This window comes from Sus scrofa, chromosome 10 (assembly GCF_054392235.1).
Source record: "Sus scrofa isolate SSC_HxYL_T2T_F1_AM1 chromosome 10, Sscrofa_HxYL_maternal_Yorkshire_Landrace_v2.0, whole genome shotgun sequence".
NCBI lineage: Eukaryota > Metazoa > Chordata > Mammalia > Artiodactyla > Suidae > Sus > Sus scrofa.
In genome coordinates, this window is record NC_139392.1 from 50,847,832 (window position 1) to 51,122,969 (window position 275,138).

Here is a 275,138-nt window from a genome sequence, read left to right on the forward strand (position 1 = left end):
CAATTGATTTACAGTGCTGTGTCAATTCTACAGCATAGTGACCCAGTCATACATACGTATATATATTCTTTTTCACATACTATCCTCCATTGTGTTCTATCCCAAGAGATTGCATATAATTCCCAGTGCTGTAGAGCAGGAGGATTTTTTTAAATTTAAATTAATCTTTTTATGTAATGATTTTTATTTTTTACCCTTATAGCTGGTTTACATTGTTCTGTAAATTTTCTGCAGTACATCACAGTGACCCAGTTACACATACATGTATACATTCTTTTTCCTCACATTATCATGCTCCATCATAAGTGACTAGACAGAGTTCCCAGTGCTACACAGCAGAATCTCATTGCTAATCCCTTCCAAAGGCAATAGTCTGCATCTATTAACCCCAAGCTACCGATCTATCCCGCTCCCTCCCCCTCCCCCTTGGCAACCACGGGTCTATTCTCCATGTCCATAATTTTCTTTTCTGTGGAAAGGTTTATTTGTGCCATATATTAGATTCCAGATATAAGTGATATCATATGGTATTTGTCTTCAGTAGGAAGATTTTTTACCAAGTTTCTTGGGCCGATTTGTCCTCCTGTTAGCTCAGATCTAAGCCTGAATCATTATTGGTGTAGGTGGATGCCTTGGCTGGACCTTCAAAGCTCTTCTTTCATGAAAGAATTAAAAAAAAAATTATTTCCTCCAAAATTCTAACATGAAGTTAAAAGACATTTAAAAGAGAAAATTTCCTCCATGGCCTAAATATAAAACAGATGAGGAAGAAAATAAAATATATGGAGTTCCCGTCACGGATCAGTGGTTAACACACCTGACTAGTATCCATGAGGATGCGGGTTCCATCCCTGGCCTCGCTCAGTGGGTTAAGGATCCAGCATTGCTGTGGCTGTGGCATAGTCCAGCGGCTACAGCTCTGATTAGACCCGTAGCCTGGGAACCTCCATATGCTGTGGGTGTGGCCCTAAAAAGACAAAAGACAAAAAAAAAGGAAAAGAAAGAAAGAAAGTAAATATGTTTAGTTGACACTGTAATTTAGTTTCCTATATGAAACATTTATTCATTCAACAAATATGGATCAAGAATCTACTTCGCACAGGTGAGATTAAGAGAAATTACAATAAACCTAGCATGAATTAATAATCACAGATATTAACAACTTAATGCACTGTCATTCCCCAATTATCTTTCATTAAAACCAACTCTATTGAGGTAAAATTTATATCAAATAAATTCACCCATTTGAAATGTATGATTAAATTATCACAATATGGTTAAAGAACATTTTCATTACCCCTAAAAGATTCCTCATATTCATTCACACCCAATTATTATCATCTCTTTTGTCTTTTTAGGGCCACACCCACAGCATATGGAATTTCCCAGGCCAGAGGTCAAATCAGAGCTACGGCTGCCAACCTACGCCACAGCCACAGCAGCACCAGATCTGAGCCCCGTCTGTGACCTACACACAGCCCGTGGCATCGCTGGATCCTTAACCCACTGATTGAGGCCAGGGATCAAACCCGTGTCCTTACAGATACTAGTTGAGGCACAATAGGAACTCCCTCAATTACCTTTTAAATTTGATTGTTATAGGAAGATGCACATACACAAAATTATTTAGTATTTAATTTGTTTAGTGGAAGAAACTGTTTCTTTTCCCTCTGAAGATGTATCCTGGAGTTCCTGTCGTGGGGCAGCAGAAATGAATCCCACTAGGAACCATGAGGTTGCGGGTTCGATCCCTGGCCTCGCTCAGTGGGTTAAAGGATCTGGCGTTGCTGTGAGCTGTGGTGTAGGTTGCAGATGCAGCTCAGGATCTGGCTTTGCTGTGACTCTGGCAGAGGCTGGTGGCAACAGCTCCAATTAGACCCCTAGCCTGGGAACCTCCATACGCTGTGGGTGTGGCCCTAAAAAAGACAAAAAGACAAAAAAAAATTTTTTTAAATAATAATTAACATGCATCATTCTCATGACGTAACAGATTCAGAAGTATAGTTCAGTTTTTTAAAAAATTAAAGAATTAGTAAAAGAGGAAGAGGGGGAAATGGAGGAGAAAAAAACCTGTATTTAGATAATCTGAAAAAAAAAAGGCAAGTCCCCTGTTTGGGAGATTTATCCTCCTGAGATTCACACTGACACTCATAGGCCAGTGTATTCATCAAGCACACACATGAGGAACTGGAAGAACTGGAAGTAACTAGCCAGTTGCTTCCAGTGTGATCCAAGCAAGTCTCAGCAAAACAAATTCTCCAAACGTCCCAGACTATTAGCTCAAAGTCACTGGCCTCAGCCAAGATGGGTCAGGAGGGATTTTGCCTGAGACTGCTTTGGTGAAAATGAAAAACTGGCTGTGGTCTAAATTCTAAAGCATTTGTTTTCTTGACATCCCCCTCCTCCAACACACACACAGGTCACATCCCAACAATGGGACAGACATGTCCTTTCCCCAGCTTTCTGCACCTTTACATCTTCCTCCACAATCCGGGGCAGCACAAGGCTCAGCGAGCTGAGTGATTCAGCTGATCACATAAGGCTCAAGAGGAGGGGCAAGATAGGTAGGAGCAAAAAGCAAATCTTAATTTTGAATTCTCAGTTCTGCTCTTCAAATCATATCAGAGCATCTCACAGGGAAAGACATGAGACCCGGGAAGGTTCTGAGGTGATGACAATGTTCTTTATCTTGATGAGTTGGAGGCGATATAGGTACATGCATTTGTTAAAGTCAAAAATGTGTGCACTGAAGATGTGTATGGTTCATTATATTTAAACTTTATAGGAAAAGACAAATGTCGGAAACAGATAGTGAACTTTTGTTAATGATACTTATGCTAAATTGTTTAAGACAAAGTACTGATTCTGTAAAATAGTTTTTTCATTTTATGTGGTAAAATATACATTAATATATAAGCTACCATTTTAACCACATACATGCAATTCAGTGGCATTAGTGTCATGAATCATCACTATCCACTTCTTTTTTCTTTCTTTCTTTTTTTTTTTTTTTGGCTTTTATTTTAGGGCCGTACCCACAGCACATGGAGGTTCCCAGGCTAGGTGTTCAATAGGAGCGACAGCTGCCAGCCTACACCACAGCACAGCATTGCAGGATCTGAGCCACATCGGTGACCTACACCACAGCCCATGGCAACGCCAGATCCCTAACCCACTGAACGAGGCCGGGGATCAAACCCACAACCTCATGGTTCCTAGTCAGATTCGTTTCCACTGCACCACAATGGGAACTCCATCACTATCCACTTCTTCACCTTTTCCATCAACCCTAACAAAAGCTCTGTACTCACTAAACAATAACTCTCTATTCTCCCCTTCTCCTAGTCCCCAGTAATCTCTATTCTACCTTCTGTCTCTATGATTTCATTTATTCGAGGCACCTCTGTGAATGGAATCCTGCAATATTTGATCTGCATTGTTTCACTTAGCTCAAGCTTCACCCATGAATGCTTTCAAGTTTCATCCATGAATGATGAACTTTGTGTCAGTATTTTATTATTCTTTAAAGCTGAATACTCTTCTCTTGTATGCATATACCACATTTTGTTTATCCACTCATGTACTGATGGATGTTTGGGTTGTTTCCACCTGGGTCTACTATAAAGAATGCTGCTGTGAACATGTGTATACACATATCTGAGTGGGTTGCTCAAATATAGGATAATTTTTACTTAACTTTTTAAGGAACTGCTGACTGTTTTCCATAGCAGCTGTAATATTTTATATTCATACCAACAGCAGGACCTGGATGAAAGAAAGCTAAACCATGGTACCCAAATTCTGTTAGTTACTATCAATGTGCACTTGTTTTCCCAGGACAGATAACCAGTCTGTGGCTCTCACTGGATCTCCCTCAGTGGGTTTTTAACTGCCATTTAACCCAACACAGTTGAGCACTGACAGGAGGCTTCTGGAAACTTTCTTCTAATATACACATACACACAAACCTATCCCACCCCACTAAACCACCCAAACACTCGGAAATACAAATAAAAACAATGTTTGCTATGGAAATACAGCTCTGCAACAAATCCTCTGAGCCCCAAGTCACCACTAACCCCTCCTGTGAGGAAGTGATTGACAAAGCTACAGTGACAGAATTTTCAGGGAGGTTCTATTACACACAACTCTTGGCTGCAAGTGACAGAAGTCAATTTTAAATTAGCTTATGCAGGAAGAGAACTTCTTGACTGCAGACATGGCTGGATCTAGGGCTCAAAAAGTGTCCCCAGCACTTTGTTGCTCCCATTTCTAAGATCCACTGCCTGCATGTTAATCACCCCCCAAGTCAGGTTCTCCCATTTATCCTCTTTGGAGGCAAGTGTTTTTCCCGGTTGTGTCCAGAGCTGGTGTTGGTAAGCTCTGCCTGGGTTACATGGCTTCCTTAGGTTGTATGGGATGGTCCACCCCCCAAAATCACATGAGTTGTGATGATTCCATAGGAAAGCCACGATGTCTTCACCAGGTAGGCAAGAATGACATATGCCTGTGATAGAGAGTGTATACTCTGAATAAAAAAAATCTTTAACATAAATTTAAAAGATGTATTTAAAAGGGAAAATTTCCTCCATGGCCTAAATATAAAACAGATGAGGAAGAAAATAAAATATATGGAGTTCCCCTCATGGATCAGTGGTTAACACACCCGACTGGTATCCATGAGGATGCGGGTTCCATCCCTGGTCTCGCTCAGTGGGTTAAGGATCCAGCATTGCTGTGGCTGTGGTGTAGGCCGGCAGCTACAGCTCTTATTAGACCCGTAGCCTGGGAACCTCCATATGCTGTTGGTGCAGCCCTAAAAAGGACGAAAGACAAAAAAAGGAAAAATTTTGTTCATTACTCTTTATCACAAACCATTTGCTTTAACCAAAAGAATTGTCTTGTTTCCACAGTACTGCAGTTTAATTTACCCTTCTCCATCTTGCTCCTGCAAGTCCCCTTGTCTAGAGCTCTCACTGGTCTGGTTCACATATTTAAATCTCTCAATCCTTTAGGCTGGAGTCCTGACCGTACCATCTTCCTGAAACCTCCTGGATTGTGCTGATATCTGATCCTCCTTACCTTATCATCTCTGATTATTTCCAATCTTTTTTTTTTTTTTTGGAACCTGAATTTCATTCCTCTACAATTTATCTTTGAAAGTTTTGAGGTTAGGCTTGTCAGATATACTCTTTTTCCAGAGTCTCTGACCTCCAACGCTCAACTCAGCAAACCTGAGTTGATTACAGAGCGGCAGAAGAAAAATGGTGACAAGAGGGGAAGTGATTGACATTGATGAATTGCAGTACATGTAAGTTCCAGATTAAAGGGACAAATTGATTTTGTGTGCCTGGTGATTTCTAAAGAAGAAAGAAAAGAGAAGGGAAATGAAATGCATTGATGGACTATTTTCCAAGCTATTTTTTTCATATACTATTTTGCATAATTCTAGCAAATTTGCAGGTGAGATAACTAGGACTCAGAGAAATTAAGAAACATGACCAAGAAGTCAGAATTTAAACCTGGTCACACAGAGGCCAGTCATTTTGCACATATGCATTTCTCTAATTGGGAGGGGAAAAGAGCTTCATGGAAAATGTGTTTGACATGAATCCTGTAGTTTTATTTATTTTTTTCTTGTAGCATACCATCTGGCTTTGGTGTAAATGTAATGCTAGCTTTGTAAAATGAGTTTGGGAGTGTTTCCTTGTCTTCAAGTTTTGGAAGAGTTTGAAAAGAATTGGGATTAATTCTTTTTTAAATGTTTGGTAGAATTTACTAGTAAAGCCATCTGGTCCTGAGCTCTTTGTTGGGAATTTTTTGATTGCTGATTCAATCTCCTTACTCACTATTGGTCTGTTCAAATTTTGTTTCTTCATGTTCAGTCTTGGCAGGTGGTATATTTCTCATCCATTGCTTCTAGATTGTCTATTTTTTAAAATGTATAATTGTTCATAGTAGTTTCTTAATAACTCTTAATAATAATTTCTGTGATGTCTGTTATAATGCCTCTCTCTGGAAATTTTATTTATTTGAGCTCTCCTTTTTGTCTTGATAAGTCTAGCTACACTTTTGTCAGTTTTATTTATCATTTCAAAAAACAGCTTTTAAGGGCATTCCTATTGTAGCTCAGCAGAAATGAGCCCAATTACTACCTGTAAGAATGCAGGTTCAATCCTTGGCCCCGCTCAGTGGGTTAAGGATCCGGCATTGCCACAAGCTGTGGTGTAGGTCCCAGACTCCAGCTTGGATCTGGCATTGATGTGGCTGTGGTATAGGTTGGCAACTGTAGCTCCGATTTGACCCCTAGCCTGGGAACGTCCACATGATGCACCTGCAGCCCTAAAAACAAATAAATGAATAAAAATAAGAATAAAAAAATTTAGTTTTGTTAACCTCTTTTTTGATGATTTTCTATTCTCTGTTTACTTCTGCTCTGATATTTGTCATCTTCTGTTTTCTTATTTTGGTTCCTTGAGGTATAAAGTTAAGTTGCTTATATGAGAGCTTCTTTTTTCTTAATGTAGGAGTTTATAAACTCCCCTCTTAGAAATGCTTTTACTTCATCCCATCAGTTCATAGCTATATTGTGTTTTATTTTTGTTTCTCTCAAGATATTTTTGTTTCTCTTTTGACTTTATCTATGATCCATTAGTTGTTTAAGACTGTGTTGTTTAATTTCCATGTACATGAATTCTCCAGTTTCCTCTTGTTATTGATCTCTAATCCCACACCATTGGTCAGATAAAAACACTTGGTATGTTTTCAGTCTTTTAAAATTTGCTGAGGAGTTTTTGTCGTGGTGCAGCTGAAATGAATCCCACTGGGAACCGTGAGGTTGCAGTTTTGATCCCTGGCCTTGCTCAGTGGGTTAAGGATCTGGCATTGCCACAAGCTGTGGTGTAGGTTGCACAAGTGGCTCAAATCTGTCATTGCTGTGGCTGTGGTGTAGGTCAGCAGCTGTAGCTCCAATTAGACCCCTAACTTTGGAACCTCCACATGCCAGGAGGTGCAGCCCTAAAAAGCAAAGGAAAAAAAAAATGCCAAGACTAGTTTTGGGACCTAACAAGTGCTCTATTCTGGAGAATGTTCCATGTGAGCTTGAGGAGAAGGTGTATTCTCCCGCTGTTGGGTGAAATGTTCTTTATATATCTGTTAGGTATATGTACTCTAAAGTAGAGTTCAGATCCAATGTTTCCATAGTTATTTTCTGTGTGAATGGTCTATCCTTTGCTGAAAGTGGGGTATTGAAGTCCCCTATATATTTTATTTTTATCTACTATTCCCTTTGGATATGATAATATTTTCTTGATATATATAAGAGCTCTGATGTTGCATGCATATACTACATATTTACTATTTACTATGGTAATATATTCTTGATGAATTGAGTCTTTTATCATTATAAAATGATGTTCTTTGTCTCTCATTGCTTTTGGCTTAAAGCCTATTTTTGTTTAATATAAATTAGATACTTCTCTCTTTTAGTTTCCATTTGTATAGAAAATCTTTTGCTGTTGTGTGATCTTGAAGCTGAAGTGAGTCTCTTGTAGGAAGCATATAGTTGGGTTTTGTTTTATTTTTCCCATTCAGCCACTCTGTGCCTTTTGATTGGAGAATTTAATCTTTAAGTAAGGGCTTACTAGTGCCATCTTGTTTATTGTCTTCTGGCTGTTTTGTAGTTTCCTTTTCCCTTTCCCTATTGCTGTCTTTGGGATTTCATGATTTTTTTGTATCAGTACACTTTTATTCCCTTCTCTTTATCTTATGTATATATACTTAGGTTTTTGTTTTGTTATCTTGAGGCTTACTTGAAATATCTTATTACTTAACCATCTATTTTAAGAGAATAATAACTTAAATTTGATTTCATACAAAAACTCTACCCTTTACTCCTCCTCACACATTTAATTTTGTTGATGCCACAGTTTACTCATTTTATATACTATATTAATTAGCAAATTATTATAGCTATAGCTATTTTATTAAAAAAGTATTTTGGGAGTTCCCCTCGTGGCTCTGTGGTTAACAACTATAACTAGGAACCATGTTGTTGAGGGTTTGATCCCTGGCCTTGCTCAGTGGGTTGAGGATCTGGCGTTGCCATGAGCTGTGGTGTAGGTCACAGACACGGCTTGGATTTGGTGTTGCTGTGGCTCTGGTGTAGGCCAGCAGCTACAGCTCTGATTAGATCCCTATCCTGGGAACCTCCATATGCCATGGGTGCAGCCCTGGAAAAAGACAAAAAATAAAAATTAAAAAAAAGTATTTTGGTTCTTTAATGTTTATACTAGACTTATGTGATTAACATATATGATATTACAGTATTAGAATATTCTAAATTTGATTAGATAGAGAATATTCTAAGTCTGATTATATTTTCTTTATTTATTTATTTTTTTTCTTTTTAGGGCTGCACCTGCAGCTTATCAAGTTCCTGGGCCAGGGGTTAAATTGGAGATGCAGCTTTTGGCCACAACCACAGTCACAGCAACATGAGATCCAAGCCATGTCTGTGATCTGTGCTGCAGCTTGTGGCAATGCTGGATCCTTAACCCACTGAGAGAGGCCAGGCATTGAATTTGCATCCTCACAGACACTATGTCTCATTCTTAACCCACTGATCCACAACAGGAACTCCTTCATATGCTTTCATGTTACAAATTTGTACCCTTTATTTTCAGCTTGAAGATCTTCTTTTAGCATTTCTTGTAAGGCTGGTCTAGTGGTAATGAACTTCCTCAGCTTTTGTTTGTTTGGGAAATTCTTTATGTTCTCTTCACTTCTGAAGGAGAGCCTTTCTTTTTTTCTTTTTTGTCTTTTGTCCTTTTAGGGCCACACCCACAGCATATGGAGGTTTCCAGGCTAGGGGTCCAATGGGAGCTACAGCTACCGGCCAACACCACAGCCATGCCAGAGCCAAGCTGCATCTGCAACCTACACCAGAGCTCACAGCGACACCAGATCCTTAACCCACTGAGTGAGGCCAGGGATCAAATTTGCATCATCATGGATACCAATCAGATTTGTTTCCATTACGCCATGAGGGGAACTCCTGCAAGCTCTCTTAACAGCACGAGGTTCTCCTCTGTCTTGGCCAATTCACATGATACAGGGTGTCGTCAGGAACTCCCCGCCCCCTTTTATTTGTCTTGAAGGAGAGCTTTTCTAAGTAAAATATTCTCGGTTTGAAGCTTTTCTTTCAGCACTTTGTATTATCCTGCTCTCTCCTGGCTGAAATGGTTTCTCTTGAGAAATCCACTGAGTCTTATGGAGGTTCCCTTATAGGTGAGTAATTGTTTGTCTTGATGTTTTAAAAATTCTTTGTCTTTGATTTTGCGGAATTTTTATTATAATAACGCATCTTGGAAAAATCACTTGGAAGGAAATTTTCAGGTGACCTATTAGCTTCATAAATTTGGATGACCAAATCTCTCTCCAGATTTGAGAAGTTATAACTGTTATTGCTTAAATATGCTTTCTGGCCCTTTCTACCTCTCTTTCCCTTCTGCTACTTCAGTTAGGACTAGCTTGTTTCTTTTAATGGTGTCCCATAATTCACATAGGCTCTCCTCACTCTTTTTTATTATTTATTTTGTTATTTGTCTGGATAACTTCAAATGGCTGCCTTCTAGTTCACTAATTCTGTCTTCTACTTGATCAAGTGCCTTTCAAATTCTCTACTGAATTCTTCAGTTCAGTCATCATATTCTTCAACTCTAGGATTTTTGTTTGGTTTTATTTAATGATTTGTATTTCTTTGTGTGCCTCTTATTTTGTTCAGGCATTGTTACCTTAATTTCATTTTGTTATCTGTGTTTTCTTTACTTCATTGAATTTCTTTGAGAAGATTGTTCTGAATTCCTTGTCAGAAGATTCCTAAATCTCCATTTTGTTTTACAATCAGTCATTGGAGCTTTATTAGTTTCCTTTGGTGATGTTGTGAGGCTTTGATTTTTCGTGATCCCAGTGGTCTTTTGCTGGTATCATGCACCTGAGAGAGTAGGCATCTCTTCAAATCTTCCAATTTGACTTCCACAGGGAAAGCCTTCACCAATCAGACTATCTAGAGATTCTGGTGATTCTGGTGACTCATTTGTTCACATCTGCTGGAGTCCTCATACGGTGGCATCCTGGTGCTTGGGTCCATGGCATCTGGCTTTATGCCTGGGATCACTAGAGCAGGTTTGACACTTGAGTCTGTGACATGGATGTAGGGCCTGGTCTGTGTGGGTAGGCTTGGACCCTGAGCCTGCAGGGGCTAACCAGGTTCTGGGAATCACTGGAATGGACCTGAAATCTGGATTTGAGGAGTATGGTTTGATGCTGAGGTGGGCTAAAAGCCCAGGTCTGTAGGAGCCAACTGGTAGACTGGGGCTGGAGGTGCTGGCCTGGCACTAAGGTTAGCCTAAAGCCTGGGTCCATGGAAGTTTGTCTATAGCCTGAGGATATTCTCTGACTCTTTTAAGGAACTTTTGTGGGTTTTATTTTATTTATTTATTTATTTTTTAACAACTACATTTTTACTTTTTTATCCACTATTTTTATTACTCAAATGAATTTATCACTTCTGTAGTTGTATAATGATCATAACAATCCATTTACACAGGATTTCCATCCCACAACCCAAGCATATCCCCCCACCCCCCAAACTGTGTCCTCTGGAGATCACAAGTTTTTCAATGTCTATGAGTCAGCATCTGTTCTGCAAAGAAGTTCAGTCTGTCCTTTTTTCAGATTCCACATGTCAGTGAAAGCATTTGATGTTGGTGTCTCATTGTATGGCTGACTTCACTTAGCATGATAATTTCTAGGTCCATCCATGTTGCTAAAAATGCCGGTATTTCATTCCTTTTAATGGCTGAGTAATATTTCCTTGTGTATATGTACCACCTCTTCTTGATCCACTCCTCTGTCTATGGACATTTAGGTTGTTTCCATGTCTTGGCTATGTTAAATAGTGCTGCAATGAACATTGGAGTACATGTGTCTTTGTGAATCATGGTTTTCTCTGGTTAGATGCCCAGGAGTGGGATTGCTGGATCAAATGGTAGTTCTATGTTTAGTTTTCTGAGGAATCTCCATACTGTTTTCCACAGTAGTTGCACCAATTTACAATCCCACCAACATTGTCATAGGGTTCCTTTTCCTCAACCCCGTCTCCAGCACTTATTGTTTGTAGACTTTTGGATGATGGCCATTCTGGCTGGTGTGAGGTGGTACCTCAGAGTGGCTTTGATTTGCATTTCTCTAATGATGAGTGATGTTAAACATCTTTTCATGTGTTTTTTGGCTATCTGTATGTCTTCTTTGGAGAACTGTCTATTTAGATCTTCTGCCCGTTTTTTGATGGGGTGGTTTGTTTATTTGGTATGGAGCTTCAGAAGGTGTTTATAAATTTTGGAGATTAATGCCTTGTCAGTTGATTCATTTGCAAAGATTTTCTTCCATTCTGTGGGTTGTCTTTTTGTTTTGTTTAGGGTTTCCTTTGCTGTGCAGAAACTTTTTAAGTTTGGTTAGGTCCCATTTGATTATTTTTGTTTTTACTGTCATGACTCAAAGAGGTGGATCTGAGAAGATGTTGCTGTCGTTTATGTCAGAGAGGTTTTGGCCTATGTTTTCCTCTAAGGGTTTTATAGTGTCTGGTCTTATGTCTAGGTCTCTAATCCATTTTGAGTTTATTTTTGTGTATAGTGTTAGGGAGTGTTCTAATTTCATTCTTTTCCATGTGGCTGCCCAGTTTTCCCAGCACCACTTATTGAACAAGCTGTCCTTTCTCCATTGTATATTCTCGCCTCCTTTGTCATAGATTAGTTGGCTGTAGGTGCATGGGTTGAATTCTGGGCTTTCTGTCCTATTCCACTGATCTATATTTCTATCTTTGTGCAAGTACCATATATGGTTTTGATGATCGTTGCTTCGTAGTATAGTCTGAAGTCAGGGAGCCTGATTCCTCCAGCTCCATTTTTCTTTTTCAGGATGTCTGTGGCTATTCTGGGTCTTCTGTGCTTCCAAACAAATTTTAAAATATTTTGTTTGAACTCTGTGAAAAATGTCCTTGGTAATTTGATAGGGATTGCATTGAATCTGTAGGTTGCCTTAGGTAGTATAGTCATTTTGATAATATTAGCTCTTCCAATCCAGCAGCATGGTATATTTTTCCATCTATTTGTGACATCTTTGATTTCTTTCATCAGTGGCTTATAGTTTTCAGAGTACAGGGCTTTTGTCTCTTTAGGTATGTATGCCTGTAGGTATTTTATTCTTTTAGATGTGATGGTAAATGGGATTGCTTCCCTAATTTGTCTTTCTACTCTTTCACTGTTAGTGTATAGAAATGCTGTCGATTTCTGTGGATTAATTTTGTATCCTGAGACTTTGCCAAATTTGTGGATAAACTCTAATGGTTTTCTGGTAGAGTCTTTAGGACTCTCTAGGTATAGTATCATGTCATCTGCAAATACAGTGATAGTTTTACTTCTTCCTTTCCACTTTGGATTCCTTTTATCTCTTTTACTTCTCTGATTGCTGTAGCTAGGACTTCCAAAGCTATGTTGAATAGCAGTGGTGAGAGTGGACATCCTTGTCTTGTTCCTGATCTCAGCGGGAATTCTTTCAGCTTTACACCATTAAGAATGATGTTTGCTGTGGGTTTGTCATATGTGCCTTTATCATGTTGAGGTAGGTTCCTGCTATGCCCAGTTTCTGAAGGGTTTTTTTCAGAAATGGGTGTTGGATTTTGTCAAAGGCTTTTTCCACAACTATTGAGAGGATCGTTTGGTTTTTATTCTTCAGTTTGTTAATGTGGTGTATCACACTGATGGATTTGTGGATAATGAAGAACCCTTGCATCCCTGGGATAAATCCCACTTGATCATGATGTACAATCCTTTTATTGTGTTGTTGGATGTGGTTTGCTAGTATTTTGTTGAGGATTTTTGCATTAATGTTCATCAGCAAAAGTGGCTTGTAGTTTTCTTTTTGTAGTATCTCTGTCTGGTTTTGGTATGAGGGTGATGGTGGCCTCATAGAATGAGTTTGGGAGTATCCCTTCCTCTGCAACTTTTTGGAATAGTTTCAGAAGGATAGGTACAGCTTTTCTCTAAATGTTTGATGGAATTCGCCTGTAAAGCCATCTGGTCCTGGACTTTCGTTTGTTGGAAGTTTTTTAATCACAGTTTCAATTTCAGTTCTTGTGATGGGTCCATTCATCTTTTCTATTTCATCTTGGTTTAGTCTTGGAAGATTGTACTTTTCCAAGAATTTGTCCATTTCTTCTAGGTTTTCCATTTTATTGGCATATAGTCCTCTCTTATAATCCTTTGTATTTCTGTGATGTCCATTGTTACTTCTCCTTTTTCATTTCTAATTTTACTCATTTGAGTCCTCTCTCTTTTTTGCTTGATACATCTGGCTAAGGGTTTATCAACTTTGTTGATCTTTTCAAAGAGCCAGCTTTTCATTTCATTGATCTTTTCCATGGTTTTCTTTGTTTCTATTTCATTGATTTCTGCTCTGATCTTTATGATTTCTTTCCTTCTATTAATTTTAGGTCTTGTCTGTTCTTCTCTCTCGAGCTGCTTTAGATGTGAAGTCAGCTTGTTTGTTGGAACTTTTTCATGTTTCCTGAGGTGGGCTTGTATTGCTATAAACTTTCCTCTTAGAATGGCTTTTGCTGCATCCCATTGGTTTTGGAGTTGCATATCTTTGTTGTCATTTGCTACTAGGTATTTTTAAAATTCCTCTTTGATTTCTTCAGTGATCCAATGGTTGTTGAGTAGCATGTTGTTGAGTCTCCAAGTGTTTGTATTTTTTGCAGTTTTTTTTCTTGTTGTTGATTTCCAGTTGTATAGTGTTGTGATCAGAAAAGATGCTTGATATGATTTCAATTTTCTTAAAGTTACCAAGGTTCATTTGTAGCCCAGGATGTGACCTATGTTAGAGAATGTTCCATGTGCACTTGAGAAGAATGTGTATTCTGTTGCTTTTGGATGGAATGTCCTATAAATATCTATTAAGTCCATCTAGTTTAATGTTTCATTCAGGGCCTGTGTTTCCTTATTGATTTTCTGTCTGGATGATCTGTCCATTGCTGTAAGTGGGGTGATAAAGTTCCCCACTATGATTGTGTTATTGTCGATTTGTCCTTTTAAGGTTGTGAGCCATTGTCTTATATATTGTGGTGAACCTGTGTTGGGTGTGTAGATATTTAAAATTGTTATATCTTCTTCTTGGATTGATCCTTTGATCACTATGTAGTGACCTTCTTTGTCCCTTAAAATATTCTTCACTTTAAAGTGTATTTTGTCTGTTGTGAATATTGCTACTCCAGCTTTCTTTTGATCCCTGTTTACATGAAATATTTTCTTCCATCCTCTCACTTTCAATTTGTATGTGTCCCTAGAAGTGAAGTGGGTCTCTTGGAGACAGCATATATATGGATCTTGTTTTTGCATCCATTCAGCCAGTCTATGTGTTTTGGTTGGTGCATTTAGTCCATTAACGTTTAAGGTAATTATTGATATGTATGTCTTATTGCCATTTTATTAATTGCTTTGGATTTGTTTTTGTTGCTCTTTTTTCTTCCATTCTTTTCTTGTTCTCTCCTCTTCTGTTTTGATGACTATCTTTAGTGTTGTATTTGAGTTGAGTTTTTTCTTATTTGTTTGTGTATCAATTGTAGATTTTTGGTTTGCACTTATTCTGAAGTTTTGATATGAGACTATATGTATATGAGATTGTTTGAAATTGTTGTTCTCTTAATTGTAAGTTCATATCCAGTGTCCTGCATTTGTACCCACCTCTTCTCATGATTTCTTATTTTGGTGGTATAATTGCACATGTATGATTTCATATCTTTGCTGTACATATACCTTTACTGGTGAGCCTTGTCATTTGTGGTATTTTTGTTTCCTGTTGCTGTCTTTTCTTTTCTGCCTAGAGAAGTTCCTTTAGTATTTGTTGTAAGGCTGGTTTTGTGTTGCTGAATTCTCTCAGCTTTTGCTTATCTGTGAAGGTTTTGATTTCTCTTTCAAATATGAATGAGAGCCTTTATGGGTAGAGTCATCTTGGTTGGAGGTTTTTTTCCTTTCATCACGTTAAGTATATCATGCCACTCCCTTCTGGCCTGCAGAGTTTCTGCTGAAAAATCTGCCAATAAACTTATTGGGGTTCCCTTGTATGTTATTTGTGTCTTTTCCCTAGCTGCTTTCAAGATTTTCTGTCTTTAATTTTGGTCAGTTTGATTAATATGTGTCTCAGTATATTCCTCCTTGGGTTTATTTTATATGGTACTCGTTGTGCTTCCTGAATTTGAGTGAGTGGTTCCTCTTCCATATCAGGGAAGTTTTCAGCTATTATCTCTTGGAATATTTTTTCTGTCCCCTTCCCTCTCTCTTCTCCTTCTGGCACCCCTATAATATGGATGTTGGTGCATTTAATGTTGTACCAGAGTTCTCTGAGACTCTCTTCATTTCTTTTCAATCTTTTTTCTCTTTTCTGTTCCACATTCATAATTTCTTCTAATCTGTCCTCTACCTCACTTATTCATTCTTTTGCCTCCTGTATTCTGCTGTTAGCTGCGTCTAGTGAGTTTTTTTATTTCAATTATTGTATTTTGCATCTCTTCTTCTTTAAGTTTTATATCTTGTATCTCTTTGCTCAGTGTTTCCCGTAAGTTATCCATCTTTGCCTCCAGTTTATTTCCAACGTCTTGCATCATCTTCAGCATCAACAGTCTAAAATCTTTTTCCTAGAGGCTGAGAATCTCCTCATCACTTAGCTGATTTTTTGGGAGTTTTCCTTTCTCACTCATCTGAGGTATAGTTCTCTGTCTATTCAGTTTTATAGATTTTTGGTGTGGTGACCTTCTTACAGATAATAGAGTTGTAGTCTCTCTTACTTCTGGTGTCTGCCCCTCTTGTGGCTGAAATTGGTATGGGGGCTTGCTGTTGGCTTCCTGATAGGAGGGGCTGTTGCCTGCCCATTGGTAGGTGGAGCTGATTCTTATCTCTCTGGTGGGTGGGGCTTTGCCTCTGTATGGGATTAGAGGCAGCTGTGTGCCTGAGGGGTCTTTAGGCAGCCTGTTTACTGAGAGGTGGGGCTGTGATCCCACCTGTATTGCTGTTTGCCCTGGGCCTTCTCAGCACTGACTGAAGTGTGGGGCCAGATTTCCCCAAAATAGCCACGTCCAGAGAAAGGCACAGATGCTGAATATTCTTGAGAGCTCTGCTTCCAATGTCCTTCCCTCACAACAAGCCACATTCACCCCTGTTTTCCCAGGATGTCTTCCAAGAACTGCAGTCAGGTTTGACCCAAATTCCTATGGAGACTTTGCTTTGCGCTGTGGCCCAGTGCAAGTGAAAGTCTGTGTGTGCCTTTTAAGAATGGGGTCTCCATTTCCCCCAGTCCTGTGGAGCTCCTGCACACAAGCCCCACTGGCCTTCAATGCCAGATGCTCCAGGGGCTCTTTCTCCCAGTGCCAGATCCCCACACGTGGAAGTTTGATGTGGGGCTCAGAACTCTCTCTCCTGTAGGTGAGGCTCTGTGAACCAGTTATTTCCAGTGTGTGGGGCTTCCCACCCAGGAGGTATGGGGTTGTTTATATTGCATAATCAGCCCACCTACCTCTTGATGTGGCCTCTTTGTCTTCTGGAGTAGGATATCTTTTTAAGGTTTCCAGTCCATTTGGGTGAAGAGTGCTCAGTCTTTAGTTGTGAATTTTGTTGTTTTTAGGAGAGAAGTTGAGCTCCAGTCCTTCTATTCTGCCATCTTAATCCCATCAGGACATTTAAGCTTCAAAACAGAGAGAGTGAGGCCATTTTTCCTTTAATAGTTTTCTTTTTCCTTTTGGCCACTTCTGTGGCATGCAGAAGTTCCCAGACCAGGGATCTAACCCATGCCACAGCAGCAGCAATGCCAAAGACTTTAACCATTAAGCTATCAAGGAACACCAACAGAAGTATTTATTGAGCTGGCAAAAATTTTTATTTATTTATTTATTTATTTATTTATTTATTTATTTATGTAGTCTTTTGTCTTTTTAGGGCCATGCCTGAAGCATATGGAGGTTCCCAGGCAAGAGGTCAAATCAGAGCTACAGCTGCCAGCCTGTACCACAGCCACAGCAACTTGGGATCCAAGACATGTCTGTGACCTACACCACAGCTCATGGCAACACTGGATCCTTAACCCACTGAGCAAGGCCAGGGGTTGAACCTGCATCCTCATGGGTACTAGTCATGTTTGTTAACCGCTGAGCCATAATGGGAACTCTGAGCTGGAAAAAATTTTTAAAATCTGAGTGGAAAGATTTCCCATTAAGGTGTACTAGATTATTAACTTTATGCTGTATACATATAGTATTCTTGTGTACTATTACTAAGCAAAGATTTTGGTTGGGTCTTGCCCCACTATGTGTATTTTTCTCTTTAACTTCTTTTAAGTTGCCAGATAAATACATGGAGAGGACAAAAAATGTGTTCCACCTATAATTTGCCAGTTTAATTCACAGCATTTGTAATGATGGGGAATGCAAAGTGAGGGGACAATGAAATGTGACAATGAGAAACTCAAAAGCTGGTCAGGATAACATGTGCACTTTGAATAGTGAACCCATGCGATGGATGGTTAAAGACTGGGATCATCTATAAAAAGGGAGATCCTTTGTTGCTAGATTAGCTCATCTTCCTCATGACGTGTTTTCATAGTACCTGTACAATTGTCATCATCACAGATTGTTATTATTGTGATGAGTTGGTTATCATCCTCTCGTTTACCAGACTATAAACACTATGACAAGAAGGGCTGGGTCTCTCTTGCTCACCACTATGTTCCCTTCATCCAGCCCAGTGCCTGGCACAGAGAAATTGCTCATTACACTTGGAATAAAATGTAGGAGTGCCTGTCATGGCTCAGCGGTAATGAACCTAACTAGTGTCCATGAGGATGTTGGTTCAATCCCTGGCCCCACTCAGTGAGTTGGAGATCCTGCGTCACTGTGAGCTGCAATGTAGGTCACAGACATGGATCGGATCCCATGTTGCTGTCACTGTGGTGTAGGTTGGCAGCTGCAGCTCCAAGTTGACTCCTAGCTTGGGAACTTCCATATGCAGCCCTAAAAAAAAAAAAAATGTAGTACTTTTGCGGCTCTCTGTGACTTGCCTCTGCCTTATCCAACTCTTCAAAATCCTTGAAAAGGACTCCAGAGAAAGTGCTGATACCTGAATTGGGAAAGGGAGATGGGAAGCTTTCCTACATGGACAACAGCAAGTCCCAGCAAAGGCACAGACGTACTGATTGTTTTGCTGTACACTGATTGAGTATTTTCTTTGTGCCAGGTACTGGGGAGACAAGGGTAATGTAAAGAGAAGCCCTGCTACATGGTTCCTGTTCTCCTGAAACTTACAGTTTAGTGAGGGGGATAGATCTTAGTGAGATAGCTCCAAATGTGAGTATATAATTACAAACTGAGGTCAACTGATCAGCCCTGTAAAGGAATGGATGTCTATAAGAGCATCTACCAGCAGAGCCCAGCCTGGACCAGAAGCATCAAGGAAGGCTTCCCATGGGTAGTGTGACAATTTTGCTGAGAGTTAAAGGAAGCCAGAACAGGGCCTGTGCAAAGGCCTTGTACCTAAAGGAAGCAGGATTTCTTTAAGAACCTGCAGGAAGATGAGATATCTGGAACCCTGGAAGCAGAGGATCCTGGAGCTAGGTGAATTGCAGAAGCCAGCGAAAACCAAGTCAGGAAGTCCCTTTTTTGTTTTTATAAGTTTTATTGGAGTATAGTTAACTTACAAAGTTGGGTTAGGTTCAGGTGTACAGCAAAATAAATGTTATAAATAAATAAATATATGGAGTTCCCATCGTGACTCAGTGGTTAACGAATCTGGCTAGGAACCATGAGGTTGCGGGTTCAATCCCTGCCCTTGCTCAGTGGGTTAAGGATCCAGTGTTGCTGTGAGCTGTGGTGTACATTGCAGACATGGCTCAGATCATGCATTGCTGTGGCTGTGGTGTAGGCCAGCAGCTACATCTCCAATTTGAACTCTAGCCTGGGAACCTCCATATGCTATGGGTGTGGCCCTAAAAAGCAAAAAAAAAAAAAAAAAAAAAAAAAAAAAAAGATTTTGAAAACAAGTTTGTGGTTATCAAAAAGGAAGCATTGAAGATGGGGAGGGATAATTAAGGGGTTGAAATTAACATGTATTTATACTACTATATATAAAACAGAAAAGCCTTTAAGTACTAAGGGTTTTAGTCTTTAGTCTTTATTCTTTTTTGTTTTGTTTTGTTTTGCTTTTTGTTTTCTAGGTCCGCACCCGAGAAATATAGAAGTTTCCAGTCTAGGGGTCAGATTGGAGCTACAGCTGCTGGGGTATGCCACAGCCACATCAATGCAGGATCCGAGTTGCATCTGCAACCTACACCACAGCTCACAGCAACACTGGATCCCTGACCCACTGAGCAAGGCCAGGGATCAATCCAGCATCCTCATGGGTACTAGTCAGATTCATTTCCACTGTGCCACAATGGGAACTCCCCAGTATTTTTTCTTAAAGAATGAATGGTTTGTCACAAATCAGAAGATGGAATGATAAGAGTATCAGTTATCTGTTGCTGCATAATAAATTACCCCAAATCTTAATAGCTTAAACTGGCTCATACAACAATTTAATGGGTCTGTGGATCAGGAATTTGGGCATGGCTTAACTGGATGCTTTTCCTCTGGATCTTCCACAAGGCTACAATGCAAGTGTCAGGTTTAGCTGCAGAATCTCAGGGTTTGACCTATAGAAAATTCACATCCAAGTTTACTCATATGGCTTTTGTCTTGACAGGTTCTCATAGGCTCTTGGTTGGAGACATCTTTTTACTGCCATATGGGCTACTCACAACATGGTAGTTTGATCCCCCAAAAGCAGGGAAGAAAAGAGATTGATTAAGAACACACAAGAAGATGGGCTTCCCGTCGTGGCTCAGTGGTTAACAAATCCGACTAGGAACCATGAGGTTGCGGGTTCAATCCCTGGCCTTGCTCAGTGGGTTAAGGATCCAGCGTTGCCATGAGCTGTGGTGTAGGTTGCAGACGCGGCTCGTATCCCGAGTTGCTGTGGCTCTGGCATAGGCCAGTGGCTACAGCTCTGATTAGACCCCTAGCCTGGGAACCTCCATATGCTGCAGAAGCAGCCCAAGAAAATGGCAAAAAGACAAAAAAGACAAAAACAAAAGAACACACAAGAAGACACACAATCTTTTTCAAAGCTAATCTCAAACATGACACCTCATCACTTTTGTCAGGTTCTAGTCACAGGAGCAAGTCACTTGATACACCTATAGTCAAGAGGACAGAGTATGAGAGTCAAGAGGTGAGAATCACAGGAAGTCACTTTAGAGGTTTCTCACATATGTGGAAAATGGATTGGAGGAGTCAGAGTGTATGTAGAGGGGCGATTGCAGGAATCCAGGCAAGAGATGATAGCAGATTGAACCTCATAAAAAGGCAGTGGCAGTAGTCACATGAACATCAGGTGAAGATGTTAGAGAGTCACTAGTTTGTTTTATATTTTAGGTTCCATATAAGTGATATCATACAGCATTTATCTTCATTTTTCTTGTAAATTTTATTGGTGTATAGGTGACTTAGAATGTTGTGTTAGCTTCAGGTGTACAGCAAAGTAAATCAACCCTACATACCCACACATATCCATTCTTTTTCAGATTTTCTTTCCATATAGGCTATCACAGAGTATTGAATAGATTTTGCCATGCTCTGTAGTAAGTCTTTTTACCCATTGATTTTGTATATAGTAGTGTGTATATGCCAATCCAAACCTCCCAATTCATCCCTCCCACCAACATTTCCCTTTCTGTAACCATAAGTTTGATTTTGACATCTTTGAGTCTATTTCTGTTTTGTGAATAAGTTCTTTTGTATCATTTTTTATTAGATTGCAAATAGTAGCAATTTCATATGCTATTTGCCTTTCTCTGCCTCACTTAATTCACTTAGTAAAATAATTTCTAGGTCCATTCTTGTTGCTGCAAATGGCATTATTTCTTTTCTTTCTTTCTTTCTTTTTCTTTTTTTTTTTTTTTTTGGTCTTTTTGAGGGCAGCACCTGCAGCATATGGAGGTTCCCAGGCTAGGGGTCTAATTGGAGCTACAGCTGCCAACTTACACCACAGCTCACAGCAACACCAGATCCTTAACACACTGATCGAGGCCAGAGATCAAACCCATAACATCATGGTTCCTAGTCAGATTTGTTTTTGCTGTGCCATGACGGGAACTCCTATTTCATTATTTTTTATGGCTGAGTAATATTCCATTGCATGTATGTACTGCATCTTTATCTAATCCCCTGTTGATGGACATTCAGTTTGTTTTCACATTTTGGCTATTGTCAACAGTGCCACAATGAACACTGGAATGCATATATCCTTTTAAATTATGGTTTTATCTGTGTATATGCCCAGGAGTAGGATTGCTGTATCATATGATAGTTCTATATTTAGTTTTTAAAGAAACATTCACATTGTCCTCCACAGTGGTTGCACCAAGGTAACATTCCCACCAGCATTGTGGGAAGGTTCACTTTTCTTCACATGCTCTCCTGTATTTATAGTTTGTAGACTTTTTAATGATGGCTGTTTTGGCTGGTGTAAAGTGGCACCTCACTGTAGTTTTGATTTTCACTTCTCTGATAATTAACAATGTTGACCATCTTTTCATTTTTTTTTTTTTTCTATCTGTATGTCTTCTTTGGAGAAACATCTATTTAGATCTTCTGCCCATGTTTTGATTGAGTTTTTTAAAGTTATTGAGCCACATAAGTTTTTATATATTTTGTAGATTAATCCCCTGTCAGTCACTTCATTTGCAGAGAAAATTATAGGTCAATATCACTTATGAATATAGATGCAAGAATCCTCAACAAAAAATACTAGCAAACCAAATCCAACAATACAATGAAAGAATTATACACCTTGATCAAGTGGGATTTATCCCAGGGAGGCAAGGTGTCTTTTTTATCTGCAAATCAATCAATGTGATATGCCACATTAACAAATTGAAGAGAAAAAACCATACAATCTTGTCAATGGAGGCAGAAAAAGCTTTTGACAAAATTCCAGACCCATTTATGATTAAAACCCTCCAGAAAATGGGCATAGAGGGAACACACCTTGACGTATTATAGGCCATATATGTCAAGCCCAAAGCTAACATTATTCTCAATGGTGAAAGGCTGAAGGAATTCCCACTAAGATCAGGAACACTCTCACCACTTTTATTCAACATAATTTTGGAAGTTATAGTCATTGCAATCAGAGAAGAAAAGAAATAAAAGGAATCCAAATGAAAAGATAAGAAGTAAAACTGTTGCTGTCAGCAGATGACATGATATTATACATAGAAAATCCTAAAGATGCTACAGAAAACTACTACAGCTCATCAATGAATTTGGTAAAGTTGCAGAACGCAAAATCAATATACAGAAATCTCTTGCATTCCCATACACTAACAATGAAATAGCAGAATAGAAATCAGCATAATGTGGAAATCAATTCAAGAACTCCTCTCTTCATCTCAACTCAAGAAGTTTCAAAATTAATAAAAGCAATGTTGTAAATTTAGGAGTCATTGCCTTGCAAAATATTTTACGCTGTTTTCCAAGTTATTTACCGTGTTTCAAAGCAAAATCATTTAATATGAACTCCAGTCTCTATACCTAAATCTTTTATTTTATATTTTTTTATAATTTTTTTTATTTTCCCACTGTACAGCAAGGGGGTCAAGTTATCCTTACATGTATACATTACAATTACATTTTTTGCCCCACCCTTTCTTCTGTTGCAACATGAGTATCTAGACAAAGTTCTCAATGCTATTCAGCAGGATCTCCTTGTAAATCTATTCTAAGTTGTGTCTGATAAGCCCAAGCTCCCGATCCCTCCCACTCCCTCCCCCTCCCATCAGGCAGCCACAAGTCTCTTCTCCAAGTCCATGATTTTCTTTTCTGAGGAGATGTTCATTTGTGCTGGATATTAGATTCCAGTTATAAGTGATATCATGTGGTATTTGTCTTTGTCTTTCTGGCTCATTTCACTCAGGATGAGGTTCTCTAGTTCCATCCATGGTGCTGCAAATGGCATTATGTCATTCTTTTTTATGGCTGAGTAGTATTCCATTGTGTATATATACCACCTCTTCCGAATCCAATCCTCTGTCGATGGACATTTGGGTGGTTTCCATGTCCTGGCTATTGTGAAGAGTGCTGCAATGAACATGCGGGTGCATGTGTCTCTTTTAAGTAGAGTTTTGTCCGGATAGATGCCCAAGAGTGGGATTGTGGGGTCACATGGAAGTTCTATGTATAGGTTTCTAAGGTATCTCCAAACTGTTCTCCATAGTGGCTGTACCAGTTTCCATTCCCACCAGCAGTGCAGGAGGGTTCCCTTTTCTCCACAGCCCCTCCAGCACTTGTTATTTGTGGACTTATTAATGATGGCCATTCTGACTGGTGTGAGGTGGTATATATCTCATGGTAGTTTTGATTTGCATTTCTCTTATAATCAGCGATGTTGAGCATTTTTTCATGTGTTTGTTGGCCATCTGTATATCTTCTTTGGAGAAATGTCTATTCAGGTCTTTTGCCCATTTTTCCATTGATTGATTGGCTTTTTTGCTGTTGAATTGTATAAGTTGCTTGTATATCCTAGAGACTAAGCCCTTGTCCATTGCATGGTTTGAAACCATTTTCTCCCATTCTGTAAGTTGTCTTTTTGTTTTCTTTTGGGTTTCCTTTGCTGTGCAAAAGCTTTTCAGTTTGATGAGGTCCCATGGGTTTATTTTTGCTCTGATTTCTGTTGCATTGGGAGACTGACCTGAGAAAATATTCATGAGGTTGATGTCAGAGAGTGTTTGCCTATGTTCTCTTCTAGGAGTTTGATGGTGTCCTGTCGTATATTTAAGTCTTTCAGCCATTTGGAGTTTATTTTTGTGCATGGTGTGAGGGATTGGTCTAGTCTAATTGCTTTGCATGCAGCTGTCCAGGTTTCCCAGCAATGCTTGCTGAAAAGAACGTCTTTTCCCTATTTTATGTTCTTGCCTCCCTTGTCAAAGATTAATTGACCATAGGTGTCAGGGTTTATTTCCGGATTCTCTATTCTGTTCCATTGGTCTGTCTGTCTGTTTTGGTACCAGTACCACACTGTTTTGATGACTGTGGCTTTGTAGTATTTCTTGAAGTCTGGGAGAGTTATGCCTCCTGCTTGGTTTTTGTTTCTCAGGATTGCTTTGGCGATTCTGGGTCTTTTGTTGTTCCATATAAATATTACATTGTTCTAGTTCTGTGAAAAATGTCATGGGTAATTTGATAGGGATTGCATTGAATCTGTAGATTGCTTTGGGTAGTATGGCCATTTTTACAATATTGATTTTCCCAATCCAGGAACATGGAATATCTTTCCATTTCTTCACATCTTCACATCTCCTTTGATTAAAGTTTTATAGTTCTTGGCATATCGGTCCTTTACCTCTTTGGTCAGGTGTACTCCGAGGTATTTGATTTTGTGAGGTGCAATTTTAAAAGGTATGGTATTTTTGTATTCCTTTCCTAATATTTCATTGCTGGTATACAGAAATGCGACTGACTTATGAATGTTAATCTTATATCCTGCTACTTTGCTGAATTTATTAATCAGTTCAAGGAGTTTTGGGTTGAGTCCTTAGGGTTTTCTAGGTATAGTATCATGTCATCTGCATACAGTGACAGTTTGATCTCTTCTCTTCCTATATGGATGCCTTTTATTTCATTTGTCTGTCTAATTGCTGTGACTAGGACTTCCAAAACTATGTTGAAGAGCAGTGGTGAGAGTGGGCATCCCTGTCTTGTTCCAGATTGGAGTGAGAAGGCTTTCAGTTTTTCCCCATTGAGGATTATATTTGCTGTGGGTTTATCATAGATGGTTTTGATTATATTCAGGAATGTTCCCTCTATTCCCACTTTGGCGAGGGTCTTGATCATGAATGGATGTTGGACTTTGTCAAATGCTTTTTCTGCGTCTATTGAGATGATCATATGATTTTTGACTTTTCTTTTGTTAATGTGGTGTATGATGCTGATTGATTTGCATATGTTGAACCATCCTTGTGAACCTGGGATGAACCCAACCTGGTCATGATGTATAATTTTTTTGATATGTTGTTGGATTCGGTTGGCTAAGATTTTGTTGAGAATTTTTGCATCTATATTCATCAATGATATTGGCCGATAGTTTTCTTTTTTGGTGGTATCTCTGTCTGGTTTTGGAATAAGGGTGATGGTGGCCTCATAGAATGTCTTTAGGAGTCTTCCTTCTTCTTCAACCTTTTGAAAGAGTTTAAGGAGGATGGGCAGCAGATCCTCTTTATATGTTTGATAGAATTCACCTGTGAAGCCATCTGGTCCTGGACTTTTATTTGTAGGGAGTGATTTTATGACCTCTTCAATTTCATTTCTAGTGATCGGTCTGTTCAGTTGGTCTGTTTCTACTTCATTCAGTTTTGGCAGGCTGTAAGATTCTAGAAAATTGTCCATTTCTTCCTGATTGTCAAACTTGTTGCCATACAGTTGTTCATAGTATTCTCTTATGGTTTTTGGTATTTCTGCAGTATCTGCTGTGATTTTTCCTTTTTCATTTATAATTTTGGTTATTTGGGTTCTTTCTCTCCTCTTTTTAGTGAGTCTGGCCAGGGGTTTGTCAATTTTGTTCACCTTTTCAAAGAACCAGCTCTTGGTTTTATTAATTTTCTCTATTGTTTTTTGAGTCTTTATTTTATTGATTTCTTCTTTGATCTTTATAATTTCCTTCCTTCTGCTGACTTTAGGACTTTTTTGTTCTTCTTTTTCTAATTCTTTTAGGTGGAGGGTGAAGTTGTCAATTTGGGATCTTTCTTCTTTTTTGAGAAAGACATGCATTGCTATAAATTTCCCTCTGAGCACTGCTTTCGCAGCATCCCATAGATTTGGAGAGGTTGTGTCTTCATTATCATTTGTTTCAAGGTAGTTTTTAATTTCCTTCTTGATTTCCTCATTGACCCATTGGTTTTTTAGTAGCATGTTGTTTAGTCTCCATGGAGTAGGTTTTTTCTCTTTGCTTTTCCCATGGTTGGTTTCTAATTTCATGGCATTGTGGTCAGAGAAGATACTTGACATAATTTCTATGCTCCTAAATTTGTTGAGGTTAGCTTTGTGTCCCAATATGTGGTCGATTCTTGAGAATGTTCCATGAGCACTTGAGAAGAATGTGTATTCTGATTTTTTTGGATGTAGTGTCCTGAAGATATCAATGAAGTCTAACTTTTCTATTGTTTCCTTTAGGATCTCTGTTGCTTTATTGGTTTTCTGTCTAGAGGATCTGTCCATTGATGTGAGGGGGGTATTTAGGTCTCCTACTATGATTGTATTCTCATCAATATCTCCCTTTATGTCTGTTAATATTTGCTATATGTATCTGGGTGCTCCTGTATTTGTGGCATATATGTTGACGATAGTAACATCCTCTCCTTGGATGGATCCCTTAATCATTAAATAGTGTCCTTCTTTGTCTTTCTTTATGCCTTTTGTTTTGAAGTCTATTTTGTCTGATATGAGCATTGCGACTCCTGCTTTTCTGTCATGTCTATTGGCGTGAAATATTTTTCCCCACCCTTTCACTTTCAATCTATATGTATCTTTCGTCCTAAGGTGAGTTTCTTGTAGGCAGCATATTGAAGGTTTTTGCCTTTTTATCCACTCAGCCACTCTGTGTCTTTTGATTGGGGCATTCAGTCCACTGAAATTTAAAGTGATAATTGATAGATGATTATTTATTGCCATTTGAACCTCGTGTTCCAGTTGATTCTATGGTTCTCCATTCTTCCTTTTTTTTGAGTGTATTTTTTTTTCATTTTTTGCAAATACAATATTTGGTTTTGGCTTGTGGTTGCCCTGTTTTTTAAGTATGCTAACCCCTTCCCATAATTGTGTGTTTTAGCCTGGTGGTCCTGTAAGTTCAAACACTTCATTACTATATTAAAATTAAGAACAGAAACATACAAACAAACAAATAAAAAGGGTTATTTACCTCCTGACATCCCTTGCCCACATTTTATGGTTTTGATGACTCTTTTTTATTTTTTTCTTTTTAATTTTATTTTGTTTGAAGCATGTTCATGATTAAATCTGTATGCTGGCTTATTTGAGCGACTGCTCTCTGTAAATCTTTACTTTTTAAAGAATTGAATTTGTGGTTATTTTTCCAAAAGCACAGCAATCCCAAAATAAAAAAAAGTAACTAAAAATTTTTAAAAAGAGAAATTAAGAAAACAATCCCATTGACCAGTGTGTCAAAAGAATAAAATATCTAGGAAAAAAACCTACCTAAAAAGGCAAAAGATGTGTCCTCTGAAAAGTATAGAAAACATTGTTGAAAGAAATCAAAGGTAATACAAACATATGGAAAGAAATATCATGCTCCCAGATTGGATAAGTTAATACTATAAAATAAGTATACTAATAGACTACCCAAGGCAATCTACAGACTCAATGCAATCACTATCAAATTGTCAGTGGCGTTTTCACATAATGAGAACAAAAACATTAAATTTATATGGAAACACAACAGACCCAGAATAGCCAAAGTAATCCTGAGAAAGGAAAACAGAGCTGGAGGAATCAGGCTCTCTCCAACCTCAGGTTATACTACAAAGCTATGGTTATTAAAACAGTATAGTACTGGCAAAAAACAGAACTATAGATCAATAGAACAAGATAGAAAGTCCAGAGATAAACCAACACAACTATGGTCAACTAATCTGACAAAGGAGGCAAAAATATACAATGGAGAAAAGACAGTTCCTTCAATAAGTGGTGCTGTAAAAACCGGACAGCTACATGTAAAAGAATGAAATTAGAACACTCTCTAACATCATACTGGTCTTCTGTATATTATTGGGTTGAATTGTTTTTGGTTTTTTCTGATATTGAGTTTTATGAGCTATTCTTATAGTTTGGATACTAACCTCTTATTGACCATATAATTGGCAAAAATCTTTTCCCATTCAGAAGATTGTCTTTTCTTATTGCAGCACAAGACATGGCAACAACCTAAATGTCCATCTACGGATTAAGAAGATGTGACACATATACACAATGGAATATTACTCAGCCATAAAAAAGAACAGAATAATGCTATTTGCAGCAACACTGATGGAACTAGATACTCTCATACTAAGTGAAGTAAGTCAAAAAGAGAAAGGCAAATCCCATATGATATTACATATATCTGGAATCTAATATATGGCACAAATGAACCTATCTGCAGAAATAAAGTCATGGACATGGAAAACAGACTTGTGGTTGCCATGGGTGAGGAGGAGGGAGTGGGATGGCCTGGGGTGTTGGGGTTAGTAGATGCAAATTTTACATTTAGAGTGGAAAGCAATGAGATCCTGCTGTATAGAATAAGGAACTATAATCACTTGTGATGGAACATGATGAAGGATAATGTGAGAAAAATAATGTATATACATATGTATGACTGGGGCACTTTGCTGTACAGCAGAAATTGACAGAACATTGTATATAAACTATAATAAAAAATAAAAAAATCAAATAATCTCCCCCCACAAATATTGTCTTTTCATTTGGTTAATGGTTTCCTTTGCTGCTGTGCTCAGGCTCTTTAAATTAAAGAAAAAAATTTCAGTTATGCATGTGGCATGTGGAATGTCCAGGGCCAGGTATCAAACCCATGCCACAGCAGCGACAATGCAGGATCCTTAACCCCCTGGGCGACCAGGGAATTATTAAGCTTTTAAGTTTAATTAGGTCCCATTTGTTTATTTTTGCTTTTGCTTCCTTTGCCTTAGGATACAGACACAAACAAACAGACAAACCAAAAAACCCAACAAATTCCATAGTGCTGCAATTTACGTCAAAGAGTGTTCTGCTTATATTATCTTTTAGGACTTTTATGGTTTCTGGTCTTATAGTGTTAAAAAATATGATGTTATCATGAATATTTTCTCAGGTCAGTCTCCCAAAGCAATAGAAATTAGAGCAAAAATAAACCCATGGGACCTCATCAAACTGAAAAGCTTTTGCACAGCAAAGGAAACCAAAAAGAAAACAAAAAGACAACTTTCAGAATGGGAGAAAATAGTTTCAAATGATGCAACTGACAAGGGCTTAATCTCTAGAATATATAAACAACTTATACAACCCAACAGCAAAAAAGCCAATCAATCAATGGAAAAATGGGCAAAAGACCTGAATAGACATTTCTCCAAAGAAGATATACAGATGGCCAACAAACACATGAAAAAATGCTCAACATCACTGATTATAAGAGAAATGCAAATCAAAACTACCATGAGATATATACCACCTCACACCAGTCAGAATGGCCATCATTAATAAGTCCACAAATAACAAGTGCTGGAGGGGCTGTGGAGAAAAGGGAACCCTCCTGCACTGCTGGTGGGAATGGAAACTGGTACAGCCACTATGGAGAACAGTTTGGAGATACCTTAGAAACCTATACATAGAACTTCCATGTGACCCCACAATCCCACTCTTGGGCATCTATCCGGACAAAACTCTACTTAAAAGAGACACATGCACCCGCATGTTCATTGCAGCACTCTTCACAATAGCCAGGACATGGAAACCACCCAAATGTCCATCGACAGAGGATTGGATTCGGAAGAGGTGGTATATATACACAATGGAATACTACTCAGCCATAAAAAAGAATGACATAATGCCATTTGCAGCACCATGGATGGAACTAGAGAACCTCATCCTGAGTGAAATGAGCCAGAAAGACAAAGACAAATACCACATGATATCACTTATAACTGGAATCTAATATCCAGCACAAATGAACATCTCCTCAGAAAAGAAAATCATGGACTTGGAGAAGAGACTTGTGGCTGCCTGATGGGAGGGGGAGGGAGTGGGAGGGATCGGGAGCTTGGACTTATCAGACACAACCTAGAATAGATTTACAAGGAGATCCTGCTGAATAGCATTGAGAACTTTGTCTAGATACTCATGTTGCAACAGAAGAAAGGGTGGGGGAAAAAACTGTAATTGCAATGTATACATGTAAGGATAACCTGACCCCCTTGCTTTACAGTGGGAAAATAAAAAAAATATGATGTTATAACGTGTTCTAATTTAATTATTTTGCATATAGCTCTCTAGTTTTCCCAGCACCTCTTATCTTTTCCCTTGTGTATATTTTTGCTACCTTTGCTATAGACTAATTGACCAAATCATTGGATTTACTTCTGGGCTCTCTATTCTGTTCCATTAATCTATGTGTCCAATTTTGTGCTAGTACCATTGAGATGATGACATGGTTTTTATGCTTCAGTTTGGTAATGTGGTGTATCACACTGATTGATTTGTAGCTATTGAAACATACTTGCATCCCTGATTGTTCTGTATGATGCTTTTAATGTATTGTTAAATTTGGTTTCCTATATTTTTTGGAGGATTTTTGCATCTATGTTTATCAATGATATTGGCCTATAATTTTTTATGTGTGCTATCTTTGTCTGGTTTTTGTATCAGGATGACGCTGACCTCACAGAGTGAGTTCAGGAGTATTCTTTCCTCTGCAATTTTTTACAGTAGTTTGAGAAGGCTAGGTATAATGTCATCATGTGTTTGGTAAAATTCACCTGTGAAGCCATCTGTTTCTGGACTTTTGTTTGTTGGGAGTTTTTTGATTACTGATTCGATTTCATAACTGGTCATTCATCTGTTCATATTTTCTATTTCTTGCTGGTTCCGTCTTGGAATATTTTATATGTCTAGGAATTTGTTCCTTTTTTTCTAGGTCTTCCATTTTATTAGCTTATATTTGTGCATGGTAATCTCATGATCATTTTTATTTCTATCATGCCAGTTGTAACTTTTTCAATTTTTCATTTGGGTTTTCTCTCTTTTTTTTCCTTGATGAGTGTGGCTAAAGGTTTTGATTTTTGATTTGGGCCTTTTCTCTTCTTTTCCTTGATGAGTCTGGTTTATCAACTTCATTTATCCTTTCAAAGAACCAGCTCTTAGTTTCACTGATCTATTATATTGCTCTTTATAGTCTCTATTTTACTTATTTCTGCTCTGATGTTTGTTTATTTCCTTCTATTAACTTTGGATTTTATTTTTTTTCTTCTTCTTCTCATTCTTTTAGGTGTTAAGGTTAGGTTATTTTGGATTTTTCTTATTACCTGAAGCTTGTATTGCTATAAACTTCCCTCTAGAACTGCTTTTGAGATACTTCATCTCACATGTTTTGAATCATTGTGTCTTCATTTTCATTTGTTTCCAGGTATTATTTTTATTTCTTCTTGATTTATTCAGTTACCCATTGGTTGTTGGGCAACATATTGCATAGCCTCCATGTGTTTGGGATTTTTGCTTTTTTGTCCTTGTATTTGATTTCTAGTTTTATGTTAAAAATACAAACATGGTGTTATGGTTAGAAAAGATGATTAATATGATTTTAATCTTCCTAAATTTACTGAGATGTGTTATGTGGCTTGGCATGTCATCCATCCTGGAGAAAGTTCTACATACACTCGAAAACAGTATGTATTCTGTTTCTTTGGGATGGAATTTCTAAATATATCTATTAAGTCAGTGTTTCCCTTATTGCTTTTCTGTATGGATGGTCTCTCCATTAATGTAAATAGGGTGTTAAAGTCTCCCACTACTAATGATTTACTGTCAATTTTGCCCTTTATGTCTGTTAATATTTGCTTTATGTATTTAAGTGCTTCTATATTGGATGCATATATATTTACTGTTGTTGTATCTTCTTGGATTGACCCCTTGATCATTACACAATATCCTTCTCTGTCTCTTTTTAGAGCCTTAACATGTATTTTTCTAAGTATGGCTCCCCTGACTTTCTTTGAATTTCCATTTGGGGGATGGAAAGGGATTCCCATCCCTTCACTTTCAGTCTCTGTGTGTCTTTAGAGCTGAAATGAGTCTCTTATAGGCAACATATTTGTGAATCTTGTCATTTATCCATTCAACCACTCCACGTTTTTTGATTGGACAACTTATTCCATTTAAATTTAAAATAATTATAGATAGGTATAATTGTCATTTTGCTAGTTGTTTGGGGGTTGTTTTTGTTATTGTTTGTTTCCTTCTTCACTTTTTTTCCTCCCCTTGTTCTTTGATGACTATCTATAATGCTATATCTGGATTATTTTCATGTGTGTGTGTTTATGTATTTATTATATAATTTGATTTGTGGTTATTGTGAAATTTATAGCAATCTATATATATGCTTTTTTTTTTTTTTTTTTTTTTTGCCTGTTCTGGGGCCAGTTCCCATGGCACATGGAAGTTCTCAGGCTAGGGGTCCAATCAGAGCTGTAGCCACCAGCCTATGCCAGAGCCAGGGCAACACAGCATCTGAACTGCATCTGCAACCTACACCACAGCTCACGGCAATACTGGATCCTTAACCCACTGAGTGAGGCCAGGGATTGAACCCAAAACCTCATGGTTCCTGGTCGGATTTGTTAACTGCTGCACCACGACAGGAACTCCAATCTATATATTTGCTTGATTATTTTAATTTGCTGACTCTTACATTTAAATGCATTTTAACAACCCTGCATTTGTACACGTTTAGTATTCTGGACATTATATTTTACATCTTTTTGTTTTGTGTATCTCTTAACTAGTTATTGCAGATACCGATGATTTTACTACTTTTGTCTTTTAACCTTCCTACTAGTTTACACATGGATGATTTACTACATTTGCTGTATTTTTGCCTTTACCAATGTGCTCTTTCCTTTCATAATTGTCATGTTTCTAGTTGTAGTCTATTATTTTCCACTTAGAGAACTCCTTTTAACATTTTTTGTAAAACCCAAAAAATAAAAAGGGGTTCCCATCGTGGCTCAATGGTTAACAAACCCGACTAGTATCCATGAGGATGCAAGTTTGATTCCTGGCTCCACTCAGTGGGTTAAAGATCCAGCGTTGCTGTGAGTTGTGGTATAGGTCACAGATGCAGCTCAGATCCTGCATTTCTGTGGCTCTGGTGTAGGCTGGTGGCTACAGCTCTGATTCAGCCCCTAGCCTGGGAACCTCCATATGCTGTTGCAGCCCTAAAAAGACAAAAAGACAAAACAAAAACAAAAACAAAAACAAACAAAAAAACCCCACAAAACATTTTTTGTAAAGCTATTTTCATGGTGCTAATTTCATCTTTTAGCTTTTGCCAATCTGTAGAACTTTTGATCTCTCCATTAAATATGAATGAGAAGCTTGCTATGTAGAGTATTCTTGGATTTAGGTATTTTTTCCTAGCCTCCAGAATTTCTGTTGCAAAGTCAGTTGATGGCCTTATGGGAGTTCTTATTGCACTTCCCTTTCTGCTTCTAATATTCTCTCTTTATCTTTAATTTTTGCCATTTTAGTTACAATTTGTCTCATTGGGTTCCTCTTTGTGTTAATGCTATATGGCACTCTCTGTACTTCTTACACTTGGATCAGGAATTCCCAGATTAGTGAAATTTTCAAATATTATGTCTTCAAATATGTTCTCTGCCCCCCTTCTCTCTCCCTGGTCCTTCTGGAACCCCTGTAATGAGAATAATAATATACTTGATGCTTTCTCAGAGTCTCTTAAAACTGTTTCATTTCTTTTTATTCCTTTTTTCCCCATTTAACTTCAGTGATTTCCACTACCCTGTCTTCCAGTTCATTTATCTCTTCTTCTTCTGTTGATTCCCTTTAGTGTGTTTTTCATTTCAGTTAATGTAGCCTTCATCTCTGTTTGGTTCTTTATGTTTTCTCTTTATTAAAAACTTCACTCTGTTCTTCCAAACTTCTCCTGAGTCCTTCAAGTATCTTTATGATCATTATCTTGAACATTTTACTGAATAGATTGCCTATCTAATCCACTTAGTTCTTCTGGGGTTTTATCCCATTCCTTTATTTGGAACATTTTCCTGTTGTTTCTGTTTGCCAAATTTGCTATTTTCATTTCTCCTGTTTTGGTACATTGCTCATGCTTCCCCAGTGTTGGAGAAGTGTCTTTTCATAGGAGATGTCCTATGCATCCCAACAGTGTGCTCCCCTCTGGTCACCAGAGCTGTATGATATGGGATGCCCCCTATGTGGACTGTGTGGGTTCTTTTCTGGTGATGGGTTTACTACTGTTGTGGTCCAGTGGGTGTGGCTTGCCTCTGGTCCAGGGCTATGGGCCCTGTGTCTTCCCAGGTCTGGTGCTGGCTCATTCATGGGTTGAGCTGAATTCTGGAAGGGGTGATTGCAGAATTGGAAGTCTTGGATCTAGTGTTGGGGCCATTTCCTAACACAGTTGGCTGTCTGGAATTGGGTGTCCCTAAGCTGATGTTGGTCTCTTGGTGAAAGGAGCTGGATCCCACAATGGCTGAATGATAGGTCACCTCCTAGTAGGTGAAGCTGGGACCCAGGGGTCCCAGGACTAGTGCCAGCTCATTAGTGGACATAGCTGGGTTCCCCAATCCCTGGATCTAGTGTCCTGGGTGTCCTGAAGTTGGTATTGGTCCTCTGGTTGTTTGGGCTGAATCCTGGGGCAGATGGCTGAGGAGCCTAATGTGTCCTACAGCTGCCATTGGCTTGCTGGTAAGCAGGACTGTGGTCCAGGTGGTACTGCTCCTGATGCTAGCCTTTTGGTGCATGTTCTGGGTTCTGATATGGTTAGCTGCAGGGTTATGATGGTTATAGGACTGGTGTCCACCCATGATTGCTGGTATCATGACTCCTGGGGTCCCAAGGCTGGTGCCTTCACACTGGTGGGTGGGGCAAAGGCCCAGGTAGTCCTGGGGCTAGTGCTGTTGGGTCCAAGCTTCTCTGCCTGTAGAGCCCTTGGGGTTTAGTGTCAACACATTGGTGTGCAGGTATAATCCTTGGGCCTCTGGTGGACAGGATGGTTGTGGGTTTAGGGGGTTTTATGGCAGCTGACCTGCTTGTGAAAGGGCGGTGTCTGTCCATCTGGTTACTTGCTCTGAGGAGTCCTAGTCCTGGTGCTCACAACCTGGTGGGTGGGTCTGTTCCTGGAACTAATAAACCAGAAGGAGGATTCTAAAAATAGTTCCTGCCAGCACTAGTGTCCATGTGGTAGAACAAGCTCCCCCAAATGGCTGTCTTCAGTGTCCATGCCCTCAGAGTGAGCTCCACTCGCCTCCTGCCTCTCCTGGAGGCTCTCCAAGATCAGTGAGCTCTGACTCGGGATCCTTTTAAATTATTGCTTCTGCCCTGGGTCTTGGAGCATGTGAGATTTTGTGTATATCCTTTAAGAGTAGAGTCTCTATTTCCCATGGCCCTCCAGTTCTCCTGGAAAGAAAAATGTCTTTTAAAGCCAAATGTTTCATGGGCTTATCTTTCCTATGCAGGACTCCTGGGATGGGGAATCCAGTGTAGGCTTGGGACCTTTTGATCCTTGGGGAGAATCTCTGCAATTATGATTCAGCTCTCATTTATGGGTTGCTCACCTGGGGGGTAAGGATCTTGGCTACACTATGTCTCTGCCTCTCCTACAATAAGTGGTTACTTCTTTCTCTCTTTTCTGCTATTCTTCTGATTTGTATCATCAATAGTTTCTCTGTAAATAGTTGTAATTTTGGTGTATCTGTGGGAGGAGGTGAGTTCACAGTCTTCCTACTGCATCAGCTTGTCCACTCCCCTTTAACTACTCTATAAGTTAGTAATTAGTAACAAAACAACAAACTATAGGTTAGAAAAATAAATTTATGTCTTAACATATTTGTATTAGTCTTTATCAAAGTTCTGAATCGGTTAACTTGATAAAATGATCTCTGGTGCTTCCTTTTGTACTCAGGTGGGAGAGCCATAAAGATCACGTCAGGGAACTTGACAAACCTGTCTCAAGTAGGACTGCAGAGGAATGAACAACGAGCCCTTCCAACCTAAACAACTGAAACCTAACCTCCTTGGCATTAACTCTTTTTTTTTTTTTTTTTTTTTTTTTTTTTTGCCTTTTAGGGCTGCACTTGTGGCATATGGAAGTTCCTAGGTTATGGGTCAAATTAGAGAATTCTAATATGAGTAAGACAGCCTCAACTCTGAAAGTATTATAGCAAAGGACAAGAAAGGAGCATGAAAAAAACTAGAACTTGGAAAAATGCCACAAATTGTGAATAGATGAAATCAGGGTGAATAAGGTGAACTTCATTGGAAAATACTTGAAATAAAGCTTGGTAAGAGAGAGTCTAAAACTCATTTCTGGTGATATCTGGTAGACTGCCTTTAAAGGAGGGTGTAATTAGCTCGGGAAATCACCTGTCAGGCAAGGATGTTTACTTTACTTTTATCTGGTGACCCCCAGAAAAGGCCAAGTTCTCTCCACGGTCTATCTTCTGATCCTTCTCTGTGGGAAGTGATCTACTCCTAATTTCGCTGTAGGCAGGGGTGAAGTCTGAAACTTAGACCGGTAATCATCAAAGCCATGGCAGGGAGCTTCAAAATAAATGTCCAGAGGAATAGTAATTTAAAAAAAGATTTCATGGAGCCCTGAAAAAACCTTCTAAATCTTATTTACCAACTCTTTAAGTCACTGGCTTTCTTCCTTAAGATAACTTTAGAAAATTAAGAAGGGAAAAGCCAAACACAAATCCTGTTGTGGTTCTACTTTTGGAAAAACCAATCTTTGCTAAAAATTTTCCTGTTTCATTGGATGATCAAATCAATGATTTAATAATAACAGGAATAAAAGCAGAGCAATCAGCTCTACCTGAATGCTCAGAATCCAAGGAGTAATGGCATTTTGGCTTTGATGTCTTCTGTTCTTGTTTACATAGCAAATGAGACTAGTATTAAAAGCCTTTGGAAAGATGCCCTTTTATATTTGACACAGTTTAGCTAGTACAAATAGAAAACCTTGAGAAAAGTGAGAACTTCTTCCCTAAAGGCCATCATTTATTATGTAAAAACTGAGAGCCCCTTCATTGTCCCTGCTGGATCTGTACCTCATAGCTACCCTGGCACACACCCAGCCCAGCCAGCTGCCCTTTGATCAACCTTCAGATGGATCTACAGTTGCCCCACTTAGAAATGGGTTCACCAGGCCTCTCAGTGACCTAATGGCATTTTTCTCTGGTGCTTGTGAATGTCCTTTGGAAAACAAGCCTTTCACTCTAGATGAGGACCAGAGACATCCCTCACTTGCTCACACTTCCTGTTTACCTGGTATCAAAAACAGCCTTGCCAACCACCACCAACTGTAAAAATCAATCTGAAACCCAAAATGTGTCTATCCCTTGTATATGTTTTATGCTTTTCCATTTGAAAAGCAAATATGATCCCAACATCCACATGAGGAAGTATTGGTAAATTGAGACTTGTTTGCTGAAGTTTTATAGCCCAAGGCAGTAGCTTGCACATGACAGTGGGAAACAGATGTACTAACATAAATGAAATGATCTTGCTGAACGATTTTCATTATTATTATCTATCTTATGGTAGGTGATGTTTAGTCAACTTGCCAAATTATAGAATTATTCCCTGTGCCACTTTTATACCTGGTCATCTGGAGCAGAATTTTTATCATTTATTTATTTATTTATTTATTTATTTATTGTCTTTTTAGGGACACACCTGTGGCATACGGAGGTTCCCAGGCTAGGGGTCTAATTGGAGCTGTAGCTTCCAGCCTTCATCACAGCCACAACAATGCCAGATCTGAGCTGTGTCTGCAACATTTACCACAGCTCACTTCAATGTCAGATCCTTCACTCACTGAGCAAGGCCAGGGATTGAACCTTCATCCTCATGGATGCTAGTTGGGCTTGTTAACCACTGAGCCATGACAGGAACTCCACAAATAGACTTTTGAAGAGCAGTATATTTGGAAAATGAGAACTGCCTGGGCAATATTTTTTTTTCATGTGTTGACCTGGCATGGTTTTTCTATAAATTAGATAAGGGCCATTTGCAGCTAAAGGCAATACTTTGGCCAATGTTTAAAGTTATGAGCAAATAGGAAAGTCATGAATTGTGATTCTCTTTTTAGGTCTATTGCCAAAGCTAATCAAACTGGAAAGGAGCTTCCTTAATTTGATAAGAATTATTGATAAAACAACCTACAGTTAAATATGGTGAAATAATGAATATGTTCCCCTAAATTGAAATTAAGATAAGGATGTCCACTTCTATTCAATATTGTGCCAGAGGTCCCAGATAGGAGAGAAAAAAAAAATCAAGAAATGTAAAACAAAGTTGTAAGGATTAGAAGGAAGAACTAGAGATGTCTTTGTAGATGTCATATATGTAGAAAGTTCAAAATAATTTAGGTGATAAAACTCTCTAGGGAGCTGAAAATATGGTATATTATATAAAACAAAATATTACATATTTTAGAGGAGATAGTGGTTACACAGGAATATAGTCACGTAAAACTAGTCAGCTGTATGCTTGAGTTATGAATTTTACCTTGCATAATTACATCTCAAAGTATGCTATAAAAACATTTTAAAATAACTTGCATTTATCTGTAACTACAGATGGTTTTAAAACATGTCTACAAATTATTTGACATCCCTCCCTTCAAAATGTGGAGCTTAATTCCCTTCCCCTTGAATGCTGGCTAGACTTACTGACACACTTCTAATGAACGGAGTGATGTTATGTGACTACTGTGACTGGGTCATAAACAGGATGTTGCCTCCACCTCTCTCATGCTTGCTTTGTGGGAACCCAGCCAAGAAGCACATGTCGCTGGAACTTGGCTTCTGCTCACTGGTGCTGAAGAGAAATGTGGAGACAGAGTTTTGGGTGAAGGAGAAATAATAGCTTTATTGCTTTGCCAGGCAAAGAAGGATCACAGCAGGCTAATGCCTCAAAGACTGTGCCTCTCTTAGGAGAGATGGGGAGGTGGTTTTATAGTTTGAGGAGTGAAAAATAGGGCCACAGATAAGGATCAGTGTAGAGGCAAGCTTGCATTGTTTTCAAAGCTGGTGTTCAGTGGTCTGGTGGTCTTCTTTCTGGAATAAAGAATGCTTCATTAACATCTTCCATGTGTTGGGGACTTGAGTTCTGTAGACGAACTCAAAGGTGTTGTTACCCATATTCCTTGAGGAGAGACCAGGACCCTGCCCCCAAAGCTACACTATTGTTTCTTGACTGCTGCTCCCCCATGGTCTCTGCATCCCCTCGCTTCCCTGATTAGCAACTGTTTGAACCAGCTCTTTGGAAGGTCATGGAGGCTGAAGTGTATTCCCTAAAAAAATAAGAAATGGGGGATGCAGAAAGGCCTGTGTGCCCAGGAGCCCCCAGGGCCATGCTTGGTTTTGCACACATGACAGAGAACTGGGGCTTGGTACCAACCACCAGTACAAGTTCACCAGCCACATGAATTGGTTAGTATGCATATAGGTCCTCCAGCTCATTGAGCTCTTAGATCTTAACAGCCCTCACCTATATTTTGGCTGTGACTTGTGAGAGACACAGAGTCAGAATGAACCCACTTAAATTGTTACTAATCCTTGCCCCACTAAAACTCTAAGAGATAATTGATATTTATTGTTGTCTTCAGTTGGTAAATTTTGGAGTTTTATAGAGCAGTAGATCATGTCTGTCCTCAGGGTCACTGGCTATGTTTCAGTAGGATATTTTATGACTGTAAATGATTGAAATGTTTGAGTTTTTTTTATGTCTTGTATTCTAATCTCAAAAAAAACAGTTTTGAGTGCTTTGTATAAGGCACTATTTAAATTAAACATATGCAGGCCTGAAAACAAATAAAAAATCCAAGTAATACTATGTTATTAATTAACTAGAAAGTTCTCTCCTTGTACTTTTGGACCTCAGCTGAATACAGTCTTTGCATACTCAGAATAGAAGTTCTATAGCTATGGTAGGTGATATTGGAACAAACTACTAAGGAAGAATAAGAGAATCACAATAAAGTTATTCTCCAGGGAATTTTTTCATAGTAGCAAATGAAGGTACAAAGACTGTGGACCCCCCCTTGTCAAAGTGACAGGGTGAGAGAGAACAAGAAGGAAGTCACCCTTTTCTAGGAACAGGTCCTGGCTTCTACATGTTGGTCTCATTCTATTAATTTTGTTTTCCTAAACTGGATTTTGAATCCCTGTAAGTTATCTTCTTGCTTATGCCTTTTTTAATATTATATTTTTAATGAAGTATAGTTGATGTTGAATATTATATAAGATATAGGTATACAATATTGGATTCTTTTTTCTCATTTTTTACAGTTTTGTTGATTTAAAATGTTGTGATAATTTCTGCAGTACAACAAAGTGATTTGGTTATACATGTACACAATCCATTCCATTCCTGATTTTTTTTCCCATGTGGCCATCACAGAATGTTGTGTAGAGTACCCTTTGCTATATAGGAGGTTCCTGTTGGCCAGTCATTCCATATTCTACAAGGTGCACAGACAGTCCCAAACTCCAAGTCCATTCCCCCCTCAACCTTTCCACTTTGGCAATCGTAAGTTTGTTTTCAAAGCCTGTGAGTCTGTTTTGGTTCTGCAAATAAATTTGTTTGTATCCTCTTCTTTAGATTCCACCTATAAGTGATATCATATCTTTGTCTTTCACTGCCTGATTAACTTCACTTAGTGTGATAATCTCTACGTCCAACCATGTTGCAGCAAATGGCATTATTACATTTTTATGGCTGTGTAGTATTCCATTGTATATATGTACCACTTCTTTATCCATTTCTCTGTTGATGGACATTTAGGTTGCTTGCATGTCTTGGCTATTTCAATGAACTGGGGAGCATGTATCTTTTTGATCATACATAGACACCTACAGCAGTCCTTCTTTTTGTTTAATATTCAGTACTCTATGAGAAATTTAATTTCCAATGTCTTTGCAGCCCAAGAGTTTCTCTTTCAGATCAGTCCTTTCAGGATTAGCAGAAAGAAAGCTACAAATGCGCTTCCAAATTAGTTGTGCTTTTTTTTTTTTTTTCCAGGCTGATTTTCCTAGCATTTCCGTTCAATCCATGATTTGAATAGTAAGTTTGTTAAATGAACCCTTCAAAATACATGGTCATGAATAATTTTAAGAATAAAATGGTTTACCCACCTCTGGTAACCACAAATCTGATTTCATTTTCTAGAAGTTTGTTTGGCTGGGGTTTTTGTTTGTTTGGTGTTTAATTGACCTGCTATGCTATGGTAGTTCCTGGCACACACATTTTGGTTGTTGTTGTTGGAAATGTTATGGTATATAATCTCTCACATCCTATGAAAGTAAAGAACTATGATGTTTTGGTGAAAAAAAATAAAATGGTTTAAACTATAAATTTGGTAAGCACCTCATTACGGAAATGTAAGATTTTCCCCTAAAATAAAATCAATATTTCTCTATAACCAATAATGGTTTTCTTGGGGCATCAATTTTCTCTGAAAAAGTAATGGAAAATTAAAAATGGGAACAGATATCTGAATAACCAGAGCTCTCCTGTGCTTCTGGGTTGTGGTCCCTGACCCCAGGCACATTCTTGTTGCCTTTTACACACAGTGTATCCTTGGATGAAGCCCTTATATTAAACCACTTGGGGAAACAAATCTGACTAGTATACTTGAAGATGCAGGTCTGATCCCTGGCTTCACTCAGTGGGTTAAGGATCCAGCATTGCTATGAGCTGTGGTGTAGGCCAGTGGCTACAGCTCCAATTTGACCACTAGCCTGGGAACTTCCATATGCTGCAGATGCAGCCCTGAAAAAAGACCAAAAAAAAAAGGAGAGAGAAAACAAACATTGAGGAGAAAATGAGCAGGTACGGATGGTAAAATGCAGACATTATTGGAAACGATTCTTAAGCTGACAAAGTTAAGATTCAACAATAAAATCATTAATTTTAAGGAATACAAAAGCAGAAGGTTTTTATGCTAGGAAAGAGAATTTTATAAGTAATGATCAAATTGTAAGTCAATGCTAAATGATAATAACAACAATAGCAAAATGATGATGATCATGTTGATTTAAAAAATAAAAATGAGGGCATTCCCATTGTACTTCAATGCAAAGGAATCCAACTAGTATCCATGAGGATGTGGGTTCGACCCCTGGCCTTGCTCAGTGGGTTGGGGATCTGGCATTGCTCTGAGGTGTAGCTGTAGCTCTGATTCAATCCCTAGCCTGGAAACTTCCATATGCTGTGGGTGGGTCCTTAAAGAAAAAAGCCAAAAAAAAAAAAAAAAGGGCATAAAACTCCCCACTGTCTCTGAACAGTTTGTAGTCTTTTCAGAATTACATGGAAAATGAGACTCTAAGGTAAGAGATGAATGAAATCTTTTTTAAACAAAGGAGTTTGGGAAAACCTAGGATGGAGGTAGATTATAAAAATTGGGAGTGTGTGTGCTTGCAATGCTGTGTGAATAGAGCAGAGTTACCTATATTCTGCTCCAGTTGGATTTTTGATGGCTGACCTGAAAAGAAATGAGCTGTAGCCAAGAAGAGAAGAGGTGAGTGTCATAGGGATAGGGAGCTGAGGGAACATGCAGCAGAGGTGCTGAAAGGCAGATTTGTAGTTACAGAAAAAAAGGAAAACCTAATGGGGAGATGGGAAATGTCAGGCTGAGGGACATTTTTGGTTACTGGAAACTTTGGCTCAGTTAGGCCAAGTATGGATGTGGGTAGTGGTGGAAAGGGGACAGGTGTCAGAAGGTTTTGGTCCATGACCTCATGATAGGCACCTCTCTCCCTTTCATCACCTCCTAAGCCAAGAGCCCACAGGGTTATCTAAGCATGCTCTGATCCTGCAGTGGGAGTGTTATGCATTTTGTTCTCACTTTGATCCAAGAGATTAGTGTGTTCTTTACCACGTTCTCTATGAAGAGGGTGGGAACAGGAAGGATTTGGAGGAAACCCAGGGGACCCAGCCTACCAGAGTCTATGCTTGGAGGCAGAGGGCATCCTAGCTTTTCCCTAAGATTAAGTGAAACTTTGCAGAATGCCAGGACGGGAACCAGCTTCAAGACTGTGTCTTGCATGAGGACACACTCTAGAGTGGAACCAGAGCCTGGGGAGAGCTCATGGTCCCAGAGATTTTAGGGTGTTGTGCATTACCAAACAGTCTTGATCATCATGTGCTACCTCTAGACTTTTGATCAACCAGTGACTCAAAACATACTTATTGAATAACCACAAAGTATGCAGTCAGGTAGTAAGTGTTCAAGCACATTAAAGAGCCTTTTAATCACAGGCCACATTTCTTTTACTCTTCATGGCTTCACTCATGGTGCAAAGTGACCAGATCTTTATTTATACCATTTACAACCAGTGCTGTTGTAATAGAAGTCACCTCTAAAAATTCAGTGGTTAATGATATATTTAGCAAATTAGAGTGACAAAAGCAAAGGTTTAGGCATAAAAACCAGGTGCAAAATCTGGCCTGCCTCCTGGCTGAGGGATGCTGGTCCAGTTGCTTGACCTCTGAGTGTTTCCCCTCATCTGTAAAATTAAGATGCTGTTGTTCATATTGATGTTGATCCCTAAGAGCTCTTGGTGTTATGGATAACTCACAAAGTGCGAAGTGTCACCTGAATGTCATAGCTCTTCTTGCTGTAACTTAGGGTTGGCATCCTTGGCCTCATGAAATCTAAGAATATCCAGTCTGGTCCATAGCAGGGCTTTGTGGAGTCAGGTGTGACAAATTTTCCTCAAACTTGATGGATGCAGACATACTTCAGGTTTCAGGGAAGCCATCTCTAGACCCATGAGTGGTGGGGGCTTCTCTATAGAAGTGGTTGAGTAGCATCAGATTGGGTTTCTTGCAGGCTTAGGCACAATAAGCTCTACCTGACATTAGTGTTTGAAAATTACAAACTGATTCAGCAGTCTACGGTCTAGATTCAACAGTTTTGAAACCTTGATTAATAGAGTAAAAGGAAAACCCACTATTTAAAGACCATCAGGTGTTTTCCTCTTTTTCTCTAGAGATAACATCTGAATTAATAATTCTTCTATTTGAGAAAAGGGAAAAAACACCCTTCATGATTGATTTTAGTTTTCCAAAGGGAAAGTCAAGACCCTACTCCGGAATAGAGTTCAAGTTAATGCCGAACTACATTGTTTTCTATAATGTCAAAGATGGTCTTCACTGGAGGTAGAATCGCATGTCTTTGTTCATCCATTTAACTAGGATGCACTGAGCTCCTACTGTGTGCCTAATACTCCTCTTGACTTTGAGTGCTGCCTTCAAGGTGCTCACAGTCTAGTGAGAGAGAGCAGACACCAATGAAACAAGCATATAACTCATACTGTGTATTGTGCAACTAAGAGGATATGTGACTTTGATAGGCCTGGTGTCAGAAGGCTTCCCTGAGTAAATGACTTTTAAGCTGAGGTCCACAGGATGAGTCTGACTTTATAGCCCAAAGGGGAAAGGTGCTCACATCAGCAGCACATAGACTAAAAGTAGAACAATACGGAGAGGATTTGCATGGCCCCTGTGCAAGGAAGACATGCAAATTTGTGAAGTGTTCCATATTTTTGCACAGTAATGCAAAAGTGTTTAATGTTACTGAACTGTAGACTCAAAATCGTTGAAATGGTAAATTTTGTTATGTACACTTGAACACAATAAAAAAAGAGGTATGGCAACATGGATGCAACTAGAGATTATTATCATACTAAGTGATGTAAGTCAGAATGAGAAAGACAAATACCATATGATATCACTTATATGTGAAATCTAAAAGACGGCACAGATAATCTATCTACGGAAAAGAAACAGACTCACAGACATACAGAGCAGACTTGAGATAGCCAAGAGAGAGGGGGAAGGGAGTAGGATGGACTGGGAGCTTGAGGTTAATAAACGCCAAATATTTTATTTACAAAGGACAAACAACAAGGTCATACTATATAGAACAGGAAGCACTATCCAGTCTGATCTTCTGGGATAGACCATGATGGATAATAATATAAAAAAGGATGTATATATACATATAATGTTGTCATTTTGCTGTCCAGCAGAAATTGGCACAATGTTGTAAATCAACTATATTTCAATAGAAAAAAATTTTAACAGGGGGATATGGTGTTGGGACAGTCCCACTGCAAGTAGAGGGACTGGCAGTTACAAATGTCTGTGGGGGAGTTCCTGTCATGGGGCAGCAGAAACGAATCTGACCAGGAACCATGAGGTTGTGGGTTTGATCCCTGGCCTCGATCGTCAGGTCAAGGATCCAGCATTGCCGTGAGCTGTGGTGTAGGTTGCAGACTCGGCTCAGATCCCATGTTGCTGTGGCTGTTTTGTAGGCCGGCAGCTACAGCTCTGACTTGATCCCTTGCCTGGGAACCTCCATATGCCATGGGTGTGGGCCTCAAAAGACAAAAAAAAAAAAAAAAAAAAAAAAAAGGCTGTGTGAAGGGGGAGTGTGGGTGAAAGGAAAACCAGCAGGGCTGGTTTGTCAAGATTTAGGGGGTGTTGTGTGGTCCCAGGTGAGGCCAGAGTCAAAGACAGAGGTCAGACCACAGTGAACAGACAGAGATGTTGATCCCTGTCTTAGGATCAGTGGGAGATTATTGAAGGGCTTTCCTCAGTGACAGAACTTTGTTTTAAAAAATTACCATGGACTAGGATGGAGAGTGGGTAGAGGAGCAGTGGAGGTGGCTGACCAGTTGGGAAGGTATCAGATTTCTTCATGAGCAAGATGGGTGTTGCTTGGACAGAGATGGAAAGAAGTTGATACATTTGAGAAAAGTTGGAGGGCCAATGGCTGAACTTGTTGGATGGTTGTCCTGGGAGTGAGGGGAGAAACCAGTCAAGAAAGAGCTCTATTTCTGGATGGATGGTGGTGCCAGGGACTGGGACAGAAAGCGAAGAGAAGGAGTTTGGATCACGATGGTTGTTTTGGACAGGTTGAGTTTGCGAGCCTCGAGAAGCTCACAGCTGCCCATGTAGGGGATCCTATGTATGGGGCATTGGCACAGGGCTCACTAAGGCCCATGCTAGTTTGTGGCACAATTTCCGGTAATGCTACCTGGCTCACAGTGATTGTTCTCTGAGGCATGTTTATCATGGGACAAGTGAGGACTCAGGACCACTCCCAAGAAAGAAAACAAATGGATTGTCCAGGCTACCTCATGCAGCAGGCTGAACTGCTCCACTGGGCAGCTGAAAAAAACAATTGATTTATATTTCTTCTGCTGCTCTATGACAAAATCTTGACTAAACAATACTTGGTGTGGGTAGTAGATAAAATGGGATTGTGTGTGTACAGCTGGGATGTCAGCTATGTGTCCAACTCTTATCTTTTAGACCCAAAGGCCAGCAGTCCTCAGAGTGCTTCTGAAACATCAAACATAAAAGGCAGATACTGAGTGCTAATTCACTGAAGCCAAATATCATGTCCAGTCACAAGGGCTTGAGTCTTTGGAACAACTGTCTTTTCATTTAGTGATTTTGGACATTCAAAACATACACATTTGAGGTCTACCCAAGGCAGAGGTAGAACTGTATTTCTGAGCTTCTCTGTAATGTCTACCAGCTCTCTGGTCCCATCCAAAGTAATCTCATTTTTTATTCACACTGCACTGATGAAAGCTGCATAAAGGCATCAATGAACAATCAAATGTCAAGAAAACAACATTTTAAAGGGCTCAAGCTTTAGGACATACCATTGAGGCAACTAAGCATGGAATAAATTCCTAGAATTAGTCACACATGCCTCAATAAGTAAGCACTGGCTAGATTGAATGGCAACTTTTAATTGTGCTCATGCAAAAAAAATTATAATAATAAAAATGGAGTTCCCATTGTGGCACAGTGGAAATGAATCCAACTAGGAGCCATGAGGTTTTGGGTTCGATCCCGGGTCTCGCTCAGCGGGTCAAGGATCCGGCATTGCCATGAGCTGTGGTGTAGGTTGCAGACACAGCTCAGATCTGGCTGTGCTGTAGGCTGGTGGCTACAGCTCCGATTAAACCCCTAGCCTGGGAACCTCTATAAGCCACAGGTTCAGCCCTAAAAAGACAAAAAAAAATTTAAAAATAAATAAATTAATTAAAAAAAAATAATTGGGGAGTTCCCATAGTGGCAAAGCAGAAACGAATCCCACTAGGAACCATGATGTTGTGGGTTCGATCCCTGGCCTTGCTCAGTGGGTTAAGGATCCAGCATTGCCATAAGCTGTGATGTAGGTCGCAGAAATGGCTCAGATCTGGTGTTGCTGTGACTGTGGTGTAGCCTGGCGGCTACAGCTCTGATTAGACCCCTAGCCTTGGAACCTCCATGTGCCACTGGTACAGCCTTAAAAAGACCAAAAAAAAATTTGTGCTCATGGACTGAGTTCTTTCTGTGTATAAAGACGCACAGGCCAAACCCTAGGGTAAGTTCAGAAATTTACTGCTCTGGAAGAAGTTAGTCATAATCAATTTAAAAGCAGACACAAGCATAAGATAAATCCTCAGGTTTGATGGTAAATATATAATGAGGGAAACTTGTTATCTACAAAGATCAATCTAGATAATCTTGATGTGTCCTTAAGAAAATAAATATGATGTGAGTAATGCTACAAATGAAGAAATATTATTCGTCCATCTAAGGGAAACATTATATTATGAAAATAGAAATTAAAATTAAAAAAAGAGGAGTTCCCGTCATGGCCCATTGGTTAATGAACCAGACTAGTATCCATGAGGGCGTGGGTTCCATCCCTGGCCTCGCCCAGTGGGTTAATGATCCGGTGTTGCCATGAGCTGTGGTGTAGGTTGAAGATGCGGCTCAGATCTGGCATTGCTGTGGCTCTGCGGTAGGCCAGCGGCTACAGCTCTGATTGGACTCCTAGCCTGGGAACCTCCATATGCTGCAGGTGTGGCCCTAGAAAAGACAAAAAGACCAAATAGACAAACAAAAAAAGAAAATAGAAGGGTGATGGTACACCTGGAGCGAAAGGAAACGGGTCAAAAAATGAGACTGTATCGAGTTTTGCTGCTGTTCTGATCCTATCATCACCAAGGACCTTGCTTTTATTGGCCTTGAAGGTTGGCTTTCTGCAGGTGTACAAGTTGGTACAATGATTCTGCATCACCTAATCAAAATATTCCTATTTGTAAATTGCCAAATTGTTATTCAGATTTATATCATCTCTTTGATAAGTTTGCTTTGTGCTACTCTGTTCCATAACCTCCAAAGGGCTTTGATCCTCCTCAGGAGCTGACAGTCTGTGGGGTGGCAGAACATTTTAAATCTGCCAGTTAACAGCATTTCGGTTTAAATGAGACATTTAGAGTTTGAACCTTCAGTCTGTTTAAAGTACCATTCCCTATCAGGACTGGTTTAAATATTCTCTTATGCATAGCTGTTAAACAAAAGCTGTGCAATTAAACAAAAGCATGTTAAACAAAAGCATGTCTTCAAGATGTCACGAATCTGTTTTTCTTCTTCCATAGCATGGTGCTACAGAGTATGAAGCTTGTCGTGTATAATAAAATGTTTGCCAGACTTCCCATTGTGGCTCAGCAGGTTAAGAACCTGACTAGTATCCATGAGGATGTGTGTTCGATCCCTGGCCTCTCTCAGTGGGTTAAGGATCTGGCATTGCCATGAGCTGGGTATAGGGAGCAGACATGGCTCAGATCCCATGCTGCTGTGGCTGTGGTGTAGGCCTGCAGCTGCAGCTCTGATTCAAGACCACCTAACCTGGGAGCTTCCATATGCCATGGATGTGGACTTAAAAAGCAAAAAAAAAAAACAAAAACAAAAAAAAACCCAACAAACAAACAAACAAACAAAACCTAATAAACAAAAACCAAAAACCAAAAAACCCAACTATTTCCTTATTTCCTTTTCCTAGGTAATGGGAGTGTTTTGATTATTCATGATCCTTTGGGATGACACCAAAGTTTGTCCTAACAAGATGATTCAGAATGGAGGTTGGTCTCCAGAAAAACCAGCCATGTGTTTAGAGGGTTGAGGTTTTGAGCTAGCCTGACCTCAAGGAAGCGGGGAGGAGCTGGAGATTGGGTTCAGTCATGTGGCCAATGACTCCACCAATCATGGCTCTATAACGAAATCCCAGTAAAAACTCTAGACATGGCAGCTTGGTAAAGCTTCCTGGTTGGTGAATATATTAATTTGCTGGGAGGGTGATGCACCCTATTCCACAGTAAAGGGCATAGAAGCTTTGTGTTCAAAACTCTTCCAGATCTCACTCCACATATCTCTTCATTTGTCTGGTCCTGATTTGAATCCTTTGTAATAAAATTGTGTATATAAAGATAATGCTTTCCTAAGTTCTGTGAGTCATTCTAATGAATTATGGAACCTACGGGGAGTCAGATCTTATGTTTTATTATTTTTATTTTTATTTTTGCCTTTTTAGGGCCACACTCATGGCATATGGAAGTTCCCAGGCTAGGAGCTAAATTGGAGCTGTAGCTGCCGGCCTACACCACAGCCACAGCAATGCCAGATCCAAGCCAAGTCTGCGACCTACACCACAGCTCACAACAATGCCCTCTGAGCGAGGCCAGGGATTGAAGCTGTGTCCTCATGGATGCTAGTCAGATTCATTTCTGCTTGAGCCATGATGGGAGCTCCCAGATCTTGTTTTAAATTAACTTCTGGAAAGAAAGGGGGCTCATGTTAGTTGACCTGGAAACAGAGATGGATCACCAGAAGGCTCTCCCACTGATTGGGGCAGATATCCTGATGGCGCTTTAGGGCCTCTACCAGCCAGACCCTCTAAGAGACCAGGAAAGAAATGGATTCTGCAGGAAAAAAAAAAAAAAAAGTTAATTATTTGGTCTCAAAAAGCCTGCTTCTCCTCTCCCTCTATTTAAGCTAGAGAGAGAAGTGAAAATGAGTAAGTAGAGAGAGAAAAACAGTCAAGGAAGTAAGGGAAAGAATCAATGTTAAAAATGGAGTTGCTGTCATGACGCAGTGGGAAAGAATCTGACTAGATCCATGAAGACGCAGGTTCGATCCCTGGCCTCACTCAGTGGGTTAAGGATCTGGCATTGCTGTGAGCTCTGGTAGAGGTCACAGATGCAACTTGGATCTGGGGTTGCTGTGGCTGCGGTTTAGGCTGGCAGCAGTAGCTCTGATGCAACCCCTAGCCTGGGAAACTCCATGTGCTGCAGGTACAGCCCTAAAAAGAAGAAGAAGAAGAAGAAGAAGAAAAAAACTCACAAGATAATGAAAAATTAACTTTACAAAAAGCTGTTCCTTGGAGGAAGATAGATCCACTTCCAGGACTAGGCCTCCCTTTGCAGCTCACTCAAGGCCTCTGGGGAAAAGCTCTGTGAAGTATCATTTCTGATATGTTGAATTTTTTTTTTTTGTCTTTTTGCTATTTCTTGGGCCGCTCCTGCAGCATATGGAGGTTCCCAAGCTAGGGGTCGAATCGGAGCTGTAGCCGCCAGCCTACACCAGAGCCACAGCAACGAGGGATCTGAGCCGCGTCTGCAACCTACACCACAGCTCAGGGCAACGGCGGATCGTTAACCTACTGAGCAAGGGCAGGGACCGAACCTGCAACCTCATGGTTCCTAGTCGGATTCGTTAACTACTGTGCCACGATGGGAACTCCTGAACTTTTACCTTAACCATGGGTATGTGCTCCTATTTGAATTTTTTGGGGCATATGGAAGTTCCCAGGCTAGGGGTCAAATTGGGCTACAGCTGCCAGCCTACACCACAGCCGCAGCAACACCAGATCCCAGCCGCATCTGTGACCCACACCACAGCTCACAGCAATGCTGGATCCTTAACCCACTGAGCGAGGCCAGGGATCGAACCTGCAACCTCGTGGTTCCTAGTCAGATTTGTTTCCACTGCAGGACATCAGGAACTCCCCCTATTTGAATCTTTAATACAATTGACCTTGAACAGCATGGTGATCAGGCGCCTGACACCCTGCAGCTTAAAATCCCCATGTAACTTGACAGTTAACCCTCTGCATCTGTGGTTCTGCAAGTAGGAATTGAACCACCTGCAGATTGCGTAGTACTGTGGTATGAAGTTATTGAAAAAAATCTGGGTAGAAGTGGACCTGTACAGTTCAAACCTGTGTTATTCAAGAGTCAACTGTACACTGAAATAAATGTACAACTGCCAATACCTATTCAATGCTCTGGAGTGACCAGGACATTTCATAGACACCTATCAGATCACAGCAATGGGGGAACACCCAACTGGTCCTTACTATGGGGAAGGGGTCCCAAACCTCCATTGTTCCAACCCCACAAAGACAAGTTCTAACATATCTATACACCATCTGTCTTGTTATTTTTATTTTATATTATTTTATCTATTTTATTTTGCTTTTTAAGGCCCCACTTGTGACAAATGGATGTTCCAAGGCTAGGGGTTGAATTGGAGTTACAGGTGCCCATCACAGCCACAGCAACGTGGGATCCAAGCCACATCTGTGACCTACACCACAGCTCACAGCAATGCCAGATCCCTGACCCACTGCATGAGGCCAGGGATCAAACCGACATCCTCATGGGTACTAATTGGATTCGTTGCCGCTGCACCACAGTGGGAACTCCTGCTTTGTTATTTGCTTAATATATATATTTTAAAGATGCTCACTTTCTTTACTTAAGTAAATATGTTTTTGTAAAAATTGTATAAGTCTCAGTGGGTCTGACTGCCACAGAGAGAGAGGTACTGGTGGTGAGAAGAGACTGAAAATGCTCATTACCAGTTAAGATCAAGTAAAGGTGGCCTCTTCCCACCAGAGGCTTCTGAGGAGCTGCACCACCTCCTTGGGGATTGCACTGGGGTGACACTCTGGGCATCAAGCTGGTATCTGACGAGAAGAGAATGTTTTCCTCAAGAAGAACCATAACATATTTTGGTACCAGCCAAAAACAAACAGTGTTCGGGAGTTCCCATCGTGGCTCAGTGGAAACAAATCCAACTGGCAACCATGAGGTTTCGGGTTCGATCCCTGGCCTTGCTCAGTGGGTTAAGGATCTGGCATTGCCGGGAGCTGTGGTGTAGGTTATGTGTCTTGAATCTGGCATTGCTGTGGCCAGCAACTGTAGCTCTGATTTGACCCCTAGCCTGGGAACCTCTGTGTGCCGTGCTTCCACTGAGGCAAAAAAAAAAAAAGCTCTAAAAAAAAAAGCAAAAACCAACAATGTTTACAATATTGATCTCTTGACAAAAGTTCAGAGGCAGGGACTTATGGTTACAATCACCACTGGGGAACAGGTCCTGAAATGCAATGCAATTATAAATAGTTCACCCTCTGGTCCGCTTGCCTCATCCTCTCCCAGTCCCAAGAAAGCAGAATGTGTGGGCTCTAGAATGTTCCACATCTTCATTTACTCCAATTATCCCAATGTGCACCTTTCTTGCCCAAAACTTCATCTTGGAGTTCCCACCACGGTGCAGCGGAAACAAATCCGACTAGGAACCATGAGGTTGCAGGTTCGATCCCTGGCCTCGCTCAGTGGGTTAAGGATGCGGCATTGCCGTGCGCTGTGATATAGGTAGCAGGTGAGGCTCAGATCTAGTGTTGCTGTGGCTGTGGTGTAGGCCAGTGGCTATGGCTCTGATTAGACCCTTAGCCTGGGAACCTCCATATGCCTCAGGTGCAACCCTAGAAAAGATAAACAAACAAACGAAAAAACACTAAACTTCATCTTGAGTGTCCACACTTCTGAGACTATGACTTCCCAAGGCACAAAAAGAGAAAAGGAAAAAAAAAAAAAAGTGGAAGCACAGCCCTGAGCAAACTTCAGCTGAGACGAGCAGCCTTGGGAGGTACATCCCCTTCAGGCTCCAGCATAAGTACTGTGACCACAACTTACTCAATGAAGAAACTCATCGGCACTAAAGCCAGTGTGCAGGCCAGCAAGTCAAGGTGACCTTGGCTCCCAGCTGGCTCCTTTGATCTAATTATTGCAGTGAAACTCTTCCACTGTCACCTCCTCTCCATCAGCCTCCTTCCAGGTCAGCAGACAGTAGAGTATGGTCTGCTTGCTACCCTCTTGGACTTGGACTTGAGTAAAAGGGTCCCCAGATGAGGCAGTAAAAGAAAAAGTACCTTGTGGATTTTAATGCTCAAATGTTAATAGCTCACATTTATTGCAGACTTTGGGTGTTTCGAGCACGTTGCTAATGTAACCTTTGCAGAAAACCTATGAGGTAGGTAATTTAGAGATGATGGAACTGAGGTTTAGAGAGGTGCAGTGACTTGCCTAAGGTCTTCAGCTTGGAAGGTGTGGAGGAATCCTACCTCGTCCACAGCCCACCGGGCCCTGCCCCCCATGCTCTGAAGGCCCAAACCACATAAGGCCTTTGGGAAGCCTGATGCACACTGGTGTATTAATAAGTCTGAGTGGTTCAGCAGAAAACACTTAAAAATCAAGTTGATGCTATTTCTTCAGTTTAGAGTTTCTCATACTTAGTTTTCCATCCCCACGCCCCTCCAAATTGTGTTCTTATTCCCCAGAACATAGAAGGAATTGAGCCAGGCCTCTGTGGGCATCTTTGTGCAGGTGTGGGGAGCTTCTCTGCCCAAGGCAGCCACTGATGCTGACATGCGTCTTTGGCCAGGCTGTGGGATCAGTCACGGTGGCCAGAGAGCCGGGAAGGATCACTAGATGCCACCTAGCCAAGGCCCTGGGCCAGTGTCTGTGTCCTAGGGGACAGGCCCAGAGAAGGACTTCTTTTCTTTATTCAATATTTTATTATTCCTTACTTTTTTTTTTCCACTTTTTAAGGCCACACCCAATGGCATGTGGAGGTTCCCAGGCTAGGGGTCAAATTGGAGTTATAGCTGCAGGCCTACACCACAGCCACAGCAACTCCGGATCTGAGCAGAGTCTACATGACCTACACCACAGCTCATGGCAATGCCAGATCCTTAACCCACTGAGCAAGGCTGGGGATGGAACCCTCGTCCTCATGGACACTGGTTGGATTTGTTTCCACCGTGCCACAATGGGAACTTCTTACTCCTTACTTTTTTAAATTACAAGAGAGAAAAGGACAATTACAATGATTTAAGAAAAAAATAAAATAAAAAAGTGGGAGTTCCCATCATGGTGCAGCGGAAACGAATCTGACTAGGAGCCTTGCTCCTCGGGTCAAGGATCTGGTGTTGCTGTGAGCTGTGGTGTAGGCCAGCAGCTACAGCTCCAATTAGGCCCTAGCCTGGGCACTTCCAAAGAGACAAAAAGAAAAAAGAAAAAAAAAAAAAAAAAGGAGATCAACACATCAAAGGATATAAGTGTCAAGTTGGCTCTAGATTTACCTGAATCCAGGAATGAAAATTGTGTCCCCCCCACCCCACCTCCCCATCTCTCTGCTTTGTCTTCTTATACTTTGGCTTCATTCATGGATAAGACCCACCCAGTGGTGACTGACAGCAGCTCTAGGTTCTATTAGCTTTACTGCTGGTGGCCTCCTTAGTACCAGCCAGGCCCATTTCGATCTTGGGCCATCCCTGAGCCAACTTTTAGCACTTCTTTGACCAGCCAGGCTTGTATCACAGGCCTAGGGATGGCTTTACCTCTCTTTACCACATAGAAGGTGAGTTGGAGGTGGGCATCTCCCCCATTCCCCACCCCATTACAGTCTGTTACAAGGGAAAGGGGGAATCAATACTGTTAGACAAAACTAGCAGCATCAGTATGGGGGCATCCAGGTTGACCCAGGAGTTGTCTGCTGCATGGCTCACTCTTTGACAGAGCAGTTCCACCTCTTACAGTGTATCTTAAGCAGATGATTGGATGGATATGTAAAAAAAAAAAATTAAAAAAAATACTGTTCTTGGGAGTTCCCGATGTGGCTCAGCGGTAAAAAACCATGAGGATACAGGTTTGATCCCTGGCCTCGATCGGTGAGTTAAGGATCCAACATTGCCGTGAGCTGTGGTGTAGTTCGCAGATGTGGCTTGGATCCCTCGTTGCTGTGGTTGTGGTGTAGGTCAGCCACTGCAGCTCCCATTCAACCCCTAGTCTGAGAACTTCCATATGCCATGGGTATGGCCCTAAAAAGACAAAAATATGTTCTTTTTAGTGAAAAACGAGAAAGTCTGTCAAAAGGGACCTATCTAAATTAATTATTCACATCCAAATAATAGCCAAGAAAAGGCTGGTCTACAAAAGGTATTTTAATCAATTTTAAGATGTCCAGAACATATTGTTCAATGGAAAAACAAGTTATAAAAATCATTTGTGGAGTGGATAAGCAATGAGATCCTGCTGTATAGCACAAGGAACTATATCTAGTCACTTGTGATGGAACATGATGGACAACAATGTGAGAAAAAGAAGGTGTATATATAAATATGAGTGTGTGTGTGTATGTGTGTGTGTGTGTGTGTGACTGGGTTACTTTGCTGTTCAGCAGAAATTGATAGAATATTGTAAATCAACTATATTATAAAATATGAAACTTTATTATAAAAAGAAAAAGAATCAACTACAAATCATTTGTGGAAAGGTCATACTTTGGAAAAATTATTTATCTTTTTGAAAGGTAACATACATAAATAGATGCTTGAAATTTTAAAAGATATTAACAGTATTTATTGCTGATTGCTGGACTTGGGATAATTTTTATAAGTTTTTGACTTTCCTGAAATTTTATACAATCATGTCTCTTTTTGATTATCAGAAGTTATTCATTACAAGTGCAATTATTTGTTCTCTTCAAAGAAAACTATTATTTTCTAAGCTCATTAATTTAAGATTCTGGGCATGAAGGAATTCTCTTTCCCCCTTTGGCATCTATATATTCTCAAGGAGCACCTTGGCAAGCAGAGGCTGAGGGGGTTGCCTGAGGCTCCTTGTCCCTAATGTCCCCTCTCCTGTTCTGTCCTGGTCCTCTGGGGAAGCGTGGCTTTATGCCTTAACAGCATGTCAGCACAGCGTCTGCGCCCATGGTGTCTGGGGGGGGAGGGGCCCCAGTGCTGCAAATAATCCCTTGATTTACCCAGAGGTCTTTGGGTGCTGCCCATCTCATCTGAGTGTCTAGGACAGTAAATCTTTTCTAACCAGTGTCCCCCATCCTTATCTACCAAGTCTTGGCAGCAAAGCCTGCTAGAGCCATGGTGTCTCCTGCCTGAGCATATGTGCTTCCACTTGTCTGCCCCGAAAATAGCCTGAGGACTTGCGCACCAGTCTAAACATTGAGAGCTGCTCCCAATTTTACCATTTAATTGCTTTGTGAAGACAGTACTTTCTGCTTTCTTTTCTTCTGTCGCCCATACTAAATCATTTACCCAAAAGACAAAAGGACTTATTATGAATCATCAACAAAGCAGTGCTTTAAAGGCAGTAAGGCCTTTTTGAGTGGCTGTACTCACCTCTAATTGGGTACAATTCAAGATTTTGCCATTTTTCGTGTTATGTTTCATACAGGGTTGTTGAGGGAGATGTGCTAATTAATTCTGAAATAAAAAGCTGTACATTTAGGAGTTCCTGTCGTGGCGCAGTGGTTAACGAATCCGACTAGGAACCATGAGGTTGTGGTTTCGATCCCTGGCCTTGCTCAGTGGGTTAAGGATCGCGCGTTGCCGTGAGCTCTGGCGTAGGTTGCAGACGCGGCTCGGATCCCGCGTTGCTGTGGCTCTGGTGTAGGCCGGTGGCTACAGCTCCGATTCAACCCCTAGCCTGGGAACCTCCATATGCCGCGGTAGCGGCCCAAGAAATAGCAACAACAACAACAAAAAGACAAAAGACAAAAAAAAAAAAGCTGTACATTCAAAGGGGTTTGTTTTGAGTCACAGCACCAGGCAAATTAGGCATGTTTTGGTTGCTGTCTCATCACTTTAGACCACATTCTTATTCGTACTTTCACTCACCTTGAATGGAGGAGAGATCACATTAGGAGTATATTTTCCAAATCAAGCTGTTTGGATAAACATAGTTTTGACAAAGGCAAGCCCTAGCATCAGCAGAGTGCATTCTCTACACTGCTGCCCGGGTTGTTTCACTCTGTCACTAAGACACGTTCTTAGCAAGTTACTGCCCTGCTTAAAAACCTTTGATGAGTCTCCATTGCCTTTGGAGATTCATCAACTCCTTAGCCAGCATTTCAAGGCCTCCCCATTTAGCCTCTACCCATCTCTCCAGCTAAAAACTCTGATGATTCCTCAGGGATGCTGTTACCCAGCCTTCAAGGCCTGATCTCACCCTCTCTGTGAGACCTCCATGCCTCTTCCAGGCTAAAATCCGCCCCCCCCCAATTTCCATCTCATATGCCCTTTTTATGGCCTTACCATACTGACTCAGTTTCACTCATTTTTATCAAAGTTTAATTGGCAAATTGTATATATTTAAAGTACACAACGTGATGTTTTGATATACATATACTTTGTGAAATGATTACACAGTCAAGCTAACATTCCCATCATCTCATGTAATTACCTTTTTTTTTTTTTTTGGAAGTTGTATGTGTGCTTTAAGTCTACTTTCTTGGCAAACTTCAAGTTTCAAATATAGTATTGTTGGAGTTCCCACTGTGGCTCAGCAGATTAAGAACTTGACTAGTATCCATGAGGATGCAAATTCTTTTATTTTTTTTTTCTTATATGGGCCGCATCCAGGGCATATGGAAGTTCCCAGGCTAGGGGTCAAATCAGGGCTACAGCTGCCAGCCTATGCCACAGCCACAGCAATGTAGGATCCAAGCCAAATTTGTGACCTACACTGTGGTGCTCATGGCAACCCTGGATCCTTAACCCACTGAGTGAGGCCAGGGATCCAAGCCAGGTTTGTTAACTGCTGAGCCGTGAAAGGAACTCTGAGGATGGGAATTCCATCCCTGGCCTCACTCAGTAGGTTAAGGATCTGGCATTGCTGCAAGCTGCAGTGTAGGTCTCTGATGCAGCTTGGATCCCACATTGCTGTGGCTGTGGCATAGGCTTCAGAGCAGCTCTGATTTGACTCCTAGTTTGGGAGCTTCCATATGCCTCAGGAATGGCCCTGAAAAAAGAAAAAAAAAAAGTATTATTAACTAAAGCAATTGCCAGTGGGAAATGGGAAGATGGTACAAAATTTCAGTTGTACAGTAGGACTACGTTTTGGGGATCTAGTAGACACCCTGGTGACTGATTCAATCTTTCTCCACTCAACCCTGTGCCCTCTGGACAAACCATTCCCAAGTCTGGCTAAGCATCAGAATCTCCTGGGGAGCTTGATAAAAATACAAAAATCCCTGAGCCTCAAACCAGATCAACAGAATTAGAATCTCTGGGAGTGAAGTTCAGAGATCCATAAATTTTAAAAAGTCTTCTAGGGAGATCCCTGATAGCTCAGCTGATTGAGGATCTGGTGTCATCACTGCTGTGGAGAGGGTTTTATCCCTGGTCCTGGAACTTTTGCATGCCAGAGGCACAGCTAAAAAAAGAAAAAAAAGGAAAAGAAAAAAATAAAAAAAAAATAAATAAGATAAAATGAGGGAGTTCCCATCGTGGCTGGTTATGAACCTGACTGGTATCCATGAGGATGCAAATTCAATCCCTGGCCTTGCTCAGTGGGTTAAGGATCCAGCATTGCCGTGAGCTGTGGTGTCGGTGGAAGATACAGCTTAGATCCGGCATTGCTTCGGCTGTGGTGTAGGCTGGCAGCTACAGTTTTGATTCAACCCCTAGCCTGGGAACTCCCATATGCCACAGGCACAGCCCCAAAATAAAATAAAATAAAATAAAAAGTTTTCTAGGTGATTCTGACCAGCAAGCAGGATTGGTAACCATTGCCCCAGGAGAAGCTGTGCATTTTCCATGGACCCAGCCCAATGAGAACAAGGAATGGAACGAATCAGAAGAGTTGAAGCACATAGAAAACCTTCTTTAGAAGTTTTTACATATATGCATTTAATCTCAGCCACCTTGAGAAACAGATTATAGCAAGCCCAGTCCTATTACTATGATTGAGAAAATGACTGCTAAAGGGGTTAGGCCCTTGCCCAAGGTCCCCACTGGTAACAAAACCAGCTCTGGTGTCTTTTTAGGCTCATATTTTTTTTACTTAACTCACATCAATTAAATATTTGCAGAAATAAATTAATATCTATATTTTTAGAATCTCTGTGCCTTGTTCCCCCACATTCAATTAATCTGCAAGACTTATCAACTCTCTTTGCTCATCTCCTTTCTCTGCCATGTAGACATTGGAAACAGCCTTCTAATTCCTCTACCATCTCCTGCCATTTCGCCTCTAATCTGTTTTTCCCAACTGTAGCTAAGTAAACATTTAAACTTGCAAATCTATACCAAAGCCACTGCTTGTGATAACTATCACCACATATTATAAGCACTTCATTTTTACATAGATAAATAGGCCTGTTTTTACCGTTGTAGCTTTGAGGTTTTCAGACTTGATAACGGGTATTTATTTATTTTTATTTTGTCTTTTTAGGGCTGCACCCTTGGCCTATGGAGGTTCCCAGCCTAGGGGTCGAATTGGAGCTGTAGCTGCCAGCCTGCACCACGGCCACAGCAATGCTGGTTCCTTAACCCACACAGTGAGGCCAAAAATCAAACCCACATCCTCCTGGATGTTTGTCAGATTCATTTCCACTGAGCCACGACAGGAACACCCAAAATCGGTATTTAAGTGAGCCTTCCCTACCCTTTAGATTTGTAATACAAATGCAATCTAGGGGTTAAGTTTTACAATGAATAAAGAGTTTGTACATAGTGACATATGAGGGCAAACCTCAGAAAAATAGGCAATAGGTCTGAGTAAGCAGATGAGAAAATTAAACTGATTAACAAATGGAAAGAAACCCCCAAATCACTAATGGTCAAAGAGGCAAAGTGAAGTCAATCAGCACCCCTAATCTGAATTAGAAAAAATTAAAAGCATGGGAGTGCCCGTCGTGGGGCAGCAGAAAGGAATCCGACTAGGAGCAAGAGGTTGTGGGTTCGATCCCTGGCCTTGCTCAGTGGGTTAGCAATCCGGCATTGCTGTGAGCTGTGGTGTAGGTCACAGACATGGCTCAGATCTGGTGTTTCTGTGACTGTGGAGGAGGCTGGCAGGCAGCTGTAGCTCTGATTAGATTCCTAGCCTGGGATTATCCATATGCCAAGGGAGTGGCCCTAAAAAAAAAAAAGAGAGAGAGAGAGAGGAGTTCCCGTCCTGACGCAGTGGTTAACGAATCCGACTGGGAACCATGAGGTTTCGGGTTGGGTCCCTGCCCTTGCTCAGTGGGTTAAGGATCGCGCGTTGCCATGAGCTGTGGTGTAGGTTACAGATGTGGCTCGGATCCCGCGTTGCTGTGGCTCTGGCGTAGGCCGGTGGCTACAGCTCCGATTGGACCCCTAGCCTGGGAACCTCCATATGCTGCGGGAGCGGCCCAAGAAATAGCTAAAAGACAAAAAGAAAGACAAAAGAAAACGTTAAAACCAGCCAAAACACATATATTACTCTTGTAAATTACTGGTTCACATGGGAGTTTTGCCAGCCTTTTGGGAAGTGTTCTAGTAGCATTTTTAAAGTAGGAATTGCAGTAGACTAGCAGCTGTAGCTCTGATCTGATCCCTTGACTGGGAACCTCCATATGCTGTGAGTGCAGCCCTAAAAAGCAAAACAAACAAATAAACAAACAAACAAAAATCCTAGATTTGATTTTGGAGTTCTCATAGTGGCTCAGTGGAAATGAATCAGACTAGCATTCACCAGGACACAGGTTCGATCCCTGGTTTCATTCAGTGAGTTAAAGATCCAGTGCTGCTGTGAGCTGTGGTGCAGTTTGCAGACACAGCTCTAATCTGGCATTGCTGTGGCTGTGGTGTAAGCCAGCAGCTATAGCTCCAATTTGACCCCTAACCTGGGAACCTCCATATGCCACAGGTACAGCCCTAAAAAGACAATAAAAAAAAGAATAGGAATTGCAATACTGTTTGTTCTAATTTCCCATTTCCTCGGAAACAATTTAATTTCTAGATCAAAAACCTGGAAATCACATCTTTAAAAACAATTGTTGACTTTCTTTTGGAATATCCACATCATGGTTTAATATGATCCCATTAAAAATATGTGTTGGAGCCAAACTGAGCTTGAAGCATTTGTATCAGGAACAGTTGAGTGAGGAAAGCAGAGTGCCAAAAAAAAAAAAAAAAAAAGGATATGATCAGTCTGTGTAAGTGTGGTGTGTGTGTGTGTGTGTGTGTGTGTGTGTGTGTGTGTGTCTGCACATGACTATGTGAACACAGAGAAAACTACAGGACTCACACTAGGTTGGGGGTACAACTGTTGTTGATGGTTGAGAGTGCAGAAAAGAGGCAGGGAGTAAGCCAAGACAGCCAAGACAGCCAAGACAGGGATAAAAAGTTAATAAAAAACTTAAATAATCTGTATCAGCATGTATGATATTGAAACTGACAGCTCTTATGGCTTAAACCGAGTCAGAACCCAGTTAGGGTCTTGAACCCATGGTCTTTCACTCACAAGGTATCTGGACTTACTGAGGTTCAGGTTCTTTGTGCCTCAGTGCAGAAAGAACTCAGGGGGAGACAAAGTGATAGGCAAGGAATAGATTTATTAAGATAGGAGATGCAAGCTGGCAGGCACGGAAGCTCTGCCACGAGGATGTGGTGGGCTACAGTTTTTATCATCCAAGGAGAGAGGGGGTTGGAAAAAACCACCTCTTCCTTTCTGGGAGTACTAGCTCCTCCTTGTATCAGGTAAGATGTATATTCAAATCCTCAGAAGTGGGGTCCTCAAACTCTTGCCCTTGGTCTGAATATGAATGCAGGCCTTATCCCATCCCCCACCCAAGGACCTGAGGCAATTCTCAAGGCTCCACTAATGAAGCAAGCCTGCCTTGTGCTGATGGTTTTCTTGAGCAATTTATTAACTTACAGTGATCTCCCACTGTCCCCTAAATTTCCCTCTTTAAATATGGTCCTTTATCGGGACTTCTACAACTACCTGTGACTATTCCATCCCTATCAATGGTGCTTATTCCATTTAGCAGAAGGGTTGTCCTTGAATTCCTGTCCTTGGTCTGAACCCAAATGCAGCCTTCACCCCAAGCCCCACTCAATGACCCAAGGCATATCTTATGCCTCCATTAGTCAAGCAAGCTAGCTTCATTCTGATGGCTTTGTTGAGCAATTACCAATTTACAGTCATCCCTCAAAATTCCCTAGGTTTCCCTATCTGTGGTCCCTTATGGGGACTTCCACAGCTACTTGATGTAGAAGTCTTATTCCATCCCTACTGTTATGATCATATTTATGCACATATAAAATTATATGCACATAAGTATGTATATGCAAAATTTTACAGAATTAAACATGCAAATCTAATCAGTTCATTTCTCTACCTAACATCTGTCAGTGGTGAAACCAAGCAGGGCCCTGTGGGCTGCTGGGGACACCAGGCTTTCTGTGTCCCCCATTTCTTGTTTTAGGGAATATACTTCAGCCTTCTTGACCTTCCCTGAGTTCCAATGGGCAGGTTCAAACAGTTGCTAATCAGAGAAGGGAGGGGATGCAGAGACCCTTGGGGAGGAGCAGTCAAGAAACAAGATAAACAATAGTGTAGCTTTGGGGGCAGGGTCCTGATCCCTCCTCAAGGAATATAGATAACAATGTCTTTGAGCTCCTCTACAGAACTCAAGTCCCCAACACATGCAAGATGTTAGTGAAGCATTCTTTATTCCGGAGAGAGGACCACCAGACCACTGAACACCAGCTTTGAAAACAATGCAAGCTTGCCTCTACCCTGATCCGTATCTGTAGCCCTATCTTTATTTATTTATTTACTTATTTATTTTGTCTCTTTAGGGCTCCATGAGCAGCATATGGAGGTTCCCAGGCTAGGGCTCTAATTGGAGCTGTTGCTGCCAGCCTATGCCACAGCCACAGCAACGTGGGATCTGAGCCATGTCTGCGACCTATAACACAGCTCACAGCAATGCCGGATCCTTAACCCACTGAGCAAGGCCAGGCATCGAACCCAGAACCTCATGGTTCCTAGTTGGATGCGTTTCTGCTGCGCACAACGGGAACCCCTGTGGCCCCATTTTTCACTTCCCAAACTATAAGACCACCTTCCAATCTCTCCTAAGGGAGGCACAGTCTTTAAGGCATTAATCTGCTGTTAACCCTCCTTTGCCTGGCCAAGCAATAAAGCTGTTTTTTTCTCCTTCACCCAAAACTCTGTCTCTATGTTTCTATTTGGCACTGGTGAGCAGAGGCTGAGTCCTGGCAACAGTGGCTTCCTGAACCTCTGTGGATCAATGAAGAATCTTTAGCCTGGGCTCCAGAGACCCCCTGTTGCCTCTCCAACCTCCTATAAAACCGACTCTCTCTTCACTTTGTGTCAGAGACACGTTTCCCAGTTGTTCACTTCCCCCAACACCCAGCTCCCTCTACCTTGAAGCCTCTCTGCTCCTCTTCCGTTCTTCACACATGCTGTTCATTTTTTCCTGCATGACTTACTCATTTTTATAGGTCTCAGCTGAAACATCAGTTTCTCAGGGGGCTTTCCCTGCCCCTGAGACATGTCTAGGTATCCTGATATTTATTCCCATGCTTCCCTGTCTTTACAAACACTCTATTTCATTATTAATCTTTTTCCAAACGTTGTGCTGATTTTCCCAGCTATAATTTACTGCTGATTTGTTGTTTTTGAACTAGGTGAGAGCCTATAGCAAAGATCTGAACTGGATCTTCTAACCCTCTTGCCACCTTGTGACCCCCTCAGTCACAAGGATCCCTTTTCAGCTTTCCAGGGGTAGTGGTTTATGCCACTGCAGAGCATCTGTGAGTGCTGTGATGCCCTCCCCAGTATTGCCTGTGTCATTCTCTGGGCTCCTTGGCTGCCTAGGTCTTCCTGCTCTGCTCCTGTCTCCAGTGAGGGATACCTGGGCAGAGGGGCAGAGGAGCAGAGAAGCCCTAGTTCCTATGACTGATAGAATCCCTCCTCCTCTGTGACCATGATCATGCTCTGAGCCTGAGAGCAGATTACAGTGAAAGGGACTTATTTATTTATTTATTTATTTATTTGCTTTTTAAGGCCACACTCATGGCATATGCAAGTTCCCAGGTCAGGGGTTGAATCGGAGCTACAGCTGCTGGTCTATGTCATAGCCACAGCAACACCAGATCCTTAAATCACTGAGCAGGGCCAGGGATCAAACCCACGTCCTCATGGATACTAGTCAGGTTCTTAACCCACTGAACCACCATAGGAACTCCTGAAAGAGACTTCAAATTCCAGAATATGTCTCAGGGCAGCTGACACTTGGTCTAAGCATCAGAGAATTAACCAAGGCAGGTGTGAGGGAGTTAATGCAGGACACATAGAGCAGTGAGGACACGACAAACCAAGTTTATTAAGCATCATCTTACTTTCACTGCATGCTTCTGCTTGTTTATGAAAAATAAACCCAATTTATAGGAACAGAAAATAATTTAGTTCGGTTCATTTTCAAACCATGTTGTTAAGAAACTATTCTTTTCATAACAACAGCAGTAGTATTTCTACATTCACCAAATCGGGGTGGGGGGGAAGATTGTATGACTCTGTTTTTCCAGAAGACATAGGGAAGCCAGTTTCTCCACAAGGTCATTGCCCCTGGCAAGCTTGGATTAAACATTCAGATTTCAAAATGAGAAGAAAATGTGGAAATCAATTCTATTACATAGATCTTTGAACACTGGGAAGTGCTAATTCCAAGAGATTTTTATATTAGATAACCTGAGCTTCCTATTTCATTGGCGGTCATCCTATTCTCTGTGGCAGAGAGGATTGAGTTGGATAAGGACTCCCATTAGCACTGGGGGAGGTTTCACATGTAAATCCCCTCACAAATGGGAGAGCAAATAGAGAGTGTCCTGCTTAGTAAGTCAACATAACTTGGGTGCTAGTTTTTTCTCCTAAAAAAGTGCCCTCAGTGGCTTGTTATCTTTGAAGTAGAGGAGGCAGGTAATTTTCAGCCTACAGTGTTGGTCTGCTTTTCCTTCCCATCAGGATTGTCCAACATCCTCAGCCTTTTCTCCAGTCTCTGCTTCCACTCTTCTCGGAGCCTGAGGAGGGGAAACAATATAAAGCGTTAGTGCATTTGTTTCCTACCTCTGCTGGCCCAGTGAAGGTTTTTTTTTTCCTTCTGAAGACTATTTTTTTTTTTGTCTTTTTGCCTTTTCTAGGGCCACTTCCATGGCATATGGAGGTTCCCAGGCTAGGGGTCTAATCAGAGCTGTAGCCAACGGCCTACACCAGAGCCACAGCAAAGCGGGATGGGAGCTGTGCCTGCCACCTACACCACAGCGCATGGTGATGCCGGATCCTTAACCCACTGAGCAAGGCCAGGGATCGAACCCGCAACCTCATAGTTCCTAGTCAGATTCGTTAACAGCTGCGCCATGATGGGAACTCTTGAGGACTATTTTTAAGAGAAATACATGGATTTTACATATTAATGAAGAAAAAGTCAATAGAAAAAATAGCAGTCTACAAACATGTACTTTTCTCCAAAGTTTATTCCTTCCTAAGTTTATATGTGGAGTCAATGTAATACCAATCAAAATTCCAGCACAACTTTTTCCAAAGATATCGACAAGCTGATTCTAAATTTTATATAGAAAGACAAAAGAAATAGATTAGCCAAAACAATTTTAAAGTAGAAGAGAGTTGGATGACTCACACTACATGATTTTAAGACTTAATTATCAAGATAGTAATGGAAGAGAATAAAGAGTCTAGAAACATATCTGAGTCTGTTTCCATTTTGTAGGTAGGTTCATTTGTGCCATGTTTTAGATTTCACATATAAGCAATATCATATAGTATTTCTCTTTCTGACTTAAATTCACTTAGTTTGAGAATCTCTCGTTGCATCCATGCTGCTGCAAAGACAGAGAGAACAGACATGTCGTTGCCAAGGGGGAGAGGGAGGGAGTGGGATGGACTGGGAATTTGGGGTTAGTAGATGCAAACTATTATATTTAGAATGGATAAGCAATGAGGTCCTATGGAACAGCACAGGGAACTATATCCACTATCCTGGGAGAGACCATGATGGAAGATAATTTGAGAAAAAGAATGTGTGACCCAGTTATATATATATATATATATATAGTTGTTTTGGCTAATCTATTTCTTTTGTCTTTCTATATATATATGACTGGGTCACAATGCTGCACAGCAGAAATAGGCATTAACACTGTAAATCAACTATACTTTAATAAAAAAAAGAGTCTAGGAATAAGTATATACAAATATAGCCAAATGATTTTTTTTTTTTTTTTTTTTTTTTTTTTTTTTTTTGCTTTGTAGGGCTGCACCTGTGGCGTATGGAGGTCCCCAGGCTAGGGGTCAAATCATAGCTACAGCTGCCACACCATGCCACAGCTGCAGCAACACAGGATCCGAGCCATGTCTGCGACCTATACCACGGCTCACGGCAACGCCAGATCCTTTACCCAGTGAGTGAGGCTGAACCCTCAACCTCATGATTCCTAGTCAGATTCACTTCCACTGTGCCATGATGGGAACTCCTAGCCAATTGATTTTTGACAAGAGGCAAAGACAACTCAATGGAGGAAGTTTTTTTTTTTTTTGTAGTAAACTGCTTTGGAATATTATATATCCATATTTTAAAAATGGAGTTTGAGCCATGCTCCACATCTTTTACAAAATTAACTAAAAATAGACCATAGACTAAATGTAAAATGTAAGACCAAGACTTCAAGAAAAAAGCCACGAAATAATGTCTTCATGATTTAGCAATAAGGAAAAAATTCTTATATACAATACAAAAAGCATAATTCATGAAAGAAGAAAAATATGGAACTTTATCAAAAGTAAAACATTTGTTCTGTGAAAGACACTGTAAAAAGAATAAAAGACAAGCCACAAATAGGGAGAAAATACTTGCAAATTACGTATCTGATAAGGTACATGTTTCCAGGATACAAAAATTTTCAAATTCAATGGTGTGAAAATGAACAATATAATGGGCAAAATATCTGAACAGACATTTTACTTAAGAAGTTACATGAGTGGCAAATAAACACATGAAGACACTCACCATAATTAAGAAATTTCCAATTAAAACCACTTGAGTAGTTCTTGTCGTGGCTCAACAGAAACGAATCTGACTGGGAACCGTGAGGTCTCGGGTTTGATCTCTGGCCTCAATCAGTGGGTTAAGGATCCAGTGTTGCCATGAGTGTGGTGTAGGTCACAAATGTGGCTCTGATCTGGCATTGCTGTGGCTCTGGCGTAGACCCCTAGTCTGGGAATCTCCATATGCTTCAGGTGCGGCCCTCAAAAGACAAAAAGACAAAAAATAAAACCAAAAACCCCCCAAACCACTTGAGGTACCACTCACAGAATCACTAAAACAAAGAGACAAAAGCAAAACCGTCTCCCTGCATATCCCCCACCTCCCCATGGCCAAAACTAAAAATCCAACCCCCACCTGCCAAACCAAAAAATTTTCACAACAAATCCCAAACCAAGTGTTGGCCAGGATGCTAGGTAATTGGCACTATCTCACATTGCTGTTAAAATGAAAAATGATGCTGTCAGTTGGGAAAACAGTTTAGCAGTTTCTGATAGAGTAGCTGCTGTGTACCCCTTAGTGGGCAGCTCCCTCACACATAGCTCTGTCGACTAAAAAAAATACACAGCCTCAAAGGTGAAGGTTAAGTTTTATTTGGAGCAAAATTAGGACTTAAGCCCAGGAGACAGCATCTCAGGTAGCCCTGAGAAACTGCTCCAAGGTGATGAGGGAGGAGCGAGGATATATAGGAGTTTTTGCAACAAAGGATGGGGAGCAGGAAAAAGAGGTGTGAGCTCCTGGGAAATCATTCCTTTGATACGCACCTCTGCTATCAGGGGCAGTATCCCGAGTTTTCACAGCTTGCAGGACTCACTGGCTCTCACTCTTGGAGGTGAATGCATTCACAGGTGACTGTGGCATTCTTTTATTGTTAACTACAGGGCAGGCTGAAATACCATCCCAGGAGGAAAAGCGGGGGGGGGGGGGGGGGGTAATCAGGATATGATAAAAGTGAGAGGGAGGTGCTTGCAGCACACACATTTTACAAGTTTGTTGCTGATCTCCTGAAGGTCACTACCAGTCACAAGGAGTGGACATCACCATGAAGGATTTTAGTGTTTTTCTAGATATGAGGAGACGCAAGAATTGGGCACATAAAATCTTCTAAAAACGCCTGACTATCGGAAGGCATGTTCTTCCAGTTTTCTCACTCTGGGTCTCCACTCTGAGGCCCACTCAGAGGATGCTGCGGGTTTGTAGCTGCAGTGGCTCATGTTTTACTCCATGTGGAGGCTGATGGCCAGTGCCAAACTTCAGTTCACAGATCCATGCACACTTTGTTTAATAAGTAATGGGAGTGCCCATCGTGGCTCAGTGAAATGAACCTGACTAGGAACCACGAGGTTGTGGTTTGATCCCTGGCCTCAATCAGCGGGTTAAGGATCCCGTGTTGCTGTGACTGTGGTGTAGGCTGGCAGCAACAGCTCTGATTAGACCCCTAGCCTGGGAACCTCCATATGCCACAGGTGTGGCCCTAAAGACAAAAAAGACCAAAAAAAAAAGCGATGATCTATTGAGCATATATGACCTTCCATTGAGATCCATCTAGTGGTAATTTTAATAATTACATTCCTTCATTATGATTATTAAGTAATCATCTTGTCATTTTATATGTAATCAACCCCAGCAACCTGGGGAATATCCAAGCTCACAAGCTTCCCTTGTTTATCTCTTAAAGGCTCTGTAACCAAACCTGCCTCCACATGACTTTTATCTTCTGGGATCTTTTAAAGCGCACTAATAAGGGTTGCTGTCTGTGTGTTTCATTGAAGTTTATCAGTGTTAATATAATGTGGATTTATCATTAATTAAAGGGGTAATAACTTTTCCTTGGTGTTGAAACTAAGCAGGGTCCTGTGGGCTCCTGGGCACACAAGGCTTTCTTTCTGTGGCCCCCATTTCTTGCTTTTAGGGAATAAACTTCAGCCTCCATGACCTTCCTGAGTTCCAAAGGGTAGGTTCAAACAGTTGCTAATCAGAGAAAGGAGGGGATGCAGAGACCCCCAGGGAAGAGGAGTCAAGAAACAATAGTGCAGGCTTGGGGCAGTGTCCTGGTTCCTCCTCTAGGAATACAGAATACACTATCTTTGAAGACAGACCTAAAGTCCCCAACAAGTGGAAGATGTTAATGAAGCATTCTTCATTCTGGAAAGTAGACCATCAGACCACTGAACACCAGCTTTGAAAACAATGCAAGCTTGCCTCTACCCTCATCCTTATCTGTGACCTATTTTTCACGTGCCAAACTATAAAACCACCCCCTAGTCTCTCCTTAGAGGGGCGCAATCTTTGAGACATTAGCCTGCTGTGACCCTCCTTTGCCTGGCAAAGCCATAAAGCTATTTTTTCTCCTTCACATTTCTATTTGGCACCAGTGAGCAGAGGCTGAGTTCCAGCAACAAGTGAGCATGAAAATGTGTTGCCCAGAGATCCTGCTGTCCAGCTACCTGTTTTTGTAAACAGTTTTATCAGAATACAACCCTGCCCATTTGTTGACCTATTGTCTGTGACTGCTTTCACACAATGGCAAAACTGAGTAGTGGCAATGCACGGGATTCACAAATAGTTACTACTTTTTTGTTTGTTTTTGCTTTTGTCTTTTCTAGGGCTGCACCCGTGGCATATGGAGGTTCCCAGGCTAGGGGTCAAATCGCAGCTATAGCCGCTGGCCTATACCACAGCCACAGCAATGCCAGATCCAAGGCTTGTCTGCGACCTACACCACAGCTCAAGGCAATGCCAGATCCTTAACCCACTGAGCGAGGCCAGGGATTGAACCCTCATGGTTCCTAGTCCGATTCGTTTTTGCTGCACCATGACGGGAACTCTGAGAAAATTTTAATAATGCAGATTAAGCTTAGAAGTGTGCCCTGTCTTCTGAAACTATTATATTGAGAATCACACACACACACACACACACACAGAAAAAGAAAGGAATTCTCTACCAGCTCTAGAAAACTATCATTCTTAACGATTTGACTTTGCTGAATTAGATAGTATTTAAGTAGTTATTCATTGTCTGATTTTGTCAAATCATGGCTGAATTTGTCAAATCATGGCTGAATTGTGACCATAAGTTGGCTACAGAGAAAAAAAGTTGGCAAAAACCAGTAGAAGGATGAAATTTTTAATAAAGAGCATTGTATGTTTCCTTATTTGGGAAGTGTGTTACACATCTTTATGCCAGTAAGATTTATAATAAACTTAGGTATGCATATATGTGTATATATTTTTTCCACAGAGAGCCTATTGTTAATAATGGTTACTAGCATATCGTAACGAGCTTCTCATTTTTCTCTCACAGGTGCTTCCCTCTGTGTCAAACTTGTCTGCTTTGATCTGCTTCTTGGAGGAGCCAAATTAACACATTTTGAATGATGAATTTATTCTAGGAAGAGAGTTGAGGAATTTGGAGTTTATGACAGACACAGTGATTCACTTTTTATAGTAGCTATTTCACTATTTATTGCTAGATGGTGAAGGATTCAAGGTTCTATCTACCCAAGTTTCAACTAAATCTTGTTTTATAAGTATTTAGACTGTTTCCTGACCTGAAATGGGTGTGGTCAATATCTTTCACCATTACGTTGTTTCCCTTTATCTTTGTGTTCTCAGTAAGCTGGTGAATATGCATATATATGGACATTTTATTTTGTAGTAAGCAAGACCAACACGAGAAAGATGGTTCTTAAAAATTGGACAGGGAGTTTCTATTATGGCTCAGTGGAAAGAAATCTGATTAGTATCTTTGAGGATGCAGGTTCAATCCATGGCCCCACTCAGTGTGTTAAGGATTTGGTGTTGCTATGAGCTGTGGTGTAAGCCTGCAGCTGCAGCTCTGATTAGACCCCTAGCCTGGGAACTTCCATATGCTGCATGTGTGGCCCTAAAAAGGAAGAAAAAAAAAACTGGTAGAAGAGCAATAAAACTGGCATTGGGAGTTCCTGTTGTGGCTTAGTGGTTAACGACCCCAACTAGCATCCATGAGGACATGGGTTCTATCCCTCGCCTTGCTCAGTGGGTTAAGGATCTGGTGTTGCTGTGAGCTGTGGTGTAGGTCACAGACTTGGCACAGATCTTGAGTTGCTGTGGCTGTGGCATAGGCTGGTGGCTACAGCTCCTACTCAACCCCTAGCCTGTCTTCTTATGCTTCCAGGGTGGCCCTAAAAAAAAAAAGGCAAACCCCCCCCCTGGCATTGAAGCTTGAAGAGAACATTTTTTCCTCCCACAAAGCCTGGAAATATTGACCTCACTTTTCAAATAATTTGTTGATCTAGATTCACTTGATTTGTGGAGGACTTGTAATTAATATCTAGGAACACAGATTCTGCTTGAAAAGTATGAGATTTGACTAAAAAGTGGCATTTTTTTTTAAAGCACCATAAACCAGAATCACAATGTCCTTACTGGGAACCAGGGAAGATCTACTGGGCACATAGTTGGTTTTTTCTATCATGTGCTTGACAGACACTAAATATCTGTATCAGCTTGGGTCCTCCAAGAAGCAGATTTGGAGGAATCACCCATGAAAAATAAAGTGACAGAGGTGAGGAGGGAACAGAAGTAGTTAGGGATAGCCTTCAGACTAGCATGCTGGTCTAATCCTTGTGAAAGGGGAGAGAGAAGGAAGGAATGATTGGGCAGGAAAAACTCCAAACTACAGCACAGTTCAAAGAAAGCCTGGGTTGGGCTAATGAGGTGCCTGATAAAAGTTGCCCACCAGAGGAGCCCTGTCGGGCAAGAATTTCCCAGGACTAGTGAGCCCCTGCCATACTCAGCATTGACTAGAAGAAGCTGGGGGTAAATGTGGCCTCATGGCAAATCCAGAAAGGCAGCAGGTAGAGCTCTTGGTCAACTCTACTCTCAATAGCAAGTTATCTTGAAGGCACTCTGAGTCTACCTCAGTATGTAAAGAAGAGGAGTAAGGAGTTCCCATTGTGGTTCAGTGGTTACGAATCAATTAGCATCCATGAGGATGCAGGTTTGATCCCTGACCTCAGTCAGAGGGTTAAGGATCTGGCATTGCCTTGAGCTGTAGTATAGGTCACAGATGCAGCTAGGTTCCCACATTGCTGTGGCTGTGGCTGTGGCCAGCAGCTGTAGCTCTGATTAGACCCCTAGACTCTGGGAACTTCCATATACCATGTGCATGACCCTAAAAAACAAAAAACAAAGAGTGGTAAAATAAGAATCCTTGTCATCAAGGCATGAATATTTTAATGAGTCCTGGATCTCCCACTTCGGATTTCAGCGCTATAATAATAACCTTTGCTTTTTTCTTTTTTTTTTTTTTGCCTTTTAGGGCTTCACCCATGGCACATGCAAGTTCCCAGGCTAGGGGTCTAATCTGAACTACAACTGCTGGCCTACACCACAGCCACAGCAACTTGGGATCAGAGCTCTGTCTGCGACCTACACCACAGCTCGTCAAAACCTAGGTCCTTAACGCACTAAGTGGGGCTAGGGATCAAACCTTCATCCTCACTGACAGTAGTCATATTGTTTCTGCTGTGCCACAACGGAAACTCCATAACCTCTGCACTTTGAATATGAAAAGTCAGATGATGCTTTTGCTGACCCTAATCCTGTGTAGTAATGAACATGACGTTACAGTTGGTTGTCATTGGTGGGGAGACGTGGGCCTGATCCTAGTTCCCTTTGACCTGCAGATCACTAGCTGGTCTGGTCACAGGCCAGCTTCCGGTCACTGATCTGAACAACTCAGTTCACAAGCCACACACCTCACCCAATAAGTCTGAATGGAAAAAAACAAAAACAAAAAACAAACCTAAAACTTTTCACACTGGATATTTTTGGTAGACTCAATTATTTTTTTTCTGTCTTTTTAGGGTTGTACCTGTAGCATAAGGCAGCTCCCAGGCTAGGGGTCAAATCAGAGTTGCAGCTGCTGGCCTATACCATAGTCACAGCAATGTCATATCTGAGCTGCCTCTGCGACCTACACCGAAGCTCATGGCAATGCTGGATGGATCTTTAACCCACTGAGTGAGGCCAGGGACTGAACCTGCATCCTCATGGATACTAGTCAGGTTCATTAGAGCTGAGCCACAATGGAAACTCCTACATTTTTTTTTTTTGTAGGCTCAATCTTATAAAAAGTTTGAAATGATGATTTCATCTGTTTAGGAGATTATGAGTTGGATTTGTTTTTTGTCTTTGTCTTTTTAGGGCCTCACCTGTGGCATATGGAGGTTCCCAGGCTAGGGGTCTAATCAGAGCTACAGATTATGGCCTATGCCAGAGCCACAGCAATGCCAGATCCAAGCCGCATCTGTGACCTACACCATAGCTCATGGCAATGCTGGATCCTTGACCCACTGAGTGAGGCCAGGGATCGAACCTGCAACCTTATGGTTCCTAATTGGATTCATTTCCTCTGTGCCATTTTGGGAACTCCATGAGTTGGATATTTTGTTACCACTGCTGAAAGCATCCTGATAGACATAATTGATAAGCAGGAATCAAAGCAGAGGAAGGTAAATGATCTTGGGGTGAAGCCTAATAAACCCCTCTCCCCACTCAAGTCCACCAAAGTTAATGCATACTTGACACTGTGAGCTGTGCTAAGTTCTGAAGCAGTATGTTGAAGATATATTTCTTGCATTAAAACTTTTTTTTTCATATAAGCATTGTACAGCCTGGTTATCTAGATTTAGGTGTTCATATAATTTATCATCTAAATTGAGATACTTTTGAAAATAAAAGGGAGCACAATCCATAATGATAACAAAATGATATATATTTACCTAGACTGTCCCAACAAACTAAGAGCTTTGCTCATTGTATCTATAGTACACTTGATTTCTCTCAAATTGGCTCAATCAGTTATTTGCAAAGAGTTTTCAACTTTTCCAGAGGAACATGCCTGCTGTGCTGTTTTTGCTATAGTGAGAGTTACTAAAATGTTTCCAGTTCTGAGGCCACCCACTTTGACTTGTGATCTTGCCTCCAGGGCCTCTTCTACACACATTAAATCCATTAAATAAATGGATTCTCCACAGCTCGGGCTACACTCCTCAGTCAGTGAAACAGCAGGCATGTGCTGATGAGCATGTCCATAGTAAAACACCTGTTTCCACTCCATCCAGCTTTGGCATAAGCCCATACTGCTTAGCCTTGCTGAGGAACATAAGATATTATTGGCTCTGTTCTACTATTGGCAAATGCGTTGGTGAAAATTTTTGAAGTTTTGGTCTTCTCTTATTCATTTAGAACATGTTTTGCTTGTCAAGTGGGTGGAATTTGCCTTTTATCAATGGAAGGTAAACTAAAAAAGGGTGTCAGGAAGTTCCCCTCATGGCGCAGCAGAAACGAATCTGACTAGGAACCATGAGGTTGCAGGTTCGATCCCTGGCCTCGCTCAGTGGGTTAAGGATCCAGCGTGGCCAGGGGCTGTGGTGTAGGTCGCAGATGTGTCTTGGATCTGGCATTGCTGTGGCTGTGGTATAGGCCGGTGGCTGTAGCTCTGATTAGACCCCTAGCCTGGGAACCTCCATATGCCACAGGTGCGGACCTAAAAAGACAAAACACACACACACACACACACACACACACACACACACACAAAAAGGGGTGTCAGGGTTATATGTGTATTTCATGGGATGCATTTATATATGTGCAGTTTAGAAAGCCATCGCCCAGAAAACTGAAATAGGAACCCAAGCATTTGTGCCATTCATTGGTCTACAAGTGTATGCTGGAAGATAATTATTCTAGTTAGACAGCATTTCAAACTCTATGCTTAGAAAAGCAGTATTTGGAGTTCCCGTCATGGTGCAGCAGAAATGCATCTGACTAGGAACCATGAGGTTGCAGGTTTGATCCCTGGCCTCGCTCAGTGGGTTAATGATCTGGTGTTGCTGTGAAGCTGTGGTGTAGGTCACAGACCTGGCTTGGATCTGGCATTGTTGTGTCTGTGGTGTAGGCCAGCAGCAACAGCTCTGATTTGACCCCTAGCCTGGGAACCTCCATATGCCACGGGTGCAGCCCTAAAAAGGACAAAAGACCAAAAAAAAAGAGAGAGAGAGAGAGCAGTATTTAAGGAAATATTCTGACATTCTGGTTTGGGTTTGAAAACATTCATATCTTTTTTGGGCAACTTGGTTCTTGTGGGTGTGTTTTTGTTTTGCCTTGTTTAGTAAGAGTAATTAAAAACCACTATTTTGTTACTCATTGTTTACCAAATTAGGAAGGCTTTTTGAGTTTTATATTCCTAGTTGATAAGAGCAACAGCTCTGGTAAGTGAGGCTTGAGAACAGAGGAGACCCTGGGAAGTTGCCTTTACTCCCCTGCTGATCTTCCTCTTCTCTGAGCAATGCAATGGTTCTATTCAGGTCTTTAAACATCATTTGGGGGAGATGAAGATGAGCACATTTTGAAGATTCTCTTGGCTTTGGAAGGAAGAGAAAAATTCCTCCAAACTCTGAAGGGAGTCTTTTCAGAGGCACATGAGAGCCTGGAGAATTATTGCATTTGTTCTATGGGCCAATTGCAATTGGTTGCTTTTCTTTTTTTTTTTTTTTTTTGTCTTTTTGCTATTTCTTGGGCCGCTCCCACGGCATATGGAGGTTCCCAGGCTAGGGGTCCAATCGGAACTGTAGCCACCGGCCTACGCCAGAGCCACAGCAACGTGGGATCCGAGCCGCGTCTGCAACCTACACCACAGCTCACAGCAACGCCGGATCGTTAACCCACTGAGCAAGGGTAGGGACTGAACCCGCAACCTCATGGTTCCTAGTTGGATTCATTAACCACTGCGCCACGACGGGAACTCCTGGTTGCTTTTCTTTTACTAACTTCATATATATATATATTTGTCTTTTCTAGGGCCACTTCCATGGCATATGGAGGTTCCCAGACTAGGGGTCTAATCAGAGATATAGCCGCTGGCCTACATCAGAGCCACAGCAATTCTGGATCTGAGTAGCATCGGCGACTTACATCACAGCTCATGGAAATGCTGGATCCTTAACCCATTGAGTGAGGCCAGGGAGAGAACCTGCAACCTCATGGTTCCTAGTCAGAGTTGTTAACTGCTGAGCCACGATAGGAACTCCTAAGTATTTATTTATTTTTTATTTTTGTTTTTTGTCTTTTTAGGGCCGCATGCTCGGCATATGGAGGTTGCCAGGCTAGGGGTCTAATTGGAGCTGTTGCTGCTGGCCTATGCTAGAGCCACAGCAACCCCTGATCTGAGCTGCATCTGTGACCTACACCACAGCTCATGGCAATGCTGGATCCTTAACCCACTGAGAGAGGCAAGGGATCCAAACCACAACCTCATAGTTCCTAGTCAGATTCATTTCCACTGCACCAAGATGGGAACTCCTCTTTTCCTAATTATAAAATGGCACAGTATCATTGCAGAAACTGGAAAAAATAGGAGAGCACATACATACAAAGTTTGCCATTTCACTAGTCAAAAATAATCCTCTTACTATCTTAGCATATTTTCTTCTAATATTTTCCTTGTACTTATAGATAAAGTGTAGATATGTATTTTTTAAAAAATCACATCATATTTGCAAATTTTGCTCTTAATCTTACACCCCAGGGCTTCTGGAAAGGAAGACCCAATACAGGGGTCATGCAGGGATCTGGCTCCCAGTAGGCTTGTAGGCCAAGGACTGGGGAAGGAAGATGATAGGGACCACACTACTTACTCTTCTCGCTCCCCTGGCCTCTCCAGCACTGGGTGTTCTAACATGTGACCCTTCTGGCATCTAGAAAAATCTGGTTTTGCTTGCTGGACAACCAAGAATGTAACTGGAGGAGTTCCTCTTGTGGCTCAGTGGTTAACGAATCCGACTAGGAACCATGAGGTTGCGGGTTCAATCCATGCCCTTGCTCAGTGGGTTAAGGATCTGGCATTGCCGTGAGCTGTGGTGTAGGTTGCAGACACGGCTTGGATCCCGAGTTGCTGTGGCTGTGGTGTAGGCCGGTGGCTACAGCTCTGATTAGACCCCTAGCCTGGGAACCTCCATATGCTTCGGGAGTGGCCCTAGAAATGGCAAAAAGACAAAAAAAAAAAAAAAAAAAAAAAAAAAAAGAATGTAACTGGAATGATGGCAGAGCTCTTCTTTGGGTATACCAAGAGCCTATTTTCCCTTAGGGGCTGAGGAAAGATTTTTAGAAGTTAATTTCAATTCAACACATGCGAATTACAAGTTTTTAGCTCAGCACACTCAGTAACATGGAGGCACATGCCTTTGCTGTCCAGTAGAACATACAGATGTCACTCCTCTTGTGAGTGGGTGTCTTAGCAAACAGACAGCCTGGCTGGGCTGTTCCCATTGTAGGGACAGAGAATCCAGACAGTCCCTGAAAAGTTGAGCTGGTCCATCTGCTCCAAGGCAACTACAAGTGTAAGGACAGGTGCTGGCCCTTTTAGTCAGAGTGATGTGACACACGTCTTCTCACATAAGTAAATGTTCCCTTCTTGGCAGACTCCTTTGGCCAGAACAAGTTCAACTGCCAATGAGAAGAACCCACATTATCCTTCCCCCGAGGATCTTAATATGCATCATCTCAGATGTGGAGTATTTTACACTTATAAGTATCTGTTGACTTAACCCTGAAATTTGGTATAACCTCATGTGCTGGGGATTGTAGCAGAGGCAGGGTAAGAAAGAGATTTTTTTCAGATCACTAAGACATAAATAACAAAAACTTATTTTTGTTTATACACTAAAAACCTCATTCAGATCCATAAATCATTGATTCTCAATCAGGGGCAAATTTGCCATCCATGTTTGGAAATATCAGGAGATGTTTTTGGTTGTCACAGTGGGGGAGTCCTACCAGCATCCCAACATTTTAAGGGAAGTGCTACTAAAATATCTTACAAAGCATAAGACAACCACCCCACTAACAAAGATTTGTAAAGTCATAAATATCAATAGTGCTGAGGTTGATAAACCCTGGTATACTATGGTAGATGGTGGCAAAAATAAATGAGTAGATGAATTATGTCTTTAGTTTTCTATATTTTATGATATACTGACACCTTAAAAAGCTTTCTTGGAGTTCTCACTGTGCTGAAGTGGGTTAAGAATCCAAACGCAGTGGCTTGGCTCAGGTAGCTGCAGAGATGAGGATTTGATCCCCGGCCCAGCACAGTTGGCAAAAAGATCTGGCATTGCTGAAGCTGTGGTATAGGTTGCAGCTCTGGCTTGGATTCAATACTGGCCCAGGAATTTCCATATGCCATGGGTGCAGCCATGAAAAAATAAAATAAAATAAAAATAAATAAGCTTTCTGGCCACAGAAAGACTGCCCTTCCCTTTCTTCTGTGTGTTAACCAATCCTAAGTCTGTGGCCCCAACCACCTCCTTATCTAACTCTTAGACATAAAGTCATATTTCCCCTGTCCTATATCATTCCAGGGCCAGGCCACGTACCAGATCATCCTTAAATCCTCAAACTATTGGGAATTATTCAAGCTAGCCAACCTTAAGCTGTTTACTCTGCCCTGCCTTGACTTTTCCTCAGAAATCCCAATAAAGGCTCTGGCATAGCCGTTTCCTTTGTTTCTGTCTACTGCCATCTGTCAAAAACCTGGTGCTTCCCCTGTGGCCCTGCATGGCATGCAGGGATGCGCTTTCTGAAGGTTGTGAGTATAATAAATGTCTTCCTTCTAAGCCTCATTCTCCTTTTGTCTTGTGGCTACACTGATTTGACCATACCATCTCCAAAATTTGTATTCTTAGGACAGTGGGTAATGAAAATAAGTTAGTTTCCCCCATCTCTACATCTGGTATATTTCTGGGGAAATCTACCTCTAAAAAGAGCAGAGAAACAATCCACATACTTTCCCAGGGCACTCCTTCCCTGTCAATCTTCTTCCAGTTCCCGGTAACAAGTCTGTTTTCTAATTTCTTTCTCCCAGAAGCTTTTGAGCTCATGGCAAGTTTCACAGCAGAAGACTTCTCGACGGATATATTGATTGTTCATCCTCTAAAAATAAAAGAAAAATCAAATTCCAAGTACTTCAAACAAAGCCACTCTAATTTTGAAGTTATGAAAGAGGAGTTTGAATCCATACACTGCCAATTACACTTTTTGTGCCTGTAGACAATTTACACAGTCACTATGATTTTGTTTCTCAGTTGAAAATGGGGATAATAAAGGTTAATGCCAGAAAATATCGTGAAAATTTTTGAAATGAACAAAATACAAAAGATATCTAATAATGCTTCCAGTTTATCTGATTCTACAAGTGCCTGCCTTTTTCATTGTCTTCGAGCTATTTTTTTCAACTCTGTTAAGTTATAGAAAAAATATAGCAATATGAATTATTTTTGAACAGAGACTCAAATATATTTTGTTCAGTGGAATGCAATTGATATCCCTGTGAATATCAACCAATTTTCACCTTCTTAAAAATTCATTTCAGAATTTTTTTGATGACCACCCCCACAGCATATGAAATTTCCAGGGCCAGAGATTAAATCTGAGCTGCAGCTGCAACTTACACTGGATCCTTAAGCCCACCGCGCCAGGCAGGAAATCCTCATTTCAGTATTCTTGACTATGTGTTTTTCTGAATTCTCCTTGAATCAGTTGTAATATCTTACTAGTTTTTTCATTAAATATAATAAGTTAACTATTTGACACAAATTTATTTTATATCAGTATGAGAGTCATAATTTTAACTTAAAAATTATCAAAAAAAAAAAAACCCTTTAACAGGAGTCCCCATTGTGGCTCAGTGGTTAACGAACTTGATCAGTAACCATGAGGTTGTGGGTTTGATCCCTGGCCTCACTCAGTGGGTTAAGGATCCAGTGTTGCCATGAGCTCTGATGTAGGTCTCAGCTGTGGCTTGGATCCTGTGTTGTTGTGGCTGTGGTGTAGGCCGGCAGCTATAGCTCCAATTAGACCCCTAGTCTGGGAACCTCCATGTGCCATGGGTACAACCCTAAAAAGACAAAAAAACAAAACAAAACAAAAAATCCTTTAACAGTTACATCACAGCTCTTTCTCTGTGTGTGTGTGTGTGTTTGCGTGTAGAACAAGGTGGTATATTTATTTATTTATTTATTTTTTGGGTCTTTTTACCATTTCTTGGGCTGCTCCCGTGGCATATGGAGGTTCCCAGGCTAGGGATCTAATCAGAGCTGTAGCCGCCTGTCTACACCAGAGCCAGAGCAATGCGGGATCTGAGTCGAGTCTGCAACCTACAACCACAGCTCACAGCAATGCGGGATCTTTAACCCACTGACCAAGGCCAGGGATTGAACCCTCAACCTCATGGTTCCTTGTCGGATTCATTAACCACTGTGCCACAATGGGAACTCCAAGGTGATGTATTTAAAGCTCTAAATACAAACTTGGCATGGCAAACAACAGGCTCCCAATAAATGTTATGCTCTTTCCAGCCTTCCTCAAAAATTAACAACATCTATCATTTATTGAGCATATAATATGTAATTGGCATTTCTTACACACTGTCCAATTTGATCCTCACTACAATTCTGTATGATGGGTGATTCTGAATTCATTGTTCAGATGAGGAAATTAAGAGACAGAATTTGCTTATAGCCTCATAGCTGAACATGAAAGAGCAGGAATTTGGATGTAGGCCTGTCCATCCTCAAAGTGGATGCCCTCTACTCTACCAGTCCTCATCACTGTATCTGCAATTGGCCATATCCAGAGCAAGATTGTGTGGCATGTGTGTATATGTCCCATGAAAATACACATGTTTAATACTAAAAAGCATTTACTTTTTACCTAAGCACTGCCCATTTTCCAGAACTTAATAGATGCAAAGGACTGCAAAACAGAGCCTTCTCTGCCTACAGTTGACCACCTGCTCAGGCAAGAGCTTTGGCTCTGGCTGGAGAGTGGAAAGGACCTGGATCTTGCCTCCCTTGCTACAGAGTCCCAGTGATCCCATGCAAGTGGGATTGCCCAGAGCAGCCCAGGGGAGTAGGGGTGAGAGAAGCTCAGAAAAGCTTTCAGGGAATAAATAACACATCTGTGATTTTATATTTGTAATACAGAAGAGTAATTGTATATTATAGAACTATATAGAACATATAATTTATAATATAGAATTGTTTATAATCCAGAATAGTATAGAATATTTTATTTATATTATTATTATATTATAATAGACTCTGATTCTTGTACTAAAGAAGTGGCAAGAAATTCCCACTTGGAGGGATGTATAAATGTCCCTAAGTAGGAAGAACCTTAGTTTTCTTTTTATTATTATTATCATTAATGTATAGTTGATTTACAATGTTCAATCAAGTTCTATTGTACAGCAATATGATCCAATCACACACATTTCCATGTGCTATACAGTAGGGTCCCATTACACATCCATTCCAAATATAACAGTTTGCATCCAAAAAAACCCTCAAAATTGGAGTTCCCATCATGGCTCAGTGGTTAACGAATCTGACTAGGAACCATGAGGTTGTGGGTTCTACCCTGGCCTTGCTCAGTGGGTTAAGACCTGGCATTGCTGTAAGCTGTGGTGTAGGTCGCAGATGCAGCTTTGATGCCCATTGCTGTGGCTGTGGCATGGGCCAGTGGCTACAGCTCCAATTAGACCCCTTGCCTGGGAACATCCATATGCTGCAGGTGTGGCCCTAAAAAAGACAAAAAAAAAAAAACCAAAACCCCAAAACCTCAAAATGCCCATCCATCCCACTCCCTCCCCTTTCCCCAGTGGGAACCCCAAGTCTGCTCTCCTTGGCCATGATCTGTTTCTGGTTTTGTTTTTGTTTTTTGGATAGGATCATCAGCTCCATATTTTAGATTCCACAAATAAGTGACATCATATGGTATTTGTCTTTTTCTTTCTGGCTTACTTTACTTAGTATGAGAGCCTCTAATTACATCCCTGTTGCTGGAAATGACATTAGTTTGTCTTTTTTATGGCTGAGTAACATTTCATTGTATATATGTACCACATCTTCTTAATCCATTCATCTGTTGATGGATATTTAGGTTGTTTCCATGTGCTGGCTATTTTGAATAGTGCTGCTATGAACATAGGGGTGCACGCATCTTTTTCAATGAAAATTTTGTCTGGATATATGCCCAGCAGTGGAATTGCTGGATCATATGGTAGTTCTATATTTGGTTTCCTGAGATACCTCCATCTGTTTTCCATAGTGGTTGTACCAATTTACACTCCCACCAACAGTGAAGGAGGGTACCTTTTCCTCCATATTTTTCTCCAGAATTTGTTATTTCTTGACTTGTTAATGATGGCCATTCTGAGTGGTGTGAGGTGACACCTCATTGTAGTTTTGACTTGCATTTCTCTAATAATTAGTGATACTGAGCATTTTTTCTTATGCTTGTTGGCCATCCATATGTCTTTGGAAAAATGTCTATTTAGATCTTCTGCTTATTTTTTACTTGGGTTGTTTGTCCTTTTGTTTTTGAGTTGCATGAGTTGTTTGTACATTTTGGAGATTAAGCCCTTTGCTGTTGGATTGTTGGCAGAGTTTTTTCTCCCATTTTTTTTTGTTGTATTTTTGTTTTTTTAATGGTTTCCTTTGCTGTGTAAAAGCTTTTGAGTTTGATTAGGTCTCAATGGTTTGTGTCTTTATCATAATTATTCTAGGAGGTGGATCAAATAAGAAGTTGCTGTGATTTATGTCAAAGAGCATTCTGCCTATGTTTTCATCTAGGAGTTTTATAGTATCTGGCCTTATATTTAATCCATTTTGAGTTTATTTTTGTAATGGTGTTAGTGTTCTACTTTCATTCTTTTAAATGTAGCTTTCCAGTTTTCCCAGCACATTTTATTGGGGAGATTATCTTTCCTCCATTGTATGTTCTGTCCTCCTTTGTCATAGATTAATTGACCATAGGTACCTAGGTTTATTTCTGGGCTTTCCATCCAGTTCCATTGGTCTCTATATTTCTGTTTTTGTGCCAGTACCATATTGTTTTGATGACTGTAGCTTTGTAGCATTGTCTGAAGTCAGGAAGCTTGATTCCTCCATTTTGCTTTTCTTTTTCAATATTGCTTTGGCTGTTCACTCTTGTGTTTCCATACAAATTTTGAAGTATTCTGTTCTAGTTCTGTGAATAATCTCTTTGGTAATTTGATAGGGATTCCACTGAATCTGTAGATTGCCTTGGGTAGTATAATCATTTTGACAATATTGATTCTTTCAATCCAAAGCATATTATAGCTTTCCACCTGTTTGTGTCATCTTTGATTTCTTTCATCAACATTTTATAGTTTTCAGAGAATAGGTCTTTTGTCTCTTTAGGTAAGTTTCTTCCTAGGTATTCTTTTTGATGAAATTATAAATGGGATGGTTTCTCTGATTTCTCTTTCTGTTCTTTCATTATTAGTATATAGAAATGCAATTGATTTCTGTGTATTAAATATGTAGCCTGCAACTTTGCCAAATTCATTGATGAGTTCTAATAGTTTTCTGGTGCTGTCTTTTTTTTTTTTTGATAGGCAAGAAATAGATTTATTGAGATAGGATGCTTGTGAGAGATGCAAGTGGGCAGGCATGGAAGCTCTGCCTCTGGTGTTATCTTTAGGGGTTTCTAGGTATAGCATCCTGTCGTCTGCAAATAGTGATAGTTTTACTTTTTCTTTTCCAATTTGGATTCTTTTTATTTCTTTTTCTTCTCTGATTACCACGGCTAGGACTTCCAAAACTACGTTGAATAACGGTGGTGAAAGTGGACATCCTTGTCTTGTTTCTGATTAGCAGATTTGAGTATTCTGTAAAGATTTTTTTTTCCCTAGGAACTCATTCTTTTATTTTATTATTTTTTTCCCACTCCTTCTCTTTTTCCTCCTAGACCAATATTCTAGTTATCTGATAATTTCTGTAGCCATAACTGACTTGGGCAAAACTGTGCCAGGATAATGTCAAGGGCACTGTGCCCTGGAGTTTCTCCAGGCTCTCTCTGATCCCCACCTACATTCTGAAGAATGGAGCAGAGTCCATCCTGCAGCCTAATGGGAGCACATGCTTTATCTTCTGAGGGCATACATCCCATTTATTTTCCATCCTTGGATAATGGATTCAGTACACAGATTGCTAATAAATTCCTACTCACTTGATATTGAAAGAGTTGTCAATAAAAGCATAGATCAGTTTTTTAAAGAATATATCAGATTCAAAATTTTCATTCATAAAACTAGAGTATGGGATGAGTGCAATTAGGTTTCCTGTGGATTTAATTCAAGTTGCAGGAGGAGTTCCCATCATGGCTCAGCAGAAATGAATCTATTATCCATGAGGAAACAGGTTCAGTCCTTGGCCTCACTCAGTGGATTAAGGATCTGGCATTGCCTTGAGCTGTGGTGTAAGTCACAGATGTGGCTCAGATCCCATGTTGCTATGGATGTGGTGTAGCCCAGTGGCTACAGCTCTGATTTGACCCCTAGCCTGAGAACTTCCATCTGTGGCTCTAAAAAGACACACTCACACATGAATTCAAGTTGTGGAAAACTGAGGCCTCTCAGTTTCCTGATGTGACCTCCACCTGTGTAAATGCTAGAAAAGAAAATAGCACTAGCTTTGAATGGGGAGGAAGATGTTAATGCAGATTTGCAATTTAGGTGGACAAAAGGTAATGCAAGACTGATTTTCACATTCTTTTAATGGAAAATGTTCTTAAAAATTCAGGAGTTCCCATCGTGGCTCAATGGTTAACCAATCCGACTAGGAACCATGAGGTTGTGGGTTTGATCCCTGGCCTAGCCCAGTGGGTTAAGGATCCGGCATTGCCATGAGCTGTATTGTAGGTTGCAGAATCAGCTTGGATCTGGCGTTGCTGTGGCTCTGGTGTAGGCCGGCGGCTACAGCTCCAATTAGACCCTTAGCCTGAGAATCTCCATATGCCGTGGGTGCAGCCATAGAAAAGACAAAAAGACAAAAAAATAAAATAAAAAAAAAATTCAAAGCTCATATTAGGTATCCAGTATTCAGAGAAAGTATAGTTTGGTCAAATAGGAACTCACTAAATTTTTTTCTTGAAATTTAGAATTAATACTTTATTCTAAAAAGATTTTCATTAAAAAAAAAAAGAGGCCTATTCAGGAATGCAGACTGCTCACATCATCCCATCATTTCACCTTCATTTTATTTGGAAAAAAAATGTGGTTTAGATATGAAAGGAGGATTTATTCTAAGACGGCATAGTTGTGTAATTGTGAATTAGGTTAAGAGAAACAGCTGAAAGCAGAGTGGTGTCTACACACCCAAGGAATGAATTAAATCAGAGTAAGTCCAAAGGAAATCAGGCAGAAGGCTTTGAAGAATCTGAAGCATGGTGGCTCTGTTTCCTGTTCTCTTTGAGTAAGGAAGCATTTTGGGGGCTTCAGGAGGGCTTCAGGAGAGGTTGAACTTGGATGCTCTCAGGGGCAAGCAAAGTGCTGTTCACTCATGAAGGAGTGAAGCTACTGGACCTGAGCAACAGGAAGCAGGGGGCAGGGAGCAATGAGCACACATTTTGCTTCAAGACATTACATTGAAGGACAGGAACACTGTGATTACCAAAAAAAAAAAAAAAAAAAAAAAAAAAGAGGGTTTTTGGTTATATGCAGTCCAATGGCTCCCTAGTTCCTCTTAAGTGGTGCTTTCTCTATCTACAGCTTTAGCCTGTGTCTTTCTTCCTTAGTGTAGGATTTAAGGCTTCTTCAAGGAGATAAAACTCAAAAAGCCTCCAGCTGAGATAAGAATTACCAGGCCCTTAGCATCCCTCCTGTCTCAGTGTAATGGGTACAGTGATCCAAAGGATCTCCCTACCCCAGCAACTTAGCCTACTCCTTCCTGCCCCCGATAGGAAAGGTATGTGGCCCATGCCTTACCCAACCCCTATAGGGGTAATATACACCCCCAACCAACCAGCAAGTGTATCCAAAGACCCCATCCTTCCCCAACCAATCAGCAGGTCAATAGGTGCATGGTGAGACCTCTCCTCTCTCTCCTTTGTCTCCAGGCTATAAAACAGACATGACCATGCATCTCCCTGATTATCAAGAAGTCAGCCCACTGTGTTAACAGTGTCTCTTGCCTCAATAAACTTGTCTTTTCTATACCTTGCTTTGAATCCAGAAAATTCTTTTTCCATCCACATGCAGACACCATTACACATAGCTTTTCTCAAAAAACCTCCTCCCCAGGCTTTCCCTGCAGGGCATCCTGAACTATTTCACTTTCTCCCTGCCTCCCTCTTCCTACCAGTCTCCTTGAGCAGCCACTTTCCTGCCTCCAAACCTGAGGGTGAAAATACCATCTTCACTGGCCAGACTGGCTCTTGCTCTCATCCTAGCAGCAACTGGGATTGAAACTTTACACCAAGCCTCACCTCATCCACCAGAGGACTGCAGACACAACCGCCTGCCAAATACTACTTTGGTTCCCGCCTCACTCATCAGGCCTATAAGCTCTGCTCTGACATCCACGATGGCCAGGGCGCTAAGAGGGAGGACAGAGGACAGTTGTCACTATTGTGACTTTGGGCAATAAGCTTTTGAGTGCTCTGAGCCCCAGTTTGCTTATCCATGAAGTGGAGCTTAAATGTGGCAAGAGAGAGGAAATCACCTAGTACTGCCAATGTATTGGCATTACTCAGTGTATGTGATTATAAGATCTGACCATGAGGGTTACAAATATAGCATCCTAGATGATGTAAAGGTGAAACATCACCAAGAGCTTTTGTTAAAGTGTTCTCTGTACACTTTTTCCCCAAATTTTCATCACTAACACAATACATGCTTGCCCTCAGGGAGCTCAGAGTCTTATCCCTGATAAGAGGTCAACAATGTTAACTGAATTTGAACCATCTCCTAAAGAAGCTCTCATTGTCTTTATACACAGTATTAAATGCTGTATATTCAGAACATATTATGGTTTATTTGTCTGTGTTGCTGAGCTGTCAGAAATAGAATACCTTAGATTTTATCAGTTGGACTCTGTACAGAGAACACTTTAGCAAAAGGTCTTGGTGATGTTTCACTCTTATATCACTTAAGATGTTACATTTGGGGATCCTTGTGGTCAGGTACTTTTTTTTTTTTTTTTTTTTTTAGAGCTGCACCTGTGGCATATGGAGGTTCCCAGGCTAGGGGTTGAATCAGAGATGTAGCCATTAGCCTACATCATAACCACAGCAAAGCCAGATTCAAGCCATGTCTGTGACCTACACCACAGCTCATGGCAATGCCAGATCCTTAACCCACTGAACAAGGCCAGGGATCAAACCTGTGTCCTCATGGTTACTAGTCAGATTCATTTCTGCTGAGTCATGATGGGAACTCCCTTGTGGTCAGATCTTATAATCACATACATTGAATGATGCCCAATTTGTTTAAAAAATGATTGTTTTACCAAAGGTGACAGTTGACACTCTGCTAAAGATTCGACTCAATCTCATGTTATTTCATAATCTAATTGCTTGTTTTCCTGGAAACTTCTGGAAAACTTGAATTTCAGCATTTAGGATCATGACCACTTATAAGAACTTCTCTAAGAGGAAATGCATTTTGATTTAGATGAGCTATGCTACTCCACCTCCTTTTTCACTTGTTTTATGTCTGTAGCCTCATATACTGTGCTCACTGTGAGCAGTGTGTTGGTAGCTGGTATTGTCCCCTTTGTAGCTTCAAGAAACAGAATTGACAGTCATTTTAACAAACATCAAGATGAATCAAAGAACAGAAAATAAAAGTTGTCATTTTCCTTAGGGGTACTGACATAAAACCTAAGCACTGGCAGTTACTTTTGCTGCATCTTCACATGGTCCAGGCAGAGAAACTCATTAACTATGTATGTGATGCTGGATAAGGATGAAAAGGCATTACTTTCCTAATTGTTCTCTGAGTGGGGTCAGGAAGAAGGGAAAGCCACTGTGATTTCCTGTGGGATGAATCAGTGATGCTTTTATAGTCATAGGAATAAGAATTGCTAAGGAATGTCCAGATACATAAACCCATCAGGTACCTGAAACCTCCTTAGTCATTCTTAAAGGTCTTTGAGATTAAGATCCTATTTTTCACTGAGGACATTTTCAAACTCAGGTGTCTCCATTATGTTCTTGTGAAATTGATTTTTTTTAAGAAATCCAAGTTTAGGTCTTTATACTCCATGCTTCTAAATTTCAATTTGCTATTTTTATCCCATGGTATATGCAGATTAGAAGGGAATAGACTTCTCAGATAAATCTACGCATTTTCTTTTTCTTTCTTTCTTTTTTTTTTTGGTGTCTTTTTGGCATTTCTTGGGCCGCTCTCACAGCACATGGAGGTTCCCAGGCTAGGGGTCGAATCGGAGCTGTAGCCGCTGGCCCACGCCAGAGCCACAGCAAAGTGGGATCCGAGCCGAGTCTGCAAACTGCACCACAGCTCACGGCAATGTGGGATACTTAACCCACTGAACAAAGGCAGGGATCGAACCTCCGACCTCATGGTTCCTAGTTGGATTCATTAACCACTGTGCCACGACGGGAACTCCAGCATTTTCTTTCAATGTCTTTTTGGTTCTCTGTAATCCTGAGATTCCTTTTTTTTTTTTTTTTTTTTTGGCCATACCCATAGCACACAGAAGTTTCTGGGCCAGGGATCCACCCCAAGACATGGCAGCAACCTGAGAAGCTGCAGTGACAATGCTGGATCCTCAACCTGCTGACACAAGAAAACTCCAGTCACAAGAGTCTTTAAGAATATAGGCTAATTTCTTTTTGTTCACTCTTAGATAGGTGTGTTTTCTTCCACCCTCAATGGGTCAAAATTCAGGAACAACAGTTTTATTTATTTATTTATTTGGGGGTGAAGGAGAAAAAGATAGATTTATTGCTTGTCCAGGCAAAGGAGGCCACAGCAGGTTAATGCCTTAAAGACTGTGCCCTCCTCAGGAGAAATTGGGAGGTGGTTTTATAATTTTGGAGTGAAACGTAGGGCCATTAATAAGGATCAGCATAGATAAAAGCTTGCATTATTTTTCAAAGCTGCTGTTAAGTGGTCCCAGCATTGGTTCTGATGATCCTTCTTTTGAAATGAAGAATACTTCATCAACTGCTTCCTTCTGTTGAGGGTTTCAGTTCTGTGGAAGGGCTTAAATATATTGTTATATATATTCCTTGAGGAGGAATCAAGACCCTGCCCCAAGGCTGCACTATTTATTGTCTCTTGACTGTTCCTTCCTGGTCTCTGCATCCCCTCCCTTCCCTGATCAGTAACTGTTTGAACCTGCTTTTTGGATCTCAGAGAAAGTCATGGAGGCTGAAACCCATTCCCCTAAAACAAGAAATGGGGGTCACAGAAAACTTGTGTGCCCAGGAGCCCCACAGGGTCCTGCTTGGTTTCATATCCACCCCCCCCCACATTGGTACTTCTCAATCTTGAGGAGAACAGATGTTAGACAAGAGAATGTTCATTTTGGATAGAGAGGTTAATCATAAACTCAGCAGAGGTACTCAGTTTTAGGGGAACTTGGTTTTAAACCTGAAACCAAGCAGGGCCCTGCAGGCTCCTGGGCACACAAGCCTTTCTGCATCCCCCATTTCTTGTTTTAGAGAATACACTTCAGCCTCCATGACCTTCCCTGGGTTCCAAAGGGCAGGTTCAAACAGTTGCTCATCAGGGAAGGGAGGGGATACAGAGACCCCAGGGAGGAGCAGTCAAGAAACAATAGTGCAGCCTTGGGGGCAGGGTCCTGGTCCCTCCTCAAAGAATATCTTTGAAGCTCTTCTGCAGAACTAAACCCCCCAACACATGGAAGATGTTAATGAAGCATTCCTTATTCTGGGAAGAAGACCACCAGACCACTGAACACCAGCTTTGAAAACAATGCAAGCTTGCCTCTATCCTGATCCTTATCTGTGGCCCTGTTTTTCACTCCTCAAACTATAAAACCACCTCCCCATCTCTCCTTAGGGTGGCACAGTCTTTGAGGCATTAGCCTGCTGTGACCCTCCTTTGCCTGGCAAAGCAATAAAGCTATTATTTCTCCTTCACCCAAAACTCTTGTTTCCACATTTCTATTTGGCACCAGTGAGCAGAGGTTGAATTACGGCAACAAATCCCCATTTCTGTTTTATCTTTCTCCAAGTCTTTCAGGGAATGGGGTGATGTCTGCTCTGGCTACTTCCTGCTGAGATGGGGCACAGTCCTGCCTCAATTTGGGGAATACAGGAACAGCAAATTTAAGTAACTATCATGGCCATAACTTCACACAAATAATTTTCCCATAATTAACACTTAGGAATCTCTTGTAATTCCCAACCTTTAAAAACATGTACTGGAGTTCCCACTGTGGTGCAACAGGATGTATGGGATTTCTGTAGTGCCAGAACACAGGTTTGATCATCGGCCTAGAACAGTGGGTTAAATGATCTGGTGTTGCCACAACTGCAGCAAAAGTTGCAACTGAACCTTAGATCTGATTCCTGGCCTGGGAGATCCATATGCTATGGGGTGGCAAAAAAAAAAAAAAAAAAAAAAAAGATCGAGAGAGAGTGAGCCAGAGTGAGTGAGAGAGAAATATATATCATGTTTACTACATTTATTTTTTTGTTTGCCCAATGTTGAAAAAAATATGGATACAGAGAGATAATTCTCCTCTTTAAGATAAATAATAGGGTAAAGTGCATTGGTATTGGCAACTGGTGTTAAACTCTGAGATGACAAAAAGGAGTAGAAATGAAGTTCAAGTATGAAGTGAGCTCTTGTCCCCACTAAGGGGCCAGAGAAAACCTGCTGCCATGCCTTCACCTACTAGCTGATGGGCTGCTAGTCTGTGATCTCTGGATTATTTTTATGCTCTCTATTGAGTATTTACGGAATACTTTCATTCTCCAAAATGCTTTGTATCTTGAATTCATTTCTCACAACACTATTCTTATGTACATTAGACAGAGGAGGTGCAAAGAGAAAAGCCATGGCCCCAGATCACCTCATCTATGGTGATGCAGCTGGAATTCAAACTCTACCCAGCTCCAAAGCCTGTGCTCATCCCTCTCACACTACCTGGTCAGCCCATCAAACAGATGGAAGCTCATGGGAAATACAAGAAACATATGCCCTGGTTCAATCGGTTCTGAGTGATATGCAAACCATCAAGTCTTTATCAAGGCAGAACTGGATTAATTTTGTCCAAGGTTATTTTATGCTTATTCCATGAAGACAAACTTCCCTTCTTCTCAAATATCTCTGTGAGAGGTACCCACTCTTATCAGTTTTCTGTGCACCAAGATAGGAACTAAAACACACAACCACACAAACTAAAGGCACTCTCCCCCACCCCACGTAATTGTTGATCCCATAATCTGGAAATTCTGCCATTACAAGTGTCAGGGGACACAGCTATCACTTATTCTCCTCTAAGGTGGCCCTTCTCACTCATAGTGAAAATGATGTTCCAGCAGCAGATGCTAAGATGACTACAACTAACCTTGGCTCAGAAATATTTTGATGGGTTTCTCCTCCCATCCCAGACAGAGAGTAATGTAAGTTTTCTTCCCTTCGCCTCCTTTGCAGATGAAGTTGGAGCATTATGTGAAAGCACTTGTCCTCAGTTTAGCACTTTGTTGGAAAACATTTTCTCTTTAACATTTCCTCCAAAATTCAGACAGGCAATTTGAATTTAATTATTGAGCTCCTCTCCCTAATTTTCCCTCCAATTAATGTCCTTCAAAGCCACTTCAGCTTTTTCCCCACTGCATGGTATGTGTCTTAATAAATCTCTTGGTAAAAGTCTTAATAAAAGGCGCAGGTGAAAGAAAAGACTGCTTGGGGCAGTATAGGTCAATTTTGAAATAGCTGACATTTTTAAGTAAAACAAGACTAATAAGGAGTTCCTGCCATGGCACAGTGGAAACAATCTGACTAGGAACCATGAGGTTGTGGGTTTGATCCCTGGCCTCACTCAGGGGGTTAAGGATCTGGCATTGCCATAAGCTGTGGTGTAGATCACAGATGTGGCTCAGATCTGGCATTGCTGTGGCTGTGGTGAAGGCTGGCGGCTACAGTTCTGATTAGACCCCTAGTCTGGAAACTTCCATATGTCACAGGTGCAGCCCTGAAAAAGGACAAAACGACAAAAAAAAAAAAAAAAAAAAAGAAGACTAATAAGGAAAAAATTTTTATATTGAATGTGTCCATTATAACTCAGCCCTGCTCTTTCCTCTGGGGTTTATCTGAATTAATTGGAACAACACCAAGGTGTGAAGGAAAGACACCAACAGTTATTGGCAAGTAACTAGCAATTAAGTAAAGAAGTGGCCTTGAGTCTGAGGCAGGTGGTAGATGGGCCCCTGAGTGAGAACAGGTGGGACCTAGGCTGAGTAAAACAGGCCTAGCTTCTCTCTGACACCTCAAAGGAGAAAGTTAATTGCAAGATCTGAGCTCTGCTGGAGTAGAAAGATTAGATGACCCCTTCAATCACTCCTGGGGTCAAGGAGAGCTCCCCAATTACACATGCACTATAAGATTCCTAGGGGTTAAAGTGGGAGGGGGCACCAGGCCATAACAAGTCCTAATACCATCCTGTCACCCTTTACTACGGAATCTATTTTTGCCCAAAGATGTATACACATATCAGGGAGGGTCCTGTGTCCAGTCAGATGTGAGAAATGAAACAAGATAATTGGACAAAGGTAAACAAAGTCCCAGAAGAACTGTGGTATAGAAGTGATTTAAATCACCTCTCCGGTGCACTCCTCACTCAGGGGGACACCTGTACCCACACTCATCTTTGCTTCTGACTTAAATAAATAAACTACTATTCTGTGTGCTCTCCCACATGTCATACTGTGACTCTGACAGGTATAAACTTTATACCTGTTTTCACAGTCTTTGCCTCCTTGAAAGAGTCTTTCTTTCAACAGGGGGCAAAAATCAGGGCATTTCTGCAGTTAGCCCCAGTTTAATCTAGTGGCTAGTAGTTAGGGTTCTTGGTTTTCAACCAGGCTGCCCAGGTTCAATTCCTGAGCAGAAAATTAAGATCTTGCTCCAAGCTATCACTCACTGTCATTTCTCCAAGATCAAGTCCCTGTGACCTTGGGAAATGTATAACCAACATTTTTAAAGCTTATGTTTCACACACACACACACACACACACACACAAAAGATGGTCTGAGAACTAAATGAGATTAGTATCCAAAACACATAACATAATATCTGGTCCATGGGAAAACACTCATTATTCTCATCTATATTAAAATTAGTGACCTGCATCAAGTACAGTACCAATGTTACCTCATTTAATTCTCAGAACACTGTGGTAGGTTTTTATTATTTCCATATTTGTGGATGAGAAAGTGAGTTTGAGAGGTTAAGTGACTTACAACCAGTCCCAGAGTTAACAAGGGAGAAAGCCAGGAATTTGGCCCAGGCCTGTAGATGTCATGGTCTCTGGGCTGTTCACTCACTGGGTGTCAGTATCACCCAGAAGTAACAGCAAGAAAGAATCATGCTTTGCATTTGCTAATGAGATCTTGAAAATTATCCATTTCAGCATATCAATAGCTCTGGGAACTAGGTGTTAATATTTTACATTGCCATACAGAAAGCCAGGCTTAGAAGTTTTAAATTTCAGGTTAAATCACAGAAGGAGTAAATGCAGGTGCTGAACTCTGAACTTAGGCTGTTTCCAAAGGTCCTCACATCACCTCCCTCAGTTTGAACCACTTTCCCCACTAAAGGGGAATGTTCCCCTGTCCTAGAAAAAATAAAGACCCATTACTATCTGTAATCAGAGAATATAATTATTCTCTGCAAGGTCATTGGTTGAACTCCTCCAGGTCCAACTGATGCATTATCCTAATAAGGGCCCTCCCAGAACAAAGGGAAGGCAACGTGCACAACCAGCATCTGTGTACGCATTCAAAACTTTGTGGCAATATGACATAATCAGTATCCATGTGAAACTTTGCAGCATAGACCATCCAACCAGAATTTACAGAATGTATGTTATCTCATAAGGGGGACAAAGGGACCAAAGTGTAAAAGAAAAATAACAGAGGGTATATAAGACAGTGCCCTGCTGTGTTCAGGCTCAGCCTTTGGGTATGAATCCACTGAGCCAGTGCTGGCATGAATAAATGATGCTTCCTGGCAAAAAGCCTCAGTGTCCCATTCTTTGTATGAGAATCCTGCAACACTAAGAGGCCCTGTGCCTCTGTAGGGTTGAACTGGGAGCCTTGGCAACTAGATTAGAAATAATCTTGTAACATTTCAAGGGTCTTGCAAGATGGTGGGAGAGTAAGAGGACGTGCTCACCCTCTCCCACAAACACATAAAAAAAAAAAAAAAAAAACACATCTACATGTAAAATGATTCACACAGAATATCAACTGAATGCTGGCAGAAGAACTTAAACTTCCAAAAAGGGCAAGAAACTCTTGACAGAACTGCATAGGACAAAAGAAAAAAGAGAGAGAGAGAAAGAAAAGGAATCAGGATGGGTCTAACTGTCCCGTGAGGGATTGTGACAGAAAGGGAACCTACACCCTGGGAAGCCACCTAACCAACGGAAAGATCAGCTGAGTTGGATAGAACTCCAAGAAGCTGAAAAAAGCACAGCAGCAGCTCTGAGATCCAAAGAGCAGAGTGAGAGACTCACAGACCATCTGAACCACTGCCACAGACACCACAGACTGAGACACTTAGGCTCCAGAGGTCAGTCCCGGGGAGTGGGCTGGGGTTGGTCGTGTGGAGACAACCTAAGAGACTAGGGAGCAGTGTGCTGCTGGCAGGGGGAGTGGTATTCTAAGGGATGGGGAGTGGAAAGCCAAGGCAGAGGGAACCTGGGAGAAGGTCCAGACCTGCAGGAGAGGCAAGGCGCCACTGTTGGGAAGGGGAGAGGAGGAGGGGCAGGCCACCATAGAAAACTCCTTGGGCCCCAGTATGCACGCTTGCCCACCAGATCGCAGAGAGCTGAGCACTCCTTCCTGGCACCTGCACCCCGCCTGCATGGATCTGGCCCTGCTGACACCCTTGTGTGCTCCTGGCACCCATGCCCAGCCTGCACAGATCCAGTCCCACCTTCACAGAGCCAGCCCTGCCCATACCCTGGACTGTACAAAATTACAGTTTGACTTCCCCAAATTCACAGAAAAAGAAAAACACAAGCACAATGAAGAAGCTCAGAAACCATTCCCAGTTAAAGCAACAGGAGAATTGACCTAAAGCAATCAACAATGAAACAAACCTCTGCAGTCTGACAGACTTTGAGTTCAAAAGGGAAATAGTGAAAATACTGAAGGAATTAAGAGAGGATATGAACAGTAATGCAGATTCCCTCAGAAAAGAGCTAGAAAATATAAGGAGAAGCCAAGATAAACTAGAAAATTCATTTGCAGTGATACAAACTAAGCTAAAGGCAATAAAGACTAGAATGAACAATGCTGAGGAAGGAATGAGTGATACAGAAGACGGAATAATGGAAATCACCCAAACAGGACAGCAGAGAGAAAACCAAATGAAAAAACATGAAAGCAATATAAGAGACCTATGGGATAATATAAAGCGGGCTGATCTATGCATAATAAGAATTCCAGAAGGAGAAGAAAAAGGAAAGGGGATTGAAAATATATTTGATGAAATTATGGCTGAAAACTTTCCAAATCTAAAGGATACTGATATCAAGATACAGGAAGCACAGAGGGCCCCAAATAAGTGGAACCCAAACAGGCACACACCAAGACATATTATAATAAAAATGGTAAAAGTTAAAGATAAAGAGAGGATTCTAAAGGAAGCAAGAGAAAGATAAAGTGTTAATTATAAAGGAACCCCCATAAGGCTATCAGCTGATTTCTCTACAGAAACACTACAGGCCAGGAGGGAGTGGAAAGATATATTTAAAGTGCTGAAAAGAAAAAATCTGCAGCCTAGAATACTCCATCCAGCAAGAATATCATTTAAATAGAAGGGGAAATAAAGAATTCCTCCAACAAACAAAAGCTAAAAGAGTACAGCAATACAAAACCCATTCTAAAAGAAATACTTAAAGGGCTTCTCTAAATTAAAAAAAAAAAAAAAAGAGGAAGAACTAGGATGGTGGAAACCACAATTGGAAAACAATCACTTAAATAAGCCAGCATACAGATCCAAACATGAAGATATTAATTAAAAAAAAAAAGACATAAAAATCATACAATGTGGGAAGGGAAGTAAGAAAAATAGGTTCTTTTTCTTTATCTTAATGATGTGTTTGAACCTATATGACTATCAGGCTAAAGTAAGCAGATATAAGAAAATGTTAACATACTTAAAAAAAGGGCAACCACAAATCAAAGCCAAACATTACATTCACAAAAACTGAAAAGGAAAATACTCAAGTATAAAATAAATGGAAACCATCCAACCAAGAAAATGAAGAAAAAAGAAACATAGAGTCAACTGGAAAACAAGGTTTAAAATGGCAATAAATACATATCTATCAATAATCACCTTAAATGTCAATGGAATGAATATTCCAATCAAAAGACACAGAGTGGTTGATTGGATAAAAAAGCAAAAACCTTCAATCTGCTGCCTATAAGATATTCACCTTAGGGCAAAAGATACACATAGATTGAAAGTGAGGGGATGCGAAAAGATATTTCATGCCAACGGACAAGAAAGGAAAGCAGGAGTAGCAATACTCATGTCAGACAAAATAGACTTTAAAATGAAGGCCATAGAGAAAGACAAAGAAGGACACTATTTAATGGTTAAAGGATCCACTCAAGAAGAGGATATTACAATCATCAATATATATGCCCCTAATATAGGAGCACCCAGATATCTACAGGAAATATTAACAGACATGAAGGGAGAAATTGATGGGAATACAATCATAGTAGGAGATTTTAACACCCCACTCACATCAATGGACAGATCCTATAGACAGAAAATCAATAAAGCAACAGAGATCCTAAAGAAAACAATAGAAAAGTTAGACTTAATTGACATTTTCAGGACATTGAATCCAAAAAGATCAGAATATACATTCTTCTCAAGTGCACATGGAACATTCTCAAGAATTGATCACATATTAGGGCACAAAGCTAACCTCAACCAATTTAAGAGTATAGAAATTATTTCAAGTATCTTCTCTGACCACAATGGCATGAAACTAGAAATCAACCACAGGGAAAGAAATGAGGACAAAACGTATTACATGGAGACTAAACAACATGTTACTAAAAAACCAATGGGTCAATAAGGAAATCAAGAAGGAAAAAAAATACTTCAAGACAAATGATAATGAAGACACAACCACTCAAAATCTATGGGATGCCACAAAAGCAGTACTCAGGGGGAAGTTCACAGCAATACAGGCCTTCCTCAAAAAAGAAGAAAAATCTCAAAGTGACAACTTAACCCACTACCTAAATGAATTAGAGAAAGAAGAAGAACAACAACAACAAAAAAAGCTAAAGTCAGCTGAAGGAAGGAAATTATAAAGATCAAAGAGGAAATCAATAAAATAAAGATTCAAAAAACAATAGACAAAATCAATCAAATCGAGAGATGGTTCTTTGAAAAGGTAAACGAAATTGACAAACCTCTGGCTAGACTCACCAAGAAGATGAGAGAAAAAAACCCAAATAAACAAAATAAGAAATTAAAAAGGAGAAATCACAACAGATACTGTTGAAATACAAAAAACCATGCAAGGATACTATGAACAATTATATGCCAACAAATTTGACAATCTGGAAGAAATGGACAACTTTCTAGAGTCTTAGAACCTGCCAAAACTGAATCAAGAAGAAACAGACCAATTGAACAGACCAATCACTAGAAATGAAATTGAATATGTCATAAAAACACTCCCTACAAATAAATATGCAGGACTAGATGGCTTCACAGGTGAATTCTACCAAACATATAGAGGAACTTGTACCCATCCTCCTTAAACTTTTCCAAAAGGTTGAAGAAGGAACACTCCCAAAGACGTTCTATGATGCCACCATCACCTTAATTCCAAAATTAGACAAAGATACCACCAAAAAAGAAAACTATTGACCAATATCTTTGATGAATATAGACGCAAAAATTCTCAACAAAATTTTAGCCAGTCAAATCCAACAACACATTGGAAAGATTGTACACCACAACCAGGTAGGATTCATCCCAGGTACACAAGGATGGTTCAACATAAGCAAATCAATCAATGTCATGCACCACATTAACAAAAGAAAAGTCAAAAATCACATGATCATCTCAATAGATGCAGAAAAAACATTTGACAAAGTCTAACATCCATTCATGATCAAAGCTCTCGCCAAAGTGGGTATAGAGGGAACATTCCTGAACATAATCAAAGCCATTTATGACAAACCCACAGGAAATATAATACTCAATGGAGAAAAGCTGAAAGCCTTCCCCCTAAAATCTGGAACAAGACAGGGATGCCCACTCTCACCATTGTTATTCAACATAGTATTAGAAGTCCTAGCCACAGCAATCAGACAAACAAAAGAAATAAAAGGCATCCAAATAGGAAGAGAAGTGGTAAAAAGTCACTGTATGCAGATGACATGATACTATATATAGAAAATCCTAAGGACTCAACCCAAAAACTACTTGAACTGATCAAGAAATTCAACAAGTAGCAGGATATAAGATTAACATTCAGAAATCAGTTGCATTTCTGTATACTAGCAATGAAACATTAGAAAAGGAATATAATAACACAATACATTTCAAAATTGCACCCCCAAAAATCAAATACCTGGGGACACACCTGACCAAAGAGGTAAAGGATTTATATGCTGAGAACTATAAAACATTAATCAAGGAAATTAAAGAAGATGTAAAGAAATTCCAATTGGAAAAATCATATTGTAAAAATGGCCACATTACCCAAAGCAATCTACAGATTCAATGCAATCCCTATCCAATTACCCATGACATTTTTCACAGAACTAGAACAAACAATCCAAAAACTTATATGGAATCACAAGAAACCAGAATTGTCAAAGCAATTCTGAGGAACAAAAACCAAGCATGAGGCATCTCTCTCCCAGACTTCAGGCAATATTACAAAGCCACAGTCATCAAGACAGTGTGGTACTGGTACCAAAATAGACATACAGACCAATGGAAGAGAACAGAGAACGCAAAAATAAACCCAGCCACCTATGGTCAATTTATCTTTGACAAAGGAGGCAAGAACATAAAATGAGAAAAAAAGGCAGCCTTTTTTTTTGGTCTTTTTGCTATTTCTTGGGCCATTCCTGCAGCATATGGAGGTTCTAAGGCTAGGGGTCGAATTGGAGCTGTAGCTGCTGGCCTACACCAGAGCCACAGCAACTCGGGACCTGAGCCGCGTCTGCAACCTACACCACAGCTCACGGCAACGCCAGATTGTTAACCCACTGAGCAAGGGCAGGGAGCGAACCCGCAACCTCATGGTTCCCAGTCGGATTCGTTAACCACTGCGCCATGATGGAAACTCCAAAAAAGGCAGTCTTTTTAGCAAGTATTGCTGGGAAACCTGGACAGCTGCATGCAAATCAATGAAACTATAACATACCCTCACACCATGCATGAAAACAAACTCAAAATGGCTTAAAGACTTAAATATAAGACAAGACACCATCAAACTCCTGGAAGAGAGCATAGGCAAAACATTCTCTGACATCAACCTCATGAATATTTTCTCAGGTCAGAGTCTCCCGAAGCAACAGAAATAAAAGCAAAAATAAACCATAAATCAAACTGACAACCTTTTGCACAGCAAAGGAAACCAAAAAGCAAACAAAAAGACAACTTACAGAATGGGAAAAAATAGTTTCAAATGATGCAACTGACAAGGGCTTAATCTTTAGAATATATAAGCAACTTATACAACTCAACGGCAAAAAAGCCAACAACCCAATTGAACAATGGGAAAAATACCTGAATAGACATTTTTCCAAGGAAGATGTACAGATGGCCAACAAGCACATGAAAAAAAATGCTCAACATCACTGATTATTAGAGAAATACAAATCAAAACTACCGTGAGATACCACTCACACCAGTCAGAAGGGCCATCATTAATAAGTCCACAAATAGCAAGTGCTGGAGGACGCATGGAGAAAAGGGAACCCTTCTGCACCGTTGGTGGGAATGTAAGCTGGTACAACCACCATGGAGAACAGTATGGAGGTACCTTAGAAAACTATACATAGAACTACCTATGACCCAACAACCCCACTCTTGGGCATACATCCAGACAAAATTTCCCTTAAAAGAGACACGTGCACCCACATGTTCACTGCAGCACTATTCACAACAGCCAAGACATGGAAACAACACAAATGTCCATCGACAGATGATTGGATTAGGAAGAAGTGTTATATTATATATACACAATGGAATACTACTCAGCCATAAAAAGAACAAAATAATGCCATCTGCAGCAACATGGTTGGAACAGAGACTCTCATACTGAGTGAAGTAAGTCAGAAAGAGAAAGACAAATACCACATGATATCACTTATATCTGGAATCTAATATAAGGTACAAATGAATCTTTCCACAGAAAAGAAAGTCATGGACTTGGAGAATAGACTTGTGGTTGCCAAGGGGAAGGGGGAGGGAGTGGGGTAGATTGGGAGCTTGGGTTAATGGATGCAAACTATTGCCTTTGGAATGGGTTAGCAATGAGATCCTGCTGTGTAGCACTGGGAACTATGTCTAGTCACTTGTGATGGAGTATGACAATGTGAGAAAATAGAATGTGTACATGTATGTGTAACTGGGTCACCATGCTGTACCATAGAAAAGAAATTGTATTGGGGAAATAATTAAAAAAATAAAATTTAATTAAGAAGAATTATTCTTGTAACATTTCAATTGATTATTTTCCAAATAAAAAGTTAAAGAAATAAAAATTACTTTCCTCTTCTTTCAAGAAAAAATGTGCTATTTACCTTGCTTCTCTTACATTTACCATGCCTTCCCCCCAAATTTCTTATGCAGACCACTGACTTCAGGTAAAGAAACCCTGGGCACACATTCCCTTTTGAAATTCTTTGTAATGAGCATTTCATAATGCCAAAAAGTATGAAAGGGCTTAAAAAAGGTGAGTGGTATTGATAAAAGTTGGAGTGCCAACTTGAATGTGCTCCCAATAAGCTAGAACTGGGAACAATTTGAGCAACAAAATAAATAACATGATATTAGTCACAACCCAAAGAATGAATCCAATACAAATTATTAAAATAAATAAATGGGGGAGAACAAGCAATTATTTCTTTCAGAATAATTCCAATGAATACATGTGGAAGGAATGAAAGGAATAGAAAAGTCACCATGAGAACACCACAGTGGTTCCTGCAGGTAGGATTCTTTGAGGAATGATCAAATTAGTAGATGAAATTTTTAAGGAGAAACAGGGTGTTTGCATAGCTTCAAACAGCCTCTCCAAAATTTATTATTTTGGCTATTTTAACATATGACCACAAATTCTTGATCACCACCCCCTCCTCCCACCAGAGATAGTGCCAAATATGAAACCATATACAAGCCCCTAAATCCTTGTGTTTAATTTAATTAATTAATTAATTTATTTATTTATTTATTTATTTGCTTTTTAGGGCCTCACTTGTGGCCTGTGGAGGTTCCCAGGCTAGGGGTCCAATTGGAGCTACAACTGCTGGCCTACATCACAGCCACAGCGACTCAGGATCTGAGCCACGTCTGTCACCTACACCACAGCTCATGGCAATGCTGGATCCTTAACCCACCGAACAAGGCCAGGGATCAAACCTGTGTCCTCATGGATGCCAGTCAGATTTGTTTCCACTGAGCCACAGTGAGAACTCTAAAGCCTTGTGTTTTAAAGAGCAATGCTTTTTATTTGGCCTCCCAGGCCTCCCCTCAGTCTCAAAAGGCTGACTCAAGTGTTAATAATTAGGAAACATAGGTTACAGATAAAAACTAGTTAAAATGGTCTCCATAGTAAACCAGCTATAATGGAAAAAAATAAAAATCATTATATAAAAAAACATTTTAAAAAAATGAAAAAATTAAAACAGTCTCCATGATGTTATGCCATGCCTTGGCCCGTGAATGTATCCTTACCAGTTTGTACAAATGATTTCTTCCTTGCTTGATTGCTTTCTTTTCCTAATGGTTACATTCTAGTTAGAGTTATATTGGACCTAGTATTTTCTTTTGTAATTGAAACACTCCCTATCATCCCTTTCCTGTAAACAACCTTCTTTCTAAAGAAAAGTTCAAGAAATGATAACCTCAAAGACAATCGGAAACAATCACCTGAGCAACTGAGAACAGACTTGATGACTGTGAAATGATCTATGGAGGGAAAATAATACAGACACCTTCATCAAGAACCCTGTCTTCCAAGCTAAACCTATGAAACCCCTTGTTATCTCCTCTCAGAGGAGGACACAGTTTTGAGGGATTAGACTGCTGTGGCCTCCTTTGCCTGGCAAAGCAATAAAACTGTTCCTTCTGCTTTGCCCAAAACTCTGTCTACAAAACACCTGATCACAACTCATTAAAAGTGTCAAGGTCACAAAAGACAAGGAAAGACTGAAAACCTGTCACAGGTTGGAGGAGATTAAATATCTATGCATTTCGCATAATACAATGTAGTATTTTACTCTGGATCCTGAAAAAGGACATTAATTGAAAAACTGGAGGACTCAGAATAAAATCTGCAGTTAAATTAACTGTACCAATTTGTGTGTGTGTGTGTGTGTGTGTGCACGTGCGTGCGCTCTTCAGGGCTGAATATGCAGCATATGGATGTTTCCAGGCTAGGGGTCGAATCAGAGCTATAGCTGCTGGGCTACACCACAGCCATAGCAACTCAGGATATGAGCCACATCTGTGACCTACACCATATCTCACAGCAATGCTAGATTCCTGACCCACTGAACAAGGACTGGAATCTTACCTGAATCCTCATGGATACTAGTCAGATTCATTTCCGCTGAGCCACAATGGGAACTCTATACTGTACCAATTTTTAATTTCATAGTTTTGATAAATATACTGGTTATGTAAGATATTAATATATTTTTATTTTAATTTATTTACTTTTTTGTCTTTTTTTTGGGGGGGGGGCTGCACCTGTGACATATGGAGGTTCCCAGGCAACGGGCTGAATAGGAGCTGCAGCTGCTGCCCTACACTACAGCCACAGCAATGCCAGATCTGAGCTGTGTATGTGACCCATACCACAGCTCATGGCAACACCAGATCCTTAATCCACTGAGCGAGGCTGGGGATCAAACCTGTGTCCTCATGGGTGCTAGTCAGATATGTTTCCACTGAGTCACAATGGGAACTCCAAGGTATTAATATTAAAGAAAACTGAGGTGACAGATTTGCAACTCCATCTAAATCTAAAATGATGTCAAAATAAAAAAAATAAAAGCAGCAGTTCCCGTTGTGGCACAGTGGAAATGAATCTGACCAGGAACCATGAAGTTGCGGGTTCGACCCCTGGCCTTGCTCAGTGGGTTAAGGATCTGGCATTGCTGTGAGCTGTGGTGTAGGTCACAGACACGGCTCAGATCCTGTGTTGCTGTGACTGCAGTGTAGGCTGGCAGCTGTAGCTTCAATTCGATCCCTAGCCTGAGAACCTCCATATGCCTCTAGTGTGGCCCTAAAAGGAAAAAAAAATTAAAAGGCTTTATATCAATATATGCATCTTCCTGACACCATTATGAATTATGCATCATTCTCACAGATGGAAATTTTCAATACCCTAAGAATTAACCCTTCCAGGAGCACAGCCCTATTTAAGTCATAGAAAGAGCCCTCTTCCTTTAGGAGTTAGTAGACCTCTACTTTCCATATGGGGAAGGTGCTTGAATGAAGTCTGTTTTCTCATCTGTAAAATGGAACAGTAAAACACTACAAAGCAAGAGAAAACTGTTTAGCCTCCTCCATTCCCCTCGTCACTGCCAACCTTTGTAGGTTATATTGACAACATCTCAGCTGTTCCATTTGATGTCTAGTCACCTAATTTGGGTTGGAAGGGAATTGGGAAGTATTAGAGTCTCTCCTGCCAATCACAGAGAAGCCTGGGTCTGCCTTTGCCCAATCCCACTAAAGCTGAGGCATAACATTGTCCCATTAACTAGACTAAACTACTGTTGGCCAAGGACCTTGCTTAATATGGCATACTTCACCCAATGCATCTTAAACTTTCTTGTCCAATGGACAAAATGCCTATGATTCTCTCATGCTGGCATCACTTGTCTGCTGAGTCAAAATTCTCCAAAAAAATTTTGAGCTAAAAATGATAACTTCTCTAGCAACTTTTATATTCTACTACCATTAAAAATCTTGAAAGGTTTAAGGTGGCTAAAACATAAAAATTGGCTAAAATATTATCGTTCCCCACTTGATCCCAGCCTAATTGCTATTTGACTGCCACTAATCAATGCTACTTTTTTTCTGAACAGAAAATGAACTGTGTATCTTTAGAAAAGAATGGGCTCTAAAGGAGTCTGATTTCCCCAAACAGTTGTATTTCCAGAAACATTTTTTTCTTTTAGAAAATGAATACTTGGAACAAAGGCACTTTAATCATCTCTACTGCTCTGCTGAGTAAGAATAAAATCATGGGGTTGTTATCCCACATTTCTGCCTCACAGAGTGCAGTTTCTAAATAAGCTGGATCATTGTAATCAATGAATCATGATTCTTTAGAAAATCAAGAGGTACGAGAGAGGCAGCTATGTCTAAATGCACAAATTCAGGAAGACTAGAGAGGGAGGAGGAAATAATGAGCATGCGGGACAAGGAGAGCAAACATAGTTGGCACTGGTAGTGGTATTGAAAGAGAAAAGACACTCAAGACCAAAATACAGACTTGGAGCAGGATTCACTTTCTTTTTCCTTTTCTAATTTTTTTTTATTTCCCCGATACATTACTTTTTTTCCTATTGTACAGCATGGTGACCCAGTTACACATACATGTATACATTCTCACTTCCTTTTTCTTGATGAGTATTATAAGACAGTTTTGTTTTTGTTTTTGTGTTTTGCTTTTTAGAGCTGCACCTGCAGCTTATGGAGGTTCCCAGGCTAGGGACTGAATCAGAGCTACACCTGCTAGTCTGTGCCACAGCCACAGCAACACAGGATCTGAACCATGTCTGCAACCTACATCACAGCTCACAGTAATGCCAGATCCTTAACCCACTGAGCAAGGCCAGGGATCGAACCTCCATCCTCATACATCCTATTAGGGTTTGTTAACTGCTGAGCCAGGAAGGGAACTCCTATAGGACAGTTAAAATTTGTTTCTTCTTGTTGTGATGGTCCATATATTTGGAGATACATATGAAAATTATTGCATGCCATAATTTATTCAATCTTTCTTCTCAGAAAATACTACAAATGATTTGGTCAACAAGTTTTGAAGTTTTACACTGTTAGCAAAATCTTTCCTTTAAGAGTGCATTTTTTTTTTTTTTTTTTTTTTTTTTTTTTTTTTTTGTCTTTTGTTGCTGCTATTTCTTGGGCCGCTCCCACAGCATATGGAGGTTCCCAGGCTAGGGGTCGAATCAGAGCTATAGCCACCGGCCTACGCCAGAGCCACAGCAACATGGGATCCGAGCCGCGTCTGCAACCTACACCACAGCTCACGGCAACGCCGGATCATTAACCCGCTGAGCAAGGGCAGGGACCGAACCCGCAACCTCTTGGTTCCTAGTCGGATTCGTTAACCACTGCGCCACGACGGGAACTCCCAAGACTGCATTTTAAAACATGTAAATATATGGAGTTCCCGTCATGGCTCAGTGGTTAGCGAATCTGATTAGGAACCATGAAGTTGCGGGTTGGATCCCTGGCCTTGCTCAGTGGGTTAAGGATCCTGTGTTGCCGTGAGCTGTGGTGTAGGTTGCAGATGGGCCTTGGATCCCACGTTGCTGTGGCTCTGGCGTAGGCCGGTGGCTACGGCTCCGATTCGATCCATAGCCTGGGAACCTCCATATGCTAGGGGAGCGGTCCAAGAAATAGCAGAAAGACAAAAAAAAAAAAAAAAAAAAAAGAATAAAAAAATAAAACATGTAAATATAGTGCATGTATACAGCAAAACATTTCAAAAAGTACTGAAAGTGGCGGTCCCATTGTGGTGCAGCAGAGACAAATGTGACTGGTATCCATGAAGATGCAGGTTTGATCCCTGGCCTCACATTGGAATCACATTGGGATTCCAATGTTGCTGTGAGCTAAGATGTAGATTGCAGACATGGCTTGGATCCTGCATTGCTGTGGCTGTGAGATAGGCTGGCAGCTTGCAGCTCTGATTTGACCCCTAGCCTGGGAACTTCCATATGTCATGGGTGGTGTGGCCCTAAAAAAAAGCAAAAAAAAAAAAAAAAAAAAAAAAGTACCGAAGGATATAAAACTAAAAGTCTTCTTTTTTTCTTGCTCTTGCCTGATACTCTTCTCAAAGACACCCACTGTTAATAATGTCTTATTTATATTTCCATTTTAATGAAACCACATATGAGAATTTTTTTTTGCAAGCAGAACCATAGTATATACACTGCTCTGCATTATTTTTTCACTTCAGAAAATATTTCCTTGTCAGACTGTATTTTTTTTATGGTTGCCATTTTTAGTGGATATGCCTAATTTATGTAAGCATTCTTGTGTTGATGGACATTAAATTTATTTGGATCTATTGCAAAAAATTAGTGTGAATCATATATTTTGTTCACAAGCATATCTGGAGCAGAAACTCCTAGAATTATAATTGCAGGTCAATTACAAGCTATGTATTCTTAAATATTGACTGTATAATTCCATATGGCCCTCTGCTGTTATGGGAGTGTCGGAACATTTATAGACTTAGAAAATCCTCTTCTGTAGAGGTGCTTTTAGTCTCCACTAGGGCAGAAAATACCAAACTATTGATGTGTTCAGCACTTAGTGAAAAGACAAAAGCACAGCTTCTGGTTCTGTACTCAGGAGATCATACCTGAATGTGCCATCTCAAGACAGACACTGGAAAGTAGTTGACACTCAAAAATTATTTGTTGAATTAATGAATAAATTGTGACAGTGCTGATATAGAGTCCTATGTGTTCAATAGTATTAAACATTAAAAAAACTCATTGCTTAAACAAATAAAAAACAAATTTTAACAAAATTTATTTGCATTTTTGTGCTAATAAGGAAGATACATAGTTTGAGATAAGTAAAAAGAAATGTTCAAGTTTCTCACAGTAGATATTCTAAATGGCCAATTATTAATTTCTATTTCCTCTATTTTCTTTGGATGATATTTGGCCTATTGTGATTTCAACCATATTATTATTAATGTATTTATTTCTTAGGTACATGTTTAAATGCTTTTTATTTTATGACTTTCTTTCACTTTGTTTACAAACTTTCTTTTTAGATTTTGGCAAAGATACTTCAGTATCCTCATCTGTGAAATGAAGTGTTCGGTTTAGAGGTTCATCAGGGTTCTTTCTGGTTCTAAGAGTTGGGGAAATCCATTAGTATCAGGTTCAAGGGAATAATCTGCACCTTTGGCATTATAGGGGTTTTGTATTTCAGTGCATATCTTCCAAATGAGGATGTCTGGTTGCCTTGGACATAACTAAAGGGCAAATATAAATAATTAGACTTTAGCAGAAGGGGTCTGTTCTTCAATCAGTTCTATTTCTCTGCATCCTCACAGCAAAGATTTTTTTTTTTTTGCTCAAGTTTATATCTATTCAAATAATTAGTTTTATTTGCAGCAAAAATTGCCAATCTGGAAAAGATATTACTCCTTCGGGAATTCATAAATTTCGTTTACTAATTAACTTACTCTGAAAGCATACTAGAATGCCCTTTAAATAAATATCAAGTTAATCAAATAACATTTATATAAACCTTGATTTTGTGTAAGGCTCAATCACTTATGTCATTTAATGAGGGGCTAGATAATGATTAGGTGTATAAACCAAAACAAAAGATAATTCTACAATTTACTTTCCCAAGTCCTATGTTATTTAGTCAAGTAAAAACCCCAAATTATAGATTAATTCTCAAGACCTTCAGCTTTCTAAGATGCCGCCTTGATTCTGGCACCCATAATAAATGTTTCCTTGGCACTAAGTTGTCCATTAATCAATATGAGGTATGTTCTGTATTTTATTTAATCTCAAGAGAGACTTTCTCAGTGAGATCAAAAACTGATTTATGTTTTTTCATACTAACTTGAAATGCATGCATAACCAACATGCAGAAATCAGAGATGGAAAAACTCTATTGGTCTAACCCTGTTCCCAGACTAGTGCAAAGTGGGGTGTTCAAAGGGAGGGAAAAATGAGTCCAAATGGCCACCAAAGACATATGTATAAGAAATGAGTGTCAACTCCCAGCACCAGGTATAAGCTGATCCCGCACCTGACAACACCAAGATGAATACACTGTACCTTAAAGATGAATTTCCAGGTGAGGTGGTATCCTGCTGAGGTGCAAAGGAAGACAAGTCTCAGTCCCACTCCTGGATCCTCAGTTCTGATTTGTGAAGGCCAACAGGTGCTGCCCTGAAATTCATTATCACAGCCTTTTATATATGGAGTGAAGGAGTTACAGAAATCCCTCAACCTTTCAAGGTCATTTAAACCAAATTAGTAGCAGAATTAGACCATATCTTTCCAGGGACATTGTAGATTTCCCTTGTGGTGAGAGATGACTCTAAGCAAATTCCATCTATTGCTACCCCACCCACCCCAGGGGAGGAGAGCTTCTGTTTTGGCAGATCTCATGGGTGCCATGACTTGGCCTGAACCAAAAGAGATGACTTAGAACCTGTACTGGATTATCCATGTCCCCTGTTCCTCTGAGACTTGTGAAAAGCCATCCTCTGCCCCTCAATGTGCAAAAGGGACTGGAATGGTGGAACGAGTCACTATTGGGTGTAACATTACAGGAAGACTTAAAGAGGCATCTTGTTCTTTGGGGCCATTAATCCTTGAATAGAATCTGGTGATGACATATCACGGTCTGCTTAGTTCTCTACCAGCTGAAGCAGGAATTGACCCCTGGTGAGTGTTTTCCAATAAAATGCATCCAAGTGAGATGACTTCTCATTTTAGAGTGGCTCTTATCCCATTTTAGAGGAGCACATTTTGTCCTTAGGAAAAACACTTAGAGAATACTCACTCATCTGATAACAAAAATAGCTCTGGTTTTCAACAAATCTTTCTGCTATGCTACTAACTGCATACTCATTACTTGGTTCAGTGAATTATAAATATACAACTTACATTACATGTGACGACCTTGTCTAATATTGATGTTCAAATTTTATCTGGTTGAAGTGGTAATATTTAATATTGAATCTATGAATGTACTTCAATGAGTCCACTTACTTTAAACTGGCTGAACAAAATTTTACAGAGGAAAGTGGTTTTCATAAGGAAAGAGAGGAGTTAATTCTGAAACCACTTGTAGAGTACCACCTATACAAAAGCAACAATTTAAAGAAAGAAAATCTCAATGAAAAATGTATCCAAGGAGGACATTGAAACCACAGATGTCTATCATTTATACTTCAGAAAATGCAGTGAAACTAAATACTAGCAGGTGACAGATTATTAAATGACAATTTCTGTCTTTAACTCCTGATGAAATAAAATTCATATTTTATGGGAAGAGGAGAAGAATTTAAATATAAAATTTTTCTTTGATCATTTGGGTCTCTTTCCTCCCCTTTAGTGTATGTTGTGTGTCTGCATTAACCAGACCTCCTTAGGAGAAGACATGGCTTCTTAATCTCATCCAGGGTCACAGCTCATAGGTAATAGAAGGAGACTGGGGTTCCGGTCATGGCTCAGTGGTTAACAAATCTGACTAGGAACCATGAGGTTGCAGGTTCTATCCCTGGCCTTGCTTAGTGGGTTAAGGATCTGGTGTTGCTGTGAGCTGTGGTGTGGGTCACAGATGCAGCTGAGATTCTGCACTGCTGTGGCTGTGGTGTAGGCCGGCAGCTATAGCTCCAATTGGACTCCTAGCCTGGGAGTCCAATTGGAGCAGGCCTAGATAAGGCAAAAAGTCAAAAAAAAAAAAAAAAAAAAAAAAGAAGGAGATAACCTTCCTTCTTCATCTTGTAAGGGGCCGTGGCACCCATTGATAGGGATAGAGTAGGATAATTACCAAGTAGTTGTAGGAGTCCCAATAAGGGACCGCAGATAGAAAGGGACATCTGGGGAAATTTGGGAGATCACAAATAAGTTAATAATTGCTCAAGAGGGCCATCAGAAGGAACAAAGCAGACTTGCTTGACTAGTGGAGGCATGAGATATGCCTCAGGTCACTGGGTGGGGGATGGGGTGAGGGCTGCATTCAAGTTCATACCAAGGACAGGAGTTTAAGGACCACCATTCTACTGATATGAATAAGCACCATGACAGTCCTAGTTTGACCTTATAGGGTCAAATACTCTCTTACTGGATACCAAGGAAGAGCTACTACTCTACTTGAAGAAAGAAGAAGAGGCAGTCCTTTCCCACCCCCACTCCCCTTGGATTATAAAAATGTAGCCCACCTAATCCTTGGGGCAGAGCATCCTTGTCTGCCTGCTTGCATCTCTTACAAGTGTCGTATCTAAATAAATCTATTTCTTGCTTGCCACTTTGTCTCTCACTGAATTCCTTCTATTCTGAGACAGAAAGAAGCTGAACCTCAGTAAGTCCAGACTCTGGGTGAGTGATTTTCATTTAAAATCCATGGGTTCAAACCCCACTCTGGGTTTAGGCTGGGTTTGAGTCCTGGCATATGGGTTCAAGTCCCAATCTGGGTTCTGGCTAGGTTCAAACCATAAGTGCTATCAGTTTCACCATGACCCTCTATATTTGTTTTGTATGCGTAGATATGGATTGTGTAAACCATCAATAATATATAATTTAATATACAGTCCTCTGTCTCAAAAATTTACATAACTGTGCTTTGAATTCTAACTGGCAGAACAGTTCTTGGAACTTTCTGAGAGGCTGTTTTCTGGTTATAATCATCAGTATGGCTCAAATAAAATTTTCCATTTCTTACATCAACTGATTATTTTTTTTTCAAATATGTATGGTGTAGCCAACAGGAAATCAGAGATAACCCACTGGGAGTTTATCCTGAACTGGTTCTTGGTATGAAGCATAGGCCCATTGAGCCCCACTGGTTCCTTAGAAGTTCTGGTGAGTTCCCCTGACATCCAGATCTCATTGTGAAACCAAGCAGGGCCCTGTGCACTCCTGGGCACACAAGGCTTTCTTTCTGTGGCCCCCATTTCTTGCTTTTAGGGAATAAACTTCAGCCTCCATGACCTTCCCTGAGTTCCAAAGGGCAGGCTCAAACAGTTGCTCATCAGGGAAGGGAGTGGATTCAGAGACCCCAGGGAGGAGCAGTCAAGAAACAATAGTGCAGCCTTGGGGCAGGGTCCTGGTTCCTCCTCAAAGTATATTGATAACAATATTTTTGGGTTCTTCTACAGAACTAAACCCCTCAATGAATGGAATACAGTAATGAAGCATTCTTTATTCTGGAAAGAAGACCACCAGACCACTGAACACCAGCTTTGAAAACAACGCAAGCTTGCCTCTACCCTGATCCTTATCCGTGGCCCTATTTTTCACTCCCCAGACTGTAAAACCACTTCCCAAACTCTCCTAAGTGGGGAACAGTCTTTGAGGCATAGGCCTGCTGTGACCCTCCTTTGCCTGGCAAAGCAATAAAGCTATTATTTCTCCTTCACCCAAAACTCTGTCTCCATGTTTCTTTTTGGTACCAGCGAGCAGAGGAAGAGTTCTGGCTATAATTGTGTGAATGATGATCCTTAAAATTTTATTCAAACTATTCTTACTTAAAACTTGGAGTCTTTTTTTTTTTTTTTTTTTTTTTTTTGTCTATTTAGGACAATCTCCTCAGCATATGGAGATTCCCAGGCTAGGGATCGAGTCAGAGCTGTAGCTGCCAGACTACGCACAGACACAGTAATGCAGGATCTGAGCCTGCAACCTACACCACAGCACATGGCAATGCTGGATCCTTAACCCACTGAGCAAGGCCAGAGATTGAATTCTCATCCTCATGGATACTAGTCAGGTTTGTTAACCACGGAGCCATGATGGGAACTTCCCCATCTTAAAAAATATATATATATATATATTTCTATTTTTTCAATTATACTTGGTTTACAGTGTTCTGTCAATTTTCTAAAACTTGTCTTAAGGGGCACTGGTACACTACCTAGGCAGAATCCAATGAGGATCTGGGCAGGAGGCCTAAGAAAACATAGGTGGCTGGGTTTTGTTAAGTTTGGATTAAATTGAAAAAACAAACAAACAAAAAAAAACAAATTGACATGTGGTCTTGAGAGAATTAACACATATCTTTTCTAACAAAGTAAGACTTGGTTGCTCCAATTTGTTCCTGCTTTGTCTGAGACACCTTCCTCTACCCCCCTCTTTCCCTCTTCTCCCAGTAACAATTTGTTTCAAATTAGCCAACTGAGAAGAATGTGTGCCCCAACCCAACCAATGGGAAGGGAAGAGATACACTGCCTGTGTTAGAGATAAATAGGAGAGGGGGGGGGTCTTCCTTCTTCATGCACTTTTTGAGCACTCATGCCCTTCTGCAGAAATAAAGAGCCTTGTCAAGATCTCCCTGTGTTCGTGTGTCTCACTTTCCAACACTGACGATCCCAGCCAAGGTCACCTTTCCCCAACACTCTGAACCGAGAAAAATTTTGCTGGTGAATTAGAATTAATTCAAATGCCTGAATTATTCAGCTCTGAAGAATAAGGGAGACCCACTACAACTAGCAAGTAAATACTGCATGACCAGAGGCCGATAATCTAGTACTCCAAGCACCCATGGTAACTGTAAACTGTTGAAAGGAGAAACTAAGGGAAAAAAAAAAGAGTTGAACTGTTTCAAGGGTAACGCTTTGGTTAGCTAAACTCAGAAGCAAGGACACATTTGATCCACCATACTGTCCTCAGAAACTTGTTCAGATTATTTCATATCTGAATTAGACTACCAGATTAATAATGGAAAGCCTAAAGGCAAAAGAGCGCCCATGCAGGCAACCACCTATGGGTTTATGTATGCTCGCAAGTACTTAAACGGGAATTAAAGGAAACCCCACCCTGAACTGGCCAAGATTGGGTTCTTGTTTGGGGCACTCCCAAACTGATTTTTTTTTATGGACTGTTTTCAAGCCAATGGTCTTCTGGGTCTCTAGCAGTAGGGTCTGCCAGAAACAACAGTGGTAAAAATTTTTCTCTTTCTAAATTAATTAGCAGGGAAAAATATGTTTAGGGCTACCTCCTTGGATCCTTTGAATTGGAAAAACTTCTAAATTGTTAAAATTGAGAGAGCTCTCATCTTAAACTATTGTACCGATTTTTGTTGGTATGCAGAAGCCCCCAAATGTTTTAAAACTCCAAAATAACCTCATTAAAAGATTTATTGCAGAAGGCTAATTAAAGATTAATGATAAAAATGTACCTATAACTTTAACTATTGCTCCCCTCTAAACCTTATTTAAATAGTCATTCTAAAATAATCTTTTGTCTGAATTGCCTTCCCCATCTGAAAACACTAGTACTTGTTACAATGGGACCATCTGAAGTTACAGGCTAGCCTCTTCAGATCAAATGTGAACCAAGGGCCATAGTTAAAAGTGAGGCAGTTATAGGGATGGAGTAGGATAATTACACAGGTAGTTATAGGAATCCCAATAAGTCCCATAGATAGAGAGGGAAACCTAGGAAATTTGAGAGCTTTTTGGAAAGCATCAAATGACTATGTGAAAGTGACCATCTCTTTAAAATATAAATTTCAGGAAGGTAAAACAGAGCAATAGGTAATTTGGAGCCTGACTTAGGTACAAATAGAGATCTTAAATGTCTTCTCCATAAATATTAGTAAAAAGGATTTAGTGATCTGGGCAGGTGATCTGGATTTGTCCCATCTACCAGAAACCCAATTTGAATCCAACCCTTTTTGTTATTGATGGGTTTTATATTATTGTACCTCATTCATGGCTGAAATTTGGGGATGGAAATGATAGGGTGTCTCAAGTCAGCAACTGCAGGACCTGGAGGCCACGTTCCAGAGGAACCACTACCCAGACATGAGTATGTGCATGCAGGAGGAGATTGCTGTGTGGACCAACCTCACCGAGCCACACGTGCAGGTCTGGTTCAAGAACTGGTGAGCCAAGTGGCACAAGTGCGAGGGTAACCAGCTGCTGGACCTGTGCAAGGACGTCTACGTGCCCCGGTTCAGCGGCCTCTGAGGATGTGTATGCCGCTGGCTACTCCTACAACAACTGGACCACCAAGAGTCTGGCGCCAGCACCACTCTCCATCAAGAGCTCCACATTCTTCAACTCCATGAGCCCGCTGTCGTCACAGTCCATGTTCTCCGCCCCCAGCTCCATCTCCTCCATGACCATGCCCTCGAGCATGGGCCCCGGTGCCATGCCCAGCATGCCCAACTCGGGCCTCAATATCAACAACCTCTCCGGTCCTCACTTAACACCACCATGTCACCGGGCGCCTGCCCTTATGGCACACCCGCCTTGCTGTACAGCGTCTACCCCGGACACATGCAACTCAAGCCTAGACAGCCTACAGCTCAAGTCCAAGCAGCACTCCTCGTGAGGCTACAGGCAGCCTGCAGGGACCGGCCTCAGGCCTCAAAGCATGCCACTACAACAGCTGACCTCCCAGGAGGGCCAAGAGGACCAGTGGTGGGCCCGGCACCCCTGGGGCGGGCGCTGAGGACCTGGCGCCTCCACGGCCCCTTGCTCCCCACCTCCCCACCTCTGGATTGGTTTTGTGTTTGCTTTCCTGGACCCCACTCAGCCCTCCAAAACAAGATAAAACGAAGCAAAAAGACATCAGAGAAAAGTGCTGGAGAAAAACAAAAACGGATGAGCTGCAAGTTTCCTCGGGATGGTGCCGGTGGTTCGTGTTCGCTCCCTCCCAGCAGGACGGGCTGCTCCGCGGAGGGGATGCGGCGCGGGAGGAGCGGGCCGGGACCGGTAGCTCGGAGGGAGCGCTCCCATAACCCGCGTTCCCGCCGAGCTGGACCCGGACTGAGCGGCCTCGCCTGAGAACTGGAGCGCCACGGAGCCGGGGCAAGCCTGGCCCCTGGCAGGGTGCGAACCTAAAGGCCCCCTCTGAGCTGGGCGCGGCCGAGCATACCTTAGCTCCATTCAGATGCAGGTTGGACCTGGCGTTGGGCCGGGGATCAAGGTACCCATCCCAGGGTCCGGGACACGCAGTAGACCAGCACTAACGGCCCCGCGCGTCTGGCCTATTTTAGGGCCACAGAGCTGCAGCTGGAGGTGTGGACAAGGATGGAGGGTGGGAAAGATTCGTCTCTGAGCCTCCAGCCCCCGAGCTTTGCCGCCGGCTCAGGTCCTCCACTTGGCTTCCTGGCTAGGAGGTGGCCTCCTGTCCCAGACCCTTCCTCACCGGCCGCTGTGCGAAAGTCCAGCCTGGAGAGCTTGGGGGCGCTGCCAGGGCCCCACGCCCGCCTACACTGCATACCCGCTCTCAGACATACAGCCTCTCTGTGTATGTCGCACTGACTGTATAGAATCATAAATCTATAATTTATATCGACTAGTTCATGTACACCTATTAAAACCATAATACGAGCATGCTTAAAAAAAAAGAGAAATTAGAGGGTGTCTGTATCTGTTTGTGTTTGTATACCTCTGTGTTGTAGATGTTTGTTATTCCCAAAGTTAATTTGTAAAAGCTTTATTTATTGAATTGGATTATAGGAAATTAAGCATTTATATTAATACTCAGAAATATAAAAGAAACTGGCTGGAATGAATTTTGGGGTCACATAATCTGGCAAATATGCAGTGTTGAATTAATATCAGGTATTAAAGATGTTATCTCTTTGGTTTAGTTATTATAGGCATGTTTTTAGAGTTATCAACATTAAATATAATACTTTTATAGTACCTAGGTTTATTAGAAAGCAAATAAGATCTTGTTATTTGTTACAAGTTTGTTAGCAAGAAAAATAACTTGGTATGATGAAACTTTTAAGCAAATAAAGTAGAGGTAAATGAATTAAAAGCTTTTAGGTTAAACTCTATAATTATATTTTGGAAATAGTCTTTCCAGATGTTGGTAACTTGAGTTTTGCTAAATTATGTTAAATGATGAAAAACCATTAAAAATCCAAGTCATTTCCAAATAAGATACTGGAATATTAATTACTGAACATAGACTTTCCTTTTACAGAGTAGCTAAAAATATTTAGGATTATTAATATGTATGCTTGGCACCCATTAAGATATTTTTCATTTTTTAAAAAAAGCACATTTTCTAGAAACTATAAATAGTATTTATAAGTTTGCTAATCTATGGAATGCTAATATAAAAGATAGGTCATAATTTCTTACACCTTAGTTTTTGATAGAGACTCGGTTTTGAGGCCTCCTCCTGAATGAACTGCAATTCTTTTTTCTTATTCTAAAACCAACATCACCAGGCCAAGAAGAGAAAAAAAAAAAATGACAGCTAAGTAGACAGCTAACTCAAGATACTGGACCAGGACTGTATACGAATCACTTTGACAACTCACGCTTTTGCTCATGAGTCAAATTGTATTTCTTCCTTGGTCTCAATCATTTGAAAAAGTTTCTAAAAATCAGTCCAGTTGTTAGGTTTGTGGCCAACTACCTATGTCCAGCACTCTTAGGATCCCTTGGTGAATTTCTCTTTTCTAAAGGTCTAGATGACCATCAGAATGGGTGAGGAAAGGTAGGTACACCAAGTAACCTAGATTGGCTAGTTCGAATAATTTGGTGTGATTTAGGCTATAAGGATGATCCCTAGTTGTCTAATATCCTTCCTTGGGGTGATTTAGGAAAGAGGGAATATTGGCTTTGCGTCTATTTTTTAAAGGAGACAGTTGGGAATGTTGTCTATGGATTTGCTAGTTTTTATATCAAAGGTACACTTGAAGGGTATTGTTTTCTATGTCTAGGAATTAGTTAGCCCCTTGTGGGGTATCTCTCCAGATCAAGGCCTTAAATGCCATAGAATCAAAAAAGAGAGAGAGAGAAATTATATAGCCAATACAGGAGTTCATATGGTGGCACAGCAGAAACAGTTCCGAGTAGGAACCATGAGGTTGCAGGTTCGATCCCTGGCCTCGCTCAGTGGGTTAAGGATCCAGCATTGCCATGAGTTGTGGTGTAGGTCACAGATGTGGCTCAGATCCTGCATTGCTGTGGCTGTGGCACGGGCCAGCGGCTACAGCTTTGATTACACCCCTAGCCTAGGAATTTCCATATGCCACAAGTGTGGCCTTAAGAAAGCGAAAAAAGAAAAAGGAAAATAAATTATAGCCAATACAGCAGAAATAACAGCTAGTGGATCCTCCTGAATAACATTTCTGTATTCTCTGTTGCCTGCATTGTCATGCCAGCTGTGCCCAAGTGATCAGATGTCTATCCTGCATGCCTATTTTGGCTGTGGCCTTGGCATTGTTGGTGACTGAACTCTCAGAGAACCCTGGCACTGGAGATTCTAGATAAATTGTTACTGGGCAGAGTGGCTCTGGGACCCTCCTGTTTTCTCATGAGAACATCACCCTTTTATTTCCAGTTCTTCCAGCCTTCTCTTGATAGCTGTATATTCCCAGGCTCAGAACCCTTGAGCTAACTTCCTATTCTTAGCCATTGAACTCTACTGAAGATGTCATCAGGAGGCAGCTGGGGGCAGAGGAGTCTAGCAACTCTAGTTAAGCCGCTGCCTCTGTGCTTGTGATCTAAGGGAACTTTCATATGTGTTCATGTGAAAAGACAAGATTCATCTCTTTCCTCAAATCCTCAAATGTTCTAAAATTTACTGAGAACAATACTGATAATATTAACACCTAGCATTTATTGAATATTTAATGTATTCCAAGTGTTATCTTAAATGCTAAGTATTAACTCTTTTAACCTTCACACAACCTTCTGAGGAAGAGAGACACTAGACAACTTGCTTGTGATCACACAAATCACCAGGGCTCAGCAGCTCTGGCTTTCAGGTCAAATCTGGCTGACTGATTGCCTCTTTCAAATCTTATTTATGTATCCATTTATCTATTTATTTATTTTGTTGTAAATATAACTAACATGAAACTCATTATTTTATTAATTTAATTTAAAAAATTTTTGTGGCATTCCCATCGTGGCTCAGTGGTTAACAAATCTGACTAGGAACCATGAGGTCACAGGTTTGATCCCTGGCCTTGCTCCATGGGTTCAGGATCCGGCATTGCCGTGAACTGTGGTGTAGGTCGCAGACGCAGCTCAGATCTGGTGTTGCTGTGGCTGTGGTGTAGGCCAGTGACTACAGCTCTGATTAGACCCCTAGCATGGGAACCTCCATATGCTGCGGGTGTGGCCCTAGAAAAGACAAAAAGACGAAATAAATAAATAAAAAATGAAAAACTTTTGCAACATTTTAACATTTGAGATATATTTGATTTATAATAGTATATGAGTTTCAGGTGTACAACATAGTGATTCAATTACTTTTATAGATTATATTCCATTTAAAGTTATAAAATACTAGCTATATTCCCTGTGCTATACAATATATACTTATAGCTTATTTATTTTATATGTTGCAGTTTGTACCTTTTGATACTCTACCCCATCTAGCTCCTCCTCTCTTCCCTCTCCCCAGTGGTAACCATTAGGATGTTCTTTATAACTGTGAATATGTTTCTGTTTTGTTATATTCATGACTGTTTTATATTCATGACTGTTATATTCATGACTGTTATATTCATGACTGTTTTTTCAACTCCATGTATCAATGATATACAGCGTTTGTCTTTCTCTGCATAACTTATTTCACCAGGCATAGTATGTTCCAAGTCCACCAGTATTTTTGCAAACGTCATTCTTTTTTGTGGATGACTAGTATTCTCTTGTATATACATATCATATCTTTATCCATTCATCTGTTGGACATTTAGGTTGCTTCCATATCTTGGCTATAGTACATAATGTTCCTATGAACATTGGGGTGCATTTATCCTTCCTAATATGTGTTTTCATTTTCTTTGGATATATACCCAGCAATGAAGTTGCTGGATTATAAATTATCTCCTTTTTTAATTTTTTTGAGGAATCTTCATACTGCTTTCCATAGTGGCTTTACAAATTTACACTCCTACCAACAGTGTACAAAATGTTCCTTTTTCATTTTCACCAACATTTTTTTATTTGTGGTCTTTTTGGAGATAGCCATTTTGACAGATGTGAAGCGGTATCTTATATTGTGTTTTAGATTTGCATTTCTTTGGTAATTAGTGAATTGAGCTTCACTAGTCACAATTAGTAAGAAATTAATCACAAATTTTTAAAGAATTTGGACTTTTTCCTAATGAGCTGGCTAAAAGCTTATTCATTTTTTTTAAAGAAAATAGTTTTTTTTTTTCCATTTTGGGGGGGTCTGTATTTCATTAATTTCCTCTTTATTATTATTTGTTTCTTTCTTATCTGACTTTGGGCTTGTTTGAGTTTTTTTTGTTTTTTTTTTTCTAATTCCTTTATATGGTAGGTATGATTCAGATTTTTCTTGTTTCTTGGGTTAGGCCTGTATTGCTATAAACTTCCCTCTTAGAACTGCTTTTGCTGTGTCCCAAAGATTTTGGAATGTTGTGTTTTAATTTTTACTTTTCCTGAGGTATTTTCAGACCCCTCTCTGTGATTTTTTCATTGGCACATTGGTTTTTTTAGCAGCATGTTGTTTACTTCTCATGTGTTTTGCCCATTTTTCTTCCTGTGATTGACCTCTATTTTCATGTTATTGGGGTCAGAAAAAAAAAACTTGATATAGTATCTATCCTCTTAAATTTGTTGAAATTTGTTTTGTGTCTTAGGATGTGATCCATCCTGGAGAATGGTCTGTGTGCACTTGAAAAGAATGTGCTTTCTTGTTTTTAGGGAATATCCTGTAGATATTTGTTAAGATCAACTGGTCTAAGGCATCATTTAAGACAAGTGTTTCCTTATTGGTTTTGTCTTGATAAATGAACACATTGATGTTAAGTGGAATGTTGAAATCCTCTGCTATTATTGTATTGTCAGATTTTCCCTTTCTGTCTGTTAATATTTGCTTTGAATATTTAGGTGCTCCTATATTAGGTGCATATATGTTAACGAATGTTATATATTCCCCTCTTGTATTAATGCTGTCATTATTAAATAATGCCCATTCTTTGTCTTTTGTTATGGAGTTGATTTAAAAGTCTAATTTGTCTGAAATGAGTTTTGTTACTCAGCTTTATTTTCATTTCCATTTGCATGAAGTATTTTTTTCATATCCTTTCAGTCTGTCTTTTGCTCTGAAGTGAGTCTCTTGAAAGCAGCATATAGATGGGTCACATTTTTATTCAACCATCCACCCTATGTCTTTTTATTGGAGCATTTAGTCCGTTAACATTTAAAGTAATTATTGATAGGTGTGTACTTACTGCCATTTTATTACTTGTTACCTGGTTGTTTTTGTAGTTCTTCTCTATTCTTTTCTCATACTTTTAATTTCTTTGTTCTGACAATTTCCTTTAGTGGTATATTTGTGTTCCTTCCTCTCTTGTGGTTGCTATGGTATTCATATATGTTGACCCATGACTGTATCTGTTTATTTGATACAGGTGGTCCTTTAAATCCAAGCACATTCTAAAAGATCAACATTTTTCACTCTTCCCCCATACTTTGTGTTTTTTGATGTCATATTTGACAACTTCATGTTCATCATGAAGTTATTTTAATTATTATTGATTTTACAATTTTTTTGACTTTTAATATTTGTAGCATCTTATTTAACTGGCTGATCCTTCAGCCTTTACTATATACTTGGCTACTAGTGGATCTTTTTCCTTCCTTATAGATAGTTGCTTCTTGTTGTACACTTTTATTTTTCATGAAGAGAATTTAGCATTTCCTTAAATGTTGGCTTAGTATTGATGAACTGGATTAGTTTTTGCTTGTCTGAGACATTTTTTTTATCTCTCTTTTTACTCTAAGTATCATCTTGCTGTATAGGGTACCTTACATTGCAGGTTTTTCCCTTTCAGCTCTTTGAACATATCATGCCACTCCTGACCTGCCAAATTTCTGTAGAAAAATCAGCTGACATCCTTATGGGGGTTCCCTTGTATGGGGTTGTTTTCTTATTGCTTTTACAATTCTCTCTTTATCTTTACTTGTGCCATTTTATTTTTTTATTATTTTTTTTGTCTTTTTTTGGGTCTTTTTCTAGGGCTGCACTGGCAGCATATGGAGGTTCCCAGACTAGGGGTCTAATCAGAGCTGTAGTTGCTGCTGGCCTAATTAATTAAATAGATATTTAATGAAATATATTTAATTAATTGATTTTCAGGGGTTTACCCTTGCTCTTTTCATTGAAAGACATTCCTCTGCCTTATCAATTTCCTTAATTTTCTCTGTCTCTATGAAAGTAGGTGCAATTTACCTATTGTGAGCTTGAAGTGGTGTTCTTTTGTGGGAGTGTCCCTATACAATCTGTATGTGCCTAGTTTTTTTTTTTTTTTGTCTTTTTAGGGTCACACCTGCAGCATATGGAGGTTCCAAGGCTAGGAGTCTAGTCAGAGCTGTAGCCACTGGCCTATGCCATAGCCACAGCAATGCTAGATCTGAGCCATGTCTGTGACCTACACCATGGCTCAGGGCAATGCTGATCCTTAACCCACTAAGCAAGGCCAGGGATTGAACCCACAACCTCATGGTTCCTAGTTGGATTTGTTAACCACTGAGCCATGACAGGAACTCCTATGCCTAGTAGTTTTGGTGGGATAGATGGATTTGTCTGTCTTGCACTTAATTCATGTCTTTCCCTAGTGAATGTAGCCAGCCATCAACTTGATAGGTAGTGTAGCTAAAAATGTAGGATCTAGGTCCAGAGCCCAAATGTGAGCCAGGGTGTTCCCTCTGCTTGGTGGCTGTCACAACCTTTTATGGGGTAGAGTTTGGGTCCTAATGTCAAGTTCAAGCTGGCTCCCTTCTAAGTGTATTCTCTCTTCCCACCTAACACTGGTACTCTCACTCCAGAGATGTGCAGTGTTGGAGCAGGAGGGGCTGGTTCAGGTGCTTGGCATGGGTCAAGGCTCTGGCTATGGTGGTCCAGCTGCACTCAGACACCAATATTATTTCTGATGTGGTACCTGTGTAAGCACTAATAATGGCTGCCCCTGCCCTACTCAGATGGTGCTGCAGTTCTGAGCCACATGTTTCCCTGACAGCTGAGCTCTCTCTTCAGCTGAGGTAGCCCTTCCCCTGGAGTGGTGATAAATTGTGAAGCAAGGGGGACAGAGTGGTTGCTGGTTCAGGTGCATGTGTGCTGGAGTGGTCATGGACAACTGGACAGTGACTGGTACAGTTTCAATCCACATTTTTTGCCTTGTTTCAGGGGTAAGCAAGCATGCGTGCATTCCTCACAACTGAGTCCAAACTTCCCACAGTCCTTCTGTTAATCCAACCAGCTCTCCAACCAGGCAGACTTATCTTCCCGGTGTTTGATCCCCTGGATCACCCAATATGTAGCTCAAACCACTCACTCCCCAGGAAGGATCTCTGCCTGTGTAATCTCTCTTCGCTTCCTCCTCTCAGGGGCACAAGTCTCACCCTTATCACTTCCCTTCTATTCTTATCCAATTCCAAGTGGATTTTTTTTTTTAATGCATTGATGGTACAGCAGTCTTTCTGATAGTTTCCAATTAGTTTTTAGTGAGAATTGTCCCATATGTAGATATATTTTGATGTGTTCATGATGGGAGGTTAAGTTCTATGTCCTCCTACTTTATCATCTTTATCTACCTTTTCTTCATTTTATTTTCTTTCTATCCCTCAGAATAAATAATTCCAATTGTCCTATCTTCAAGTTGGCCAATTCTTTAAACTTCTGCCTGCTGAAATCTGCTAGGCTTTTAAAAAAGATATTTATCTTGATTTTTTTTGTCAGTTCAGTTACTGTACTTTTCAGAATTTCGTTCTTTTAAAAAACAATTTCTATCTTTTTTGTTGATATTCTCATTTATATTGTTTTCTTGATTTCCTTTTAGTTCTTTTTTCTTGTTGTCCTTTAGTCTTTTAAATATATGTAAAACAATGGTTTTAAAATAGTTGCCTTGGAGTTCCCATTCACGGCACAGTGGAAACAAATCCAACTAGGAACCATGAGGTTGTGGGTTTGATCCCTGGCCTCACTCAGTGGGTTAAAGATCTGGCATTGCCATGAGCTGTGGTTGCAGATGTGACTTGGATCCTGCATTGCTGGGGCTGTGGTGTAGGCTGGCAGTTGTAGCTCTGATTTGACACCTAGATTGGGAACCTCCATATGCCACAGGTGTGGTGCTAAAAAAAGCAATAAATAAATAAACTAGAATATCTGACTTGTAAATCTGATGTTTGGGCTTCGTCAAAGTTGGTTACTGTCAATTATTCACTTCCTCCTAAGAGCCATGTTTTTCTGTTAATTTGCATGCTTCCGATTCTTTTGCTTAAAATTGGGCATTTGACTATTATAACGTCATAGCTAAGGAAATCAGATTCACCCCATTCCCCAAAGTTTGCTTTTTTTTTTATTGTTGAAGGCTGTATTTGTCTGTTTTGAGAATTTTCAAAACTATTTTTTCAAAAGACATTACCTTTGTTTATTACTGAATTCTCTCTTCCTTTAGCTTGTGTTCAGGTAATATTGGAACAGATTTATTTGAATACCAAGGGCCTTCCTAATATTTACAGGTTGGCTCTGCTGAGCACTCCTTCATCACTTATCTAGCCTAGCTCTGAACCTAAAAATCAGCCCAAGGTGAAAGCTTAAATCCTTCTTGGGTCTTTTCTGAGTACGTATCTTGCCTGAGCTTGTGCATACTTTCTAAATTCTCCAGGACACACCACAAATTTTGAATGTCCTAATTTCCCAAATAGTCCCACCCTAGTTTCTCCTCCACTCCTTACATGGTATTTCGTATGTCTTCACCTTGAATCTCTTGCCATAGGCATCTTTGGGTCTGTTTGTAGTCATTGTGTAGCTTTTATAAGTAGTGCCCATCATTTTTGTACTTGAGTCATCAGTTAACCAAGACAGAGATAAACATCTTGCATCAGCAATTGGGTATCCCCTAGATAGGTCAGAATAGATACACACAATAATTTGCAAGTAAAATCTGCTTCCTTCAGTTCACAGGGAAGAATTGGGAACCATTTAGAGACAGGGACTGACACTACGCTGGAAAGCTATTGTCATGAGGGTGTGTACAAATGCCATATAATTTTCCTTCTATTTTGAAGATGATTTTGCTTGTTGGGCCTTTTGTTTTTTGCTGTAAAATCTTACCGTTTTCCAGAATTCTCACAAAGTTGTTTCAGTTTCTGATTTTAAAAAGAAGTTTCTGTGAAAAAAAATGAAAGCTTAGAGCTTTTGAGTCTGCCATTTTTCTGCCATTCTCTTTGATAATGAAGTTTTGAACAGAACTTATATTACAGGAGGGATCAGGGCAAGAATGTAGGGAAACAATGTGGAATCTGAATCTTACTAAAATGTGGTTCGATACTTTTTTTTTTTTAGGTATTGGGGAAAATGGAGAATAAAATGGACATGTTGAGTTCTTTGTTTAAAAGACTGAAATAGAAACTGTTTGCTTTCACCTTTGAAATCGTAATTTTCTCTCAGCCATCTCACAAGTGTTTTTGAGTCATTACACTACTGAAGCCAATCAAATGTCCTTCTCTGAGAAAAGAAATTGATAAGACCCTCATCATCCTTACAGAAGCTGCTGACAGCCCTCATCAGTCTTGTTGGTATTCATCTTACAGTAATCAAAATTAAATACCTTGCTGCTGGCACAGCAAAAAAATTAAATAAGTTGACCTGACAGAGATAGGCTAGTTACATATATGCTATAAATGGTAGGTAGATATAAACAATCTAGATTTTGGAAGAATAAAGACTAATTTAAATAAAGATGAGGTGGGAAAACACAGGTTTATTTTTATTTTATATTTTTTGCTTTTTTTTTTTTTAGGGCCACACCCATGGCATATGGAGGTTCCCAGGCTAGGGTTCCAATCAGAGCTGTAACTGCCTGCCTATGCCACAGCCACAGCAATACCAGATCCAAGCTGTGTCTTGGACATACACCACAGCTCATGGCGTGGCCAGATCCTTAACCCACTGAGCAAGGCCAGGGATCGAATCTGTAACCTCATGGTTTCTAGTTGGATTCATTTCCACTGCACCACAATGGGAACTTCAAGTTGTACTCTCTTTTTAGTAAACAGGAGCCTTACTGATGGGGTAGTAAGTTGTAAGAGGGAAGGGAAGTGGTCTCTAGGCTTTTGCTTAAGTTTTTTAGTGATCCTGTGACCCTGGGCAGTGGACCTTCACAAGTTGATCTTAGCTTTTTCCACCTTTAGGTGGGACAGGTAGACTAGAGGGCCTGGAGTTGGGCATTTTCCTTCTTCCAGGTGGAAGACTCAATGAAGGTGGAGTTGGCTATTTTCTGTCCCCTGTTCAATTAGTCCCCATTGGTTATGGTTTGGCAAAATATTTTCTCTGGATGGAAGAACTTATTGAGAACAGAATGCTGTATGTGCTTTTCAGAATGGCTCCTTTCCCTCTCTTTCTGGAAGCATGAGGGGAATTTTCTCAGATATTCACTCTGAGAGCCTGGTAGGACTCCCAGAGATAAAAAAGTTTTGGGGTCTCCCTTGAGACTGATCTGCCCTGCTGTTTTTAACTCTCAAACTTGTCCACAGTGAGCCTCCAGCAAATTTGACAATTACATTTTAATTTTTTATACCCTGATACTGGTGTCCACAGAGGTTTCTGTTTCCTGGGCATCTATGGTTAGTTGTGTTTCTCTATTCTCCTCTCTATATCTCAATTTTGGGAGCAATGCTTTGTCTTGTGATGGATTTAAGAAGAGAAGTTTTTTTAAGTTTGTTCAGCTCTTTTTTTTTTTTTTGGTTTGAGTATGGGAATCACAGTTTCCAAATTTTGTGCTGAAATGTCATTGATTGATTTTGGTATGCTAAGTCAACCTTGCATTTTTGGGCTAAATTCTTCCCATGATATATGTTGATGGATTGTTTGCTAATACCTTGTTGAGGATTTTATCTGTAGGTTCATGAAGGATATTCCTTTCTTGTGATTTTTTTGTCTGACTTTTATATCTAGATGATATTGATCTCATTGAGTGAATTGGTAGATTTGCTCTTCCTCTATATTCTGAAAGAGTTTATGAAGAATGGGTGTTATTTGTTCTTTAAATATTTGATAGGATTCAATAAGAAAGTCATCTGGACCTGAGCTTTTCATTATGAGAAAATTTTAAATTACTAATAAAATTTATTTACCTGTCATGGGATTACTCAGATTTTTAATATTTTCTTGTGTCATTTCTGATATTTTGGGTCTTTCTCAGAATTTGTCCACTTGATATAAGATATCTAATATATTGGCCTAAGGTTACTCATAGTATTCTTTTTAATACTTTTAATTTATGTATTGTTGGTAGTGGTGTTACCTCTTTTATATCTGATGCTAATAGGTTTTATCTTTTCTCTTTCTTTTCATAGTCAGTTTAGCTAAAGATTTGGCAATTTATTAATTTATTTATTTACTTTTGTCTTTTTGCCATTTCTTGGGCCATTCCTGCGTTATATGGAGGTTCCCAGGCTAGGGGTTTAATCGGAGCCGTAGCTGCCAGCCTATGCCAGAGCCACAGCAACACGGGATCCGAGTGGCATCTATGACCTAAACCACAGCTCACGGCAATGCCAGATCGTTAACCCACTGAGCAAGGGCAGGGATCAAACCCGCAACCTCATGGTTTGTAGTCAGATTCATTAACCACTGCACCACGACGGGAACTCCAGATTTAGCCATTTAATTTATCTCTTCAAACAGCCACCTTTTGGATTGATTGACTTTTGCACTGTTTCTCTGTTTTCTCATTTACTTATTTTCACTCTAATCTTCATTATTTCCTTATTTCTGCTGGCATTTGCTTTGTTTTTCTCTTCTAGGTTTGTGGGGGTATTGTTTGTTTGTTTTTTAGGGCTACATCTGCAGCATTTAGAAGTTTGCAGGCTAGAGGCCCAATAGGAGCTGCAGCTGCCAGCCTAAACCACATACACAGCAAAACCAGGTCTGAGCCACATCTGCTACATACATCACAGCTCATGGCAACACTGGACTCTTAACCCACTGAGTGAGGCCAGGGATCAAACCTGCATCCTCATGCTACTAGTCAGATTCACAACCCACTGAGCCACAACTGGAAATCCTCTCTTCTAGCTTTTTTTAAAACACAAATTTAAGTTATTCACTTGAAACTTTTCTTCCTTTTAAACATGAGCTTTAAAGATATAAATGTCTCTTCAAGCACTATTTTAGTACATCTTGTCAATTTTAATGCATTGTGACTTTATAATCTTTCATTTCAAAATATAGTCTAATATCCCTTGTGATTTGTTTTTGATGTGTAGTTTTAAAGTATGGATTTTAATATTTAAATATTTGGGTATGTATATGTTTGTGTTTATTTCTAGTTTAATGATTTTGTGGTCAGATGTCATACTAATATGATTTAAACTTTTTAAATTATTTAAGATTTAGTTTATGCACTAGAACTGTTATGTTTAGCATTGGCCTAGCTGTGCTTTTAGTGATGTGTACTCTGAATGAGAAGAGTTCTATACATGCTATTTTAAGACAGGATTGTTAATAGTGTTACTAAAACTTAAATGATTTCTAACATTTTGTCTAGTTGTTCTATTAATTACTATGATTTCGGCTGCTCCCTCCCCAATGCCTAACTCCCCAACCCAACCCCTACTCCACCAGCCCTGCTGAGTGGGGGGAGACTGAGAAAACACTGTACCTAGGGCCACAGAGGTTGGCATGGGGCCTCTGGCCCAGCCCCAGATGCAAACCATCCCCACCTCTCTGTTCTCAACCCCTTGCCTTGTTTGTGGGGGAAGGACATTGGAAAAAAAGCTCTCGGGAATATTCATAAATGGGCCTTTCTCTAGAGGTGGCCATTTTGGGAAAATCTGGCCCCATTCTTCAGTCAGTGCTGAGAAGCCCCAGGGCAAACAACAATCCAGGTGGGATCACAGCCCCACCCCTCAGTAAACAGGCTATGTAAAGACCCCCAGGCACACAGCCACCCCTAATACCATCCAGAGACAAAGCCCCACCCATGAGAGGGATAAGAATCAGCTCCACCTACCAGTGGGCAGGCATCAGCCCCTCCCATCAGGAAGCCAACAGCAAGCCTCCATACCAACTTCAGCCACAAGAGGGGCAGACACCAGAAGTAAGAGAGGCTACAACTCTAATCTGTAAAAAGGTCACCACACCAAAAATCTATAAAACTGAAAAGACAGAGAACTATACCTCAGATGAGTGAGAAAGAAAAACTCCCAGAAAATCAGCTAAGTGATGAGGAGATTCTCAGCCTCCAGGAAAAAGACTTTAGACTGTTGATGATGAAGATGATGCATGACGCTGGAAATAAACTAGAGGCAAAGATGGATAACTTACAGGAAACACTCACCAAAGAGATACAAGATATAAAACTTAAACAAGGATATGCAAAATACAGTAACTAAAATAAAAAATTCATTAGAAGCAGCTAACAGCAGAATACCGGAGGCAGAAGAATGAATAAGCGAGGTGGAGGACAGATTAGTAGAAATTACAGATGCAGAACAGAAAAGAGAAAAGAGATTGAAAACAAATGAAGAGAGTCTCAGAGAACTCTGGGACAATGTTAAATGCACCAATATCCACATTATAGGGGTGTCAGAGAGAGAAGGGGACAGAAAAAAAATTCCAAGAGATAATAGCCAAAAACTTCCCTGACATGGAAGAGGAACCACTCACTCAAATTCAGGAAGCACAATGAGTACCATATAAAATAAACCCAAGGAGGACTATGCCAAGACACATATTAATCAGGCTGACCAAAATTAAAGTCAAAAAAAAATCTTGAAAGCAGCTAGGGAAAAGACACAAATAACATACAAGGGAACCCTGATAAGGTTATCAGCAGATTTTTCCGCAGAAACTCTGCAGGCCACAAGGGAGTGGCATGATATACTCAACGAAAAACCTCCAACCAAGATTACTCCACCCAGCAAGGCTCTCATTCAGATTTGAAGGAGAAATCAAAACCTTCACAGATAAGCAAAAGCTAAGAGAATTCAGCACCACTAAACCAGCTTTACAACAAATACTAAAGGAACTTCTCTAGGCAGAAAAGAAAAGACAGCAACAGGAAACAAAAATACCGCAAATGACAAGGCTCACCAGTAAAGGTATATATACAGTAAAGATAAGAAATATACTGTATATATACAGTAAAGATAAGAAATCATCCATGCACAATTATGCCGCCAAAATCAGAAATCCTGAGAAGAGGTGGGTACAAATTCAGGACACTGGAGATGAACTTGCAATTAAGAGAATAACAACTTCAAACAATCTCAGATATATATAGACTCATATAAAACTTCAGAATAAATGCAAACCAAAAATCTACAATTGATACACAAACAAATAAGAAAAATCAACTCAAATATGAAACTAAAGATAGTCATCAAACCAGAAGAGGAGAGAGCAAGAGAAGGAGGGAAGAAAAAAGAGCAACAAACACAAATCCAAAGCAATTAATAAAATGGCAATAAGAACATACATATCAATAATTACCTTAAATGTAAACAGACTAAATGCCCCAACCAAAAGACATAGACTGGCTGAATGGATACAAAAACAAGGTCCATATATATGCTGTCTCCAAGAGATCCACTTCACTTCTAGGGACCCATACAAATTGAAAGTGAGAGGATGGAAGAAAATATTTCATGCAAACAGGGATCAAAAGAAAGCTGGAGTAGCAATATTCATAACAGACAAAATACACTTTAAAGTGAAGAATATTTTAAGGGACAAAGAAGGTCACTACATAGTGATCAAAGGATCAATCCAAGAAGAAGATACAACAATTTTAAATATCTATGCACCCAACATAAGTTCACCACAATATATAAGGCAACGGCTCACAACCTTAAAAGGACAAATCGACAATAACACAATCATAGTGGGGAACTTTATCACCCCACTTACAGCAATGGACAGATCATCCAGACAGAAAATCAATAAGGAAACACAGGCTCTGAATGAAACATTAGACCAGATGGACTTAATAGATATTTATAGGACATTCCATCCAAAAGCAACAGAATACACATTCTTCTCAAGCGCACATGGAACGTTCGCTAAGATTGATTACATCCTGGGCTACAAACCCAACCTCAGTAACTTCATGAAAATTGAAATCATATCAAGCATCTTTTCTGACCACAATGCTATATGACTGGAAATCAACAACAAGAAGAAAAAACCTGCAAAAAACACAAATACGTGGAGACTCAACAACATGCTACTCAACAACCAATGGGTCACTGAAGAAATCAAAGAGGAAATTAGAAAATACCTAGAAGCAAATGACAACATAGATATAACAATCCAGAATCTATGGGATGCATCAAAAGCTGTTCTGAGAGGAAAGTTTATAGCAATACAAGCCCACCTCAGGAAACAAGAAAAAGCTCAAGTAAACAAGCTAACTTTACATCTGAAGATGCTCCAGAGAGAAGAAGAGACAAGACCTAAAGGTAGTAGAAGGAAAGAAATCATAAAGATCAGAGCAGAAATCAATGAAATAGAAACAAAGAAAACCATGAAAAGATCAATGAAATGAAAAGCTGGTTCTTTGAAAAGATCACCAAAATTGATAAACCCCTAGCCAGACTTATCAAGCAAAAAAGAGAGAGGACTCAAATCAATAAAATTAGAAATGAAAAAGGAGAAGTAACAACGGACATCACAGAAATACAAAGGATCATAAGAGACTACTATATGCAACTATATGCCAGGAAAATGGAAAACCTAGAAGAAATGGACAAATTCTTGGAAAAGTACAATCTTCCAAGACTAAACCAAGATGAAATAGAAAAGATGAATGGCCCCATCATAAGAACTGAAATTGAAACTGTGATTAAAAAACTTCCAACAAACAAAAGTTCAGGACCAGATGGCTTCATAGGTGAATTCTATCAAACATTTAGAGAAGAGCTGTACCTATCCTTCTGAAACTATTTCAAAAAGTTGCAGAGGAAGGGATACTCCCAAACTCATTCTATGAGGCCACCATCACCTTCATACCCAAACCAGACAGAGATACCACAAAAAAAAAGAAAACTACAGGCCAATTTCACTGATGAACATTGATGCAAAATCCTCAACAAAATACTAGCAAACCACGTCCAACAATACATTAAAAGGATTGTACATCATGATCAAGTGGGATTTACCCCAGGGATGCAAGGGTTCTTCAATATCCACAAATCAATCAGTGTGATACACCATATTAACAAACTGAAGAATAAAAACCATATGATCCTCTCAACAGACGTGGGAAAAGCCTTTGACAAAATCCAACACCCAATTCTGAGAAAAACCCTTCAGAAAGTGGGCATAACGGGAACCTACCTCAAAATAATACAGGCCATATATGACAAACCCACAGCAAACATTATTCTCAATGGTGAAAAGCTGAAAGAATTCCTGCTGAGATCAGGAACAAGACAAGGATGTCCACTCTCACCACTGCTATTCAACATAGCTTTGGAAGTCCTAGCTACAGCAATCAGAGAAGGAAAAGAGATAAAAGGAATCCAAATTGGAAAGGAAGAAATAAAACTATCCCTATTTGCAGATGACATGATACTATACCTAGAGAGTCCTAAAGACTCTACCAGAAAACTGTTAGAACTCATCCATGAATTTGGCAAAGTCACAGGATACAAAATTAATCCACAGAAATTTATGGCATTTCTATACACTAACAATGAAAGAGCAGAAAGGCAAATTAGGGAAACAATCCCATTTACCATTGCATCCAAAAGAATAAAATACCTAGGAGTAAACCTACCTAAAGAGACAAAAGACCTGTACTCTGAAAACTATAAGACACTGATGAAGGACATCAAAGATGACACAAATAGATGGAAAGACATACCATGTTCTTGGATTGGAAGAGTTAATATTATCAAAATGACTATACTACCTAAGGCAACCTACAGATTCAATGCAATCCCTATCAAATTACCAAGGACATTTTTCACAGAGTTCAAACAAAATATTTTAAAGTTTGTTTGGAAGCACAAAAGACCCAGAATAGCCAAAGACATCCTGAAAAAGAAAAATGGAGCTGGAGGAATCCGGCTCCCAGACCTCAGACTATACTACAAAGCAACAATCATTAAAACCATATATGGTACTGGAACAAAGACAGAAATATAGATCAGTGGAACAGGATAGAAAGCCAAGAACTCAACCCACACACCTTCAGCCAACTAATCTATGACAAAGGAGGCAAGAATATACAATGGAGAACAGACACCTGTTCAATGAATGGTGCTGGGAAAACTAGACAGCCACATGGAAAAGAATGAAATTAGAACACTCCCTAACACCACACACAAAAATAAACTCAAAATGGATTAGAGACCTAGATATAAGACCAGACACTACAAAACTCTTAGAGGAAAACATAGGCCAAACCCTCTCTGACATAAACGACAGCAACATCTTCTCAGATCCACCTCTGAGTAATGACAGTAAAAACAAAAATAATCAAATGGGACCTAATCAAACTTCAACGTTTCTGCACAGCAAAGAAAACCCTAAACAAAACGAAAAGACAACCCACAGAATGGGAGAAAATCTTTGCAAGTGAATCAACTGACAAGGCATTAATCTCCAAAATTTATAAACACCTTCTGCAGCTCCATACCAAAAAAACCAAACCACCCCATCAAAAAATGGGCAGAAGTTCTAAACAGACAATTCTCCAAAGAAGACATACAGATGGCCAAAAAACACATGAAAAGATGTTCAACATCACTCATTATTAGAGCAATGCAAATCAAAACAACTGTGAGGTACCATCTTACACCAGCCAGAATGGCCATCATCAAAAAGTCTACAGACAATAAGTGCTGGAGAGGGTGTGGAGAAAAAGGAACACTAGTACACTGTTGGTGGGATTGTAAATTGGCGCAACCACTGTGGAAAGCAGTATGGAGATTCCTCAGAAAACTAAACATAGAACTACCATTTGATCCAGCAATCCCACTCCTGGGCATCTATCCAGAGAAAACCATGATTCGCAAAGACACATGTACTCTGATGTTCACTGCAGCACTATTTGCAACAGCCAAGACATGGAAACAACCTAAATGTCCATCAACGGAGGAGTGGATAAAGAAGACATGATACATATACACAAGGGAATATTACTCACCCATTAAAAGGAATGAAATACTGGCATTTTAGCAACATGGATGGACCTAGAAATTATCATGCTAAGTGAAGTCAGTCATACAATGAAACACCAACCTCAAATGCTTTCACTGACTATGGAATCTGAAAAAAGGAAACAATGAACTTCTTTGCAGAACAGATACTGACTCACAGACTTTGAAAAACTTATGGTTTCCAAAGGAGACACTTCGGGGCGTGGGGGGATGCACTGAGGTTGTGGGATGGAAATCCTATAAAATTGGATTGTGATGATCATTGTACAACTATAAATGTAATAAATTCACTGAGTAATAAAAATTAAAAAACATTTAAACTATATATATCTCTATCATCTATCTATCCATCTATCTATATATCATCTATTTATCTATAAAACATGTAAAGAAAACAATTAAAGGAGAAAACATCTAAATGGCCAAGCAACATAATAGGATGCTGAAATTCAGGTGTGAACAACAACAGCAAAAAAGAATGGAAGTAACAGCCTCCTTACTACAGAATTAAAAAGTCACTCAGTTAAGTGCTATAGATGCCACATCACCTTCTGGAGTTTATCAGATTAACCAGCACTGCTTAGAGAACATCTCAATTGAACCTATCATGAGATTTAGAAATATCTGCCAAAAATATCCCCCCCAAATTTAGAAATATCTGCCAAAAATAATTTAAAAAATATCCCCAAATTGTTACACTTGAAATTAGTTTCTAAGTATACCTGATGTTAGAGAAGGTAAGTTTACTCCAGATCTTTAAATATGAAAGTATTCAAAAAGAGTATTACATCATAGAGTTGATCTCCACATATCTTGGCCATCACAAACTAACTTGGCTGATCATGAGAGTCAGATGGAGGAACATTTAGAAAACTAAATTCTCACACCACCAATTAACTCCTGCAAAATGAAAAGCCTAGTTCAGAATCTTATGTATAAATACAGTTCCTGGGTTACCTACACAAGGAGACAGTTATCCAAGCCATATTCTGGGTGGTGATGGCTTCTCCCTTGTCCTTCATGCACGGATGTCATCTCAAAGTCACAAAAGGGCCAGATACATGCGCCCTCATTGGACCATGAACTGTTTCCATACTCGCAGAAAATTTTATTTATGTCATTCTTTCAGAAAAATATGACTTTTCAATTTTTTGAGAATTTTCCAGTTGAGTATGGATGTCCTTTTATCTGAAGAAATTTGAATCTTGATTGTGAACAGAGATTAAGAATACTCATGGCAGGCAGAATTTCTCCTATGAACAAACAAATGTTTAATCAACATTTTGATTGAAGGGAAAGTTGTAAATTTTGGATGAATTGTTTAGATTAAAAAAATGCTATTTGAGTTTTACCAATCAAATTGAAATAGTGAAACAGTCTTTGCCACGTTTTGATTCTCAACTAGTTATAATATCTGGTTTTCATTCCATATTGTTGAACTTTGGGTTTCTTGGAGGATGAAGAATAATTTGGTATACATACTCTATTGTTTTGATTAAATCATTTTAATTTGTGAAAAAGCCAGTCAAGTCATTACTGGTACAGGCAAATACTCTCTGAGGTAAGGGCAAAGGTCTGGAAACACTTTATCTACGTTTAACTGCAGCACATATTATTGAGTCATTCATTTGGGGCATCTACAAGGGTGATCATTATCTAATTAAATTCTTAGGGACCTTAGTCATAATTTTGAAGGTAGACTCTTTATCTCCAGATAATCACCTTATATAATAGGACTTACAAAAAATTATAAAAGAATAAATAGAGGTCAGATCACCAAAAGGGAAAAAGCCCAGCCTGGGTAGAAATGAAATATGTACAAATTTTCTTATTTAAATCATTATCCCCAAAATAGGCAAAACTGTTTAAAAATTGTCTTTGCAGATGACATCTGACCTCATTTCCAGAAGATTATGAATGCAAACTTCAGAACAAATCATTTAAAACTTGTTTCTAATGCAGATAAAGTCTGTCACAAAATTTGCCCCAGATTTTCAAGCGACATGTTGATAAAATTTGTGTTCATGTAAGAGTGGAGATAGAGAAACATTTGTGGAACTAATTGTATTTATCTCAATGTGCTTCTTATGAAGGATTCACCAAAAAAACCTATATATATATATATATATATATATATACACACACACACACACACACACACACACACACATATATGCCACAAAATGTTGCAATACATTTCAAAGGACTTAAATCATACAGACTATCTATCTATAGAGATAGATGTATAGATATGTAATAAAGAAAATGTAATTCAACTAGAAATTGCTAACAAAAATATAATATTTTCCAAATATATGCAAATTAAGCAACACAAGTCTAATTTAACCATGAACATTTTGAAAAATAAAATTTCAAGAGAAATATAATGGTATACATATATACAAGATATATTAAAGATATTGATGAATTATATGTATAAACTACATACAATTTGTGCTACATATTATGTATGTAATATTAACTAGGTGCAGCTAAAGGAGTGGCTAGAGAGACATTTACAGCTTTAAAATCAAGTATTAGAAAACAAGAAATATTACAAGAAATGACCTAAGCTTCTATGTCAAAAAGCTAGAAAAGGAAAATAAAATAAGTACAGAAAACATTATAGCATAGAAATAGGATATAGGAGAAATAAATCATTGAAATAAATATTGATTGAGGAGTTCCTGTGGTGCCTCAGCAGCAATGAACCCAACTAGTATCCATGAGGACATGGGTTCAATCCCTGGCCTCACTCAGTGGGTTAAGGATTCAGCATTGCTGTGGGCTGTAGTGTAGGTCACAGACGTGGCTCAGATCTGGCATTGCTATAGCTATGGCAACTACAACTTCGATTTGTCCCCTAGGCCAGGAACTTCCATATGCCACAGGCATGGCCTTAAAAAGACTCTCTCTCTATATATATATATATAAAACATATGAAGATATATGTAAAACATATGAATATGTTTATATCCCTATATAAACACACACACGCACACACATATATATAATATGTTTATATCTATAAAACATATGAATCCAGGAATTGGTTCAATGAAAGTTTGATAAAATTGATAAGCTTCTAGCAAAGTGGATTTAGAAGAATACAGAAAAAATAAATTATCAATCAAGAATCAAGAAAATGTCATCACTGCAGATCATACAGAACTTAAAAAGATACTAAAGCATATGATAAATGAATTTATGATAAAATACTTCTCAACTAAGTAAACTGTCACTGCTTTGAAACACACAACCTTCTAAATAAACACACTAATAAAATGATGTAAAGCTAAAATAATCTACTACCCAATACAATCAATTATTTGGAGTCCTTCCTTTCCCTAAACAGAATTCTATCCCCATAGAGCTTTACTAATGAATTCTATACAAAAATTAAACAAGAAATAGTACCAATCCTACCTAAATAATTTTAGAAATGGGAGGAAATTATTATATACCCCAACTCATCTTATGCACCCAGCATAACCTTTATACTAGAATGAAACAAGGGATCAAAACAAAAATAATCAAATTGATATCCCACATCAATATAAACACAAAATTCTAAACACAATACTTATGAGTTTTTTGGATGTTTTATTTTGGGATTTTTTTTTTTCTTGTAATGGTTTATGAGGCAGGTCTGGAGCAGTGCTTGGTCAGGGGCTAATTATGTACCACTACTGATGCAAAATCTTTCTAATATTCAGCCCATTGCAATGGTCCTGTGAACCACACATTTTTCTAGCTGGTGAGAATAGGCACCATTCCTGGTCCAATGTGAGCATCAGGGACCCTTCTCTCTAATCCAACTCAGTAAAACTTTCATCAGCCTCTAGCAGTTTCCTCAAATCCATGAATTGATGGGGATCCTCTCCAGATCTCCAACATCCCCTCCCTCAATCTCTCTTAATCTCTCTTTCAACCCTCCAAGTATAGCCTATGTAATATTCTATCATCAGAATTCTATCTGCCTTGGTTCATTGGTTTCCTCAGACACTCAACACCATCTCAACTCAGAAAGTCTACCAGGATCTTCTGAGGTATCTCTCACTGTATCAAAACTTAGAAACATTTTAAAGGTAATAAAGTGGAAAAATCCTAGAGCCCTACCTGTTTGTTTCCCATTGCTCAATGTTCACTGGAAATTGCTTCTGGCATCCAGTGTTTTGAAAATAATGATGTCATATTATTTGTTTCCTTGGTTTTATAAAAACCTATACATGAATATTTATAGCAGTTTTATTCACAATCTCAAATAGCTAGAAACTATCTCTTAATAGAGAAAAGTATAAACAGTGATACAGGGGATACAGTTTAGACTACTACTCAACAATGAAATTAACTACTGGTAAATATAATAATATGTATAAACTTCAAATGCAGGATACTAGGAACAACAAGCCAGATTTAAAAGACAAAATACTGGGCATGACCTTACATACAGAAAATGCAAAAAAAAAAAAAAAAAAAAGAAAGAAAAAGAAAAAAGAAAAAGGAAAAAAGAAAAAAAACCTTACCAAAAATTGTTAGAACTAATAACCAAATTCAACAAAGCTACAAGATACAAAAATCAACAAAAAATAATTTCATTTATATACTTCTATATGAATCATTTGAAAAGCAATTTCATTTTAATTTTGTAAATAGTCCCATTTACAATGGAAGCAAAAAAAATAAAATGATTAGGTATTCACATGAGTTGAGGGATATATAAGTTAATTTGACTGTGGTAATCATTTCACAGTATATATGTGTGTATATATATATGTATATATATGTATATATGTGTGTATATATGAGTGTATATATATATGTATATATATGTATATATATGTATATATATGTATATATATGTGTATATATATGTGTGTATATATATGTGTGTATATATATATGTGTGTATATATATATGTGTATATATATGTATATATATATATGTGTGTGTATATATATATATATATGTAAAGTCATGACATCATACACCTTAAATACATACAATTATTTTAATGGCCACAACCATGGCATACGGAGATTCCCTAGGCAGGTATTGAATCCAAGCCCTAGCTGAGAACTATGCCACAGCTATGGCAAGGACAGTTTCTTTAACCCACTGTGCCAGGCCTGGAATGGAACCTGTGCCTCTACAGCAACCCAAGTCACTGCAGTTGATTTGTAACCAATCACAAAACAGAAGGAACTCCAAATATATGCAGTTTTAATTTCTCAATTATACTTCAATAAAGCTGGAAGACAAAAAGACAAAACTGTTAGAATGGAAATGAGTCACTGTTTTCCAAGACAAGTGTTTTCCAAGGTACAGGCAGGAGGTGACACAAAGAGGCATGGGGAGATACTTGCGGTGATAAAATATTTTGCATATTGATTAATATGGTGAGTACACTACTATATGTATTTGTCAATACTTGCAGAACTTTCACTAAAAATGATGAATGGTATACTGTGATGATTGTGACTTAATACACATGTTACACAGCCACTGACACGGGCCCCAAGTTAATGATGGTCCCTAGTGTTGGTATAAATGCAAAAGCTCTGCAGTGTCCTGTGGGCAGGAACAGAACACGACTGTGATACACACCCTTCCAAGGGGTGCTGGACACCTGGGGAGGTGGGCCAAGGGACAGTGGGACAAGGCCAGGCCTCCTGGGGGAGATCAGTTTGGTCACAGGACCCTCCCCCGAAGGCAAGAGCTTTCGGGTAAAGGGCTCAGGGCTGATGCCGACCAATGAGATGGGCCCTCATGGATGGAATGGCAGTGACATCATAGTTCCGATGCTGCCTGGCACCCACTCTGCTTCGTGTCCGAAGGCAGTTGGGAGCTCTTGTGGTCTCTGACCTGCTCTGGAGCTTGCTTGTCTGTCCTGTTCTGACCCACCATCCCCCTCATCCACCTTGTCACTGTTTCTAGAGGAGAGGCGCACCTCCAACAGCGAGAGCTCAGAAAGGTGAGCAAGAGAGGCACCCTCATCCCTAATGGGCACCTTGGGCACAGAGGCCACTTGGCAGGTGACCCCCTTCCCCATGAGCTGTGGCTGAGCTGACACCAACACTGGAGCACAGAAGGTGAGCCAGGGGGATGCAGCCCCTCAGGGAGCCAAGGGGTGCCAGCTGCAGCCACAGTGCCCAGGCTCATGAAGGTGGCCAAGGTCTGAGCTAAGATTTCTGGAGTGGGGGAGTTCCCGTCGTGGCGCAGTGGTTAACGAATCCGACTAGGAACCATGAGGTTGCGGGTTCGGTCCCTGCCCTTGCTCAGTGGGTTAACGATCCGGCGTTGCCGTGAGCTGTGGTGTAGGTTGCAGACGCGGCTCGGATCCTGCGTTGCTGTGCCTCTGGCGTAGGCCGGTGGCTACAGCTCCGATTCGACCCCTAGCCTGGGAACCTCCATATGCCGCGGGAGCGGCCCAAGAAATAGCAACAACAACCACAAAAAAAAAAGACAAAAGATTTCTGGAGTGGGGAAGGGGGGTAGGTGAAAGGAAAATGAGGATGAAGAGAAATGGAAGTGGGGGGATGGGGGCAGGAGGAGGTGATGCAGGGGAGAAGGAGGAAAGATGAACAGTGAAGGAACAGGGCAAGAAGGATGAGCAGGAGGAGGACCAGCACAGAAAGGGGGAGCAGGAGGACAGGAGGCCAAGACCAACCCAAGCCAGTTCCTTGAGAGTCATGTTGGGGTCCCTGTAGATATTTTACTTGAGTGATCCCTTGGTTTGATGCTCAGATGTGGGGAACCTCAAGGTACTGATTGAGGCCTGAGGGGAAAATCACTGGCCTGATTCAAGACTAACCACAAGAGCTTACTCTTCATATCAGTATCCTCCTGACACTGCTAACAAGCAGTGGGAGAGGAGGAGTGAAGGAAGATTAGAGTTCAGGGACAGCTGGTTGTGAGAGTCCAGGTGCCCAGGTCCATCCCATCCCAGTCACCCTTGCCTGCATGGAGAGATGACCCTCCCCCTAAGGAAAGTCAAATTTCAGGCCAACGGTTCAGGGCTGCTCCTGGCCAATGGGTGGGCTCCACTGTGGGTGGAATGGCAGTGACCCCAGAGCTCTGTCTGTTGCCTGGCACCCACTCTGCTTCCTGTGCCCAGGCAGTTGGAGACCCTTGTGGTTGCTGACCTGCTCTGACGCTCGCTCGCCTGCCCGCCCTGCTCTGACCCACCTGATTCCCACACCTTCCTGTTTGACTTGTTATCATTTTGAGAGGAGAGGCCCATATCCAACCGCAAGAGTCAGAAAGGTGAGCATAAGCTGCACCCTTGACCCTACCAACACTTCAAGGAAGGAGAGGCGACTGGTTGGTGTGTGGACCACGCAGGTCTGGGCCTGAGGTGACAGGGACCTCCAGCACCAAGCCCCTGAGCATGTAGCCCACTCAGGGCTCTGTGGGGTGTGGGCTGCTGCCAGAGATGCCTGAGTCCCTGTGAAGAGCCTGAGGTGAGAGCTCAGAACCCAGGCCCAGTAAAGGAAGAGAGGGAGAAGGAAGGAGGAGAGATGATGCAGGAAGAGGAAGAGGAGGATGTGGAGGAAGAGAGGTCTAGCCAAGGAGAGATGAAAGTAGGAGGAAGGGTGGATACAGGAGGTGAATTAGGAGGAGTTAAAAAGACAGGAGTGAGAGCAGGAAGAGTAAGGATGAAGGAATTAGAGCAGGTAGATGGAGAGGAGTAGATGAAGGAGGGGGAGAACTAAGCAGGAGAAGATGGGTGGATGGAAGTGATGGATAGAAGAGGAAGAAGGAGAGGTGGAGGAGGGGGAAGAGGAGAAATAGGGGACCCAGGCCAGCCCAGAGCAGGTGGTACTGCAATCCAGATGGGGTTGCTTCAGTGGTGTAGTGAGCCCCAGGTTTGATGCTTGGACCCTGGGTACCTTAGGGAGCTGTGTGAGGCCTGGGTGGAAAGTCTCTGGCCTGATTTAAGTCCATTGGCAAGGGATTAGTGTCCACATCACTACTGTCCTGGAACCCCTAATAGGGAGGGGGAGAGGAGGAGTGAAGAAAGGTCATGGTCGGGGACCAAGTGTTTCTGAGGGGCCCTGTGCCTGGGTTCATTGCCTGCCACTACAGCTGGCCCAGTCACCTTCCACTGCCAGCTGACTGTCCTGTCCCTGGAGGAGATGACCTCCTTGGTTGTGGATTCAGTGCTAACACTGACCTCTGACCTTGGTCCTATTTTGGGTGGATTGGCAGCAACCTCCAAGTTCAACCCTCTGCATAGCACCCTCTCTGCTTTGTGTCCCCAGGCAGTTGGAGGCCCTTGTGGTCTCTGACCTGCTCTGACACTCGCCTGCCCTCCCTGTTCTGACCCACCGACCTGAACTTGGGTCCATTTATACAGCAGAGACCAGCTCTAACAGCAAGAGGCCAGAAAGGTAAGAAAAACCTGCACTGCATACTGACTCTTGGGGACAGGGGCAAGCGGGTCGGTGACTCAGTCCTCCCTGGTCTCGGCCAAGATGATGCCAAACCCAGCCCTGACCATGAGCCAGCTGCGTGCAGTCCCTTGTGTCTCCAAGGGGTGAAGGCTGCTGCCCACAGTGCCTGATTCCATGTGAGGGGCCCAAGGTCAGAGTTCAGAAAACTGACTTCAGGTGGGGGGCACGGTGGGAAGAAGATTAGACAGAGAGGTTTCAGGAGGAGACGAAGTGGAGGAAAGAGGGAGGGGAAAGGCAGGAAAGAACAAAGGAGCAGGAGGAAAAGTGTAGCAGGAGGAGGACAAAGGAGCAGGAGAAGATGGATAGATGGAGGCGGAGCAGGGGGTCCAGGCCAGCCCAGAGCCAGCTCTATGGGTTCCAGGAAGGGTCCCTGCAAAAGCCATGCCTGAATGAGCCCCTGGTTTGATGGTTGGACCTCAGGAACCTCAGGGAGCTGGGTGAGGATGAGGTGGGAAATCATTGGCCTGATGCCAGTCCAACTGCAAGGGCTTAGTGTCCACATCCATATCCACTTGGCACTTCTGACAAGCAGCGGGAGAGGAGGAGTTAAAGAAGGTCAGGGTTGGAGGACCAGCTGGTCATGAGAGTCCAGGTGCCTATGACCAGTTCAGCCAGGCTCCACCTGCTCCTGGTCCCACTCCCCTGTGTGGAGAGAGGATCTCATACCAAAGGAAAGTCATTTTATAGGTCAAGAGTTCAATGCTGCTCCTGGCCAAGGGGATGGCCCATTTCCACTGTGGGTGGAAAGGCAGGGATCCCAGAGTTCTGCACCCTGCCTTATACCCACTCTGCTTCATGTCACCAGGCTACTGGAGTCCCTCAGAGTTGCTGATCTGTTCTGACACTCACTCGCCTGCCCACCCTGCTCTGACCCACCTGATCCTCACACCCGCCTGGTTACCTTTTCACCATTTTGAGAGGAGAGGCCCAAGCCCAACAGTGAGAGTCAGAAAGGTGAGCTTGAACTTCTCCCTCACCCACTACCAACACCTCAAGGACAGAGGCCACTGGTGGGTGCCTGCACCACTCAGGTCTGGGGCTGAGGTGACAAGGACTGCCGGCACCAACCACTGAGCATGCAGCACCCCTCAGGGCCAGAATGCCCAAGTCCCTTTGAGGAGCCTGAGGTGACAGCTCAGACTCCTGGCCCAGAAGGGAAGAGGGGGAGGAGGAAGGAGGGGAGAGAATCCAGGTGCTGGAGGAGGAAGAGGGGAAGGATGGGGAGGAAGGAAGGTCTAGCTGGACCAGAATTGGATGGAGAAAGGAGGAAGGACGAGGTGATTGAAGAGGAGTATAAAATACAGGAGGGTGAGGTAGTAAAAGACAGATGGTTGGGGGGAGGGGAATAGCAGGAGGAAGGAAGCGGAGGAGAGGTGGGGAGATGGAGGTGGATGGAAGAGAATGCAGGTGAGATGGAGAGGGGAGTGAAAGAGAAGCAGGGTGTCCAGACCAGCCCAGGGTCTGCTGTATTGAGTTCCAAATGGTGTTTCTTAAAAGTTGTACCTGAGGGAGCACCTTCTTTGATGCTGTGACCCAGGGAACCTCAGGCAGCTGGGTGAGGCCTGGGTGGGAAATCTCTGTCCTGATTCAAATCCAAAGGCAAAAACTGAGGGTCCACATCACTATCCTCCCAGAAACCTCTAAGATGGAGGAGTGAAGGAAGGTCAGGGATAGGAGACCAAGTGTTCCTGAGGGTTGATATGCCCAAGTCCATTGCCTGCCAGGCTACAGCTGCCCCAGTCACCTTCTCCTGAGAGCCTTGCCCCTGGAGAGGAGGACTTCCCTGGTTATGCGCTCAATGTTGACCCTGATCTCTGCCATCAACTCTATGTGGGGGGAATGACAGTAAACTCACAATTCTGCCTGCTGTCTGACAGCCACTCTGCTTTGTGTCCCCAGGCAGTTGGAGGCCCTCGTGGTCACTGACCTGCTCTGACGCCTGCTCATCTGTCTGCCCAACCTTTTTTGACCCACTTGATTCCCCCACCTGACTGGTTATCTTGTTACCATTTTGTGAGGAGAGGCCCATATCCAACTGTGAGAGTGAGAAAGGTGAGCAGGAGCTGCACCCTCATCCCATACCAACCCCTCAAGTACAGAGGTCACTGGTGGGTACCCAGACCACTCAGGGCTGGGGGGGGGAGGTGACAATGACCTCCAGTACCAACCACTGAGCATGCAGCCCCCTCAGGGATCCCTGCAGTGCAGGCTGCTACCAGAGGTGCCTGAGTCCCTGTCAGGAGCCTGAGGTCAGAGCAAAAGACACCTGGCCCAGAAAAGCAAGGTTCAGAGTAGGAGGGAGGGAAGCAGATGCAGGAGAGGAGAAGGATGGGAGGAAGGAAGGTCCAGCTACACCAGAGTTGGATGTAGGTGAGGAGGTGGTGCGTGAGGACAAGAAATGAAGACAGGAGTGAGAGAAAGAAGAAAAAAGATGGATGAAGTGTTAGGCAATTGATGGAGGAGGAGGAGTTAGAGGAAGGGGAGGACTGAGCAGGAGGAGATGGATGGTGCAAGAAGTGGATGGAAGAGGATGAAGCAGAGATGGAAGAGGATGTGGAGGAGAAGCAGGGGGTCCAGGCCAGCCCTGAGAGTTGATCTTGGGTTCCAAGTTGAGTTGCTAGAGATTATACTTGATTTACACCCTAATTTAATGCTACAAACTCGCTAACCACAGGGAGCTGGGGGAGGCCTGGGTGGGAAATTGCTGGTCTAATTCTAGTCCAATGGCAATGACTTAGGGTTCACCATGGAACCCCTAGGATGGAGGGGAGAGGAGGAGTGAAGGAAGAGCAGGGTTAGGGACCGGGTGTTCCTGAGTTTTCATGTGCCCGAGTCTATCACCTGTCAGGCTACATCTGTCTGTGGTCATCCTCCCCTGCTGGGTTACAGCCCTGTCCCTGAAAAGGATGACCTCCTTCATTTTGGGCTCAGTACTGACCCTTACTTCTGACCTTAGCCCAATATTGTGTGGAATTAGAATGAACTTGCAGCTGCCTGGAACCCACTCTGCATCATGTCCCCAGGCAGGTGGAGGTTCTTGCGGTCACTGACCTGCTCTGAAGCTTGCTCATCTTCTGGCCCTGATCGAACCCACCTGATCTCCACACCCACCTGCTTACCTTCTTACCATCTTGAGAGGAGAGGCCCACATCCAACAGGGAGTGTCAGAAAGGTGGGCTTGAGCTGCACCCTCACCCTCTACCAATATCTCAAGGGAAGAGGACTGTGGTGGGTGCCTGGAGCACATGGGTCTGAGGTCAAGGTGACAAGGACCTCTAGCACCAATCCCTGAGCATGAAGCCCCTTCTGGGTTCCATGAACTATGGGCTGCTGCCAGAGGTGCCCGACGACCTGGAGGAGCCCAAGGTTAGAGGTCAGACTCTTGTCCAGAAAAGGAAGAGAGGGAGAAGGATGGACATGTGAGGCTGAAGGAGGTGCAGGAGGGGAGAGGATGCAGGAGGAGGAGGAGGATGGGAAGAAAGGAAGGAAGGTCTAGCAAGAAGAAAGATGGATTCAGGAGAAAAGGTGGATGCAGCAGGATGGAGGGAGGAGGTGAATGAGGATAAGAAATAGGGACAAGAGTGAGAAGAGGAGAAAACATGAACGGAGGTGAGGAGGAGGATGCAAGGAAGATGGATCAGGAAGAGCATGAAGAGCAGGAGGATGAAGAGGAATAGATAGAGGAGGGGGAGGAAAGGACTGAGCAGGAGGAGATGGATGGATGGAAGAGGTTGAAGGACAGATGGAAGAGGGGGGAGGGGAAGAAAGGGGTCCAGGCCATCCCAGAGTAGGTAGTATGGCGAGCTGTGTGGGGTCTCTTAAAGGGTGTACCTGAGTGAGCTCCTGGTTTGATGCTTGGACCTGGTGAAATCCGGCAGTGTGGTGAGGCCTGGGTGGCACATTGCTGGCCTGAGTCAAGTCAAACTTCAAGGGCTTAGAGTCCACTTGAGTACTTTCTTGGAAACCCTAAGTGGGAGGGGAGAGGAGGAATGAATGAAGGTCAGAGTTGGGGTCCAAATGTTAGTGAAGACCTATTTGCCCAGGTCCCTCACCTGCCAGGTGACACCTGCTCCTGTCAACTTCTCCTGCCATGTTACAGCCCTGTCCCTGGAGAGGATAACCTCCTTGGTTATGTGCTTAATACTGACCCGGACATCTGACCTTTGTCCTAGATGGATGAATGGAGCGGGGAGCAGGGGGTCCATGCCAGCCCAGAACCAGCTCTATTGGGATCTGGATGGGGTCCCTGCAATGCTTGTACCCTACTGAGACCCTGGGTTGATGCTAAGTCCCAGGGACCTCAGGAAGCTGGGTGAGGACAAGGTGGTATGAAATAGCTGGCCTGATTCAAGTCCAATGGCAAGGGCTTAGGGTCCACTTCAGAATTCTCCTGGCACTGCAATCAGGCAGGGGAGTGGAGTGCAAGAAGGGTTGGTGGACCAGCTGGTTGCAAGTTTCCAGCACAGCCAGTCTCCATCTCCCCCTGCTGATGCTCCCCTGTGTGGACAGAGGACCCTCCCAGAAAAGAAAGTCACTTTTCAGGTCAAGGAGTCAGTGATGCTCCTGGCCAGTGGGATGGGCACCATATTGGTTGGAATGGCAGAGACCCCAGAGTTGTATCTGCTGCTCTGAACCCATTCTGCTTCGTGTCCCCAGGCAGTTGGAGGCCCTCGTGGTCACTGACCTGCTCTGACGCTCACTCACCTGCCTGCCCTGCTCTGACCCACCTGATCCCCACACCCGCCTGGTTACCTCGTTACCATCTTGAGAGGAGAGGCCCACATCTAACAGCGAGAGTCAGAAAGGTGAGCAAGAGCTGTACCCTCAGCCCCTACTGACACTTCAAGTAAAGAAGCCCATGGTGGGTGCCTGGACCACTCTGGTCTGAGGTTGAGGTGACAAGGACATCCAGCACCAATCACCATGTGTGTAGCCCACTTAGGTCTCTGTGAAATGTGGGCTGCTGACAGAGGTGCCTCAGTCCCTGTCAGGAGCCTGAGGTCAGAGCTCAGAATCCTGGACCAGAAGTGGAAGAGGGGGAATAGGAGGGAGGGGAGAGGTTGTAGGAGGAGGAGGGGAGAGGATGCAGGCACAGGAGGAGAAGGAGGATGGGGAGGAAGGAAGGTCAAGTCAGAGGAGAGATGGATGTAGGAGAAAAGGTGGATGCAGGAGGATGGAGAAAGCAGGTGAGTGATGAGGAGCATTAAAGACAGGACTGTGAGGAAGAAAATAAAATTTTGATGCATGGGGAGGGGGATGATGGAGGAAATGTAGATGGAGGAGGGAGAGTGGGAGGACCATGCACGAGGAGATGGAGGAGTGGGAGGTGGATGGAAGAGAATGAAGGTGAGATGGAGAAGGGGCTGAAGTACACTTTCAGGTCCAGGCCAGCCAACAGCCTCATCTACTGGGATCCACGTGGTGTCACTTAAAAGTGTACCCATGTGAGCCACTGGTTTGATGCTCAGACCCAGAGAAATCTGGGAGCTGCTTTTACCTGGGTGGTCCATCGCTGGCCTGAGTCATGTCAAAGCCAGGAGCTTAGAGTCCACATCATTATCTTCCCTGAATTCCTAAGAGGGATGGAGAGAGAAAGAGTGAGGAAGGTGAGGGTTGGGGGACCAAGCCTTCCTGAGTTTCCATGTGCCTGGGTCCATCACCTGACAGGTTAGAGCTTCCCCTGTCATCTTCCCCTGCCATCTTGTCCTGCTGGGTTACAGCCCTGCCCCTGGAGATGATGAGTCTTTAGTTATGGGCTCAGCATGAACTGTGACCTCTGCCCTCAGCCCTGTTGTTGTTGGAATAACAGTGACCAACAGTTCTGTCTTCTGCCTGGCACTCACTTTTATCTTGTCCCCAGGCAGTTGGAGGCCCTGTGGTCTCTGACCTGCTCTGACGCTCGTCCATTTCTCCACCTCTCCCACCCCGTCCCTGGGTGCATTTCCACCAAAGAGGCACAGAACCAGCAGCGAGAGGACACACAGGTAAGTGTGACTTGCTCCCTCACCACATACTGACACTAGGGGACAGGGGCCTCTGGTGGGAGCCTGGACCACTCTGGTCTGTAGCCAATGTGACAAGGATCTACAGCACCAACCACTGAGGATGCAGCCCGCTCAGGGATCTGTGGTGTGTGGGATGCTTTCAGAGGTACCTGAATACCTGTGAGGAACCTGAGGTCTGAGCTCAGACCCCTGGCCCAGAAAAGGAAGGTGGGGAGGAGTAGTGAGGAGAGAGGATGCAGGAGGAGGAGGAAGAGGTGGACTTACAAAGAAGCTGGATCAGGTGGAGAGATGGATGTAGGAGGTAGAAGGATGAATAGCTGGTGGAGGAGCCATGGATGGGGAGGAGGAACGTGGAGGACTGTTGCGGAGGTGGATGAAGGAGACACGGGCCCTGGGGAATGGGCAGAATGTAGCATTGAGACCACTGTGGATGAGTGTGGATGTTGGAGGAATGTGGAAAAGTGGTGGTGGGAGGCGGACATTAGGGAGACAGAAGAGGAAGAGGTCGAGAGGCAGGAATGGAAGGACGAGGAGCAACATGGGGCAATTGCAGAGGAGGAGGTCTGAGTTCAGGCAACTCTCCAGGTCCCAATGGTCCCTCCAAGCCTCTTCTTTGGCCTGGATCCTGGAGGTTTCCCATCCAACCCACTGAGATCAGGGACACCAGCTGGGTGAGCATGTGTGGCCTGTGGGCTGGGGACATAAGAGCCTCACCCAGTTCAGCATCCTGTCCCCCATTGTGTCATCTGAACCACAGACTCCAGCTGTGTTCCTCATTGGCTGGACCCTCTTTGCGTTGTCCCAGAACAGATGTGTCCCACAATGTGAACAGGGAAAATGAGGCCCTTCCCCCTGTGACTTGTTCAGAACTGTGAACCTAGGGATGATCTCATAGCACAGAGGCTGCCTATGGTCAAATATATTATCCTTTTACCAATTCCACCCCCCCCCCAATGGGCTGGTGCTCTTCCCTGATTCACCAGGAAGAATCAGCTGAGAGTTAAGAGGAATGGAGCAGGAGTTTCTGTCATGGCTCACAGGTTAAGGAATCCAACTAGAAACCATGAGGTTGAGGGTTTGATCTCTGACCTTGCTCAGTGGGTTAAGGATCCAGCATTGCAGGGAGCTGTGTTGTAGGTCACAGACTTGTCTCAGATCTGGCATTGCTGTGGCTGTGGCATTGGCCGTAGCTACAGCTCCAATTGGACCCCTGGCCTGGGAACCTCCGTATGCCACAGGTGTGGCCCCAAAGACAAAATGACAAAAAAAAAAAAAAAAAAAAGGAATGGAACCGATGGGAGCCTCTTGTCCTAGAGATCTCTGGTGCCCACATCCCACCCTGCCTCCCTAGTGGACACATCCAGAGTGGGCACATGGTCAGGGAAGAGCTTAGTGGGCTAGAGCAAAGGACTCTCCTTGGATGGGAGAATACTGGGCCTTATATTCACCTGTGCACCTTCCACTTCCAACTTCAGTGCCTCCTGGGGCCCAGAAGGCAGGGAATCTGGCTCAGAGCTTTTTTCTTAAAATTTACACATCAAATGTAGGTGCTAAATCATACCACTCAGTGGCATTTAGTGTATTAGCAGAGCCATGCCACCATCACCACTATTTCCACCTTCCTCTACCTCATGAAAAAAATCTATCAGTTCATACCCCCACTGGACCCTGCCCCCAGCACTGGGGGCCACTGACCTCTTTCTGTCGGGGCTTGGCTCTGCTGGACACAGCACCTCCATGGAACTTCACAGCATGTGGTCTCCATGTCTGCTTTCTTTCCTGAGCATCATATCCATCCATGTTGCAGCACGTGGCAGTGTTTCCCTCTTTTTCTGGTTGAATGATGTACCACCACATCCTGGTCCTCCAGCCACCTGTCCAGGGCTACTTAGATGGGGCCCTCTTTTTGCTCTTGGGAGTAGCTCTGCTATGAATGTGCATGTACATCTATCTGTGTCCCTGTCTTCCTCTCTCTTGGGTGTATACCTGGGAAAGGACCTGTTGTATCATGTGGCAACTCTTCATTTAACTTTTGGAGAAAAGCCTGGTTTTCCAAAGAAATTGCCCCATTTTACAATCCTGCCAGCCAAACAGGAAGGTGCCAGCTTTTCCACATCCTCATTTGATCAGTAACAGCCACTCCAGTGGGTGAAAAGTTTGGTCCTCTGCTGGCTTTGATTTGCATCCCCCTGATGCTAATGTTGAGATTGGTCTCCTGTGCCCTTTGGCCTTGATTTTGCAGGAAAGTCTATTCAGGCCCTCTGCCCAATGTCTACTTGGGCCATTTCTATAGTGGAATAAGGAGTTTGGCCATATTCTGTATACTGGGCTCTTATCTGTCAGGTCAGTCTCACATTTTTATTCATTGTGTGGGTTGTCATTTTCTTGACAGTGTCACTTGTCACTTGAGGCACAGCTGTTTTAAATTTAATCAAGTCCACTTTATCAATGTTTATCTTTTGTTCCCTGGGCTTTTGATGCCTAAGCAAAATATGAGTCCTATGAGCCTGTGAGGCCCTCCACAGCTGGCAGCTTCTCTTCCCTCAGCTCCCCTGGCCCAGGGAGCTCACACCCCGGTGCTGCAGGACAGCTGCTGGCCTTGGCCTCCTGGCCGCCTTCTTTTTCCTCCTTATCTCATTGTGACAGGATCTCCAGGCTGCTGGCAAGGGTCTGTAAGTGGAAGTGTTAGGATGTTTGGGATGTCACCCACCCAGGCAGCATGGTTTTCTCCTGTCTGATCAGATAGAAGGGGAGCTGCCAACAGGGGGCCCACTTCAACCTGTTGGTTCTCTGAAGCTCTTTCATGCACTGGAATATTTGGATTTTTTCTTTCAGCATCAGACATGGTAAAGCTGGAGACCCTGCTGGCCCTGGAACGAGCAGATATCATTGCCAGCTATGAACAGGTGAGGCACCAGAGGGAGCTTAGCCATTAGGAGCAGCTGCAGCCCTGGAAGGGGTCAGAGCCAAGGGCAGGCAGGGAGGCCTGGTGGGGACAAGACCCAAGTAGAACAAGTGAGGCCCAAAGGTCATTGTCATCAGCAGGAGCAGGTACATCCCCCAATGGGAATCAAAATATTCCAGGTGTGGACCACTCCCTGAGGGGGAAGGTGAGGCCCAAGGTGGGGAATCACAGCCCAAGGGGGCAAGTGTGTCCCTGGGGGATCAGAGCAAAGGCTGACCATGTGAAGCTCAGAGGCAGCAGGAGCAGGTGTGTCCCATGCAGGATCAGAGAAGGTAGGAGAAGATGAGGTGCAGGTGGCTCTCCTTGGGGCAGGTTCTCATGCTGGGCCACCATCAGAGGTTCCTGGGCTCCTGAGGACACTCTGCTTGTAACCCCTCACCTTGGTGCCCCATCTGGGTTTCAGGGGCGCCGGTCAGGGACTCCAGCGGACCCATGGGATGATGCTGACCTGTTGCTCTACAAGGCCACAGACAGGCTAGGCTTTTTGCCGTGAGTCATCTTGATACCCCCTCCCCCCTCCCCAGGGAGGGTTACCATTTGCAGAAACACCTCTGGAGGCAGAACCCTTCTGTCTAGCTCAGGGCCTCAAATCCTGGTGGCCACTGGGGACCAGGGTCCACACTAGGCTTGGGGTGAGAGAGCTTAAAGAATATACAGGAAAAACTGGAGGCTGAGCCATCCTGGGCCTTAGCCCTGTGGCCTCTACACCCACACTGGGGAGAGCCCAGGGCAGCCATCCAGCAGGGTCAGGGTCAGGGCTCAGCCTGATCTGCAGTGGCTCTACAGAGCCTGGCCACAGGGGGAGGGGCACCTGGCCCACAGGTCTCCAAGGGCAGTGGGCCCAGCCAGGGGGCCATGTGGGGACACTGTGAAGGGCAGTGAGATGTTGCTTCAGATATTGGACAGATGGTTAGGAGATGGTAATGTAGGACCTAAAAGCTCACAGGAAGGTGACAGAGGCAGGGGGAGTTTGACTCCTTGTGTGGTGCCAGGAGGAGATTCAGGGTAGGATGGCTGGCCTGGCCATGATGGGGGAGGGGAGACTGGGATGAAGTTTCTGGGTCTGCTCTGGGAGGGGCCACACACCTGTCAGGTCAGGAGTGGGGGTGCACAGTGCAGAGGGGGTGGCCAGCCTCAGTGGAAGTAGGGGCACTGCCTGGGGTGCTGCAGTCTGCTCCAGAGCTGGCACCCACCTTGGGTCCTCCTCCGTCAGGGTATCCCTGGTTAAGATGGGGGGTGGCAGGGGCTGGGGGCCTCCAGACACCTGGTCCTCACAGCTCTACTTCTCTTGCCTTGTAGTCAGGAGCAGCCTAGCCTCAGCACCCAGGGCCTCAGCATCCACAGCCTCAGCACCCACGAGTCAAGGGTGAGAGCCAGTCCATGCTATGCTGGTGGGAGGTGGGAGGTGGCCACGCAGTGGCTGTGGTTCCTTGCTGCCTGACCCCAGAGTTGTTGGGGGTCCTTGGGCTGTGAGGGGTCTGTGCCTTCATGCCTCCTCTAAGATCAGAGCCCTGAGTCAGGGCTACTTTAGGGAAGCAGGAAGCTTGGCTAACACCACCATGTCCCCTTTTCCAGCAAAGAGCCAAGGACATCAGGCGAGCCCCTAAGTGGGTGAAGATGCTGAGGAACTGGGGCAAATACGGGGACAGTCAAAAGGTAGAAACCTGAGCATTCTGACCCTGAAGGAGGCTGGTCTGGGTCTCCTGGGGCTTTCCTGGCCACCCTAGCCCAGGACCCCACAGAGTGGACCAGCCATGCCCACACCACAGCCTATCCTTAGCTGGGGGAGACTGGGCCAGGCCCGGGCAGAGCCAGCCTCTCCTGAGCAACTTCTGCATGAGTCTTGCTTCATGTCACTGGGTGTCACTTGCACCAGTCTTAGGGCCCCTTCTTACCTGCAGATGCGCCGGCGGGTCTACAAGGGGATCCCCCCACAGGTGAGAGGACAGGCATGGTCTCTGCTGTTGGACCTGGAGAAGGTGAAGGCAGAGAACCAAGGGAAATACCAGGTATGGCCCCTCCACCTGTGCCTCAGGGACCCTCGCCTGTCCCCAGATTTCCTGGCACCTCCCAGGCTTATAGGCCCAGGGCCCACCTGCCAGGAAAGCCATGCCAACCATGCAGACACTGAGTCCAGGGTTGCACAGGTGCCACCTAGCATCACACTAAGGCCTCCCATACCCCTGAGGGGGACAGAGTCACAGGGCAAGGGACAGAAGCCAAGAGGAAAGAGCAAGGTGACCCCACAGAAACCATGGATAGAGACCACCCGGCCAGATGAACACAGCCCTGACTGACCTGGGTCAAGAAACAGGTCTCAATCCATTAACCAAGAGAGGTCCCTACCCATGGCCAGTTCCTGCCACTCAGCCCCCATCTGCACCGTGGGCACCCTAAGTCCCACAGCCCAGGGTGGGTGCTCTATGCACCCGGCTGAGCGGCATCATCAGGAGAAGTGCAAGGGAGCGGGTGTGATAGTGGCCACAGGTGTCCAAGTTGCTCAATGATGGGTGATCTGAGAGGCCCCCGAGCATGGTGAACACCCACTGACACTGTGGGAAAAGAGCCAGCATCACACTTAGTCCTCAGGCTCTCAAAAGGCCCTGAAAACAAGGCATGGGCTCCCCTTCTGGCCCTCTGCCTCACCCAGCCTGTCTGTGGTGGGACTCAGAGGGGTCAAGGGACAGAGGCCCAGTTGCCCTCTCAGCATCCCACTACCCTGGGACACACACACCTGGGAGCAGCCTCCCAGGGGACAAGCCCATCACCAGGGCAGAGGCACTGTCATCCTGGACTGCCTTGTGTGGGGTGGGGGAGGAGGGGATCTGGTGGCCTGGCCAGTGTGTCACCATTGGGTGGGGGTCTGGGACTGGAGAAGCCACAGGCTGATTATCCACAGGGCTTCTGGGCACAGGCTGTGACCTGGGCACCCTTGTGATCCTGCCTGGCTTCCGAAACAAGCAAAAGAAAGGTTTCTCTAGAAACACTCATGTTGAGCTGGCAGTGCCTGCTCTGCTGGTTAGGGTTCCAGGCCTCTGACTTTGCCACCCCCCCACCCCCGGCTCTACCCACAGAGAATGAAAGAGCAGGCCAGGCTCTACTCTCTGGACATCAAATTTATCGACATGGATGTGAGCTACACCTTCCAAAACAATATTATGTTCAGGGAGCGTTACGGCATCAAGTGAGGATGTTGGGCCACTGGTCCTGGGGCAGGAGAGCAGGGGAGCAGGGGTGTGGTGGCCCGGGGATCCTGGGGGAGAGGAGGCATGATGGCGAGGGCTGGACCTGAGGTGGTGAGAGTGGGGCCCGTGCAGAGCACCTGCAGGAGTGGGAGCACACAGGGCTGGGGTGGCCCTGAGGGAGGATGGCTGTGCCCTCAGAAGTCAACAGGCCCCTGCAGGGATGGGAGGGGCACTGGGCAGCAGAGAGCAGGCTGGACCAGGACACAGAAGAATGGAGTGAGAGTCAGATGAGTCAAAATGACACCTCATTTTGATGTTTGTCTACTTTTTTAAACAATTCATATCATTTATAAAAGAAAAGTGGGATGGAACCCACAATTTTATCACTCTGTCCTACATTAGCAATCCTTGCTCCATCCAGTGTCCCACACGCACCACACACTTGACCAGTGGAAGGTGTTTATAGTGAGCCTCATTGTCCCCTTTCCAGGCAGCAAGCCCTCTTCAACGTGCTTGCAGCTTACTCTGTCTACAACACGGTGAGTACCCGCCCCTGGTCAGCCATCCCACAGTGGCCCTGCTTCTTTAGTGGCCTATTGACACCAGTCAGGATGTCAGCTCCCATGGCCACAGAGATGATGCAGGGGGACCTCTGCTCTGAAACTGACATGGATGGCTGGGGTGCAGACCCCAGTTTTAAGGACAGAAATGGCACATGATTCCTGGGCTGCATCAGCCCACGAGCTGATAGCAAGTTCACATGGCCCTAAAAAGCATTGCTGTGGTCACAACGCTTAAGTTTGAATCTTGAAATGCCATTTTATGAATCAGAATCCTAGCAAGGATGAGAGGTCTCAGCAAACCAACTCCTGTGTGGCCCATGGGAGGCAGCTCCCGGCCCCATCTGCTCTTTCTGAAACAATCCCTCAAAGAACACAACCTGAGAGGACCCCATGGGCTGCCCACAATAGGGCCTGGGCCACCCACACACCACCGCCACACAAAAGCCAGGCCCACACAGGCCACAGTCAGCAACCCTCCACCTCCCCTCATAGCAGGACATCCAGACCTTGCTGGTTCCCAGCACCCAGCATGCCTCATCTGGGAAAGGGGGTCTGGGATGGTGCCCAGGCATGAGTGGGAGACCGTCCAGAAGCTGAGGTGAAAGTGCCAGGGAGGGGATGGTGGAGGCCTCTGAAGTGGTCCCAGCAGCCATGTCTGACTCTTGCAGGAGGTGGGCTACTGCCATGGCATGAACCAGATTGTCGCCATCCTGCTCATGTTTCTTAATGAGGAGGATGCTTTCTGGGCACTGGCCCAACTGATGGAAAACAAAAGACATGCCATGCATGGTAGGTGACTGCCACAGAGCACTGGATGTTACTCAGAGTCAGGAGTCTCCCTGCAGAGTTCTCCCAGTTGTGGGGCTGCCAGGGACTGACCTGGTCCATCTCCCCATCAGCAAAGGTCACCAGCTCCCCCCTAGCAGTCTGCGTCCTGTAACCACAGCCCTCAGCGCTGGCCTCATCCAGACCACTCCATCCCTGCTGGTCCCTCTGCCTCTCTTCTGCTGCTACCAGGCCACCTCCAACCCCACCCCAAGCCCCTGATCAGAGGAGGCCCAGGTGGCAGCATCTCCCTGCTGTGCCCCCCACCTGACTCCCAGGCCCAGGAAATGTTCATGCACACCCCACCCCCATCCCTTGGGCCACTCCCAGCCACTCAGTACTGGGACCCTTGTCCCCTGCTGTAGCCACAGTTGAGAGAGCCTGTGCCAGAGACAGATGCCTGCCTGATGCTCAGCACTGGGCACCTGCCAAGCTGGGCCTCAGTGAGCAGGTTCTCAACCCTGGGCCACCCCAAGCCTCAAAAGCAACCAGTCCTATCTGGGAAGAGCCATCCAGCCAGGCTGGAGTGGGCCCTGCACACCGGGGACACTGTGCAGGGAGGAGGCCCTGGGTTCCAAGGGCACATAAGCCCCTGCCAGGTACACCTTTGACTTTTTTGGGGTGATTCTTGCGGATTCTCAGGCTTCTTCACTCCGGGGTTCCCGAAACTGCAGAGACTGCAGGCCCATCATGATAAGATTCTGGAAAGGACGCTCCCCAAGCTGAAGCAGCACCTGGTGAGTAGAAGCAGCCCTCACATGGCCTAGCCTGCCTGCACTTTCATGTTCTTGGCCTTGGTGAGGCCAGGCCTGAGCTGGGGTCCACTGGCCAGGGGGGTGGCTGCATGGGGCCTCTGGGGGGGAGGTTTGAGGCCAAGCAGGCCAGCCCCGATCACTTGTGCCTCTGTCAGGACAAGGAATACATGTCCACAGCAATTTATACTACGCCATGGTTTCAGCGCTGCTTTATTGACCATGTAAGTGTGCCCAGGGAGACCAGTTCCCTGAGGGGCATCCCAGGGGAAGCCCAGAACCCTGGGGAGGGGGGAACTGGGGTCCTTGGGCAAACCGTCTTTCCCTGGGCTCCTGGAGGGAAGGCTGGGTCAGCCCAGGAGGAGGGCAAGCCCGTGCCCACCCTGCAGTCAGCCCCAGGCTTCTTGGAGGTTCTCCTGTGGAGCCTGGGGCAGTCTTTTATCTCTAGGTCAGCAGATGTGCAGGCCAGGCCCTTAGGACCCCAGGTGGCCTGGTGGGGACCTCTTCAGTCCACTCAGCTAAGAGCTGTAGGGCCTGTTTGGAGGCAGCCTGTGGGACCACAGGACGCAGAGGCAGTGGGGGGCTCCTACCCTGTTCTAGGACACTCCCTCAACACACACCTTGTGCCCTGCTCAATCTGCCCCTCCTGGGCCTGCTGTCCCCACAGACACCATTCTCACTCACACTGAGACTACTGGACGCATACATCCTGGAGGGTGAGCGAATGCTCACAGCCATGGCCTATACAATCGTCAAGATTCACCAAAGTGAGTAAGCCTGAGCCTGGGATGCTCAGGCCACAGAGGTGGGCCAGCTGACACACAGGCTGGGTAGAGGCCCTGGGAGAGGTGCAAGAATGGGGCCAGCTGCTGGATGTGACACTGCCTTGGTTCTCCTGGGGCCAGCAGAGCGTGTCTGCTGCCCCCAGGGAAAGGCCCCAGGGTGGGGGCTGAACCTTCCCAGTGGGGCCCCTGTTGGCCTGATGGCATGCTTATCCTCAGAACGCCTCCTGAAGCTGCCCCTGGAGGGATTGCATGAGTTTTTCCAGTACTCGATCTCCAAGCCATGGACCCTGGATGATGACACAGTGATCAAAAGGTTACAAGCCACAATGACTGAGCTGCAAAAGAAGAAATATGGCCTACTCCCTCCAGGTGGGCTCAGCAGGGGTCCCCTCCTGATACCCCTTCCAGGGCAGTGACCCATGGATCATCCAGGGCCTTCCTGCTCCCCCCGTCCACCTGCTCATCTGCTCTGAGGCTCAGCCTGCATGGGTTGGGCCCCAGGGCAGCCTCCACAGATACTGACCATAACCTTCCCAGGCACAAAGGATGTTCTCAGGGTGGGGCCAGGGTGGCCATTTGGGCCACCAGCAGCCCCACCCTGCACAGATCACAGAGCCTGGGGGAGACACTGACCTGGTGTGCTCACTTCCAGCAGAACCTGAGGAGTTCCCCACGAGGCCCCTGGGTCTGGAGCGACCATCCCTGGAACCCAGGCCTTGCCCTATCACTACAAGCATCAAGGAACTCCCTGGAGAGGACGGGCCAGCTCTCCATGGCCCACCTGCCCAGCAGCAGCAGCAAAGACCCTCACCCAGCCAGGCCTGCTTACAGGCTGAAGAGCACCATCAAGAGGGGGCCGTGGCATCAGGATGCCCCCTGAGGGCCCAAGAGTCTCTGAGTCTGTCCCGCCTATTCCCATCCCTCTGCATACCTCAGGACCGAATGTGGCCCTGGAGATGGACCTCCCTTCCCAACATCCCCAAGAACTATGAGTGTCCAGTGAAGTGGCAGGTTGACATCGGGTTTGAGCCCGAGTGTTGGGACCTTTGCCCCTCAGCACGGGCCAAGGTCGCCCTCAGGGCAACACTGCAGGCCTAGCCCTGCAGCCCCACCAAGGCCCCAGACACAAGTCCTTCCTGGGCCCATTGAACATGCAGCCACAGGGCCCAGGACAACCCTCCTGACCCATGACAAGTGCAGCCAATGCCCTTCCTGGGGCAGTGACCACCATGGCCAAAACAGGATATGCTATTTCAACTTCATTAAGATTTGTAATGCTACTCCATCATTTTGCAAATGACCCTTTGACATTATCCATGACACAACAGGCATTTGTGATGAAGTTAAATTTTCCTCAAAAATCCAGTGATTTCTAAGATTTGTCTTTCAAATGAGATGCATCTTGCCACTTGCAGCACTAAGACATTGAATCCCAAATCCCGGTGTTCACCACAGGGTGGCAGAATTCATCTTCTGCCTCAGTCATCCAGCTGCAAGTATTCATAGAGCAGACACTTTGAAAAACATGTAAGCTTTTGTATTAAGGAGCTCCAATGGCAAAGCGTGAATAATTTCCCACTATAAATCTCCTAGAGCTCCTTTCATTTCTTTCTTGTTACTATGAGGCAAGAATGGTAGTGGTGAATTTGGTAGGGTTTATAACATGTCTCTAATGATCTTGGACCATGGTATTCCCAGAAACTTGCCTGACTGCTCTAAGCCCTTTTGTTTGGCTAAACTGAACAGTTCTACTTGGCTAATTCTATTTCCCATAGCTTGCATAGTCTCTCAAGCTTCTCCCTTTGAGACAGAAACTATTATGAAGTTGTCAATATAATAAAATAACTTACTTTAGGTATGGTCATATATACATTTCTAGTCTAAAAACATGGCAGTACATTAAATCTATATCTTTGGGGGAAAATGGTACAACTATACTGTATTCCTTTCCATACAAAATGAACTATGCCTGATAGTTCTTTGTTTCTAAAAGTTCACCTAAAAGCATAAATGTATGCAAATTGCATTTAACTTTTAAAAGAGTAATGAGTCATTCCAGAAGACAACACAAATTATAATGTTACAATTAAAATCATATAGTGGCTCAGAAATAGATATAGAATGCAAAGGCTTAACAAGATGTAAATTAGCCCAATTTCACATATATATTATATAAGGCTATTTCAATACAAAATATGGAATCTCTACTGTTGAACAATAGGATTGGAAGAACCAAAGACACAGGTTTGATACCTGGCATGGCACAGTAGATTAAAAGTATTGTTGCAGCTGTGGAGTAGGTTACAACTACATCTCAGATATAATCCCAGGCCTGGACACTCCATATGCCACAAAAAAAATATGTTTCAATTAGGATAATTTTAGTTGTAAATGAAAAAAAATCAAATGAAATTGTTTTTAAATGTAAGGATATTTGTTGGTTGGCTTACCTAACTGCAAACTCCAAAATCCTGGAAAGCCTCAGAATGAGTTGACAAAAATGATCAATTATACTATAATAAAATCCTTTACTTTCTTCTTCTTGTCCCATTTGTCAGTGTTGAATTTAGCTTAAATCTTACACCCTGAGCACTAGAAGGAGTGCGATCTGTAGTAATTCAGAGAAGAGGCTCTTCGTACGACACTAGCAGAGCTAACTGCCCTGAATATTAGGTGGAAAAGGAGATGCTCTAACACAGTGGTGTCAGGAAGAGTATTTTTGAAGAAGTGACTAGACCTCCAGCTAAAGTATGGTGGAGATCAGTTGAGCTGTGGGTGAAAAGTGAAGCCAGAATAGAATTGACAGTGAAGGAAGAAGATGAGAAGTAGAAGGTGCTGCTCTAAGATCAACTGCAGTTCATTCCCCTAATGATCTCTGATAAGTTACCCTCAGAAACAGGACTCTAGGGGTGCCATGCTCACAGTGCATAAAGGAAATGGATTCAAGGGGCATAAGAGGTGGACTATGGTGACTATGGTAATGTATTATGAATCTCCCCTTTAGAAAAGAATCATTTATTGCTCTTATTTCTGGGAAAGCTGTGAGCAGACCACCTCTTAAAGATTTGCATATGGAAATCTTTAAGGTGGAAGTTCCTGAGCCAGCAATCAAACCCACACCATATCTGTGATCTGAGCCGCAGCAGTGAAAACACAGGATCCTTCGCCCAATTTTCCACAAGAGTACTCCCAGGTTGAGGAGTTTTAGTGACCTAAGATGCCACAAATTTCCGGTTGTTTTCTCTAGAGAATTGTGCCCTATGAGGGAGTTAGTGATAGAATTTACTGATGGAATTTTGGACACTCAGCAGTGACAGAGCCAGACAACAGTTGGTAACAGGTAGATCCTGCTGCTCATTGAGTCTATACAGAGCATTTTCTCTGACATAGTGCACAGTGACCATAAAAGTGGATGAAAAAAAATGACCGATATCACATTCTGATCCAAAGCAGCTCTCCTTTCTACAACTTTTGCAAGAATTGATTTTTTTAAGAGGCAAGCAGCTGAATATTATTCCATACCAATGATCTGTGCCACATGACCCAGCAATACAACTGATTGCATATACAAAGTATCTATTTCTCTATTTTTTTCCACTGTCCATCCAGTTCAATTAGTTTATCTAATAATAGAGTGTCTAAATTACTGCAGTATTTCAGACACCATTGCCTTATAAAAGAAATCACCCCCAAACTTAGTGGTTTAAAACATCAACATTTATTACTATTTCAGATGGTTCCAGTGGGTTTGGAATTTGATCAGTTCATTTGGGTACTTCAGGCTCAGCATGTCTGATGAGGCTGAAGTTAGAAATTTGTTAAGGTCTGAGTTCTCATCATGGAACAGTGGAAATGAGTCCAATTCATAAGGATGTGGGTTAGATCCCTGGCCTTGCTCAGGTGTTTCTGTAAGCTGTGGTGTAGGTCTCAGATGTGGCTCAAATCCCAAGTTGCTGTGGCTGTAGCATGGATCATCAGCTGCAGCTCCAATTGACCCCTAGTGTGGGAACTTCCGTAGGCTGCAGGTGTGGCCCAAATAAATAAATAAATAAATTGGGTGAGGCTGAAGTAATCTAAAAAATTATTTATTCATACACCAGATGTATAGGCTGGAAAGCTTTGAATAGTGGAGACTGAAAAAGCTGTTGCTTCTTAATATAAGGGTGGGGGCACTAATAGAATAGAGCTACCATTTCCATGTTTGCTTAGAGGAAAGGCCATGTGAGGGCAAAGTGAGAAGGCAGCCATCTACAAGCAGGGAAGACAGGACCCACTAGAGGCCAACCCTGTTATCGCCACCTTGATCTTGGAGGTCCAGCCTCCAGAAATGTGAGAAAATAAATGTCTGTTGCTTAAGTTTCCCAGTCAGTAGTATTTTGTTGTGGAAACCCTAGTTAATAATCTGACAATGATGATGACAATGATGATGGTGATGATGAAATGTAATCTGAGTTGGTGACAACAGAAGGATGAATGACTCACCAGATGTGATTCAGAACAATCATGGCTCTTCATCCAGTCATCAAAGGTGGATCATTTCCATATCCATAGATTTTGAAATAAATAACAGATATTTTTGAATAAGAAATCTGGAATATCATCCAAAATAAGTGATGTAGTATTTCAACCTACCCTTCCTCTGAGAAATCTCAGAGCATTTACCAAAGGAACTGTGCTCTGTGCAAATGCAAATACTCAAATCATTCAGGAGATTCCATGAAGTATGTTCTAAGTTAACACTCACTCATAGGTGGCAGAATCCTCACTGGTTGTTGACCTGAAACAAAAAGAATGCTGGATATATTTTTTTTTTTTTTTGCACAAAGATGCGTGTATTTGGCATCAGCAAGAATTTCAATTTGAGGCCTGAAACCATGACCAACTATATGCAATCTCCATCAAGGCAAGAAAAGGAGAATGGTTTACAAAGGATAAAAGAGAGTTTGGAGAGTTAAGTAAATAAATAAAAGAGCCCATGGCTCTTCACTGGCTGAACAACTTGCAAGGAAAGAAGTGTTTCTTATTCCTACTGGGCTCTGGTATGTTACAGGGCATAAAAGTTCTTCCTTCTGGTCTCCCAATTCCACTTAACTGAGTTTATGTTAATTAATTTTTTAATAAAGGGAGAGAACATTGATACAGCACTCTCATAGTGGACCAGTTCTTCACATCTAGTAGACTATGTGTTTTCTTCAGAGGGCATCAATTTCCATCTTGGGTCCCAGATGCTTGAGTAAATTTATTGTTGTAAAGGACTGAGTAGAAACATTTGGAACAAACCTCCTTTTCCAAAATAGGAAAAAGCAGCACCATATACTTGTGCTACCAAAGAGTAAGTCCTGTCATATCCCCGCACAATTTACTCTTATGATTTAGGAATAAAATGGAGAGACAGGCTAAATCCATGTGGAAACTGGAAGCTTAAAATCCTGTATCATTCATCTTTTCTTTGTGTGATTTTTCTTTATATGAGAAAAAGCTGGAACACAGAGTCAAAGGATGTGTTTGATTACCACCTTTTAACATCTTTTCCCTATGGGGCAGGTCTCACTTGGAAAATGAGACTCACAAAAGTAATTCTATAGATGAATTGGGTGAAGAAAACAATGGCTTTTGCTGGAATTACTCTGTAACAAGTGAGTACACCAGCAATTCCAGGTAGGGGAAAATAAAAGAGGTTGGGATTTAGGAAATAGTTAACTTTATTCTGTCAGCATCAGAATGTGCAGTTATGGAAATGTTCCTTTCCTTTCCTGTGTCTCAGTTTCTTTTGACGCAAAATAAAGGGAATGAAATCCTCTCATAACCCACTCAATTCCCAATGCCAAAAATTTTATTGCTATTTGTAGATCATATACTGAGCTCCATGTAGGTGAATTCTCAGAAAGTTCATTTATAATATGTTATAAAATAAAGGATTGATATCCTTCTTGTGGTGAATTGTGGCCAGCACTTTGCAGAGATTTCTGATTTTGAAGAACTTTTAAATTAGGAGGCTAAGAGCTTGGAACTGAAACAGCCTTTACTTCCACAACTTACTGGTTACAGCATCCTGGACAAGTGAAATAAATTATTCTAAGCCTCAGCTTTCATCTCTATGTATTGGAAATAATGTATTCATGTCATAAAATTATGTTGAGATGAAATTTGAAAAGGATTGCAAATAATAAGAGATCAGTGCATGATATTTCTTTGTACTAGCAAATTTAGGGCAGATTAGAAATGGACAGGGTGAGTAATAAGTAATTAACTGAACTAACAAAGTAAAGAAAATAACCATCTTATTCCAAATTCTCCTGAGAGAAGGGATAGGGAATTCTCAGAAGGAAAAGTTCACATCTTTCAAATTTCCAAGTGTTTGTGTTTGTGTGGTTTTTTTTTTTTTTTTTTTTTTTTAGGGCTGCACTAGTGGCATATGGAAATTCCCAGGCTTAGGTTCCAATTGGAGATATAGATGCCAGCCTACACCACAACCACAGCAACACAGGATCCAAGCTTCATCTGGGACCTACACCACAGCTCATGGGAACACCATATCCTTGACCCACTGATCAAGGCCAGGGATTGAAACTGCATCTTCATGTTACTAGTCAGATTCCTTTCTGCTCTGTCACAATGGGAACTCCCCCAAGTGTTGGAAGATAGGGGAGAGAGAGATCTCGGTAATCCAGGAGGCCCATCCAGAAAAATGTAGCCTCAGTTAAAGGCACTCACAGACAAACCACAACAGAGAACCAGGACAATAAACACCATGGCGATCCTTTTTCTTTCCTCCTCACCTTCCCTCTGATATTCAGCTAGTATATTTTGCCAGAAAGTAAGAGACCTTGTTGAAGAAGATCAACAAAGACAGCTGCTCAGTGTCTTGTGCAAAAAGTGAGAGATCTCAGTGGGTGAGAGGAGTATGTCTAATTAACATTCCAATGATGTATTCAATTTTCTGAAGTAAGAGAGTAAATGTACTTTTTGAAGATAGCAAGAAAAACAGAAAATGCAGGGGAAATGAGAGTCTTCCAATTGATTTGTTCGCTAAATTTCATTGAACACTCACATGCATCAGACACTGAAACAAATGCTGGCTATAAAGTAGTGAAGAAGATACAGACCTATGTCTCTTAGATGTATTAAAGTGGGTTTTAGATGGAGGAGGGGGGTGAATGCTTCTGTGTATCAACAGTGCGCTGAAGCAGAGCCAAAAGTTGTATGATTTTTTTTTAAATATTTGTGGAAGAGTTTTCAATATTTCTTATTGTCTAAGTAGCACCCAGGTTTATTACATGATGAGTTCCCATGCCTGGTTTCCCTCCCCAAAGGCACCAGAAGGTGCTGAAGAAGGATTTGAGCATTTCTTGTAAGTTGCAAAATCAGACAGCTTCAAAATTCACTCTTTTTATGAAATAGAAAAAAAAGGTTGCCTACTTCTTCTCTTCTTGTACACAGTGGATGAAAATAGCTTCTATGATTAACATGCTTTAGATTTAACCATAAAACTTAAATATGTACTACACATCACCTTGCTTTTGAAAACACTGTCTTTACAGGTTAATTCCCCACTTCTGAAGTCATCATAGGCATTGAAATGAAAGAAGACAGGATGAATGTGACTGAATTCATTCTAATAGGACTCAGGGCTCTCAGTTGCAGAAAACTCTAATTAGTTATATTGTCACTGTTATGGGCAACCTGCTTACTGGGGTTACTGTCATCGGCACCCAGACTTTGGACTTTGTGGTGTATTTCCTCTTGGCCTTTTGTCTGTGATAGATGCCTGTGATTCCTCTTCCATGATCCAAAAGAAGCTAGTTGATTGGTTCTATTATTCAAAAGCTGTCTCCTTCAGTGAAACTTTTCTTTTTACCTAGCTGTATACTATGCCTGAGTATAAAATCACTTTGTTCTCAGAAAGCTTTATCACCTACTAGTTCTAGGATAATGTGGAATATGATATAGAAAGAATATACTTGCCAGCATGCTATTGGCACATAACTGATATACTTATCCAAATGTTATGAGAATTCTTATTTTGTAGGAACAAGTTCTCAGGGATTATAAAAATTAATTATAGGCATTCCCATGATGACTCAGTAGTAATGAACCCAACTAGTATCCTGGCCCAGAATTTAGTGACCTGGCTTCTTTTTTCCCTTTGGCAAATTTGCATTCCCTGTCTTATATTCCTTTGTTATAAATTATGAATGTAATTACCCATTTTTCTCTTCTATTTGGATATTGTATGATTAAAATTAAATGACTGAAATTAATGCATTTTATAATCTCTAAGCATAATTGAAGAATAGAACTATTTTCATCATTATCATGTTAAGAACACAATTGGCACAATGAAGAACTACTTTAGACAAGTACTATAGAGGGGCAGAGCAAGATGGTGGAGGAGTGAAAGGTGCACTCACCCTCTCCCACAAACACATCAAAAAAAAAAAAAAAACCAAAAACCGCACATCTATATGTAAACTGCTTGCACGGACTTCAGCTGAATGCTGGCAGAAGAGCTTAAACCTCCAAAAAGAGCAAGAAACTCTTGACATAACTGGGAGAAGAAAAGAAAAAAAAAGAAAGAAGGAATCAGGATGGCATTAGCATTCCAGAGAGGCAGCCTTGAAGGAGAAAAGGAAACCACACCCTGGGAAGCTACCTCACTGATGGAAAGATCGGCCAAGCCAGAGGGACCTCAAAGTCACCAAGAAAAGTTCAGCAGCAGGACTGAGAATAGCAACACAGAGCAAAAGCCACACAGATCATCTGAACCACCAGCCCAGACACTACAGTCTGATATGCTCATGGTGGGGGCTGGATGTTAAGCCTTAGACTCCAGAGGTCAGTCCCCAGGAGAGGACTGGGGTTGGTGGTGTGGGGACAGCCTGAGGGGCTAAGGAGCAGTGCACCAAGGGCAGGAGAGCAGTTCACCACAGGCTTGGGAGTGGGAAGCCACAGTAGAGGGAACTGGGGAGAAGGTCAGGACATGTAGGAGAGGCAAGGCACCATTGTTGGGGAGGCAGAGAGGAAGAGGACCAGACCCCCATAGGAAATTCCTTGAGCCAGAGCCTGTGTGTGTGCCTGTGGGCTCACAGAGGGTGGGGCAGTTCTGGCACAGGCTACAGGGGTCGAGGAGCTGCTTGCTAGTCTGCAGCAGACCAGACAGCTCTGGCTCAAGCCACCCATGGCACAAAGCCACTTGCTACTTGTGGCACACCAGATGGCTCTGGTGTAGGAAGCCTGCATGTTGGGGCCACTTGCTAGTCTGTGGCCTACTGGGCACCTCTGGCACAGGCAGCCTTCAGCGTGAAGCCCTTCACTAGTCTTCAGGAGACCAGACAGCTCTGGCTCAGACTGTGCATGGCAAGAAGCCTCTTGCTCCTATATGAGGGATTGGGCATTTGTTCAAGCTACTGGTGGCCAGGCACCTCTAGTGTGGGCTAAGGGCATCAGGGGGCAAAGTGTGACACAGTGCCCACCAAGCACCCTACACTGTTCCTCTCACACCCCTGGGAATACATCTGCCCTGCAGCTGCCACTGTCAATCACTCTGAGTGGAACCCAGACACTTGGTCACTGTCCCTTCCCTAGACCATACAACTAGGAGCAGTGGGTGCAGCACCTCCTGTGTGGTCTAAGTGGAACAGGGGGCTCCTTGCATGGCCTGCAGGAGGTGGGGGCAAACCACCACAGTTATCCCTGACTCTAGAGGTGGGTGTGGCCCACTGCCATTGAGGATACCTGAATAAAAATCACTTGCAGCCCCAACCACCTCAGAGGGCACCACAGAGAAGGACATTACGATGGAACACCACTTGTTATTGCTCTCGCTCCCCTGGAAGCAAACCCGCCTTGGTGCTGCCACTGCCAAAAGCTCTTGGCAGTGCCCAGATGCTTGATCACTCTACCTTCCCAGCAATATGCAACTAATAGCAGATTGTGCAGCACCTCCTGTGGGGGCTAAACAGGATGAGGTGCTCCTTGCATGGTCTACAGGAGGTAGGGGCAAACCACCACAGTTATCTCTGGCTCCAGAGGTGGGAGTGGCCTGGCACCACTAGGGGTCTGAGAACAGGCACCACTTGCAGCCCCAATCACATCAAAGGCACCCAGAGGAGGGCACTGTGACCAAACACCATCTGTTGGTGCTCTCATACCCCTGGGAACACACTGGCCCTGCTGCTGCCACTGTTGAATGCTCCAAGAAGTACCCATATGCCTGATCTCTGTCACTTCCCAGGATCCTGCAACTAGGAACCAGTCTGTGCAGCACCTCCTATGTGGGCTGAGTTGGGTTGCTTCTTGCATGGTCTACAGGTGGTGGGGGCAAACCACCACAGTTATCACTGATTCTAGAGATCGTCATGGCCCACTCCAACTAGGAGTCCCTGAATAAGCACCACCTGTGGTTCCAATCACCTCAGAGGAGGGCACTGCAATTCAACACTAGCTGTTGTGGCTCTCACTCCCCTGGGAACTCATGCACCTGCTGCTGCTACTGCCAAATGCTCTGGTCACCTTGTAGATCAGCCTAGAGCTCATTATCACTTCCCAGGGCCCTGCAACTAGGAGTAGCCAGTGCCACCTTCCTGCAGGTCCTTGCTGCTGATGAGAGACCAGCAACCAGGCACAGACTACTGGCCCTACCCATTGCCTCCTTCTCCCTGAAAACACACTGAGCATCCTGGGGAGAGCAGCCTGCTCACACTGAAGAGAGAGACAGCAAATAATCAAACTCCTACACCAAAAATAAATAGTAACCCCCCCAAATACAAAGGGGTGCACTTGCAGAAAAGTAGCCTTATGAGACTACAGTTTGGCATCCCCAAACTCACAGAAAAAGAAAAACACAAGGAAGATGAAGAAGCTCAGTAACCACTGCCCTTAGAGAGGAACTAAAAAATATAAGGATCCAAGAATAGCTAGAAAATTCATTTGCAGAGAGGGAAACTGAGCTAAAGGCAATAAAAAGAAGACTGAATAATGCAGAGGAATGAATTGGCAACTTGGAAGATAGAATAATGGAAACCACCCAATCAGGACAGCACACAGAAAACCAAATGATTAAATATGAGAGCCATATAAGAGATCTGTCAGATAATATAAAGCAGGACAATCTATGTATAATAGGAATTCCAGAAGGAGAAGAAAAAGAAAAGGGGATTGAAAATATATTTGAAGAAATTATGTCTGAAAACTTTCCAAATCTAAAGGAAAATGATATCAAGATACAGCAAGCACAGAGGGCCCCAAACAAGTTGAACCCAAACAGGCCCACACCAAGACATACTATAATAAAAATGTCAACAGTTAAAGAGAGGATTCTAAAGGCAGCAAGAGAAAAGCAAAGCATTAATTATAAGGGAACCCCCATAAGGCTATCAGCTGATTTCTCTAGAGAATCACTACAACCCAGAAGGGAATGGCAAGATATATTTAAAGTGCTGAAAGGGAAAAATTTGCAACCTAGAACACTCTACCCAACAAGAATATCATTTAAAATAGAAGGGGAAATAAAGAATTTCTCCAACAAACAAAAGCTAAAAGAGTACAGCAATACTAAACCTTTCTAAAAGAAATTCTGATAGGGCTTCTCTAAATAAAAACAAAAAAAGTAAGAAATAGAATGGAGGAAACCACAAGTGGAATGCAATCACTTAAATAAGCCAGGATACAGATCTAAATATGAAGATGGTCAATAAATAGGTAAATAAATAAAAAAGACATGAAAATTTTACAATGGGGGAGGGAAAATAAGAAAATAAAATTCTTTTTTATTTTTATTAAAAAAATTTTTTTTTGTCTTTTTGCCTTTTCTAGGGCCACTCCCATGTCATATGGAGGTTCCCAGGCTAGGGGTCTAATCGGAGCTGTACCCACCAGCCTACACCAGAGCCACAGCAATGCCAGATGCAAGCCATGTCTGCAGCCTACACCACAGCCAGATCCTTAACCCACTGAGTGAGTCCAGGGATCAAACCTGCAACCTCATTGTTCCTATTTGGATTCATTTCCACTGAGACATTATGGGAACTCCTCTTTTTTTTTTTTAATTAAAAAAATTATGTGTTTGAGACCATATAGCTATCAGGCAAAAGCAAACATATACAGGAAGGGGTAAACATACCTAAGAAACAGGGCAACCACAAATCAAAACTGAACATCATATTCAAAAAAACTGAAAAGAGAAGTACTCAATCATAAAATAAATGGAAACCATCCAACCAAAAAAAGAAAGGAAGGAAAGAGAAACACAGAGTCAACTGGAAAACATGGTCTAAAATGGCAATAAATACATATCTATCAATAATCACCTTAAATGTCAATGGATTGAATACTCCAATCAAAAGAAACAGAGTGGCAAATTGGATAAAAAAGCAAAAACCTTCAATCTGCTGCCTTCAAGAGACTCATCTTAGGGCAAAGGACACATATAGATTGAAAGTGAGTGGATGGGAAAAGATAGTTCATGCCAATGGACATGACAGGAAAGCAAGAATTATAATACTCATATCAGACAAAATGGACTTTAAAATGAAGGTCATAAAGAAAGACAAAGAAGGACACTCTTTAATGGTCAAGGGATCCATTCAAGAAGAGGATATTACAATCATCAATAGATATGCCCCTTATGTAGAAGCACCCAGATACCTACAACAAATACTAACAGACATAAAATGAGAAATAGATGAGAATACAATCATAGTAGGAGACTTCAACACCCCACTCACATCAATGGAGAGATCTTCTGGACAGAAAATCTTAATAAGGCAACAGAGATCCTAAATAATGCAATAGAAAAGTTAGACCTAATCAAAATTTTCAGGACACTACATCCAAAAAAATCAGAATATACATTCTTTTCAAGTGCACAGGGAACATTCTCGAGGATAGATCACATACTGGGGCACAAAGCTAACCTCAACAAATTTAAGTGTATAGAAATTATTTCAAGTATCTTCTATGACCACAATGGCATGAAACTAGAAAGCAACCACAGGAAAAGAAATGGAAAAAAAAAAACAAACACAGGTCATGGAGACTAAAAAACATGCTACTAAAAAAAAAATGGGTCAATGAGGAAGTCAAGAAGGAAATTAAAAAATACTTCAAGACAAATGATAATGATGATGCAACCATTCAAAATCTGTTGGGTGCCACAAAAGCAGTGCTTAGAGGGAAATTCATAGCGATACAGGCCTTCCTCAGAAAAGAAGATCTCAAATTGACAGCTTAACCCATGTCTATGTCTAATCACTTCTGATGAATCTATACATGTATGTGCAATCAGGTCAACACACTGTACAGTAGAAAATTGACAGAACACCATAAACCAGCTATAAATAAATATATACAAACATATTAAAAAATAGAGAAGTACTATAAACTTTACCTGATGTGAAGTGCCAATATTTCAATAGGGTTTATAATTATCACTTAATTTATATTTGAAAACAATATTTAAAATATTTGATGCATGCATGTTTGACCAAATAAAAATTAATTATTATAATAACATTTAAAAATCAGGGCATTTCCCTCCTAAATGTTTAATTTCGACAACACTAGATATTCAGACTCCATAATAAGCTCATGTGTATCAAAAACCTAAATTCATAAGTGGTTAACTGGTTTTTTTTCCTTGTCATATTGTTTTTGTATTTATGAAAACTCAAGGAGACATTCAAAATTACATTTGAATGTTATAAAAGTTCTCATGTACTGTTCATTTCTCTTATATGGAATGATTGTGTTGTTGGCAAGGTCTGCTAATGCTGACAAAATACCCCTGAGGTCCAATTAGCCTCAGTTAAGAAACTATAGCATTTTCCCTGCAAGCAGGGTATGTGGTAGAAAATTTTTTTGTCTTTTGTCTTTTTAGGGCTGCATCCACAGCATATGGAGGTTCCTACGCCAGGGGTCTAATCTGGGCAGTTGCTGCCAGCCTACACCAGAGCCACAGCAACGCCAGATTCGAGCCACCTCTGCAACCTACACCACAGCTCATGGCAATGCTGGATCCTTAACTTTTGTGTGTGTGTGTGGTAGCACTTTTAAGACTTATCCAGTGATACCACTTATAAATCAACAAAGAAACATGGAAGCTGAGTTGTAGTTGGAATTTGTAATCTTACAACCTCTTTCTTGGGGAACTAGCAGCTGCCTGGGGTCCTGGCCAAGGAGTTATGTCAGACAAGTTTGTAGGTGAGATTTTTTTTCCAGAACTTGTATAATTATAGACTCTCATCTTTAAATAAATCTTACACATCAGGAAATCACCCTTCATCCTCACCCATCTCACAGTTAAATCCCTTCTTCAGTACACAAAGTATCACAAGCTATAGACGCACGTACCATACTATCAACTTAGAGGCAAAAATAATTTTGGGATATTTTTCCTTATTGACATAAATTTAAAATAGACTATAATAAAATTATGTATAATTAAATTAGTCAGAATAATGCTATAAAATTTGCATCCAAAATTTTCCTCATTTAAGAATACTACATAAGAATGTTCTTACATTGCACAATTTTTAAAACATCTGTTAAAAACTGTACATTAATCAAAGAGAAACACTGTTTTAATTATCCATTTCTCTATTCTTGAAGAGTCAATGTTTCTAAATTTTCACCAGCTCTTAATGATTGTGTTGACATATATGTGAGTAGTAATTTTTCTCTTTTAATAATTATTTCTTTAGGGTTTATTCCTAGATGTTATATTATAGATACAAAGAAAAACAAAAAGGTAACTTATATTTCTTAGTGGTTACTTCTAAAACACTTTTCTTAATTATGTCTAACACTTACTTAAAGTTAAGTGGTAGTAAAATTACTTACTTTATGTACACAATACTCTTTTCTCATCTGTTAGGCAAGCCCACCTCAGAATAAGGGAATGCAACAGAGCCACAGCACTTCATTCCCATACATGTAGAATTTTCATTTTGGATAATTAAAAAACAAAGCTCTTGGCCATCATGGCACAGCAGAAATGAATCCAAATAGGAACCATGTGGTTGCAGGTTTGATCCCTGGCCTCGCTCAGTGGGTTAGGGATCTGGTGTTGCTGTGAGCTGTGGTGTAGGTCACAGGAATGGCTTGGATCTGGTGTTGCTATGGCTCTGGCATAGGCCAGAAGCAACAGCTCTGAGTAGACCCCTATCCTGGGAACCTCCATTTGCTGCAGGTGGGGCCCTAAAAAGACAAAGAAAAAAAATTAAAATAAAAAATAATAATAAATAAAAAATAAAGCTCTTTACTCATATATCTTTGATGGTAAATACATATTTTTGTAGAATGCATTTTATTTTATTTATGTCTCCTTTTCTCCTTTTTAGAAAATTAACATCCACAAATTTCTCATTCTATTAATAATACATTAGCCTGTAAGCAGAAATGATGGAGGATGGATGTTATGGGAAGATGAGAGAAGAAGGCATGAGATGCATGTAGCAGAACTATAAAAGAGTCGGACTATCATTCATATGGGTGGATGTCTTGCTGATGTTTAGTAATGAAATTTCAGACATTCAGGGCATTTAATAGGCAGACTCTTCAGGACTTTGTATGAACATACACATAGTAAGCTTCCAATAATTATTTGTAGAATGAGTGAATTTTAATAGATATTTAGAGTAGGTAATACATTTTATACATGTTTGTGTTAGTCTGTGTATATATGTATAGTAACTTATCTCTCTATCTTACATAGAAGACTAAATCTATCCTCCAAATTAATTTATATTTCTAAAACTTTGAAAATAGGAGTTCCCATTGTGGTGCAGCATAAATGAATCCAAGTAGGAACCATGAGGTTGCAGGTTCAATCCCTGGCCTTCCTCAGTTGGTTGCCATCAGCTCTGGTGTAGGTCGCAGATGTGGCTTGGATCTGGCATGGCTGTGGCATGGGGCAGCAGCTGTAGCTCTGATTAGACCCCTAGCCTTGGAACCTCCACATGCCATGGGTACAGTGCTAAAAAGCAAAAAATAAATACATACATACATACATATATACATACATAAGTAAACTCTGAAAATGAAGATTTATTTTGCTTGATCTTTCAGTAGTGAACGCCTATGTAAGAAGTTCTTTCTTTTTTCTTTTCTTTAATTTGTATGGCTGTGCCCGCAGCATGTGCAAGTTCCTAGGCCAGGGACTGAATCTGAGAAACAGCTATGATGCACACCACAACTGCAACAAAGTTTGATTTTTAACTCACTTCCCTAAGCCAGGGATGAACCCACACCTCCAGAGCAATCTTAGCTGCTGCAGTAAGATCTTAACCTAGTTTGACACAGCTGGAACTACAAAAAGAGTTTTTTAAAAGTTTATTTATTTATTTTTTTAACAAGTCCACAGGAGTTCCTGCTGTGGCACAGTGGAAAGCATCCAACTAGTACCCATGAGGATGCATATTTGATCCCTGACCTCTCTCAGTGGGTAGGGGATCTAGCATGGCCATGAGCTGTAGTGTGGGTCACAGATGAGGCTCTGGTCCTGCATTGCTGTGGCTGTAGCATAGGCCAGCAGCTACAGCTCCAATTTGACCCCTACCCTGGGAACTTCCATGTGCCACAGGTCCGGCCCTAAAAAGCAACAACAACAACAAAACAAACAAAAAAGCAATCTACAGAATCTATATATTTACTGACTAGGACTATTTTGAATTGTATGTGGAACATAGTTTTGAAGAATAAAAATATCAATTAACAAAACACTAATTATCTAGAGTAAATGAGCAAGTACTTAGGTTTTCCATGTGGCAATTAAATATTTTCATAAAGAATGTCAGAAAGTATTAAAGGGTGGAGAGTTTCCTCTCAGTGTTCATTTATGCTTCTCATAATGTGGAGAGAAATGATAAACAGAACAGAAGAACTAGGGCATTTGAATTTCCCCCCAGGTTTATGGTCTGGAGAAGCAGTCTTATTCTTACCCATGGAGAATGGCAGTCCACTAAGCTTTTACTCATCACCTAATTAGGTTCAGACACTGCAGACATCATGCAGGCACTAGAGTAAGTGAGGAAAGATATCTGAATAGTTTTGTGTTCTGGTGGGTACCATGGAGCGTGTGTCGCCAATGACTTATATAGATTTCTGGAAACTCTCTGCTTGTAATAGGTAGAAATAATAATTTCTTTCCACATTTAGAGTTGAGAGCTCAAAGGTCAATTCTCATGGAAGAGAGAATAATTCTTAAGTCTGTGGGGCAACTCCTCAGTTTATAAAATATATTTGAGGATTACAATGTGTAAGCCCACAGACACAGGGGAGGTTCAGAAACACGGGACACTGAGATGGCTTGGCAAAGTCACTTGGACTTAGAAGAAGGAGGATAAACCTCATCTCCTGTAGTTAGCACAGTGTTTTCTCATTAAATCACACATAAAATAATTCCCCATAGAAATTTCTCTGGTGACAGGTACTAGGTACTCAAGCAAATCACATTGTGGCTTGGCTTTCACATGGATTGCTCTCATCGGACACCTCAGATGCAGACAGACATGCCCTCTCACAACCTCATCAATAGGAATGCCCAGGGCACAAGGGTCTGTGCCCCCTATGCCTGACTGGGTACCTAACAGCTGTAAAAACACTGACACCAGCCCTCCCCAACCATAAAGAAAAGCAATTATGAAAAATGCTCTGATTCTTAAATCCTATCAGTTGCCATGAAAGTTAATTTCTGAAAAAGTTACACAGCAGAGATGGCATCTGCAAACAAAGCACAAACACTTTTCAAAGACATAGCAGCACTGCTAAGAACCAGAGTGACACTATTTAGTCACATTCCCATGTCCCTTCTGTGAGACCCACCAGTCACCCAGGCAGACAAACAAGAAGTGAAATCCACTTTTGACAATAACTTCTAATTCTTATCAAATTAAAACTCTATTCAACTGCAGAGCCATCAACAAGAGCTGGGTCACGGTAGAAGCATTCAGAAACTTTGAGATCTCTCTGGCTCTGAGGCCGAAATCAATTCTCTGCAGGGGGATTCTTCTTGCCCAAGGATGCCAAAGGCTCTACTCTCTTGCTGAGCCTCCACCTTGGGTGGGTGAGCTCCTCCTTGCTGGGTAAGATGATCCAGCTATTCCAAGCAATGAGCTTAGTTCAGCAGGCATCCTGGATCCCACTGCTGGGAAAGCTGACCCCAAGTGCCTGAATCTGAGTCTGTTCCTCTCCAATGGCAAAGGCTGAATTCTCGAGGAAGACTGAGAACACCTCTCAGGACATGGGGTGGGATTGGGGGCTGTCCGTGCGCTTCAGTGACTGCCAGCCACACCCCCACCCACCCTTGACTGAGTGAGAAGACCATCTGGAAACTCCAACACTGCAAACAAGCTCCGTATGTGTGACCAAGTGGGACAGTGAGTAGCTCACCAATTCATGCTCAGGGAATCACTGCCGACCTCTGGTTCCAATGACATGGACACCCAAAGTCAAGGTCCCTTACATATCAGCATCCAAAGAGGGCCGGAGGCTCCCCCCATCCCCCACCATGGCAACAGAAAGAATCCTGCCAGCAGGTGAGTCCTGAGAAGAGCACAGTCTGGGAATCACCTCCCAGGGGATCTGTGTGGCATTTGTGGATAAGCCAGAAACCAGTATTCAATGTCACATAGTGGACAGGGCTGTGGATGCTGAGTCTCTGTGGTGTATATGCCAGCCATGCACAAAGAAATATCCTGCTCCAAAAAATGCCAAGAGGCCCCTACTGAGAAACTTCTAGAAGGAGCAGAAGCTTGGAGGTCAGAAAGGCTTGGGTTTATAACCCAAATGCATGACTCCAGCCTTGTTATCCTGGGCAAACGTCCCAACCCAGCAGTCCTGTTAATGTGACAGAAACTATGGCAACTACGTAACTTGTAGAGACATTTTATAAATAAGGTAGAACATAGATAATAATACGGTTATGGATTGAACTGGGTTCCTCCAGAAGAAAAGAATTCTTGCCCCTTAAGGAGCTCTGATCTTAGTGGACTGGGATGGTCACTTAAGGATCAGGAATTGCTATGAGCTGTGCTGTAAGTTGCAGATGTGGCTTGGATCCCTTGTTGCTATGGCTGTGGCCTAGGCCTGCCACTGTAACTCCCTTTCAACCCCTAACCTGGGAACTTCCATATGTCAATAAATAAATAAATAAATAAATAAATAAATAAATAAAAAGAATTAAGGAACCCCTCTTGACATCTCAAATCCCTGTACCCTAGCCCACCTTGAGACTTGCAGACTGCTTGACCTCCTCCATCTCTCACAGGTCCAACTCCCTCTCACCTTGCCCATCACAAGAGTCTGGTCTAGGACTGCCTGCACCACCTCCTGCCATCCTGCCCACTTCCACAAAGTCACCAACAAAGGTCTGACAACTCAATCTTTCAACTCCACAGGTAAATACACTGACAACTAAGGTCCAGGTCCTTTGTTCTGTATTCCCAGTAGATGCATTTCTCCCCATTTGAGTAGTGGGTGCCAGTAACTGTCAACACCAGTCACATGGGTCCTCTTTGATGCAGACAAGAACTGGTGGGGCAGGTACTACTGTGCCATCTTGTAGACTCCAATGGAAGGAAAGGCATAGCAAGACCAAATTGCTTCCAAGGGCACACAGCTGTTGGCCACTGAGGACAGGAATCAAACCCACACTGGCTGACTTCAGAGATGATGAAGTTACATGGCAACCCTACAGCAGCCTCTCACTTACCAGGTTGTATTAAACAGACATTAGGCTTGATATAGTATAGTGGACTCACAGTGGCCACAAACTCTGCAAAGTCACTCCATCAAGACATGGAGCCTTATTTCCATCTACTTGAATCTTGGCTGGGTGAGCAGCTAGTTTTGTCCAATAGGATGTGGCAGAAATGAAGCCAGGCAACTTCTGAGGCTGAGCCTTTGGAGAGCTGTGGTTCCCATCCCCCTCTCAGAACAGCCCACTTCTTGGAAGCCAGGTCCCACATAAGGGGTCTTTCACTCCAGGCCCTAGAGGGCCATGCACAGAATCAGCAGGGACAGCCAGGACTTCTAGAGGGGGCTGAATACCACCAGTTCAGCCCACAGAGTCCCAAGACAATAAAACTTTTTTTTTTTTTACTTTTTTTCCTCCTTAAAAGGTACTTTATTTATTTATATTTATTGAACTATAGTTGATTTACAATGTTTTGTTAGTTTCTGGTGTATGGCAGCTATTCTTTTTCAGATTTTTTCCCATTATAGGTTATCAAAAGACAATGAATATAGTTCCCTGTGCTATACAGTAGGACCTTGTTTATCTATTTTAAACATGGTAATTTGCATCTGCTAATCCCAAACTCTTTAAGTTATGCCCTCCTTCCCCTTTGGTAACTATAAGTTTGTTTCTTATGTGTGCGAGTCTGTTCTTTTCTGTAAATAAGTTCATCTCTATCATTCTTTTCTACATTCCACATATAAGTGGTATCATACTTGTCTTTTTCTGTCTAACTTCACTTAGTATGTCGCTTCAAATAAAACAGTTATTGTTTTAAGTCCCTAAATTTTAGGGTTGTTTTTCTCAAGCAGGGGTTGATGACAGGAGAGCATCACAGCTCTGCTTCTCAGCTAGACTGAGGTTTGCTCCAAGGATGGGGGTGGGGTGGGGTGGGTCTGCCCCTGCTAATTGATGGGCAGCCCTGGCCACTGAGCACAGTCTTCAACTACTTTGCCCTGGGAGAACAAACAAGAATTTGATGGATGTCCCACCACCTCTGAAGCTGCAACAGGACCAATGATACACAGGTGGGGAGTTCCTCAAAGTGTCTTCAGAACAGGAGGAGAGCACCCCCACCACCACCTGTGCTTGGACCCTTCACCCCTCCCCTACCCTGAATCAGCAAAATGACCCAGAAAAGCACCCCCAGCTCTCCACTCCCCAGAACACATGATTCCACCTCAGGCTAAGGGTTTCCAACCATGACCCATGAGGGTCCTTCCAAAAACAGATTCTTTCCCTCTGGGGAGGGGGAAGTCTGTACAAGGGACAGGAAAACAGTTCATGATCAGAGGTGACATAGGAGGAAGCACAGGGATGTGAATCATTGGAAGATGGAAATAACTTCAGCCAGGTGAATCGCCTTGACAACCAGGTAGAGCAGCAGAGACAATGTGTGAAAGTCAAATGGACTGGGTGTGGGCATGGGACACACAATGCTGGTGCCCAGTGTCCTGTCTGATCCTATATCCTTGAGCAGTGCCCACTCTCACTGGCTGACCACCTGTGTGCTCTGACAGTGGGCTCACTAACGTGAACAGGACAGTGTCCAGATGGTGCTCAGGTCTACTCTGACCTTTTCTCCAGTGGGAGGGGGTCACTGCCTCAGTCCATCAGGTGATAAGAGTTAAGGCAGGTGCTGCCAACCCTGGAGTTCTTGGAGCACAGCTTCCACCTGGATGAAGCTTCCACCTGAGCATGACAGCCCATGCCAGAACCCAGTGACTCAGAGGGAAGAGGATAACAGAGTCCTCCCAGCCCCTAGACCAGATGCTTTGGTTGGGCCTGAAGCCATCAACCATACAGCTTTCCCAACATCCCTATTCCAGGTCTCTGTTTCCAAGCCTCCTCTTGGACTTGCTTTACTCAGGTGAGAACACACATCTTAGAGTTTGGAAACTGAGACCTCTTTTAGTAAAGGAAGAAATTTTAGAGAAAAAGGAAAAGTGGGATGATGAATGAGGAGATAAATCAACAAGCAAAAAGCCTGCAGGAAAAGCAATGATCTGGAAGATGAGGGCTCAGGTACAACCCACACAGCAGAACCAGCATTTGCACAGCACTGCTGAGAATCTATACACAACTTAATTGTATGCAAACAATTTGCACTTTGAGACACTCTGTTAAGTTTTATTATTCATTTCTCACATTTCATTATGTCTTTGTTAACGTCCCACTTTTATCTTTCATATTTTATCTTTTGTGGCAAAATTCCTTACAGCCAATTGGTTATGCAGAGAAAGTACAGCAAAGATGCTTACAGGGAACATATCTGGAACCACCAGTGTGAGCTCTCACCCAGACTGCTGGCTGGCCAGTCCGCCTGAATGGAACAGGACACTGCTCTGACCTCCCAAGTTGTCCCTGGACCTCCAACCTTCATGACAGTACCATAAATGAAAAGAATCTCGAGGCTTGGGTTAATGGAATAGCTCACACCAGCCTCAATTGGAAAGTCTTGCCTTGATCAGGAAAATTATTCAATCCATTTTTATACTTTCTGCTTTCAGTCCTTACTAGAATGTTTACTTAACCAATGCAAATTGCAAGAAAATCTATACTTAAGAAAATTGGAAAGAGAATTGCAAGGAAATCTTAAACTTAAGACTTTTTCTTTCCTAGGGTTTTGTTATCCAGCCATTAGGAGGTATCAGCTCATAAAGGTAACAGGAAAAAGCAAGCCCCAGAGAACACAATCAAGCCTGTTTAAGTAAGTGCTGTGCAGGGCATCCAGGAAATGGCTTCTCTAAAGTACTACAGCTTCACTGGGAAACAGTCTTTGTCAAAGGTTAGCATCTAGTGCAAACAAAACATAGCCACTTATTCTTCCTTAATATCTTAAAAAATCTGGAGAACTGAACCTGGCTATCTGCTAGGAACTAGGACAAGAAAAAGGGACTAAAGAAATCCTTCTAAAAGTCACCTTGTCAGGTGTACAGAGGGACTGATGTCCTCTGGGTGATGCCAAGAGGTAACCCTGGAGCCAAGGCTGTGCCTAAGCCAGGTGCCTCCATCATGTTTACTCAAGCCTCAAAAGCTGCTGGCATCGGAAATGATGGTGACCATCACAGGAGCCAGCTAGGAGGGCTTCCCATCCACAGACTCTGGGCCACCACATCCACAGCCTTGCAATAATTTCAAGTCAAAGGGAACTTTAATATTTTACCATAAGGAGATACCCACTTCATGGTTTGCCTACTGTCTGAAGGGCTAGTCCATATCCCAAAGCAGGAGCTAGAGTGAGACTCTTCCTGATGCCAGGCAGAGGAAGCGCCAGAACCACCACCACAGCAGGGGAGAACTGAGCCTTGGTAATACCTGCCACTTCTCCAGGGTAAAAGGGCACTGCCTGGCTGCCAGGACCAGAGTCCCTATCCAGCTGGCCATCAGCATGCCCCTGCCTCCTGCCTGCCTGTGGTGAACTCTCTGCCTGGAGGTCTCTGTCCCTTTTGGGTCCTTGGTGCCTATATTAGTTAGTTTGGGCTGCTGGAACAAAGTGCCACAGGTGGGGTGACAACAGACCTTTACTGTTTCTCAGCTTGGGGCTGCAACTCCATGGTCAAAGTGTGGGGAGGGTGGTTTCTGTGGGTGATCTGCCTGCCAGGGAAGGACCCACTCAGGCGCCTCCCATGGCTGGTGGATGGCCAACTTCATGTTCACATGGCCTTCGCCCCCTGTGCAAATTCCCCTTCTGAGAAGAACACAGGTCACTTTGGATCAGGGCCCACCCTAATGACCTTGTTTTACCTTAATTTACCTCTTTAAAGGCCTTCCTTCCAAATACAGCCACAGTCTTTGTGTCTGTATGTGTTTTCCCATTTTTTTCACATTTTGATGTTAAAGTACTTGAGGTTCTCTTCCTTAAAACTTTATTGGACTATAGTTTCAGGTGTACAGTGAAGTGAATCAGTTATACAGATACATATACCCATTCTGCTTTCCCGTACAGGTTATTACAGCCTACTGAGTAGATTTCCATGTGCTATACAGTAGGTTCTTGTGAATCATCTAACCTATGCAGTAGTGTATATATGTTAGTCCCATCCTCCCAATCCCCTCTCTCTCCTCCACAGATTCCCCTATGGTAACCAGAAGATTGGTTTTGAAATCCAAATACAATCACATTCTGAGGTACTGATGGTTAGGATACTAGCACTTGAATTTGGGGGGACATGGCTCAGCCCACAACATCACTGCTAAGAGCATCATCATTTTATTACAGGGAAATCACAGCACAAAGAGAAGCCCAAAGTCTTAAAAAAGCAAAGGGATCTGCACCAACTCCAGGGTGGGGGAACCAGAAGTGTGGTGTCCAGAGAACTGAAGGGAAAAGCTTTCTTCAGGTGGCCATCAAGGTTGCAGGTCTGTGTGCAGGTGGCTGGGCCTCAGATGTAACTAAGAGGAAGGCAGGCAGGCACCTGTTGGAGTCAGGGCCCAGTGCTGGGGTCAGTACTGAGACCTGACTCAGCCCCTGGCGGGAGTGCAGGAAAGGGGCAGCCAAGTCTGCTGCTGCCCCCACCTCTACCTTCAACTATCCCACGAGTCACCTTAGCCCACATCATCTCTAACCCCAACATTACTCCCTCATTGGCCTCTGAATCTCTTCCTTTTTTAAACTCAAATTTTATTTCAAAAGAATAACCAGAATCAAGCCAGTAAACATGACTTAATTGCTGAATCCAAAGGGTGGACCTGGAGGGGCGGGAGGCAGATTTCAAGGTGAGGACCAGTGAGAGAGATACAGGACTCCTGGGCCCATAAAATTATAAGAAGTTGCAGGAAGGGGTGGAGGATCTGATGAAATGGGCATAATGTGTCCTCAGAGCCAAGCTGGAAGTAACTAAAAAGTCTAAGGAGAGCCAAAGAAATTCAAAATAGCACCAAGCAATTAAGGAAATACACTGTAAAACTAAAATTGCAGATTTGAAGCCTTAAGAATCCCCCAGGTTTCTGTAAGGAAGCAGTGCCTTGGGCTGCTGGGCTGCAGGACCCAGCCTTGTAAATAAGGAAGGACTGGCCAGAGAAAGCACCAGGTACAGGCTAAAACACAAGTCATGGTCCCAGCCCCCTGGTGGATGGTCAACCCCAGCCTGAGACTCTGGGTCACACTGCTGTGCTGGTCTGATTCCTTCACTCCAAGAAGCCTTGACGTGACAAAGAAACCAAGGAATTCCCACTGTGGCACAGCGGGTTAACAACCAGTTGGATCTGTGTCCGATTTGATCCCAGTCTGGTGTGAATCGGGCATTGCCACAGCTAGAGCACAGGTCACAGATGCCAAAGCTGTAGCACAGGTTACTGAGGAAAGGGAGGAGCAGGATACTTAGGGGGTTTTGCAACAAGACCAGGTAGCTGGAACATGAAAAGATTACTGTTAATTAAAAAAAAAAAAAACAGACATTACAAGTTATTGAACTCAGCACTTTTCTCTATATGGGAAGAGGCGAGAGTCTGGGCTGACTGAAATCACTCCCTTGATGGGCACCTCTGCTCTCTGGGGCCAGTGCCCTGCTTTTCTCCATCCTGAGTCCCCTCAGGGTGCACAGTCAGGGTGGCTGCAGTGGCTGAGGGTATGGTGGTGAGCAGCCCCTTCATTGCCATCCTGGCTTCCCTCAGGGCTCACCCTCAGGGCTGCTATAATATGATGGCTTGATGGCCACGGCATCCTTTGTTTACTGATGTGGCAGGAGATATTTTTCACTCACAGTTTCCTGAGTCTATGTTCTCCAGGACAGTGTGACATGACCCTCTGAGTCATTGCATCCTTTGGAGCAAAGAGCTGGACAAGTCCAGATCCAAAACTAAGGGCTGTGCTGCAGGCCATGACCCTCCCTTATCAGGCTGCTGGAGGCCCACATGGGAAGTGCCATGTTCATGGACCACCTTTGTCCCTCCATCTGGGAAAACCCCACCTGCTCAACTGGGCAGGAAATCCGAGGCCAGGACCCTTGTCCACTTTAGACTTGGTCTCCATCCCCCAAAAGCATTTTTTTTTTTTGGTCTTTTTAGGGCCACACCTACAGCAGATGGAAGTTACCAGGATATGGGTGGAATCCTAGCTGCAGCTGCCATATAATTGGAATGATACCCAGGGAGTTCTGGCCAACCAGACACCAGCCCCAGCAGCAGCCATATCAGCATCACCCTGAAGCCTCCATGAGGGAGATGTGAGTGTGCATTCTGGCTTTTCTGTGCTATGAATTCTGCAGATAAGATTTGTGGAGAGGACCCTGGGGCTGCCTACACAATACCCAGGATCCTGTTAGGGTCTCACCAAGCAGAGGGAGCCAGCAACTAGCAGACACCTGCTAAGGAGTCAGAGGAGTCACAGGTCTCATTAGGAGAAGCCTCTGAGAAAGAGCACGGGAAATGGGTTCCGTCTTACTTAGGACCTTGTCTGGAACTCTCCACCCTCTCCCTATCAGCTTTTAACCCTTGCTAGCCCTGGACTGCATCCCAACCCCATCCTGATCCCATCCACAGCTTACTTTTTGTGATTCAGAAAGCTAGGACCAAGCTCTCAGTCCAGCTATCAACCATAAAAAAAAAAAAGCTCAATCTATGGAGATCCCATTGTTGCTTAATGGGTTAAGAACCAAACTAGTATTAATGAAGATGAAGATTCAATCCCTGGCCTCACTCAGTGTATTAAGGGTCCAATGTTTCTGCAAGCTTAAGTGTAGGTTTCAGATGTGGTTTAGATTTCATGTTGCTGTGGCTGTGGCATAGGCCAGGAGCTGTAGCTCCAATTTAACCCATAGCCTGGGAATTTCCATATACTGAGGTGTGGCCCTAAAAAAAAAAGCACAATATAAAAGCTGAGATGTATGTTTAATTCGGGGGACTTGGGAGGCCTTAAGGCTGAGAGGCAGCCTCTCAGGCCACCCTGAGGGTGGTTATGAAGAAGTCAGGGAGGAGTCTTTGCAACAAAGACCCAGGAGCTGGAACATCACAAGATTACTGTCAATTAAATGACCTAACCAAAGGAAACCATAAACAAAGGAAAAAACAATCTATGGACTTGGATACAATATTTCTGAATGATGCAACTGACACGGGTCAATTTCTGAAATATACAAACACCTCATACAACTCAAGAACAAAACAAACAACCCAACCAAAAATGTGCAGAAGTCCAAAACAGAAACCAAAAATGTGCACAAGACCTAAAAAGACATTCCTCCAAAGACAGATGACCAAAAGGCCTCTGAAAAATTTTCAACATTGCTAATTATTAGAGCAATGCAAATCAAAACTACAATGAGGTACCACCTCACAGGGGTCATTAACAAGTCTACAAATCACAAATGCTGGGGAGAGTGGGGAAAAAAATGAACCCTCCCACACTGTGGGTTGGGATGTAAGTTAGTTACTATGGAGAACAGTATGTAGGCTCCTCAAAAACCTAAAAACAGAGCTATGATTCAGCAGTCCCACTCCTGGCCATATATCTGGACAAAACTCTGATTCAAAAAGATGCATGCACCTCGATGGTCACTGCTGCACTATTCACAAGAGCTAAGATGTGGAAAAAACCTAAATGTCCATAGACAGAGGAATGGATAAAGAAGAGGTGGAACATACATACAGTGGAATACTACTCAGGCATGAAAAAGAATGAGTTAATGCCATTTGCAGCAACATGCATGGAACTAGAGATTATCACCCCAGGTGAAATAAATCAGAAAGAGAAAGACAAATAACGTATGATATCACTTACATGTGGAATTTAAAATATGACACAAATGAACTTACTTTCAAAACAGAAAGACTCACAGACACAGAAAACGGACTTGAGGGTGCCAAAGGAGGGATGGATGGGGAGTTTGGAATTAACAGAGGCAAACTAGTATATATAGACTGGATAACCAGCAAGGTCCTACGCCATAGCACAGAGAAGTATATTCAACATCCTATGATAAACTGTAATGGAAAAGAACATAGGAGTTCCCGTCGTGGCGCAGTGGTTAACGAATCCGACTAGGAACCATGAGGTTGCGGGTTCGATCCCTGGCCTTGCTCAGTGGGTTAACGATCCGGCGTTGCCGTGAGCTGTGGTGTAGGTTGCAGATGCGGCTCGGATCCCGAGTTGCTGTGGCTCTGGCGTAGGCCGGTGGCTACAGCTCCTATTCGACCCCTAGCCTGGGAACCTCCATATGCCGTGGGAGCGGCCCAAGAAATAGCTAAAAGACAAAAAAAAAAAAAAAAAAAAAAAAGAACATAAAAAAGAATGTATTCATGTATATGTATATGCATTTAGTATATGTGTAACTGAATCACTTTGCTGCACAGCTGATTGTGAATCAATTATTGTTCAATAAAACAAACTTTTAGAAAGATTATGGTTTATTACAGAAAACCAGGCATCTCAAGTCAGTATTATGCTGTTCTTGAGTGGGAAGATGCAAGAGTCTGGGCTCACAGGGATCATTCTGTTGAGAGGCACCACAGCTTTCTGGGGCCAGTATCCTGCTTTTCTCCATCCTGACTGACACCTGTCACCTCCTGGGGCACAGTTCAAAACATCCATGTGTGAAATTTGAAATTCCTCAGAGGAGACAGAGTCCTCTGGGGAAGAAGTAGTTCTGGACCTCTGATATGGCTGTGGCTTCCATGGATGAAAGCCCTATAGCAAGCTCACCCTGCTGGGCTCAGCACTGATAATTCCACACATAACCATTATTCCAAAATCCATACCACTGTTATACCCTGGCCACAGCCAGGCAGGGACAGAGCTAGAATCATGTCTCCCAATTCCATGTCCAGCACAGCCCCCAGGCCAGGCTGCCCTTTCAGGTGCCTCCCTCCTGCCCCATGGAAGTGGCTTCAGGCCTGTGTGCGGGCCCTGGGGCCCTGGACATGAGAGGACAAATCTGGCCAGACCTCAGTGATGGGGAATGTCCTGCACACTAAGGTGTGAGCTCATGGGGGGGTTTACTCTTAATCCCTTTGCTGTTTAATGAGCAAGGTCACCTCTGATATTCTGCTCTGTGTCCCTATCAAGTTCACCCTGTTCTTGCCAACTGCCTCCTGGCCCTCGCAGACAGTCATCCCAGAAGTCACAGGCCCAGGTGCACTGGTCACTCCTAGTTCCAGAGCCCTCTATCTGGCAGGACAGTAGGGGCTGCAGTGTGGTGGTGGCAGCATTTCATTGCAGAAAGCAGGTCAGGAAGAGGATGAGACAGTAGGACCCTCCCCAACAAGGAGCCCAGCCCTCAGATAAGTGGCCAAAGGAAGGACATATGGCTGTGTCCCTAGTCCAGAACAACCAGACCCCACACTCATGCCCATGAACCTCTTCCTGGGGGTGGCCGGCCCCCAGGGCTCTCAGGGGAATGAATCAGTTTTATTGTGCAGCATTTTCTCCATGGTTTTTCAAAGCTGGTCCTTGTCACCTGTAGGGCTCCAGTGGGGCCCTTCTGTCTCTCTGAGTTTCTCAGGAGGAACTCAGGAACAAATGGAATGAGGACAGAGGCAACAGGACTGCCACAGGGGCACAGCGATTCCTCTTCCCACATGGCTGACACAACACAAGGAGGGAGAGGGGACACAACACATGGCAGGGTTGGGAAGGATACTCCAGCTGCTTGGGAGAGCTGACCTTCACCAAGGCCTTGGGCTGGGCCTTAGTTAATGGCTCACTCAGCTGGGCCCCTCCCAAGATCAGCCCTACTTTACCAGTAAGAAACAGAGACAAAAAGAGAGAGACAGAAACCACCTAAATCAGAGCACTGATTCATAGCAGAACCAAGAGTTGATCTTGGAGCCAGAGCCCATGCTCTGAATGTGCTGTACAGAGACAGGTGACTGCAACAGGCCTGGGTTGTCCACACACTTGCCTGGTCCTAGGAGGTCAGCTCTGAGCCTTTGGAATGACCTCCCCAGGGGGGTGTTTCTATTTACCTGAGGTCTTGAGTGACACCAGACTGTATGCGTAACATCATGATTTACGGTGGGGGGGCCTGGGGCTGGGCCCCCCAGTGAGGCTAGAGGCTAAGGTCAGCCATGCAGGTGGGCAGCCAGGCTTATATGACAGAATCCTGGTAAAACCCCTGGACTTGGGGCTGCAGGGAGCATCCTGAACTGGCTGTAGCTCAGCTGTGCTGTCATACAGGCTTCTGGGGAACAAGGTGATGTTTGCAGGTCTCGCCTTGGACAGGGGGAGTTGGTGCCTGGTTCCTCCTAGACCCTGGCCCATTAGATTCCAGATCAGCTGATTTTCATTGGGATCCTTAACTGTAAGGAAGTGTAACCCACAGCAGCTTCTCAGACTTCTGTGAGCTCTTTGAGAGAATCCCTGAACACAAGGGTGGGTTGGGGGCCCTCAAACATCCAGTCCCATAAGTGGCTATAGTTCTAAGGTGCTGAGTTACAGGCCAGGGTGGGGAAACTGACATCTGGATTAATCTACCAGAACATGAGTTTCCTTTATAACAGTAAAAAATGTCAATCCATAAACAATAGTCAAAAACCACACAAAGGAAGTCTGGATTCCATTGCACCCACAGTAACCAAGGAACAGGGCAAGTGCCTTGGCTGTGAGCACGTGTCCTGTCCCCAGGTGGCTTTACTGCAGGGACAACCCTCAGGCAGGCAACAGGATCCCATATACTTCCCATCTGTGCTGCAGAGAACAGCTGCCAACCCCCTGGGTCAAGAGAGACAGTGCTGGGCAGGGTCCTGTGTTCCCCGTGGATAAGCTCTCAAGGGACTTGTTCTGTGAGTGAGAAGCCAAGTGAGGAGCTGCCTGTGACTCCTGAGGTAGGTGTTCTTCACTCACACACACTGGGCACCTGGTTCCCACCAGCCACCCCCTACGGGGGTCTGGGCCACAGGCTCCTTCTGAGATGCCTCCAGCCCCGGCCTGATCTGAGTCACAGAAGAAAGGCCAGGGTGTCACACCAATTACTTCTCTCTCCCATTTTGCTGCTGATGGTGGCCACCAGGAAACCACACAGAGCCAGTCCTGCAGAAGGGGTGCCAGATACAGATGCCACAGAAACACCATCTCGGGCCATGGAAAGCAGACTTGACTTGTGGTTGCTTGGGTGGGGGCAGGGGGGAATGAATGGGATGGACAGGGAGTTTGGGGTTGGCAGATGAAAACTGTTACATTTAGAATGGATAAGCAGTGAGGTCCTATAGTATAGCACAATCTTGTGGGATAGAACAAGATGGAAAATAGTAAGAAAAAAAAAGAATGGGTCACTTGGCCGTACAACTGAAATTGAAGGAACACTGCAAATCAACCATACTTCAATGCAAAATTAAAAATAAAAAAGAAACACCATATCCCCATTGGCCTGTCCAGGGTGCTGACAGGGATGCCAGGATGGCTGGGCTGCCTCTCAGGTCAGAGCTAGGGGCAGGCAGGGGACAGTGGCCTGAGTGATACTGGCCTGAAGTCTGCATCACACCTGGGCTGTATCACACTTGTCTATGGGGATTCAACTTAAGGAAGCCCAAGTCACTTACCCAAAGGGTCTTGAAAGGGGGTTGGGGGGAGCCTCAGGATTATCTCTAAATTCCACAAGGAAGAAAGATCCAGAAAGGGGAGAGGCTGCCAATGCCCCCCCACCCCAACTAGACCTACCAAGCCACCACAAGGCATTTCAGATTAGCGCTGTGTGTTGTGCATTACTGTGCTGGGTGGTAGGGAGCAGCCAAATCTTCAGGGTCTCTCAGGGCAGTGGGGGTGTCCACAGGACCACATCCAGAGTCATTTCCCATGGCTGCTGCAGATATGAGGGCTGAGGGAGCTGCCACCAGGGAAGAAGGGCCCCGACAGCATGAGGGTCCAGCAAGCCTCTTGCCCCCAACCTAGGGGACCCATGTCCAACTTCTGCCCATGTCCCCCCAAGCCTGTGTGGGGACCTCAGTGTCTCCCAAAGTGATCACTCCATGAATGCATGAAGGAAACATAACAAATGACTGCAAAACAGCTGGCAGGCCACGTGCACTGTGGGGTGTCTTTGCCAGCACAGTGGGGGAAGGGCATCAATGCCAAGCTTTCTGCCTTTTCTTTCCTTAACATGCTGCTGAGTAGCTTTGCAGAACCTCCTCCCCACTGCTGGTCTCCACTTTGGAAGATGTCCCGGCAGACAACCATGCTCATGAGAAAGATCCCTCTGGCTTCAACTTCATTCCAGCCTCACAGTGGCTGGCTGTTGCCTCTGTGTTTGTTTAATTATTACTTTGGATCCATTTTGTGACTGTGATAGAGCTCCTATTAGCTGACCCTCTTCCTCTAAAAACATCCAGGGGCGAAAAAGAATGTACAGGTGTGTATAACTGAATCACTCCTCTGAACAGCAGAAACCAATACAACACTGTCAATCAAACAGACTGCAATCAAATTAAAAAAAAAATCACCCAGGGAGAATAGCCCTTAGAAGGCAAATATACAACTGCCATTCAAGTGAAAGGAATAAATATAAAATAGAAAAGAAGTGTAAATATTTAGAAAAAGTGGCATCAAGCTGCCCTGCCCCACATCCCAACCTGTGTGCCTTTGATGGGTAAACTGCATTATTTTCACACCCATGGCTATGGAACCACAGCAAAATTACGTAGCTTGGCTCCTGTGCTTCCCAAATACCAGCTTGCTACCTAGGCAAACAGGTGATAATTGGTAATCTAATAAAAACATCAACAGTAAAAAAGGGGAAAGAAAGAAAATAAAGGGATGATTTGTATTCAAACACTCAATTTTATTTCCAACAGTTTGAGACAGGAAAAATCTCACACACCAGCAGGGTGATAGGTTTATTCTGGTGAATTCCATTCTCTCTGACTTCTCCCTTGTTCTGTCCAAGGAGAGGTGAAGGCAGCAAGGTCATGACTGCCTGCAGAGCTATGAAGCCACACAACAGAATGCCTTTGAGCAAAATGACCACTGGACCACAGGACAACAGGCCAGCATCAGTGAGACCCTCTCCGTCAGATGTGTCCATGGATTTTAAACCAGCAGTGAGCTCTGGTCACCAGGCTCTTAACTGGGTTGCCTCAACACAGCCCCTTGTCTTCTGCCAGGGGACATACACAGGGACACACACCCTCTGGGATTATAGCTCTTGGGTCTGCCCAGCCCACCATGTTGGGGGAAGGGGGAAGATGCTGACAAAATTGCAGGCAGGGCTGTGGGCCCATGTTCAGATGTGCATTCTTCACAAAAGACTCATCAGATCCTCTGATGGGACGGAGACCTCCAAAAGTGAGGAACAGCTGGTATCCATAGCTTCTGAGGGAACTTTCAGAAGCAAGCCTTGGTCCTATGTGTCCCCAGAGGCTTTGGTTGTTAAAACCATCCCCTGGGAATGTGTGGTTAATGCCCAGCATCACCACCCTAGAAAATTCCTGGTTTGGCCCCATGATTATTTTCCGTTTGAAACAGACACACATACACATACATTCACATTACTATAACTTTACTTATATTCACTCTCACCTAAATGCTTTTAATTACCAGGTAGCTGCACCTATAAGCCTCAGTAAAGCTGCCCACACACTGAGACTGGGTCCTAAATGACTCCTGCCCTGGACCTGGACCAAACCCACAAAAGGGAGATCCAGGGTCTCCAGCAGAAGTGCCTTTCCTCCCTGGAGGATGGGGGTCACTGGACATGGGACGAGTTGTGTCTCCAACATATGGGGTCACCCCTGCTTAGTGGAGAGATTCAAGAGACAGGTGGGCCTCTTTCCATAACAAAGCAGCCTGAGTGGGCAGGACAATCTCGGCTTTGGGATCCCAGGACCAGATGGGCCTTGGGCTGGTCACTGCTTTAAAACATGCTTTCTGGAATACCACTCAGCCATAAAAAGAACAAAACAATGCCATTTGAAGCAATATGGATGCAACTAATAATTCTCATACAAAGCGAAGCACGTCAGAAAGAGAAAGACAAATACCATGTGATACCACTTCTACGTGGAATCTAAAATATGGCACAAATGAACCAATATGCAAAACAAAAACACTCTCAGACATAGAGAACAGACTTGTGGTTGCCAAGGAGGAGGGGGGCTGGAGAAGGAATGGATGGGAAATTTGAGGTTAAGAGATGCAAACTATTACATTTACAATGAGTAGATAATAAGTTCCTACTACACAGCACAGGCAAATATAGCCAATTTCCTGGGATAGACTCTGATGGAAAAGAGTATAGAAAAGAATATATATATATATATAACTGAGTCATTTTGCTGTATAGCAAAAATTGGCCCATTATAAATCAACTAAATTTTAATATTTACTTTAATATAAATAAATCAATCTATCTTTCTCAAACTTACATCAAACATGCCCCCCAAAATGCTTTCTGACAGGAGGCAACTGAATACCCACATTCATGGCAGCATTAGTCACAACAGCCAAAAGTCAGAAGCAACAGAACAACAAATATGGTCCATCCATATACAATGGAAGATTATTTAGCCTTAAAAAGAAGAAAATTCTGTCTTTTTTCTTTGTCTTTGTCTTTTTTTAAAGCCACGCCTGACTTAAAAAAGAAAAAACAAGTTCCCTGGCTAGGGGTTAGGAGTCTATTGGGAGATGCAGCTGCAGGCCTACACCACAGCCACAGAAATACTGCATCTGAGCTGCATCTGTAACCTACACTGCAGCTTGCAACAATGCCAAATCCTCAACCCAGTGCGTGAGGCCAGGGATTGAACCTGAATCCTCGTGGATACTATGTCAGGTTCTTAACCTGATGAGCCACAACAGGAACTCCAAGAAGGAAATTATGACACTGGTTACAACATGGATGAACCTCAAGGACATTAGCTCAGTGAAATAATCCAGACACAAAAACACAAATCCTATAAGTTCCCACTCACATGAGGTCCATAGAGGAGTCATATTCATTGAAACAGGAAGCAGATGGTAGGGCCCAGGGGCTGGGAAGGGGGTGGGGCAGTGAGTGTTGAATGGGGACAGACCATAAGTTTGGGAAGATGAAAAAGTTCTGGAAGTGGATGGAGGTGATGGCTTCCCAACAAGGTGAAGGAAATTAAGCTGACTGAGCTGCGCACTTAAAATGATTAATGCAATAAACTGTATGGTACATACACCTGAGCACAACTTTTAAAATGGTAAGTGCAAAAACTGTTGTCACATCAACTTCCATTACATACTTCACTTATCATTTATGACTTCCCTCCCCTCCTTCATGTCTTTACTCAAGTTCCACCTTCTCAGGGGGTCCACCCTGACCACCTATGTAAAACCATACCCACCCCTCATTCCCAGACCACTAACCCAGCTCTCCTTTCTTCCTGGACCACACAGATGCCTCTTCATTATTGCTCTTATTGTGTCTCCTCTGGCTAGAATCAAAACCGAGGAAGGAACTAATGAAACTGAGGGTGAAAATTCATTAAAAAGAATATAAAAAAATAAAGAAAAATCAATGAGACCCAAAATTTGTTCTTTGAAGGTCAATTAAAAAAAAAAAACCTCTTAACTAGAAGGATTGGAGGTGGGGGGGAAATACTAAAATCATCAAACCCAGAAATGGAGAGAGGGTGCTGCTACCAGCCTCACAGGAATACAAAGGAATGCTATGAACAATTGTGTGACAATTAATTAGAAGGTTTAGGAAAATGGACAGATTTCAGTGAGATGAAAACCAACTTGTGTGACTCAAGAAGAAACAGAAGATCAGACATGTTCATAGCAAGGAGACAAGTGAGTTAACAAATTCAGAACTTCACGGAGTTCCCATCATGGCACAGCAGAAACAAATCCTACTAGGAACCATGAGGTTATGGGTTTGATCCCTGGCTTTGCTCAGTGGGTTAAGGATCTGGCATTGCCATGAGCTGTGGTGTAGGTCGCAGACATAGCTTGGATTCTGTGTCGCTGTGACTGTGGCATAGACTGGCAGCTGCAGCTCCAATTAGACCCCTAGCCTGGGAACCTCCATATGCTGTGAGTGAGGCCTTCAAAAGACAAAAGACAAAAAAAAAAAAAAAAAAAAAAGAACTTCACACAAAAAGAAGCTCAGGCCCAAATAGTCACACTAGTAAAGTCTACCAAACACTGAAAGAAGACTTAATGTCTCGAAAAGATACATGCACCCCAATATTCACAGCAACACTATTCACAAAAGCCAAGACATGCAAACAAACTAAACAGCCATTAGTAGAAGAATGAATAAAGAAGATATGGTCCATATATACTGTGGAACATTACTCAGCCATGAAAAGAATGAAGTACTGCCATTTGAAGCCACATGGATGGACCGAGAGATGATCATACTAAGTGATGTCAGAATGAGAAAGACAAATGCTATATAATATCACTTCTACACTACTGGAATCTAAAATATGACACAAGTGAACCTGCCTGAAACTGAAGTGGTCTCAGACATAGAGAACAGATTTGTGGTTGCCAAGGGGGAGGGGGGAGGACATGTGATAAAGTGGGATTTCAGTGTTAGGAGATGCAAACTATTGTATACAGGATGGATAAACAACAAAGTCCTACTGTATAGCACAGGGAACTATCAATATCCTATGATAGACCATAATGGAAAATAATATGAAAAAGAATGTGTGCGTGTGTGTGTGTGTAGAGAATCATGTTGTGGTACACCTGAATCTAACATAGCACTATAAATCAACAATACTTCAACCTAAAAAAGAATTTATATTAATTCATCACAAACTTTCCCCCAAAAATAGAGAATACTTCCTAATATTTTCATGAGGCTTGCATTACTGCAATACCATCCCAAAAAAACTACAGACCCCTAACTCTTATGCACATACACACAAAGAGCTCAGCAAAATATCAGAAAACAGAATCCAGAAGCATATAAAAAGGGTTATAAACCATGACTAAATGGGACTTATCACAAGAATGCAAAATTGGGTTAACATGGAAAAATCAATTAATGTAAGATATCTTCTTAACAGAATAAAGGACAAAAAAGCAGCAGATTATCTCAGTGGAAGCTGAAAAATCATTTGACAATATCCAAAGGCGCTTCATGATAAAAACCTCTTAATAAGAGTTCTCCAGCTGCTCAGGAGGTTAAGGACCTGACATTATCACTGCTGTGGCTCGGGTTGCAGATGTGGCATGGTTTCAATCCCTGGCCTAGGAAATCTGCATGCTGTGGGCGTGGCCCCAAAACCAAAACCAAATCAAATCAAAAAACAAACAAGCACAGTCAACAAAGACTAGGCTTGAATATCATCAACCTAATAAAGGGCATCCATAAGAAACCCACAGCTAACATCCTCCCTAAGGGTGAAAGGCTGGAGGCTTCCCCAGATACTAGGAACCAGATATGGATGCATTTTCTCACCATTTCTATTCAACATTGTACACAGACTTCCTGCTGTGCTGTGGTGCACTGAGTTAAGAACCTGACTGCAGCAGCTCAGGTCACTGTGGATGCGAGGGTTCAATCACAAGCCCAGCATACTAGGTTAAAAGGTCCAGCATTGCTGCAGCTTCAGCTTAGGTCACAGTTGAGGCTTGGATTCAGTCCTTGGCCTGGGAACTTCCATATGTCATAGATGCAGCTATTAAACAGAAACAAAAATAAACAAAAAACACTTTACAAAGGACTCTAGCCAGAGCAATTAGACAATGAAGTGCAGGCACCCAGATTAGAAAGGAGAAGTGTGGAAACTTCTCTCCTGGGTAATAAACACCTTCCCAGTGGCTGCCCTGGCCCCCCATCCTGCCTCTGTCCCCCAGTCCTTTTGGAGGTAGACAGCCCCCTCCTATCAGAAACCAGCCTCTCTGCCTTATAATATTGCCAAAGGAACTTCCTGGCTCCACAGTTGTCACTCCCCACCCCATCCATTTAGCTTTTGGTGACAGGAAAGCAGGGAAGCCTCTGAACTCTTGGAAACCAAGAACATTCACCCCATGTTTGGGAAATCATTAACCCCACACATCAGGCTCACTGCAACCAGCTTCAGGAACTCCATCTCCAGCTTCATCTGGGCTCCATGTTCACAAAATAATCTGTTTCTTTGCCCCACCCCCACTCCCCAAGTGCCAGCTTTGCAAACATCCCACAGTCATCTTCGTGGATGTAAATTCACATGCCACCTGCCAGGAACTGAATCCCAGGGGCCAGCGGCAGGGAGACGCCAGGCCTGAGTGAAAACACTCTGCTGGCCTGGCTCTGAAGCCTCATGGTGAAGCAAAGAAAGTATAGGTCAGCGGCCTGACTGGTTTTGCAACTTCTAAGAGCTGAATACACAAGCTGAGGGGAAATCTGGAACCACTGATGCCTTCCAGCCACCCTCCAGAACTCATGGGATGTAGAGAAGCAAGGTCCCTTCCTGGGGACCTTTGTGGTTGGAGACAAGGGCCCCATATGCAACACCAGAAAATGCCTACCCCAGCTTGCCAGACCCCTGCCAATGATGGTGTAGACAAAGAACAGTACATCAGAATTGGAAAGGAGGCAGAACAGGGAGAGGGCAGAAAAAATCCCAGACAGGAGTTGCCATGCCATGTGCTTTTAGGGAGCCAGCCAGCAGGCAGAAGTGCCTCTTCTGCTCCTCACACAGTCCTCCTCATCCCCAGGGTAAGGGGTCCCAGGTTGAATTTTCTTTTTTCTTTTCTTTTGTTTTTTTTTTTTTTAGGGCTGCACCCACTGCGTAGGGAAGTTCTCAGGCTAGGGGTAGAATCAGACCTGCAGCTGCTGGCTTAGGCCACAGATACAGTAATGCAGAATCCAAGCCACATCTGTAACCTACACCACAGCTCATGGCAATGCCTGGATACTTAACCCTCTAAGAGAGGCCAGGGTTTGAAACCATGTCTTCAGGGATACTAGTCAGATTCATTACTGCTGAGCCACATGGGAACTCCTCAGGCTGAATTTTCTTTTCCCTCCTCCAGGGCTGCCTTCAGCTCTTCTCAGGCTGTGTGACTGTCCCCCTGGGCCCTAGGCCTCCTGGGACCCAATCTGGCAGGCCACAGTCCCCCCTGCCCCATCCTGCACTTCCTCTGGCTCAAGCCACACCATGGGTCCATCAGAGCCCCCAAGAAAGGGTCCTGGCTGTCCCAGGCCACTCCCCACCTGGGCTGGGATTATGGGCTCTGTTTCTCATTTTTCCACACAGCCCTGGGAGGAACCCTGAGTGAGGACACTTTGGAGCAGGAGGCCCATCCACAGGGTCCTGGCCATGCAAAGCAGGCAGGTTGCATCCAGTGTCACTGTACCTAGGTGTCACCACTGTCCCCAGGAGAGAATCACCTTCCAGAACCTTGGGGGTGGGGCTGAATCTCACCCACATCTCTCTCCTCCCCTGCAGGGGGCTTCAAACAGGGGTGCAGGGACCCTTTCAAAGGGGCACAGGCTAAAGGGGATGAGTCTTTCCTGAAATCCCTGAAAGCCTGGGATCCCCCATTTCCCATCAGCTCCTCACCAACCCTAGGATCTTTTACCTACTGAAGGACTTCCAGCCCCTCTGCATCCTAGGGGAAGGGACTCCTGGACACCAAAGGGGGAACTTCAAATAAGGCTTTAATCCAAATACTGAAATCACCCACCACCCCATCACTAGGAGATGGATTTCCAGGAACAGTTTCCTTTTTCCATTTCTAAAAATCCATAATGTATTCATAGTGTTTGACCACAGGACTTTCTCAATCCAGACATGATTTTTTAAAAAACACTTAGTGACTTGAGGTCGCAGAAAATTTTTTAAATCAATTTATGTATATTTTCCCTGCACAGAAATATGCTTGACTTATTCATAAAAGACCCACAAGCATAAAAAATGTACCACATCAGGATAAAACCCCTCAGGGAAGTATCAAACCAACAAGAAAACAATGAGCAGCCCCTAAAGGCCCTCCAGGGACCTGCCAAGGAAAGGTGGGAGTCCAGTTGCAATTTAAAGTTAGGGAACAGTTACTTTCCAAATGTCAATAAGTACCTCACAGACCAGGTTCTACATCTTTGACAAATCTTTAAACCCTGACAGAGCACATTTTTAGAGGTTGGCTTGAAAATGTATGCAAAGTCTAGGAAAATGGTTAATGGAGGGAGCTGAGGTGGGAATAAAGAAGTCAAGGGTGCAATTCAGTGCTCTTGTGGGTATGTGTACTTCTCATATGAAAATGTTGCAGAAAATGTGCAAGAGGACAGACAGGTTTTTAAAAAACATTTAGGGAGTTGACAGAAAAAAAAACTGGGAAGGGGGGGAGATACCTGCCCCAGCAAGGCAGGGCCACTGTGGTGTGCAGTGATTATCCACCTGAGGGTGCCCCCAGGTAAGGCTTCCAAATCAGGCCTTTTATTCTGATTTTTCAGCTGTGCCTGCAGCATGCAGAAGTTCTGGAGCCAGGGGTCAAGCCCACACCAAAACAGCAGTGACACTGCCAGATCCTTAACCCAAGGAGCCACCCACCAGCCAGGAACCACCAAACCCCACAGCAAGGTCCATGCTGGCAGCAAGGTCCACCCTAGCACCCGCACCCTCTTATCACTCAAGGCAAGATCCATGACGTCCCCAGAGGCCTATGAACCGCAGCGGGGACCTCCATCCATTTCCCAGCACCCTCTGAACCAGGGCAGGGAGGCCCTCTCCGGGGGGGGCGGGGGGGGGACCTGCTCCAAAGTTCTGGCAGCCCCAGCTCAGACTGCCAGTGTGTAGGGGGTGTCTCCAGGCACACCGCACCAGGGACATCCTACCAAGGCCCTTGGTTCTCAGGCTGCTTGGGGTGGGGGGAGCGCTGCACAGAAGGGAGGACAGATGGCACGGTGAAAGTTGCCAGGGAAACTTTAGCAACTGGAGCTGGCCGATGCCAGCCTCCTGCCTAATTCACAGGAAGCGGCGGCAGGCGAGGGGCGTGGCTCACCAGCAACAGCAGGCACCCCCTCCCCCCCCCCCCCCCCCCGCCGCCCCAGTCTGGCAGAGGCCTGGCACCCGGTGTGGGTTCTACTGGACCCCAGAGACAAGGGGGTCCACCGGAGACCCCAGGGCCTGGGCCATGTGCACTGGCGCCTGGCCTCAGGAAGCCTGCTGCTTCTTCCCCATACACCTGGAATGCAGGCTCTGAATGCTGGTAGCAACGCTGTCTCCCAGGACCTTGTGGCCGCTGCAAGGGTCTCCCTCCCCGCACGCCCCCTGGTGGTCACTTCTGAGTCCACCCGCAGACCTCAGAGCCCACATACCCAGGCCAAGAGGCGGATCTAGGGCTAGGAGACCCCAGGCAGAAGGTGGATATAGGTCCATCTTCATTGCCCCATAGGAAGGTGCTAGAGGTGAGGGGGGTTCAAACCCGAGGGGGACGAAGGGATGCTCCTGTGCTCTGCCCCCACACTGACTCCAAAGCATTTTAAAGGGGTCCATACTCCAAAAAGAAATGGGGGGGGGCGGGGGCGGGGAGGGTATCTGTCTCTAAAAAGAAGTGACCCGCCCCCAACCAGGCCGCCAAGAACCCTAACCCCCCACACCCCGTTCCCCCCCGCCCCTCCCCCCCCCGCCCCGTCCTCAGCCTTTGGGCCCCTGGGGGGCGCGCTACTGTCCTTCCCAGCAGCGCGGGGTGCCCTCGCCACCCCCGCCCCGCACCCTCAGCGCTCCACACCCCCAGCCACTGCCCTACCTGGCTCAGGTGTAGCTCGAAGCCTGTGGAGTCTGGGCGCTTCGGGACCCCCAGGAGAGGGCCAGCATCTGCTCGCACCCGTCTTGGCCTCTGGAGCCTGAGAGGCCCAGCGCCTAGCCTGGCGGGAGGTCTGGAGCCGCTACTGCAGCTCAGCTGTCTGGGTGGGGGGTGCGGGGTGGGGACGCCACGCCCCTCCCCTCGCCGCAGCGGGTCTGGGAGCTCCCAGCAGGGGTGCCTTGGCTGTCCCTCCCCTCAGCAGGGCACTGGCAGTTGGGAATGGAGAGGGAGGGGGAGAGGTCCTCTTCCGGCCAAAGTGCCCGCATGCGCAGCAGGCCAGGATCGCCGCCCTTGCCGGCATCCACGGACACCTTTCCACCTGGCCCCAGGCCAGCTCCCACCTGCAGAAGAGAGGTTGGAACTGGATCATCTTATATTGTTTTGATCCTATCAATGAATAATGCACTAACTTCTTTCTTTGGGGAGATTAAAAGGAGAACAACAGGTGTTTGTGAATATATTTATACTAAAGGACTATATTAGATCAATTTGACCAGAAATGGAAGTTGTAATGATGACAGAAAAATGGCAGGAGCCTTAATACCATCAAGATGGACTAATTTAACTGTCTTTCTGGTCTGTGTTTTGGTTTTAAGACATATTTCATAAAAACGTATGTCTAAATTTTTCAGTCACAGAGAAATCATGTCCTTTACATAAGGGGAAAATCAAAATGACAGACAATATTTAACATTGGTTAGGATGTGGAAGAGTCAGACCACTCACTCACTGAAAATGTGAAAGATGAAGTATGGATTTGCATACTTCTCTGGAAAGCAGTACAATGATATTTAGTAAATTTATATTTTATAAAGTGTACATATACATTTTCAAAGCCCAGTCTTTACACAAGGTAAATGAGTGTGTACCTCTAACAAAAGACATGTAAAATTACTAGCATTACTAGTTAGCATTATTGGTAGTACAAAAGAGGAAAAAAAATACTGCACTGTCTATTAACATTAAAGTGGATTAATAAATAATGACCTAATCCCACAAAGAATTACTGCACCACACTGAGAATGAATGTACTGCAACTTCCTGTGACAACAGAGGATTGAATAAGTATGTGGTTGAGTGAAGTGGTATATGCTGTAGGCATCCATTTTTGCATGGGCTTGTCTCTTGCCTCCTTGCTGGCAGGTGGGCAGCCTCAAGACACAGTGACAGAGGCCCGGACAGAGCTGAGGCCTGGCAGCAGCACGAGCACCCGGTGAGGGCACAGCTCTTGTCTTTGTAACAAAGCAACCATCCAGCCTCGGATGGGCCCCGGGGTTCAGACACAGGAGTTTCTGCTCTCCTGTGACATAACTACAGCCCCGAAAAGCCTCCTGTTGTGTGAAATCTCACACTGAAAACCAAACCAAACCACACTTGAAAACAAACCAGGGTGATGGCTTAAAAAGGTTTGGGCCAGATCACTCAAAACCTGTGGAACTCTGTAACCAAGGTGCTCACAGAAAAGCAACAGCTGCAGTAAAAATACTCACCCCATTCAAGCTGGGATCACGGTCTGAGAATCCTTCAGCCTTATAGCTTCCACCCGCCTGGGCCTCCTTCTATGACATGTAGGCCCTGGAGAGGATTCAGGGGAATAGAGATGATGTGAAATGTGAACATGAGAAACAAAGGCAGGGTGTGCCTTTATACCTGAATCCACTGTTTTACATGAGAAATGGCTGCCACCCCAGCGTGTGAATGTGGGAATTCTCCCGGGAGATCTGCTGGCAGAGAGTGGAGTGGCTCCTGAAGCAACTAAAGCAGCCACTGCTTCATTAAAGGAAGCCATTTCTAGAGTTTTAAACATTTTTTTTTTTTAATTGATGAGGCTCACTTTTCAAGTGGGAGAAAGCTGGCCCAGACCACCTCAGACCATCATGTGTGAGGAAGCCATGTGAGTGGACCAGAGGCTGGCCACACACCCCACACTCTTCCCACAATCCTTGTGAGTCAGTTCCCACCAAGTTACCTGCCTGGTGGCAGAATCCACCTGCTACTTAACCTCTGTAGTGAACCAGGGCAGCCCCTCTGTGTGTGTGCTCAGAGGGGCCTGGCTTGAGACTATCAGAGCCTTTTGGACAAGGGCCCACATTTTCACTTTGTGCCAGCATGGCCAGGTCTGACACTGCCTCTGACCTGTCCTGCTGCCCCTTGCTGGAGGGGGGTGGGAGGTTCACTCGGCACCTTTGGTGCAAAGTTGACAATACCTGTTAAATGTGGGGCATTGTGAAGATTGTCCATCTTCAGGGACAACAGAGAAAGAGGGGAGCCGGGCTGAGACTGGCTCCCCCTGCCTGTCTCCCCATCAGCCCAAACCAGTCCACTGCCAAGCTGGGCTGATTCTCCCACTCAGAACACCACTCTTGGCCTCCTCCACCCTTGCCTGGACCAACTCATTCCCTCAACTACCCCTCCTATCAGCCCAAGGGGCCCTTCATGGTGCAAAGATAATCGCAAACTCCTGGCCTAAAAATCCTAGTGGCTTTACATTTTCTATTTTCTCTAAGAGAAATGACAAGATGTTCGAGGCAGTGGGTAAAGGCCCATCAGCTGTGCTCCCGTCTAGGCTCACGCCTTTCCCTAACTCCCCAGGCTCAGGTAAGACGGCCCCTCTAGATTCTTCAGATTCAGTTCCTTCTTTTATATTCTTCCTGTTCTCATACAGGGGTTCCCTCTGAAAGGTGGGCCTATATCCCTGAAGACTCTCATCCCAGCTCAGGCTCTGCCTGGAACCACACCCCTCCCAGAAGCCTCCCTGGTCCCAAGGGCTGCATTAGCCCCATACACGCGGCCACAGGCCCTTGCTTCTTTCACTTCATGAGTTGCAGGTTCCTGACATCGGCCCTCCCACTGGGCTCTTGGGGGGGAAGCACAATGGCTGACACCTTCAGCACTGCTTCCTCAGTGCCTAGACCATAATAGGAAATCATGTCATCAATTACCTACACCTTCATTGCAAAATGAGGGCTTGGATGTCAGTGAGGCAGAGGACCCTCTGTGTCTCAGAAATATTCAATTCTGGGAGTTCCCGTCGTGGCGCAGTGGTTAACGAATCCGACTAGGAACCATGAGGTTGCGGGTTCGGTCCCTGCCCTTGCTCAGTGGGTTAACGATCTGGCATTGCCGTGAGCTGTGGTGTAGGTTGCAGACGCGGCTCGGATCCCGAGTTGCTGTGGCTCTGGCGTAGGCCGGTGGCTACAGCTCCGATTCAACCCCTAGCCTGGGAACCTCCATATGCCGCGGGAGCGGCCCAAGAAATAGCAACAACAACAAAAAAAAAAAAAAAAAAAAGAAAGAAATATTCAATTCTTAGATAAAAGGCACATCAAATATATACTGTGGTGATTATGTGAAAACAGGCAAGACACATGGTACCCTGACTCACCAGAGATCCCGAGACAGGAGATCGCCTCTCTGGGCTGTTACCATCAGCAGGGAGTGTGACTCCTTGGTGTCCAGGATGGTCATTGCATGCATTCTGGAACATTCTGGAGCCAAGACTCACTCTGTGGAGAATCTGCATGAGGAGAAACAGATAAGGGTCTTCGGTGTTTATTTAATGCGGGCATCACAGAGTTACTTAGGCCAAATACCTCAAGACAAATTATGCACCCTGGGATTTAAACTGCCTTTTCCTTTTTATTTTTTTCAGTATAAAAGCCTCATTAGGTTTCTGCAGCATTTGAATGTTTATGTTCTGTAAAGTGACATCCCCTCCATTTACTCTCCCAATCCTCCAGCATCCTTTTTCTCTGTTGGTATGCAGTAGTGAGTACTTTATCGTGATTTTACAAAATCGAGAGCAAAAACCAGTGTCCTACAGCTTGCTTCTTTCACTTCATGAGCTGCAGGTACCTTTCTAGGGATGTTAATGTCAAGTTCATTCTTTTCAACTTTATTGTTTGGAAAAATGAAACAATCATCATTTATTTAATTAGTTCTGTGTTGATGGAGATACAGGTGTTCCCAATTTTTCATAATTACAAACCATGTTGCAAAGTCCATTAAAAAATGTGTCTTTCCACAACTGGGTGACAGTTTCTTTAGGATAAATTCCTGCCCAGAAATAGAAATCATGGGCCAAATGGCACGAACATTTTTAATACTAATTGACATTGCCAAATTGCCTTCCATAAACAGGTTGTGAAAAATGTACACTCTTGACAAGCTATGGGAACTCATACAGGGAAGTTGCTCTTGGGTAGAAGTGACAGAAATCCCAATTCAAAATGGTTTATACAAATGAAAACGTGTTGGCTTATGTAAAGGGAAGTTTGCTATAAGGGCTTAACATGTATTATCAGAGCCAGGTTGTTTTGGGGTCCTAGCTCAGCTCTGTGGTCTGCTGTGTGTTTGCCTAAATGTCAGAGAGGTCACTCCTCACGGTCACAGGAAGGCTGCCAGCAGTGACTGGGCCACATGGTCCTAGGTCCACATCAGAGGAACAGAACTTCCAGGAAACACTCTGGTCAGGCTGTTACTGTGATGGGCTCACAGGCTCACCCTTGAACCACTCGGTGCCATCACAGCAATGTGACTCAGGGGCTGATTTAGCTCAGGGTCACATGTTGTAGCCCTAGGGCTGGGTGTGGCTGGGTGTGTTGCTCATACCAGAAGAGAAGAATGAGTGTGTCTGGCCCACCCTCAGAAGTGCCCTGGGCTTGCTTTACTGCTCTGCTGTCATCATCTTGAAGTTCTTAATAATTGTTAAACATTTTGCATGGAGACCTACAAATCATGCAGCCAATCACAGATGAAAATTCAGGCTGCTTTTAGAAAACAGAGGCAATATAGCTGGGGTGACACAACACAAATGTCCACTGCAATGATTATGTGCTAAGTAATATGATTTAAACAATTCCTCCTCGAACAGTTTTATCACTCGCTGTCTCTAATCCTTTGCTCCATACCAAAAACGATGGGGCTATGTTCTAGCTCTGCTTTTCTCCAACCAGTGTCTGCCTCCCTTGGGCTGTGAAAATTAATCTGTGCCTGCAGCAAGTTTATGGACAGGGTGATGTTCTTGAAGATAAGCTGCTTTGACTGTACTGGTATTAAAAAGTGGCCATCAATTAAAAGGGGGAGAGAATAAACCATGTTACAGGAATGAGAAAATTAGATTGATGGATCCCAGCTTTACTCAGCTCCTAGCAACCACCAGTGTTATGGAAAATTTCCAGTATGAAAATCCCAAGGTTTAGGGCAATGCTTTTTGAAGATTCTTGTAAATAGGTAACAGCTTGGTGTGGTGGATTAGACATATTTTTTCAGTCTGCTTTCTTTTCAGATGTAACCCAATTATTTCCTTCTAATTGAGGAGCAAAGCAGACACTTAAATGGCATCTAAGTATTTCTGATGTGCTTCTTTCATCCTCATTAATGGTCCCATCCATATATTTCAGTGAAAATTATATTGTATGGCCATTCTTCAAAAAAGTGATTTATTTTTACTTCAGCTATCAATATGTGACTATATTCTCTTGTAAAAAGAAGAAAAAAAAAAGGAAGAAAATGGAGCATTCCATGAAAGGTTAAAGTCCTTTCTGACCACCTCTCCCCACCTCACTCTCTCTATTACTCATCCTCCATCCTTGTCCCTTCTCAGAGGTAATTGCTGCAATCAGGTCTTAGCTTTTTCTAGAATGTTCTAAGCTTTTAGATACCTATATATCTCCCCAGAAAATGGCTACAATTGTTTTGTTCTGTTTTGACATAAAAGGCACCATCATGTAGGTCTCTTCTTTAAAAACAAAAAAACAAAAAAAAAAAACAAACCTCAACATAGCTTGGTGAGCTTTCCACATACTATGCAGATATTTTTAACTGCAGGAGAGTTTGTGCTGTATATTCCACATTTGATAAAGCCTCGTTGGGCCTTTATGGTGAGTTGTTTCCACTCTTTCGCACAAGAATGCTGCAGTGACCATCTTCATGAGGGCCTTTGAGACCAGCGTGTCTGCTCAGCATGGACTCTGCAATGGCTGATGGGCTAGCCCTGGAACCCACATCTCTGGGGAAGCAGAGGCAGTGAGCCTGGGCAGAAGGGGCCTGGGCTGTGATGAAGCTGCACCAAGGCCTTAGTCACCTCCATGGTTGGAGGTGTGCTCTGGAGCAGGGTTATTCAGAGTTATTCCAAGCTGGAGCCACAGGACAGGTGTCTGCAACCCACATCAACTGGTCACTGGTTGTGGACTGCCTTGGGGGAGGGACATGACCTTGAAGGTCTTCAGCAGTCCTTTGGGATGGGGAAGACAGAGGTGTGGTGCTGGGGCCTTGGTTGTGGCCGTCAGCCAGGAACAGAGGGGACAGCGTGAGAAGCAGGAGGTTGGGTCCTGAGGATGGGGTGGGGGCAGGGCCCCACAGGCTCATGGCATTCCCACATTTAAAGACAAGGTGTGATTGCCTTTAGTGGGCCATGGACTTGTCGGGTGGGTGTGGTCTGGAGCGGATGCTTGATTTCAAAGGGAAAAGACACAATCAGATAACCTGAGATGAAATCTGAGGTCTCCAGGACACGTGCCACCAACCTGCAGCTTTGCAGCCCTTTCCAAAACCAGCCTGATCTGCAGATGCTTAGCTTGTGTCATTCTACAACTCACCAAGGTAACTTAGCCTTAGCACTTCCCCTTCAAGCCAAGTGGTCTTGAAGGTCATGTCCAGGCTCTGACTCCTTGTCAAATGTTTCCAGTCAGTGCTCTACTTCAGAGCTGGCAGGACTGAATGCAATGCGTCTCAATGTGGGTTGCTCTTCAGTGGCCACATCAGTTGGAGGAACTTGAATAAACTGGGGCTTGATAACTTGTTTTTATACAATACATTTTATTAAATATAAATGGGAATCATTAGCTGAAACACTTAATTAAAACCATGGCCAAATTAGATATGTGCTAAGGAGAGGTCTCTAAATTTATTGCCCAATGATCTATAGGTTCACTCAGTAATATACTCCTGGAAACCTCCTTAATGAAGCTATTAAGCACATAAATATCATATGTGCCAAATGTTGAAATTTAGTGATGATATATCCCAATTTACTTGCTAAGTAAATACACCCCCTTGAAAGAAGCCACGAATTTATGCTGCTGAGGACTAGAGCATGGAATTCCTCACCTGCCTGAAAACAGACCTTTTGAAATAGGCAATTCTTGGCACCCCAAGTCAGGAAGCAAGGAGCTGCTCCCCACCAGTAAGCCAGGGGCTTTTGGACCGGTGCTCTACTCCTTAAACTTTCCTTCTCACAAATGCAGAGCAGGTACCACTGGCCACAGACGGATCCAGACTTACTCCTCTGTGCTAAGTGACTTGGAGTCTGGGGGAAGCTCCTCGATCCACAGAGGGGGAGTGAGTTCTTGGCTCATCTGGCACCTGGGAGGCCCAGGTGTGGCCTCACAACCACCCAGACTCCTCAGCCCTCTCACCCTTAGTATGTTGCTTATCTGAGCTGTCAAACCTCCCTTGCTAACAGGAACACTGTCTCCTGTGCCTCACTCAGGTGCCCAGGCAGGGGGCCTGGGCGGTAGTCTGCTTTGATGGTGATCTTGGCCAGAGCAGGCGCTTTGGGAATTGGCCTGCCTTCCCTGTTCTCTTAACTGATGTTGCCTATTGCTCTTTTCCTACCCTGCTTCCTGCTGGAGCTGCATCAGCACCTTGACCCCTGCCTTCCCCCTACCTGGAGTGCCCTACACTCCCCCAAAGATCCCCAGTAACCACACAGCTGCTCCCCCGACCCCACCCTGATGCCCAGGCTGCCAGAAACCTCTCCTCATCCCATCTGAACAGGACGTGTTTTTCTGTTGTCCCTCACCCTGCCTTTTGCTTGTCACCACCTGACATATTTCATATTTATCCATTTATAGTTTGTATTCCCTCCCATGAATGTAAACACCAGTGGAGCTGGGGGAGGAAATAGTCACTTTTTGTTCACGGTGAATCCCTAGCACCTAATTCAGGGCCTGGCACACAGTTGATGCTCACCAAGTTTTCAAAAATGAATGAATGAATGAATGAATGAATGAATGAAAAGCTAATAAGCAGCAGCCACTGGGAGTGACCCTGTGCCAGAACAAGAGCTACACCTGCTCCCAGAACAGTTCCCAGCTAACAGGGATCTGAGATGAAGTAAAGAGGAGATGACAAAAAAGCAGGCAGAGTTCTCCCATTCAGGGGGGGAGCATGGGGACCAGAAAGCCTCCCCAGAGAAATGAAGGGGAAGTCAAGTCTGTGAGGGGGCACCAGGTGAATGGGGCTCAATGATGCTGGAGCCATGAGCACCAGAGTTGGAGGCTTGGTCCTGGAGGGTGGCAGTGTTGGGGTGGTGCGATCACCCCGAGAGTGTGCATGGTGAGTGTAGAGGCCAAGGACAGACCAACGGCATGCAGGGGCCCTGAATGAGACAAGCAGCAGCTCCCAGAGGCTGGGCCAAGCCAGAGCCATGGGTCCCAGCAGCTAGGAGAGAGCCAGCCAAGGGTGCCTTCAAACCATCAGCTGTTCCCCTGCAGCCAGAAGGCTCAGGTCAGGAGAAGCATATGCGGGTCTGAGCAAGGGGCTCCAAGGTGGGTCCAGACTAACCAGCAGTGGAGAGAGGCGAGCACAAAAGGGTGTGTGGGGACAAACGGGATGGACACTCTTTCCAGAGGTTGGACTGTGGGATCTGTAACAGTAAATCCCAGTTACTGTGGAGAAAGCTAAGCTCAAGTGTCTCAAGTGGGTGCATGTCCACCTGCTTTCACAGTGTGCTGGAGGTCATTCTGAGAGTGGGTCCCACATGCAGGTATGTTTGGGAGATGCTTTCACCTGGCCCAGGGACATGGCACCAAGTGACCAGGCACCTGCAGATCAGTCCTGGCCTTTCCCTCTCTGTCGGCTCTGGGAACCCAAGCAGAAAGCCTCCTTCCTGGTGGTGCTGGCCGGTCTCCCACCTGGCCATCTGCCTCTCACCAGGACAGGAGTCTCTGCGGATGTAGCATCTGACTGCATACCATGGACTTTCTTTGAACTGATTTCTAAAATCATCTTATACTGCAGGCAAGTGGGTTTTGTTTTCATTCAAGTTGGTAATATCAAGTTTCTTGCAAAAATGCCTTCAGTAAGAAAGTGAGTCAGGGTAAAATAAATTAAAAGTTGAGTAAATCAGGTAATGTTAACTAATAGGTAGTGTGAAGAGATGCCAAGCCAGGGGAGGGGGGCAGTGGTTGGGACCTCCTGGGCCCCATCATGCCATGAAGATGGTCTGATGTCACTGTGCTCCAGTGACAATGGGTAGGGTAATCTAGTTACTGCTGTACTGGGTTGAACCGTATCCCATAGAAATGCATGTCCATGGGGAACTTCAGAATGTGACCAATTTGGAAATAGGGGCTTTGCAGATGTAATTAGTTAAGATGAGCTTATACTGGACCAGGGTGGATCCTAAGACAATGACTTTTGTCCTTATTAGAGGAAAATTTGGATACAGAGACAGAGATACAGGAAAGAAGGCCCTGTGATGACAGAGGCAGAGACTGGAGTGACACAGCCACTTGCCCAGAAATGCCACAAGTCACCAGCAGCTGCCAGACACTGGAGAGGCATGGGGGGACTCTTCAGATACTCTGGAGGAAGCACAGTATGACTGCCAACACATTGACCTCAGACTTCCAGCCTCAGGGTTCTCTTGTGGCACAACAGGTTAAGGATCTAGAATTGTCACTGCAGCAGCTTGGGTCACTGCTCTGACATGGGTTCTATCCCCAGCCCGGGGAACTTTCACAAGGCCCAGGCAAGGCCAGAAAGAAAACAAACAAACAAAACTAAATAGACTTCCAGCCTCCAGAACTGTGAGAGGATATACTTCTGCTGTTTTAAGCCACCTGGTTTATGGTCATTTGTGACAGCAGCCCAGGAGACCTTGTACAACCAATTTCTGAAAATTAATCATTAGATGATCAATTAATAATTAAGAGGAAATGGCCTTATTTGGTATATTGATGAACACTCTGACATTCATAAAATTTCTTTCTTGTAGTTATCCTGGGTGAATCCTTCTGGAGCCATAAGGCAGAAACATATTCTGACCCAAACCACAGGGTCTTCACAATATTAAGTGTATTTTATCTTAAAAAAAAAAAAAAAAAAACGAGAAAACTACCAACCTTTGCGTGAAAAATTGGTTTTTGTTGATCCATATTTTTATTTCCAACAAATCTGATGAAATCAAATGGTGAGACAGGTGGCCTGGCTTGGAATAATGATGCTTCTGGATATATCCTTGTCTTGTTCTCATTTACAGCCTTAGAAGCATAAAAGCATATTTCCATAAAACCAACCCTTCCATGTGAAGGCAGATTTATCATTCAGATCCATCATTAATTTCCCAAAGACATTCTCACTGGCCATAAAAAAAACTTAGAGCTCTTTACGAAAATCTTATTCCAGAGAAAATGGTCTCGAAACAGGGTTTGCACAGGTCTCTTTTAACCACTGGTACCCTGTGTTATTATCATAAAGTAATAACGTTGCTTCCCGCCAACATCATTCTTTCTGCTTTGTACTTCGGAGACCGAGTGACGCCTTTTGGAGTGGAGGACAAGGCAGCACTTAGTCATCACCTTGTGCTCCTGGCTGGTCCCTGTGTGCCTGCTTAGATGGCAGTCTTACATCATCTTTTATGAGACCATCAACTTATCTGCAATTAAGTTTAGATTGTCTAATACAATCTGGTGACATTTTAGCTTACAGTTTATGTCCCAGTAAAAGGCTCCAAATGTTATTGCCATAAGAATCCCTGTGACAACCCAACATAAACCTTTTATTTCAGGCTGGACTGACTGTGCATTTAGAAACGGTAGGGCAGGGAGATGGAGGGACCAGGGGTTGTGATGTTGATGATGCCTGAGGGCTTCACTTCCTTCTGGAACTCAAAATGGTTCAGCCTTTCTTTCTTATTGCTTTGGTAAGAATACCTAACATGAGATCTACCCTCTGCATCTTTCTGGTGTACCAGTCCATGGTATTAACTACAGGCACACCACAGAACTCTAGAACTTACTCATCTTGCACAGTGGAGCTTCAGACCCCCTGAACATCAGCCCTCGATTTCCCCCTCCCCCCAGTCCCTGGCAACCACCAATCTACTCTCTGCTTCTATGAGTCTGACTGTTTTTAGGTTTCTCACCTAAGTGGGTCATGCAGGACAGGGCCTATTTCAGTGAGCATGATGTCCTCCATGTTCATCCCTGTGGTTGCATTTGGCAGGAGATTCTTTTCAAAGGCTGAAAAATAGGCCATTGTGTGGCTGCACCACATTTCCTTGGTCTGTGCCTCTGTCCTTGGCCTGTCCGCTTGTTTCCATGGCTTGGCTATTGTGAACAGTGCCACAATGGACATGGGGTACAGATGCCTCTGCAGAGCCTGAGTTCAATTCTTTTGGATACCTACCCAGAAGTGGGGTTCTAGGTAGAAATGGGTTGAGACGCATCTGGTTGCAGCCTTTAGGTTTGGGCAATAGATATGTGAGCTAAGGAAATCACAGAGGAAGTCAGGCTTGCTGGTGGGACTGCTTCTGGTCCTCAGAATATTAGGCCTCCAAACTCAGCTTAGAAAAGTACTTTCATTACCACTGTATAGGAGCTAAATAGACATGGATCTCAGAGATTCTCAACCAGGGATGATTTTCCCTCCAGGGACATGGGTCTGGAGACATTTTGGTTGTCATGCCTGGGGTGGGGTGGTACAGGCATCTAGTGGGCAGGGCCAGGGATGTTGCTAAACTTCCCACAATACACACAATAGCCCTCCACAAAGAATGATCCAGTCCAACAGTTGTTACATGGTTGAAAAACCCTCATCTAACTGAACTCTCTTTTTTTTTCTTTCTTTTTTAAGGGCTGTACCCATGGCATATAGAAGTTCCCAGGCTAGGGATCAAATCAGAGCTACAGCTGCCAGCCTATACCACAGCCACAGCCACACAAGATCTGAGACAAGTTTGCAACCCTACACCACAGCTCATGGCAACACAGGATCCTTAACCCACTGACTGAGGTAAGGGATCAAACCTGTGTTCTCATGGATCCTAGTTAAGCTTGTTAGCACTGAGCCATGATGGGAACTCCCTGAACCCTCTTACAACACACAGCCTTGACTTTCCAAGGTGGCTGTCTGAGGTCCTTGCCTTTTGTCTTAGAAACATATTTTGCTCTGCATGAAATCATGGGTGAGGCCAGGGGATGGCTGGCCAATCTCAGCCCCTGCCTGGTTCAGGAACACAGTGAATGATGGTACAGAGAAGGTGCAGGGTTTTCAGGAGAGAGCAGACACAGGACAGAATGTGCAGCCAAGCTCTGGCGAGGAGGAGAAAAGCTGTGAGCTGCTTCAGTTTCCTAGTGAAGGTAATGCAACCTAGAAGCAATGACTTCATTTTCAAACAGAAAGTGCATCCTATGAGGAAGAAAAAAAGCCTCCCAGTGCCTGTGGAGGAAGCCTTCCAGAAGTTCTCAGCATCTATGACCCCAAACTATGCTAACGGGTGCTCTGAAGGAAGCTCTAGGTGTAACGTGGATAAAGTGTGGAATATTCCATGACTCTTACATCTTAAAAGCTTACAGATTCCAGAAATGAAACCAGTTCATGCATAAAACATCTGCTCTCAGAGCATGGTCATTTTCAGGTTTGCCCTTGGGTGGGAATCTGGGTTATAAAGCACTGTGGTTAGACCAGAACATCCTCCACCATGTGGACAGAGGCGCCTCTATTTATAGCTCTCCTCATGGTGACTTACAGCATGTGCATCAGTCTCTGTGTGAATTCTGAGCTCCCAAATGCCTAAGGAGATATGCTAAATCCTTTTCCCCGTGGCATTCTTCCAGACAGAATTTAAGAGACATCAGAGGATGGCACATTTATACTGAGTTTGCAGTTTCCTAAATGTGAAGAAGATGAATAGCTCTCAGTTGAGGAACACAGGTCAGATAGGAGCTTGAAATTGAGTATTTGAGCTGACACAGGAGAGAAACACTGAGAGTGGCTTTGTGAAGTTTGCTGCACCTCTAAGCTTCCTAAGACCCTGTGATTAGAAATAGATTGAGGTCACAGAGTATGGTCCTATTTGAATTAATGAAAAAACAAAATTGTGCAGAATGCTGGTTTCTGTACTGTGTGTCCGGCTGCTGGGTTCTGTGTAGGGGAGGGGGCTCCTTCCCAGGCCTCCTTCTCTCTGGTAATTTGAGATCCCAAATAAGATTTTTTTTGGTGGAGAAAAAGACAAAATGATACTGCTATTACTTCAAAGTGTGTGTGTGGGGGGGACTGTCAATGAGAATACTGAAGTGAACAATTTAAAAAGAAAATCTCAATTTGTTTACTCCTAAATGCTGGAGAGGCTTGGAGAGTGGGGACTGGGTGGACCTTGTTTCAGAGAGAACTTAGTCGAAACCTAAGCACCCATTCACTAGTCCTGAGACCTTAACCCGGCTGAGCCGCTTCCCTCACCTTCAGTGGAGAGAGAAATTCATACCTTCCAGGGGCCTGTGAGGACCACAGGCAATTACACCCAGAGCTCCCCTGGCTGTGGCTGTGGATGGTCCAGACAAGGGGCCTACCTCAATGCACAAAGGAAGCAAGTGAGGGGAGGTCTTGGTTCCCTACCTTGGGTTCCTTTTGATGGTTTAAGACCCAGATCATTTAGAGTTCTTTGATAACAAGTAACAGAAACCAGCTCTGCTATTTTAAGCAGCAAAGGGATTTCCTAGAAAGCCGCTGGGTGGCTGGTACACAGAAGGGACAGGAATGCTGGGGACTGAGGCTCAGCCACAGGAAAGAAAACAGAGAAGCCCTCAGAACACAGCTGAGCTGAGAGTTGCTGGGCACTGGCGTGTGTTTTACTTTCTTGATCCCAGGCCCTCCAGCTTCGTCTGGGTCACCAGCCTGCTCCTTGTGGGAAGGCAGGGCACCTTCACTGAGATGCCCTAAACCTGAGCACAGGGAGGGTGGTGATGTCCCCCAGGAAATCCACATGTCAGGAGCCAAAATGCTAAATGTCTGTTGCAGGCCTCCTGTGATGTGAGCCTCTTGCCCACCCTGTGTGCCCAATGCCACCCTCCTCCCTCAGGTTTTCCTACTGAAGCCTCCATCCTCTGTCATCTGGGTAAGAAATTATTGTCAGTTCCCAGTCAGCTGCTCCAGCTTGTTTATCTGAAGTCAGGATTTTGCAGAAGCTTCGGCTGCCACTGCAAATCTTCCTGTCATCAAGCAGGCAGGCAGGCAGCAAGTGGCATCTGCTACCATCTTAGGGAGTTTGAGCCTTTCTAATGATGCACTCCAAAACGTGGTCTTAGATCTCAAAAGTTTCCAAGTTAACTAATAGCCAGTGTCCCCAGAACAACATGAGCAAACATTCAATTCTAGTGCCTTCCCGAGGCAGGGCCTGGATGTGTAGGTTTGAGTAAAGGCTGAATAAATGATCAGCATGTGTTATCTCATGCCAATGCTCCAACTCCCGACTTGTTCCCCTGTGTGATGGCTTCTTTAGTATTCTGTGGGGAAATTCCTGTTTCAAAAGTATCTTATTCTGAAAGATGATATAAGAAATCTAGGGGAAAAAAAAGAATACAAGCATATGGGCTAATTTTAAAAAAACCTGGTGAAACTAAGAGAAAAAGCCAGCTTTGAGAGTTTCAGGCTTATGAAGTATTTATCCAGTGGCAAAGAAGACACTGAAGTCAGAAATGAACTTTGCAAAGTAATTCCTTTTGATCCCAGAAAAATGCATTCAAAGCCCTTCAGGTAAACATCATCTTTGATAGGTGGGAGGTGAATTACAAAGTGACATTATGCTTTTAAAGGCAACAAGGAATGAATCAAAGTCAGCAACTTGTCCAAGCCGTGTCAACCATGTTCCTGTGTGAAAGTTTCTAGATGATGCTCCTTGAGTGCAGGGCAGAGCTGTGAATAGGGGAAGATGAGATATGATCAAATGGCAGATGAGAAAAGCCACAGGCAGCAAAACCAGAGTGGATTTTCCTCCTCCTGAAGGTGACTTTAAATAATGCACATGTATTTAAAAATAGAGTATGTGCAGCTAATTTTGATAAAGATCTTTAAATGACATTAAAATGGAAATACACTCAAACTAGGCATCTCCTGGGAAAATGTCACTAGTTATGTTACATTGGTTTTCCATTTTGTTCCAGTGCTGTTGTGAAAATATCTTTATCTTCAGTACTCCCAGAGTGGAAGGAAGAAATTTCAGGGAGAGGAGGAGTGATTTTTTTGGTTTTCCAATGAATTCTCCAGGGAGAGTTTACTCCGTGCCACATACACAAGCTGTCCCAAGGACTGCGTTTATCCAGCGCTGCCTCCAGGGGTGTGTGTTTGCACACATTCTTTTACTTTTAGATTTTTGTTGTTGTTGTTGTTGTTGTTGTTGTTGTTGCTATTTCTTGGGCTGCTCCCGTGGCATATGGAGGTTCCCAGGCTAGGGGTCCAATCGGAGCTGTAGCCACCCGCCTATGCCAGAGCCACAGCAACGCAGGATCCGAGCCGCGTCTGCAACCTACACCACAGCTCACGGCAATGCCAGATCGTTAACCCACTGAGCAAGGGCAGGGACCGAACCCGCAACCTCATGGTTCCTAGTCGGATTCGTTAACCACTGCGCCACGACGGGAACTCCTACTTTTAGATTTGAAGTCTCTGTCACTACAGGCCAGGGCCCACTCCCAGGCTAATTAAGTATTAAGAAAGTAACACCACTGACCAAAGAATCCTGTAAAGATGATCTCGGTTCCCGGGTAATACAGGCTCATCCCTCCTAAGACTTGGTTTTCCTGGGTCCACACTGACTCAGCTGTAGATGATGTGATGACTGCAGAGGATGGGAAGCTCGTCGTGGGGCCAATCTCAGGTTGGTGCAAGCAACCAGCCTTTCTGGGAAGGATGATGCACTGGCACCATTTCATTCCCCTGAATGTCAACTTCGGTGCTAGTGGGAACAGGCTCCCTTCTTTGAGAGCTGTTATGAGAAGAGGATATTTTTATAAACTCCTCATATAAAAAAATAGACAAATGTGAATCTGTCCCTTTGCTTTCATAAAAATCCTGAAACAACTTCTTATAACCCCAATGTCATTTCTGAAACACTATTTCTGGAAGCTTCCTATTGAAATCTTGGGATACTATTTGAAAAAATAAATTTAAAAAATTCCTTCTTGTCCTTAGCTCATAAGTAAAATTTTACCATCCTTGCTCAAAGAAAAGCCTGGAATTGGTCTTTTTCCCCTGTTGGATTATGAGCAGCAGGGAAGGTGAGCAAAGAGTCATTACAGTAATAAAGGTCAGGTCATCCCCCAGAAAGTCTACAGCTTATCTCAGACTCTGTGACTGGAAAAGGGTGGATGTTGAGGGCACGCTTTGGAAGAGCTGGAAACAAAGCAGAAGGTGTTATCTTTGGGATTATCTGATGGGGATGAGCCTCACTGCCCATTGAAGTGGGTGGGATGGTAGGGAAGATTCAAACCTGCAACACAAGCTACCCAAAGCCAGAGACAACCATGCTGGGAGCAGATGAGCTCCTAGAAACCCTCCCAGGAGCTTCCAGTGGAGGAGTGGGACAGCAGGACTAGAACGGCAGAGAGGTCAGGCAAGGGCCCACTGAGGAGGTGACTCCCCAGGGAACTAGGAAGGCTTCTCAGGTTGAGTCTCAAACACCCCACAGTGGTCTGGTTTTGGCTAGGGCTGCCCTGGTGGCTATGAACTCCTGGCACCTATGATCTCAGCAAGTACAGACAAGGGGCTCAGCAGCCAAGCAAAAGCCAAAAGGAAGTAGGGGTTTGCTCAGAAACAGTGAAAGGGATGAGCAGGGATGGGGTGGGGCATCCACAGTGCCCCCCGACCTGCACCACAGGCTGAGAAGCCCCCAGCAGAAGACCATGCCCTTGAGCTCAGTGTTCTCTCAGAAAAGCTCCAGGTGCTGAGCACCTTCTGACTGAGCTCACCTCTCACAGGGGGACATGCTGAGGCTGGGTGGTCAAGCCACTTACCCAAAGGCACTAAACACCAGAGGGGCTTACTCCAAAGCCACTTCCTGGCATCCCATCCCCCTGCCTTTCAACTTCAGCTGAAAGTCCTTAAAGGCCATTTGTTGGAACCCATTTTCTCTCTGAGATTAAAGAGACTCCCTTGCTCGGCCTGCTACTTTGCATGCTTTGTGGAATCCTGGCTTATTTGTCTGACTACACTCTTCTCTTCCACAAGACAGGCCATGCCCCCGCCCCCAGCAGATGTGATGGTATTGCTAAGTGACAGAGAAGAGTAATTAGCACCCCAGTCCCACTGACTGCAAACTGTGTGCAGCGGTTCCCACGTTCCCTGTCAAATGGGCTCCGAGGCGCATGGATAATTCATGGTTACAGCCTGCACGCCTGCAGAGAGATTCTGCTTGAGCTGCCGCTGGAGAAAGAAGCTCAACTTACAGGGAAGGTGGTTTGTCTTTTGAGAGAAGGCCTCCATACACAGAGCTAACTGGCTGATGAGCAGCTCCAGGGGGCTCTTTGGAACACTCAGGGATGCCCCTTCAACTGCCCAAAGCAGAAGCCTGAGGAGGACTGAGTTGGTTTGGGGTTCCCCCTTGAAGGCCCTGCTTGTAGGTTTATTCATTCACTCAGCGAGTCTTTATAGAGCACCACTGAATGAATGAATGAATGAATAAGCCCAGGGCTCTGTCCCTGGTCCTCTGCAAGGACAAGCAGATTGCTGGTGGCTTCTCTTGTCACTGTGATGCACGGGGCAGCCCATGAAGTCAGCTGCACACAGGCTTTCCCTTCATTTCAAATTCAGGATGGAACTATTTCCTAGTATCAGGGGCTGACTTACTAACACACTTTCCAAAATAGGGTCTCAGAAAAGTGGCCAAGCTCTTCCCATGTGTGTGTGTTTCTATGTGCATTCGTGTGTGTGCACATGAGTATATGCATGCTTGTGTATGTGTGTCCACATGTGTGTGCATGAACAAGTGTGTATGTGTGTGTATATGTGATCTTCTGTCCATGTGTGTGTTCACACGAGCATGAAAATATGTAGGCTCATGTGTAAACATCTATGCATGCATTCAAGTGTATGCATGAACATGGGAATTATGCACAGGGGTGCACATGGCATGTATGTGTGTGTGTGAGAGAGAGAGAGAAAGAGAGACAGGAGTGTGTGTGTATGCATGCACAGAGGGCCGAAAATGTCCTTTCTGCTCACCAGTGTCCACACCTGAACTAGAGTCCCAACATGCTCCTGGAGTAACTCATTTTTCTAAATGCACTTCCTTCCTGCCTTCCCAGAAACACGGTGCCTTTGAGGCTTTTCTACTCCCACACCTGGTCCAGCCACTTCTGCCAGGCTTCCTGGAAGCCTCAGTGTCCCCTCTGACTCCCCTCCTCTCTCAGACTCAAGTAATAGATGCTGAGCAACGGGGCCCTGCCTTCAAGGTCATTCTCCTCTCCTTCACAGTGCTGCTGCTTCTAGCCTAGGTTAGCCCCTCACTCTTTTTTTTTTTTTTTAACCTTTTAATGAACTTACTTTGTATTTTAACTAAAATATACATACAAAAAATAAAGAAATCATAAATGAACTGCTTGATGTTTTCAAAAGTAAACATGCATTCAATCACATCCAGGTCAGGAAGTAGACATGGCCACTCCCCTGATACCCCTCTCCGCAGGCACCAGACTCCTTCTCCCCAAAGATAACCCCAGCTAGCACTGAACACCCTGATCCACTTTGTTTTTGAACTCTGTATAAAGGAAATCATACAGTAGGTTTGCTTTTGTGTGTGGCTTCTTTTGTTCCACATTCTGTTTGGGAGATCCATCCTTATTGCTTATAGCAGCATTTCCTTCCTTTTAATTGCTCTATAGTATGACACTGTGTACATATATACCAAATTTATTTATCCATTTTACTACTGATGGGCATTTGGACTGTCTCCAGATTTTGACTATTTTGAATAATACTTCTATGCATGAGTATCCTTACAGATTTCTTTTGGTAAACACACATACACATTTCTGTAGGGTATAAACCCAGGAGTGGAACTCTGGGCTCCCTCATTATGCTTTTCATGGATGCCTGTAGCAGTTGGGGCCATGTTTGCCTTGTTCTGCCCCAGCCTGGAGTCCTCCTGCCACAGGTACATCTGCAAGAGGCCCAGCTCAGTTCCAGTCAGCAGCTCTCAAAGGTGCTTTGCAGGGCATGTTTCATGCAGCCAACTGAAACACAGGACCACAGGCTCCTCCCATGTGGATTCACACCTCTTGCATTGCGATACTATAGCCCATCCCCCTTTCTCAACCCTTTGCATCTGGGCTGGCCTCCTGATCGGTTTTGACCAACAAAATGTGATGGAACTGACTATAGACTGAGGGCTCAGGATGCTGCCACTTCCCTTCTCTCCCTGGAGCCCTGAAAACAACCAACCTGCCATGGAGAAGTCAAGGAAGACAGGCCACATGGCAGGAAGAAGTCAAGGTGTCCCAGCTAAACCCAGCCATGACCAAGCCACCAGTGGGCTCACAGAATCATGAGAGAGAGGTGGATGTGATGAGTTGTAAGTGCTCCCGGGTTGGTGATGCAGCAGGAGGTTGGTTGGGGAGCCTGTGCCCCTGCCCTTCTCCTTGTGCTCATTTTACTTGATAGCCCTCATCCTCTCCCTGCCTTTCCAGTCCCTCTCCTGCCCTCCAGTCTCTATTCTGGTCCCTCCAGCCTTGGCCTTCCTCCTGCTTCTCCATCTGAGGACATCTCCTCACTGGGACACTTTGCATTGCTCTTTGCTTCTCTTGGGCCACCTCTTCGGTGGTACCTTGTGTCTTAATTACTATTTCTTCCCAAGTGCTGTCCTCTCCAGAACAGGACCATTGACACCATTCATGCCCTGCCATGTCTGACCACAAAGATGCTCATCTTCTCTTGGCAGGGCCCCTCAGGGCACCTCACAGACACCATCTCATTCACTGTGGTCCTCCCTTTGAGGAAGTCCCATCACCCTCCTGAATGGTTTAGAAGACTGAGGCCACACCTGGTAATGTGAAGATGAGATGTGGACTTGGACCCAGGTGTAATTCCTACAGCTGTGGCCTTTCCACCTGCTTCACTGCCTTTCTCTGCATGGCATCCTGCCAGGTACAGAGGGCACACTCAAATCTCTCCTGAGTATAAACAAATCTGAGTTATTGAGCCTCTAAAGGCTAATGTGTTACTCTTTTCAGGTTGGGCGAGATTCAAGCCAACAAAGGAAAACAAGAGTAGAAAACGAAGTGGTTTCCCAGTAAAAACAGCCTGACAGGAAACACATACTGCAGTGTTTTCCAGCTAAACTGGGGGCTCAGGCCACTTCCCTGTCACCAAGCACTGAGCTGGTGCTCCATAACGCACTCTCTACATTCTTTAGTTGGCTAACCCACAAGGTTATGCTGGTGTCATCGCTTTACACACAAGGAAACCGAGGCTCAGGGTACTGAAGCTGCCCTGGGTCCCATAATCAGGAAAGGCAGAACTGATGTTCCTTCCAGGCCTCCCTTGGGCTCTTCATTTATTAACAAACCTATATTGAGCTGATCCTATGTGCTAACTGCAGAGACAATGGGATCAATGCAGTATGAATGCCTCCATTCTTTCTGAGGTGCTAACATTTCCTGCTAGGCTGGGTTTTCTAGTTCTAAAATCAGCTTCACCTGAAGTCAGGCCTTTACTGTGTAATGTGAGTAAGAGATGATGAGCTGAAGGTGTTAGGGATTATTTCTTAGACTTATAGCCTGTTAATGAGTTGGTATAATTTGGAGACTTACTTGCAAGCTTATTGTAAAGTTTACAAGATAAAAACTGATTGTTGTAACATATTTCCAACTCTTTCCTTTCTGTCTTATCACCCCCACATAAATCTGATGCCTGAATTTCCAGAGGTTGTGAGAAAATGCCTCTTTTCTTTTTCAGCATTGTTTCAAGATTATTTAACCACAAAGAGGTATCAAGTAAACATCACCTAACAGAAAAGATGTGGTATGTACACACACACACACACACACACACACACACACACACATAATGGGATATTAGTTATGAAAAAGAATGAAATTATACCATCTGCAGCAACACAGATGGACCTAGAGATTATCATACTAAGTAAAGTAAGTCAAACAGAGAAAGACAAATATATGATATAACTTATATGTGGAATCATAAAAATGATAAATATAAACTCATTTATAAAACAGAAATAGGTGCACAGACATAGAAAATGAATGTATGGTTACCAAGAGGAAGAGGGAGAAGGGATACATTAAATTTGGGATTAACAGATACACACTACTATATACATAGTAGATAAATGACAATGTCCTATTGTACAGCCCAGGGAACTATATTCAATATCTTGTAATAATCCACAATGGAAAAGAATATGAAAAAGAACACACATACTTACAAATGTATACATAGATGTTTATATATACATATATATATAAAACTGAATCACCTTGCTGTACAGCTGAAACTAACACAACATTGTAAATCAACTACACTTCAAAAAGGTTATAAGGTAAATTTTGGTGAAGTGATAATTCATAGCACAGTTATTTTTTCATTGGAAAGGCTTTATTTTTTTCTTTTTTTTTTCTTTTGTCTTTTGTTGTTGTTGTTGCTATTTCTTGGGCTGCTCCCGTAGCATATGGAGGTTCCCAGGCTAGGGGTTGAATCGGAGCTGTAGCCACTGGCCTACACCAGAGCCACAGCAATGCAGGATCCGAGCCGCGTCTGCAACCTACACCACAGCTCACGGCAACGCCGGATCGTTAACCCACTGAGCAAGGGCAGGGACCGAACCCACAACCTCATGGTTCCTAGTCGGATTCGGTAACCACTGCACCATGACGGGAACTCCGTATTCTTTTTGAGATAGGCATTGATAAGGAAAAAAAGGCAGTAAAACATTTCTCCTTAAGATTTTGCTTGGTTGTGTAACATGGGTCACATTCTCAATGAGTCTAAATAAAATTTCCTCCACTTAATGTTCCTCCTCATTGGTTGTTATTTGGAAGAATAATGATAAGAATTTGAGAAGTCTTTCAGGTGGAAGTTAAGAAATCACATTTAATTTTTATGAAGTAGAAAGGCTTGAATTGGAATTTCCAAAGTCAGAGTGTAGGGGAATGTAGAAACTGGTTCTGGGCACTGCTCAACCTGATATAAACCAAACTGGATGCTCTGCTTTAATTGCACATTCCATCAGGATGCACACTGAACGCAGAATACTGTGAATGCTTTGCCCCACTTGCTGACATGAGCAATGCCTTTCATTTATTTTAAAGATTCCAAAATTCACTGCATGGAATTGGAACTTATTTGTGTTGCCCACTACATCACTTATTATGCATTTTCTAGCTCGATGTAAAAAGGCTGAGCCCTTAAGTCATGGGTTCAAATTCTGGTTCAGTTCTTTAAAAGCCCTGTGGGTTACGGACCTTGGAGTGCCTCATTTTCATCATCTGTCAAGTGGGGGTTATAAAGAAAAAGATAATTTTTGGAACGCCCCTGCATCACGCCCAGCCCTAAGCAGGACCTGAATCAAATTGCTATTATTATTTCTACTGTCAGGATTATTTGCAATTTTACTCCTACATAAGACTAGATTTACATAGGGCAAAGAAAAAGTGGGCCACAAAATGCTGGACGTGAGGGGGACTGATCAGTGGACGGACATGAACATTTGGAAAATTATCCCTCAGAGAAGTTGCTGTTTGCAGAGGAACTCCTTGAGGAGTGGGTGGCATTCCTCAGGCAAGCAGAGGAGGTGGGGACTAAAGTCACCTCATTCTGTGGGTCCCCAGACAAAGCAGGGGAGATGTTAGCAGATTTGTATATGCTCTCATCTGCATTTCTCTATTGTGCAGGATGGCTGATTTGTCTAAATGGGTGTTTGTATTGTTTCTGGAGTCGCCCTGCATTTTGGTATGTCTTTCCAGTTGTTTGTGTTCAGGATACAGGGACCTAGTTCCAGGAGGAAATACTATATACTGGCTACTGGTTCAGGACACGCCAGTGCCTGCCACACACTGGAGAATGGACAGTCAGGGCCACTTGGGGTGACCTGAGATGAAGGAGAAAGAGCACAGGTTGTGGGTGCAGATAAGGGTTGTGGTGCTCGGGTCCTGTTCTGGGGGTTGGGGGTGGTGCTACCTTCAGAGTCTGTTTGTTATTCACAGAGGAAAGCAAATTTTGCAGAAACAAGATAAATGTTCCATGCAACTGCACAAGTTTTCTTGTTAAATTAAAAACATGAAGAGTGTAGCAGCAGCTTAAATATTTTCTGCTTCCTTGTGCCACCTCCAGCAAAAAAGAAGGGAAAAAAGCCAGTGGAGAAGATGAAAAGTGGGGTGGGGATTGAAAATCCTGACTCAGGTGAAGCTAGGTTCGTTGGCTTCACAAATCAGCAGACTCTGTACATACACAACTTGGATGGCTGCCAGGAGAGGCATGATGGTGGTAAAACCACTTTTGAGTGTTGTCTGTCACAGCATCTAAGAGCATCTTGGTGCCTCTGCCTTTGTTGTGTTGTTAAAAGGTGAGAAAACCATGGTGAAACTGACTAGCGCCCAGCACTGTGCACATTAGGACTTGTGCAGCCTGGACCTGTCCTCAGGCAATTCAGACAGTAAACAAACAGAAGCATCCCCCCAACCCACAGGTGAGGTCTTCCTCGGGAACATCCTGGAGGTGTCCCGTGCCCTCCACCTTGCACAGGAATATGTGTCAGTCAAGGCAGTTCAAGCAGAGAGGGAACTAGGTGCTTATGGAATTTCTAGCAGGGCTGAGATGTGTGCAAGATCTAGGGAGGAGCTGCTGCCCAGAAACCAGGAAACTGGAGGAACCCACTGGAATCTGCTGCCTGCTGCCTGGAGCAGGAGAAAGGCTGGGCGATGCTTATTTTTTGCCTCCCTCATCTCATTAAGCACCTCTCATAGGTGGAGGTAAGCCAGATTCCTGCTTGAAAGGGATTCTGGAAAATGCCATTCCCAGGCTTCACCAGCACAGATGAATGCGGTGGTGCTGAATGCCAACAGTCCATAGCTGGCAGTCACGTGTATGGTCACTCAGCATCCAAACTCAACATCCCACTGAATTTAACTTCCAAGTAGCAACTGTAAAAATGTCATCATGCTGCCTCACCTTCACCCCAAAAGAAAATGACCCACAGTCCCATAATTACCATATGCTTCTCTGGCTGACGGTCATTTTCTTTGTTCTGTAAGATTCACCCTTAGACTATGGCCTAAAGTCTGAATTACTGGCTTAACCACAGTTAAGACACTTCTATAACTAGCAGGGGGTGGGGAGAACAGGGTAAGAGACACTGGTTAATGTACATAAACACACATTCAGTAAAACAAACAGGAACATGTGTCTAGGCACCAGAGTCCTCATTTCAGCACCTGGTCACAAAGCCCTGTTTGGTATTTAGAAATGCCCGCTTCACCACACCCTGCCTGTTCTTGATGTTCTCAGCCATCTCTGAGCCTGTGGAGTTCCACCCAAAATGTCATTCCCGAGGGACTGAGCTCAAGGGCTCTTGCCCATTTGAGTTTGCCATGGTTTTCCACGTGCACATCCATGGGTCTCAGGCCTCCTGCTCCCTGCATCACTCTGCAGTGTGGCCATGGTCCTCTTAAAGCAGCACGTCCTGTCACCCTTGCCAGCACAGCAAGCCCTTTCTCTGCCTTGGGAAGAATGAAGCATTCGGATTGTCACACCAAAATATCAACTTCTGGCATTTCTCCCCTGGAAGCCAAGCCCTCCACATCTGCAGGTTTGAAAATTGTGCAGACGGGAAGAGAAATTCTGTGTGGAGGTTGTTAGGTGTATCAGTGAGGGGAGCCACATGCATTTCTGCCCCTTAGCTCTCAGACTGTGTTATCATGGCTGGGGGAGAAATAGTACCATATATTGGTCACTGGTCCAGAACATAAACTGCATCCTGTAGGTGCAGACTTTAACTGGCAAGATTCTGTCTCCCTGGGCACCAAAACCAAGTCTTCAGAAAGCCATTCTTGATAGTAAGACTTCCCATATACAGGAATCCAGTCAGTGTAGCACTGGCAGAGAGAGAGAAAGAGAGGGAGGGAGAGAGAGAAAAAGAGAGAGAGAGAGAGAGAGAGATCAATGGAAAAGAACAGAGAACTCAGTATGCCCAAATGATTTTTTTGACAAAGGTAAAAAGAAATTCAATAGGGGAAGGAAAACCTTTCAACAAACAGTCCTGAAGCAATTTTGACATTTGCAGGCAATTCCCCCTAAAAATAACACAAGAAAATGAACCTCAACCTATACTTCACACCTAGTACCAAAATTAACTCAAGATGGATCATGGACTTAATGTAAAACTAAAACCATATAACTTCTAGAAACAAACCACAGAATCAAATCTTTGGGATCTGGGGCTAAGTGAATAGGTCTTAGAATTGACACCAAGAGCACAAGAGCCAAAAGAAAAAAATTGTTATGTGGGGCCTCATCAAAATTAAACTTTTGCTTTGTGAAAACCTAGGAAAAGACAAGGTTCAGACTGGGAGAAAATATTTACAAACTATTTCTGATAAAGGATTAGTACTTTGAATGAAGAATGCCCAAAACTCATCAGTTAAAAAAAAAAACAAAACAAAAAAAAAAACAAACAAACAAAAAAACAAAAAACCTCAAACAATCCAACTGGAAAACAGGCAAAAGACATGACAGAAGTATTTTACAGGAAAGACATACAGATGGAAAATAAGCAAATGAAATTGTACTCAATACCACTAACCACAATGAAAATGTGAATGAAGATCACAGTGAGATATCACTATACACCTATCAGAATTGCCAAAATCAAAACAAAATAGTGGTAACACCAAATGCTGGTGAGGCTGCAGAGAAACCAGATCACTCTTGTGTTGCTGGTTGGAATGGAAAATGGGACAACTGTACTGAAAAGCTGCTTGGCCGTGTCCCATAAAACTAAATCTGCAATTACCATACAGCCTACCAATTGCTCTCCTGGGCATTTATCTCAGAGAAATGAAAACTTACGTTCATAATAAACCTGCACATGAATGTTTATGGCAGCTTTAGTCATAATAACCCCAAACTGGAAGCAGCCCGTATGTCCTTTACCAGATTAAGGGTTAGACACACTGTAGTACATCAAACCACAAGGCACTGCTCAGCAATTAGAAGGAACAAACCATGGAGATACAAAAACTCATATGTAAAGTGAAAAAAGCCAATCCCCAGAGGTTATAGACTTTTGTACACAGGGTTCCATTCATATGTTATTTTTGAAATGACAAAGTTGTAGAAATGAAGGACAGATTAGCAGTACCCAGGTATCAGGGAAGGGGCTGGAAGTGAGGTGGGTTTCGCTGTAAGAGAGGCACTAGAGATCCTTGAGACGGATCTGTTTTCTGTCTTGACAGTGGTGGTGGATGCATGAACCTGCACATGTGCTGATGGTAGTGCACAGAATCCCAACACACACACACACACACTCAGGAGTGCAAGGAGACGGAGGAAACCTGAATGATAAGGGTGGATTACATCAGTGTCAGTTTCCTGGCTGTGATACTGCACTCTAGTTCGGCAAGATTTACCACTGGAGGAAATGAATAAAGCCTACACGGGCTCTCTCTGCATTGTTTCTTACAACTGCATGTAAATTTCCAAATAAAAAGCTTGATAAATAAAGAAAGGATGGTGAGGAAGCAGTAAAAACAGTAAACCCCCAGAGAGGCCCCAGTGACTCATTTCTCCTGCTGCAAAAAATTTCCTCGGGCAGAATCAAGGTTTTGGTAGGTATGTGTTTGATGGGTGAATGAGTGATCACAGTATGCCTTCAGCTATCTTGTCCAGTGTCTGAGTCAATCCGATAACCCTGCCTGCAGAAAGATCTTGGCTGCTCTGCTTGAGTTTTAAATTTAAAATAATTTAAGTTTATTTTGACGAAATAAAAACATTTATAAAAACAAACAATTGTATGTATGAAGTTATTACATGATATTTTTCTATCCTGCTACCTTAATGAATTATCTTATGGTTTGCATTTTAAGAAATGGATTTTTTTGTTTTTCATCCTTTTAGCCCCACACCCACGGTATATGGAGGTTCTCAGGCTAGGGGTCTAATCGGAGCTGTTGCTGCCAGCCTACACCACAGCCACAGAAATGCCAGATCCTAGCCATGTCTGCGACCTACACCACAGCTCATGGCAATGCCAGATCCTTAACCCATTGAGCAAGGCCAGGGATGGAACCCACAACCTCTTTGTTCCTAGTCAGATTAGTTTCCACTGCACCATGATGGGAACTCCAGAAATGGATTTTTTGATACAAAAAAAAGTTTGTATGAAAATAATAATGTGGCTAGTGGGAATATGAACATATATAGTTTCCTGGGAGCTGACATACCAACATAAATCAAAAAAAGACCTAAAAGAGGAGTTCCTGTCATGGTGCAGCACAAATGACTCTGACTAGGAACCATTAAGTTTTGGGTTTGATCCTTGGCCTCGCTCATTGGGTTAAGGATTTGGCATTGCTATGAGCTGTGGTGTAGGTCACAGACATGGCTTAGATCTAGTGTTGGTGTGGCTGTAGTGTAGGCCGGCATCTGTAGCTCTGATTCAACCCCTAGCGTAGGAACCTCCATATGCTGCAGGTGTGGCCCTAAAAAAAAAAAAATTGAATAAAGCCCTTAGTCCAGTTTCTATAAGCTCACCCTAAGAAAATAATTGGACAAGTGTGCAAAGATGTGCAAAATATTAACCAAAGTATCATTTATAATAGCGAACAAACATAAACAAGCAAAATATCAAAAACACAGTTAAAATAGGAGTTCCCATCATGGCTCAGTGAAAATGAATCTGACTAGTATCCATGAGGACATGGGTTCAATCTCTGGCCCAGTGTGTTAAGGATCCAGCATTGCCATGAGCTGTGGTTAGGTTGTAGACATGGCTCAGATCTGGCATTGCTGTGGTGTAGGCCGGCAGCTGTAGCTCTGATTTGACCCCTAGCCTGGGAACCTCCATACGCCACAGATGCGGACCTAAAAAGACAAAAGAAACAAAAACAAAGAAAAGAAACTAACATGAGGTATTGCTGTCAATCCAACTCAGGTGTTAGATTTCATGGCTTTTGCACTGTTGTCTTTTTCCTGGTCTGAGATCCCACCCAGGACACCCCAGAGTGTTTAGTCCTCATGTTTCTCGAGCCTCCTCTGGGCTGTGATGGTGTCTCAGACTTCCCTCATTTTTGATGACCTTGAGTCTCTCAGAGCAGTGGCCAGGCATTCTGTAATTCTGTTTGGATTTGTCTGGTGGTGTTCTCGTGGTTGCACTGAGGTTCTAAGTCTGAGGGCAGAAACCCGCAGAGATGAAGAGCCTTCTCATAACAGGGCACATGCTGTCAACGTGACTTGGTCACTCATGATGGGAAACTTCATTGCCTGGACAAATACTGGAGGTGTTTAGTAGGGGAGTGGACCTGATCCATCACATCATTTCCAAAGGTCAAAGGGGTCATGTGGGTAGGGGAACACTAGGATGAGAGCCAAGGTGTGTGGGGGATGGGGTGAACAGGATCCCTGAGGCAGATTCATGGGGGGCGGGGGTTAGTAGTAAGGCTGTGAGGGGTGCTGAATGCCAGGGGAGGGGGGTTGAGTTTTATCCCAGTAGTTTTCAGATGCTGCCCCCTGAATTCTGTCTTCAAAGAGAACTTTCCAAAAAGGAGTGAAAAACGATATAAAACTTAACAATGAATTCCCTGTGATGAAGGGAAGACTTTGAATTCAGAGTCACTAGAGGCTCCCAGGACCCCTGAATGGAGCCCCTTAGAAGCTGAGGGCAAACCGTCAGCCAAGCCCAGCTTTGGGCAAGGTGGGCAAGTGGAGGCCGGCTTGTGGGTCATCACACCCTACATGGGCGAGGCACCTTCCCATGTCCAGGTGGGAAGCACCTGTAGCTGAACCAGGTGGGCAGAAAAGAGAGTAATGCCAGCATTCGGGGGTGTAAGAAGGGAGGGGGGCAGAGAGCCCACATGCCCTTGATCAAATGAAGGGCCAGTCACGCTGATACTGAGGGAGGAGAGGCCAGCCCACCCTCCTGGGGAGGAAGAGGTCTGTTCAGAGGCAAAGGTGGGAAACTACACCCTTGTGGTCCACAGGCTTCATCTCCCCTGGTCCTGGTCTCACGGAGACATTCAGGCAGGACAGCAGGACTGCAGAAGCTGCCTTCCATGTCCTTTGGGGTTTGGCTGCTGGTGAGCAAAGGTGTCCTTGAGCTTAACCTGAGCAGTTGTCTCCCAGACCCGGTTTCTCGCTTGCTTGAGGTTTTGTGATGTGGTGGACAGAGCAGGGTAACGACCACAGAGGACTGCCCAGGAGGAAATCTTGTTTAACCTTTAATGCACACTAATGACTGCAGCCATGGAGCTCCTTCTCCTCAGTGGCCGAGGGGTTTATTGGTTGCGAAGTTCCAATCTGGTAGTGAGGTCATTATAGTCCTGGCTTCCTCTGAAGGATCCCTCAAACAGAGAAGACTTCTCTGAGTCCTCCCCAGCTCCTTCCAGTAGCAAGGCCCACCCTGTGCTCTCCTCATTCCTCACACTCACCCCACTCCTCCTCCTGAAGTGGCTCCATCCTTCCAGGCTTCCTCCGATGCCTTTATCCCACCCCCAAATCCAATGTTGAGCACCTGCTACACACACACACACACACACACACACACACACACACACACACACTCACTCACTGCTTTGCAGGTGACAGAGGTGGCTCAGGTGGCTTCAGCCCATTAGGATCTCACAGTCCTGCCCTAGTCCTTGTATCCCCAGAGTCTGAAAGAACAGCTGAGCTGCTGGTGAACGTGTACTGTGTTCCAGACCCTGCCTTACACATGCTGGGTCAGAAATTTGGGGGCGGAAACAGGCACTCTTCCTGAATGTGGGGTGGGACCAGTGGCATGGCTCAGGGCTCTCTGCAGCCCTGCACTCTTGGTGTGTTTGGTTATCTCATCCCTCCATAAAGGATCTAGAACTGAGACAATCTGTAAGTGCCTTTCTCTCTCACTGGATTGCCGTGCCTCCCAAGCAGGAGACACTGATCTATATCTGCTAGATGGAGGGTGGGTGAGGGGTTAGTGTGTGGGCTATGAGTCTCCATGGACAAATTTAATGGGACCCCCTGTCTAGCACATGGAGTGGACTGTGTGTCCAAAACAGCAGGTAGGCCTGGCTCTCCCTAAAGTGATGAAAACAACAACGACCACAATACTGGGTGTGTGCATGTGTTCGGGAGTGGAGGGGTGGTCTGCTGCTGCTGGACATGGTGTAGGGCTCTTGGTGTGTCTGAGCTCCAGCTGCTTCCCAACCTGGCAGGACAGATTCTGTAGCCCCGCTGCACAGATGAAGAATGGAGGCCTCAGGAGACAGCAGCTGGAGCTGTGTCAGGAGAATCATTAGAGGCCCGAGCCAGAGGTTTTGAGAGCCATGCAGTTGCCTGGAGAGGGCCTGGGAGGTGGGCCATCCAGGTGCTCACGGTGGGCAGACACCTTCTCTACTGTGCCTGAGGGTGGTGCAAAGGCACAGAGCAAGGGCTCCCACTGGTTTTGGAATCAAAGAACCAGGACCACAGCAAACATGCTCTCTTAGACCTTTGTCCTTGTTCTGCTCCAAGTCAAATCAATCCACTCTGACTGAGCACTGCCACTGAGCAAACATGCTCTCTTAGACCTTTGTCCTTGTTCTGCTCCAAGTCAAATCAATCCACTCTGACTGAGCACTGCCACTGAGTCACGTCTGTGAAGGCAGCATGGCCTTGTTCCTGAAGAGCTCAGAGTCCAGCAAGTGTCACTTTAACAGGCCACACAGGGACAGAGTCATCTGTACACGCCAGACCCGGCACAGCCCTCCTTAGGATAATTGCCCTGCACTATACAAGCCATTAAAGTCTCGTTGTAGGGGGGCACATGCCCCAATTAGTTATGTCCTCTACCTAATACAATGTTAATATTTGACAGCAGTCCTAAAAATGAAACTTAAATAATCATATAAACTGAATTAAGATAGCATACTATTACCAATCAGAGTAATGTGGCTTCATAAGCCAGTGCCATGTCATATGAATCTACCAATTAGGCACCACATTAGAGGGTAAAACCACATCCTTTACTGCCTTGCCTTAAATTATTCAAAATTTCTCTGAGCCATGAGCAAATAGCTGTCTCTTGCGTTTGAGGGTGTGCCTTTCCCCCGGATTAGGCTAACTCAGTGATGCTGCCCTGTGCACCTGCTGGTGTATGGTCCTGGGGCAGAAACATGGGGAAGGGTGGAGGGGAGGATCAGCTGACCACTGAGGAGCACTGCTCAGGAGCACTGAGGAGGTCATGCATATAACTTTTCAGGTGGCCCAGGGACAGGCAATGATCCATGTGAGAAGTCCTAAGATGGCCAGGAAAGACTCTATCCCCTAGAGGGCCAGGCCCTGTTACCCACAGAGCAGCAGCACCTGTGTGCCATGAGGACAGGCGCAAGCATATGTGGACTAGCGTGAACTCAAATGCCTCCAATTTATGCTGAGTATGGAAAGAGGAAAATGACATGCCGATCACCAAACTCATGCCTTAGGTTTTCTGATACAGTTTTTCATGGATTTCATTAAATAATAAAAATGCTAAGCATGAAACTTGGGTACACTGCCACCAGATGGCAGCACTTTTTCAAAAGTACACTTTGTTCAACACCTACTATATGCAAGATGTTTGGGGCATACAGCAGGGACCAAGGCATCGTGGAGCCTGGAGACTAACTGTATGTCATGGGCTTAGATCTTATAATATGCAGTGAGGTATAGCCAGCTTTTAATATGACATATTGATAGTTAACAGAGAGGAAAAGTGCTTAATCTAACTCAAAGCTATAATTTTTATTACAATAACTATTAAATGGAAAATAGTAAATGAGAACTAATATTATGTTTAGTTATAAAATTAAGTAGAGGTTTTCAAATATCTCTAAGTTTTGTGCAACCAAAATTATATGAGGAAGGAAAAACCATGAGTACTGAAGATAAAGAGCTATTCTATTTGAAATGGAAATGGGGATACAGGGAATCCATTCCAATAGGGCCAGATGTTGAGGGCTCAATAGAACACAACTGCAAAAGCCTGACCACAGAAGCATTGTTTCTGGGACTCACATGCCCAAGTTGCTGTTTGCTATGATTTAGTCTTAAGTGCAAACCTCAGAAATCAGGCCTGTTACTTTGTTATTTGTTACTTTGTTACTTTATAGACTTCTGGTCAAATAGCCTCCCCTCCCCCTGCCCCCTTCAGTTCTCTTGGAGACTATTTTTCAGCAAAACAAAGAGGAAAATAAAGCCTCCTAATGGCTAATGCAATCAGGAAGGAGAAAACCCCCCACTATTTATACGCCCCCTTCAACCAGAAGGAGGGCCATCCCCCACTCTCTTTCTTGCTCTAACATTTTCCATTCTGTTAAGTGTTATATGTAACAAAATCTTAGAACATTTGGAAACTAGAGCAAATAAACAACCACAGTCTGCAGTCTTAATGACAACACTGTTATTTTGTTGTAATTCATTTCAGTATTTCCCCCAATGTTTATTATTTGATATTTGCAATTATACTTTAGTAAAATTTTGTTGTAATTTTTAACTTAACATATCTTAATATTTTTATTTTCAGGTAGCTGAATTTCTTCATAAAAAATATTTTAAAGGCCACTAACCACTGAGTCTTTACGATCAATTTATGTAACCATTCTTTGACATCTATTTTGTTTCCACTTGTTTGTAAAGAATGCAATGGCAAATATCACTTCCCTCCTATTTAAAAAACATCCATTAGGACATATTTCCACATGTCTTATTGCAGGGTTTAGTGATTAAAAAAAATTTATAATACCTCCTCAGGTGTGTTGACTAACACTTTGCAATTTATTACGGTTTATTATTATCATTATTCCCATTTGCTTGTTTACCAGATAGTTCTAGAAATATATGAGAATACAAACTTCATTACACTGTTACCAGCACTAGGAATGTCCAATAACTACATTTTATTTTTATTTAAAAATTTTTTTTTGTTTTTATTTTTCTAGTCTTTGCCTTTTCTAGGGCTGCACCCACAGCATATGGAGGTTCCCAGGCTAGGGGTCTAATCGGAGCTATAGCTGCTGGCCTATACCACAGCCACAGAAATGCCAGATCTGAGCCACATCTGTAACCTACACCACAGTTCATGGCAATGCCAGATCCTTAACCCACCGAGCGAGGCCAGGGATTGAAAACACAACCTCATGGTTCCTAGTCGGATTCATTAACCATGGAGCCTCGACAGGAACTCCCCCAATAACTACATTTTAATGCTAGTTAAATAGGCTTTGTGTAATACTCTGGTGGAAGACCCACTCCCCTGGAGAGGGCAGAAGCATCAAGTCTCCAAGAAGACTCCGGTGGCAGCTGCTTTCTTCCCAGCTTCCACAGGAAGCTCCCTTGGCCTCTCCTATCAGAAGAGATTTCCTGTTGATCACCCCCACCATCACTCATGTGCCTTTGTCATGATGGGTTTGTCCCATACTCTGCTTCATCCTAAGCCTGTCTGTACCTGTTCTCTGCCCTGCCCCAATATCAGCTCTGGGAAGGGAGATGAGGATGGAAAGGAACTCTCTCTTAAGCCCCGACCCTGTCTAGCACAGCACTGTGTATGCCTTGGGGGCCCAATTGAACTTTAGGACTAAACTAAAAATGAGGAAACCCAAATTATAAATGGAGAAACTAATTCCATCATGAGACTTCAACATTTGGAAGCTCATGAGTGGAACCAAGACCTGAACAATTGGAAACTCGGTTTTCCTCTGCTCCTGAATCATGGGTGGTTTGAAGTAAGAGAGGGTCAAATCCCCTTGGCCCTGTGTTGGGGAGTCAAACTCATGTCCTCAATGCTAGGCTCACAGGAAGGAGACATCCCACATAGTTTGACACAAGATGCATCTTCTGGATCCCCTCCCTTCCTTGTTGGGTTAGCAAAGTGAATGGAAAGAGCTGTGATCCTCGGGGATGCCTGCAGGGTGTTCATTACATTCATTCACTTGATAGGTACTTGTCAGGAATCTACTCTGTGCCGAACTTTGAGCTGCATCTGAGGAGAGTAAAGGGTGATCAAGAATGACCAGAATGTGGATGTTTAAAATTACTGTCATCTGAACTACTTGGTGATGTTAGAGCCTGACTTGTAGGAAGTTATCAGATCAGGGTTTCCAAGTGAGGAGGCCCTTATCAGTATTTGGCATCACCAGTAATTTCTCAATCCTCGAAAGCAGCAGTTCTCATACTTTAGCAAGAATCAGCATCACCTACAAGACTTTTAAGCCACAGATTACTGGGCACACCCCCGAGTTTCTGATTCAGTTGGTCTGGGGTGAAGGCTGAGAATCTGCATGTCCAACATGTTCCCAGCTGATGCTGATGCTGCTGGTCTGGGGACCACATTTGAAACCGCTGCTTCTACCCATAGAAAATTTACCGTGAGCTAGGTGTTCTGGTAACCACTGAGTCTTCAGAGCATCCATATAAAGGAGCTATTGATGCTGAATTTCTGAGATGAGGCATCTGAGCGTAAAAGAGGCTAAAAACTTCTTTAAGCTGGTATGGGAGATGAGTGGCAAGTTGGGTCTGAACTCATGAGTCTTTGGCTCTAGGTCTGAGCTCTGAATAACTCTTGCCTTCTTGGTATATCCACTCACATCATTAGGAACCGCTGTCCTTGATAACAACTGAATCCAAGTCCACCTTCAAGTAACACTGCAAGCTCCATGCAGAGTGCAGGTATCCTACAACAGTGTTCTGGTTCTTCACTCATGCTCCTGTGACATCACTGCTGTTCACCTCACTTCTCCATGTGCCATAATTACCCAGGATGCTGTTCATGTTGTTGCTTTTAACAGTGATCTTTTACAGATCAAGGCAATGAAAAATAGATTTTACATTACTGCCAGTGATTCCTTCTTGATGCTTTTCCTTTCTTTATATAGATCCACATTCCTAAAATCTTCCATCTTCCTTCTGCCTGAATAATTTTCCCATTACTTGCAGGACTGGTCTACTGGTAATGGATCCCTTGGTTTTTATTTTCAGAGACTTATTTCTCATTTATTTCTGAAGAACAATCTTTCTGGAAATGGAAAGTTTTTTTTTTTTTCTTTCAGCACTAGATATTTCATTTCATTCTCTTGCCAACATGATTTCTGATAAGAAGTCCACTGTAATTCTTACTCTTGCTCCTTTATCTGTAAGGAGGTTTCTTTGTTTTGTTTTGTTTTTTCCCCCTCCTCTTTCTTGCTGTGCCTTTTTTGTATTTTCTATTTACTGCCACACCTGCAGCATATGGAAGTTCCTGGGCCAGGGTTCAAAATGGAGCTGCAGCTGCAGCCTATGCCAGAGCCACTGAAACATAATATCTGAGCTGTTCTACAACCTATGCTACAGCTTGCAGCAATGCTGGATCCTTTATCCAATGAACAAGGCCGGAGATCAAACCTGCATCCTTACAGTGACACCATTGGGTCCTTGACCAGCTGAACCACATAGGAACTCCTTCTTGCTCTATCTTGTTTCACAATTTTATGTTTGTCTTCAGTTTTCTGTAGTTTGAATATGATATGGCTAAGTGTCAGGGCTTTGGGTATTTACCAATTCTCTGGATCTGGTTTTGGTATTTGTCATTTATTTTGGAAAGTTCTTGGCCATCATTACTTCAAATTTTTCTGCTCTCTTCTGTTTCCTCTGTTCCCAGTAATCCAATAATGCATATATCAAAACTTTTGATGTCATCCCACAGTTCTTAGATATTCCATTCTGTTTTTTGTTTGTTTATTCTTTTCTTCTTCTGACATTTCAGTTTGGGAAGTTTATATTGATATATATTCAAGCTCCCTGATTCTTTCCTCAGCTCTATTCATCAAAGGCATTCTCTGCTTTTTTCAGAGTTTTAAAATTTCTAGTATTCCCTTTTGACTCTTTCTTAGTGTTTTCATCCCTCTGATAACATCACCAATTGGTACTTGCATGGCATCTACTTTTTCTATAGACAGCTTAACACAGTAAGCAGAGATGTTTTAAATTCCTGGCCTGATAACTTGAGGGAACAGGAACTGGAAATAGGAAGTGAGGTAAACAGGCATTACTGTGAGGATGTGTGTCATCTGCTCAGAGTGAGGCTGTAGTTCATGTTTTCAGCAACCACAGATGTTTAAGCCTGCAAACTCCTCTCATGTCCTTGTTTTTGTCTGCTCTCTTGGTTCTGAATTTCTCTAAATCATCCTCCTCAAAGACTGCCTGTGTCCTGTAGCTCTTGAAGCTGTAACCTAGCTATTATACTGGAGCATTGTTGGCATGGCAGAGAGGTGTGGGGGACAGAAGTGTTCTCTACTCTTCAGGTTAAGTCCCAGGGTTTAAGTGGGCCTGTATGTCTGGCCTGTGACCTTCAAGAAGTGTCCCTCTGGTGTCTTCCCTGTGCTTTCTTCTCCAGCTTCAGCATAACCACCCTCTTTCTTAAAGCCCTTTTTTCTCTCTCAGTGGCACAGGAAAGTGGAAGGGCTTATCCCCTTGGGGTAAGTCTTAGGCAGTCTTTCCCTTGGAGAGTGGGCCATAAAAAGGTATTTCACTGGATTATTTTTCCCTTCCCCCTGCCAGAAGCAGGAGAGGATCTTCTTAGGATTTACGCCATGAGAACCTGGTAGGGAGGGTTCCTGGAGACAAAATCCACAACAATTTGGGATCCACCTTAGACTGCAGACCCAGGAGCTTCTCACTTTCAAGATAGAATACATTCATCTAATAACAATTTGTTAAAATTACTAAGTATCTGCTAAGATACACCCAATTTTTAGCATTTTCCAAGTACCTAGTTTCTCCCAGGAAACACTGCATCACTTCTGCATTACTTGCATAGCAAATGAGAGATGGAATTAATTCATAATAGACTAATGGGGAGCATTAAGGGGCAAAGGTCACAGAAATTCTGGGTATCATTTCTTGCTGGGTCATATATTTGAAACACTCTAATGAAAAGGGCCCCAGAAATTTCCGTATTATTTAAATGATCTATTTCTAGCCCCTAGTTTCCATCTTCCCAGAGATGCTATATTAAAACACACACAAACACATTCGAAAATTGGCGTATTTCCTCAACATACTGAGATCAAGATACACTATCATAGAAGGCACTAAAGATTTTTTTCCACTCCTCCTCCTTCCCTTCCCCTCATGGTAACCCCCTCCCTGGCCTCTATAACAGAACCTCTGCCACAAACAGTCATGCAGTCACCAATGCTGGCATCCTGCCAATGCTGTGCAAGCTGTAACACTGCGCCTAGGCTCTCATCAGCCTACTGGGCCTTAGTTACATTTCATTTGGCTGAGAGAAATAAAGCTGTTAAAATCTGGATGTGTTCTGTTTCTATCCAATTTACTGCCATGTCATAGGTGCCTCCTCAGTGTGGGACTGTCCAATACTGAGAGCAGAAAGGGGTAGGTCCTTCCTGAAACCCCTGCTCTGGGTGCAGGGTGAGACCATTAATGGCATCTGGAAGGTTCCCTTCCATCCTCCCTGAATTAAGCACTGTCAGGGATGAGGTCTTCAGCTGACTTATCTGAACAGCTATGTGCAGTGAAAAGTCAGACTGGATTATGGGGTATTAAAAACCTGGTGTTTCAGGAATAAAAAGGAGGCAATTCTAGGTATTGTAGACTTCATGAAACGAGATCAGATGGGACAGTAGCATTTTCTGATGCAAAATTGGCCACTGAGGATGCCCAGGAAACATTTGTTCAGGACTGTGTCTTCCCAGACAGGAAGAATGTGATTTGACTAACTGGTTCCCTCACACAACTCCTGACACATGTCCTCTGGGAAGCCATGTGAAGTGCATGGCTTTGAAAAATCCCACGTCTTGGTGCTGATCACTCCACCTGGTGCACCTGCCAGCTTATTCTCCATGCCCCCCCCCCATCAAATGGCTTGTTCTACACCAGCCAAGCATTATGGCAATGACTGAGACTAGACAGCCAGAGAAAGCCACTTACATTTATCTTGGGTATCTCTGAAGAATGTGCTTTGAGAGGGAATAAATAAGTTGACTTATTATTGAGTTTTCTGCTCTTTTATTCAACTGCTTAACTGACTTCTCCATTTGGATGTCACATGAAGCTCAAATTTATGTGTCTAAAATAAACAAAGGAGGAGCCTGCTCTCTCTGTGCCTTTGGACTCAGACTGGAACTTAAACCATTGGCTCCACAGATTCTCAGGCCACCATACTTGGACTGGGACTAACCACTGGCTTTCCTGGGTCTCCAGCTTGCAGATGCAAGATGATGGGACTTCTTAGCCTTCACACTAATATAAGCCAATTCCTTACAATAAATCTCCTTACACATCACTATAACTATTTATCCCAGCATATTTATCAATCTCTTCTTGCTTCTAATCCTGACTAATACAGTAATTCAGGTTAAATGAGGTCTCAAGGATGCGGTCCTAATCTGATAGGACTGGTGGCCTTATAAGAGGAGGAGAGAGCTCTCCTTCCCACTCTTTGCACATAAACCAAAGAACTTCTGTGTGCACACACAGGGAGAAGGAGGTGATCTATGAACCAGGAAGAGCCATCTCACCAGGAACCAAACCTGCTGGCCTCCTGATCTTGACTTCAAACCTCTAGAACTGGGCGAAAGTAAATTTACTTTGTTAAAGTCACCCAGTGGCCAGTATTCTGAGTGGCAGCCGGAGGGGACCAAGAGACCACCCAACATGAGGCAGCCACAGTCCTCCTCATCCTGGCACCTCACATTTTCCTTTTTGGCACCCACCAGTCTAGGGCATCTTGTGTATGGCCTGACTAGACTGGTATCAGAAGGGCAGGGACAGTGACACTTCCACACCTCATTCATCTCTGATGACCCCTCCACAGTCCCTGGAGAACCAGTGCTAGGCTAAAATCAGGAACAATACATGCTTAATGAAAAAAAAAATAATTTGATGATGTAATTTTTCATTTAGATCATTTTAATGTTAATACTTCCTATGTTTGCATAGGATTGGACAATACTCCAAATGCCACATGATTAGTGGATCCTCTCAGAAACCCTTTGAAATGGTAGACAGGGCATCAGGGCATCCACAGGTATCTCATTTGGGGAGAACATTCGAAGCAACTCAAACCCTCAGTTTTCTGGGTGAAGAGGGAGTTTTGAGGAACTGCTCATGATAAATAGAGAAAGACAAAAATAGATACAGAGATAAACAGGTAGAGACATAATGAGCAAGAGAAAAAAGAGAAAGATCTGTGGAAGAAGACAAGTGAGATAGAACATAGAAAATCAAGACAGCAACTAGCATAGAGGTAGAGAGTAGGGTGGAGAGAGAGGGTGTCTTTGGTGGTGGAATGGGAAGTTCAGAAACCTGCTATGGGAAGGAGCAGGGCCTCTTATAGGAGAATGTCTGGGGCATCAGACTAGAACATGACCTCTAAAGACAGTCTCCACAGTTGTCCACTCTCTGCTAAGACAAAGGTCTAGGAACTATAGCCATAGTCACATCTTCACTTTGGGCTGGACACTCTATAAGCACTTGGTATTTATAGAATGGCCAGCTGGTGCCATGTCCAAGCCCCACACTTCATGACCACAGGGATAATTCTGTATTAAATAGCTTGTCCTCTTAGTACAGTGGCCAATGCCAGGAAGAGGATGCTCCAAGTCAGATGGCCTCCTGTATTTAGGAACTGAGACCACTTGGGTCTGTTCACCCAGTTTGCTCATGGACAGAACACAGACATTCAGAAGCTGTGTGTGAGCTGCAGGACATGCTCCCACTTCCACACCACTTCACGTGTTTTAGTCCTTCTCTATCTTTCTATCTGGCTTCACTGGACAAGGTGCCCCAACATGGAGATCAAATGGACTCCCTCGATGTTCAGTATTCAGGGGGTGTGGGGCATACCTTTACTGCCCAGAGCTATGACCTCACTTTGTGAGTTGTGAAAACACTCATTCTCTTCCTTTAGTTTGACTTTCTAGGGCAATAGTCTTGTAAAGCCCACACAGCCCCAAAGCAGGCTTCCAGAGGATTCTAGTGATCTGGACAGTCAGCCCCAAGGTGAGCCTTCTGGCATTAATCAGGAAGAAATTTTGATTTCCAAACTGGGACAAACACTTTTTATGAGATCACCCATGTGGCGTTCCCAATTCTTTTTGCTTTAAAAACATAAAGAGAATTTGATCTCTTTGTTCAGGCATATTTGCAAGTTATCAAAAAACTGAACATTTTCAAACATTCTCCATGCTGCCTATACCCTGTTAGCAACAATTTGCTCAGGAAATGAGTCTGATGATTGGCTCCCACTTGGCATAATGTGGAGGTGGCCAGTGGGAAGGAAAATAAAGCAAAAACAGACCCTCTTTGCTGACAGGGACAGAATGATGCTGCAACTCAATGGCATCAAGCCATTTAAATTTTCTTTCTGATTTTTAAACTAGAGCTTGAATTAAAAAGGGGAGCAAATGAGAGAAATCCATTAAGCCAGATTAGTATTGAACTCCAGTCAAGATCATCACCCACAGTCATTAGATTTGGCTGTGGGTAGAACAAAAAGTAAAATAAAGTCTGGTTTCTGCTTCTCACATCTACATTAATCCAAATTACCTGAGAAGATTACAAATAATCCTTTAAGTGGTGTTAGATGGTGGACTTAAGGTAAAGGACAAAGAGCAAGAACTATTCACATGCTTCCTTGACAAGACAGAGCCAAGAAGCTCAGACGTTTTTGTTCTGAGGATTGAAATGGATGTGCAGCTGAATTGAACTGTCCTTGGAAACTCATACTGGAGGTAGTGTGTCTTATGTGGGGGACCATCACAGAGGGTCACTGGGACCATGTGCTAGAGAGAATGTGGTGACTGCTGAACTAATGAATAATGACAATTGTGAAAGCTCATGAGCAGAGAATTGAAGAAAAGGGGAAACTAATATTTAAATGCCCCACAATACGTGATGCTTAATTCTCTGAGCAAAGTCCAGTCTGCAAGCAATAGATTTCAAGAGAAATGAACTCAAATTAGAATAGGACTCAGTATTTCACTTTGCCTTGGTCTTGGGTTAAGTAATTAAATCAGCATCATATTCTGCCTGGAAGCTAGAACAGCTGAGAAGCAGCTAATTGTTAGAGCAGAAAAATTAGCAGAGGATCAAAGAAAATTTTAGAATTTGTTGCACAGAATGAATATGCATGAAATTCTATCCTCTAGTCCTACAAAATGCATACAGGGTACAATTAAATTTAGCTAATGAAATTAGGTATGAATTAATTCATATTTTGTATTTACTAGGCTGCATTAACATTTATCAAGGACTAGTCCTAAAAGTACAGCTTGTATGAGTTGTAGGGACCCTGATGGCAGGTCCCGATTCCTGTTAAATGCCTCACTCTCTCTGTTTTTAATTCCCTGGGCAGAGCATTATCCACTCTCTGCTTGAAGACTCCCAGAAATAAGGACCTCACCACTCGGGCTCTTCCCCTCCGAGGTAGAAGAGGGAAGTACAGTCTTCAGAGTGGAAGGAAAAAAAAAAACTCACATGGAGGGAATGGCAGGGCACATTATAGTGATCACAAGTGGGATAAGCCAAGAAAATCGTTGTAAGGAATGTGAGTAAAGGGAGCATGGGGGCTGGCCACACTTAGAGCATCACTGCTCAAAGGGGAAGGGGCTGAGAAGAGGTAGACCTCAATTTTTGAAAGGCTGCTTTTCTTACAATGATTGACTTCCTTTCATTTGCTTTTCAAAGAGGTTGATTCCAAAGGGTTAGAAGGAGGGAAAGCTGCACATCACAGATTCTGCACTGTAGAACAGCTTGAACCACTGCAGCAGTCTCCTACCTTGTCTTTGCCCATCCATTCTGTGACTGCTGTCTTAAATTTTTATCCACTTAAAAATATTTTTATAATCAAGAATTGCTTTAGAAATATCCACAAGACTTAAACTTTAGTTCAATAATTTTATCAGTTGTATGCACTCGTGTAATTATCACCCAAGCATGATATGGAATGTTTTCATCACCCCTCCCTCTAAAATTCCCTGGTCTTCTTTCTGGTTTATTCCCTTAAAAGGCAAGATCTTTCTGATTTCTGTCAATACAGATTCATTTTGTTTTATTCTCAGATCTCATATAAGCTGAATCATGAAGAATGCATTCTTTTGTGTCCAACTTTTATTATTCATCCATGTTGTGTACCGGCAGTAGTTCATTCCTTTTTATTGACAATTAGCATTTTGTTTTTTCACTATACCTCTATGTGTTCATCCATTGTCCTGTTAATGGACATTTGCCTTGTTTCCAGTTATGGGCTATTAAAATTAAGGCCATTATGAATGTCCTTATACAAGTCTTTTTTTCTGGATATGTGTTTTCATTTTTGGGGGTAAATATGTAGGGGCAGAATTGTTGGGTTATAGAGGAGTTGTATATTCAAGTTTATACAAAACTGACAAAAAGGTCTCAAGTACTATTCTCTTCTTTTTTTTTTAAAGACTTATAATTTTTCTATTATGGTTGATCTGAAGTCCTATTCTAACATGCCTGCCAGCAAGGGGTGAGAGTCCCAATTGTTCCACATCCTTGTCAATATTGAGCATGTCAGTCACTCTGACTTCAGTCCTATTGGTTGATGAGAAATGGTATCTTGTTTTAATCTGTTTCCTTGTGACTAATTATGTTAATTTTTCATGTGCTCATTAGCTATATATTTAATTCTCTTTTGTGAACTGTCTGCTCAAATTGCTTACCCACTATTTTAACTGGAGTGTTTGTCTTTTTAAATTATTATTTTACTTTTACTTTTTGCTTTTCACCCCCCCCTTTTTTGTTTTTTTTTTTTTTTTTTTGTCTTTTTAGGGCCACACCCAAGGCATATGGAGGTTCCCAGGCCAGGGGTCAAATCGGAGCTATAGCCCCTGGTCTATACCACAGCCAGAGCAACACCAGATGTGAGCTGCTTCTGTGAACTACACCACAGCTCATGGCAATGCCAGATCCTTAACACACTGAGGGAGGCCAGGGATCAAACATGTGTCCTCATGGGTGCTAGTCAGATTCATTTCCGCTGAGCCATGACAGGACACCTTTTGTTTTTTCTAAAAGTCTTGACCCACCTCAAGGTTGTGAAAGTATTTTGTTTTCTTCTAGAAGCTATACGGTTCTAGCTTTTACCATCAGGTCTAGAATCTATTGTTTATTATTTTATTATACAGAACAGGGTAGGGTCAAGGGTTTATTCTTCCTGCCCTGCACAGATACACAGTTGTTCCAGCATTAGTTACTGAAAATGCTTTCCTTTCCACATTGACTTGACTTGGTGCCCTTCTCAAAAATCAATGTAGTGGTCTGTTTCTGGAACTTCATTCTACTCTACTGATAAGTGTCCTAGTCATATAATTTTGGTGCTTGTTTTCCTTATCATTCCATTAATCTTTCTGTCCCCCAACCCCATGACTTATTCTTTGACTCATGCATTATTTGGAAGTCTTCAGCTTACTTTCCAATCATTTTGGGACACTGGCTTCCATTAAAAACAACAACACAAAATTAGAGGTTTTAGTTGACAACAAACTTCAAATGACTGAACAGTGTCACACTAAAGTGGCTGGGTGGAAAAAAGCGAATGCCATCTAAGGTTGCTTGGGGACAGACCCCACCATCCAAGGTGGAGACATCTGCTCGGCCTGAGGACCTCACTCGGAACCCAGGCCTGGAAACACTTGGCCACGTCCTGGTGGGCACGTGGGATACTCGACTGAAACCCATGTTACATGAAGACGGGCCGAAGGGACCAAATAGCTGCCTGAGGAGGAGGCCTGAGGAGAGTCACATGATCTCCATCAGCTACCTGAAGGGCCAATCTTAAGAGAATGGGCTGAACTTACTCTGGGGACCTGGGAGGTGGAATGACGGTCACTTCATCGTGGAAAGGCAGATTTCTGTCTCCAGGATAAGAAAGAACTTCCCAGTGATGGGAGCTGGTCATGAATGAGCTCACTGGAAGTTTCAAACAGAGGATTTTCATACTGGGCAGCAATCTGGGTTAAATGACTTCTGAGATCTTTTGCAAATCTAAGAGCCCATTATCTGTGAAAAAAAATTTCAAAAAAGATGAGGGCAAAGTATGGATATAAATGGCACATCCATGCTGTAGAGAATGCATGCACAGGCAGTGTCAGTGTCTAATCCCATCTCACAGAAGCCTCAACAGTGACAGGGACACTGGGCTGGTGTCAGACAAGACTCTTGCCCTCGCTGAGAACCTGCCTGCCCAGCACCTGAATGAAGGGAGTTCACATCCATCTGACAGGGACACTGCCTCCAGCCCTAGTCCATGGCCGCCTGTGGACTCTGGGGCTCAGGAAGGGGGGCATCTGAGAGGGGCCTTCTTGGGACTGTAGACCTGAAACATCATCCTGTGTGGGAAGGAGGGCCATGGGGTGGCCAGAGCTTCAGCTTCACGTTCAGACCTCAGCTCCAAGAGCAGCTCTGCCCCTTCAAGATGCACACCCTTAGGCCAATCACCACATTTCTACAGCAAGGGGAGGGGACAGCGTGATCATATAGGCACTCTCCAAGGATGCATAAAGCTGTCCTTTCTACCAGGAGAGATCGCTGAGCATCCCCAAACTTACTTTCTCTGAAACTGTTTGGTCTCTATGTACGTCACATTTAATGATGTCTAGTTACCTTGCAAACCAGTGTGATGATCTCTTGAACCAATTATTTTGCACAAACCCTAATAGGTGGCCATGAGGCATGAGTGTGGTTAATTTCCAAGGCCTAAAATTCCCTCCAAAAGTGGTATTTCTAGCATCTGTGGGGATCTATTTTAGGGAAGGGACTTTCTAATCACCCATGCAGTTGTCTCGGAGGCGGTCACCTCTCCTGTTTCTGTGTGTGTGTACATGTGCGTGTGTGTGTGTGTGGAGGGGCAGTGCTTCTAAAGGGGATTGAGAAATGATACTGGAGCAGAGACAGCATTATCATAACAGTCCCTGCACAGGGGAACTGGCATCTTAACTATACTGGAAAACCAACCTAGGCCACACACTTATTCTCCTCCAAACAAAAACAGCAGATTTAAGAGTGAAGCTGTGGGCCAGACCTTGGCCTGGGCCCATGATGATACTAAAGGCACATGCTTCCTCTTACAAAGGTCTGAAGAAAGACCCAAAGATTGCCTTCCTTGAGAGCATGGACGGATGATTACAGCGTATGTGTCTGAATAAGGGTATGTGTCTGAATAAGGGTATGTGTCTGAAAAACCCACTGAATAAAACTGCTCTTTGTCTTTATTTAATAATCTTGGTAAGTCAGTTCAAGGTATTTAAAAGCTCCATATTAGGTGAAAAGCAACAAAAGTGGACCATCTGTATGTGTGACCCACGGCACTTAGGAAGGGAGCCTGTTTATTTAAAATATGACATGGAAATTGGACCGCTGTAAAAAACATTAGTAAAATATCTGGCAGCTATGAATCTGATGGAATCATGGGGGTTCTTGAAGATACAATATGAGAATGGCCTCCTAGCCTTTTCTCTCCTTCCTGGGTTTTATGGATGTGGAAATTTTCCATGAGGTAAGGGTCTCTGGAAAATCACTGAAACAGCTCAGTGACAGAGAGTCATAGATAAGACTGAACACCAGGAATGAAGGAAGCAACGGACTTAGGTCATGAACTTGGAGTGAAATCAGAGCCTCACTATGGACAAAAGGAGAGAATAGGGTTTCAAAACCAAATCAAATAGGAGAGAACAGAAAGGCAGCCAGGAGAATGTCCAGAAGATTTTGTGGATGATTTGGTTCTAGTCATTCAGGAGAGAGCCCGAGGGAGCCAGCCAAGCAGGCCTAAGGAAAGAGCAGCAGCGGAGGAAGCACAGATGGAAGACAGGTTAAGCAAGGCCGGGCCTAACTGTGCCCAGACAGCACTGCTTTGGAGGCTGAGTTGTGTTTGCTCCACAAGGCAAGGTCTTAGGAGAGACCTAAGTGTGTGATCAGCTCTGGGTGACCCCAGGAGGGAGCCAGGCTCTCAGGGAGACCTCCAGCACTCCGGGAAGGCAAGAGGACCATGGGCTACAGCAGTGAAGAGGGCATGGAGGGAGTGGCTGGAGGTCAGGTGGGAGCTCTGGGCATCACCTGAGTGGAGCTCCTTCGCCAGGGATGACATGGTGTTGGTGATGGAGTCGGCAGCCACCAGCAAGTCATTGAGGAGGTTTCTCCTTGTACCTGAGGGGAGTCAGAGCAGATGGCACTGCCAGGTGGTGGGTGGAGGAGCGAGCTGAGGGCCAGGCCCTGGGACATTGAATTCTTAAGGGGAGGTTGGCTGAGCAGCTCGGCAGGCTCCCAGGCACAGCAGGTGCACAGGCACCCACACCCATGGCCCTCCTCACTCTCCTCTGTCTGAAGAGCAGGGCCCTGCCAGCTCCATGCATCTCAGCCATAGTCAGAAGAGGTGGATTCCAGAACAAACCCTGGGGCAGGACTTCCTCCCCAGAACCACCTCCCTGCTCTTGTCTCCACCCCAACAAGGCCTCCTGAGTGGCCTCATCTTCCACTAGCTACAGACATGGCTGGCTGTTAGCTCCACAGACCAGGAGCCTTGAGTAAGGGCCTGTCTGGAGTTCCACTCTTTCTCCTCTAAACCTTCCAGGCTGAGTACATGACTTTGGGAATTCCTCCATCCAATTCCTCCAGAGGAGGCAAAAAAGACAAGGCATTTCCCACAGCTTGGCAAAAAGAGCGCAGAATTCCAGGTGGAATTCTTTACTTCACACACACACACACAAAGCCTGCAGCCTTCCTGATGGGTGCTGCCCATGGAATGAGATGAGGCTGGCACTTGACTTATTTTTTTTTACTGTATATGAAAATGCAGTCACTGAAAGCTAAGCACACAAAAGAAAAGAGACAGTAAGCCCTCAGTAGGAATCCTGTTCATGATTCCAACCCCTCCAGCTCTCCAGCACACTCTGCCCCAGAGCTCACTTTGGGCGAAGGCCTCCTGCATGTCCCTGCAGATGCCACTCAGTGGGTCCTGCCAGCAGTGGGTAGAGGTGGAGCTAGTGGAGGTGGAGCACACAGGCATCGGCAGCGAGCGGCTGCCTCCATGCGTGGGCGATATGTGCCATGATGCTATGGCCTGAGCCTGGGAGAATCAGAGATAAAACAGGTCATCTCAGGCACTTTACCTCCTTGAGGAAGGGGGAACTCAGTCCTTTTTCTCAGTCAACCTGAGCCAGCCCTGGCCTTCAGTTCAGCAGTGAAAGCACTGAATGATCACAATCGGAAAGAAGGGTCAGGCTGCCTCCAGGACTGGAGGGAGGAAGAAAAAGAAAAAAAACAAAAACAAAAAATGAAGGGGAGAGATCAAAGAGAAGATGGGACGTTCCCAGTGCACAGACTGAGCGAGTAGCTGTGCAGATGATCTGGGAAGGCCTGGGGGTCACACCACTGGGAAATTATACACAAACATCTTTCATTTTTGTTCTGTTTGCAAACACATCCATGTGCCTTATCTCATTTGATCCTCAGGAGAACCTGTGAGTAGAAAGGGCACATGTTTTTGACTCCACTTTATAGAAGGGAAATAAGGATTTTGAGAGTATGGGCTCTGTGTCAGGCAGGACAGCTCTTCCGTGGGAGGTGCCACAACAAGCCCTTCTTCTCTGGGGGCGATGGCTTGCACTCTGCACCTTTGTAGCTGCCAGGCCACAGGGAACACGTGCCTGAGTTGGCATGGCAGGAACCCAGCTGTGGGCTGTTCCAGGAGCCTGGTCATCTGGCTCATCATGCTGCTTTTGTCAAGCACACACAGTGAGGTCTTTTGCAGCCATCCCGTAGGTGAGAATGGACACATATTTAGTGGAAACTGAACTTCCCTTGTGAAGGATCTGCTATAGTTTTGGAGAAAGCTTGGAGCAATGGGCTAAAATTTAAGCCCTCCAGAGAAAGGTGCTTGCTGAGATTTGGGCTCTGCTGCTTTTTAGAGAAAGGGCAGCAGAGGGTGGCATAGAGACTGGGGTTTTCTTTGGAAGCTAAACTGGGAAAATATAAACCAAAGTGCAAATAAGCTCAAAGGAAGATAGTAGTCTTGTGGGATCTGGCTCAGAAGTTCCACATACCAACAGAATCCTCCCCCAACAGGCTGACAGGCCATGTGCACAAAGCCTCAGCTCACAGCTTCACCCAGTGTGAGCACTGGGCCAAACAGAAATGGTCTGTTCTTCACCATTCTTTTTTCTTTTCTTTTCCTTTTTTTTTTTCTTTTTGCTTTTTAGGGCCACACCTGCAGCATATGGGCATTCCCAGTCTAGGGGTCAAATTGGAGCCACAGCTGTTGGCCTACACCACAGCCACAGCAACACAGGATCTGAACCACGTCTGAGACCTACACCACAGCTCATGGCAATGCCAGATCCTTAACCCACTGAGTGAGGCCAGGGATAGAACTCACAACCTCATGGTTCGTACTTGGATTTGTTTCTGCTGCACCATGAAGGGAACTCCTGTCTCTATCATTCTTAATTGATTTGTATGATGTGCATGTGTGTGTGTGTGTGGGGGGGGTGTGGGTGTGTTTTTTAATTTGATAAATTTAAAAAATACAAAAAACTTTAAAATAGAACATAATTGGGAGTTCCCGTTGTGGCTCAGTGGGTTATGAATTGACTTGTATCCATGAAGATGCCAGTTTGATCCCTGGCCTTGCTCAGTGGGTTAAGGATCCAGTGTTACTGTGAGCTGTGGTATAGGTCACAGACTTGGCTTGGATCTGGCATGGCTGTGGCTGTGGTGTAGGCCAGCAGCTGCAGCTCTGATTCAACCCCTAGCGTAGAAAATTCCATATGCCATGGATGTAGTCCTAACAAGCCAAAAAAAAAAAAAAAAAAAAAAAAAAAGTTGAGCATAATAGACCACTCAAACTGGTAACTGTTAATATTGTGTCAAATTTATCTCAACCTAAAAACACTGCCAACAAGTCTGAAGAAGACCACTTTGACTACCAATTCTTTCCAGTCTCTTTTCCCTTCAGAGGCAATTATTATCAAAGATTTGGATGTGAAACTTTTTACCTATGAGTTTATATGTAATTATGAGTAATATGTGACATTTCATGCTTTCAAATTTTACATGACTGGGGTATCATACTGCACATATCATTTTGCAATTTGCTTTTATCACCTGACATAATTTTTGAGATCTTTCCATGATGCGGATAAATATGAACTTAGACCCTTACCTCACATTGCATACAAAAAACAATGCAAAGTGGATCATACCAAATATAAGAACAAAACTATAAACTTAGAAGGTTAGACAATGACTTTTTAGATATGACATGGAAAGTATATACCACAAAAGAAAAACATACAAATTGAACTTCATCAAAAGTAAAAACTTTTTTCAAAGGACACCTTTAAGAAAGTGGAAAAAACTTAGTGGATTGGAAAATTTTTTGCAAATCATGTATCTGATAAGGGCCTTATATCTAGAATATATAAAGGGCTATGACACTCAGCAATGGAAGGATAGGCAACCTAATTTAAAAATAGGAAAAGGATCTGAATAGACACTCCTCCAAAGAAGATAAACAAATGTCCAACAAGCACATGAAAAGATGCTTGATATTATTAGCCATTAGGGAAATGCAGATCCAAACCACAATGCTGTACAACTTCATACCCAACACGATGGCTACAATAAAAAAGGCAGATGATATAACAAGAATTGACAAGGATGGGGAGAAACTGGAACCCTCATAAGTTGATGGTATATAATGTAAAAAGGGCAGCTGCTTTAAAAAACAGTCTGACACTTATCAAAAGGTTAAACACTGAATAACATATAACACAGCAATTCCACTCCTACATGTATATACCTGAGATAAATGAAAACATACATATACACAAAAACTTGTACACAAGTGTTCACTGCAGCATTATATATAATAGCCAAAAAGTGAAAACAAATTCAAATGTCCATCAACTGATGAATGATTTAAATATATTTATATATATGGAGCTCCCATCATGGCTTAGCGGTTAACAAGTCTGACTAGCATCCATGAGGATGCAAGTTTGATCCCTGGCCTCGCTCAGTGGGTTAAGGATCCATCATTGCTGTGGCAGTGGTGTAGGCTGACAGCTACAGCTCTGATGGGACCACAAACCTGGGAAGCTATGCTGTGAGTGTGGCCCTAAAAAGCAAAAAAAAAAAAAAAAAAAACCAACCAAACAAAAAACAAACATCAACAACAATAACCCACAAGCTAAATATATATATATATGTATATATTTATTAAGAATGAAATATATGTATATATTTCATTCTTATTTATAATAATGGAATATGATTAAGCAATAAAAAGGAATGAAGTACTGATACATGTTACAACATGGATGAACCCTGAAAATATTATACTAAGTGAAAGAAGAAGCCAGATACAAAAGACTACCTACTGTTTGACTCCATTTATGTGAAATATTCAGAACAAGTAAATCCATACAGACAGAAAGTCAATTAGCGGTGTCTGGGGCTGCAGGGTTTGAGGGGAATGAGGACTGAGTGCTAATGGGTATGGGGTTCTTTTTGGGTTGATGAAATGCTCTATAACTCATCATGGTGATGGTTGCACAGCTCTGTAACTGTATTAAAAATCATCGACCTGAACTTTGAAAGGGTGAATTGTGTGGTATATGAATTATGTCTCCATAGAATTACTTTAAAAAAGATACCACTAAGAAAAATAAAATAAGCCACACACTGGGCAAAAATACTTGCAACTTAATTCTGATAAAGGTAGGTTTCCATGGCAGGGAAGTTATGTTAAAATTGAAGTTCTGCTTCTCTCCATATCCCCACATCGGTAAACTGGAATGTGCCTAGGCATCCAGAGGGTTTGGAGTCTGGGACAAAGTGGACCTTGTTTCATTTGGGATGTGTGTGAGAAAGATTATTTACTAACTTTGTGTTTAGTACCGTTCTCTGAAGCCTGCAGTCTGAAATTTTGAAAGGGTATGTAAGGGTATGTAAACACTGATAAATTGAAGGTTATATGTACATAATAATTAATATATTAACTGCTGGAATATTAGTCATAAAAAGAATGATATAATGTCATTTGCAGCAACATGTATGGACTTAGAAACTATCATACTGAGGGAAGTTAGTCAGACAGTGAAAGACAAGTATCATATATCACCTATACATGGAATATTTTAAAAAAAGGATACAAATGAACTTTTTTGCACAACAAAAACAGACTCACAGACTTTGAAAAACTTATGGTTACCAAAGGGGACAGGTTGGGGGTGGGGAGGAGGGATGGAATAGGGGTTTGGGATTGGCATATGTGCACTGATGATTGGCCAATGGGGACCTGCTGTGTAGCACAGAGAACTCTCCCCTATATCCTGTGATAATCTATGTGGGAAAAGAATCTGATCAAGAACGGATATGTGTATATGTATGACTGGGTCACTGTGTTGTACAGAAGAAATTATCACAACCTCATAAATTAGCTATACTTCAATAAAACCTTTAAAAATAAAAAAATAAAAGATATATTAACTGCTTTGTGAAGTCATTGCTGGTGTAAGAGAGAAGAGTCTACTGTCAAGACTCAAAGAAGCCACAGGTTTTGCATGGCACTCAGCCGGTTCTGGATTTGGATGTTTTGACTCAATTGCAATCCTGCCAGAGCATTAGCGATGTTGAATGAAGTTACATGCATTTCCCTTCCTGAGTCTGGAAACTTCCAGTCAACAGGGTCACTAACCTATCGGACCATTAATTAACTGTGATGATGGGAAAACAGTCTCTTCTTAAACCTCTTAAGGGCATCTTTAATTTCCTTTTTCCTTAGAATAAATCAAAGGATTCACCATGGGGGTCACCACTGTGTAGAAGACAGATGCCATCTTATCATAGCTCAGAGCGTTATTAGCACTGGGGTACATATAGACAAAGAGTCCTGATCTGAAGAAAAGAGTCACTGTTGTCAGGTGAGAAGTGCAGGTGTTGAAGGCATTGGACATGCCTTCCACTGAGCTTATCTTCAGCAATGATATAACTATATGATAGCATGATGATTAAGACAGATGTCACACCAAAAATCACTGCTATCACAAATTTCATGACTTGTAGGAAAAATGTTTCAGAGCAGGAGAGGACTAATAGTTGAGGCAGGTCACAAAAGAAGTGGTTGATAATATTTGGGTCACAGAAATTGAGCTGAAGTAAAGCACACAGTTGTATCAATGAGCCAAGGATACCAGTTATATAGACTCCAACCATCATCTGCACACACAGGGCGTGTGGGGGACACAATGGCTGTGTAGAGGAGAGGGTTGCAAATAGCAGCATAGCGATCATAAGCCATGGTGGCTAGGAGGCAGCACTAGGTCAGACCCAGGCTAGAGAAAAAGCATTGTATGGTGCACCCTGTAAAGGAGACGAATTCAGGCTTCTGGAAGAAGCTTGAGAGCATTTGAGGGGTTTTGGAGGTAACATAGCAGAAATAGAAGAAGGATAAGATGCTGAGGAAGAGAAGTACATGGGCAGGAGTCCATCCTAATCAGAAGGATGAGGCCCACATTCCACACCACTGTCAAGAGGTAAATCCCCAAGAATACAGCAAAGAGAACAATTCTGAATTTGGGAAAATCTGAGAATCCCAAAAGAATGAATTTTTGACTATTGTATTGTTTCCTCCGCCAGCCATTGTCTTGAGAAATTGCTTCAAACTGCAGAAAGATGCTTGGGTTAATGATTGACTGTTTTAGTATTATGAAACATATTTGTTTTGGATATAGTTTTGTGGTTTTGGAACAAAATTATCCATAGTCAAAATAATATTTTTTGGAGTTCCCATCATGGCACAGCGGAAATGAATATGACTAGGAACCATGAGGTTTTGGGTTCAATCCCTAGCCTTGCCCAGTGGGTTAAGGGTCTGGCATTGCCATGAGCTGTGATGTAGGTCACAGATATGGCTCAGATCTGGCATTGCTGTGGCTGTGGTGTAGGCCAGAAGCTGTAGCTCCAATTAGACCCCTAGCCTAGGAACCTCCATGTGCCTCAGGTACAGCCCTAAAAAGCAAAATATATATATATAATATTTTTTAACCTAGCTACAAAACAGAAACAGACTCACAGACATTGAAAATAGACTTGAGGCTGCCAAAGGGGAGGGGAGAGGGAGTTAGATGGAATGGGAGTTTGAGGTTAGTAGATGCAAACTATTACATTTAGAATGGATAAGCAATGAAGTCCTGCTGTACAGCACAGGGAACTATATCCAATCACTTGGGTTAGATCATGATTGAAGATAATATAAGAAATGGAATGTGTGTATATATATATACACATGTATATGTATGTATGTATGACTGGGTGACTTTGCTGTACAGCAGAAATTGCCCCAACATTGTAAATCAACTACACTTTAATTAAAAATTAAACTATAAAAAAGAACATTTTAAAACAGTATAACTCACTATAAAATTTATTTTTAAAAAACATTGGGAATCCCATTTCCCAGTTACACTTGATAGTTTGTGATATATTCTTGCAAATATTTCTGCACACATATGTGTGCACATATACACACACAGATATTGCCAAAATGCTGTCTAAAACTTGGTACTAATTTACACGTGTTAAGATTTTATGACAATATACCTTACCATCCCATTATCAATACTCCCCATAGTTTTTTAACTTTATATTTTGACAACCTTACAGGTAAAAAAATATTATTTCATTGGATTTCATTTGCATTGACTTTACTGATTTGCTTATATACATGTATTTTTTAACCCACTTCATTTTATTTATTTTTTATTTTATTTTTATTTTTATTTTTTTGTCTTTTGTCTTTTTAGGGCCACACCCATGGCATAAGGAGGTTCCCAGGCTAGGGGTCTAATTGGAGCTGTTGCTGCTGGCCTACTCCAGAGCCTCAGCAATGCCAGATCTGAGCTGCATCTGTAACCTACTCCACAGCTCACAGCAACCCATTGAGTGAAGCCAGGGATTGAACCTGCAACCTCATGGTTCCTAGTCGGATTCATTTCCACAGCACCGCGATGGGAACTCTTTTATTTTTTTAAGTAGTGCCCAAGTCATGTGGAAATTCCTGACCCAAGCTGCTACAGTGATGATGATGGATCCTTAACCCACAGCACCACAAGAGAACTCCTTTACCCATTTTTAGTAGGTTGTTTATCATTGCTTTGTATGAGCTCTTAACATATCAAAGATGATCTCTCTCTCCCTCGTACATTTTGCTAAATCTTTTCCAAGTTTGTCACTTATTATCAATATTGTTTATACTGAAATTTGTTATACAGATTTTTCTTATTTTTATATCATCAATTTACTATGATATTTATGTTCCTGGCCTTGGTATTATACTGAAAAAGACTTCTTTACACAATCCAAAAGTCTCTTTTACATTTTATTTTAATTCACTTATAATTGTATATTTACATTGAAAATTTCTGAGCATATTAGTATACGGAGTGAGGTATGCACATGAGATGATTTTGGTTTTCTTTCTCCAAACTGTCACTTGTCCTAACACAATTAATTGAATGATTTCTGCATTGATTAAAGTCACTTCTATGATGAAGTTGTTTACAAATTCCCTTCTGCCCAATTTTTTTTTTTTTTGTCTTTTTAGGTCTGCACCCTCAGCATATGGAAGTTCACAAACTAGGGGTCAAATTGGAGTTGTAGCTGCCAGCCATAACACCACCAGATCCAAGCTGCATCTTTGACCTACCCCACAGCTCAAGGCAATGCCATATCCTCAACCCAATGAGCAAGGCCAGGGACCAAACCCATGTCCTCATGGATACTAGTCAGATTCGTTACTCCTGAGTCACCACTGGAACTCAAAATCTGCCCGATTTTTAATCTAATAGTCCATGAATCCTATGTCCAGTCCTGCACAACATTTTATAATTACTTATAACTATATTTTATTTTAAAGTAACAGAACATTTTGATAAGTGTTAAGGAAAACATTCCTTCATTGTTTCACTTTGATATCATTTTATAAATATATACATTCCTTTTTAAATATTATTTTCCATCATGGTCAATGCAGGAGATTGTCACAATGTACCTAAAAATATAACTCCTATATCCTGCATGATTTTCTTGATAACAGAAAGATGTCTTGCTGATGGCAAGAATGTACTTGTTCATTGAGAAATAACACCAATTGTCAAGAACTCATAGTAAACTGAGAAGGTCTTCTTTAGAAAGAGGTTCTGAGTGTAACCCTGAATGAATATAAAATCAGATAGATTTGCAAGAGGAGGAAGAAAAGTGTTAGAGACTTGAGTCAAATGCACTTACTACATAACCTGGACCAAGTTACTTTAACTTTTCTGAACCTCAGTTTCTTCACTCATGAAATAGAGATATAATGATTTGTTGTAGGGTCACAGTAAGGATATCAAGAGATCATACACTGAGTACCTTGCACAATTCCTGGAAGTAGGTAGAATTTGCTCTGTTTTGATTATGATGGAGGGAAAACATGGCTATATGGATGAAGGAGGCTCTCAAGTTGGGAGTCAGAGTCCTTGAATACCATTACTATGTGCCCCATGCTGCCATTGACCACAGTTCTCATCTAGATGTCTGTGAGGAAGGTGAACCACTGATGTTGTTTATTCCACTGGAGTCTGGGAACTCCAAAGGACCATCCACTGCAGACCCCAATGGAATATCCACTGCCCCTTCCTAGTCTGGACTGTTTCCTAGATTCCTAGGACAGTCATTGGACACTTACCATCTTTCAACTGTCTTCTAAAGGAACATTCCTGTGGGAGGGCCTTCTCTTCCAAACTCTTCTTTGGCCCTGAAATCTCCTGACCAGCTTTGAGAAGGGAGGCACTTCCACCTGGGGTTCATTTAAATGCCTCCTTAGAATCCAAAGTGGAAAGAGGATGGCTAATTAACCAGGTAATTGCTCTCTAGTGCAATGACAATAGAAAACATGAAAGATTCCCCTGCCGATTCCATTTTCTCTTTGTGGATGATTCAAGTTGAGAAAAACTTTTTTAGACCAATGGATCACTAGAATAGGAACACGTCTCACATATCATCTTTGTCTAAAACCTTTCATTATGGATTGATTTATGTCAGTCTTTGCTGAATATGATATTTTCAGAATATTATAATGTACATGTCTCACTTAACATGTCATAATACATATGTAAGTAAAAATAAAAAATTGATTTATAAGTATTCATTTTTCTTTTTCTTTTTTCCCTAAAATGTTTTTTAAAAAAATCCTTAAACCCCATTACAAACTTAGGTATTAAGTTATATAATGTTTCTCTTTATTTATTATGTATTGAATTATAATTAATTTAAAATATTGTGTTCATTTCATGTGTACATCATAATTTGAAATTTTATATATTGTGAAATGATCACCACTATAAGTCTGGTTACCATCTATCACCATACAAACTTACTAAAATATTGACTACATTCTCTATGCTGTAACATTATATACTATGACATTTATAACTGGAAGTTTGTGCTTAATCTCCTTCATTCATCCTCCTACCTCACTCTTCTCCACAACCACCAATTTGTTCTCTGTATCTGAGTCTATTTATGTTTTCTTATGTTTGTTCTTTTTTTTTAGACTCCACAAATAAATGAAAGTATATGGTATTTGTCTTCCTCTGACTTTGTATCACTTAGTATTTTACACTCTAGGCCCATTCATATTGTCACAAATGGCAAGATTCACCTTTTTAATGACTGAGAACTATTCCATTGCAATGTGTGCATGTGTGTATATGTGTGTGTGTGTATCACATTTTCTTTATCCATTAATCTTTGAGCCACTCTTAAGTTGCTTCCATAACTTGGCTATTATTAATAATGTTATAATGCTGCCATGAACATTGGAGTATATATAGCTTTTCAAATTAATGTTTGTATTTTCTTCAGAAAAATTCCCAGAATTACTAGATCTTTTGGTAGATCTTAATTTTTTGAGGAACATCATACTGTTTCCACAGTGACTGCACCAATTTACATTCCCACCAGCAGTGAACAAGAATTCCCTTTTCTCCAAATACTCACCAACACTTGATATTTGTTGTCTTTTTTTGATAATAGCTATACTGACAGGCATGAAGTGATATGTCATGGTGGTTTTGACTGAATTTCCCTGATGATTACCTGTTGAGCACCTTTTCATGTGCATGTTGCTATCCACATTTTTTTTTTGTCTTTTTTTGGACTTTTTAAAGGCTGCACCCACGGCATATGGAGGTTCCCAGGCTAGGGGTCTAATCGAAGCTGTTGCTGCCAGGCTACACCACAGCCACAGCAATGCCATCTCCAAGCCATGTCTGTGACTTCCACCACAGCTCATGGCAATGCCGGATCCTTAACCCACTGGGCAAGGCCAGGGATCAAACCTGCAACCTCATGGTTCCTAGTCAGATTTGTTTCCACTGCACCATGATGGGAGCTCTGATTATTGAATAATTTTATATTAAGTTCATTTCTATGATTCAGAATATAACAGGACATTTCATACTCTTTTAGCCAGATCTTTCTTGGAGGTATTTATTTTTTTCTTCTTCTTCTAATATTATTTTTGTTTCCATGATTTTTGTTGAAGTATAACTCATATATTATAAAATTCACCCATTTTAAGTGTATAGTGATTTTTAGTAGATTTTATAGAATTGTGGAATCATTCCCACAATCCAATGTTAGAACATTTTTCTCATACACACACAAAAAAAAATATCCCTTAAGTCCACTGGTAGTTTACTTGCATTCTCAGTATAGTTTTGGTTAGGGTACTACTATCTCAAAACTCCAATCTTTTGTCTGTTATTTGGGATGGTATGAGTCCTTGACCCCCCAAAGAAAGATGCAAGTGTCACAGCTATGAGACAAGCTTATGGAGTTTATAGGTTGGTGCTTTTCCCCCAAGTACTAGTGGTGATGGAGATAGCATCAAGGAAAATCTGAAAAAGCAGATGCTGCTGTAAATTATGTGTGGTGTCTAATTCTATCGAGTGCAGTATATTACTTCTTTTTAGTAGTTGCCTTTGCCTTTATTTTTCCATCACAATAAAGCCTCTCAGCTTTATTCTGGCTCAGCTCCTAAGTTTACCAGCACCAGTGTTCATCTTTCCATTACTCATGCTTATTTCAAAGAAATAATTGCTCTCCTCCCCTCCAAGGATAAAGTCATTCACCTGCAGTCACATGGAGGCTTGGCTCCACCAGTGATTTACTTTCTGCTATTTATTTTCCTAGGCTACCTGTCAAGTCCCATTTTTATCTGTCTGTGAATATACTCACATCACTGACTTCCTTTTTGCCTTCACCCATTCATTCTGGTGGGAGCAATCCTCTTTCACAATGGTAAGCGCAGAGAGAATGAGTTAAGAAAGTGCCTCAGTTACTGCAATCAAAAGGCATATGTATTTATGGATTGAGCCTTTGTGTCTCTTGTACTGTGTGGTTTGGAGGCTTTTCTTCAATCAGCTCTGTCAGTGGTTATTGTTATCCACACCAAATATAAATCTCTCTGGTGATTTTATAAGAGGTGGCCTTTGGTCATTAGTCCAAGTATTTTGCATTTTCCTTCTCCATGACTGTCTGGCTCTTTTGATCTATTATCCCTTTCCCACCCCTCCTGGGTTGCATAAGAAAATTTATGATTCTTTCCCATGCCTCTCTGTGGCCACAGAAAACTCAGGAGGATTTTCTCAAGATCTTTATCAGTCTAGGCTTTTCCTGCTGCTCTATACACTCTAGGCTGCCACCTTATATTTATGTGGTAAATGGAAGAGTTCTAGAATCTGTATTACTTTTGCATGCTCCCAGTCAAGGGGCACTCATGAGTGCCTTCTCCTTTGGATTTTTCAAAAGATCTTATTTATCATTCTGGACCCTAGATTTAACCCAAAAAGATTAGGGAGCAAGGGACAAGAATCCCAAAATAATCCACCCAAACTTTTCTGGTTCACACCCAGTTCTTGGCTTTCTCCACTCACCAATATGGAGAATATTTATTTGGTTTGATCAAGTTTATCAGCTGCCAAGTCTTTTTTGGTTTTTCAGTTGAACTGGAGTTTTTGAATTTAAAAAATAGGAATTTTCACCATTTATTCCCTGGTTCTGTGGTGATAACTTTCTATCTCATATGAGTGACTAATGTCTGACTTTCTAGCTTGGAGAAAGACTTTCAAGATTCAAACAAAGGAATTCAATGAAACACAAAGGGGTAAAAATTCACTGGTAAATATCATCCTACCACCATTATAGAAAGACACAAACATGAAACTCCCATTCTAAGGAATAATTAATTCTAGTCAGACTGCCTAGGTTTCAACTATATCTGTACCACGCATGAGCTATTAAGCATTGGGACAGTTACTCCAACTTTTCCTCCAGTTTTTTTTTTTTTCAGATTAAAAATGTATATAGCAGTAATGCATCTCTGGTGGAATTGTATGGATTAAATGAGCAAATACATGTAAAGTACAGAGAACAGTGCTTGGCCCTTGGTAAAGGCTCAAGAAGTGTGAACTATTCTCATTATAACTAACTAACATGGCTAGCATTTCATTAGCATTCATTGTCTTGGCCATACTGGTAGTTTGTTGATGTCTTTCATTCTAATAAGTTACTGTTTATCTTGTGTCAAATATCAAGCATTTTCTAGGCAGCAGTATAGTTAGTGGTAGCTGCTAGGTTAGCTTTTCACACTTCAATAGCTTTGGCTAGTAAGAAGACATTGAGCCTGAGTGGATTTAGAGAGAAGGCAGCAAGAGCTTTATGTTTTCATCAGTTCCTGCCCTCTCTCAAGTGCCATGGAGGCAATGAAGAAGCAGACACAGGAAAATCAAGCACACAGTATGGGTTTGTGTGCCACTTGAGGAACATTATTATTTATTGTTTTTTTTTTTTTTTTTTTTTTTTTTCTCTTTGCTTTCTGTGGCACATGGAATTCCCAGGCTAGGGGTTGAATGGGAGCTGTAGCCACCAGTGCATTCCAATCACAGCCACATAGGATCTGAGCCATGTCAGCAACCTACACCACAGCTCACAGCAATGTTGCGTCCCTAGCCAACTGAGCTAAGCCAGGGATGGAACCTGCATCCTCATGGATATTAATTATTCATTTCTGCTATTCCACAACAGGAACTCCCAAGGAACACTAATGTTAAAATATACCAGTCATATAAAGGGCTGCTGGCAGCCTGCCCATTTCCCCCTCCAGGCATTATCTTTATCATCCTGAAAAATAAGCAAAAATTCTCCATGGTGAAGATGTTTCTATTGCTACTATTCTGGTGGGTTTGACAGATTTCTAAAACATTGCACAGTAGTTTGGTTACCAGAGGTGAAATAGATCATCAGAACAATGAACATGTTGATCTTGGTATTATTCACATAATAATCAAACTGTCAATTTCAATTTGTCCCCAAAGAAAGAAAAATAATTAATTTTATGGTGAGTGTTAGGGATCTAACCAGGCCTGAAAAAATGGAACATTAGATTAAGGATCTTTCAGAATAATTAAATTCTATTCAATACTTTATTTTAAATTACTTTCATTATTTTGACAGGTGAAATGTGGCAGAGATAGCTGTTGTAATTTGCATTTATCTGATTACTTTGACTTTGAGCTATTTTTCATTATTTTCTTAGAGTTATCTTCTCTTTTGTAATTCAGCCTTAAATGGAGTTTGTAATAATTTGATTAATTTTCAAGACAGTGAATAAAAATTCCATCAAATTGTTAACCCTTTGTAGAACATCATTTGTTCCTTTACTTTCTTTTTTATTTTCCTTTTTTTTTTTTTTTTTTTTTTTTGCTATTTGGGGCCACCCCCATGGCATATGGACATTCCCAGGCTAGGGATCCAATTGGAGCTGTAGCTATTGGTCTACCCCACAGCCATAGCAACATCAGATCTGAGCCACATCTGCGATCTACACCACAGCTCACAGCAATGCTAGATCCTTAACCCACTGAGAGAGACCAGGGGAAGAACCTGTGTCCTCATGGATGCTAGTTGGATTTGTTTCCACTGAGCCACGACAAGAACTCTCAAACTTATTTTTATATTCTGAAATATTTAATCTCAAAATTGTAAATTTAATAGTCTTTTTCTCAACAATTTGTAGGGGCTTCCTTTATTAAAAGTTAATTTTAATCTATCTAGATTTTTTAAAATAGAGTTTTTGTTCTACTTTTCAACTTGTGTACCATTTCCACATAGTTTAAACTATTGTATAAGTTGACTACCTAGGGACACAAGCCATTACTTATGAGGGTTTTTTTTCCCCAAAAATATTCATGTTATTGTCAACCTTTACTTTCCTAGTGGAACATTAGTATCATTTTACAAAATTCTTTTCACCATTCCCTCTACCACCACCATTGAATGCTGTTGGGAATTGGATTGGAATTAACAAACAAATCACTTGATTAAAACAGGGAAGTTTTCAATATTCTTCAGATCAAAGGAATTATCTTTTCTTGGAAGTCAACCATCCTGTTGTCTACATCTGTTTAGTTATTGCCTTTTGAACTTCCTATTATATTACGTTGGATCTACTGAAGCAATTCCTCATGCCTCACCACCTGGCTGATCATAGTCATCTCTTCAGACTTTTTCTCTGAATTCTTAGGAAAGATCCCAAGGTAGTTTTCTAATTTGATGTTTGGTTTTCTGAGACATCCAATTTGCTGCTCATTGCCTCAACCATTTTTAAAATTCTGTGACCTATGTGCCATGCTGTGGTTAAGCCCTTGGATAAAAATGACTCTAATGACTTTCTGAATGTCAGGTGAATATTAATCTTTCTGAAGCTGCTCTTGCAATAAGTATAGCAACCTCTGATCCATTCCTGCCAATGTATCTCAATTTAGGAAAGAGGAACCTTTTTCAAATCCCAGTTTTCTCTTCACTTTTTGACATCTACTTTTATTCATCAAAAATAAAGTATTAGAACACTTATGTAAAGTGGGATATGGGAGTATAGAGCATCATTTTCCAAACTTGAATATAAAATCATTGAAATGTATAGTGACAAACAGAACAATCCATCAGCAATCAATGCTGAATTAGGAGCATTTAGCCTATGCCCAGGGTCCTAGAATCTACCAAACCCCATCCTCTTTTGCTAACACAGCAAGGAAAATGTAACATCTTAAAACATAGGGTTTACTACTCCATAGCTCAGAGCATGTCTGTTCTCAGTCATGGTGCTAAATTCCTGACACAGCCTAGAAACCCAGAAGATATTGCATGAGAGAATTAATAGCTGCAGATTATGTTTCCCATAAAGCAACTCTACACAAGTTACCTCTGTTTCTTTAAAAAGAGCACCAAGATAAAAATGTTAATCTCATATAGTTATAAAAAGAGAAGCAAGCACACAGTACTTTCCCAGAGTCTAATTACTGGGACTCTTTCATGATAAATTAATCTCTGAATCTTTGTCATTCATGAGAAATTCCTCCACAGAGATGTTTATTCTATACATTCATATCTTATATGTAATTTGAAGGTCAGAATAAAAGGGATCTTGGTAGTCAATGTAAATAGGTTCCTCTCAATTCAAGGCCAAATCACTCTTTCTGAGGATTATTTTTTCATAATTGAAGAGATTTTTAATATTCAGTAATTATGGTTAACTATGACATTGTCTGGCTATGACATTGTCTGGCTAGGACATTGACTCAAAGAAGTATTTCTCTTCAGAGACTTTAACTCTCTATGACCATAAAAATATTAAAGATTCAACCAAGAAAATTGTGTGACATTTATGGAGTTATTTTTCTTTCTCAACTCTAGTCCATTCATTTAATGTCTTTTATCATTAGGCTAAAGCTGAGGGCGGTCTGAATGGGATCACAACAGATGTTAGTGCTGAAAAAGACATTAGATGAAATCTAGATTTACAGCCCTATATCCAACTTCCCTTGACAAAAATCTTATCCAATAACTGTAACTCAGCTTTTGTCCAAAAGAACATTCTTTTTCACCTCCAAGTGCCGTGAAATCAGATTCTCCCCCCAGGAATATGGAGTCCTAGAGGTAGGATCTTCAAAGCTATAGTGTCCATAGTTGTACACGGGTTTGCTTTAAGTTCTTAAATAATTCTTGTGAGGATTTTGAATTTTCTCTTCTGAACATAAAAGGGGAAATGTACATGATACCTTTTACCAGGAATACTCTCTTGAATACATCTTTTATTTCTGGCCTAAGATTATAGAAATCAGAATTCTATCAGAAGATAAACAATGGGAGTGTGTTTTTGTCCCAGCCTCAATTCTCCAGTATTTCTCTATTCCTTGCAACAATTCCAACCAAGATTAAAAGGGAAATGGGGAAATCTAGACTTTCTTATGCACCAGAAGTTCATCTTCTTATAGCTGATTTTACCACCTACTTCCCCCTTGTTAGTTATTGAGAAAAAACTTCCTAAAGGAGTCTTGATCTACTTTAAAAGATAAAAAGGAACATGAAGACATTGTTGGAGGTGCCTAAATCAGCTTCTGGATAACCTCACCAACAAAGTACCATTTTCTGATTCCCTTTTCTGGTTACGCAGTGAAGAAGGAAGAACAAAGATGACTCTATAGCAATGAGGGACAAGGAATTGTCTAAGGGTCCCTAATAAGACATTGATCAACCAAACCTTAAATATGACACACAAGTTAAGCATTCTTATTACAACACATTTATTCATATGTGACATTAAAAAAACTTTTGAGGAGTTCCCGTCGTGGTGCAGTGGTTAACGAATCCGACTAGGAACAATGAGGTCGCGGGTTCGGTCCCTGCCCTTGCTCAGTGGGTTAACGATCTGGCGTTGCTGTGAGCTGTGGTGTAGGTTGCAGATGCGGCTCGGATCCCGCATTGCTGTGGCTCTGGCGTAGGCCGGTGGCTACAGCTCTGATTCAACCCCTAGCCTGGGAACCTCCATATGCTGTGGAAGTGGCCCAAGAGATAGCAACAAAAAAGACAAAAAAAAAAAATCTTTTGATCTCATGGGTTTCTTTCTTTTTTTTTGTTTTGAACAAATATGTAAATGAAGAAATTAATTCATAATTTCCATAGATGAAAGAATAGGTTAAATGTGAGAACTAACCTAATTATTTAGGAAATTCTTCATAAAAATGTCTTTCAAGGGAGTTCCATTGTTAGCACAGCAGGTTAAAGATCCAATACTTCCACCACAGTGGCTTGGGTCAATGTGGCACAGGTTAAATCTCTGGCCTGGGAACTTTCACATGCTGTGGGTGTAGCCAAACAAACAAACAAAAAAGATCTCTTGGTACTAATAATAATTCTTGTCCTACCTAAAGTGAGATGCTATGAGGAGGCTTGCTTTTCTCCTGACAGCCGTGACTACTACCGGCATTGTTGGTCCCTGAGGTAGTACAAGCTCAGTAGGGATGGAATATTGAATTTGAATGGTCACACCATGCTGACCAGCTACAAAAATACTTGTGGATTGCTTGGCCCATTGATGTATTAGATCATCACTGATGAAGGATGGATATATTAAACTTCTAGATTCTTATACATTTTTCTTGTCCTTGTGCCAGTCCTGGTCTATAATAGAAGGCTATAGCAACTATAATTCAGCCTGAAAGTAGGAGAGTTCATGATCTATGTTTTAGTTGACATTTCTCTTACACTGTTCATCTGAAATAAGTTCCATAATTAGTAACACCAGGAAAAGATTGTCTTCCTCCATCTGCTTAGGGAATCTTGGATTTCCTTGTTCCTTAGACTGTAGATCAGTGGATCTAGCATGGAAATTATAACAGTGTATAAGACAGATACCAACTTGTTTTGGCTCAGGGAATCACCAGAATTAGGATACATATAAATGAAGATACCTGAGCCAAAGAAGAGGGTTACTGCTGTCAGGTGAGAAGCACGGGTATTGAAGGCCTTGGACCTGCCTTCAGATGAAGTGATCTTAAGAATGGTGGCAATGATATAACCATAGGATATTATAATAACCAGGACAGATGTGAGCCCAAAGATCACTGTGAGCACAGATGTCATGACTTGAAAGAAAAAGGTGTCAGAGCAAGATAAGATTAGCAGTTGGGGCAGGTCACAGAAGAAATGATTGGTGACATTTTGTCCACAAAAATGGAGCTGAAATAAGGCACATAGTTGAATGAATGAGCCAAAGAATCCAGTTACACAAGATCCTGCCACCATCTGCACACAGAGGGTGGGGGACATGATGGCTGTGTAGAGGAGAGGATTGCAAATGGCAGCATAGTGATCATAAGCCATGGCGGCCAGGAGACAGCACTCAGTGAGAGCCAGGCTAGAGAAGAAGTATTGCATGGTGCATCCCATAAAGGAGATGAATTTATACTTCTTGAAGAAATCAGAGAGCATTCTGGGGGCTATGGTGGAAACATAGCAGATGTCCAGCAAGGATAGGTTACTGAGAAAAAAGTACATAGGTGTGTGCAAATGAGAGTCCATCCTGATAAGCATGATAAGGCCCATGTTCCAGAACACTGTCATGAGGGAGATCCTTAGGAATACTGAAAAGAGGACAGCAGTGAGCTTTGGAAATTCAGAGAATCCTAAGAGAATGAACTTTGTAATTGTTGTACTGTTCTTTCCCCCAGCCATTGTTCGCTGATCCTAGGATCTACAGGGAAAGAAGAGAATAAATCTCTTAAGTCAAGTTACCCCAATTTCTATTGGAATAAACTGCCTAAAAACACACTGAACACAGAATAAAGAGAAATATTGAATTGTTTTATAAGAAATAACCTTGGTTAACATTGCCCCTAAATAATGGTTCTGTGTGTTGCTTTTCCCACATGTAAAGGAGGGTATTACATTTTTCATTATTAACCCATCAACCTCTCATGAAGGTGAAAGAAAGTATATTAACATTTGGAAAGCCCTTCTTAAAAGATACTTGGGAAATTTTAGGATATTATTAACAGGAAACAACTCCTGTATATATTTTAGTGACTAAAAGCATGGCCTTAGATATCACATAGCTATACGGGGATGTGGCTTTGCTGTCTGTGAACTTTATGACTCTAAAGAGATTGTTAGTTTTTTCCTAAGTTATTTCATCTGAAAACTAGTAAAATAATTATAATAGAACATATCTTAAAAGGTTTATTTGAGGTTAAATTAGGCCTGTTTTACATAGACCTTTGGCAGTTGTAGAGCTGGTTTGGAGGGGCTCAATTCTCTTAGCTTTTGATAGCCTAGATCCTGATCCTCTATGCCCTCCATTCCTCATGCTACCTACTTGCTAATATATGAAATTCAATGTTAAATATTTCTCTTTAGACTTAAACACCTCAGTTTCTGTTATAATTCAAATAATCCCATTGGGATAAGGGCGAAGGGACATGGTTACTGTGAGAAAATAAAAAAGGAAAAATAATCATTGAAACTGGATACATGAGGCCTCTGGGTTGAGTGCAGAGGAGTGCATGGTCACAAGAAGCAAAAGGGGGAAAAAAGCCAGTTGTGTCATTATGATTTTACCCACCCAGATATTCTTGTAGGTATTCTAGCAGGAGTGTCCTGATGAAAGCAGGTAGGTGCTGCTGTTATGGCTGCCTTTTCCTGGACCTGGACCTTGATGTCCCTCTAGGTGCCCAGACACAGGTAGAGTTCTTTGAGGAATTAGAGGATATAAACATAACATGAGCATTCAGGATAGAGAGGTTGACTTCCTCGAGGCTCTGCGATTTGGGTCATGGTTCCTGCTACATATTGCTGTAAGAGAGGTGCTTCTAACTCAAGTTTCTCTTAAATGTTTCCTTAGGGTCCCGTGTGGAGAGAGAGAGGAGGCAATTAATAGAAGCTAAAGTTTTCAGTTAATTATTCTCTTGAGTGCTGGATGGAGAAATAAGTGGAGAAATGTCCCTAGCTGATTCTGTTTCTCCACATTATCCTGTGCACCTCATGACATAACTGAATCAAGTTCAAATTTTCCTTTCAAGACTTTTATAAGCATGAGATCTGGGAGGGGCTCTCAATTCAGGGTGATCATATTATTTATTATTGAAACTGGACAACCTTGAGCATGAATATGAGGTAACACTAATCGTATCAGGACAATAAGCCTAAAGTTAGATTGTCCCAGGCTAACCAAATTGTATGGTCACTCAGCATTTGAATTCTTTATCAGAACAGTCATTCAATGAGGTTGTGGTGATTATGTCCTCAGGCTCTGGATGGACCCACTTGGGTTGCATTCTGACTTAATTACTTACCACCTCTGTGTCTTTGATCCTTTCACTTAAACTTTTACTGCAACTGTGCATCAGTTACTTAATCAATAAAATGGATTGCTAATAGAACTTAAATGAGATGATATCTGTACAGTTCCTAGAAGCACTCAATAAATGTTAGAAATTTTAATATTGCTAATAGTATAATCATTGTGATGTCTCCATTTTTTTCTGCTCATATCTTTATAAAAATGAGGACATAGTATATATACAATTCCTGACTTAGCATTTATTACACAATATGATTTTCATATTTTTAAATATTTGCAAGCTCTATTTTAATGGTTGTATAATATCCTATCCAAATTTTTATTTAGTTAATGTTTTTCTTACAATATTGGATCATTACCTTACATTTTGTTTTATTTTTAACAATATAAATGCAACCTAGGTATTTCTGATCTCATCAATCTTGATTATAACATCATCCTGTACTTGCTTTTTATTTTAAAAATTTAACCTTATTGTTAAAAATAATTACATACAGAAAACAACATAAAGATATACAGCTTAATGAATTACATAAGAATACCCTTGTGGCTCCACCAATATGAGAAGATAACACTTTGCTTTCTATTTCAAAAATCTCCCTCATCCTCCATTCCAAACTTAGGCCCCTCCTTCCCACATGCAGGTATCCACTATTCTAATTCAATAATAATCAGTCCTTTTATTTATAGTTTTGTCGCTCAACTGTGCATGTCTAATTGCTAACTTGAGTGCTGTTCTTTTTTAATGTGTTCTTTCTCTCTCCCTCTCTCCCTTTCTCTCTCTATGTGTCTCTATGGCTCTGTCTCTGTAGCTCTTTCTGCCTCTTTCTCTCTCTTCTATGAAATTTGTTTCTTCCTTCCTTTGGAATTTCTTACAGTCTGCATTTTGCTAATTGACTCCCCATAGTATAGTATAATATGTACCTCATATAAATTTTTAGTTGAATGTAGGGGCTTCATATAATTGAGTTTTAAGCATTTTGCAGACTCTTCCATAGGTAATATGGCCCATTTGTTTTTAATTTCCAGATATAGAAGGCACAGGTATCCATCCTATCTCACTTCATAAGTCCACTACTTCACCTGGCTCCCCTTTCTAAGTACTATGGAAGCTATAAGAAATAATTACACGTTCTACGGTTTCATTCTGGTTGTTGCAATGCCATCTCAGTGGGTTTTTAAAAACCTCTGCTTCTATTTCCCTCTGCAGTAAGTGAATTTCACAGGAGTTTATTCCAATTGTTTAAATAGAACTTCTAGTTTTAAACTTGTGCATCTTTTATGTGAAATTCTCCTTACCCTAATATTGTTCTTTGCAATGAGATGAGATGGCTCTTGCTAGAGAAAGTGTACACACCTGTTCGAACAACAGAAAAAGAAAAAGCATGTGGTTTTTTCTCTCTTAGGTCAAAGATCCAGCTAATATTATATATATATATGTGTATATATATACATATACACATACAACACTGTAACATATATATACATAGAACACTGTAAACCAGTTATAATGGAAAAAAATATATGACTTTTATTTTTTCCATTATAACTGGTTTACAGTGGTATGTCAATTTTCTACTGTACAGCATGGTGACCCAGTTACACATACATGTATACATTCTATTTTATCACATTATCATGCTCCATCATAAGTGACCAGACACAGTTCCCAGTGCTACAAAGCAGGATCTCATTGCTAATCCATTCCAAAGGCAATAGTTTGCATCTATTAACCCAAGCTCCCAGTCCATCCCACTCCCTCCCTATTCCCCTTGTCAACCACAAGTCTTTTCTCCAAGTCCATGATTTTCTTTTCTGTGGAAAGGTTCATTTGTGCTGTATATTGGATTCCAGATATGAGTGATATCATATGGTATTTGTCTTTTTCTGACTTAACTTCACTCAGTATGAGAGTCTCTAGTTCCATCCATGTTGCTTCAAAGGGCATTATTTCAGTCTTTTCTATGTATGAGTAGTATTCTGTTATATATATATATATATATATATATATATATATATCACTTATTCCTAATCCAATCATCTGTTGATGGACATTTGGGTTTATTCCAAATGTCCAGTAGACATGGGTTTATTCCATGGCTACTGTGAATAGTGCTGCAATGAACATACAGGTACATATGTCTTTTCTAAGGAACGTTTTGTCTGGATATATGCCCAAGAGTGGGATTGCTGGGTCATATGGTAGTTCTATGTATAGTTTTCTAAGATACCTCCATACTGTTCTCCATAGTGGTTGCAACAGCTAACATTCCCACAACAGTGCAGGAGGGTTCTCTTTTCTCCACATGCTCTCCAGCATTTATTATTTGTGGAGTTATGAATGATGGCCATTCTAACTGGTGTGAGGTGGTGTCTCATGGTAGTTTTCATGTGCATTTCTCTAATAATCAGTGATGTTGAGCATTATTTCATGTGCTTGTTGGCCATCTGTATATCTTCCTTGGGATGGCCATACTACCCAAAGCAATCTAAAGATTCAATGCAATCCCTATCAAATTACCAATGACATTTTTCACAGAACTAGAACAAACCATCCAAGAACATATATGGAACCACAAAAAACCCAGAATTGCCAAAGAAATTCTGATGAATAAAAAACAAGCAGGAGGTATAACTCTCCCAGACTTCAGGCACTATTACAAAGCCACAGTCATCAAGACACTGTGGTACTGGTAACAATACAGACATACAGACCAATGGAACAGAATAGAGAACCCAGAAATAAACACAGACACCCATGGTCTATCAATCTTTGACAAGGGAGGCAAGAACATAAAACAGGAAAAAGGCAGTATTTTCAGCAGGTATTACTGGGAAACCTGGACAGCTGCATGCAAATCAATGAAACTAGAACACACCCTCACACCATGCATGAAAATAAACTCAAAATGGCTTAAAAACTTAAATATAACACAAGGCACTATCAAACTCCTGGAAGAGAACATAGGCAAAACATTCTCTGACATCAACCTTACAATTATTTTCTCAGGTCAGTCTCCCAAAGCAACAGAAATAAAAGCAAAAATAAACCAAAGGGACCTAATTGAATCTTAAAATTATACAAACAACTGATACAACTCAACAGCAAAAAAAAAAAAAACCAACAACACAAAGGAAAAATGGGCAAAAGACCTGAAGAGATATCTTTCTAAAGAAGATATACAGATGGCCAACAAGCACATGAAACAATGCTCAACATCACTAATTATTAAAGAAATGCAAATCAAAACTACCATGAGATACCACCTCACACCAGTCAGAATGGCCATCATTCATAACTCAAACTGACAAGCTTTTGCACAGCAAAGGAAACCAAAAAGAAAACAAACAAACAGGAGTTCCCGTCGTGGTGCAGTGGTTAACGAATCTGACTAGGAACAATGAGGTTGCAGGTTCGGTCCCTGCCATTGCTCAGTGGGTTAATGATCTGGCGTTGCCGTGAGCTGTGGTGTAGGTAGCAGATGCGGCTCAGATCCCGTGTTGCTGTGGCTCTGGCGTAGGCTGGTGGCTACGGCTCTGATTAGACCCCTAGCCTGGGAACCTCCATATGCCGCAGGAGCGGCCCAAGAAATTGAAAGAAAAAAAAAAAAGAAAGAAAAAAAAGAAAACAAACAAACAAAAAAACACATTACAGAATGGGAGAAAATAATGTCAAAATGATGCAACTGACAAGGGGCTTAATCTCTAAAATATACAAATGACTTTTACAACCCAATTGAAAAATGGGCAAGAGACCTGAATAGACATTTCTCCAGTTAATATTTTGTTTGGAATAGGGAGTGAGCATGAGGTAAGATACTATCAGACAGTGCTCAAGTGAAATGTGTTAGGCTTTACAGGTTGGTTGCAACAGAACAACTGGGTTTGTCACAAAATCCCCAGAAACAGGTGGAGCCAAGAGGATCTGAAATATCCTGACACAGGTAATACTTTGCACTGCTCAGATCTTTTCTTTCTCTCTGATTGCATCCAGTTCCAATACTACAATATGGAGGCTACATTTTTGCAGGAACTAGATGTCCCCACTTCCTCCCCATAGGGGGGGTACAGTCAATAGAGTTAGTAAAGCAAATAAATGTCCTTACCACAGCAGCTAGATTGGAGGTTCCAACTGATTAATCTTATCCCTGCACAACTGATTTCAGGTTTCCCTCATTCTTAGCCATTATTTCAGTGGGTCTAGGATACCTGTCTAGAATGTTAGCCCATCCCTACTTCCCTGAAGAGTCTGAGCCCTTATTTGCCTTGTTCTTCATAGTTCTTGGTTACCACCATTGCCTATTAACTGTTCTCTCAGGCACAAATGCTTCAGTAAGTGCCCCTAGTCAATTCCATGTGTTCCAAAAATACTCCTTCCAGCCCCTGTTGTGTAGCAGAAACCTTAACTCCTCATGATATTCAGGTCAATTAAACCCACCAGACAGACAGTGGTCTGCTAGCATCAGGTGAAAGTCTCAGGTTCAGGTTCATTGGAATCCTTCTGTGTCCCCTGATAGAGGGATTTTCCTCTGGGAACTAGAATGTCTAACTTGGTATAGCCTACATATATGGGGGGCAGATGGAAGGAAACACAAATTGTAAAATTGGTCACTAGAAATGATGGGGAAGTGGTGAAAATCCTATTCCCATTCTTTGTTTGCTGGAGTCATACAGTCAAGCTCCTGGGAAAAAACACCACATATTAACTGCTGGTTTAGTGCACATGCAGCTTCCCGTGAGATAGTGCCTCAACTGCCAGGTATTTTTTCTAGCTGACACCTAACTCAGTGTTAAGTCATATACTTCTGCATAATGACTTACAGTAGGAAATCCATGAATCTCAAGGCCATACTCCCATTGGCTCACATCCTTTGCCATAAATTGGGTCCTTGGAGCTGAAGCAACATTATATCAGATAGATTAAGTGATCTGTAAGCCCTTGGTTGGTGGGACTGGCACAGATACCACACACATGGAGACAGACTTTTTCTAAAGAATTTGTCAATTCAGGTGAGCATAAGTCACTCTCCCCTCCAGTGTAGTAGAGTTCACTATAATATATCTATGACCAATTGTTGGCTGGTGTACTTGAGTCATGGTACATTATTGAGGGCCTGGGTTTGACTTACCTCTAGCACTGCATTCGTAGTGTCAGTAGGTTGTTGTTGATGAGAAGGCGCTTGAGCATTGCCTTCAAACCTTCTACCATGGTCACTTTCTGTTCATGGCAGCCATGAATTAAGGTTTACAAGGAGAGAGGTTGAATGATATCCACAGTATTTATTCATCTGTCCATTGAAGTTTTGAGAAATTCCACTGCAATGGATGCTTTCTGATGGGCATTAACATCTGAGGAAATGATCTGCATGCTTTGTGTCCACTTCCATAAGTCCATCCATATCCTTCTTCCTGGATGTTCTTGTCTGCAGTCTTCCAATCTTGCTCCTTCCAGGCTGGGAATCCATGTATGTCCTTAACTCATGTGCCATCTCCCTCAGTGCAAAATGGACAACCAAGTCTCTTTCTTGGGACTCTGACCACCATGAGGATTTCCCTTCACTACTGTTTTTGGTCCACTTTATTAGACAGTGACAAACTGCTTTTTAAAAATGTGCCAGTGTACACTCAAATCAGCAGAGTGTGAGGACTGTTAAGGCATATTCCAGTCAACACTGGATATTGCCTCACTTCTTAGCTTTTACCAAAATGCTGGATGTGAAATTGTATCACTCATTCTATTACCAATGAGGTTTACATCCTTAAATGTTTCAAGATCGTTTGCATTTTTTCATGGAATTCCTATTGATTTACTTAGCCCACTTTAAGACATTTGTCTTTTTCATTCATAGGAGATCATTTCATATTCTAGATACTAATCTTTTGTTAGCTATATCTGTATTGGTATCTTTTCCAGTTGGAACTATATCTTTGAGGGATTCCTAGAAGTCTCTTAATAATGTGGATATCATTCTTCTTGGTTTGGATACATGTAGGCTAAACAAGTTATGTTTTCCATACACCCCAATATTTAATGGTGAAACATGGATAGGACAATAGCAGTAAACAGAACTCTTTTGAAAGTGAAAGAAGACATATAGCACTCACTGGTCTTGCAATCCCAGAATCCTACTAAGCCTCTCTTAGGAGGAATCCCCATACTGACATTGAAGACTATTCCATGGTTAGCAATGATTTCCACTCTCCCCAGTCCATTATTTTTCACGACGCTTAATTCTGCCTTCTGAAAAGTCCTTACTTGGACATTTATCCTCCTTGGCAACACTTGACTAAGAAACTGAAGAATGTCTCTATTGGGGGCTTTATCAGCTGTCTCAGTCTCTTTCCTGGCCATTGAAGATAGATGGGTCAAGGATTCTTTTCTGTCTCAAATAGTCAAATTTTCATTAGTCCAGATTAATAGGTGACTTTTTATCTACCTATTCACAGATGATGAACCACATTTATATTCACAATTATTTATAGATCTCTAGAACTCAATAGATAAATAGATACAGTATATAGATATAGATTTCAAATATCTTAGGTATATTGGGATTCTCTGTGAGATTCATACTGTAACTTTCTTGATTTCTTTGACATGAACCACTTTGTCAAATTTAAAAGATTTACTGAGCATAACCTTCAACAATTTAGACTTTATAGCCATGGGATATGATGACCATATCTTTGACCTTGTCCTTGATACAGGGCAGAGTTTCATTGGTCTATTTACTCAGAGTCCTAACTTTTATATTTACTTGTTGAAAATGAAACGTTCTCTTCTAATTTTCAAGTCCTAGAATTTCTTAACTCTTTCTATATTCTCTCTCATTTTTACTTGCAAACTGACAATTTTTTTTTGTGAGTATGACTAAATTTTATGGAAACTTGTTAAATGCATCTGATAGCAAAGAACTGGCACTGGAAACATTCTATTTTCCCATGTAATCTCCATTTTAAATTACTGCAAGTGACTGTTGTATCAAATGTTTTTACTGTGCCAAGCCTGAATTGCTATCCTTCCAGTTGTCAATAAAACATTACTTGACACTGACTGCCAGGCCCTAAAAAAACTTACAAATTTTATCAAATTTTAAAAAAAATCATACCACCACCTGTACAAATGTCTAAAACATAATGAGTAGAATGAATATGCTACAAGAACAAATCCAAAACATTTTTATTTCTGGCCAATATTATATGTTTTATCTTGGGTGAGCTGTGGGGGGTGTTATTCTCCTGTATCATCATCTTATTCCTTATGAATCAACCACTAATGGGAGCCTTGGGAAAGGAGAAGATAAAAAAGGACATAAAGACACACACAGCCTCTGACCAAAAATGAAATATGTCACATCTGCCCACATTTTATTTGCCATAAGAAATCACATAGTCAAGTCTGACTTCAAAGGGATGAAATATAATCTTCTTTCATGGAGCAAAGACAAAGGAGTTATTTACAACTTATACAATCTATTAAAATTCTTATAGGTGCTATTATAGCTACTTTTCATATATTGTTCTATATGATTTTTGTCCTAAGCCCTAAAAGGCACCCCATAATAAACAATTCCAGTTTAATATTTTCTTCTTCCACCTGTTTAGGGCATCTTTGATCCCCTGGTTTCTCAGGTTAGAAACCAGTAGATTAACATGGGGATCAACACAATGTGTGCAATAAAGGCCAGCTTGTTTTGACTCAGAGAATCATCAGAGCTAGAGTACAAATAGACAAATATTCCTGAGCCCTAAGAGAGGGTCACTGCTGTCAGGTGAAAAGCACAGGTGTGGAAGGCCTTGGACCTACCTTCAACTGATGTGATCTTCAAAATTGTGGCAATGGAGTTCCTGTTGTGGCCCAGCAGCAATAGTATCCATGAGGATGAAGATTCAATCCCTGGCCTTGATCAGTGGCTTAAGGATCTGGCATTGCCATGATCTGTGGTGTAAGCTGCAGACATGATTTGGATCCAGCATTGCTGTGGCTGTGGCATAGGGCAGGGGCTACAGCTCTGATTTAACACCTGGCCTGGGAACTTCTTTATGCCACAGGTGCAGCCCTAAAAAGACAAAAAAAAAATGTGGAAATGATATAACCATAGGATATCACTATAACTAGGAAAGACAAATCTAAAGATCACTGTTAGCACAGAGGTTATAACTTATAAGAAAATGGTATCAGAGCAGGGCAGGATTAGCAGTTGGGGCAGGTTACAAAAGAAATGATTGATGACATTTGGTCCACAGAAATGGAGCTGAAATAAGGCACACCATTGAATGAATGATCCAGAATTCCAATTATACAATGGTGGAGATGGTGTAGGCCATGATGGCTGTGTAGAGGAGAGGACTGCAAATGGCAGCATAGCGATCATAAGCCATGGTGGCCAGGAGGCAGCACTCAGTCAGACCCAGGCTAGAGAAGAAGTATTGCATGGTGCATCCCATAAAGGAGATGAATCTATGCTTCTTGAAGAAATCTGAGAGAATCTTGGGAGCTGTGGGAGAAACATAACAAACATCTAAGGAGGAAATTGTATCAATAAAATATGTGGGTGAGTGCAGGTAAGAGTCTAACCTGGTCAGTGTTGTGAGACCCAGGTTCCAGGACACTGTCATAAGATCAGTGCCTAGAAATATTGAAAATAGGATATTTTCAGCCTCACAAATTCAGAGAATTCTGGTAAGATAAACCTGGTAACTGTAATGCTTCCCTCATCCATTGTCATTGCGCTTCTGAGATCTGAAGGGAGATAATAAAAGAAATCTGTTAATGCAATATTCTTGGGCTATTAAAAGTGGGTGATGTTACCCTGCTCTTCAGCCCTCTAGCTTATATATTTCCCTATAAACAATATAACAAGAAAAAAGAAACTGCCTATATGCATTTTTATTTCTTTATTTTTAAGAAATCTTTTCATTGAAGTATAACCTACATAAAGAAAAGAACATCCAGAAGTTCCCACTGTGTCTTGGTCAGTTAAGAACCTGACTAGTGTCCATAAGGATGTGAGCTCGATCCCTGACCTTGCTCAGTGGGTTAAAGCATCTGGTATTGCTGAAAGCTGTGGTATAGGTCATAGATGAAGCTCAGATGCAGTGTTGCTGTGGCTGTGGCATAGGCTGGCAAGCACAGCTCTGATTTGACCCCTAGCCTAGGAACCTTGACATGCCACACGTGTAGCCCTAAAAAGAAAAAAAAGTTACATCTAATGGAGATAGGGCCCTTTGTGATTCAGAAAGACACCAATGGCTTCTGGGATGATGATAATGCTGTATTTTCTGATGTTACTTATGGTTAC

At 42.5% G+C, this 275,138-nt stretch overlaps 2 protein-coding genes, 1 non-coding gene and 4 pseudogenes across 5 annotated transcripts; 3 read left to right on the forward strand and 4 right to left on the reverse strand.

Annotated features, from left to right (window-relative positions):
• Positions 1-44,439: 44,439 nt before the first annotated feature.
• On the forward strand, positions 44,440-44,546 carry LOC146399409 (U6 spliceosomal RNA). The gene has a single exon (XR_014818474.1). It is a non-coding gene; the product is annotated as a U6 spliceosomal RNA (small nuclear RNA).
• Positions 44,547-64,790: 20,244 nt separating this feature from the next.
• On the reverse strand, positions 64,791-198,461 carry LOC100525248 (protein FAM240B-like; annotated as a pseudogene). Its single transcript, XR_014817644.1, has 4 exons — positions 198,303-198,461; positions 108,426-108,539; positions 78,882-79,027; positions 64,791-65,012 (listed from the first exon to the last, which is right to left on the reverse strand). The product of XR_014817644.1 is annotated as a protein FAM240B-like (transcript).
• LOC110255594 (pituitary homeobox 1 pseudogene) lies at positions 113,066-114,842 on the forward strand (annotated as a pseudogene).
• Positions 139,021-159,517, forward strand: LOC110258991 (USP6 N-terminal-like protein). Of its 2 annotated transcripts, none has more exons than XM_084979616.1 (21): positions 139,021-139,419; positions 140,563-140,711; positions 141,710-141,838; positions 142,707-142,855; positions 143,801-143,953; positions 144,925-145,073; positions 146,558-146,706; positions 147,762-147,885; positions 150,742-150,812; positions 151,275-151,360; positions 152,171-152,237; positions 152,447-152,527; positions 152,773-152,880; positions 153,946-154,055; positions 154,547-154,595; positions 155,288-155,408; positions 156,087-156,181; positions 156,355-156,420; positions 156,864-156,963; positions 157,198-157,350; positions 157,634-159,517. In XM_084979616.1, the coding sequence occupies exons 9-21, from the start codon at positions 150,750-150,752 to the stop codon at positions 158,077-158,079; spliced, it is 1,545 nt and encodes a 514-aa protein (XP_084835742.1). In that variant the 5' UTR covers positions 139,021-139,419; positions 140,563-140,711; positions 141,710-141,838; positions 142,707-142,855; positions 143,801-143,953; positions 144,925-145,073; positions 146,558-146,706; positions 147,762-147,885; positions 150,742-150,749; the 3' UTR covers positions 158,080-159,517. The 2 variants fall into 2 exon arrangements, with proteins under 2 accessions (XP_084835742.1, XP_084835743.1); XM_084979617.1 differs by having other exon boundaries at positions 139,259-139,419; positions 157,637-159,517.
• Positions 198,462-250,308: 51,847 nt separating the features above from the next.
• Positions 250,309-251,238, reverse strand: LOC146399410 (olfactory receptor 5AN6-like; annotated as a pseudogene).
• A 12,032-nt stretch (positions 251,239-263,270) lies between these two features.
• LOC110258167 (olfactory receptor 5AN6-like) lies at positions 263,271-264,212 on the reverse strand. Its single transcript, XM_021081356.2, has one exon. It carries the CDS (start codon positions 264,210-264,212, stop codon positions 263,271-263,273), a length of 942 nt encoding a protein of 313 aa, XP_020937015.2.
• Positions 264,213-273,381: 9,169 nt separating this feature from the next.
• On the reverse strand, positions 273,382-274,565 carry LOC146399411 (olfactory receptor 5AN6-like; annotated as a pseudogene).
• Positions 274,566-275,138: the final 573 nt, after the last annotated feature.

What these genes read in the sequence shown, in the direction of transcription:
- LOC110258991 (XM_084979616.1), top strand. Translation starts at nt 150,750, where the DNA reads ATGGTAAAGCTGGAGACCCTGCTGGCCCTGGAACGAGCAGATATCATT. An exon ending in GACAGGCTAGGCTTTTTGCC is followed by an intron (nt 151,361 to 152,170) that starts GTGAGTCATCTT and finishes CTTGCCTTGTAG; the next exon opens with TCAGGAGCAGCCTAGCCTCA. An exon ending in AGAACCAAGGGAAATACCAG is followed by an intron (nt 152,881 to 153,945) that starts GTATGGCCCCTC and finishes CTCTACCCACAG; the next exon opens with AGAATGAAAGAGCAGGCCAG.
- LOC110258167 (XM_021081356.2), bottom strand. Translation starts at nt 264,212, where the DNA reads ATGGCTGGGGGAAAGAACAGTACAACAATTACAAAGTTCATTCTCTTA.